This window comes from Lepisosteus platostomus, chromosome 1, assembly GCF_059453375.1.
Source record: "Lepisosteus platostomus isolate fLepPlt1 chromosome 1, fLepPlt1.hap1, whole genome shotgun sequence".
Taxonomy (NCBI): domain Eukaryota; kingdom Metazoa; phylum Chordata; class Actinopteri; order Semionotiformes; family Lepisosteidae; genus Lepisosteus; species Lepisosteus platostomus.
The window spans coordinates 10395845-10639637 of NC_142611.1; the positions used below are offsets into that span (position 1 = coordinate 10395845).

Consider the following 243793-nt stretch of genomic DNA (forward strand, 5'->3'; position numbering starts at 1 on the left):
GTCAGGCTGACGAGTGCCATGTGCAGGGAGGTACGCTGTCTGTCTAAGAAGTTCACAGACACGCTGGTGGCCGCAGGGGTAAGAACTGGACTAAATCATCTCTGTTTTACCCAGAGATGATCTGACAGGCAGGTCTGTTGAGTAAACAGTGAGCACATCTGCAGATATCCTCACTCCCGTATTTCAAGACTGACTGACTGTGAACATGGATATCGGTCAGACGTCTCCTATGTGCTGTGATCAAGGTCAAGCAGCCCCAAGCCGAATCTCAAGTCTAGATCTTCAGACACATTCAGGGAATTCAACCATAGCTTGTATACGGTCTGGTTAAACACACTGGAATTTTAAAGACCTCTATTATTGAATCCACTTGTCAATATATAATTTATCCAGGATTTAGGAGGAATACCAGTGGTGCGTTTCTGTAAAGCATACAGTATGTAAGTTTAATCTTTTCCAGCAGAGTGAATAGAACCAGTATTGTATGTATTGTAAGGTTTTTCAGTTTCAATTCACAATTACAAGTATCTTTTTTTTTTCCTTTACCGTCTATTATGCTACATTGGTTTAACATTTAGTAATAATTCTGGCTGTTTTGCCTAGGAGGATCTGTGGGTTTTTCTGTAATTTACAGTAGAGAATACAGTGAAACACTAACAGATTGGATTAAAACAGGAGCTGTTAGCTTTGGGACAGGTATTAAACTACCACAGGAAAGACATCACACATTTCAGGGGTGTTTTATTAAGATAAATTACCTTGTATCCCCTTAGGTGTTAAACTTAAAAAATTGAAGCACTGAAGGTTTATTAGATTTCGATGGTTGAGCTATAATATTTCACCATTGAACATTGTTGTGTGAGTATTGGCCTCAAAGGGTTTTCTGATACAAAAATGCTACAAGACAACAACATTTGATGGTGGTTTCTTTAAGATAAGGATATTATAACCTCCTGTTATGAGGGAAACAACTTTAACCTTCACCATTTCTTAAGATACTGACAGTAACAGTCTGATTCATAAAAGATTTTGTGTTCCGTTCCAGACTCTTTCTGTCAGTACTGGATATGGATACATGGATAACTGTATTTTTAATACTGTCACCCTTTGTTTTTTAATGACTGCAGAGCAAGAGGAAGGCTGAAGAGCTGAACCCCATGGTGAACAGTGTTTTGTTAGAGGTAAGTCAGCCAGGCATGTAGTGGACTCAGTCTCTTTGATGGATTGTGCTCTTAAAATAATGAGCAGCCCTCTGACTTCTGACTGGTAGATTATTCCAACCAGGTAACATTTTAATTGAATTTTCTCAAGAGTTTCCCAGTTACACTAGTAGCACGGTGACGTTTTATACCACTGTTATCATTGTCAGTAGGAGTAGCATCTTTCTAACCACTGCTAGATGAATGATAATATAGCACTTAATACATTTTGGACAACCCCTGTATAAAAGCTTTATATGGCCAGGTACATCAGTAATAATTAACACATAACCTTCATGCTCCACTAGTATGGCATATACAGTACTATTATTAGTATGGCAGTGTCACTCAGCAAGATGTTTTTCAATAATAATGGAGTAAGACATGCATAACAGTATCTCCTATTCCAAAGTGGAGCAGAAGTTGCCTCAAGTGATTTTCCTGCTATAAATGACCAGTGTTCTTAACTGAACAAATTGAAATTACTTTCCAGACTGAACAATAAGTATAGTGTTTCTAATCTTTTTTTAAAAGGCTTATCCTGGACAACGTTGGAGACCCCTGTACTAAGTGTTCATTTTAAAAAAAATTAGATGCAATTCGTGTAAAAAATGAATTCAAAGCTAAAAATAAACCTATGTGTGAAGTTCCATTAATAATTCAATTTTTGTCATCAAATACAAATGATATTCCAGGCATTGTGTGGGTGTACATTCTCAATATCCCTGACAGAATTTTATTTTGTTTTTCAATGAAAACTTTTTTGAAGACAAAAACAAGCATTTCAAAATGTATGTCAGGGAAGCTTTTCCTCATTGCTACATTAAATTCATTATATTAAATGAATTGCATGTTTATCACATGAAAGTTCTCAGTCAAAGTTATGTAAGTCTTTTCAGTGTTCCATATTTAGCACTTTGTAAACCTTTCTCAAAAATGTCCTGTTTGTTTTTTGCAGGGATCAAACAGCACCACCTACATTCAAAATGCGTTTCAGCTGCTTCTTCCAGTGTTGCAGGTCTCCCATATACAGATGACAAAAACCAAGCCAGACACAGACCTCTAGGTTTCCTGGACTTGTGCGAAAATATGCCTGTTCCACTACTTTTAACTCATGGGAGTTAAAACTGATATAAAGATTAAAGCATCTGAGCTGCTGCTTAGTTTTAAATAGAATTAACATGTAATTAACTTGTCATTGTAAACATGAAAAAGTACTGAAAAAATACCTGTGTCCTAAAATACACTAAAGTTTACGGCTTGAAAGTAATTAATTTAAGAATATTTGGAACACTCTGGCAGTGTGTTGTCAAAGTTGCTGTTTATTAACACCGTTTATGAGAAGATTGAAGACAAGCTGGCAGTTGGTAAATTAGTGCATTACTTGTTAATTGTTCCTAAGCAATTAATGAGTTTGATAAACAGTCTCGTGGAAAGCTTAAAGGGATGAAAACAAAGCATGATCTTGTAGGTTGAAAAATGTCTTTTCACCTGTGAAGAATTTTGTCACATATTCCAAAATAGAGAATCTATGTGTGTTGTATATGGTGAATACCAAAGAGAGATCTTACCTGACTGATACAGGAGTACCTGAGTTGAACAAAGGACAAGGTTGGCACTGTGTGCGTCTGCCAGTTTTGCCACAAAATTTCATTCAGTAGTTTTTAAACGGAGACTTTTACACTGTTCTTTAATCTGTCCAACACTCTTTTCAAGCGGAGTCCATCTTCACATCACCCTGTCCATCAGTCAAAGGTGGCATCGATTTTTTTCTAGCTTGTGGGGGTGAACTGTGTTAATATACATAGTTTATGAATGTGCTTTTCCATTGTCCTGGCTGCCTTGCTTTGAGGTGTGTCAAAACCTCGGCAAGCAGGTAGAAGAGGACGAGCTTAGTATAGAAAGCCGGAGTGGAACCCAGGAAACTCTCGACGTTGATGTCTGGGTCGTCTTTAACCTGTCTGTCCCATCCTGTTTTAGGCCATTATCCTCCATCTTCCGGTTCTGCATTCCTGCCCATAGTGCAGGTACCCCTGTCACTCCTCTGGCCTCCACCTCGTGTACTGGTTCCAGTCCCTTCTCTTAACTAGCTAGTCCTCCAGTCTAGTGCCAAGCAGCCTCCCAGCCTGTGTTTCTGCATCATTTCTGTGCGCTGTAGTCATTAGGTTATCTGTGACAGGAGTGAATGACTGAGTTTGACATGTTGTACAATGTATTAACTAAGGGAAAGTAATGTAAAGGCTTATAATCATTTTGCTGCCTGTCCTTAAGTGCAGCAGCTAAATAGTTAAATGAAAATTATGAAGCACTGTAAAATGCTAAATTCTACACCACAAGAACTACACGTTAAAACTTCTGAAGAAGTTTAGAAGTATTTTGAATATTTAGAGAGGATATTTAGAATAGTCAGTTTCACACTTTGCACACTGACAGCTCTGTGTGTGACGGGGTGCCTCCTGTTCAGACCTGAATATATCTGTATTTATATTTATTTATGCCATGTGTTCACAATCTCTTTTGCTGAATTTTAAAAACGATATTTCTGAAACCCATTTGTTGAATTATATCTGCAGCAGCTCCTGGTCTTTAGGATTTGAACGCAGTTTTCATGTTCATAACAATGATGGGATCCTACTGTCGTCTTCGCTACAGTGAACTCCACAGTAGCTAAACAATATAAAGTAGTGTTTTTGCCTTTGGAAGTGGAGCTAGATTTCACTTCAAGTGAATTATATATTGAGAATTTGTAGATGATGATCTCAAGCTTGCACAGGGAAAAGAAACTATGAGTGGTCAGCGTCAATTTTCTGGTTCATGACAATTCAGACATCTTTATTGACTTAACCAGGAGGTTACTTAAACTTTTTTTTTATTTCCATTTCACTCACGTGATTAAGTTGTCTTGCTTTGCAGAATGTGTGGTTGAGCAAGAACAAAAGTCCTAACACTAAATCTTCCTAAACGTCTCGTGGATCCAACAAATAAAAGTTCAGAACTGTCTTTTTTTAATCAAACATTCCACTGGGAACAGCCAGTGCTGAGACACTCTTGTGTTTTATTTTGTACTTATACCTTCCCGTTTTCAGAAAACTACCATTCAAACTAAAATTTGTTAAATTAATATAATACTTAAGGGTTTAAAAAACAAGTCTGTAACCTATTCAAATCCTAAGAAATAAGGTAATGCTTTTGTCACTATGGGGTGTTGCAATGTACGAAATAAATATTTTCTGTCTTAAATAAAATCTAATGCAAGTCTTTGTATTAAGTAGTTAACATATGCTTAAGCTGTTATTGGTGTAGCAGAGTAATTCTGCTTTACAAACATTACACATTGTGTATATAATACATTAATACAGTATATGTAAAGGCATCCATTGTGTTTCTGAATGTAGTAAAAAGTTCAGTGCCAGGAAATGAAAAGAGCAGCTGTGGTCAATGTATAGTATGGGATCAATTGTCATGAGTTAAGCTCTTCTTTTAAACCTCTTGATTGTATGGTGTAGAATTCAAAGATCCAATTGGACAAGTATTTTACTATATTTGTTTTCATTCATGTATCTATGCAGTCTTGAGTTTTGCTGTTGTGTGCTTTCTGTAATCCTTCCACTGTACAGTACATGGCTCTTCTGATGTTAGGATAACCCAGAGTCGAGCACAAAGGCCTGGAAAAGAAATAGCACTTGACATCTTTTACCAGCAGCTGTCTACCAACTTCAAATATCGTTGGAAATTTGGCCACACTGGATGATAATTTTTACTTATTTTTCCATACTTAATGGGGATATAATGGAAAAGTCGATTGATGTTCAATGAATGGATAGAATTTTATAAGTTCCAACACCAGGCCGTGTTTGTTTGCCACCATGTTTTTGTAAGATAAAAGCAATACTCGTTTGACCAAAAAAATCCCCCGTTTTGTAACACAAATTTGCGAATAAGATAAGCATTGTCTGTATTTTATAACGGCAGTGAGCTCGTTAATGGTGTTGTACTCGGATTTCCCCCAGACATGAAACACTCTGAAATCATCAGAATACGTGATTAGTCTGTGAATGTTTCCTCTCGGGACCCATATTTTAAAATGTATTCTCCAAAAACCGGCTCATGTAGTTTTGTAGGAGAAGCACACTAAAGACAAAAACATGCAAGCGCTGGAACTGTTTAAAAAGTTTATTCTTAACCATAAATTATCTGACACAGGCTTTACATTTCAGCATATTAACAAATGAAAAAATAAACCTCTCATAAATAAGTATAAAAATACAGTCTAATAAAAGTAAAAAAATTCCATATATCTATGTTCCTGAAGTTCTGTTTTGACAGTTTCCTACACATTGGTCCTCTGGGGTGACTGCGGGTGCTGACCCTGTATGTCAGAACCAGTGCCAAGTGTAGTATCTTAGTATCTGCGTAGCAGGAGTTACATTCAGTTGAGCTGTCATCTGTTCCTGTCCACCTAAACCACTTCGGGAGAAAAGAGAGGCTCACATTAGTATGTTAATGTCAATGAGGCCTTTAAGGCTCTTCCATGTACCTTAGGTCCTAGCTTAAGCAGCTCAGTAATTTCTCTGAACATCCATCATCTAGCTTTAAGGTTAAACAGCTAAACATCAACGTCCTCTGTAAATGCATTTTTCTAAGTGCAGGTTCTTATTTGATGCTGTGTCTAAGTCTAAGTTCTCAGTCACCATGTACTGTACATTTATTGTTATTTTCCCAAATTAGAAAACCCACAAAGCTCTAAAGTAATGCACAGTCCAGATAAAACCACGTACAGTACAAATCACACTCAAAGAGTTAATAGTTTGACATTGGCTTAGCATCTGGGAATCAAGGACTGAAATTGTGTTTTACCTCTTTATATATAGTGTTCATTAGCATATGCATCCTCAGTTTCTGTAAGAAAATATCAAACATCATTCACTTGGGGCTGCATTGCCATCAGGCATTATTTCCATCCCACATATCAGTTGCTGTGGCTCAGGGTTGTGTAAGCTTGCCAGCTTGTCTTTTGTGAGCCAGTGCGAATTTTCACTATGAGCTATCTAAACTCATTGAGAACACCCTTAACCAAACTGTGCATGACCTGCCTTGTTCCATTGTGAACGTCTGGGTTGATACCAGTACGTTCTTTCACGGCAGAGAAACTACAGGACTGAAAATGCATTATTTTCTTCGAAATACCTCCATATTAAAATGTTCCCTCCAATAAAAACACTACAGCAAGCTATTACACTACTCTCTCTAATGGATTGTTTTTCATTTACTGTATTGTCTGACTTGCATATACTGTAAAATAAGAAGGCTTAAGCTCTCCCCGTTCTCTCAGTTTAACCGATGTGAAGAACCTTATTTTCATTTAAATAAACAAGTTTAAAATAAACCCCAGGATATGATTTTATGCTAATTATAGGCCTGAAGGATATCTTTGAATTCTGTCATGGTGATAACCTCATTACCTTGTCCTACATTCAGTTTCATTACAGAGCATCGGTAGTAGTGCCATTAATAATATACTACATTTATATTGCACTTTCAAAAATACTAACCTCAAAGAGGTTTACGTAATAGAAAATTTATAATAGCTTGCAGTTATTTTTACAGATTTTTTAGTATTTGAATATCCAGTACAGATAAATTAAAAGAGCTGTCACTTTACTTCAAACAAAGATACCAAGTTCAACAGCTTTTGACAGAAAAATGTTTTACAAATGCAACAGAACTTTAAAGCTGCCAATGTTCATTTTGGAAACATTGACAAACCCTTAGTAAATACTGATTTCAAAAATGATTTGTTGCTCACAAGAGCTGCAGCATCCTCTAATTTGCATTTCTTCTAAGCGCTCAATAAAATTATAAATTTATTGTTGTACTTTAGTTGTCCTCAAACAGTTATCCCAAAGTATTTTACAAAATTGCATTTTAAATTGTGTTTTAAAGCCCATAAACACAAGTACACTCCGGGTGTTATCCTTAGACTTTATATTTAACATCCAGCAACGCAAGATCAATAGAGTCTAATTAAATTGAGTCAATTCATTTAGGCTCTAGTTTTAGGCTTCTTGGGCCTCTAATTACTGCATTATCAAAATATGGAAAAACGTCAATGAGTTCTTTGAACACAAGTTTCTTACCTTCTAAAAAACCTTCATTCTGATAAATAGGTTGATCCTCTTCTACAAAAACAATGAATGCCAAGTTACTTTAAGATTTCAAGTTACGTTTTTGCAATCTTTTACATTAGATAAATGAAAATAGACGTTTGAAAAAATTCAATTGGATGCAATTACAAAGACCTAACTAAGGACATTTCTTGCTCATTTTAAATTCTACTCAGAAACTGAAAGTGAAGCTGGTACAGAAATTAGACAACCCTGGGATCGTAAGATTTAATTCAACCTGACTATACAGACTGTATGGCTATGACCTATCCTGTGTTTGCCTGTTCAGTCACTATGACGTTCGCTTCAATGAATTATATTGATGATGTACAGCTGAGTTTGACCAAAACAACAAGCAGGTCATTACCTGATTCTTGTTCGGGAATTGGAGTTAACGGCCTATCAATTGCTGTAAGAAAAGTAAATTTTAACATTTAACAAAATGGATACATCAAAGACTTTGTTCAATGTCTTCCACTAATTTAATTCCTGTTTGTTTGTTTTACCACAGCTACAGAGTATGCTATTCAGCAGCACTGGAAGAACAGATACACTACAGTTCATGGCTTAACTACAATTTCAAAAAAAGGAAAAACAACCTAAGTTGTTGAGGTGCTGCCCAGGGAAATTCAAGATGAGCTGGACACACACCCATTCTATTTCTATGTCCCTCTTTTCTTATTAAAATCTCTAAATTGTGGCATAGAAAATGTCCTGAAAATGTTGACAGCATTTAATTAAAAAAATATATAACCTTTTTTTTAAGTATTTGGTTGCACAGTGCTCTGAGACAAGTGCATAAAGCTTACAGCCTGTTGAGCTCAGCTAACTGCTGGGGAAGTTATTTACTTGTCAAGATACACAAGATTCCTGACCTCTTTTTTAACATAAACAGACAGAGGAGGTTAGCAATTTCAATTTACTTTGTACCAAGCGCTGGGCCCAACAGATTCCCCCAGCTTGGCACATTGTTTCAAGGAAATGGCAGCTGGAATTCAATGCAATTAATTTTCTGCAAAACTAAGTACACTTATGATGGGTGGACTGTATGTGATTCCTGCCTTTACCTGTACATTGTTGTTATTTTTAACCCATAGCTACAAATTAAATACAGGAATTTATTTAAAACATTCTACTACAACAAGGTAATCTGAAAATTCATGATTGAATATGGAACTGTTTAAAAATAGTATCTGATGATGGAAATAATCTATTTAATATCTGATTTGAAAAAGGGATAAGGAAAAAGACAAGGAAAAGGTGACTAGAGAGTAAAATGTGTAAAAAGACCTGGGTTTGGACAGGATAATAAACAGGTTGTTACCTGATCTTCGTGTTGGATTTGACAGATTCTGCTGATTTGCCTCCCCTGTGAAAAGCATGACATCAAACTAAAGTTTAAAAAAAATATTTAGATGAATTAAAAAGGTTTAATTTTATCTTATTAATAATATCTTATTATTAGACATACAGGACCATCTAATATTAATTTTAGTCATCTTTTCATAGTGGAAGTAATTGGTTAAGGGTTATAATACCAATACTGTATGTTTTCTGTTCACTGAACTTAAATCATTACAGCTGCTTTCTTCCCTTAAATTCAAAAAGTCCATTTATTAAAACATTGGGCAGTGAGCCAATGCAACACTTCTTTATAAATACTGTTAAAATGTAAGGGTATTCATTTTATTTTTTCAGAGAATTTCTCATTTAGTAATTTATTACATTGAATTTAAAATTTTAAACAAACCAAGGGCACTCACAGAAAAACAAAGTTTAATATAATTAACAACATTAATATAATTTAAGATCATACCAGATTCTTTCTTACCTCTTAACATGTTGCTGAGAACATTTTGATATTCCCAATTCTGGTTTGATAATGGTGGTTTTCCTGGAGGGGAAAAAAAAAAGAGCTTTTGTACCATTTCAATAGCATAGAGAAAGGACTATTCTTCACAGTTTCTTTTACACAGTTTCATGGTATCAAAGAAGCATCCCAATTATTTCGAGACCAATGAAATCTTTCTGCTGTGTTCCTGGTTTCACTGCTGTGCTTATAATCCCTGTCAGCCGTGCACCAGAGTACAGCAGGTGACACAATTATGACTTTGAATGGGAAAATTGGGGATTAGCTACTGTTTTTCTTTAGTACTTTTGAAATGTCAACAAATACAATTAGAAGTTGTTCCATGCAACTGATATCTGCTTCCATAAGCAACAACTACAGCAGTGATATCTCATTTCTTCTTGTGTAATCCTCTACTACTAAACAAGACGTTGTCAAGACGTTTCTTATTCGGACCAAATGTACTAAAGCATTGTGATCTAGTGAAAGTTGGAACCATCTTGGCTCCACCAGGCCCAATGGGGGGTGGGGAAGAGCCCTGGAATCACAGGGAAAGCGGCTGTTAGGATAGGATCTCTGTGGAATTAGCTGCACCCATCGGTAATTAGGAAGCTTATAACAGAGCAGCCTGAAGAGAGATATTCGGTTTTGGACTAGACTCCAGAGAAGGACATCAAACTGGCTGTTCTGCGTCAAGCATCCCAGTGTTCTGGAGGAGGAAACCTGACCAAACAGGATCTGTTGGGAAGGAGAAAGAGGTAGGGCTCTGTCTAGAGCTGGCTTGGGCTCACTTACAGTACGTGCCTGTTTGAGTCAGTGAGCTGTGAGCGAGTTTGAGAACATATAGTGAATACTGTTCTCTGTGAACAACTCCAGCAATGCCATGGTTATTTACCACAATTTTTGCAGCAGAGATTCGCTCTCATGTACAGTAATTTTCTCTTTTGTTTTTGCTTTGCAGTGGCTGTTAATGAGGTTTCAGGTCTGAAGTGCCTAAATACAGACTGGTAGGCTGAAAGTGCCTCCAGATCCCAGGAGGATAACTGTCTGTGCCTGATCACAGAGCAAATCTTCTTTACTCTGCAGGAGCACGAGATTCACGACACCCCTCCTCCCAATTCGCAACACAACAATTCAGCAAACAGATTCCAACAGGAATAATACTCACTCCTGCAGGTGCGTGTCTTCCAGTATATTTGACACAGTACAATGGTAAGCACCAGCAAGACAACTGTTAATATCAAGGTCAGCCAAAAGATTCGAACCTTACATGACCAATCTGTAAAGAAAGAGAAATTGTTCAAACATAGGGTTTAGTGTCCCAGACAAACACAATGACAAATGACAGAAAGAATAACTGTTAATACTGTTCAACACAATCTGTGCTATAAGGATATGTAGAATATTGAACAGCTAAAGTCACTGGCAAGAAGCAAACGTGCAAATAGCCCACACTTCTATACAGTATATCATGAAATAATAATGAACACTCATTCATTACTATTCATTTACAAATAACCTCATAGCCTATCCCTCTCAGTCAGTGAGCTCTTCACCTTGTGGTTTTCACAATGCAATTCATTAGAGTCTGGTGGCTGCTTCACAGCTCAATCAAGGGATATACTGTTTGCGCTTCAGGGTAAATTCATCTTCCCATTTCCCCCTAGAGGCCTCCTTGCTTTTTGAAACTATACTCTTGGGATCTGTGTGAGAAGTTTGCCCAGTGTGGATCCATTCTTCTTGTTGTTCATCTGGTCTGTTACCATTTTGGTTCCTTCACTTTTCCAGCAAAGTCACAAACTCCTATACGGTCTTAACCATTCATTCCCTTTTTTTGTCCTATATTTGTATTCCCAGCATTTGCCTTCCATGTTTTGCTGTGCTCCTTTTATTTTCCAAAACATTCTTGTTCTGGAAACCAGGCTTCATCACTGCAAGTGAGCACAGGGAATGCACCCTGGACAAAGCTTTTCTTCTTGAGAAAAAAACTATTTTCTAGATCATTAAAAGTGTTCCAATCCATTTGATTCTAATTTTCAGTTCATATTGTTTTTTTTAAACACACTAATCACCCTTCAATTAGCAGTGTATATATCGGGGGAATTTAATAAGGAATCACACTACTAAAAACTGACATTTCTCACATTATAAGTGAAATAAATTGTGAATTTCTATGATTTGATCTCTTCTGTTATCTCTGTCAACCCAAGAGAATATTTCTTTCTGATCCGGCTTCCGATGAGTCTCTTTATCAGAGGCACAAAAGACAAATCATTTTTAATACAACTATCATATCTCGGCGCTTTTAGAAAAACTTTAATTACTATAAATTAAAAAAAAAACGTATGAATCAAGAGGTGTAACAGGGAATTCATTTTTTAAGCTACTGTACAGCTGTGCATGGTCATATGACCAGCCTGGGCAGTGGAAGAGAGCTCTAACTTTTTGGTCGGGTGCCATTCTCTAAGCAGGTAGTGTTCTTTTGTTTTGTGTTTCAAGAAAGAGAAAGATTTGGACACGTAATCCAAATCGTGGAAATACGATTTGGAAAAAAATCCCCTTCATTCTCTAAATAAAGTTTTAAGCATGCAGTCCTCTCATAACGAACAGCTTCTCTGTAGGCACCGGAGCTCTGATGGGACAAGTTCCTTGATCGTTAGAAAAGTACACAGACAGGTGTGGAGACCCACAGCACAAACATTCCAAAGACAGCCATGCTTTGGTGTGCTTCAGTTTTCCAGAGCTCCATAGCAGGATCTTACTATCAAAGAGCGATCACTTCAAATGTGAATCCTTTGATCCTTGGCAGTGACAAGCACTGCTGTTCCTTTCTATATACTTATTTTCATCGACACAGGGAGTGGCTAAGCTCTGTGCTAACAATTTCTCACCTTGTGCCAAATCCCTGCCCTTCTTTTTGCCTTGCAAGCCTCTTTTGCCAGACAATAATGATCACCTTAACGAAACTGTCGTATTTCCTGTTCAAGTGCGTCTTCTATTCCCTTTGAAAAGAGCCTGCTGGCTGCATTCCCCCACACCAGAATTCAGGTCACTTCTGCTCTGCGGCGGTTTCGGTAAAGAGTTAAATGGAAAACAGTGAAACTGTCACAGTGAGGAAAGCTGCTACCATCCCTGAGGACGGAGCAGCTCTCAAAGTCTCTATAATTGACAGTCGCTCCGTTTCACCCAAGGTTTCTCGGCCACATTACCAGCAGTAAAACACAAGCAATTTATTTTTATATTTTTTAAGCAATTTAATAGAGTTGGTTTATAGCAATCAATTTTGTACCTGACTGTAAACACACTCCAATAAAATAAAGCCTAAAGGGTAATGCGTACAAAGTCCACCGGTACATGAAATTGCTCTCTTAACAGCACTTATAAAATTACACAAGTCCGGTGAGCAGCACGCACATTACAGCCTCAGAGCAATACATGTTTGTGAGGTCAGCTCTGTGGCACGTGGTGCCCTGATTATCGGTAGGCATTAGTGTTTAAACAATAGCTCCCCTTCTTGAATCAATCACATAAAAAACCTTGATATACTCGATGACTTTCCTCATAAAGTTTCGGCTGTTTTAGTCAGTAAAACTATTCAATCTGTGTACTATAAGCCCTATCAGGGAGGAGCAGTCATGGTCCTTGACTTAATTGGATTGATTTAAGAGGTTTTTTTTCACATTTTTCAGGAGAAGAGACCTGCAGACACACACAGACCCTCAAGCACCACGCCTGGACACTCCTAGGCAGTGAAATTGTAACTGTTATTTTCAACTTAATATTGAACTCTTCAAGACAAAGAACAGCATTACCGTCATACATGGTGTTGACATGCACTGTAGCATTCATGTCTGTGATATTCTTCCCTTCCATGTAAGCAATACAGTAGGTGTGGTTTGAGGAAGGAGGTTGGGTCCTTTGACTGGACAGGTCTTCTGTCAGGAAATAAAAAGCACTCTGTCCCGTGTCCACTCCGTGGCACAAGCTGGTGTTTAAACACCTTGTCACTGTGACAGCCTGTGTCACAGACCCCGGTTCTGGATTCAACAAAGACCCCCTGGCAGGTGACCCTGGAAACACAAATATCACTGTAGGTCAGAGAACATAGTCAGAAAATACAAACTGGTTCCAAAGAGGAGGCTTTCCCTCACTGGCTTTGTAAATGTTCTAAACATTAAAGTTGGCTCTAATTTACAAGACAAGCAAGTCATCTTTTCCCATTACTCTGCAATCATTAATTCTGTAGGAAACCCAAAGAATAGGGTTTATTTACAGATTCTACAACAAAAATAGAAATATTAATACTATGACCATGAATAGTAAGAACAATACAAGAGAACACAATTGTTCAGTTTGTTCAAAAGATTAACATTCACAGTTGTAGTTCTGAGTAATTTTTACTGTAGTAAAAAGTTTTAAAAATTGTTCTGCTTTGTCTGTCCTAAAGCCTTCTGTTGGCATTGTATCTCTTTACCTGTTATGTTCTGAAGCTGTCTACAGTAAACTTATCAAAAGGATCTTTACCTGGATAAAAATGAAGATCTAGCTACTATACAAGTAGCTCCTTTTGTTGTGTTTCAGTGCATAAGAAACAGTGGATTCACAGTTAAACACAGTTACTTTAAACATCACCCTACCACTTCCTTCCTTTACTGAAGTAAGCTTCAAATTTCCCTCTTATAGGGTGGTTTGTTTTCTGAGCTACTGTATGGTATCACCCTGATAGTATGATGTTGCAGCTCACTGGGAAATAAAGTTACTTTGTTAACTGTTAACTGTGGTTACTGGCCATCCAATTGTCATATAAACATTTTTATTTCCCGATTCTTTTAACTAAAGCGCTTCACATTTATACCCAGTTATACACCTGTATATTTTACTGAAGCAATCGGAGTGAAGTAATTTGCTCAAGTGACCAGCCTGTGATTTGAACCCACAACCTTCTAGGCCAGAGTCCAAACCACTCTTCAGAAGAGTTATACCACACATGTAGTCAACATACCTGCACTTCAATGATAACCTTTATTTTATACAGAGAATGGAAAATAAAAATGAGTGCAGTAATGCCTTTAGCTCTTAATGTTTTAATGTCCAGGTACTATATTATAATGTATATTATTACAATGATTATTACAATGTACTGTATATTACATTCTATACATATAGTATTAGACATCAGAAATAATGAATTAATAGTGTTGCTGAAAAAAATAAATGTTACCTAATGCATGTGTTCAAACGTTTCTCCAGTATATGAGTTTATTTTTCAGAAAAATAACTTAGCAAGACAGAACAATGAATAAGGTAACTTTTAATTCAAATATGAGAAACAAGGGAAAGCATTGAAATCTTTAATAGGGTGTGCTGCGTACCTGATGCTGAGATGCTCTGATACATAGTGTGCAGGTCACTTTCTGTCTCGCATATAAACCATGCCGACTGAAGGTCATCTGGTGTCCCACTCTCTCTGCGCTCAAATGTCTCTCTCTCAGAGCTCATGTTTAGGAAGCTCGTGCAGACTTCTAGGATGGTTTCCTTCAAGTGAGTTTGGGAAATGTTGAGGAAAATTAACTGTTGCATCTCATCATCAGAGGATGGACACATTGCTGTGCATGTAAAAGATATCTTGACTCCTGTGAGAGAGTGAAACAAAAGTTGAAAGAGTTCCGTGTCATCCAGGGCTATATTTATCAGTGGGTCTTAGGGGTCTAGCCATGATTTATAAGCAGCACTATCTGCCTCTGTCACAGAGGATAGAACACTCACCTGGGCTAAGAAAAGGAATCTTGCCTTCATAGTTAACAGACTGGGGGAAAATAACTGAGTTTCTCTGTGTCCAGTAACAAAGCTCAATTTATTTTCATGGTTGAAAACTTCCTCAAAAGTCATTTAGAAAAATGATGTATTAATCACTGTTTTGTTAAAGTTTCCACTTTATCTAGTTTCTAGTTTCAGCAAGTTTAATAGCTTCCTCACATAAACAAAAATGTGAAAGAGGTCATGAAACATGGTGTTCTATTGTTTAAGAGTAGGGATTTTGGGGGGTTTCTGTCCAAAATAGTTCAACTGACACACCTCCACCTTCTTTGTGTGGTTAATGTCACGATCGCAAGTCCCTCCTCTTAAGGGCACTCCAGCCCTTTCTTGTTTGTACTGATTTTCCTGCACCTGATCCTGTTCCAGCCCTTCCCTTTAAAAGCCAGACGCTCCCACCATTCCAGGCTCGGCTTTGGAAGATGGACACCCATCTACCCGCGAGTCCAGGAGAGGCTCAACGGCATAGGCTTCGCAACGGCGTCCTGACCATCTGGGTCCGGGGCTGGGAGCGCCTGGCCCCTAAACCCCTTTTTATTCCCCCGACGAAAACAGATCCCCCTCCGGCTTTTAACTTTGTTATGTCTTTGTCATGGAAGGATCACCTGGCTCCGGACATTTGCATTCCCCCGATTTTCCTATGGACTCCCTTTGGACTTGTTTGCCTTGGACCACGCCCCCCCGAGCACCAGCGCACTGTTGACACGCCTCCCAGTTTTTTTTTTCCCTGTGTTTGTTGAACTCCCTTCCGGATTTTATCGTCTGCATAGGGTCCTGAAAAACGTTTCGTGACACTGCACAGAAAATAAAAAAACTGGTCTTCTGTCAGCCATGGGAGGGTGTCGGGTAATGTATTATTAGTCAATACCTACTGTGACTTTGTCATAACTTTGACTGCAGCGAATTGCATAGTGTTTAGTTTTTCCTATTTTGTAACAGTAAAGGTGTAATGCAGCAAAGAATAAATAGTTCTAAATTCATTTGAAAAACAAATATTTCTTCAGTTATGTTAAAACATTAAACATTTCTTCTGTTAAATTTCTACGGTTTCCCTTGGTAAGCCCCAATCATGTGTGTGTGTTGCACATAGTTGGTACCTATGTGTGTGGCATGGGTTGAAATCCTACACTGCTCTATTTGGCTTTTCGTCCTGTTGAGTGGCATCAGTCAGGTTTTCAGCCCCAGCAAGGCGTTTGTGAGTGTGGCAGGGTATCCCACAATCCCACAATGGCCTGCAATAACCATAGAACTACCACTAGAGGACACAGTTAAAACAGCCTTCAGATTTGAAAAAGATATGTCAGAGAGATCAAAAGGGAGACTGGGCAGAAGATTTTTTTGTTGATGCTTTGGAAAGTTTATTTTGAGAAACCTTTTTTTTCTGTTGTGTTTATTAAGCAAGGCATGAGTATAGCTTGGACCTTTTCTCTACATCTATGTTGAAGTGGGTTTTCCTCATGTTAAGGTCAACAAGATCTTATCCATCAGATCCCTGATTGATCCTGAGATCTTTTTTTTACATCTCTCGGATAGAGGGCATTGACAAACCTATCCATTACATTTCTGAAGATCAATGAGAAAAATAATGTTTCTAGTTTGTAGTTGCTGTTAAATTGATAAATAACAGAAGATTTAAAACAACAAGGGGTGTGAAAAAATGGTATGCCAATAAAGGAATTGGGGTCATACTACTAATTGAAATTAATCTGAAACAAGAAATACACAAAGAGGTTACTACATTCCTCTTTGACATACTGAGAAATGCTTTTAAATGATAAAAGTATAACTACACATTTCATGCAAACGTCATGACAGATGCCAGATATGACATCAAAATGTAAAAGGTGTAAAAACTTCTGGTTAATCAGTTATAAAAAAACATGCTTGGAGGCTGAGCTCATAACTTCTCCACTGATCACAAACTACCGAATTAGTCAAAACTGACATGAGAAAGGTGGAAGGGAGCAGAAAATGGAACATTCAGATGCTTGGTCTGAGATCATAACACGATATAATGCCGCAGTTCCTAAAACAGTTGTGAAAAAAGTTGTGGAAAAGATTGATAAAAATGAAGTCAAGGGAGGGTCAAACAACCCATTTTAAAGTGTCTCACGCAAAGTTCAACAAAAGTGTCTGAATCAGGGACTTGATCCCACAACCAAGCAGATATTAGCCCAGTTCATGAGAATTATACTTCAGTGTTATAGTGTATGGAATATTTCTGCTGTCTTTTTGAATTAAGAATATTGATCTCTTGATGTTGCATCCTGTCATGAAATAGAATACATTTAATTATTAACAAAATACTTTCCCCACATGCTTGCATGGCACTAGAAATGATGTCGAGCTATTCCATTCTTGCTGCTGGCTGTTCTGTTCTGAGAGGAAGCCACAAAAATGCCCAAGCTCTTTCAAAGGAGATTTTTTTTTATTATTTAATGAACATGTGATCATTCAAACCATTAACTTTACAATTTCATTGAAAGGACCTTGAGGACACTATTGAACATGATTTTCCAGATCGCATGTAATGCCATTGACTTTTACACCTCCTGATGGATGTTAGCAATCTCAATTTCATGTATTTTGCTCTTCATCAAGTTTATATAGTTTAACCCTGTGGCATAATCAGTTCACTGTAATCAATGGGTAACTGTGACTTCATCAAAAGCATCTGGTAGTTTTATTTAGACCACAATATTGTGAACAAAGGGGGCATCTTTAATCACTTGATTTTCATTGCAATGCAATTGCAATTTTTAGTGCACACTTGGAGGCTTTCTTGAAAGCTGAGATTCATTGCAATTGAGATCTTATTAAGGTAAGGTTTCACTGCATGATGCCACACAACCACATTTGCAAAGGCAGCAGCGTCTTGAAAGGAAATGACTACAGCTTCATAACAGATGTAAACAGCAAGATTATTTACATCCATGCCAGTGACTCTGAAGCTTTGGAGATCACCTTAAATAAGCAAAATGACCAAGCCCGGAATTTTATGTTTGTGCAAATAGATGCACCACCAGTTTTAAAAACGCAAGGTGAATCCCTCACTCTGCAGTTATTACCTACGACAAACTAATTTCACCTACATTATTCACATTAGAAAAACGAAGCAAGGAACTCCACAGTTCTGGATTAACAACCAGGGACAAGAGGCACTTGAAGCTAAAAACTTGGCTCCTTTCATGAAATGGCAGGGAGAGCATGTGCAACCTGGAAACGTGTCCCGGGTCAGCAACAGTCCAACAGAAAAATAACAACAGATAACATAAGAACAGGAACACATGAGGGAAGAACATTTGGCCCACCTAGACCATCCAATGGCCACTAGTAAATCCTAGGATCTCATCAAATCTCTTGGTAAAGCCTGGCCTACCAAAATTTCTCCCTTAATTCAATTAGTGAAGCAGTTTCAGATTTTACCATCTGATATGTTGTGTAGTGGAGATGTTGGTGCTATACTTCAGTGGTGGTATAAAAGCATTATACAATGGCAACAGATTATCAGTTGTTTTTGTAATAGAAGGCACATGGTGCTGAACTAAAGAGCTTGTCTTTTTCAGCCTCGGGCCAAACATATAAAGACATCTTGTACACTCTGAGTAGTTCTTCTCGAAGAACTCAGGTTAATATTACAGAGTGAGAAAGAGTGTGATCGTGCAATGCATTCTTGATTATGATTTGTCAGCAAAATAGAGATATCAAGCTAAAGTCATTATTTTCCCATCAGGAGCCTCTTCACTCTCAGCTATCATGCTGTTGCAGAAACCCTTGTTAAGCTTTTATCAATCTCTGAACTGCTCAGGTAATCTCGCTTATGTCTGTTTGCAACATTTGCAAGACAAAAAGGAAAAAGAAACTGCTCTTGACAGAAAGATACAGCTTTTGACACAAATGGCAGAATGAATACTGAGATACTGTATGAACTGCAGCCCAAGTGGCTGAGACATATACGACATTATCTAGCGTTACAGTATTTATGAGCATTAACAGTGAGCTCAAAATCTAAAATAGTGTTTTATTCAGTGATTACAAAGCAATAGTTCCTGCACTGTAATTACATCAGATATTGCCGTTCTGACACACTTCCTGAGCAGCAGCAGCCGGCTGACAAAGGTTAGCTGGCCGTCGTTGTCTCCTGCTGATGACATTGCTGAGCCGATTCAGGTCAGGAGAACAAGCTGGCCAAGGCAAGACCCTGATATTGTTTTCTAGAAGCTCTGTCCTTGTACTTCTAGCCCTGTTTCATCTTATCTTTAATCTGGAAAAATGAGACTTCCGAATTGGCTTGTAGGAAAGGCAAAACTGTTGGCTCGAAGACTTTGTCAGTACATCGCTCAAGAGTAAAGTTGTCCTCAATTTGCACCAGAAACATTGATGTGATAGAGGAGATGCCTTCCAGCATCACTGCACCTCCACCACTCTCTGTGCTACTTTGACTAACACAACTGGCAGCATGATGCTCACCACGATATCCCCATGTAATGTATTCCATCAGGGATGCCCAGAGCGAAACTGCATATATTAGTGAATTAAACACTCCAACATCCCCTCTACCGCCTTGGCTCACAGAATCAGGTAATTTTATCTCTTATCTATCAGCTTTTCTCCTGAACTGCCTCTGAGTATGTACATAATCTTCGTGCTGATTGGGAGCTGCGGTCATTGTGCCGAGGTGCTGATTGTGTTTTTCTTCCTGGAATATCTAATGCTGTAGCCGCTGCAGTTTGAAAATTATTATACAGATGGAAGTCACAGTCCTGGGCTGGTGTGGTGGGCTTTCAGAATATGGCCTGTCCCTTACAGAGCTGGTTTCTGGATTCTTTGAACTAGTCTGCTGACGGCTACAGCAGAACATCTCATTCTCCAGAGAGTTCCAGAGAAAACATTTGAACTGAAAAAGGGCGCCGAAAAAGTGCAAAAAAATCGTCCCAGCAGCAACCAGGTGAACTTCGATATTTAGGCAGGTCATGCCTTTTCTTGCAAAAATGATAACCATGTCATTTGAAATAGCTTTTTATACAGATTCCTAACAAAATTTGCCAATACATCAATAATAATAATAATTAATAATAATTGCTTACACTTATATAGCGCTTTTTCTGGACACTCCACTCAAAGCCCTTTACAGGTAATGGGGTCTCCCCTCCACCACCACCAATGTGCAGCCCCACCTGGATGATGCGACGGCAGCCATAGTGCGCCAGAACGCTCACCACACATCAGATATCAGTGGGGAGGAGAGCAAAGAGTAATGAAGCCAATTCATAGATGGGGATTATTAGGAGGCCATGATTGGTTAAGGCCAATGGGAAATTTGGCCAGGACGCCGGGGTTACACCCCTACTCTTTTCGAGAAACTCCCTGGGATTTTTAATGACCACAGAGAGTCAGGACCTCGGTTTTACGTCTCATCCGAAGGATGAGATACCTAAAACAACCCACTTGGTGTTTTTATTATATCAAATGACTTGAAGTCTGCAGGTTCCTATCCCATAGAATAATTGAGCTCAGTCAACAGACCTACTGTGACAGATCCCCACTGTACAGTAGGTACCATGACCTTCTGCCTTTGGCCTTTAGAAGAAGTGACTCAGCCAGATCACAGCATAATTACAGCCTAAGGAAGTAACACACAGTGACAAGATGATAAAAACACAAGTGCAGTGGCAGCAAAGTAAATATTGTAAAACACAAAGGAAAAACAGTCACCCCTTAGCTTTTAAAGACAAGATGTGTAGGACCCAGGATCAGGTACTTATTTTGGTGTTGTAATTGCTTTAAGTAACATTGCTTCTGTAATGTCACTATTCTAGAAAATTCTTTGAAGTAGCTTCTCAGTATTTTCAAATCCATGAATCTTACTATTATTTTATCCTTATCATTGGTAGTTTAGCAAAAATAGAATAATAACCTTTATTTTGCAGAGAGTCGTTCATGTCACATATTTCAGTGCTACGGCTGTACTGGAGCTGGTTTAAATTCTTAGCCTGGGCCCTTGAGTAATAACTTTCTCCGCAATTGTTGTCTTGGAAAGATCTTTGATGTGTAGATTTTCTTCATTTTAACAGACATAGCCTACTTATATAACAGACATAGCCTAAATGTAATCAACTTCGGGTATAGGCATTTAGCTCTTCTGCTGGCATGCTAGTAATTTTGGCAACTTGGTCAAGAAATAATACTGAAAATCAAGTGTACCTAATGGGTAAAAATGTCTAGGGGGAGGTGGGTTTACCATTTATCTTTAAGATAATTAACAATGCTTTCTTGTTTATGAATCCCTAAATAACCTAATCTAGTCAGAATTAAAACTGAGCTCTCGAAAATGAAAATGTCTGATAGCCACAGGCTGCTACAGACCAGTTTGCTCCTCTTATTTATTAAAGAGGTTGCTCCTTACTTGAGCTCTTATGTTATATTACAGGGAGATTTAATGGGGATATGTTAAAACCTACTGACATCTTTAAAAGCCAATTTGAATTTCTTTAAACCTCTTTCAGATTATAATTTGGCCTCTTGAAATTGATTCTAAATCACCAAATAAATCAACTTTGACATCACACTCACAAACTCCCCTATCAAGAACCAGTCAGCTGTATTATGTAAGAACTTCAGCTGTTTCATAGCATGTTAGCAACAGCATGAAAGAGAATCTTCATCCTCTGATTTGATCTCAAATACATTTTAATAATTTTAAATCTTAAACATTCAAGAATCTGGTATGATAGTGCTTTTATTTTCAAACCCACTATTAATAAATTCCAAGCTACAGTAAATTCAAGTTTAAAACTGGTTTCCTTCACCACAAGAGGTTGTACTCCCAGGCATGGACCGTGGTGATGTTTAAAAAAAGACATCTAAGAGCCGTTCTTCGGAAACATGATGCCCTTATTCTATTCACCCATCGGATTTATCGCACGTGTAAGTTCATTTACAAATATTTCATTAGAGATGCACTTCCCCGTCTTCATAATTTATGGCCATTCTCCATGCCATCTTACACTTTAAGGTAGTACTTCATCAGATTGAATCCCCCGCAAGAGCAGCTACAAAGTTTGCCAAGAGGTATTCCAATTTGCCACCATCAATGACTGTAACAATCTGTAAAGTGAGCAGAAAATGTCTGCCTTTGAATTTGAAACACCTTCATGTTTTTCAATTTCCTTATTAGATTCCTTCTGCCTGACACCTGCACCTATTGACATTTCCACTTCGTATTATTTTACAATACAGATTGTTCTTTTCTGTCTTTTTCTGCTTTGTCTTCTGTACTGGTAAGAAGCTCTTGTCCAGACTGCTATTGAAAATGAGAATTTGTTTTCAACTTACCGGTCTTGTAATATAATGAATTATTACTAATGCCTCTAAAAATAGCTCGTTATTATTTGTATTGAAGTTGTAATACAGGATGGCAATATGAAATTGAATTTTCCCTTAAAAAATGAAAGTTTTTCTCATCTAAGATCTAAGATTCATAGATCATAATCATAGATCTAAGAAACATGATCTGCTTCTGAGATAAAAAGGCTTTACCTGGCTTTACTTTCATTAACAATTGAACAATTGAACACACAGCAGGGAAAGCAGTATACTGTAAAAGATCCTGTTTTTTTATTCAAACACCCTGAAAGTCTTCTAAGATTACATACACAGTGACCTGTGATACTCACCTTCAGGTGCGGTGAAAAACTCTGGGAGACACATGACAAGAACGACCAAAATTAATATGAGGAGCTTGGCGAGAGCTGCCTTTGTCATTCTAATGACACATGGACAGGCACACGGGCATGGCTTCTTCTGCTGGCTGCTTCCTGCTTCTCAGGGGCTTTTGTGTGATCCTGAGTTGCGCAAAGCTCCTTTTCTCTGTTCCACTTGGAGGAAAAAGCTATGAGTTTTGTAAGTGGCTCGTTGTGTTGCTTCAGCCGCTGGTAGACGGCTATAAGACAGTTATTTTTTGTTCACAGACGCAAACCACCGTTCCCGTCCACTTCCTGTGTAACTTCCTTGTGTCATGACTTAATGTGCATCAGAGCCTTCACCAAGCTGAGTTGGGCTAATTACAAATCATTAGCAGCTCACCATTGTGAAACGTTCAGTTGTATCAGAAGGGATGTTTTCAGATGTCTGCTCAGTGAGACCACATAACAACATGAAGAGTTTTTATGAATGAACTATAAAGTGCCCCTGTGTGGTGGCCTGTCAGTACGACACCTTTTTTGTTTTGAGTATTGGATGGCACCGGTTACTACAGGAAACCAACCCAACCCTAGTGGTAACCCTCGCTCTTCGTGCTTTGGAAGAAAGCATTGTTCGTCCACTAGATCAATCCAGAAGAAGAGACCTACAATAACGGCAAATAACTACTATAAATCACTGGGTATAGGTATCTTTTGAAAAGATGAAGTCATTGTCCACATTACAGGATCTTACTACACAGGGTTAGTATTAGTTTCCAACCATATAAAAATCAAGGGGGAAAAGAAATGTTTGCCCCAAGAAAGTGACAAAAAAAGCAGTCTCAAGAAGATCACATACTAAAGATTTTAACATCTTCCTATAGCCTAATAGTGCTTGTCCTTGGTGATTATTCTTCTGTTGTTTTCTATAACCGTAAAACAGATTCAATACTCTGTGTGTGTACTGTATTTGTTAGAAGAAGATAGTCACCAGAGTGATGCAAATTATACCGCATGTACAGCAAAACTTACAGTATGTGAAATGAGTTTCATTAGATAGTGTTGTGGAAAGAAAAAACAGGTATCTGCTACACCACAGATGCTGAATCTGTTACTAGGGGACCACTGTGTCTACAGCTTCTCATTCCAGCTCCGTATTGAACTGACCAAGACATAAATCATTGGCCTAAGTGGACCGATTTAATCCTTATTATATTGTTGCTCATCTGAACAGGCTTATAAATCCCACTGAACTGTGGTCCTCTGGAATCGTGAATGGACCTCTTTGCATTACAATAAACTCAGTCATTTATTTTATCTGAAGTTAAACCCCTCTGTCATTTTAATTCTTCCACTGTCATGTTTCATCTTTCAAGTCAACCGACATCAACTGCTGAAATTTAATTGACAGAAATCTAGGTTACAGGTGCCATTAAATGTGCAGCTCTTCCAATCCCCTATAATACACTACCAGGAAATACACTTTTATTGGTTGTACCGTTATCATTATCAGTTAAACAATGAAGGAGTCAGTGGAAGTAAACAGCAGCAATATGCCTGATTGGAAGGTCTGCTAAAGTAATTTTTATCATATATAACATCCTTCAAGACAAGTGGCTCTGAAGCAGGGTGGTGCAGTCCTGATCCTGGAACTTTAGAGTGCCTTCAGGTTTTCTAGGTGTCTTTAAAACACCAGCACCTAAAGAGCAGGGAGAAGCTGTTTAAATTGGTACAGTTAAGCCAGTAATGAGCTGGATTAGCTAGAATGAAAACCTGCAGACATACTAGCTCAACAGAATGGCCCAGCCTGACCTAATGTATCATTAAAATGGATGAAGTCACTAATGATTGCCCACCTATGAAGTAACTGGTTCTAGATGAGGGCAAACCTTGTCCTGGTTCAGGGGTACCCAAATCCAGTCGGAGAAACTGTAGGATATTTTGGCTTCTGTTCCACCTGCGCTCATAATTGCTGTTTTCATGTCATTACAGTATGCGCTTGACTGAATCCATCTAACCCCATTCCCATATCACGAGCTCATCAAGATTAAATGAAAGACATTTAAAACCTTCTCTGATTAAGGAGGTTTGATGCCGCAGACAAAAATGGCGACAGAACAACTGCCGGAATAAGTCTCAAGACGTTTGTGTGATACAAAACTGGTGTGGCTCTTTGCCTCACTGCACTGGTTCAGCGCTGGGGAGTGTTTGGAGTTGCTTTCACTTTCTTTTTTAGCTTTGCATGGTTGATAACGACTGTTCTTATGCCGATTACCAAAACATTGTCTCATAACGCTGCACAATTAGAGCCTCAGCGAAAACGAGGTCCACAAAACACTAGACATTAACAGAGAGAAAACATATCCATTACATTAACACATGAATCCCCCTCCACATATCTACCTGTTATAACAGGCATCCAGGGAGGAACGCTGGCAGAGTAGTTAGCATTGCTGCCTCACAGCGCTGGTTCAATCCCACACCTGTGGGGTTATCTGCATGGAGTTTGTATGTGCTCCCCGTGTTCATGCAGGTTTCTCCAGATGCTCTGGTTTCCTCCCACAGTCCCAAAACATACTGGTGTGGTAACTGGCTTCTGGGAAAAAATTGGCCCCAGTGTGAGTGTGTGGATGTCTGTGTGTGCCAAGCGATGGACTAGTGTCGCGTCCAGGGTGTACCCCAACTTGTGTCTGTTGCTTGCTGGGATAGGCTTAGGCTCCCCCCGCGACCCTGAATTGGATCAAACGGTTAGAAAGTGGATGGATGGAGCAGGCGACCGTATGAAATTGGACTGAAAGATAACACTTAAAAATGCCAGCAGTTTATCCTCCGCTGAGTGAGGCTTTAATTCAGGCATGGGCAGGAGCCAAGATGTAGAGGTTTGTAAGAGAGCGTGACAAAGGAGCAGCACAGCATCTGTCGCACGGAATCTGTAGACAGGCACCAGACAAACAGGAAGAGAAACTGGAAGAAAGGGCTGATGGTGTTTAACAAGTAAAAGGTTTAGAAACAAAGGGTTGCTCTTCTGCCACGGCATGCAGGCATCACCCACACAATTTGGGAACTTTATTTCTCACCTGCAGCAGAAAAACTAGGATCAATATATATAGTAACATAAGAAAGAGCGTACAAGTTAGGAGGCCCATTTAATCATACAGTTGCTAGAATCTCATCAAGCAGTTTTTTTTTAAAAAGCCAAGGTATCGGTTTTGACCAAATCTAGCTTGTAGCAGGCATCCGCATCCCTTGATACAGCAGTATGTGTAAGGATTCCTGTAATAAGGTTGTGTAATTATCACTACACTAATTACACGCAAGCAGATATCCTATTATGATTTCATGCAAATGCCTTAGTTGAAATAATAAGCACTTTGGGCTGAATACATAAACCTTTTACTACACTACAAACTTTTCCTAATGAGAAAGCCCTAGTAAAAAGTTTAAAAAAAAATGACAGAAATCCTAAAATTACAGAGCTGCTAAAGAAATGTGTCATTTTCATTTTGCAACAGTAGTAGTTTGTATTTCCTCTTTTAAAAGATAAACAGTGAGTAAAACTGATGAAAAATGATAAGTGAACGTTTTAAGGCTATGACCTTTCTCTGTCAAAGCTGAGTAACCCTTATGATTGAGAGGCAGCTGTGTGAAACTCTTTTGCTGCATCAGCTATACTGGGCAGGACTCTGAGTATTGCCCCTTTTCACTTTTCAGCGCTGTTGCTGCACACAGGTAAACGAGTGATGAAGAAATTAATGAACTACTTCATTCACCCCTACCACCAAAGCTAAGAGTGAGGAATCCTCTGATGAAACCAGATTGTTTTGAGTTCTCAGAGCACTCTCAGACCTAAGACTCAAGAAAACCTGGGAAAACTAGTTCTGTGTATACGGCCCATGATATGCAATTAAAATGTCCAGATTATTAATTATTATCCTCTTTACCCACAGCCTACTAAAATGAAGACACTAGAAAGGTGTAGCCTTTTTAAATATTATCTTACGTGGAAAATCACTAAATGTTTACCTTATTTTTCCTCTTAGTCATATTTGAATTTCTGCATTTTGAGACTGCACTGCTTGGTTATCTCATGGCTCAGATTTTTTGCTGTTGTTCTTCTTCTATCCTAAATAGAGATTACATAAACAGCACCTTTTTCGTCGATTCCTTAATACCAGGACGTCCGGTGGCTTCAGGCAGATAACAAAAGAGAGAAGTGTAATCTGGGTACGTAATGAAATTACTTCTTTCACTCATAGCTCAGTAAATGAATTTTACTAATGGCAGCAATGGGATCTGCAATTGCATCTCCTGTGCCTCCCTTACTCAACATAACACAAGAACTCAGTAATTGTTTTTTGCATAATGCCAGTGGCTGTATGATACCTCGCTAAACGACTGTGCCTCTTCTGTAACAATATTACTAAATTCATACATGCAGCAAGAATTTGTACAGTACATCCGTGATCTTTTGAACAGGAGGGGAATTTGTTAAGTAGGTAAACAGAAGCTTTGAATGCCTGGTCAGTCTAGAGATGGGAGACAGCAGAGGAAAATCAGGTTGCTTCTAGAAGTAATGGACCAGTAGGTGGTACTCTTGCCTTCCAAGAATGGTGACAGGTACTGTCTTCTTGGTGGGGACATCAAGTCACCTTCCTGTAAACACTGTGGATAAGAAAGACCCCAAGGAGCTTTTCACAAATGTTAACTCATTTATCAGGGCCAAAAAGACAAATCTGGCCTGTCTTCAGGTCCCCCTATCTCTTGCAACAGTAAACCCCTAATTGGGCTTCAAACCTTATCTACAGTCCACAGATCCGACTTGAAAAAGAGGTTTCAGACTCAATGGAGAACTGTTACCAGATGAAAAAGCTCACACTTTCTTCAAGCACTAAATCTAAACATACACACTGCCCTACAAACATATGGGTACGGCAAAGCCATAGCAATTTGTAATGAACTAAATCTAAAACACACCAGTCTGCAGAGAACCTAACTTTAATGCCCTACTCTATTTACACTGGGGAGGCTAAACTCAGGTTAACTGAGGACTCAAATACAGGTTTGAACTATTTAGAGTTCAGGGTTTTGACACAAACCCTTCTCTTCTTGCTGTCTAACTCTTTGTTGCCCTTACGCTACAGGGGAAATATCCAGTTTTGCCAATAGTTTGACTTACCATTATCTCTCCTCTGAAGTCCTGGAGTCAGGCAATCCAGGCTTTGAGACACATTATTTCTAAGTACATTTCAAAGGTAAAAACCAGTATTGGGTTGGATATCTATTTGAGGCAAGAAGTGCATCAAGTCTGTGACTCACTGGGCACACCAAACACTCTTCGAGTAATCATTTGAGGTGTTCTGCCAAGCCAAATTGAGATCTTGCTTTTCCTGGCATGTTCCCGAATGTACTTTTTTTTTTCCATCAGCATGCTCATCTGGATTCCAGAATGGAGATTGATTTTATCTGATCAGTCTAAGATGGTTCACCTTTTTTCCCCTTCGGAAAAGGAGACTTCAGAAAACTTCAGAATTCACTCTGCCACTGCCATCATAAGTTAAACAACTAATAAATACAAGCGAGCCCGTTTCACAGGAGGTCAACCATGACATTACCTGCACCATACTTCACATACGAAGGTTGTACTCCCTGGAGCCTCTGCAGTTCATATCTTTCCTCACACTTTTACTTTTCCATCATAGACAAAGGTTTATTCTATAAATAAAGGTTTATCGTGATCTCATTAGAGGATTTTCACCCAAATGAGCAAGATGGGACAAATTTCCTCCATGTGTTCTCAACCTGCCTTACATTCTTATGTTCAGAGTTTTATCAAACACCTAATCTTGGTTGGCCAGAAGGCAAACAGAAAGATTTACAGGTTTCTTTAAATCATTATATGCGGCAGAGGGTTAAATCGGTTCAATCAAGCACATTATTAATTCAGCTACAGTATCTTTAAAAGGTCAGGAAACCCAAAAGGTGTCTAATAGGACTGGTGGAAAAGGACAATATGGTTGGTTCACTGCTCATTGCCTCGAGTCCTGAGCTACCATTTTTTTTTTCATTCTTAGACAACCAGCCACTGTGTTCTTCCGTTGGCTAGAAAAGGTGTGTATAGCCTAGGTATCTTGCCTACCTCAAAGCTACTTGGTAGGAAGATATTTGCACAGTGAACCAAGAAAATGATATAATGAACAATTCATTGTTTTTAAACCGCCAATTTCCTGCACGTTCCTCGCCTATGCATATTACTGTAGTTGTTAAAGATCTGGAGTGGAAAGGCAGAGTTGCCATACTCTTTACAGGGCTGTGCTGGAGATACTATCTGCCACATTTCTAAAACTTTGCTTTTTTTTGTTCTGAGTGGGCTAGAAAGGGCTCTTTTTCAGGTGATACTCAAAATGTTGCAGGCATATTGTGCAATTGAGCTTCCTGTGGTGGTGCCACCCACTGCATAGCGATTTGCTCGAACAGAAATTGAAAGGTGCGATATTAAGAAATGCATATTTTCCTGTAAAGTGACTCACCTTTCTGTGGCATACAAGATAAACAGCATCATTTGCCTTTGAGCACGCAAGGGGAATCTGTAATGGGCTTTTCTTGGCAGAGGCAGAGAAGTGAGTTCATTCAGCCCTGAAATGTCTGTATCTCTAGATTATGCACTCAAGACGAAACAGAAATAATTATTTAGTGAAGCCATAGAGAGAACTTCACTTACTGAAATATCTCTTGCTGAAATTCCAAATTAAAGTGACATTTCTGAAATCTGATGAGAGGCCTTATAGCTACAGTGTTCCCATTCAAAGAATTATACCTATACCATATTGATCATTTCTGTATCAGTATCATTAGTTTCACATTGCATTTTACATGTTATAAGTCTTATAATAATAAATGTACTGTGAGAAAATGTATCCTTTATTGCTTTCATCTGAGAATGTAGATGTACAGCATCGAAGGATAAATCTTTTAATACTTTTTAGATTTTTTTAGACACTAAGCTCGGTAATTCTCCTCAATTAAAAAAAAATGAACAAATCAATATTTCCACTTATTGGGGGGTGGGGGTGGGTACAGTATGCTTCGTTTTATAGCCTGAAAGCAAACATAATTATTTAAGTCCTGAAATATACGGTAACAGCACCGCAAAACAGCAAATTTCAATGTAATACTGAAAAGTGTCATTTAAATAGCTGTTTCATGCAGCTTTTCCCTTTTCTCGCATTGCGGTGTACGCCGTTTGCACGATCAGCTCTGCATCAGGTGCCCTTAGTTTGTAAACTTTGCCACATGGCCAGAGTGTTCCTGCCTGTGACTATGCAGAGCACCACAGACGCCTGTTTGGGGAAAAATAAATGTGTTGAACCAGCGGGAAGATCTACCCACTAGTTTTCGTTAACGCCGAACGTATGAACTCTGTCAAATCCAGAAAACACCGTCATTCATTAAACCCCAACGCGCCTGCCTCTTGAGAAGGTAAGAGGATCGTTTAAATCCGCATTATCCAGGCGCTGGTGCTCCAGAGGAAAGTTTGGCGAGTTTGAAGCCGTTGATGGAGAGTCTGAGCGCCCTACTGGGACGCGGAGCAGGGCGGGGAGAGCTGAGGAAGAAAGCGGCGGGTCTGGCAGACGGCCTAAGTGCTCCGAAGCAACTTCATGAAACGCGGGGCTAGCTACATTTTTAGCGTCGGCGCCACACACTTTCTCGTTTTGTACCGCCGAGCTGAAAAAAAAGAGGAAAAAGTTGGTCGTCGACTATTAGGTGCCCCCTGCACAGAAGACTAGCTTTGTGTGCCGCTGCCTCACTTTTGATCCGTTTGCTCGGCGTGTTCGCGGCAGCTGAGGACTGTCGTTGAAGCAGACCGTGTCACTTGTCTGCGGAAATTAAAAAAAAAGTACGTTTCGAAAATATATTAGGATTCTGTTATACTGAATGTTACGCGGACGCATCGCATCATTGTGTTATAACGGGGATCATATCCAATATACAAAAAGATTAATTCACTCATGGGTTGTCTTTGTTTCGCCCTGTCAAAAACTTCGAAATGGAAAGTGACAATAGATTTCGTTCACTTCCCATGTTCGTTATTGATTTCTATGTTTCGTGCCCCTCAGCTGCGGCAAAGGTTGAGCTGAACAGGGAATGTGCTGCATTTTTAACGAAAAATGTACAGATCATATCTGGATGATGTTGTTACTTGTTCGTGTGCTTTTATGTTTTTTATTTTTCTTCAGATAACGGAGTTTATCGCTAGTAAACTGGGTTAGCTATCGAATACTTGCATTCGTATCTTGTGTTCAACACGGGATAACGAAAACTACAAAAAGGTTTTAGGATGCCTTTGTGTCTCCGGATAATTCTTAGTTTCTCTTCTCACCTGGAAAAGAAGGGACTGCCATCATTGCTGAGCTGTCATTAATTATTAAATTACAGTCCGGAAACGTGTTCTTCATTATTTCATGTGCCTACGTTAGAGTGTGTACTGTACGTGTTTTTAAAATCTGATTCTTTAGTCTGGAAACAGCAAGGAAACCTGATAAATTGTCTACATATTGTAGGTATTCCTAAAGCATCCTCTTATTAACCGATAAGAAGCCAGACCATCGCTATTATGAGACCGTATGAAGTGCACAGGCTTCTATGAAAGCAAAAGCAAATTACACTGAACTCTGTTCCTATGTTAAAAGTTATAATTGCAACTTTCCGACAGAAAGTTAACAGGGTAGTGCTACAGTTCCCACGTTTACGTTTGTTGTGATGTTATTGTAGTTAAAAGGGAACGCACTCTAATGCAGTGTGGTTTGTAAACTGCCTTAGCTGTTCCTGAAATGTTAATCAGGGTTTTCACAAAACCATCCAGAAAGACACATAAGGCTCTTATTTTGCAAACTAATTGTTCTTAGAGCAGTTTATTGGGTTTCATTACTGCTGTTGCTAAATATGTTAGACATGGATTTTTATTTAAAATAATACTTTGTTATCTTGAGAAAAGTATCAAATAGCTTTCTACCAAAAGAGCCCTTTATCGCACTGCCGTTCTAAAATGTGACCAGTTTATTAGTCCACTATGAAAAACAAACACTGTATCTTTATATAAACGGTATCTGTATATCAGATCCCTGTCAAGGTGTCATGGGAAATCGGAAATGCATTTCTGAGGTGTTCTTTTGTTGTTGTGCCCTATAAAAATGCATGCATCCTCAGGATTTTCCAAAGTATACTTTGGCCTTGAACTAGCCAAGTCTCCTAGTCCAAAAAGAGAACAGCCCCTTTACTGCTGACCATCAATAAGGTCTAATTTGGCAAGCTGAAGAGTGAAGACAGTGCTGTGTGTACAGTATATTTAACATCTCTGACTCGCCTGATGTCAAGGAAGAAAAATGGCTGTGTAATGTCTTTGTTCTGAGCTAATTAATTTAAGCCATTTTTACTGTGAACAGCCTTACACTTCTGTCATTATTAATTTTTAATGTAATGTATTGATTCCTATTTTTCTGGGTCCTGTTGTTTTCCACTGTAAGGCAAGCACATCTTGGTCTTGAATAATGATCATGTTGGTGCAAAGTGATTTGTCTGAGCAAGGGGAAATCCATTTCTTATTAAAAAAGTGGTTTCATGACAAATCTGTACACCCTAGTCCCCCCACTCTCATATATTTAATAAATTCATTACCAGTGCTGTTTTTATTTTGATTCTCTGGATTTATATTGCAGCTTGACTTAACCATTAGTTAATCAGTAATAGACTGTTATGTTTTGTGTAGACTCACTAGCATTTTAATTACAGTGTCTTCGGATCTTTTTAATTTTGGAGTCATCTAATTAAAAAGTGCTCAGTCAGTTATGGTTTTATTGTGCTGGTCTGAGGGTATTAAAATTGCATACCCTTGTATTTTTAGACCACTAAGATCTTCCTGTCTTGAACTTTGACAAAGAGCATCTCCTAATAGTGGATTTTAATAAAGCCTGAGATAGCACTGCTCTGTTTTCATTTTTTCTGTAAAACAACCCACTAAATCTGTAGATATTTTAAATGAATCTAGAGACTTTCTGAAGCATTTGGTACAGGTAATTATGTTTTGTTGCATAATAAAGCAGAACACTGCCTTCACATTCACCTTCACTTTTGTAAAAGTCTACAGGGGTTTGAGAGCTTACCCAGTTTACATACTGTTGACTTACTTTTGCTTAGAACTCATGCATCGATTTCTGATGGATTGGAAGTCAGGTGAATAGTGCTAAAAAGCACCAAAGCTACAGTATATTAGGCAAGGAGATGGGACTCTGCCTTGGAACAGGGCTCAGTCAGGAGAACAGAGAATTGTGGGGGGAATCACACAGATTGAATCCACAGGAAGTCAGTACTTTTCAGTTCAGCTTTTATTCTGTTTTAAAATGTCATAAAGTGAGTTTTGTGGGGAATACCATGCCGTGTGTAGCTTTTAGGACTGATCGTTATTAAAACCATGGGCCGCGAGCTTAACGTCATTCTTTCGATTCAAAAGGGAGCAGAAAAACTCCTCGGCTTTAGTGTTACGTGTTTAATGACTGCGGTGTAGTCAGTTATTCCTCCTTTTGTTAATGCTCGACTTATTAGCCCCCAAACCGTGAGACTCCTGTAATCAGGGTGGAGGCCTTCGCTGTAGAAGAGGAACTCATGGGGGCCGTGAGTTACACTAGCATAAATGTCAGATTGTGCCCAGTAAATATAGCGAAAACAGAGCGGTTTTATTATTAGGCTAAAAATGCAGTTTATTGTTTGGCACCCATAAATTCTTCCAGAAGGTTCTTGTTTCTCAGTCACGACTTCATTGCAGCTTTTAGTTCATTTAGCAGCCCTGATAGCATTGGAAATAAAACAATAGGCCTACACTTCATGCCATTCCAGGAAGTTACCGAACCACACCTCCTCCTGTTACTACAGTATGGTCTCATCGAATTGTAACACTTAGAACCATTTTCGTTATATTTTCCCTGTAAATCGGTCTCATAAAGCTCATCAAAAGATTGACACAAGTAAAGATTTTTGTATTCTACAGTAAAAAGTTTGTGGCACAAATTATAGTTGGTATAAGCACTGAACATTAACCATCCAACGCACTGGGTTAGCTTTAGGCAACGTCCCAACTGCTTTCTAGCTTGTCAGGTCCTTAGGGGAGGAGGTGAATGCTGGAAGAAATACGTGACTTGTGTGCCTACTGCTGGTGAGGCAATAGGTTTGAGAAAGAACAGGGATTCCTCCTCTTACAGCACAGCGTGATACCACACGTTCCACGTGTTACATGTGTGGTGACCAGTTTCAGTAAATAACACTCTTTAGGAAAGGAATCAATAGTTGGTACAGCAGTCCTGCTGAATTGATGAAACTGGATGCAGGGTTTCTTGATAACGCAACACACACTGTAACAGATCTCAGGGATTGTATCCACATCTAATGTCATTAACTTGCTTTGCACTGTGAGTATGTGAATGGAATTTTGAGAGCATGGAATAGTTTAGTCATTTTAAAGCCATCCTACTCAAAAGGCTTTACTGAAAATGTCCATAATGTCTAATAAAGGGGAAACTTCAGCTTCTCACAGCTCTCCCAAAGCCTCCCTTGGGATGGAGAGAGCAAGAAAATATGGACAAGCCTGCAATGAACTGTCATGACACTGCTTTTGTGTTTTTGCAGTGTTCCTGTCAGGTTCTTCAAGACACTTTAATTAACAAGATATCCTGCTAGTTCTTTGGTTTCCCAGAACCATTTCCTACCTGTGAACATAAACGGGTTGTATTTTTTCTGTCACATTTTATTTTGTAGCTCTGAATTGCAACACGCAAGACCTGAACTGGATTGAGATACTATATGTGTGATTCTTAGCAAGAAGAGCTACATTGTAATAATACTATTGAAAACAAGGCTTGAATTTTGAATACCTTTTAAGCAATTGTTCCACATTCCGAGAGGAGGGAAACTTATTAAAGATTATACCTGCTTCTATGGTGAGAGTACTTTATAATTATAAATACAGTATTTTGGTTTAATGTCATTTGGAAATTCCTATTGAAAGCCAGTAACCTGATCACATCTGACATTTATTGTTATATTGCATTTTCCGTTTATTGGTCTTGATTTCAAAATGTCTGACAAACAGAAAGTTGTTAAAAATAGAACAGTGTCTGTACAGATTTTTACAAGCTTAACAAGGGTCATTTTGTGAATAATTCCTTGCTGCCGTGTCAGTCATCATGATATACTGTACCTGTAGATACTGCTGTAATGTTCTTAAATCTCCATTGCATTCATTACCTGTCGTCCTTTTCTGTACTACATTTACCTTATTTCCAGTCAGCATTTTTCATCTAATGGGTTCATGTGCACTAATGCATTGCCTGGGTATGGACAGCGTGTGTCATGATGGCCCTGTAATTTATTATTCTGTTAAATTGTAGACGGTTGATGGAAATGTGCCTTGGAAAGGTTACTGTACATTCAGAATAGTGGCTAATTGCATTTTTTACTGGAGAGAATAAATGAAGTGAGGCATTAAAATTTCATGATCCAACATGAATCTGGCCTACCTTTAAGCTGTTTATCAGTGCGTCAGGAGGGAATCAATGCGCACATTAGGTTTGATGACTTAACACCTCTTGTGTCTTGATATGTGACTCAGTTGTGCAAATAACAACTGAGTCCTGTCGGTTAAAAATGGATTCACCCACCCAGTGTGTTCTGGGATCTTCCCCCCAGCCTGTCTCTCTAGTTATAAACAGGCCCGTGTCACAGTAGCCAGGTCAGACCCCCGCGGAGTGCGTTGGTAAAGACCCTATGAATGACGGTATAATCTGGAAGTGTCTGGAGAAGGACACCGGGGAAGACGCAGCAGGACCAGGTCGGGTAGACAGACAAGAGGTGGTGACTGCACTTATCCGGGGCTCGGGGGGCATGGTGTAGGCAAACCCAATAGGGGTAATCAGGGCACAGTCCAAAATCCAAAAAGCCCGGAAGGTCCATCCATGACGGAGACAGTTAAAATCTGGGAACGGAGAAGTGGAACCAGCAACAGGGAAGATTAAAAACATAATGGGACAAGGCGCCCCGAGCCCCGGGCGCAGAGGTCAGGACGTCTGGGGAAAAGGCCTGTGCCCTCGGGCTGCTCCTGAGCCCGGTGGTAGACGGGCCTTCAGACGTCCGTCTTCCAAAGCTGAGCCCGGAACTGCAGAGACGCTGGACCTAAATAAGAGAAAGGAGGACAAGACACAGGTGAAGGTACTTAAACTAAAGATAGTACAAAAAGGTCGGAGCGCCCTCTAGAGGAGGGATGACGACCGTGACAGCCTGTTGGTCAGTGTCTTCTGCCGCATGTTTTCGTTCAGTCACGCACCAGTTGGACAGCAGCGCTGGTGCTGGTTTCGCTGAGCGCAGCTGCCGTTGGGGGATCCGGCCCTGAGAAGGGAGTGTCTGGGAGTGAGGTGCTGTTCTGTTGTAAGTCAGAAGACAAATCTGGCGGAGGAGTTCCTGTCTGGACCAGAGCCTCACGATGCATTGCGTCTTAATCAGCAAGCCGACTGGTCTGTCTCCAGTTCCTCAGTTACTTCATCGTTTGTAACAGTTGTTGTAGCTTCAGAATGTGAGGAGCTGCACGGCTTGGGTGAAAGCTGTGTTATACCACCTTTTAACCTCCAAAAAATGGTTAAAAACCGCCAGCAGCCATATCACCCTGTACTCACAACAGGCAGCCCACTGAAGCTACGCAGGTGTGAGCCTGGTCAGTACCTGGATGGGAGACCTCCTGGGAAAAACTAAGGTTGCTGCTGGAAGAGGTGTTAGTGGGGCCAGCAGGGGGCGCTCACTCTGCGGTCCATGTGGGTCTTAATGCCCCAGTATAGAGACGGGGACACTATACTGTAAACAGGCGCTGTCCTTCGGATGAGTCGTAAAACCGAGGTCCTGACTCTCTGTGGTCATTAAAAATCCCAGGGCGTTTCTCGAAAAGAGTAGGGGTGTAACCCCGGCGTCCTGGCCAGATTTCCCATTGGCCCTTACCAGTCATGACATCCTAATAATCCCCATCTATGAATTGTCTACATTACTCTGCTCTCCTCCCCACTGATAGCTGATGTGTGGTGAGCGTTCTGGCGCACTATGGCTGCCGTCGCATCATCCAGGTGGATGCTGAACATTGGTGGTGGTGGAGGGGAGTCCCCATTACCTGTAAAGTGCTTTGAGTGGAGTGTCCAGAAAAGCGCTATATAAGTGTAAGGAATTATTATTAAATGAAACACTCTGGGAAGCTGGACCAGTGTTTAAGGGGAGAACAGATACAAAACACCAGTCAGGAGCTGTGAGATGCACATGTCTGATATAGGGCTGTGTTGGTGTCAGGCTCATTCTGTGGGGAATCAATCAAGAAAGGTCATTTCTGACTTCACCTCTTCTGATTTTGTGAGAAATGTCCGTACATGTTTGCCTTTTTGACTACCCATCAGACTTTTGACTATAACCTGTCCTATTACCGATGCAAAATAAGTGTTTTTGAAGCCAAAAACTTGTAAATAAGCCTGCCTTGCTGTTGTATTACTGTGTTGTATTGTATTACTATACTCTTCACCCTTATTTACACTTCATGAAAGGTTCATTTTGTGCCTGCCATTGGTTGAAACACAGCACAGATTGGAAAATGGTGTGTCACCTCAGTGTTTTGAGTAAAGCAATTGGACATCCATCTAATACATCCATCCACTTTCAGGAATTAGTAATGACGAATATTCTCCTGTTTAATTGAAGTTGTGGTGGTCTGCTTAATGTGAAACAGCGGTACAGTTGTTACTAAATTAATCAAGGTGCCCTTTGAACACAGTCAACTAAAACAAATGCTGGTCAGTCTCAGAGGTGCTGTATTGCATAATCATGCAATTTGATTCTATAAATATACTGTAAATCAACATTGAATTGTGTGCATATACTGTAACATTTGTCATTACCTGTGGTGCATGTACAGTAATAATAGTTGTTAATAGAATGAAAAGAAAGTATTTGTAAGGTTTGGAATGACACAAAGCCACCTTTCTGCATCAGATCAGCAGAAGTTATGGCTATAGTAAGTCTTATTATGAGAGGTAAAAAAACAGGTCGCCTTGGATAGGCCGTATCTTATGAACAGGCTTAATATTTGCATTGTAAATATTGCATTGTAGCCATATCTCCCAAAATCAGACATGCATGAGAACTCTACTCAAAATGCTGTTATTGGAGATTGATCTGGAACAACCAGTCAGAGCCCTTTATTCTCACTTTTATTACATCTCATGTAATATAACTTTCATGCAAATAACTGAGGTGAATCAGTAATATAGAGTATACTTTTATTATTCTGCATTTCTGTCTTGCATCATTAAATCTTGTATTGCGCAATACACACAATCGCAGTCATCTTTGACCAGCATTGTAGCCTCGTGAATCATGTTTTTCTGAATGCAGTTTTCCAACAGCTGTAACCCTTTCAAGTCATATTGTAGACAAGTGTCAGACAAAAGAATGACTTTCCAGTCATGACTGGGCATGCTCCTAAAAGCATTCCGTATTTTCTCTCTTTATTGAAGTCTTAAGCAGACTAAAACAGACTTGTTGCTTGGAAGATGCTCCAGTTTTTCTTTTGCAGAGAGCTTGTACACATGACGCATAACCAGTTATAATTCTGTTACACAAGGAATTTCAGAGGTGTTTTATTGAGTGGTAATGCCATTTGATTGTGCTATATTACTGATTATTGTAACACAAAAGCCAGTATGAAACATTTATGTGAAATGTTATTAAACTCAACATTCTAACAAAAACTTTCAACACAAGGTGTTTTGGTAATGGAAATAAAAATGGAAACTAATTTCAAAATTACAAAAAAACTTTAATTAATTAATTGTTTACACTTATATAGCGCTTTTTCTGGACACTCCACTCAAAGCGCTTTACAGGTAATGGGGACTCCCCTCCACCACCACCAATGTGCAGCCCCACCTGGATGATGGGACGGCAGCCATAGTGCGCCAGAACGCTCACCACACATCAGCTCTCAGTGGGGAGGAGAGCAGAGTGATGTAGCCAATTCATAGATGGGGATTATTAGGAGGCCATGATTGGTAAGGGCCAATGGGAAATTTGGCCAGGAAGCCGGGGTTACACCCCTACTCTTTTCAAGAAACGCCCTGGGATTTTTAATGACCACAGAGAGTCAGGACCTCAGTTTTACGTCTCATCCGAAGGTACATATTTACTTTTTATATGTACTATAGAGCAGCAATATAAATGACTGTATGTATGGTTTATGTAGTATTATTTTACATATACTATACACGCGCGGCCCGGCAGGGATGTAGCAGAGATATATCCCTGATTGTCTGTAGCCCAGGGATCGGATCTGAACTGTAGGCGACAGCACACTGCAGCTTCAGGAAAGAGTCAGACCTGTCTAAAGGGAGAGGGGTGATGTTGTGCATTTTTTGCTTCTCTGCAACAGGTGCCAGCAGAACCACACTTTACCTCAGAGAGATTTACCACAACAGGTGCTCCTCATTTAGGAAAGCCCTTCACCCAATATGCTGCAGTCTGTTTTTCTTTTTGCATTTAATGTTAAGGCCTGTTTGGTTAATTATGATTTGTAATTATCCTTAAATGATGATAGGCTGCAATTAATAAACATATGCTCCAGTGAAAGCCTGGTCCCTTCTGTCTAGAAGAAAGATTTGATCGTTTCCTCATAAATTCTGTTCCTCCAGTTCATGTGTGCTTCAAGCTGAGCTATATTTCCCTTTCCGGCTTGATCTGTTGTTCCTCTACATCCGAAAACAGGGAAGCCTGTTCTCGGTACTATAATTAATTCTTTTCTCGAAAGCGTGTCTTGCTAACCAGGTAATTATGCAAGGTGTTCTTTGTTTCTCCTTCGTATTCTGGATGAGTTCTTGATGACAAAACTCCCTCGCTGAAGTAATGGACGTGTTTTGAGGTGGTAATTGTTCCTGAACCCTGGACGTTTTAAAACTCAATTGCTGTTTGCAAACAATATTCAGATATTTGTCATTCATTTGCTAATTGAGCTTTGGGCTTTCTGCTCTCATTGACGGGAGTGTGTTGGCAGCCAGGGGACATTTAATTGAAATGGTTTTGCAGCAGGAGGTGATTAAAGTTAAAGACTGAAGAACAGCTCTGAAACTATAGATTGAATTGGCTCTGTGTGTTAAGTATTGAAAGTAATTCACTCGGTGAGAGAGGAGAAATATTTTTCTTATTGTTTCAGGATTTACTGTTTGGCGAGAGTAATGGCACAACTGTTTTTTTAATCAAACAACATTTTTACTTTATTGCACAGAATATATGAGAGCCGTCTTGACACCCAGCTTCTGGAACAAATGTTTTCACCCAGTTAAGTGTAATAAATATAATTGATTATGTCTATGGCATACAGTATCTTCTACATTTATTGAATACTCATTCGTATTAACATGCACAGTTGTAGAGAACTATTTTAAGATACGGAAGCCTATGCTTACATTAACTACTACTATACAGTTAGTTAAAATTGCAGTATTTGCATGACAGGGTGTTTTCATTCTTGTGGTGGGTGTAGTCCATAGTCCAGCAATAACACTGATAAATAATTTTCACAGGGTTTCAGTAAAGGGCAACACAAAAGCCTCTGTGTGAGTGTATCTCAGCCAGGCTGGCTGAGCTGTGATCTGTATGCACACCGTGCTCTACAGTCTCCCAGTAAAACCTTCAATGACATTCAGGAGAGCGCCTACATTTCACTAGTCAGCTTTTGCCAGGGATCAGGATTTTTAAGTACTCTCTAATTTCATACCATAAACCTGCCATTTATTGAATGACTGATTGTGTTAATGTAACCTAATGAAAGTTATGCGTATAGGGATACATTGTACATAAGGACGTTAATTATGTTATGACAACAACAGAAGGCATTGTAGCCTGCAAAGCACCTGTGACAAGTCAAGAGTCCTGCATCCCTTTCTCATCGTTAGTCCCCCTGTGTTTGCAGTGGCACTGCACCTTGTGTTAAAATACAGCGGCATGTGAACAGTGCTTTCCGTGCAGCACACTGTTTAGTGAAGGTGGAACCCATTTTTGGAGAAGGGTGTGCAGTTGCTCCTACAGAGGTGTTGTTTACTTCTGAATATACTGCTGAGCTTAACAGGGCTAAGGTTATGACATCTTCTTGCAGATAATCTTCCTGATTGCTGTGAGTGAGGATCATTATTTCATGTGGGTAGGGATTGTCATCTTCAATGAGAGACAGGTGGATCCCACAAGGAGCTCTATCACAGTGATACCTACAGTATAAGGATTAAGGGCTCTCTAGTTGCACATGACAATACTTTTGCCATTCTGTTTTGCATTGGGTTTTTCTTATGACTTTCGCATTCATTTTGCAAAAATGCTTTAAAATGCACACCTAAAACAGGGACAAGTAGGCAAATTAAACCAATTCCAACAACCCAGTCAGTTTTTCACTTGCAATTGCAGTCAAGCATGACATTTGTCTACAGAAAATGGTCTAGCAAGCCTTTCTTCAAACACTCCACTTTCCACTACAATCACATAGACAAAAAGTATGTATTTATAAATTACGCTGAAAGTCACTGAGGTGCCCCTCGTTAAAAAAAATGCACTGCTGCAACAAGATTATCAACAAAAGAAAGTGCAGTCAGAAACAAAAACAGATCCACCTGCAGTCTAAACGTTAAGCACCAGGTGTAGTCAGTAAACTAGACTTTGCTTTTCTACAGACCTAAATCTTTGTGCTTCATTTGCTGTATCAGATAGCCACCGTGGATAACGTAGAGGAAAAGGTAAAGGAAAAGATCGGCTTTCCAAACTTTTATCCACCGTACTGTGAGAGTGAAACGATTCCAGATGAACAGATGTAAAACTCCTGTTATACCAAAGGTGGTACAGTACACCTAATTTCCTGTCTGCCTGAAGGATAAGCTGTTGATCAGTAGAGTGAGGGAGTTTAACAATAAGGGTACATGTATGGGGTCCGTCTCATTTTCTGTTTAGAAGGAAATGGGTGTGAAACATTACTAACATTTTCTCTTGCTTCAGCAAGGTAACTGTATGCAAGCTAGATGTGTAGCTCCATACTCTTGTGCTCTAGTTTTGAGATGGGATTTAAACCTGATTATCTCCTCCAACTTTCTGACATGACACTGACATCTTTCTGTCGGTGTGAAGGCTGCAGCATATCCAGCTGCTTACTTTCTTTGTCGACTGATGACAGAACAGCTGCAGTCTCTCCTTTAACTGCTCAAGGTGAGAGTTGATGGTCCCTGGAGTGGTGTAGACAGCTTTAACATCAGCTAGGCGATTAGATTTCAGAGACTCGTGGTAGTTGCCCCACTAGGTCATCACAGGAATTTGTGGTGTCAGCTGTTCTGGTCTGTGAAGTAAGAAGCTTCTTCCTGGCTTTCTGATCCTTTGCCAGCTCCATTGGTGATGAGCCTGGTGTTTCAGGGCCTTTTATTATGGGGTATTGCAATAAAATGTTAAGACAATGTGTGCAGAGTGTGAAAGAATCTTCAGTGCGCTGCTACTTCTCTTTAGTGAGCCACTGGAAGTTCTTGCCTTGAGATTTCTTTATGTGGAAAGTTTCTTTGCACAGAAAGTGTGATACAGCTCCAAGTATCAATCTCAGTGCACTAATCTGTAAATTGGGCTGATTTGCATGGTGCAAAACAAAAACATTTACTTAATGGGAAGCAGAAGTCAACTCTTACCCAGTTTCATCTCACCCAAAGCTTTAAGGTGGTTATACCTCCTTAAATATATTAAGCAATTATCTCTAATTGAAACGTTCAGAACTTTAACAGTGATTCATTCTTAAGTGTGTGACCTGAAGTCGAGTTCATATAGTGGTATGAGAACATACTATGGTAAGCAGTTTATAAAAATATAAAAAGACATATAAAGTTGATCCGCCGAGCTCAAAGTTAATGTGAAACGTACTGTAAATGACTTCTATTAATTAACAAAACCTCTTCCTGACTCCCTCTTCCTTATACAGTACAATGAAATGCAGAGATTGCACCACATAGAAGAAATAATAGGGTGGTATTTTCAGAAGACAATCTGTGTTCTTTTCCTCTGTGCTCTGGAACGTCTGCTCTCCCTGCTGATCCTCTGTTGTAATTCTCTTCAGCAGATGTGTTACGTGTGCTGTATTGACAGAGTTCTCTCATATAACACCAGGAGGAAACGAGATTATCTTTCCTGTGAAGTGTTATCTCTGTAAGAACTGGATTCTGCTGCATGGATATTCTGAAACTGGCATTTTAATGGGTGGAGAATAAAGAAAAAATCTTATGATTAGTCTGCTGGCAAGCACAGGCATGCTATTTAGACAGAACAGCATCTCATCACAGCTTGTTGATTAAATGATTATGATGCTTTATGCTGAGGAGCAGCATCTCAATAATTTTTTATATTTTTCACTGATGATTTGCAGCATATCCTACATTTAAATAAATAGCCAGGATGTCTCATGTAGTGAGCTTTCTCTGGATTTTTGTGATTAAGTCTTAGATGAATATAATCGATTATGTTTATTCCTTTACAGAGCCTCTGAAAGACAGCACTTTGCACCCAGTATAGACATTTAAAAAATGAACTGTCAGGAATATACAGATTCCTCTGCATACAACAATATTTTTAGTTTTACATTTTAAAATTGTTTAACTCCTTATATTGGTTGCATTCACAAAAATAATTGTGCAATGTGAAGATTTTTTTCTGTATTGTAATGATGACTTATAGAGAATATATACAGGCTTAAAATTACTAACTATTCAATTTCATTGACTCTGACCTTTTTTGAAAAAGTCCTTACAAATTTCAGATGATGTTTTTTTTTACTACATTTGTATTTCTATTTATATGAATTAATTGGGTGGCACATTAAAATTGTACCAAAAAGTAGTTAAACATTTTTCTTACCCCCTACCGTCTTTGAGGTGTTATCTGCACAATGTATGACAACTACAGAATCAATACTCACGGAAAACAATACTTATTTTCTAGGCTGCCGCTGTTGTGTTTTTGACTCCATTTGCATCCAGAAAGCAACGCTTTCTCGGTCTCGACAGTGTGACGGTGTCTGCATTTTGCTGATGCTGAGATGGAGACCATGACGTTTACCATTAGTCCTGCTTAGCTTTAAGAGTTGTAATCTAGACTGCACTGCTGCTGCTTCGGAAAAACAGGAACGTCAAGACCCTACTGCTCTAAGTGCCTTTTGGCTCTCGTGGTGACACTCGCGTCTTAGGTGGTTTACTGCTTAATCCATCTTTTTTTTGTCATTCCGAGCAACTGTCCACAACCACCTTTGCATCTGTGCTGGTACAGATGCTGAAATAACTTCACAGCTTGTCCCTGTTGCAGTGCTGAATGGAATAATGATACAAAAATCCCCTTTTCGGAGGACACAAGCCTGTGTGATTAAAACAAAGCCATGAATAAGTGATGCAGTGTAAATAATAAATGAGATTGCAGGCGTGCGGGGGTGCCCATTGAAGAGAGGAGCCCTGTGGTTTGCGCTGGGAGGAGATGATGGGAGGTTTGGTGCTCAGCCGCCTCCTGGAATGCTGTCCTTCTCCTGCTGTGTGTGAAGTGTGGGTTTTGTACAGCACAGTAAGCTTCTCGCTTGGGTAGTCGCATCACAGAACTTTCTGTTTCGCAGCTCATACTTTTGAAAAACATGTCAAACTTTTTAGTTTAAATGGAAACCGTCCAGGAAGAGTGCCCATGATGTGCTTTTTGTTGTGCAGGCAGACATGACTGCATGCTGAGAATACCTGTTTCCTTGAGATAGAGCACAGCGGCCAATGTGTCTGGAAGGAAGAAGAGTGAGTTTCAGCACCTCGGGCACTTCTCCAGTGTTCCTGCCAATTGTTGCTTGGCACTGCCTTCTTTTGCTAGGAGACCTTACAAGAAATGAACTGAAAAACACCTAGAGAAATTCCTGTAGTTCTGCACACAGTAATTGAGGTACAAATGTTCAGGGTTGCTGAAAACATGGCATACAGTGCTGTATATTTTAAAGGACTTATAATAATAATAACTCAACTAACTCTACCACTCAAAGTGCTTTACAGGTAATGGGGACTCCAGTGTGGAGAAGAGCACAGTGATGAAGCCAATTCAGAGATGGGGATTATTATTAGGAGGCCATGATTGGTAAGGGCCAATGGGGAATTTGGCCAGGGCACCGGGGTTACACCCCTACTCTTTTCGAGAAACGCCCTGGGATTTTTATTGACCACAGAGAGTCAGGACCTCGGTTTTACGTCTCATCCAAAGGACGGCGCCTGTTAACAGTATATTGTCCCCATCACTATACTGGGGCATTAGGACCCACATGGACCGCAGGGTGAGCGCCCCCTGCTGGCCCCACTAACACCTCTTCCAGCAGCAACCTTAGTTTTTCCCAGGAGGTCTCCCATCCAGGTACTGACCAGGCTCACACCTGCTGGGTTGCCAGCTGCAGGGTGATATCGCTGCTGGTACACCTTATGAGCACATCTTTCGATTTCTTTTTAAAATATGCAGTGAGCGATTATTTTTATACCCCCTCTCAGTCTCAAGCTGCCATCTGTTAACCAGCCTGGCTCTTTGCCGCAAGCCTTTTACCAGCAGAGGAGATAAGGAGACCATGTGCTTGTGTCCTCCGCTGGGATGTCAGGCCTTCTGCTCCTTGCTCATGGAATGGAGCCAATCAAGATACTCAGGCACCAGAGGGAGGGCAGCTGCAGCTCTCAGTGAAAATTCTGCCAGCTAATTCACGGGCACATAGCCGGCCACTATTGAGAGTCAAGAGGAAGCAACTGACCAATTACAAAACCCACCCAATCCCAGCAGCTCTTGTCCACTAAGGTGCTGCTCCTGTGTGCTTCCCGGTCAGCTGGCCTACAGGGCCCACCTCTCCCACCAAGTGAGTGTCCTTACTAGCTGAACCACTTGGGACACAGGAAATAGATCTTCAGTATTTACCTTTACACTTACCAGCACCCTCAGGAAGCTTTTCTTCTTTTCCTGATTGAAGTCACCAGCTGCAAACTGGGTTGAAGACCGGATTAGAGTGTAGAGCCCAGCAGTTTCAGAACCATATCCCTACCCCACACACAAGATTAAATGGAAGAACAGGAAGATAAGGCCGTTAAACCCATTTTAGAATCTCACTATTAAAAACTGGCATTAATTGCCCACATTATAATGAAATATATTTGTGCCTTTCGCATTGATTGTGTGCTGTGGACATCCATTCAATGCCATTATGTTAATATGCAAAGTTCAATTTTCGGGAATCCTAAGAAATAGAAGAATCCTTGTGTGTAAGGATGTATTAGGGCAAATTATTAGGGCAATCAATGTCATTTGCCTGGAGACAGCAAACCTTATTAACCCGCCTTATGAATAACCACCGTACAAGATATTCATTTTAATTTTATTTCCAATTCTGCGAGTAACTGGAAACCATATCAGTTGTCAAAGAATGTGTTAAATGAAAAAAAAGAATGAACAATCCATTGATGTTTTCTTAAACGCATTCATAGAATTGTTTTATGTTGTGGATAAAAGCCCATCAGTTATCAGGTCAGTATATCAGAATGTAGTCTGCTATGGAGGTCACAGCCTTAAATAACAAGAAGCTGATTTTCTGTAGGTGTGTGCAGTGCTCCAATTACTTCTCCAAAATGCTGACAAGGTCTTTCTGTATTGTCATGGAACTTCATGCCTGCAGTGGTACCAGGGGAGACTTATGTGACTTGAAACCTTCATCATTAAATTATACTGGGCTGAATGTGAATATAGAATCACCAAGGTCTTGAGCCAGGGCTAAACACTGAACATAGCTGAGACTTCACAATTCTTAAATAAGCATACATTAGAAAATTAAACTTCAAAGAGATTTACAAGAGCAGGCAAGGCACTTTGTTTTTGTGCATTTCTCTCTGTGTATATTTTGGCTCTTGTTTAAATGCTTTCAAGCAGCTATTTCTCTTGCCATTGCAGTCGCTGAGGTTTTCCACTCCTTTTATTAGAAGCACTTTTTACAATTTAAATGCTAATGAAAGCCTTGTAAATGTACTGTCAAGGTTCAGTGTCAGAAATCCTCTCTCCACCAGGTGGAAATAAATTTGGAAAGGTAGCGTTTGCAATGCATGACCAGCGTACTACAGTGTTCTGGAGCCGCTGAACCTCATCATTAATGTACAATTTTCCTTAAGAGCCTTTTGAGAAAGGCACTCAGTGTTTATTGGTTTTGTAAATACTCAACTCTGTGTGTTCAGTCAGCCAGTCATTCATTTCTATCATTTTATGTATATCTAACAATTTTCTCCACGCACATTGAAATAGTCAGTGATATCTCCCAGAAATGCTGCAGCTCTCAATGTATCTGTCCACCTGTAAAAACATTACTGCTGGGCACTGATGAGTCCCATCAAAAGAATGCAGTCACTGACCTGCTTTACTGCCTTCTGACAGGAGATAGTTTAGTTCATTCACCCATGGTAAAGCTTAGTATATTGCAGCTTGTAAGATTTTATTGGAAATCAATCCTGTGTTGTTGGCAGAAAGCGTCTCAACTAGTATGTGAACATGAACGTTTTAACTCCAGCCCCAGTGCTCACGGGTTCAACTCCAGACTGTGCCACCCACAGTCACACAGAAAATTGAGTAGGTGTCATTGGGGTCAGCTGGGTGATCCTAATCACACCACACAGCAGTGACCAAAGTGTGTGTCCTCCAGTGGGTACCCAGTGCTCTTTGTCCTATTCAGAATTGCAGAACTGAAATAAAGAGATGAATGTTCAGCGTTGGGTCAAGGAATAGTTCCAAACAGTGGGATACAAGAAACAAAAAGTGCTGATTGAACACTTTTTACCAAGAAAATAAAAGACAATTTATTCTATGCTCGAACAATTCTGGATGGGACAAAAAGGTCTTGATTTATTTCCGGCATCAATAATTTAAACTTGTTACTGCTGTCTCCAACCTACTGCACAAAGTTAATATATTTGAAGAATAATGTTTCCCAGTGTGAGATGCAAATAACAAAGCTGTTAAGAAATAACAATACACTAGTAGTTTGCTATATTATGTGATGATCTTCTACTGGAATCAAAAGCAGTATTTGAAAAGGGCTATTTTAAACATTGCGTCTGTAGCGGGGTCTACCGAAATTAGTTCCCTTTCAGAATAAGTAATGAAAGCAGCTGCAGTATTATTCAGTTTGTACTGCATTTGAGCTATTCACATACACATCGACTTTGCGTCTCCACAAGAGGATAAGATAAAATCAACTGGCTGTTACCTGAAATACACAAATTAATATTGTGAAGGAAACAGTGCAAGCACTGGGAATTTCTGTATGTTCAGGTTTATATATATGCTTTACTGTATATTTAAACACTATATTCCAAAGTAATGGAAAAAGAAAGCCAGTGTTTTAGGTTTTCTTTAACTTTTGAACTCCACAGCCACAGTTGAAAACACAGTTGTGTTTCTTGTTTTCTCTTTTGAGCCATAAACCTTTACTTGTTCCTTTGATGGCAGACAATAACTGTATGCATTTTTCTCTTATTAATGCTAAAAAATAAAACTGCCTTTAATCATATAATTTAGTTACAGTCACTTGCAGGTTTTCCATTCTTAATGGGTTGCAGCTGAGTTGTTAGTTTTAGAAGACAACAAACACCCTTTTAATTGCTAGCAATTAGTCAATCAGTCTTTGTGAAACACTGTTTATCTCACCTAACCTAATGTCCAAACAAAAAGGGGGAAAAAAAAGATGACTCATAACTAAAAGACATGACAAAAGTATACCTTTAGCTGGGTTTGACAAATAGTCATGGATTCAACACAACAGTTGTGTTGGGGTAGAAAGTTTCATGGGCCCTGGCACAATTCAGTCTGTCTGGTTAGCACTGAAGGCTCAGGCGAGACTGTACCCCTCACCCAGTTGTGTCTTGTGTAGTTAGCACCTTCTCCTGCTGCAGTCGAGGGTAAAGGGAGTGACCGCCTCCTAAAATATCATGGATTTATTTATTGCGGCAATAATATACGTAGGCAGAAATATCACTGACTCAGCCCACCCCAACGCTCTTAGCTGTTTGTGCAGCAGATGTGCGGGAGATCGCTTTCTTGTCCCTCAGGGGGTGGAAAAATTGCATTCAACCTAGCGTTCATAACCTGTAATTCATGTCATGCACAAAACACCTGCTTTCATTTCATTTTATTATATAATCAATGTCTAACCTTGCCTGTTTCACAGAAGATGAGGGTTTTTTTTTCATCCTGATTTTATTGAGGTATTGGGCAGTCTCTCTTGAGTTGCAGGATATGTCCAGTTCACACTACTCAACCAATATACAGTAATTCACCGGGCATAATGGAGTCCTAGGGCATTCTGAAACACACCAAATCTGTTAACAGTCACTCAGCTTTAATGACAGACTGTATCTGTGAGCCCATCCTGTATATATACATTTTACAAGTGTTTAAGCAAATTCGTCTTTAAGGATTATTATGGTCTGTGGTCCCTGTGAATGAGTGATTTACACTTTTAGAAGTACATGTTTCATCGGGGCTGCACTGCATTGTCTCAATGGGGTCAAAGGTTGTAGTGACATTAGTTTGCTAAACACTGTAGCAGAGACCTGTCCATCACCTCTGGAGGTCTGCATTCAGGTTTAAGGGTGTTGCATGGAGCAACTGAGCACAGTGAACTCAATACCCAAGTAAAGCGAGGATAAATTTAATATACTACAAGTACTTAAGTGGTTTAAGTCCTCAAACCTCTGTTCCCAGTTATCCCTACTTTCATATTAAAGCTCCAGTCACTTAAAAGCATTTCTCAGAACCCTTAGCTAACTGTATTTATACTGGAAGGTTATCTAGCTTTATTGTATATGTGTGCAGTAATTCTTAAATGACTCGTTTGCTTGCTAGACCTCTCATTTTCTTCTCTCTTTGTTTTCCCAGGGAGAGATGGCTCTCTGATCTATGTGGTCCCATTAGTTCTCAGTCTTTGAAGCAGTGGGAGATCTGTGCTGTGAAGCAGTACAGCACCAAAGATTGTCTTCACATTCTGGTGCGTATGAAAAAACATGAAATCCTGCAATGAAGGTTACACGGAAACGCATTTAAAACTGAGGTCTGGAGATAATACCCAAGAGCTGTGCGACTAAGGAATGAACAACCTAGTCATTTGGCTGATTCTTCTTTCAAGAAAGGGCTGGATGAGATGCTTGGATCAATTAGCTGTTAACTGCTGAATGAGCTAAATGATATAATAAAATGAAAATAAATTACATTAAAGTACGGTGAAATCTCGGTAAAGCACTGAAGTTACAATGAAGTATGTTACAAATCCTGAGTAACCTTGGAAAAGTAAATGCATTGTATTATACTTTTAATGTGTTAAATGTTTACCAGATGCAGTACATAAAGCCTATGTAGAGATGATGAGCTGTTGCTTCTAAGAGAACGACCTGAGCTGAAAACCTGGATCTTTTATTTTCTTACTGTTAGGCACAAAGCTAACCTTTTCTCACTTTAACTTGAATACTGTTAGTTAGTATTGGTGCCTCACAGTACTGGGGCCCTGGGATCAATTCCTGGGATGCCTAATGCATGGAGTTTATATTGTATCCCCTCATCCTCCTCAGTCCAAAGACATACTACCAAGTTAATTGTCTTCTGGGAAAATTGTCACTGGTGTGATTGTGTTTGTGTTTGTGTTTGTGTTTGTGTTTGTGCTGTGTCCTACAGTGGACCAGCATCCTGCCCAGGGTGTACCCAGCCTTGTACCCATTGCTTGCTGGGATAGGACCTGGCTCAACTGTGGCCCTGAATTGGATAAAACAGTTCGAATTTTGTAAATTGCAGTATATAAATTTATATAAATATTTGAACAATTATTGCTATACCATGAATTGAGGTACATGAATTGGGGATGATAGCCAGGGGTTATTTTTTCATGTCTTGGTCGGCAGATGTCAACCCTGTGACCACACAGGGGAATGAGGAAATGTAGGCACCACATTTAGTCAATTTTTCAAGTTATTGTTTAGGAAAGGTCCTCAACTTCCTCAAGTCATCAGCACTGATTTTGCTTTGATTTTATTAGAGATGTGGTTTAACTCTGTGAAATGACACATGCACTGCACATGCACTCAGCAGTAAAAAGCTTAGGTTATGTACTGTAGCTGTGAGATCCCCTACAGGCAGTGAGGACTTGACTTTGGGGCTTGTAAGTGCATTGCATATGAATACACTGATGGTGAGCAGCTTTCGAAAATCTATAAATCTATGTGACTTCTCCTGGAGAGGCTTCTTTGGGAATTCTGTGTTATTTTTCCCAGTGCAGTTGTTCAACCTTTTACTATCCTTCCCTTGAGGTGTAAAAGCCCTTTCTAAGCACTCAAAATGTGGGGAGTTCAGATGTGCAAAACTAAACTGCAATTTAACATAACATAACATAACATCATAGCATCACTTTTTATTAGCCCTATACAATTTCTTGCATTAGGAATTTGTCTTTTCGCATACCCCAGCTTGCTCTCCATGAGACACAGACACACAGACAGGGAGAGAAGCTTGGGGTCAGAGCACAGGGTCAGACATTGTACGGCGCCCCTGGAGCAGTTGGGGTTAAGGGCCTTGCTCAGGAGCCCAACGGAGTAGGATTCCTCTGCCAGCTGCGGGATTTGAACAGGCAACCTTCCAGCCACAGGCGCAGATCCTTAGCCACAGAGTCGCCAGGCTATTGGGGTTAATACCAACATGCACAGCACCATGGGATCTTTAATGTCCATATAGTAAGGACCTCAGTCTTCCATCTCATCAGAAAGACGTAATCTCCTACAACACATTGTCCACACTCACCATGTTGGAGCAGTGCTTAAAAAATTCTAACCCAGAGGAAAAGGTGCTACCTGCTGGTTTTCAGCACCTTTCTTTTCCTTCGTAATCTTCCATCTCAGAAAAGACCAGGGCCAACCTCACTTACGTTTTGAGATCTGACAAAATGAGACAAAAATTGACAGCTGTCCAGTGGTACTGGAGACTTTGGCAGTTATTAAGCTCGCTTGATGTACAGTCCTATTTAATGTTACCTTCTCAAATCTGAAAACAGTGGGTATATCGTCAAGGAGAGAGCAAATGTCAGTCTGACAGTTGTCTGATGATAGAGTTAGATGTTAGAGGAAAGAGTTGAGAGGCTGGCTTATGTGATAAGTCCTTGTGCTAGAGGCTTGTGCTTCCACACTGAATCGGATTCAGTTAATTTAATTTAATTGGCCTGAGAAAGGAGCTTTTGATGGATTTTGATGACCAAAGTTTGCTTTGTAACACCGAGGGGAGATTGAAAGTGGATGCAAGCTCTGAGTGTAACAGCCCCAGTGAAATCTGACATTCCTGAAGTTTTAACGAACTCTGGGTAAACCCTCCCATTTCTGCTGGCTGTGGTATCCGCATGGCCTGCACTCTGAACTGTCAAGATCAGTGGGTAAAGGTGCTACTGACATGGCAATATACCGGCCCGACAGATACAAGATGATGCTCATCAGAAAACAAACTGATGTGCAATTTGATGTGATGTGAAGGTATGACTTTTGGCACGTCCACTTCCTGGAACTGAAATCAAAAGTCGAGGCCTTTGGGATTAATTTAACAAACATCTCCAGAGCAGGCTAATTCAGCAATCTGTTTGATTTCACCAGCTGGGTCTTAATGAGATTAATACCACCAGTTGGACCCGTTGTGAGAGAGCAGTTGAATTACAAGTGTCTCTTGTGCCGTGTCATGAATTCAGAAGAAGAACCTCTTTCTCCCAGTTTTCTCTATTAGATTATCACAAAAGAAAAGCTGCGTGCTTGTATTCATTTTATATTCAGACCCGACGCGGCCTTATAGTTCAGAAGACTGAAAAGCGAGTGTTTCAGAAAGAGTATCAAAAGAAGCTGTAACATGTTCACAGTCTTACCAAGAAAATGATAGTTTGTAGCAGGGGCACTGACATTTTATTAAACAGACATGACATGGCTAAATGCACTGTGCTGATTAACATTTGTCATCAACAAGGGGTCTACAGTGAACGTCGCGGGCCATTAGTGAGTGTGGCCACCACTGGAGGATTTACACAGCTGTCTCATGGGATCCTGTCCCATTCCTCGTCTCTGAGCCTGCAAGGAGGGCAGTTAATTAGATACAGGTCTTGTCCAGTACAGTGCTGTGCAATCAGGTTCTGCAAGCAACTAGATACTCTGGCCCAGACCATCACAATCTGACCTCCCTATCACCTGGTCTTCTGGACGCAACAATTCATATATCATTCTTCAGATACATTAATACCCATCAGACTGCCCCACTGGTGATTTAATCCAGCATTCAACATTACAATGACATGAAGGCTTGGAATGTGAGATATTGGTTCCTTTAAGGTTCTTTTCTTTCTCAAGTGTTCAACTGGCTGTATCAGTATTTGTTCTGATCACAGTCACATCATGAGTATTAACTTAATCAAGGTCCAGGTAAAAACGTTTATCCCTTGTCCTAAGTCTGTATTATTTGTTTTTCTTAAAGAATGTGCATGTCGATATTGAGTGCTAAGTTTTTTTGATTCTTGGTCGAGTTTACAGGAGTTAGCCACATTCAAAAAAGAAGGAAGTCAGTGGTCACATCATGAAAGAAGTTATGTGCCAGGAATCAGAACTGAGACAGAGCCAAGAACAATATAAAGTTAATCTAGTAACAGGGCCCAAACAAACGTTTTTACATTAATTTTAAAATGCATTGTCATCTTTCACTTTCTTTCCAGGTATAAAATTGGAAACAAATTAGAAATATGCAAGCAGTTTTCCTTGTAGAGCCTTCTCTACGTCACATCTCGGGTTTTAAATGATCTTGGGAGAATATGCAGTTTACAAATATATGCAAAAAACATAAAAAAGAACGCTCTTGGGGAAATGCTTTTTTAAGAAGACTATCATTTTTAAATAGGATCTGTTTTCTTTAAATTTCCTTTTGGGGGATTCATTTTCTTATTAAGGTAACATTTATTTTAGCTGAGTCCTTTCTGTAACATCTCTATCATTGCTTGTTATAAGTATCCTAGCCCACAGGGTTTTTAGTGTGGAACATAATCTAGTGGGTGGCTTGAAGTCTGATTAATGAGCTGCTTCTCTTTACATCAAAGCATCTATAAAACCCTCCAGTATTTACAACTCTTTAGCAGTCACAATGCTCAAAAGATCTGCCATGAAGGCTGCTGTGTAAAGTGAATAGCAGCACATCACTCTCTGGAGTGAGACCTTTGTGTGGGCTTCAGTACAAGAGTCTAATAAATGAGGAGGCTTCAGACAGACTTTACTGTGTGCTGGGTATGATGCTGTCATGCTGATAATACAAGTATATTGATATTAAAAAGTTATGGGTTTATTATCCAAAAGGCTTGATATAGTGCCATCTGGTCATTATGATTATTATTCTCAAATGAAACAAAAATCCTTTGAAATTGATGCACAGGCAGTAATATTAATGCAGATACTTTTTATGAGCGCTCAAAGGAAACATGGAAAACAAAATCAATATTAAGGGCCTGTTCGGAGAAAGACTATTCCTTGTTCATTGCCTCCAAGGCAGTGCTGATCCATTGCATGTATTGATTAACAGGTCCCCAGGGGTGAGTGGTGTCCTTCACAAGGACACCCAAAGAAAAGTTCTTCAAAAACATTATGCAGGCCACTTCTAAATAAAAAGCAATAAATGAGTCTATTTTGATCATTCATGATAATAACAAGCCTCATAATAACACTCAAATTATACTAAAGTTAAGGTTGCAAATCATGAGGGACCATAAAACAGCTGATAAACCTAGAATAGTTTTATTATTGTCATCAATTTGTAATGGTGGGAACAAGCAATTTCTGCAGAAAGCAGTATTTAGTTCTAACATTGAAGGGATACAGTAATAGGGCAGATAAAATGAAGATCAAGACATCTTGGCAGAGTTTCAGTGTTTTTAAATCCTGAATTTCAGGCAAGTCTCAGATCTTTGAATGCCCAATCTACTGACCTAGTACATTGGAAAGATGCTTGTCTTTTGTTAAACCAAGAGTGGAAGAACCCAATTTCATTCAGGAGACAGGAGGTCAAATTGCAAGATAATGCTGTTTTTCACATTTTTCACTACTGTGCTGAATTCTCTTCCCAGGGGAATTCAGCAGCCAGGTGCAGATTAATAAATCTGTTTTCACTTTTGGAGGAGACTCTAGGTTCTGCAAGGGCAGAGCCAGGATAGGAAACGGTAAGCCCCACTATCACTTTCTTCCCAGGTGCTTTCAGCTTCAACATCACAGTGTCCCATTTTCTTCCCAGAAAGATATACCTGCCTCTCCAGGGAGCTTTTGTTAGCTATGACCTTCTACAATAGATTATGCTGATTGCTGATGCTGAAACTAAGGATCTATAAAGTCATCAATGCAATTATTCTTCACATAAAGTTTTGTCCATTGTGACCTATTGTGATGGAGTAAATTTATGAAGGACAATTTTCCACCTTAGCAAATAATTGCCTAACCTGACTTTACTGTCCTTGAGACTGAAGTACAAAGTTGAAAGTTGATATGTTCAGTGTCCCATTGCAGGTTGTGTAAAACTACTACTAATAATAGTTGCTTACACTTATATAGTGTTTTTCTGGACACTCCACTCAAAGCACTTTACAGGTACAGGTAATCTCCTCCACCACCACCAATGTGCAGCATCCACCTGGATGATGCGACGGCAGCCATAGTGTACCAGAACGCTCACCACACATCAGCTATCAGTGGGGAGGAGAGCAGAGTAATGAAGCCAATTCATAGATGGGGATTATTAGGAGGCCATGATTGGTAAGGGCCAATGGGAAATTTGGCCAGGACACCGGAGTTACACCCCTACTCTTTTCGAGAAACGCCCTGGGATTTCTAATGACCACGGAGAGTCAGGACCTCAGTTTTACGTCTCATCCAAAGGATGGCGCCTGTTTACAGTATAGTGTTCCCGTCACTATACCGGGGCATTATGACCCCCATGGACCACAAGGTGAGCGCCCCCTGCTGGCCCCACTAATACCTCTTCCAGGAGCAACCTTAGTTTTTCCCCGGAGGTCTCCCATCCAGGTACTGGCCAGGCTCACACCTGCTGACCTTCAGTGGGCTGCCAGCTGTGAGTTGCAGGGTGATATGGCTGCTGGCTAAGAAATGGTCTTTGTTAAAAAGCATAAATTAAAACTCCTTGAATTAAAATATTAATGGAATACAGTATTATCGTTTAACCTTTTCCAGAAATAACTGTAAAAACTGTAATGTTTTTAATTAATAGTGCTCAGGGGGTTCTGAATCATCATAAAATGATGCACTTGTGAACATGGACATGTATGTCCAGATCTAATAGCAAAGTATTGGTCATATACACAGAAGCTGGTTGTTTGTAATGTTTGTTTTGTGTTTTTTACTGACTTCTGCCCATTTCTTCTGAGAGCAGATAGACTGAATCACCTGCCACGTTACTTGCAGACTAATCCTTATTTCTATTTGTTGCACCAGCTCTTTAGCGGTTTGTACTGTTTGCCTTCAGGGATGTGCAGCATCAGATTAGTGTCAGTTATGATTTGATTATTCTCCCTGGTTTTAAATATCTTGAAATACCACCGCAAGTGGTGCAGTACTAAGACACTGAAACTTTTTAAGACCTTTTTTTTTCTATTTGCCTGGTTTTATTTGAAAGAAAAATAGTCCACAATTACACAGTCAAGCCAGGTAGTACTGATATTTCTTCATACTTGTAAAGTCTAAAATGAAGGTGAAATGCGCATCTGTTGGAGGATTGTGTGTTTGGTAATTTACTCATGAAATGGTATTTAATGCCATTCGAATGGTCTTTGAAATGGATTGGCTGAAAGTGGGCTGACGTGCTGAGTGCAGTTTTTTCCACTTCACTTGCCAGCCCAACTCTCAGATCCTCGATCACTGAACCCATAAATATTCCCATTGGTGCTCACTTTATTTTCATCTCTCTAATCTACTGCCCAACAACAAATAAATGTGCACAAATCTACAGGAACTGCTCGTTTCCTCAGCTCTGAGCATGTGAATGTTACAAAATGACACCACAGAATGAAAAATATTAATACTCATTAATTTTGCAATATAAAGTGCTATTTAGAATAACTGAATGGGACAATATTAAATACAGAATATTAAAAACAGTTTTTAGGAAAACAGGGAAGGAGCCTTTAAAAATCATTAGGAAATTTTTATTCTGATTTTTTGTTTTTGAAAAATAGGCCCCTAGTATACAGTACAATCAAGTCATTTAAAGTAAATTAAGGTAAAGAGGTACTGTAGAGTTAGAGGAGTTTATTGCCATACAAACATCTACATTCTTATTTGCGCTGATCTCTGAGGAGATGCACAGTATACAACAGACAACACCACACAATGAAGCTAATACATTACAATGTATTACAATAAATAATACCAACCAGATTATTGTAGAGAACAATAAATATCTGGTAGTGCAAAAAAACATCATAGTCCAAGTCAGAAGGAAAATGTAGACCTGTTGATGATTTGTGTGTTTGGTGTTTTAACTTTTAGTGTTTTTGCAAATAGATTAGTCATGTTCATCAGTTCTGGTATATCTTGATCTCACACTTTTTTGTTTTTTTTACAAAGTTTGAAAACACTGATGTAGATGCAGAGAATGAAGCAAAATGTCCACAGATGTAAAACTGTTTTGAAAGATTCATCTGGTTTTGTTCAATGTGAAAACAAACTGAAGAGTTCAAAAGTCCCCTTGTTAAACTTTGAGGAAAATAACCTGCTCTTTAAGATTGTAAACAATTAATTGCAGTGATTGTTAAAACATTGTCTCTGTTCACATTGATCACAGTACAAGCAACAAGTAATTTTAATAACATTAAGCATATGATATGGTCTGTTTGTCCTCTTTCAAATTTAAGATACTCAAAAGGGCCCTTGAACAAAGCAGTGTTAGTTCAAAACTACTTTTGAAATCCATGATATATATAAATATTACCTCTCAATCAATTCTGAAATACTTTATAAATGTTTTACAGTGTAATCTGTGCACATGGATGGAGAACTGGTTAACAAAAATATTGTCTTTAAGGCATAACCAGTAATAGAGCAGATTAGTGTACCACAGGGATCCATTTTGTGTCCATTGCCCTTCCTGATCTATATCAGTTATCAAGATGCTGATATAGTTAGCAAGCTAGTTAAATATTCAGAAAAAATCTGTTACAAAAATAAGGCAAGTTCTGTAGCAAACACAGACACAGCAGCAAGAGAATTATAGAAATACATACAAAATTAATTGGACAAAATCGTGGTTTGGGAAGACACTTGGCAAGTGAAATTTAATGCTGATTAACCACAAAGTGATCCACAGAGGAAACTGAAACCTACCATGTACTACAAATAGAATTTCTATCTTGAAAGAAATTAGATCTGAAATATGTGTCAGCACCTTGCTCTGTTTGAATAAAAATAAAGTATCAGCATTCCAGGATCAATATTGACCTTTCCTTTGCTTATTCCTGTGTATTTTTTAGGAACAGAGTGAATGACACCTGGCATACTCTCCTGTTCCGTATCAGAAACAAGTTGGTTTTCAATGAGAATGCATTAAACAGAACAGCACAGCTGGGTAGTGTTAATGCCCAGTTGGAAGGGGCAGCCTCTCCACACACAAGAACCCCTTCACCAGTGTCACTGGAAACAGCAGCTTTGAAACCCCATGCTTTGCTGTAGATTGCTGGGGAGATGATGATGCGGATGAATGGAAAATCCATAAAGCAATGTTTTAGAACTTATGAGCCATTTATACCATAAGTCAATGGGATTGAACTAGAAATGGCAGTATAGTGTGTAGTTTATACAGAAGGCGCAAGATCTGAGTCAGCTGTCTCTACCTGTGTTTACAGAGATCAAGATGTTGTAAAGGTGGAATAGCCACACTTGATACTGATCTAGTTTATATATTTGTATTATTGTACAGTAACGCTTGTTTCTTCACACAAAATGCAGAGGATTTTTGTGTTTAATCACAGGCTGGTAAGAAATGAACACCCCAGAAGTCTTCGACAAATGCCTCTATTTTTTTAAACGTGCAGGCTGTTGATGGCATCTGTTGGGTGCAACGTTTTGTGTTGTCATGCTGAATACCTGTCGTGTTAGAAATGGCCCCTGTCGTGTCTTTACATGTTCAAAGGAAGTTAATCACAGAGCTGCATTATGTGACTGATCTCGACCAAGGCGTATACCCGCAACGCCGCCTACAGAAAGGAGTTCCTGCAAACAACGCAGTACCTGTTAGCTCCATCACTATGTCGGTTCTCCGTTTACGGCTGGGAACGAGGGGAATGGAGCTCGAATTGGAGCTGTGATCCATGTTCCTCCCCTGTGGCACGCTGTGATGCAGAACAGCAGCTCTAGGCAGCATAATTAATGGTCCTGGTCCTCTGTTAATTGCATGTTTTTGTTTCTCCTCCTTTCTTTCCAGCATGGTGTACGTTGTAGAACACTTGACGGGGCAGATGGTTTTCAGCGGGGCGGAGCAGGTATGGTACATGTCTCTGATGCCTGCTGCTGCATGTGCTGTAGCATGACGCATGTACGTAGGAAATGCGTTGCCCTGGATTGTGCAGCTGCCAGTTAGAATTAGGCTACAGCCCAGCTGGCCTGATGACGACACTGATGGGAAAATATGTGGGTTCAGCAAACCCACCATGAGGGAAACAAGATCTGACTATTCCTTTCAGAGTGGAATATCGGGAGAACCCCCACTTACAGGACTCTGAATACCACCATGGCATCTGTCTTTCTCTTCAGAAATCTGGCTTTTTTCTTCAGATATCCCTCATTGTGCAGTCACCTTTCACAATCCGGTGTTGTCTGTGGCGTATGAGTCTCATGCATTGTTTTCAGCTACATTAAATTCAACTGCTAGCTTGCAGCTGCTCAGTGTAGCTTTTTAATATTTTTTGAAAGCCTATGAGTATGCTTAGGTATGTTGGACCATCTGCATTTAAGAGAGATAGGAATCCAGTGCTTGGTTTGTTACATGATGTATTTTTTAAAGTTTCTGGAAAGAATCACTGAATTAAATTGGTTATTTCTTCGCACGAGTTAATGTCGCCAAGAATCCTCAGCTGTCCCTGCGTAATGTGTGTGTAATGTGTGTGGGATGTGCTTTAGTTTTTTTTTAAATGGTTAATTGTTAAAGTGTTGCTTGGTTTTGTCCGTGTATTCACCATGAAGTGATTTTAAAAAGCAGCTGCCATTCAGCTGGTGTTAACTGCTCCAGTTTTATATGTTTTTAAAACCTGAAAGTCAGAGGGCCACTGCAGGCTACTTGAAAACCATACATCATATATCCTACATTATTTTATCAGTTCATTCAAAATCTATTACCTGTTCAAACCCTACAGGAGCAGTGTTAATGCATTCTTAAAGGGCCGATTTTTTTTTGGTTCCGTTCCGAGTGAACTGGGAGAAAAGAAGGGCTTATTAATCCAAAAATCTCATCCATTTGTTTTTTGAAGGAAGCCAAGGTATTGACTTGAACCAATAGGCAGAGTAGCTTTTTCCCCACCGCCCTTTGCATAGAGATTTGTCTCCTGTGTTTTAAATGCACTTTCACACAGATTCCACTCGTGTCTTCTGGTTCGTGTTTCACGGTTTGTCCTTAAGAAATCTGCTGGGTTGAATTTGTCAAAGCCTTTGAGAATTGTGAATACTTATATCAGATCCTGCTGTAGTTTTCTCTGTTCAAGAGTTAAAAGGTTGAGAAAACAGATTTTTTTTCTTCTATTTGGCAATTCCAAGAAGTTAATAATTGGAGTTTATAACAAATAACCCCTGCCAATCCCCAGTATACATCTGGGTATTATTGTTTTTTATTAAACAATTTTTATTTTTTTTGTAAACAATACACAATAAAAAAAGACTCATGAAAAAACAGAGGAAAAGAGCAGCAACCCAGACTTACAGAGAAAAACATGTAGGAGGGCAACAATATCTAAAAATATAAGTAAAGCTAAAACAATGATTTTACTGTGGCAAAGCTATTTCTGATTCTCATTATCTAATTGTCTTGGCACCGTGAAAACAGGCTGTGGAAAGTTCCAGAAATAAAATGTCCGAAAAGACAAAAAGGCCCATCGAAGCCATGGGAGAGCACCAGACGTCAGCCCACGCAGTGCAATCGTTATTTTGGCAGCTCTATCCAGACAATCTCAACGATAAATCATCGTTCAATAAAAAGCAACTGTAGCGAACACAGGTTATTTCTCTCTTTCGCGTCTCAGATAAAGAGGAACACATTTCGTTCCAGCACAGGTGGGCCTCAGGACATTCCCACAGCTGGCGAAAGAAAGTTCACACTACACCCCTGCTACACTAGGGAAATCAGACGCATTATTTTTCGTTTTGTGGGGTTAAATGCATCCTACTAATTTTAATGTATCCTCTGATGATCAGGTGTTTTTAGTGGCACACTTCGGATTGTTATATCATCATTATTGTAATTATTGAAATCATTATTAACCACTGATTGTTCTGCTATGGAGGTTATTCAACAATTGGACATTGAAGTGGAGTAATGTATTACATGACATTCGCTGTTCAAATAATGCTATAGGTCGTTTGTAACGGGTTACAATATTGAAGTAATCAAACTCGTTTGTTTTAACCTAGTGTGTTTTGAATGTCAAAAAGAATTAAACCAGTTGGTTCATTTTGTTATACTTTTAAATTTGACTTTTATTGCTACGTTATTCTGTTATGTCTGGAATCCTTCACGTTAACCACTGTAGTTGCTGTTTTCTTGGTTTGCTTTGATTTCTGTGTAACTTACACAGAAGTATGTTGTTGTTTCCAAACTGTTATACCACTGTACTGTATTTATATTTTTACTGTTAGGTAATTACAGTATGTTCTGAATAAAAAAAATCTCGTTTTCAAGCTTTGTCAGTTAATTAAATATAAATCAAAGTTGATAGAATTAATCTATACAATTAAATCAATTGAAAAACTAAAATGAGAGTAATCTGAAATTCATCGAGTGCTCTACAAAGAATCTTTCATTACTTTGTATGCCTAATAGATCAGATTGCTATAATATTTGATTTTTACTGTAGTATTTAATTGATTGACTTTTCTGAACCCATGCTATAGTCTGACATAGTACCGACCATCAGGGTGAGGAGAATGGAAGCCTGAGAAATCTGTGAGCCTGTCTTTCTGTGGACGGGCTGGGTTTCTTCTTCAGAGTCCATGTCCCTTAAGATTCAACCTTGTGGCCCGCTTTGTGAGGTTTCTTTTTCACTTCAGCGCCTGAAATTAACTCTACAGCAAAATATTGTACTGCAAGATCGTTCAATTATTGTGGCCTTTTGCACATTCCCAGGGAAAAAAAGGAGAAGCAATTATTTGCTTGGCTGGACAAATCCTATTCCAGTTTGTCAAGGACAAGTTCATTTTCAGTCTAGAAAGGTAATTGTGGATTGAATATCACAAAGTGCTCATGTGAGAAAGTATGGTGTTCATGTGATTTTTTGTTGTTGTTGTTGTTGTCATAGAGGGGGTCTGTTTATTTTTTAGAAAGTAACTGGAAGTGAAGAATATCTGAGTTAGATCAAAGGAATTGTTTCAGGAATGAAAACAAGCTGCAATCCAGATTTCCTTCTTAGAGTTTTGAATTAGGGTAGAATCTTAAACATATTTTTTCTTGGTCAGTTAGAATATTCTTAGGATCCACGTTTGCACAATATTCAGAAACATCAAAACAATTTTCACTGCAATACAATACTACAGTAATACAATTTTTCACGAAGGTTGATTGTAAGATTCAAAGATTGAATGTATAAAAATGACTTGTGTCCATCAATCAGAAAAGCATGATGCACCAACAGTTGTCACTATTTTCAAATAGTTCAGAAAAGCAAAATGGCAGTTAGGTTGTAGCACTTTTTTATTATTTTTAAATAGTTAGGACGAAAAACCTATACAAATACTGTATAATGACATCACAAAATACACAAAAAAGACATAATAAGAATATCACAACGATAACCACAATACAATTAATGTCTTCCTCTATTTCCTAATCTAATCAATACATTCAAATTTCATCCAAAGTGTGCATTACATCTTTCCATATTCTTTGAAATTGTCATCTTTCCACTGCCCAGTGTTTTCCAGTTCTCAATAAGATTTCTGATCTTATCACAATCCAACCCAATGGGACTGTCGTATACTCAAAGGGTGGTCATGCGATGTAGGTTTGGAATAGGTTTAGTGATGGGGTTAAAACAGTATTACATCTGAGAGGATAGCCAGCTCTCTAATTGAATGACCTTTCCAGCATTCCCAAAAGAAATGAATCAGTGAATCACATGTTATGTTATATTTAGTGCATATATCTGATGTTTTAACATCAAACTGATTAATTTTATCTCTAGTATAAATACACTCATGATGTCATGATTTTATATTGAATTAACCATTAAGTTTCATTAGTAGGAATATCATATGTCAAAACCAAGCATTTATTCCATGATTCTGCCACATTACTTCTGCCTGAATCTTCATTCCTTTTAATTATTATTTTTTCTTATATTTTCCAGAAATGAACTTTTAGAATATGATTTTTGCTTTATACAGCTTTATGCTTTATACAAGTTATCTCCACTGTAACTTAAGTCTTACTTTGGGAATCCAAACCTGTTATTTATTTGGCTAAAAAAGATGTGATAAGGTAAAGTCCTGTATGAATTGTATACCACCAATTGTGGCCATGAAGTTTTTTCATCCACAGGGTTACTCTATAACGCAGTGTTACCCAGAATTATAATGGGCTCTTTAACCACTTGTTTCATTTTAAGCCATAATCTAACTGTATTATTAATAATAAAATTGTTTGTGCTCTTGATAATAAACAAAGAAATAAATTCGGAGAATAAACTTGTACATTTTCAATATTAACCTATTGCTCTTCTTTAGAGCATAAAAATGTATGCTATGAAGACCTTGTATCTGATAGTTCTAGATCAGGGAGATTTAACTCCCTTGCTGATTTTGGGAAGTGTAGAAGAAGTGCCTTCTGAACCTATGAGAACTTTTAATCCTTTTAAAATCAATGATAATTGAATAGGCTGTTTTTTTTTAAATATTTTTGGAGGAGTTACTGGGCTCATTGAAAAAACAAACAAAAACATTGGTTACTATATCATTCTAAAGAGATTAATTCTTCCTGTGATATTTATAGGTAGATTATTCCATCTTTCAAAATCTTGCCTCATATGATTTAACAATAAAATATAAATATATATTTTATATAATTGCTTTTTATAAGAGCTTATTTAACATATGAGGTTATGAGACATTTTTGTAAAGATTGTAGCTTTCTTTTTACTAATTGCTATTAATTAAATAATTGCTATTTTTAAAATTATGTTATAATGCACAATTTGTCCAAGTGAGACAGATTTGTCCACATTAGTAAGATGTAGAATGTGGCCATCAGTGAATAATAATTTGTGTTGTTGGTTTCAACCCGTATTGCAGGCACTTCCTTTTATTGACACATTTTCTCTGCCAAGGGCCACTGGTGCTCTAGTGGACTCTAGTCTCTCTTTCTAACTTAAATTAACCATGAAGAAGACTATTTGTAAATATCCTTCCATCCTTTCTCTACATCTCCTGCCAGTTTTGCAATGGATCAACTCTGGAAGTACTTTTGCAGTTATATTACTGATTTTGATATTATTTTACAATCACAATTTATCAGACTTATAGGTCTGTAATCAAATGGCGATTTACCTGACCCTACAGTACCTGGCTTAAGAATGACAGATATTACTGTTTGGTACATTGAGTTTGGTCATTCACATTTTTATCTTGTGTCTTATCATTTTCATTAAATTTCCAAAAAGTAGAATAAAATCAGAAATCCATCCTACCCCAGGGTCTTCCTATATCCATACCGTTTTTATTGTATCCCTTATTTCCTCCTCTGTGATTTCAGCTTTGAGAGCTTGTTTTTCTTCACTTTTTCAAAGTAACTGAGTTTAATAAACTTTGTGGATCGGTATTATATTCAGATAACATAAAACACTCAACAAAGTCATTTATACTTCTGATTGAATTGCTTCGGCCTTAGAATTCAAATAATTAGTTGCAAGAAGTGTCTATTTGCTTAACGCCAAGGCCACTAACCAGTATTGTGATGGTATATAACTATAGTAATGCTACCTTGATCACACTGACTTTAGCCAAGTACAGAAAAAAAATAATCAAAATGTTGCTGTTCAAGTAAGAAACAGTTTTGCTGTGACTGTGTAAACAGTTTGCAAATGTTGACCAGAGGAGTAATGTATGATTATTAAAAGGCTACTACACTTCTATTACAACTGCAACAGGACAGCGGTATCTTATGGTTATAATAATATCACATTATGTTATCAATGTGTTTGCTTCATAATTAGGGAAGATAAAATGTAGAAACAATGTTTTATATATTTTATTAGACTGTGTCATTATGTTTCCAGGTTTGTCATTAGTTGGCTAAACAGATTTTTAACAGTCAGGTGACTCAGATGCTGAGTCGTGTAGCAATCGATGTAGATTGCTGGTATTTGTCACATTATAATTCCTCTGGCTGATTGCTGGTTCTGAAACCTAGTTTCAGAAAAGGGTTTTGAAATCTTAACTTGTGCTGACACCTCGATTGACACAGCATCAATATTGCTGTCACATGTCAATAAGCAAGTCCATGGGATATTACCTGACAATTTAGATAGTTCTCAACCATAAGCCATAAGCACTTTGAATATGTTGACTATGTAGAATACACTCACGCAGTGACCAGCCAGGCAGCCATTTTCAGTTATACTGAACCACTGTTGCATAGTACTTTATTAATTTTTCCTCAGATCAATTTTAAACTTATTGTAACTAGCTAAACAGTTTTTGAGCAAAGTGTTGGATAGACGACCATCTTGATTTTTATAGGATTTCATTTCACTGTAGCCTGATTGTATAGTCACTAAAACAGTACCTGCTAAGTTTGTAGTTAATTGTTCAAATGGGTTTTGAAAAGGATCACTTTCCAGTACGGGCTGCGTTTCGACGAGAAATAGATTAGCCAGCCCCAGTGCTGAAATCACTACAGCAGCCTGTGAGGAGGAAATCTGAAGCAGGATTGAGTGTTGCCAAAATGTGCCACGATTCAGTTCATTTTTTTCCTATGGTTCCCAGGAAGATGATCGTGAAAGGTTTTTTTTCATTGCCCGGGTTAGGACCAAATTGGTTGACAGCTTTGTCACATAACAATTTTCCTATTTTCACCACGATACTTGCCAAGGGTAGAATTACACTGTCTTGTGGTACATTTGAAATCTGGGAAGAAGTAATACATTAACTATAGGCTTCCATGCATGAAAGCCTATATGTCAAAGTCCTGCTCATTTATAACCAGTGAGATCCCTTTGGAATGAGAGCCAAATAATTCTGTTTTTCAGAGAACCATACTTGTCATATGCACTGTTGGCATAAGGGGTTGTACTGTTTAACACATACGCATGTTAAACATGCAAGTGCCTTTAGGTATGTTGATTTGAATATACTTCAGTTGGCATTTGTTTAAGACAGAGATTATTCCAAATGTGTGAATATAATCTCACTGCAGGTCCACTTACAATGTGTGGAAGGATGATTAGAAAACAGATCCTTCTGAATAATGTCTTCTTTGGCTTCCTCACACCCTCTTGAATTTCTCCTTCCATTTCCAAAGCTGTGTCAAAGCATGACCCCATGTAGGCTGCTGATAGCATGAATGTCTATGATAGCTGTTTGCTTGCCGTCAGAGGTTTCTGTGGCAATGATGAGGGGTTGCCTAGGGATACCTGAGCTGTAGAGCATGATTGGAACTTCAGCAGTGGCACAAGTGACGAGCAGCTCTCCTTTCAAAAATCCACTCGCCGTTCCCAGAGTTTTATTCAATTTCTAATTCCACACTCCACAAAATGATGAAAGGAAACGTGCTGTTGTTCGCTCTGCGGGAGCATGCTTGACATGCAGCAGCAGTACTTGCATTTATTTCAATGCAACACGCGCTCTTTGGTTTTTCACTTCAAATTACACAGTGATGTTTTTATCAGAAATTGACTGGGCATGGTAGCTTCTCTTGAAGACAAGCTGAGATTCTGTCATCCTCCTGGTCATAAGAGAGACAGTGCAGATTCCCGGTATGAGCAATTTGGAGTGAAGAAGACAGAACATTTGATTACTACCAGAAGGGGGAAGAACTGAGAGACAGAACTCTCCTGCACTGGTGCAATGATGTGACATTGGGAACAGACATAATTTCAGCAGGACAGCTCTGGGATTTCCCAGCTTTATACTATAACTTTTGCTATACTTTTCACTATAAAGCTTTTTGACAAGGCAGTACATTCTTTTTAAAGTAATACTGTACGTTGTACTTTACCTTTAAGAAATACAACCCATCTTCCCTTCTTGGTTATAACCCAAAGTTCCTGAATGTCAGAAATGATGACTTTCTAGAATCTGGTGGTGTTTTACCCTGTTCCTCTGCTTTGGGAACAGGGTAAAAACACCATCTGTTTATGAGTGCTTTGATAGAAGAGGTTTTGATCTGGCAGTTGTGTTGGCGTGCAAGCTACTAAGGAACAAGTAGAGGTAGAATCCATGTTGCAAGCTGAAACTTGGTGGTCTGCCATCTTGGAGAGATGCTCGACTTTCACTCCTCTAATGTGTTCTTTGAAATGGTCATCCAGTTTTTCCTGCTGTGAATGACAAGACTTTTCTACAAACATGATGCTCTCTGGTTGACTGGCCTGAGGATGTGTGTGTACTGCTGGATGTGTATTTACCGGTGATACAGCAGCTCTGGTTAAAAGATGGCTGTATGGGTTAGAGATGACTGGCTGTACGAGACAATTTTGCGTATGGAAAAGAGGATCCGTCTGGAGGGCATTTTGTTTGAAAACCCTGGAAATAGGCAAGTTGTGAGGGTGAAAAGGGAGGATAAGAACTCCTATCATTTCATTATCACCTCTGTGGAAAGATTACAGGAAACATGGTCGTAAAGCATGAACCCCTTTTAAATAGTTTAAAACCTATTGTTCCCTCCCAGTAGGCTCACAACGGTAGTAAACATACCTAGTAGGCTCAAGGTGGTTGTTCTTCATGGAGTTGATGTCGCAAAGGCTAGTTTCAGCTCAAATGAGGACAGTTGACACTGATTTACAAAGAATGTCCTTTTGCACATTCTGGTATGACATAGTGATATAGTGCAATTCTGGTCTGCTGTGCTGGTAGGTGGTATCACACAAGGGACTGATGTCTACAACATTTCTAAAATGGCATAAAAATATGTCAGTTTAATGTAGTTGTAGTTTAAAGCAGACCATCCGAGAGTAAGAGCAAAATAATATATAGGTCAAACATTAAGATGGTGTTTCAACTTTATTGCTAGTAGTGGCTTGGGGTTATATCCGCTTGTACGGTATAGGGTTGGAACAAATTGCTGCAAATAAAAATGATGCAGTTTTTCAGTCTCCCAGGCTATATCTACAGAGTGATATTGATACAACATTTGATAGAGCATTGTTTTGGGTAAAGTTGGTTTTCACAATTCTACTTTCTGTCAGTGAAATGAAAATAATTCATAGGAGTCAAAAAAGGGGTATTTTTCAGATTCAGTTTGTTCTAAAGAAGTTCTAAGAGTACAGGTTCAGAACAGGATGTCTCGCTAAATTTCAGAACGGAAGATAACCTGTCTTGGCACTATTGAATTTGTCATTTTTTGCAATTAATTCAAAAGATTTATATTTTAAAGAACAGTAGTTTATGTCACATTTAAGACATCACATATTCTAAATGTATCTTGCCTTGGCAATGTTGATTACTGTGTTCATTGTTATTACAGCCAAACTCTGCATTATAAATTATTCAGTGTACCTAATACAAATTGTGTGAACGAGGGTACAAATAGCCCTGTGTACGAAGTACTTGTGCTACATGCACCCACACCATTGTGTTTTGTGTAATGAAGTTGCCAGGTAGCTCTCCTCCAGTTCTGAGTGTAGGACCTCTGATAAGTATTTCAACAGCCACACCATGTCTTCTGAATTTTAAACAGATGGTTTGAATTGGTTTAGAATGCATTGCCTTTCTTGCAGTGATCAGCCATTATGAGAGGCAAAATGTTTCAGTTCTCACAAAATTAGGATCCCCACTGTGAATTCTTCCATGGCGATTAAATTATGTGTACTGTTAGGCTTAATCTTCTAGTGTCACATCTGAAGCAGCAATAACAAAAAATAAAATGATCAACTTCAGTATTTTAGCTGTAGTTCAGTTAGAGGTGGAGCAAGCATACAGCTACATTCTTACTTGTTTAATTATGTTTTTTGTTTTTGTTGTGGGAGAAGTATGTGTGTGAAAGATTAACCGGGGTTAAAGGAAGGAAGACAGATATGTTCATGTTGTTTCCTGTATTGCTTTGCCGGTCAACTTGGGAGTGTATCCACACAAAGAGATGGAAATAACTAGGATTAAGAGATGTACACTTCACCTTTGTGGGAGTGGCATTATGTAGAACTGCCTTTTTTTCCTGAGCACTGAGGCCCAGTCCCTGCGGAGTCCTCTGTGTTCACAGAAGGCACAGTAATGGTGCCAGGCTGAGACGTGTCTGTCTGCGTTGTAGATGAGAACACGCCCTCCCCAGAGCCCAACAACCTATTGGAGCAGTAGGAGAAGTGGAAATAATAACTGCTCATAAGAATTCTTATCACCTCATCATCCCCTCTGTGGAAAGCTTAAGGAAAACGTCAGTCATAAAGCCTGAACCCCTCAATGAGATTACAGCTGCTTTTTCTTGATAAGAAAACAGCACAAGGAAGTAATCTTAGTTTCAGAGCCCCGTTAGGAAGTTTGGATGTGTCTGTTTGAATTGTTTCCATTTAATGTTTGTTGTTGTTCTTCACAATAGAGCCTTAAAGCTGCACGAAATGCTTTACTCATATCTTTTGTAATAAAAATGAGTGGGGGCATCATAGGACAGTGGGAAAATCACTGGTCTGATAACTGATATTGTGGGTTCCCGTTCCTGCAGCACATCTGCTGTTGTACCTTGAGTGAGATGCTTTATGCCAACTGCTCCCAGCAGTTACACCACCTAGCTGTGCTAGGAAATAATCTCTGCAATGGAATAGAATCCCTTTCTGCAGTGGAGTCCACTGTGCTTTCATCCATTTAACACCATGCAAACCTGAATGAGTAATGATCCAGTAAGCTGCTGCTGCTCAGATATGGAAATTGCCAAATTCACATGAGCACTGAGAGATTAGGAATGGTCTAGGGTTAGATATTGTACACTTAACAATCATGCAATATGCATGTTTGCATTACATGGCATCTAGTCCTGAATACTTGGATTTTCCCCTCTCTCTAATTTCCAGCACAAAAACCTGTAAACATAGAAACGTTGCTCCATATCAGTGTATTCTCCCAAATTAATTTTTTGGAGCAAGACTTCATGTCCCAGGTTTGTCCTTGTTTTCCATATTGCAACCCAGTGTCCTGAAAGAATTCAGAAACCTGTGAAATGAAATGTCCTAGTGTCGTGGTATAATGTCAGTTTTGCTGCCTTGTTCAATTCTCCTATCAGTACCAAGAGGTACAGTATGAAACTCTTGTTTCTCAATTTGTTGTGAAAACGTAGTGCTGGTTCTAAAACTATGTTTGCTAAATGGGATTAAAATAAGAAAGGAGGCTTCTCAAGGCCTGAACTTCAGTAATGACGGTGAATTAGCAGTGGCAGTGCAGGAGACACTGAGGGAACATTCTGCAGTATTTAATCAGAAGAACATTCAGATCCCTGTGAACCAGCTGATAGACATGTATACATGAGTCTGTTTGTATAGATGAGTCTATAAGTCTTCTCCACAAGAGAAGCATGTACAGTATTTGGAGGATAATTCACAAATCCTCTTTCCTTATTGCCTTGACGTCTTAATCAAAATACGCCTTTTTTAAAATAAACCAACACTTACTGTTTTTTTTAATTTGCTGGGAAAAACTTAATTTATAAAAGAGTAGACAAACACCTGGATTATGTTTAGTGTGTGAAATATCAAACATTTTAAGATACGAAAACTATGGATAAGAATGGGGCAAAAGCAGAAATGGCAAAAAAAGCTGCTAGTGAAAAATACATAGTAGGTTTTTATTTTGACACTCGTTTCCAACGTCTAGACAATGTGTGGAAGCAACATGAAGTACAAAATAGGATAAAATATATTTAACAGGAATTTACTTAATTGAAGGGTATGGTAATGTTAGAATGATACAGTGCACTAGTAGAACCTCATTGTGAATACTGTTTACAATTTTGGTCATCGTGTTGCCTCACAGATATTGCGGCTCCGGAATCAATCCAGCGAATCGCAACTAGATAACTTCCCTGGATTAAAAGAACATGCAGCTCTGAAAGCTAAAGCAACAATTGTGTCTTGAACAATAGTCTTGAACAAAAAAGATGGACAGGGACCTGGTTCGGGCTTTGAAAGGGTCGAAGGGGAACCAAAAGGCACCCTGTGGACTTCTTCAGAATCAGGAGTAAACCACAAGGCACAGGTCACGAACGGAGACTATGTGGAAGTACTGTAATGTACGTTTTGAACTGAGAACATTAATCGCTTTTTTATGCAAGGGCCTGTGGGTATATGGAACAAGCTATCGAGCTACCTACACCAAAGCTGGTACCGTGGCTTCTGTTAACAAACAGTGGAGTGTCTCAGATCTCTTAGTTATGTTTGCAAACCCTTCTTATGCACTTGTGTGGGAGTAAGTCCACTCATGCTTTCGCATGCTTCAGAAAGTCATTTTATTGAAAAAAAACTCGACTGTCTCTCTTTATGTTGAGTTGTTTGATCTCCGACATTGATCTTTCGTTTAATTAACAACATGTCCCCTCCCGCCAACCCTCATCCACCCCCTTACAGTTCGATTGCAATCTGTGTCTTTATGGGGCCTTGTGGGATATAAGTTTGCTTTTCTCCATTATTCCTCTTAAGTTGTGAGTGCTCCTGTGGGCTGCTTGCCCTTTCTGCTTTCCTCCTCCTAAATGCAAGATAGTTTAGCGTGTTAAGAATCGCTGTATGCTAGTCTTCGGAAGCACTAGACATTTTTAGCCAGGTAATTATTCTGGGGGAAAAAAAAGTTAATCTGCTAGCAACTGCTTTCTCTTCTTTTGTTTCCTGTTATGATTTTCTTAAAGCTGCAGTGATCCTTTAACTTTGGTCACCTAGCTGAACTGATGGTTCCGAAAGAAAAGCTGGAGGAGTTGTTGTGTGTTACTTGCCCATGTCTGTCCCTAGGGTAAAAATGGGACCGTGAGTCACATAATAGGGTGTTTCTGTATCAGTACTTCGTAAGGATAGAGATTGATAACCTTCAATTTACTGTGTCCTTACCACTCAAAAAGCAAATCATTTAAAGTCTGAATTCAAGAAACATACATATGAAACTTGGAAAATACGAAGCCTCCTTCGGTCTGTTAGAGGAGGCCTGTACAGGAGCACAGAATCCTGCCTATTGTCATTGCTATTTTTAGGAGCATCAGAGCACCACGTGCAGGATATCACAGCGCTCTATTGATCCAGTTCTGATGTATTTTTCATGAAAGCCACAATTCAACACTATGTTGTACACGGTGTTTTAATTTTTTCTCTCCCTCCACTGGACTGGGGAGATTGTGGCCACAGCCCTTGCTAAGAGGAAAGCCGATACTTCAGTGTTTGGAGCAGTATTGACTGCATTTGTCTGCGTGAGGATGTCCGTAGAGGTTTGCAAACATTTAAAGATGATTTCCAGGGAGTGGTGCATTGCAGAGTCTGGCTTTCTGTGGTTTCCCTCCCCCCCCCATGGACTGGCTGGAGATCCCTTTTTTTCTGACATAGCCAGTCCAAGTAAAACAAAAGATTTCCTTTTTTCCTATTAAGATGTCCCCCCCCCCTCCCCAAAACCAGTGCTCTTTTGTTTCTGAAATAGCGTATCGAATTCTTGGAAGAGCCCCCGATATGCTTGTGCTCTGGCCATGCCCTGGCTGTCAGTGAGGCGCGGGGAGCGGTCTTGTTGCGCTGGAATAGCTGTATTCAAGCAGGCGTCCTGAAGCTCCTTCTGAGCTGGAGGTGCACGTGATCACCCAGTGGCGTTCACAGGGTTAACGGCAGCAGGAGCAGCTGAGCTGCGATGCTGCATCAGAGCCGCTGTCTGTCTCTGTCATTTGTGGTTTCCAAGGAGGGGGTGGGTGATGTGTGCGCTTTGCTGTTCCCGTTCGAAAGGGCTTGACGAAGGCTGGCAGTGTCTGTGAGAGCTCACGGTCCAGGAATGGGTAGGGAGGGCCTCCTCAAAAGGCACCTGGAATGCTTTTCGTGGGAAGCTGGGGCACTGACCCTTAGCCCCTGTGGTAGGGTCAGCCCTTGTTACATGGACCTCTTTAGCTCAGCTGTCAACTGAACTCTCCTCTCAGCGCTCATCTGAGTCTGGAAGTTCTGATGTCTTTAGATGAAAAGAAGATTTTTTGTTTAGTTGTATAGTCAGTCATTTGCTAGGAAAAAGAGCCTGTTTTATATTAAATATATATATATAAGCCAGTTGTTTAGAAGGAGATAAAACAAGCATGCATCTTCTGTGCGAGTAAGTGTCTGGGAGTGTGTGTGTGTGTGTGAGATTCTGGGTGTGCGTTAGCAAGCGCAACTGAGAGAGAGAGGAAGGCAGCGACAGAGAGAGAGTGCTCACTCGGACAACAGAAAGGAGCCTCTCACAGTGCTGTTTGTGCCGTTGCCTAGACGATCGCTGGCTCCCGGTAGAGGGAATGTCTGGCTCCAGGAAGGAGTTTGACGTGAAGCAGATCTTGCGAATCAGATGGCGGTGGTTCGGCCATCCCACGTCCCCGCCACCAACCGGCCTGGCCGAGGAAGAGCAGCCAGGGGAATTCTGGTTCAGGGGAACTGGGGGTCACCCCTCTAACGGTGGGGCCCCCGCCGGCGGCAGCAGTGGTAGAAAGTTTTTGGAGCCCGGGAACGTACCGCTGCCCTTGGCCGCGATGGGCTGCCCTCATCCCACCAGCCAGCGGGACTGTGCCAGCCCTTCACTCCATCCCGGGGCTGCTCCTTTGGAGGTGCCCTGCCTGGAGTTCACAGCGGAGGGTTGCCAGGGGGCACAGGCCCCTGACGGTCCCGAGACAGAGGACGCCGGAGGGAGCGAGGAGGAGGAGAACGACTCCGACAGCAGCTCCTGCAGGTACTGGGGCAGCAGGTGTCCCTCTGTGGCTCTTTCCCAGTAGTGACAACTCAGCTGTTCAAGAGCAGGGGGGGAGGGGGTTGTATTAGATGGGCCGGGAGCTGTCACTTTCGAAATTGGAGAGAAACTTTTCTGTACTAAGAAGCCAAGCAAGAAACTGATCCTCTCGACAGCTCACGGAGCAGAAGGAGTAGGTGTTTTTTTTTTGCCGTGAGGCTTGAATTCCGTAACATTTAAAAGTGAAAACTCGATTATTTCTGTGAGTGGTGGTAGGATTCAGAAGTACTTTTTGTCTTTGTCATTAGATGCACTTCTTTTACTTCTTTGTACGAATGTCGTTACAGTTTTGTGTTCAGAAATTGTCTACTGAAGATGTGCTTTGCTTGGGTAAATGTGGTGTTGCTAATCACTCACAGCTTGCCCTACACTAGTAGTATGTATTCCAGAAGCTGTTTTAAAGCTGGCTAATAAAAAAAATGTTTTTAGCAACCTGCAAACAATTTTTTAAGATATTTTTTTCATCAAAGGAATTTGCAATGAAGGACTGATTGAGGATGGTTTACGCTGTTATGCAATGTCAAAGGATTATGCATCTATGTCATCCCATTAAATCATTTTCGTTTCTAAGCAATGCCTCAAGATGAATTGGAAATATATTGTTTTGTTTTGCTCTCCTGTCCTGTAACTTATAAAGGTAATGTGTACTTGCTTGCAGGCGTAAGTTTGTGCAGACTGTTATATATCCGTTGGATCACAGGGCCATTAGAACATCTTTGTTTATTTGGATTTGTTGGTGCCTCACGTGATGTGATGGCATAGCTATAATCCAGAGTAAGTATGGGTGTGTACGTCTGTGCAGATGTTATAATTCCTCTTGCCGGTTTGATTGGAGGTTCGGAGCCTGTATCCCGTAATTCATGACTTTCTGCGCCATCGAGACGCAGATTAGCATCACGTTTCGGACAGGAACGCCTTACAGAGAAAACATCTTGCCGTGAAAACACAGCAGCTGCTTTCCAGCGTCCCGCCACAACGCTTTAGTTGCCCCGGCTCGTTCTCTTTTTTCTTTCTTTTTGTTACTCGGTGCTATAAATTGTGGTCCTGATGAAGCCATCCCTCGTTAAAGTGGGAATTAATTACTGTCTGCCGATAACCGGGCTCTTATCGGGACTCTTGTAAAGTGCAGCTGAGCAGATGATGAGCAATGCAGTGAGCGACTCCTCCATCAGAGCTGCGCTGAAAGCTGACCGCTGCACGCTTCAGTCCCTCTGTGTGATCTATGAGCTGTGCAGACCTTCCCCTTTTCCACTCCATCAATACTTCTGTCTATGCTGAAGGAGTTGCGTGCTAACAAGATGAATTACGTCTGCCATGCTCCCGTTAACTTAGTTACAGACTTTCAAGACAGATGTGTCTCATTTCACAAGGGCATGAAGCAGTGCTGCTGCTGCATTCACATGCGAGAAACTCTTAACCATTTATCCAACGCGCTTTTCTCTAGAGATGAGTCTGACGTCTGCATGGGCCCTTCTGGATGGTCTTTAGGTTTTTAAACAAGTCATTTAAATTTGCGATGCACTTTATAGTTCCTCTAAACAAAGAGTATGGAATGTCTACATCCCTGTGGTCCCCGGAGCGCCACACTCAGAATTCATCAGTTTGTAGGGGCTTACAAAGCGTGTAGGTTTTGATAAATGACATCTCCTTAATTGGTTCAATTAAGTCATGAATGTCCACTTACGATCCTCAAGAGCCACAGGATGTTGGTGTTTTCATTTCAGATAACCGATAAATAACTTAATTGAACAAATCACCTGCTTATGTGTTCAAAGCGTTTAGAAATTGAGGATTTCTGATCAATCCATAAAGCCACTGTAATATTGCATCCTTCGGAATCGGCACTTGTAAAGAAGGCGTAAAACACTGTGCAATAGTACAGTAGAACACAGAGCTGAAAAAAATAATCACTCAGGAAATTAGCTAAGTAAAACCAGGGGCAAATTAAATTGATAAATTAAAACTCTTAAAATCTTCTAACGGATTTAAACAGTGAGTTCCACAATTGTGGCGTTGCATGAATTTCGCTCTGTTGCTCATTGCATGAAGTCTGATATTAGGTAGACCAAGAGGACCTAAATCACTGGATGTCAATTAATAATTGCGTGCACCCTACCTAATAGTAGTAATAATAATACAAAACAGGCAACAACATGCACTTTTCATCCAAGTGGATCCAACAGAGCTTTACGTGTAGGAGAAGATCCGCTTCGTCCACTAGTGCGGTGCAGCGCCACCTGCTCCTAGCCAGGGACGACACCCCAGCTCTTCTGAATGGTGCCTTGACACTCAGGGCTCTCTGTTTAACAGCTCACCCGAACAGCACAAGTACAGTACAATGCCAGTTCAATTAAGAACACTCCCTTAAGTGGCCCTGCTGGGGGTGACGTCAGTCAGCTAAGCGGCGACGACGTGTTTCTTGGAAGACGCAGCGCAAGTGAAAACTGCACAGGTGTCATTTTGTTTTAAATGAAAGCTTAAGATTTCAGGCCAGGTTACTTCCTCACCGCCTTGACGTGGCGGTTTCCGCTGGGCCGTTCCCTCTCGGATTTGGGGCTGTTCACTGCGCTGGTTGCTCCTCTGCAAACAGCCTCAGGTGGAGAAGAGCTGTAGGGGAAGGAAGCAGTGTGGCACAAGGCTCCGAGGTGTAGCGCTCTGTGCAGCACGTTTATACCCCCCACCTCAAGCACTGACAGCCTGTGTTCTGTTCTGCAGTACTGAGATCACACACAAGTACCTTTTATTTGCCTTGTCTTGAAAGTAGGTCATATTTAAATGTCTTAACATTACCATTTTGTGTTTAATACGTGAGTAATGTGATTATAAAATGCATTCTGACAAAACCTAGAACTCTGCTGTCAGTTGTAGCAGAAAACTGTTTTTTTCTGTTTTTTACTTGTTTTAACAAGAAGGAGGGTATTGTGATATTAAGAATGTTGTATTTTGTGACTTGCTTCCCGTGTAGAACTTGCCTTCCCTATTAGTCCCTATAGTCATGGAGAAAGGGACGGAGAAGGAGGGGAGATTTCTTAGGAAGTATTTCTGTTGACTTTTTTATTTTTGGTCACTTGCAGTAAGAGGAGGTGAACTAGACGATAGTACTGAGTGCAGGCCAGACCTGCTCCTGAAGGTGTTCTAGGCCTTATTTAAATACAATAATGAGTACTAATGTTAATTCCGCTCTGAATTGCATAAATGTTGAGTTTTCTTCAACAGAGCCTTCTTCAGGCTTAACAGCGTTGAAGTCAATACCCTAGCCTATTTTAAGAAGTGGCCGGATGAGATTTTTATTGCAGATCAATTAGCTACTAGCAATAAAGTACACTAGCAATAAATGTGTCAGATGGCTTCCTGTTGTTTGTAATCTTTCATACGGTCTTTTGAGTTTGGGCCAACCTTTTCAGTGCAATCTGAAATGTCAGAATGCTTCATTTTAAGCACTCGGTTTTCAAAACAGAATGAAAAGCAGCTGCCCTCATGGTGCTCATCTCTTAATGATGCGTTTGACTCAGAGCACCCATCAGTGAATAACATGGTTTCCTTGTCCTTGTTTGGACATTTCCTTTGTCTTAAGACAAAATGTTTGCCCATGACGCATTCACAGTCGTGTTTATGTTTCATAACGATCAAGTCGCCTAGAAAGATTAGTGCTCATGGCTGGACGACTTGATGCCACCAGTCAGGGCTCTGTGCTACTGCAGCGCTGTCACACAGTGACAGAAAAAGGTTCACCGTGCCATGAATTTGCCTTCTCTCACAAATGATGACATTTGCCAAATTCTGCCAGCTCCGGTACTCATGATCATTTAATTGAACATGAACCCAAGAAACCCAGCCTGCTTTATTGTCCTGCAGACTGTATGTTAATTTAAATATTTAGTAGTTTATATCTTAACTCTCATGCACAATTCATTAAAATTCTTGCTCGCCAATAAAACAGTCATTTCTTCTGGAGCTTGTGTTTCCTGACATTGTCTGTTGCTATTCAAATGCAGCTAATCTTCTTAGATTGTGCTGAATTGTAATTGCATTTATCCAAAAGGGATATGACAATACTGCAAGCTTCTTATGCAGAGATCAATCTAGTTAACACAGTTTCAGCCTGCTGTGTTTTCCTTTAGGAGTTCTTAGTTTCTCTCACTAGAGTTTTTTTTAAGTCATGACTTAAGCAATGGCATGACTGATTGTTTATTAAAATATGCAGACTACGCTTGCTGGATTTCAAGGCAGGTAGCGTATGGAGGAAAGAGTGTTTTGTACCGTTTGTACCGAGGTTAACAGTATTGGCGACACACTATGTTGGTATTCAATTTTTTTCTCTTTACATTTCAATTTCTTCTCAGTTTAAAGCATGGATGTTTTTGGTGTATAGTGCAGTATGGTGCACATTTTTGGACCATGTGTAACATTATATTTTGCACAAGTAAAATGTTTTACATTTTACACAAACAGACCAAACCTTGTTAAGAAACGAGTACTACATGACACCCATGGTTTGGAGAAAGATACAATACAACCCACTAGTATCTTTCTCCAAACCATGGGTGTAGAAGGAATTTAGGATGAACATGCTCCCCATTTTTAATTGCTCAAATTGTGTTGCTTCACTCTGTTTGTGTCAGGGTAAAGTGCCCTAGAACACAGATAAAACAGAACGTAAATGACACTTTATTATTATTTTTGATGTCTTCACTCAAACACAGGAAATAAGATCTTCAAAGCCTGCATAGTAGATGTGCAGGAAGTGCATTTAAATTAGTACAGAGAGCCCGTCAGGCTTTTTGATGTGACCTATGATTTAAGGACAGCAATGTCTTTCTTGAGTTATCTTTGCACGACTTACACTATTCCCTAACCCTCCTTTGCAAAGCTAAGTCAAGAGATTTAGCTGTTGGTACGACAATTGGCTTGCATTGTTGCATAGTTTTATTCCATTGTAATATTTTGAGTTTTCAAGTGCTCATGCTTTGGCCTGACCTTGGGCTAGGTTCTTTGTAGTGTTTTTTATTCCTGCATTTTGCTAGAACAGCCTTAAGAATTTGTTTAATTTGCATCTGTTTTGTTTCCTCTGACCACAAATGCATTTCTAATGTTGTTGTCCTCATTGTGCTCCAGTGTATTACTAGATCTCCTCATTATGTGCCAGTCTTCCACATTAGTTCCAGAGTTAAAAGGCACTGTGATGAAGTGAGAGGGGGGCTTTGTGAGAGAGCCACCATCTGGGCTCAAAACTCAGGCCCTGTGGTGTGGCCTTGAGCCAAGATGGCCGTCTGTTTACAAGCTCCAGCAGGGAGGTGAGAGAGAGCACTCCTCCCGGTAATGGAATGGTACGGTTTACAGGCCTGTGGGGCTCAGTGAGTTAGGGAGGTTTGAGAAAATACAACTAATTGCATGATAGTTACTAAAGAAAGGGTGAATCAGGCATATGTTGCTCAAGAAGAAGGGACAGGATGATTCGGAATGCACACGCTGTGATGCTGATGATAAATGAAGGAGCATTCTGCTGTATGGAACTGTGTCTGTTCTTTATTAATATTGAATGTATATTACTGCTGGCCATAGCAATAAATATGCTGTAGTTCCCGTTCTTGCGTTTCCTTTTAATATGCTCTTCAGAGGTCTTTCAGAGGCTAGTAAGTCCGTCAATCTAAACATCACACTTAAGAAAATTAAAAGTACTTAAAAATAAACCAGCTGCCATTTTTTTTTTTGGGGGGGGTTCTTTTCATTGTTTTTTTTTTCATTTCATTTGTTCACAACCCATTCCTTTGAAGTCCTAGGGATCTGTGAATCTGCACTGCAGATATGTGCTGTGACATAATACCCCGGGCTCCAGGAGAGCTTGGTTTTCTAAAGTGAGGTGGTACCACACGTTGGGGAAAAAAAAAAGACAAGCTGTCTTTATTTAGATCTAACTCGGCCAAAGTTGCACACAGCAGAATCCGCTCAGCCCTGAGGAAGCAGGGAGCCACGGTTTGGCTGTTCCAGTAGAGAGCCTCACAGCCACAAGGAGCTGCAGTGAGAGATGCACACAGAGAACTTCAAAGGCAGGCTTATCCCGCTCATTCACTAATGCTGCATATTCTGAACTCCTTGTCAGGGTATGTTTATACAATTTGGTGTGAATTAGTTGGGAAAGGAACTTAAACATAAAGTTTAGTGCTAATGGCAGGATTTCTATTTCATTCGAAACACATCTCAAACAAAAGGGAGGAACCACATATGTTAATGCAAACATAGCAGCGTTTCTACAGAATTTCCCCTTCTTTGTGAAAGGAAGGACCTGTCAGGGCAGATTAAGCAAATTAGCAAGTTTCACCTCAAAGCAGAGCGAACAAAAGTCAAAATGCAAAATAAATCTGCACGTGAAGGCAAGATTAATAGAGTGATTTTGAATAAATTGAGCTAGAGAGCAAAAATGTGATGTACCTGTACTTTTGAAAATAAGATACATAAGGAAATTTACATATCAAAGACACAAAGGAGTCTTTTTCTCGGGACAGGGCAACAGATTAAATTAGGAAACTGTGGGTTCAGTCCTAAAACGAAGCAGCAGTAGCTCTGAATATTTTTTTGTGTGTTTGCTGGGCTGCTGTGTGTACATCCTGTAACAGTGCCCAGATACATCCTGTAGTTTCTCATTATATTTTTCACTTCGGGTTCATCATCATTTCTGCCTGAGCCTGGTCACCGCCTCAGGCAGTACAGACATTAGGACATGTCATTCTCTCTTGTTATCAGTGTGAGCATGATGAACACTATTTTCCACAACAGTAGGAGACTCGGTAGTTCCATGCATTCATTATGCTGTGACTCTCGAGAGCGTACCACAAACTGCAAAGTTTGTATCAGTCATGCTCTGATTACTCTGATCACTTTGTTCTCTATGCCGATATTCTCGTTATTTATATCTTTTTAACTCATTTGAAGTGACATCTTTCTTCTACAATGTTAAGGACAAGATGTGGATTCACATCGGCTGATGACTAACGCAAGACCCAATTAATTCCATATCCGAGGAAACATAATCGGGTAACTTGTCCTCTTTTGGGATACTTTTTTGGAGGAAAAATGTGGTGGTGACAGACCAAAGCTGATGTGCCTAATTAAAACCGACTTTGAAGGAGGAGCCCTAAAAGTTTAAGATTCAACCATCTTTCCCGCATTAGAAGGATTAAACAGCTTCTCAAAGAAGTCAGAGCTATATTTCTTCCTCTATATTAGACCAGAGAGTCCCCCACTGTTGGAGCTGCATGTATGCATCTATTTATGTTTGCTCATCTGCGAGAAGCATTTGTAACATTGTAACTTTTCCTCCATGCATCTTTATTCCATGTTTTCAGCAACTACATTGGATAGATGTTTGAAATACGAAAAATCTCTTTTTCCTATAAGATAAGAGAAGATCACTTTACTGGCCACAGATAATTTCTTGTATCAGTTATAAGACTCTTTCATGTCATATACACTGAAGCAGCCTTGATTGTGGGGAAAAGTGTCTGAGAGCTCTACTGAGAATCTGCTTGAGGTAAAATGCAACTCTGGGAACTCAAGGTATCAAAAGCAGCTCATACCTGCAACATTCGAAGGGGTCACTGTGCAGTAAGGTATCAAACTATAGAAGAGGGGTTATACACTTCCTACCTACAATACAACCATGGTAAAACCAAGGATACCATAGTAAAAATAGCAAAAGAGTAAAGTAAGGGAGTAAACAAACCACAGTGAGGTCATGGGAAATTATTGAAAAAGGTAAACGCATTGATACACCATGAAACGCCAGGCTGTAGAAGGGTCTGTGCGTGACTTCAATAGAGTAAAAACTGCTGAGGGAGAAAAACGTGCAAAACAATTTCAATTTTTGGGAGCAAGATTTGTGCCAAACCCTGGAGCACTTTCATAAGAGCCAATGCCAGAATCTGTCATGTGTTTCTCGTGCAGGACCTCCAATAGCTGCCACACGGTGTCTTCATGCCACACTATGGAGACCTGTGCTTCTGAGGAATTCTTCCAGGCCTTGAACCACGCTGAGCTCACCTTCAGGAAGATGGAGAGCTACCTGAGACACAAGCAGCTGTGCGACGTGGTGCTGGTGGCGGGCGAGCGCAGGATCCCCGCTCACAGGTGAGGGCAGCTCTGTGCACGTTACAGGTGTCCACACTGCAGATGTGGACCAGCTGTAAACCGCGTCTGAGGAGCAGGATGGAAAGAAAATAAACAGTCAAGTAAGTCTTGAAGACTGTGGCTTCCCTTTTCTGTTTTGTCTCTACCTACTTTTTTTTCTTTTCTCTTTCTCCTTTGCTTTTCTCTTCCCAATCTCCAAATTCCTTTTTCCTACCCCTTTATTCCTGTTTTTATATTATTGGTTGGGTTTACACTGTTTAGGTACCAACTGTTTCGTGCCATGATGATTGTTCAGACGTGTTCATTATTGTATATGGTGCCATGTAATATTCTTTCTTTTCCCTGAAAAACCAATAAACAAATTGAGCATGAACTAAGCTATAACAATATCCTTGAGGCTGATGTTCTCACTTCTGGACTCCAGGATGTGGTCAGTTCTGGTTTTGGGATACTGTGTTGAAATCCTGCGTTTCGATGACCTCACCCATGACAGTTGGTCAGAATATGTCTTAATTTGTCGTCTCAAACTGGGAGAAACAATGCTAGAAAGAACTAGTAGCACTCAAGAACGGTTGCAATTTCACATAATTTTTGTCTGCGTGTGCTCCATTTTCCAATGACCATGTACAGTATCTTCTGCTACATACTACTCTTCTTTCTTAAATGTGTTTATTTTGTCATTCGCAGTCCTTCTGTTTTAATGTTGTTGTTTTTTTGCACCTACTATTTTGTTTGATTTTACACCTACTGTTAAGCGCTTTCAGGTTCTATTTTTAAAGGTACTGTATAAACCTTCTTCTTATTTTTATTATTATCATCATCATCATCAAATAAAATTCTTAGAAGCTCAGCGCTGTAATTAAGAGTCTTGAAAGACACTCCCACATCTTCCTTAAATGATCAGGGAACACGGTTTTCCTCATAATAGTCATGTAAATAGTCTTGGGGGTTTGATATGAATCTTAATGCTTCAGTAAAGAAACAACTCAAACCATAATTAACAATTCCTTTAATAGAGAAGAGAGCAGGTCTTCTTACTGTACATGGATGAGCTGAAATCTGTATTGAAATATTCTGCACTGGAGAGCGCAGCATTGAATAGAACTTGAAGGCTACTGCACACTGCTTGAACGGAGAGAAGTATTCTTAGTATAATTGCATCCTGCTTGTTAATCTCTCTCAGGCCACATCAAAGCCCGTGTATCTGTCAGACTGCTGATTCACTGTGGAATCCCTTATAATAAGGGCCCAACAGTCTTTCCCATCCTATCATATAAGATAAGTGGCATCGTCTTATCTGCCGTGTGGTCTCAGCAGTTGCTTTATTCACTACACAGTGAGAGCTTCATTATGGAAAACAGAGAGTTTTGGATATTATCTGCTGTACCATAGGGAGAACACAGAAAATTGTGAAACATTGGTAAACATAAAGACGTGATCATGATGGTAAATGAAAAATAATGCAAATAAAGAGACTAAATGCCACACTGGACTAAACTGCAGAAATGGCTGTGTATATTTACCATGGTCCGATGACAAGCTAAGTAGGTCCTCTCATTACTGTGTGCATATCCAACTGCTGCGCTATGATTTGTGGCCTTCATACATTTATAGGGACTTGCATCATGCCCCAAAAAGGTTTGTGATGTTTTAATGGAAGGCCTTTCACTTAACTGAAATCTCTTAGTATATAAGCCGAGTACTGTGTGATTGCTGTGTACATGTGTGGATCATTGCTTTCTTAGCTGTGTCCTTTTTAAGACCGGGGATGTGGTGTCAAAACCATGCTTCTGTAGTACCTTGTTCTGGTTAGGAGAACTGTCTGTTGGAAGGAATCCCTGCACTCTTTCTTTTAATTCTCAGCGGATTTAGCGGTTTTGTGAAATGTTGCCAAAGGGGACTATGTTTTCTGCATCCATCAAACCAAAAATAAAACCCTTGAAACGGTTCACCTTTCCAAAATTAAGGTCCACCTAGCCTGTAGGAAGGAGAGAATAGGACACTTATTTATCCACAAGGTCTCTGTGGAGTATTTGCTACGTCATCCCTTAGCTCCTATGGGCATTTTCCCCCATTATTTGCTGTGTGCATCAGTATGTGAAATGTTCTTCAATTTCAATTTTGTACTGTATATCTGAAAATATGAAGTACAAAGGAAAACCTTCGAGTTTTCAGTGGGCATGCAGCTTTTTCTTGCATTTTTTCAACCAGTATTTTTTTATGTGCTTTAACAGCAGCAGAGATTTAGTTGACTTTGTTCCATCAAGGCCTGTCCTGTTTTTTTCTGCAGTTGGCCTGCAGTGTGTGAGCTGCTTTTCTGTTACTACCTAGTTTATGTGAGGTTGCTAGTTAACTAGTTTATGTGAGGTTGCCCTACAGCACCTCAAGCTGCCTTGGAATTCCTGCGCTTTCGTTACATCATGCCACTGTATTCAGCTTCAAGTTTCATGTGCTTTGGGAGAAGAAAATGTTTGTGTTGAATCCAAACCCCACTCCCAACTCTCCCGGGTCATCATCTCTAGTGGCAAGTGGAGAAAGAAGTCTGGAAAAGAGAAGTTGAAGTTGAGCTGTTGTGTAAATGAGCTGAAAAGAACCAAAAAAGAAGAGCCTGTCAGACATCTGTCTATATCATGGAATCCTAATAAATTCTGTCACACCCTCAAGTAGGTTTGTTTTGTTGTTCGGTGACGCTGTTGACTTGGTGATGAAACAAGAATATAATGGGAGTATTGTACCACACAAGAGTCTGACGGCACAGTGTGATTCTTATCTGTGTTTTCCTAGCTGCGAGGTCTTGTATCAAAGTCAGCACAGGGATGCTTCTACCTTACTTTTATTGAATTTGTAGCCACAGAAGATTTAATAACCTGGTGTTTTGCTTCATTAGTGTCCCGTTTTACCTCAGCCGGCTACCCTGGGTCAGGAACTCCCAAGGATGACACATTGTTGTCCCTGACTGTTTATCTTATGACTTGCGCTGTGCAATACTGTTGCAGTTACAGTGTAACCTTTTTAGAATCTCTTTAAGCGCGACGATTTATCAAGTCCATTGCTCTTTCTCTTTGATGTTTTTGTTCATATTTCATCCACGTTGTGAATAAATCTAGAGGGCGCTGGATGTACAGCCTCTAAATACTGACAGTGCTGACCTTTACCAGCCTGCGAAGTCTGTAACGGGCATGAAGAATCTGATCAGGTTTCCCACAGCCACACAGTTCCCACTGTCTTTAAAGTGCCAAGTGTATTGCTTCAAATAAGACCAAATCAATTAGTCAATCGATTAGTAATAATTTCACCATCACATCCCACACAATAAATTCTTATCACAGCTGTGTAGTTGTTTAATATTATGATTTTCTATATAATATGAATTCCATGCTCGTTTGTGATAGCTATTATAACTCAAATACTAATGTGCTGAGCAGCCACTGTGCCAGTGGGTAACGGTTTGTGCTTAAATTGAGCCAGCCCACCTGTCACTTTAATTTTCCTTTTTCTTAACTTAGAACCACTGTTATTTTCTTTTAATGCTGCTCCTTATTTAGAATCTCCAATGATCTGGCAGGCTGACCACAACGCCGCACGTTCACAGCAGAGCACAGCTCAGCCAACTGCAAGCCAACCAACCGCTGTGGTGCTCAGCAATTGGTGTGCCAAGCTAGAGATTCAAACTAGTAGTGTATTTGGAGCCCAGTGAGAGCCTTAACTTAACCTTAACCGGTTGACTGGTCACTCAGGATTACTCAATTCCAGTGATTTCTGATTAGAGTGAAACACCCTGCCCCAAGAGTCATTGATGTAATTGTTTTCTGCTTAGCTGAAATGAAGACAGAGCAGGCTAAGACCTGCTCATTCTGGATTGTGCCTGTACACTGGTCAGAAGGCACAGTGAAGTCAACAGTTGCAAACTCAGTATCTCGCTTCACGGTGGCTGTAACACCAGCGCAGTGGCAGGTTCCAGAGACGTATCAAATTAAAAAAACGCTAGCTTTTAAATCAGATCCTTTAGAAATAAGTCCAGATTGAAAACTGACATAATTAGTAGCTATTGCTACGCTTTTTTTTTTTTACAAATTCAAAGGACATTTGGTTAGAACAGCTTGTAGCAAAATAGATTGTGCCTAAATGATCTCGCTTTTGAGGCTGCATTCCCCTGTAATCGAGTCTGTGCTGCAGCCACCTGTTTTACCAGATTGGAGAGTGAGGAAAGTCAAGGAAACTGTTGTAAGTACTGGTCATCGTAATTGGTCATTGGGTTTCGTCTTCTTGGAGGCCATGGAGAGATTTGATTGAAAATCCCACCATTGCGAATCAACACACTGGATACTGCCCAGTAATGTCAAATTGCAAAACTAGACAGTATGAAACCAAAAAACACAAAACTCAGTTAACTGCAGAGATGTTTGGTAAAAAATGAGTAACCTTCTAGCTATGATACAAGAAATACAATGGTGGTCCCTTGTTGACACTTGAGCTGGCTTAAGCCATCTAAAATCATTTAAATTATTGATAAAGTACATCAGAGGCATAATGCTGAAAAATGCAGAGCACACAGTATTTGTGTAAATATTTAAATACTGTCTGTAGAGCTATCTGCCAGATTCTATATGGATACACCGCTGGACTGTAAAAGAAGTCAGCGTGTATTTTTATAGACACCAGGGAGTTTCCACTCCGCTTTGAGCAGAGAATTTCCTCATTCCGTTGTGTTACGGAAACCGTACAAAGTGCTTTCTCAGGATGGCTTCACTTGTTCCCAGTGCAGAAGAGAAAACCGGAGGGGATGTTCGTGGAAATTAAAATAAAGATTTGAAAAAGTGGCAGTGCTGATTTAATTTGGTTTGTATCACCATTGTGCAGTGGAAAGTAATTTGAGACAAGGTTCTGGACTTGTACACTAGTCCATCCTGTTAGCAGGTTGACACCCCAGTAATGCTGATGACAATCAGTACTGCTAACAGACTGAAGCAGTTGGGGTAATGAACAGAGCCTTGTCTGAGGTGACGGTAGCAATGTACACACTGGAGGAGGAACTTACCCTGTGCAGGTGAAAGTTTTCTCATGCTTGAACTATTTTTCTGTAAAACCATACCTGCTTCTGTGTGGCCTCACAGGAGTCAGACTTGGGAGCGGTGAAGGAATTTCTTGAGTAAGCCTGAATCTATAATTCATGCGGAGAGGGAGCCAGTGGAACTGGCAGAGCTTCTCTCGTCTCACTGACACCTCAAAGGGCAATATGACAAGCCCACAATAAGAAAGGACAGACAGAAACGGGGCCCGGCTCACCCTCTTTCCTTGCGACCTTTCTGCCCCTGCCAGGCTGGTCCTGTCCTCGGTCTCGGACTACTTTGCGGCCATGTTCACCAGTGACGTCCGGGAGGCGAAACAAGAGGAAGTCAAGATGGAGGGTGTGGAACCCAGTGCGCTGTGGGCTCTGGTACAGTACGCCTACACAGGTACTAAGAGAGGGAGAAGGGCTATACTCTCCTGCACAGTGCCAGACACAAGATTGATTGTAACCCAGCGCAGAAGGTGCTGAAACACTTACAGGATATACCACTTTTACAGCCATTTAAACATCTAGTTTTCGCTCGTTTACAGTGTGAACTAGTTTTCCTGTTGCTCAGGGTCTTGTCCCCCTGTCTGATATGTGAAAAACAGAGTCACACAGCAGTTATTCAGATATCACGGATCATAAGTATCTCTCTACGTTTGCTAAAATACATTTGGCGGTAACGGTATCATTTAAAAATAAATGCTCCTTCTGTAGTTCTGTTCCTAGAATGTTTCTGCTTCATCTTGTTGGCAAGATATGATATCATGTTGACATGGTTAAATGTATGATGTTTTTCATCTGGCTTCTGTCTATCAGACTGTACACATAGACTTCCAAAGTGTTTTTTCTGCTCTCTATGGCTCAGACTTTGATTCACAGATCAATAGGGTCTTTCTGGGAATGTGATTGGATAATAAGGTCACATGACTTCTCTTGCCTTCACCTCGCATTGCGCATTTGCAGCACAGCTTTGAGGTATTATACTGTCGAGGTGAATTAAATAAAGCAGCAACAGAAAAGAAAACCTCATACATTTTGGGTGAAAAACATGCCAATCATGCTGCTGCCATTGCTCATTCATTTGACTTACCTGACTGCTGTGTGTTCTAGTGGCGGACTGGTAACTGAGCTCATTCTGGCACGTGGATGTTTGAAATACTGTCACTGTGGTACATTGTGACACTTGTGTGTTGTGTGACACACTGTCACTGATGAACATTGTGACGCCTGTGTGTGTTGTTCCACACTGCCAGTGCGGTGACACCCGTGCATTTTTTTATGCACTGTGAGAGTGATACATTGTAACGCCTGTGCTTTGTGTGACACACTGTCAGTGTGGGACATTGGGACATTATGACGCCTGTGTGTGTTGTGTTACACATTGTCAGTGTGGTACATTGTGACACATGTGCTTTGTGTGACACACTGTCACTGTGACGCCTGTGTGTGTTATGTGGTCCGCTGTTAGTTTGGTTAACTGTGAGGCCTGTGTGTTGTGTTATACACTGTCAGTGTGGTACATTGTGAAGCCCGTGTGACGCACAGCCACTTGTGACCCATTTGTGAAGTCTATACAAGTCTGTGCCCTTTCCGCAGGTCGTCTGGAGCTGCGAGAGGAGACCATCGAGAGCCTGCTGTCCACAGCCTGCCTGCTGCAGCTGTCCCCCGTGGTGGAGGCCTGCTGTCGCTTCCTCATGAAGCAGCTCCACCCCTCCAACTGCCTGGGAATCCGCTCCTTCGCCGATGCCCAGGGCTGCACCGACCTGCACCGGGTGGCGCACAACTACACCATGGTGGGCACCTGCTAGGGCACCTTCCAGCCTCCCGCGGGCACTCCTGCACAAACTGTCTAGTGATGTGAAAAAAAGACTCTGAAGGGCTCATTTCCGAGAAGCACTTTGCAAAACCTAGAAGGCACCACTTTTGGTTATCTAAAAGGTCAGATTAATTAAACAGCTGTTGGAATGAGAGTGGAACCTTCTGTGATTTCCTAACTCTCTAATTCAGTTTACATGCTTTGGTTAAGTGATCTTTTGCTGGCGCGCTGGGGGCTAATTTATTTATTTAAGGACGCCGTGTTTCAATATGCATGGATGTGTAGTTTTTGGGGGGAATCCATGACTCCTTACGTGTTACAAGTGCCTCCTGATGTTTAGCCCTGAATGTCAGTGCTCTTAATTTCCATTTGTGTCTTCAGGGTCGTGTTCTCCACTTGAAGGTCCATTAGCTGGGGAAACAAGTCCTTGTGCAAAAAAGGCCTTTGCCAGAGAAGAGGCCTACAGTTGTGACTGTAAGACACTATGAGTTGCAGATGTTGTTGTTGCTAATGTACTTATTTATCCCAATTAGGCTTAGGGTTTCACTGCAACCTTGCCCAAACCAGTATAAGATGTGGATCTGAGCTTAACATCTGGATCTGAAGTTTGCAGGCTAAAGATTTAATATAGACAGGACTGGAATCTAAGAGACAGACAGAAAGCTTTTTCTAAAACAACAAAACTAGTGGTTTTGAAGTTTGTTTATTTGGGAGTTGGACAGCCTAATCTCCTCGGCGCCGATAGTTCAGGGGTGTTTAAGATTTTCATCTCACAACAGGACCAATAGTTTGAAGTAGTTTTTTTTAACAGAACAATGATGCTCAGCTCAATTCTCTTTCTCAATCTATGTTCTGCTTCTCACTTTGTGTGGGTTTGAAGTGATTGAATTTGAAGGCAAGAACAAAATACAACCCTTGTAATTAATTAGTCATGCCAGATGGATGGCTTTACTTCCTTTATTATGTTTGATTTTATTGGGTTACAACTGGGACTCCAATTTCACTGTGGTAATAATGGATAATTCACTGAGGCAGTGCCTCTGTTCTCACTTGAGGTTGTCATAGAAACTGTCTATAAAAAGACACTGTTTTTTTCTGTATAATTATTAATAAGCCATAATCCAGAAGCCATTAACTTGTTTATAAAGCTGTAACAACTGCGTTGTATAAATCGGTGAAGGATAAACAGGATTCGTATTATAGTTTAATCATAGTGGTTTAAAAAATGTAGTTTATTGTGGCTTAGTGGACAGGTGTATAATTCTGTACCCCATTGCTGACCAGTGTGTAGGTGAATATGCTTTATACTCTGATCTTCTGTATTGTTTTTAGCTTTGCTGTTATATTAATTTCTTTTCCCCTTCCTCTGTCTTCCTTTGTAATCATAGTTGGAATTAAATGTAATTGTTTAGAATTGTTGTTGTACTGTATAATGTGTGGCTACACAGTCTAACTCCTGCTGGGAAAAAAAAGGTTTAAATATCTGCCCAGTGGCACATACCCTGATAAACATTCACCGTGGTCCGAAAAAAAGTGAAGAAATGAGCTGTCAGTGATGTCATGGTTTAATCCACGGTAAAGCTTAGAGAAGCTTACTCTTATGCCCCAGCACTAGAGTATTGAAAAAGTAAAGTAAATACCATGGGAAAATCTAAAAAATATTGTGCAGCTGTACAGTGGTAGACGATTATTAGAACAAAGTCTTGAAATTGAACTAGTTGTTGTTGTAATGAGGTAGATGTATCTCTTTTTGTTAGTTTCTTGAGTCACACATTTTTTAAAGGTGCCAGGAAAGCCATCAACAATAAAAAGCCTGTAGGATGAGAGTCAGTCAACAGGGATACCTGAGTGCATAGGGTTTAAACACGTTCATAGGACATTTCACAGTGAGCTCCAGGGCTACAGCTGTCCAAAAGAAATGTACACACTTGCACTAAACTGTGTGTCCTCACTCTTTACCCCCTGCACTCTACCATTACTGTATTATCCTGTTACTGTATCTCAATTGATGAGTTTAAAATGGGGATCTAGTTTTGTCTGATCACCTTTAAGACGACCAAAAGCGAATAATATGGCCTTTTGTCATGCAGATCGCCTGTCTGTAAGCATGAGTATGCCTGTGACGGTGTGTGTCCGATTGACAGTGACAGCCCAGCTCCAAGCTGTTGGCTTATACATGGAATGCAGACTGTTTGATAAGGAAATGAAAAGGACTACATTCTCCCTGAGATTACCGATACCACTAGAGCTTTCTATCAAACAGGCTTTCTCCTGTAATTATTTCCTCCATCGCTGGCTAATCTGTGCAATCACAGCTCTTGTAATAGCCTTTATGTGTCACAGAGAGAGTCCATTAGAGAGCTTGAGGAGAGGCCTGACGTGGAATTAATACACTGTACCGCCAGCCGTGATTATAAACAAAGCAAGTCAGATCCCATGCAGCCACAACAGAGCTTCACAATTAAAGATAAGTAGCGGACAGATGTTGTCGAACAGTGAAGCATTTTTTTGTCCATCGGTCACTGTTTATGTGTTGTCTGCAGAGAAAAGGAAACGTTATTGGCTTAGAGCTGAGTGATACATGCATTAAATGCTAGGACTATGGTCATTTCTTCTGTCATCCACAAGAACAGGGAATTAAATTGAATGCCCTTTCATTATGACAGTCACACTAGGAGACATTTACAGGATGTGCATGCAATAAATTATCAACGCCCTGCAGAAAAGATCCCTGTGCATGTAAATGCCCACTCGGAGGTGAACATGCTTTACATATTAAGCACAACCATTCACAGCTTGTTGAGTTTTAATATATGTCTATATTTCATCTGATGGGTTCATTCAAAGGAGTCAATGCTCTTGTAGTGAGAGCTGATGAACTGGGGTTGAGACACCCCATCTGAGATCTAGCTTTGCATCCTCCTGATAACAGTGCTGCAAACTAGGTCGCCCTTCTGAAGTATCTCCAAAAAAACGTCAGAACTTTGTTAACTGTACAAAACTCTATTTATAACAATAGCAGTCTTTACAAAGACAGAGATGCCTAAGTAAAAGTGAATGCTTCACTCCAGAATGCTGAGTAGAGAAGAAGCAATCAGTGGAGGAAAGCTGCAGTGTTTTACTTTATGGCAGAGTGTTCCTGTACATGCCCGAGGGGAATAATCTTGTTGTATTTCAGTAGAGACATCCGTATGAAGAGTCCAGATCACACGCAGCTCTGTGCTTTGAATCACTGGGTTTTCTTGAGAAGCTGCACTCTCCGCTTCTCCTGTTACTCATATTCAATACCGAATAGTTTTGGTCATTTAGTCCTGTTTTACTATTTCTGTACAATTCGATGCTGAAGCCGGCTTCACCTGTTTATTGGAATCACTAGTGATTCACTCCACATCTGGATGTGTGCTTGAGAGCCTGTTTTTATGAGATGCATCTTTTTTTTTTTTCCAGTGCCAGGCCGCTGCATAATGGTTTCTCCTTTTTGGCCTCTATATTTCTGTGTTCCTTTCAGAACTAGATCTCTAATTACAGTAGAAGTGGAGTTGCTCTGACCGCAGGCTAAAAATAATGTTACTCGACTACCAGTGTAGCCCATCTCCACCGCAAGCTGGCACATTTCCATACTGGGCTCTGTGAAAACCAGCTGTGTCGCTTTAGATGGGGGTGATATTTGCCTAGCTCTCAGCTTTACCAGGAAGTGAGGAAGTACTTTGGTTTTGGTAGGAAAATACAGATGGAAACTTTCACAATTGTATTATGACAAGTTCCCGGGATCTGGGATGATTTCAATGGTTTGCCACATTGCCTATACCTTACAGAGTCATGCTGGTGAGGTTACTTGGTATCTCTAAATGGTCCCTTTGTGTGTATGTGTGCAAGTCTGATGATAGACTACCACCCCCTCCAGGGTGAAGTTTCAACTTGTATCCTAAAATTCCAAGATAGGCTCTCAGCTGCTGTGATCCTTCCTATAAATATAGAACTTTATGCGTTTGTATGTTGTAGTATTCCGTACCTCTTGTCATCAGACTGTATCCTGACCTCTGCCTTTTCCCCTGTCCAGGCTCACTTTTTCCTCTTGAAGCCTTGACAGGGAAAAAGAGAGAAGGGGAGGCCTCTTTCCTTTTTCCAAAAAGCAGAGGGGGAAGTCTCTATACTCCCTTTTCGTTCTGGTGTCAATCCAGTGGTTGCTCTTTGGGCTTCTAACTATCTGTCCCATGACTAGCTCTGTCCTCTGTAAACAACCGGGCTATATACTAGCTGTTTGAATCGGGTAATGTGGCAGAGCCTTTAAAGAGTCTGGGTTGTACAAGACCAGAGTGGGGTTCAGTCTTCCTGCAGCTCCACATGACCTGTACTGGGAAACACAAGGGTCACCACTGTATGATGTGGTAAAATGACAGAAAGGTTGAGAATAGCCCACTCCTTGCCAGGCCAACGGTGCAGTTCCTACTACTTCTCCTCACAACAAATCTGCATCACACTGACTCCAGGGCAGCACCGGGTTGGCTACAGTAGACCATCAAGGTCCTCAAAGATTTCGCCGTTTTGTTGCTGTTGACAGGAGCACTTCCTGGAGGTGATCAGGAACCAGGAGTTCCTGCTGCTGCCAGCCGGCGAGGTACTGAAGCTCATGGCCTCTGATGACATGAACGTCCCCGACGAGGAGACGGTCCTGAACGCCTTGCTGAGCTGGGTGCACCACGACGTCGGGCGCAGGCAGGGCGAGCTCAGCAAGCTGCTGGCCTTCATCAGACTGCCTCTGCTGGCCCCACAGGTCTGTTCGTACCCTGACGACACATCGGTGTCCCCGTCCGGACATCAGACACAGGCACATCCTGCCAGTCATTCAAGATTTAACTGATTTAATCAAGTGAGGCTTGAAATCACCAATTTTAACATTTGTAAGTGGTTCACTGATTATTAACTTGAGCTCTGCTTTTAATCAGCTGTATAATAGTGTTTTTGTGTGCTGTCTTCCTGTAGTATATGAATGAAAAGAACCAGGTCTGCTGCAGACATGATGTGCAGCACACGTTCTGGGTGGAACAGTGAAGTCATGATTTCAGACATTTTGTCTGCCCATCGGAACTGTTCTGTTCACTTTGCAGAAGACCGTATTTCCAAAGCATTTTCACCACCACGTTCAAAAGGTGTACCAGGCATTGGACGTTCAGGTGCCCAGTACCCACATCACAACTGTTGTATTCTTGGCTGCAATATGGAGGAGTTCACAGCAGTCCTGGGGCTTAACCTGCAAACGACCCCGATTGTCCTATCTGGGGTGGGGAGCCTGTGGTTCCAGCACTCTTAACGCAAGCATCAGAGCTGATTTCAGAATAATTTTACGAGCAGGTATTCAAAATGATTGACTGGACCTGGCTTGTGTGGTTCTTGTTGTGTATCAGTTTTCAGGTTTGTAGTTGTGATGCAATCAAGCCAAAGATTACCATGTGATTTTAAGACAGTTTGGCTTGTCTTAAAAGATTTAGCACTGTTCAATACATAGCTTCGCAAGTGGTCTTCAGTTTACATTGTAACACCCTCTAAGTTATTTTCATGTAGCTGAATTCAGCACTAAAACCTATACATGTACTGTACTTGACCAAGGCAAACAATACCCTACATCCTTAAGGATAATATAAATCTACTTAACAGTGGGTCACTATTGCCCAGCTTGTTTTATTTGAGTATTATTTTGAAAAACATAAGCAAAATAGCAAAATGTGGTTTTTTTTTCCCCATTTCTTTCCACGGTGAATAATTAAATAGTCTGTGCTTCAATCTCCTCACAGCTCCATAGCCGAATCAACAGTGACACTGATGGGCCCTTTCCCCACTTGCTCATTTATCCACCTGAAAACAACCTCTCAGAGGTTCACAGGCAGCATCCCTTCTTCTTTTTATTGAAGTCATTCTGTTCAATCTGAAACACACAGGAAAGTCCTGCAGCATTAGCTCAGGTTATCTAAATGTAAATGATTGTTTTCAGCCCCTCCACGACAATCCTCAGAGAGCACGCTGTTCACATCGCAGGTATTGAAGTGTAGAGCGGGGAAGAGAAAAAAACATTCTCATTTCCTAGATTCCGAGATCGCGGCTGTCAGCTCACGAGTGCAGAACGTGCTGCCGAAAGGGAATAAAAATTTAAATCATTCCTTGTTGAATGTCAATTTGCTATTGCCTTTCGGGCAGATAAGCTATTTACTAAAATAAAGCTAGCTTGGCAGATAATTATGGATTGAGAATCTCGGCAAGATCAGATATTGCAGCTATTGTCTGCACAATAGTAAGTAATCCTTTAATCCTGTAAATGGAGGTGAAGGAAACCCTTTTATGAGAAAACCACAGGGTATTTAGTTATCCGGCTCTAGCTTTTGAATGCAGTAGCTTCTGAAAGGTATTTGGAGTTGTTTTTTTTATTTGTTGCAAAAGTAGTAGGATCAGTAATGTGTCATAATCTTTATTATTGCTGGAGTTTGAAAGACTCAGCTGGATGTTAGGTATACTGTGTTTAAGAAGTCCGTACAATCCACATTCATGTTTTTTCTAATTCCATTGAAAGTACGTTAAGCCCAGAGCAAGTGCCAGGGGACAGAATAGAAATTCATGGCTCTCTTTCCGTTGGTGATTCTTTCTTTACTGAAATATTAGTGGTTGTTACCAAAGTAAATTGGGTAACTCAGTGCGCTGCGCTGGAGGAGACAGTCCGTCTCTGAGCAGACAGATTCACCAGCTTTGCAGAGAAGCCTTTGATTTCTGATCAAGGGTTTTATCTTTTTCTCTGTGGCCCAGAAAAAAAGTTTAGTTTTTCAGTTCTCGTTTTGACTCAGTCCACATGTAACACAATATAGGTTGCAGAAAGGACTGTGCTGGATTTCTTTAATAAACACAGACATCCGTCTCACTCAGCTAGAGAGGCTGATGTCTCAATTAATTGAGATATGAAGAGTAATGCTAATGAATGCTGCATCCTTCTTGCAGACTTTAGCGTTGCGGTTATTTTAGTCATGGATTGTTTGGTATTTCATTCTTGTGTCTTTGCGATCTTATTCAGAACATGGGTGTGTTCAGAGTATCTACTGACTGTGAATCACTTGCATGTGTTTGTCTCCTTGTACATTTTCTCCTTTTAGTTATCTAAAATTGTATTATGACTACTCCTGCCACTGAGTCAGGGCTGACCAGTCCAGTCTGACGGGCATTAAATAAAGACTTTGGAAACATTTGCATTTTCACAGTCAGTTGGTCCACCTTTTATCAGCCAAGTATAGTAAATAGTTAGGTCAGTTCAGTCAATTTTAAGGATGCCCGGAATGAAATGCAGTTTTTCTAGGACTGAATTGCTCTGCCCTGGAACTGTTACACCCTCTGAAAGCAAATGGACAAAAACCAACACCAGAGCCTGTGCAACAGTGATAACATTCCCTAGCTCCCTCAAGCGGCCTAATACAAATGTATAGGCTGTTGACCTGCTGCTCATGTGTCCAGTGAGTAGATAAAATCTGTCTTGCACCAAACGATATATGGTAATGTAAATTTAAAAAGGTTATGGAACAGCTACAGTGTCAGTTCACTTATGTTCTCTAGCGCCATTAGACTACGGTAGTCAAAATGATTCAATTAGTGCGTTTCTCTCTCCATCACCAGACGTACTCTCACCGGGCTGCAGAATGCAAGGCTAATTTGCTTAAGTGTGAAACTATTAAAAACTCACACAGAACGCATATGATATAAGCAAAACCGCAATCCAGCGTTGTGCTTTTCATCTTTTTTCGCACTTTTAAACATGGTCACTGTTATGACCCCAAGTGTCTAGGGGAAAAGGGGTGTAACATTTAGGATAATTCTTTTGGAAGCAGGGGGGGTTTTGGTGAGGGACTAGGAAGCGTGATAAGGGTAAGGAACTAGAGTGGTGCCAAAGAAAAGAAAATAACAAACAAAATGGAGCTGGCTAGGACAGTGAGGGAAAGCTAATCTGACTACAAAAGAAAACCCGAAACACACGGTCTTCGGCGTCTTCAACACCCTAGCTAATCTGCACTGACTACCCAAAACCATACAAGACAAATGGCACTCACCCGTACTAACCTAGTGTACTAATACAAAATCAACTAAGTGTGTAAGTGTACCCAACAACCTAAGCTAACCTTATATACAAAAGTTCACACAAAAACACAAGTGAACCAGGAATACAAATAAGGGAAAACAAGAGTAATCAACAGGAGCAGGGTACAAAAGAACACAAAAGTTGAACATGTAACACTGGGGCAAGGTAATGACAAAACAAGGATGAACACAAACAAACGAAAGTACAAAGAAACTAACAGAAAACCAACAAAACAACAAAGCCGAAGCTATACGAAAATAAACACACACAAAGCAAAACGAAGCCGAAGCCGAAGCCGAAGCCGAAGCCGAAGCCGAAGCCGAAGCCGAAGCCGAAGCCGAAGCCGAAGCCGAAGCCGAAGCCGAAGCCGAAGCCGAAGCCGAAGCCGAAGCCGAAGCCGAAGTCGAAGCCGAAGCCGAAGCCGAAGCCGAAGCCGAACGAAAGGCCTTTTCTTCCTGAAAGCCTCCATGTTATATAGTGAATAAAATGAGTTCTGATTGGCTGAGGGCTGATTGATGATGACATCATATTGAAACAGTGGTGTGATGGTTGGCCAATGGGGAAGGGAGAACAATCAAGGGTCAGCAGTGTGGAACATAGAAAAAAACACACACAGAACACACACTGGGACGTAACAGTCACTTAAAATGTTAGGGCAACTATCCACTGTCGTCAGCAGTCAGGCTAGTTATTACTGTATCACGTGTCTCGGTTCAGGAGCGAACTGTGAATCTGCAGCCAGCAGAACACATGGATGTGATGCTGTAGAGAAACAGGTGGCAAAGTCATCCGGGGGAATTTGTCAAGTAATTAGCAAATGAAAAATCTGCACTTGCGTCAGTAGTAATTGAACTGATTAAGGCAATTAGTCAGCCTCTCTGTTACTACTGTGCCTAATTAAAAACATATACAGTATACACAGAGAGTAACAGCACGATGTTCAGAGGGAAAATAAATGAGAATAAATCAGCACCAAGCATAACTATATTAAGAGAATGAACGTAATTTTCCATATTAATTCTTCGCAGGAGGGGAAAAAGGCATTTTAAGGAAATGCTAAATTATACTCTGCTCCTCAGTCCCTAATGGATTTTATTCTGATCACCTAATGAAGATTTTAACAACAAATAATATCACCAATGAATATCATTGTGCAGTGAATATTTCATTATGTCCCATTGCATTTCCTGATTTTTTTTAACAGTTTTAATTGACCAACCTGCCGTCATTTTTAGAATTTCAATTATCTTCTCTGCCACCAAAGTGACAGAGCTGGATATGTGGCAAGATACTGCCATGAGGATAACAGCCTCTTCCTGTAATCCAGGGTATTGCAACACCAGACCTTTCAGGACCACACTGGTGCGTGATTCAATTACCTCATCTCTAATTGAATTCAATTAATTCCTCATTTTTGACAATTTCATTTTTGTTGCCTGTGTTATACGTACGTTGAAAGCCAGCACCTGTGTTACCTGTTAATAATACTCTGTCAGTCAAAATAATAGTACACCAAGAGGCTTTATGTGTAATAACTGCCGTAAAGCCAGTCCTGTCTTGACTTAATATACTAGTATTTGGTTCTGCAGGAGTAGCAATAGTAGCTACAGAGTAGCCAGCAGCCATATCACTCTGCAGCTCACAACTGGCAACCCACTGAAGCTCAGCAGGTGTGAGCCTGGTCAGTACCTGGATGGGAGACCTCCTGGGAAAAACTAAGATTGCTGCTGGAAGAGGTCTTAGTGGGACCAGCAGGGGGCGCTCACCCTGCGGTCCATGTGGGTCCTAATGCCCCAGTATAGTGACAGGGACACTATACTGTAAATAGGCGCCGTCCTTCGGATGAGACATAAAACCGAGGTCCTGACTCTCTGTGGTAATTAGAAATCCCAGGGCTTTCTAGAAAAGAGAGTCCTAGCCAAATTTCCCATTGGCCTTTACCAATCATGGCCTCCTAATAATCCCCATCTATGAATTGGCTTCATTACTCTGCTCTCCTCCCCATTGATAGGCACTATGGTTGAGTGGAATGTTCAGAAAAGCTCTATATAAGTGTAAGCAATTATAATATGTTGGAAGCACCTTTATTTGTATAGGCTGTTCTTTGAGCTCTGATCCCTGGGTGATCAGGAATTCCTTTTCCTTTCCTAGTTCCTGGCCGACATGGAGAACAATCCCCTTTTCCGGGACAACATCGAATGTCACCGACTGATCATGGAGGCCATGAAGTACCACCTCCTGCCTGAGCGCAGGCCCTTGCTGCAGAGCCCGCGGACCAGGCCCAGGAAGTCCACTGTGGGGGTGCTGTTTGCAGTAGGGGGCATGGACGCCACCAAAGGTCCCGTGTCTTACACTGAGGTCCCCCGCACTGCCATGTGCTCTGGTCTGATGTACAAAAGCCCCATTTGTCACAGTAAATAGGATTTGTAGAGAAAGTTCAGATGATTGAGCGGAGCTCCGTAGAGCCCTGTAGCTGGGAGATTCCTAGCTCCAGTCTGGGAATGTCCAAAGCAAACTGTGGTCAGGATTTCCAAGCCAGTAGAGTGGGAGGTGGTTTCCAGGACTGGCTGGTTGTGTGTCGGCTATAGGATTCTAGAGCTGCCACACACCAGCAGCCCCTGTGGCCTAGCAGTGTTGCCCTTGTTCTCGCTGTGCCAGCGCCAGCTCACAGTGTGAATAAGAAGCAGATGACTGGAGACTCACACCTTTTTGAAGGACATATGTGTGTCGTCTTTATCTCCCCGATGTTACTACAGGGCTTATAATTCTAAATAATAATGTTTTACTCACTTGTCACCACATCAGGGAACACAGACAACTTTAAGTAATTCCTGTGGGCGTTTCCTTTGTCTTTGGGCACTGTCCAGTTTAACTTTCATTTTGCTGAGTGAGGGATTGAATATACTTTAGCGCGACGCACCTGGGCTTTTTCTTTTGAGGCCCTTCACAGCCACGACGGACGTCCGAGAACGCAAAATCAAAATCGGACCTGATTGCCAGCTCCTCCGCTCGCTGCTTTCATTCACCATTTCCCCAAATTGCGCCCTCCGGAACCGGCCCGTGACCGCGCGACTCAAAGAAGGTGAGGTTATTGTCGTGGGTTTGTATGTCTGAACGGGGTCCTCTCTCGCCTCCTCGCTCCAGGTGCCACTAGTATCGAGAGGTACGAGCTGCGCACCAACACGTGGACGCACGTGGCCAACATGAACGGCAGGCGGCTGCAGTTCGGCGTGGCCGTGCTGGACGACAAGCTGTACGTGGTCGGGGGGAGGGACGGCCTGAAGACCCTCAACACCGTCGAGTGCTACAACCCAAAGAACAAGACCTGGAGCGTGATGCCACCCATGTCCACTCACAGACACGGCCTGGGTAACGAGACCTGACTTGGGTTTCTCTGAGGCTGGCAGCCACCCAAGTCAAATAGAGGGGGCCCCGAAGTGGCGGATTGCCAATCTCTGACAGTAGGACCTCAGCTGAAGGGAGGAGCACTAGAAGGTTCAGCCACCTCCTCAGGGAGGCACTCAGGGAGTCAGTGGATGCTCTGGAGCTTTTCTTGACCTTCCCCCTAGCAATCCCATTCACCTGGCTGCAGTATCGCCTTTTTCTTCACCGGCAGGAACTGACTTGTAATCCAAGCCGTGTTCACAGCCTCCTGCATGCAGATAGATAGATACTTTATTGATCCCGTGAGGGAAATTGCAGTGCAACAGCAGCTTAACACACGCAACACAGCCACAGTGTAACGAATTATATAATAATAGTACAATACATACAATACAATACAAGAGTTACTCACAGTCCGGACACACAAGAACAAACTAGAACAGAACAGTACACAGAAAATCGTATCACACATATGAATATAAATATAGATGTAACTATAGATATAAATATAAATGTATTGCACAGGTCCCTGGCATATATTGCACAAAAAATGGTTGTAAACGGGGAAAAAGAAAAAGAAAAAGAAAGAGAACAGATGTAGCAGTAGATGTGTAGATGCGTTTAGTCCAGAAACAGGTCCCTGTCAATGTTGCCTCTGCCCAGACGCAAGGTGGATGCGTTGTACAGTCTTATGGCAGAAGGCAAGAATGACCTCCTGTAGCGCTCCCTGTCGCACCGTGGATGAATCAGATGCCTGATAGATAGAAGTCCTGTCCTGTCCTGTCCTCTCTCAATACGCAGAGCTCCACCCTGGAGTATTTCCGACGCCGTCTACATAGCTAATCTCGAGAACCGGGCTCAGAAATGTTCTGCTCAATCTGGCCCCAGGCACCACCGTTGAAATGCTGCGTGATATGTAGTTAGGCTTTGCGTGCAACAGTACTTTTAAAAGGGTTTGGTTACAGCTGATACCACAGTATTGGACAATGAGCTTACGGAAGTAAAACGAAACTCACCATGCTTTGTATATTCACGATAACAGACCCCATAAACAGAGATTACAGCATCTGCCATTACAGCGATGCTCCTTGATTTGCCATTTTATTCATCTCAAAACTACCAACAGCAAACTGTAGCTCTTGGCTGTTTGCTTTGACCTCCTTTATATACCTGTTCTAACTATAATGGTCATAGTTGAAACAGTACTGACAAATACCGTATCGGCACATGGGAAAGTATTCAAAGAATGCCAATAGGTATTTGAGTGTCCATATTCTGGAGACTGATATTCTTTCGATATATTCTTTACTGCAGCTGGTCTTGGGGAATGTTCTTCATTATGTAGTTAAATATGTGCCTCCTGTCAACAAGGAGTAAGTGTCAAACTACATCAAAATGTCCAACTACTGCTCTAATCCTGCAGCAAGCTTGTGGTGAAGAGCAGGACAGTTCTCCCATACAGCGCTGAGTGAGCCTCTAAATGCAATACTCACTGTTGTGGGATATTCTTCATCAGAGGAGCAGGTCACAGTCTTGTGCAGATTCAGATTTATTGAGCTCAATAAGAACAGCAACACATACTGGATCTGCCCCACAGAACTGACACCCTGAAAGGGGTTTCCAGCCTTCATATACATATGTGCTCAGAAAGAAGTTTGGTTTCATAGTTTTATGAAAGAGGGGCCCCCAGGGGCTGACTCTCAATGCTTGATGTTCGCGTGTAGGTGTGGCGGTGCTGGAGGGCCCCATGTATGCTGTGGGGGGCCACGATGGCTGGAGTTATCTGAACACGGTGGAACGGTGGGACCCCCAGGCGCGGCAGTGGAGCTTTGTGGCCAGCATGTCCACCCCCAGGAGCACAGTGGGGGTCGCCGTGCTCAGTGGAAAGTAAGTTACACTTGTCTTGCAGATCGCCTCTTTCATCTGTCAGCTTACGCCTGATCTTATATCAGATTTCATAGATATTGGGTCACCTCTGCATCCTGATCAAGACCAAACTGTTTGTTGTCTCCTGGGCTAAGATAGTGGTTTTCTGATTCATAAAGATTTTAAACTACAAGCAACCAAGCAGGCATCATGTATTGAGTGGTCTCCTCTGGGCTCCAACCTACATTCTCGAGCATCTTGATGCTAATCATTTCATCCTTTGCATTCAGGTGTCTTACACTGAAAAGAATGAAGGTTGCTGAAATGCAACGGAGGCTGCGATACACAACAGTGGCCATGAAAAGTTAAACATGGTCGGAGATCAGGAGCCAATCAGGATCTTTCTCAGGCCTGAGCTTCAGTTCCAGTTTAAGATGGAAGAGGCATCTGCACAGCCACAAGTAGATGAAAGCCCAAAATTATTTGGTTTCAGAACTGCTTTTCATCCTAAAACTATTCACATCGGTGATCTCGATACTGACATATTATTAAATGCTGATTGTATTTAATAATTTTAAGGACTTTTAAAACCGTATGATTTTGATAAGTGTACGTCAAAGTGCTGTAGTCATTAAACAAGCTTTGGCAATTTTTTCCAGTTAATCCAAAAATTATACCAGGTTAAAGAGAGCACTACTGTATGTATTTCACACCCAGGGCTGGTTTCAGAGCTCCTGGTTATCAATGACACTGGACTAATTTAAATGAGCACTTCTAACCCCAGTGCTCACAAAGGTTTCTCTGTGGTTTTCTCTGCTGCCTGTGCTCTTCATTACCTAATTGATCAAGTTCTTACATCGTTTGAACCGGTGTAATCTTATTTTCAGGTCTTAAATTGTTGAAATGGTAATAACACCTCTAAAATCCAATTGTTGCCCTTAATGATGCGGAAAGCAGAATCTGTTCTGTCAGAAAAGGAAAAAGGGGAAATCTTACTTTGTTTCATCTCAAACATCGTACATTTGTCTCCATATCACAGATTGAGAACGCTCCTTGGTGAATTCAATTTGGGTTTTTTTTTCTTTGTCTGAAGATGGAAATTAATCCCCAGACTAAAATTTAATTCTCCACACCAATTTAATTTAATGAACAACTGGCTAGAATATGTAATGGCGTGACTGACTTCCCACCAGCAGAAGCTACATCACCGCGCCTGTGTGCAGTGGAATTTGTTAGGAATTGCATCACGTCGCTCTCAATTAAAGTGTTACAGTCGATGCTCACCCTGGGACAGAGCCAGCCTGAGCACTGTGGGCAAACAAGGAAATCTTAAAGATTCTTAAAGCAATCGTTCCTTAAAGCTTGCTCTTTCTTTTTCGTTATTTTTAGGCTTTATGCAGTCGGGGGTCGGGATGGCAGCTCCTGCCTGAAGTCGGTGGAGTGTTTTGACCCCCACACCAACAAATGGGTCCACTGCGCGCAGATGGCCAAGAGGAGAGGAGGGGTAGGCGTTGCCACCTGGAATGGATTCCTCTACGCCATCGGGGGCCACGACGCCCCAGCCTCCAGCCTGACGTCGCGGCTGTCAGACTGTGTGGAGAGGTAACGTGCCGGCCTGCTCGGTCAGAGTACCCAGATGGAGGCAGAGCCCCTCTGAGCTGTTTGCCTAACGACCGGCTGTTTGGGCATCGACAGGTATGACCCTAAGACAGACACGTGGACAGCGGTGGCCCCGATGAGCATCAGCAGAGACGCTGTAGGGGTGTGCCTGATGGGGGATCGCCTGTACGCCGTTGGGGGGTACGATGGACAGGTCTATCTGAATGCCGTTGAAGCCTACGACCCCCAGACCAATGAGTGGACACAGGTCAGACCCGGCTTTACTGCCCCCCTTCATCCTCATCACCCTCATCACATTTTGCCCGGATTCGATTTTGTCAGCAATGAATTAGCTGAGGAACTGGATCCTTGAGCAGTGTGGCAGTGTGGTGATATCTCGTAATGGAACCCACAATGTTGAGTTCCTTTGTTGAGGCCAGGCTCATCATTAAAATGTAAGAAAGGTTACAAGCTAGAGAAAGGCCACTCAGCCCCGATAACTCATTCAGTTGACCCCTGGACCTCGGCCAGCTGCTTCTTGAAAGAAGTAGAGGGCAACCCCTTCGCTGGCTGAGTAGCTTGTTCCAGACCTCACAGCTTTTTATGTGAAAAGCTCCACCTGTTCTCCTTTTTAATAATACAGTATGTGTCGTGAATTTCTAGTTTATTCTTCGGTTCGTGTTTCCCAGTCCATTCTGAAATAGTCCACTGAACTGGCTTAGTCAGTGACTTTTGGGGATTTCAGATACTTCATTCAGGGCTGCTTGCAGCCGTCTCTGTTCAAGATGAGAAGGGCTCAGTCCGTTCAGCCTGTCAGTGGACAACATTCCCTTAAGCCCAGTTGAGTCCCTGGTCACCTGGTTTCTGATTTCTCTATCCTGATTCCAGAGCAGCTATAGCTGTTTGTATCAGGGTGACCAAAATTGTGCACTGTATTCTCGGTGAGGTCCTGCTGGTCCATTGTAAAATTTTAAAATCACTTGATTTAAATTCTGTACATTTAACTAAATATACTATAATTGCCCTGTTTACATTAAATATTATCTATAAGCCATTAAATAAGATCTATTATTTATCTAGTCTGTTAACCAGCTGTCAACCCAAAGTGATACATCACTTTGAATGCCTGCCGTCTGCGAATTAATCTTTAATGAGAAAAACTATAAAAAGCTTTATGAAAATCGAAATTTATCAAATGTCTCTTTTTAAGCCCTTAACACTGTGGATTCAAAATTTCTAATTAGTTAAGCAGGAATATATATATATGTTTATAAACCGTACTGAATGTTCCATGGAAGAATTCTAAAGATTGATCCAATAGTTACAATAATAATAATAATAAAAAACTTTATTTTATATAGCGCCTTTAAAAGTGGCTTCTCAAAGCGCTTTACAGAATGACAACAACAATGAATTAAAAGAATACACAAGATAAAACACAATTACAATATACAGAGCAGACCGTGGATGGTGCTACTAAGAAAAGCAGAGGGGCGAAGAATGGAACCAGTTAAGTAAAGGCTCTTCTAAAGAAGAAGGTTTTGAGTCTGGATTTGAAGGAGTTTAGAGAAGGTGACTCTCTGATATCCTTGGGGAGAGAGTTCCAGAGCTTTGGGGCTTAACAGGACAAGGCCCTGTCACCCATAGAATGTAGATGGGCTTGGGGGACAGATAGGAGACCAGAATTAGAGGAGCGAAGATTGCGAGGTGGGGAGTAGTAGTAGTTTGGTTATTATTCTCATTCCCATAACCTTACCTATGATATAATAAAGATATGGTGATCTATCAATCTTTGGTTAACCTTTTCGTTTCTTTACAGTACATACACAAGGTAAAATGCCATCAGGTCCTGGAGAGATGTTTAAGTACTTCTAATACAAAAAACCCCACTTCTACCACTTCTATACTAAAGCTATTTAATTTAGAATTTTGTTTTTGCTCAGCCAGTGGCACATTTTGTGTTACTATTTTGTGATAAACGACTAAGTGAACTAAAATATTTATTTAATATATCATGTTTCCCTTTCATCACCTAAATGTTTCCCCGTTTTTCTTTCCGAACATGAATATATTTTGCTGTGGTAATACTGAAAGTCTTTTATTTATTTTAGTCTGCTTAGCGACATTCTTTTTTTCCCTCTCGGTGAGGAATTTCTATATTTTTAAGATTCAGTTGTCTAGTTACGGCCCCTGTTCCTGTTCACTAAAGAATGAGACACGTGGACAGGCTTCTCTGACATTACCACCTGCAGAGCCCTTCAGAAATGTGACAGGTTGAAAGTTCTACACAGCATGTCAGGAGAATTAGCCTTGACCGAAGAAGCAGAGCATCTCTCACTGAAATCTCCCCGAGCCGACAGACACCCCCTAAGTAGCAGGAGTCTCTGTTGTCGACGAATTGCAACTCTCTTCATGGCTCCATTCTGCCAGTTTGGGGAATCCTAGTTCCTCTCACTGGTAACCAGTTACTAGGCCACAGAGCTCAATCTATTCTCTTAGCAGCTGCATTTAGTGGTTGAGTTTATCTGTGTGTTTAGCTGTGTGCTTGTGTTTATCTGAGTGGTTGGCTCATATCGGTCAATGTTCATTAAAAAAAAAAAGGTGTCCTATTTAGAAGTTTCAGTTTTCATAAAGAGTTAGAGTAAAAGGTTTTCTGCCTGCAGGGGTGTAATGTATTCTGGCTGACAATCCCTGCTCAAGAAGAGACTTTCATATTTGAACAATGGAATATGTGTGTGTAAATTTAATTACATATTAAAATGTTAATTGCCACAAACCCACCATAGACATAGGCAGTCTTCCCACATTTGTATGTTGGAATAGTTTATATTTCTTTTACAAAACTCGTTTAATGTCTTTTCATTGTAACAATGTAGAGGACAGCATGAGAACATTTTATAGATATTGCTATAAACTGTGCAAGATTGAAGCATTTTTAATAAAGTCACAATGTCGAAAGCTGGTAGGGTGGTAAATGGGAAATGTCCTGTAAACTCTGTAGTATTGAATATTGAATTACTACATTCAGGATTATTGTACAGAAAAAAAGACAAGTCAAGGCCACCAAACTGAAAGGTGGCAATTCAGAAGGAATGTCATACTCAACACGGTGACACATACAGACAGGCTGTGCTTTTGAGTGAAAAGTTTAAATATCAGTTGACTGCCTAATAGAAAAAAAAAAGTTCAGATGTCAATGCCTTGAATTCAATTTAAAAATAACAAAACAATGTATGTGTTATTTTGTGTCATATACTGTATATTTTTTGAATTGCTGTTCTAGTTTAAAGAAAATAACAGTGTCAGTCCTGAGTAAAATGCCTAGCAACACGTCTCCTCCAGATCACTTTGTGTCATTCATGGCCTCTCCTGGAGTTGTATGCTGTCTCTCTCTCTCTTTCTATGCAGACCAGAGCAAAGAGAGAAAGGAGTTCATTTGCCATCTTTTAAATTGAGATTCATATTTGTGCCGTTCTTTTTGAACAAATAAGAATAAATAATGAAAGTACAACAAAGCACTATAGCATGCAACGGATAGTACAGAACATTAAAAACACAGGACTCTTCATACTTGGTAGCCAAGTAAATAGCAGAGCATATGTGCTGCCCAGAAATCTCCCTTTTCTAAAACACATTCAACAAAACTGTCAGAGAACATGTTAATCACACACATGGAAAATGACATTTTTAACATGCAGGAACTGAAACTTTTTCATGAGGTGTGTGCCGGATGGTGTGGGCAGCTGGTTCACTGGGTTATTCCTTGTGATCTTTTGCAGGTTGCACCGTTGTGCCTTGGGAGGGCAGGAGCCTGTGTTGTGGCAGTGAAGTTATAACCCAGCGTCTCCTTCTCCCCAGACATCATTACAGTTCTTATTCTCTTTGTCAAAATCCGCGGCATTTTTTTTTTCTTCTGTCCCAAAGAACTACTTAAAAGGGATTCTACCAAGGAAGAATTTAATATCTATTTCCATTCTGCTATGTATTGGAAACTTTGCTCATTTAACTGCGCTGTGTCAATCATTAGAAAACAGCCCAGCATGATGTACAGCATGTAGCCTCTGTGGAGTTTTTTAATCAGCTGGGCTGAAACTCACAGTCTTTCTAAAGCACAGTTTGGCCCTTGTCCAGTTTAATGTGCTGATTCCCAATTTGATTTTGGATAGGGTTGATTGTACCACAGGGAACAGTATATGGAGAAAGGTTGGAGTCTGAGGCGTGTTATGCCATCGTCACAGACCTCACTGTGCTAGAAGATACTTCTGCTCCTGAAACGCATCGGAGGCTGGTGGGGGGAGGGGGTGTTCCCTCTGTTACTGATCCAGACAAAAGACATTCTCACTTTAGAAAAATGAAAAAAGAACCATGTATCATTTCTCTTCCTCCTGACAGGTTACAAATTGCATTTTTGGGGACATAGTGAGAAATTGGGATTTTACCGGAGCTGAATTTAATAGCACAGTGATTGAACTGCACATACTCCCATTTTCCCCTGGTGCTGTAATGGATGCATCTCACTGAGCATCAGTGTTCTTTCACCAATGACAGTACAGGCCTGAGACAGGCTGTCCTGCACACTGCTCAGGCAGCAGTGGAGAAAGAGCACAGGGTGTGTGTTGTTTGGTGATAGACATCCATTGCTATTTCTGAAGACATACAGGGTAATTAGACATCACTGTTTGTTTCTGTTCTTTAAGTCTCCTTACTAGACATTCCATTTTTTAAATATCTTTTTAAAAGTAGCCATCAAAGTAGGCAAACATCTGGGCTATTTTCAAAGGCCTTTCCTGCCATTCCAAGCTTATTGCCTGTTTTTGCACATAATAAAATGCTAAATTAAACTCCTGGTATTACGGGATCAAAAAAAGTGGACTGCTCAAATTATCTGAGTGACTAAAGTGGCAGTTTAATTCTTTATCGTATTGTCTTATGACTTTCACTCCGTATTTGAGCAAGACACAAAATTGTAGTTTTAGATAAGAGAACAATCGTCACATACAGTAAAAAATAATAGTGACCCACATTGAGACAGGGAGACTCTAACTTTGAGGACATTCAGCAGTACATCATTTCAAATTCATGAATGTATTTTTTCTCTTCTTAGTATTCACAGCACCACTGATCAGTTAAGTGGGATTTTGTTGCATGCACTTTTGAAGCGAATGGCGTAACGCAGACTGTAGCTCCATCTCAGTGCAGCCCTTTGACTTTAAAAACACATTTCCACTTCAGAGAAGGGATCTGGAGTCTCTACAAAGAAATTCAGAGCAGAGATCCGTAAGTCCACGTGTGAAAATGAAGCCTTGTGGATTCCTCCACCTGATACCTCCTGGGTTTTAGGGGGGAAAGCCTTCATTTCAAACTCTGGGGCGGGAGGGGGGAGGTGGTGGAAGAACAGGTGGTTGGAAAAGGTCTTGGTTGAATAAACACCCTGTTGCATTCTCTGATATTTTTATCAAAATGATTCAATGTTCCCATTCTCATGTTCTCCTTCTCAAAATTCCAGAAAAAAATCTATGTGATATTATATATGTATTGTACTGTATTATATAATTATTATAATCTATATAATATTTTCTGATTTTTTTTTTAGCCAAACAATAGAAACATTCCAACAGAACAGAGAGAAGGTTGTTTATAGGGTAACATCCTGACAATGTGATGAGTGCTGGCCAGAGCTGGAACTTTGATAGTGGTCTTATAAAGTCTGTCCCCACTTGGTATAAAATGAAGTGTCTGTAATACAGTTTATAGATTGCTTGGACAAATAGGGCAATATTTTATGTTTTTAATTATTTGGAGATGTTTAAAGCTTGATTTGCTTTTATACTATATGTGCCTACATTTTTCTTCTCATTTCAATTGTATTTTCATTGTTACACGATGGGGGTGTGTTATTGGTCAAATTAAGAAAGTAGTCCTCTGAATAGTAATGTAATATAAACCAATATTATCTATATTGAATGGAAGATATCATATTATATGATAGTCCACATTGTGGGTGCACAGTTGGTAGACTTGCATTGGATCCATTCTGCATGGCTGGACTGAGGCTTTGACTGGATAAGTTCCACAGGTCAAAGTTGTACAGTAGTTCCAGTTCAATGCCTGGAAGATGCAGCAGCAGTAGTTTTTGAACATGATCTGTTAAGAACAGTTTCTTGGGACAGGATATTAGCAGCAACCTGAACTGCCTTTAAAGAGCAGATACTGCAGATTTTACTTATCTTTAGGAAGTCTTAATATTTTCCTTTTTTTTCCGTTCCTTCAAATGCAGATGCCATTTTTGGGGGGCTTTTCTTTACTGTTGATGTAGAGCTGTGGTGTTCTGTGGTTCAGTGGAAGGAAGGGGTGAAACTCCTGGGTTCTCATTCAAAATAATAGTACATTTCTGAAGGAAATTTCTTCTGCTCAACAACCTGAGACGACAATGGCGGACAAGGGGGACAGATGTTAGCAGATTTCAGTTCCCTGTTGCCCTTGGCATGAACGAGCCCCCACTGTAAACATTGCTCCACCCAGACTGCGATATAAGTAAACAAGTACAGGATTCCTACATTCCTTCATTCAAACCTGTGAACTGCATTCCTGCTGGAAGTGTGCATGTCTGTTCTAGAATCCTTTGTGTCCATCTGTTGGGGGTGACAAACTGCTTTGAACCCGTGTTTTGACCTTCTGTTGCCTTAATGGAGAGTAGGATATTACAAATCACAGGGCACTGTCTTTGTCACCCCAGAGTTCCGACAGACAGACAAGCATGAGCTTCCAGCTCCCCCATTCTGGTCCCAGGCCCTCCTGTGTGATGTTCTCACCCTGTGTGTGGTATTTAAGTGAAATGTTTTATATATTTGTTTTTCGAAAGGGAAAAATATTTATTTAAATATATGACTTTATTATTTAGCAACTTTGATTTTTTTAAAATAGTTTACTGCATGCCTTGTTTATTCTCCATTCAATCTGCTTTTCTGTGCACTTTTTTATATTAAAATATTGGAAGAAGAAACTGGTGTGTCCAGTGCATTTTTATTAACTGTGTTTCTGTTATTTTAACAGATTGGCTTGGTCTCTTTCCTTCATGTGAGCCATGTGTAACTGTATGAGGATATATCGGTGCCCGTCATGGTCCAGGAGAGTCCTTCAGGTTTTGAAAACTTAATCTACAGTATCACTGGCTAGAGATCATGTTAATCTTGGCTAATTAAGTACCCAAGTGGTTCCATTCAGTAGTATGAATCTTGAATTTGGAAAGAAAACCAGAAGATCCTGAAATTCTCCTGGACCAGGGCTTCAGCCCACAGATCTAGATCATAATCCTGAGATTTAAAATCCTTGTTTTAAGGATTAAGACATCATAATAATTCCTTACACTTATATAGCGCTTTTCTGGACACAAAGTGTCAAAGTGGACTTAAAGTGCTTTACAGGTAATGGGGACTCCCCTCCTCCACCACCAATGTGCAGCCCCACCTGGATGATGTGACGGCAGCCATAGTGCGCCAGAACGCTCACCACACACTACCAGTGAGGAGGAGACTAGAAGGAAGAGGAAGCCTGTTAATAGATGGGGATTATTAGTTGGCCATAATTAATAAAGGCCAAGGAAAGATTTGGCCAGGACAACAGCTCTACTTTTTTTGAGGAACACCCTGGGGTTTTTAATGACCACAGAGAGTCAGGACCAGTCTTACATCTCATCTGAAGGACAGCGCCTTTTTATAGTATAGCATCCCCGTCACTATACTGGGGCATTAAGACCCACACAGACTGCAGGGTGAGCACCCCCCACTGGTCCCACTGACACCTCTTCTAGCAGCATCCTTAGTTTTCCCCAGGAGGTCTCCCATCCAGGTACTGACCAGGCTCACACCTGCTGAGCTTCAGTGGGCTGCCAGCTGTGAGTTGCAGGGTGCTATAGCTGCTGGCTTTATGTTGGTTAGATGCTGGACATGTTGGTTATATTTGATTGACTGTGGCTTTTGCTATTTCTGTTCATGAAACAGAAAATTTTAAGCTTCTCCTTTATTGACCTTAATAAATCCTTCCTTCTTTATGCTGGACACGCACAGCGGTTTTGGACAAGCAGAACCTACAGGATCTACAGTATAGGTCTTTTCTCTGCCATCACCTGTAATAAGAGAAGACATTGTTTAAAATTCAGTGTACACCAGAAAAGAGAATCACCTTGGCCACGGAAACCCAGGAACCTCTTCTCGAAATGTCAGTTACCATAAGGATTCAGGCAATCACCCGGTTTTGAAAATGAATAGGGAAACATTTGGACAGGATGAGCCATGAAGCAGCAGCTTGTTGGCAACATGAAGTCTAAATTTAATGATGAAGAAACTTAATTTGGGGAGGCTGTTAAAAATGTAACATGGATTGAAGCACTGTTGTACTGTACGGTGTACAGATGCACTGTTTGTGCAGCGTGCAGTTAATTCATGGGTTAACTGCCACTATGCACCTGGAACAGTCCAGACACACCTGGGGAAGCTCAGATCCTCACTCTCTCTGGCAGATGACAAACTGTTTTATCTGGATCAGCTATGGTTTTATTTGCTGAACGGCACAGACTTCAATCAGTTGGTTTAACGGCTGTCAAAGGAAATCCCGTGAGTTGTTTGTTTCCTTCTCTCAGTAGGACATCTGAGGACATCACCATTCTTCATCTGATGGTGTGTGACAGGGTTTAACATTATTTACAGATCAACGGATGGCATTGTAAGGATAATTGATGAAGTCCAGAAAATGTTTGTTTCCTAGCCTTTGTTTTTTCATGGAATACCAGCAGTTAAGCAACACATTTGAAGGGCAGGCTTGCACTGACATTATTAGTTATTAGTGATCAAAGAGTAAGCTCTCCTCCCTTCGGATGATTTATTCCCTAGGATTAAGGCTCTTGCTCTCGAATACCTCATGGTATTTTTTTCCCTGGCAGTTATTGTTGTGTGTCTACTTCCCTCAGACCTACCAGTAAAACATCTGTGTTATAGCACCCTGCTCTCAGGTGTATCAAGGTGAACTTGAACTTGCCACAGGTACAGTATATGACCTCAAATTATTATCTATGAACCTTATAAGAGTCTCATTTTAGGAGACCATGTCATTGTTCTTTTTTTCTTGGTTTTGTGCGGCAGTTATTTCAGATGCTCAGCCTGACTGTTCAGAAACCTTCTGGAATCTTCTGTGAATTTGCCTGGGTTGTTACTGCCGGCACCTTCGGCCCCACACGGTGACTGACGTGATGGCTGGGGGGGTTAGCGATCCCTCATGTAGGCAGGAACTTCAAGGGTCACTTGGAAATTTTCTCTCATTAGGATTTTGTGTAACGTTTCTCGTACTGCGAAAAACTGCCTGGGGGTCTTTATGTTTGACATGTCAGATAATATAATTTCTCCCATCCCCCGCTGCTGTCTGGACCCTCCTGGGACAGGTAGTGCACAGAGTGCAGTCCAATGAGGTTTCCTCTACAGAATAGTAAATACGTTCAGACTGAGGCCACCGCTGTGAAGCCCCACTGCGTCCAGAAAGCCCAGGGCTCTTTAATTTCTTCATGTGTGCCGAATGTGCTTGTCTGCAAAGGGGATTTTTTTTTTCAATACAAAATTACGTTTCACGATGTGCAAAATCTTACGTTTAAAGAGATAATGTATTTCCCGTACTGCACCGAGGTGAGTCAAACGAGACAAAAAATGCAAATAAATTACACGGCAACCAAAACCCTGTAGCTATTTAAATGCTAATGTCTAAATTATATATTTATGTAAATGTGGTATTTCTCTGCCTTATGCGTTTATACTTACATATAAATGCATATGTATCTCTATATATTGTACACAAAATTATATTTTATTTTGAAGTGAAGATATTTATTATTATCCCTTTAAAGCAAGATTGTAAAGGCAAGATATAGAGTATAGATGGGAAAGGTGGGGATAATTTAAGTGTTAGATTCTTTGCCTTTTTTGATAGTACTATCAATAATCAAAATATACAATATAAATAATCGACAACTTCAATCCAAGTTTGTTCTGAGTATGTAATATCAATGCGGTTTTGACAAATCCAGCTGTTACTAGTAACGAAGATATCAGGAAGAGGGCATCAGATGACTCTGCTACTTGGTACATGGTTCATCTTGACCGTGTAAAATACATCTTTAGTCCCAGATTTATCACTTTTGGTTAACTTCAGCGGCACAGCTTGTATATTCCGGTGTATTCGAGCATTAGTTAATTAGCTGAGCACAGATAGGGCACAGATACTTGCTAAATTAGTCGGATGTGATCAAACCGGCAAAATGTAACGACTGTCATTTGATTCAGTAATCAATTCAGTTATGAAATCATTCAAGACTGTTTACTCCATCACCTGACAGAAGTTCTCTTGTACATGAATATGATAAGGAAGGACAATCAACTAACTGCACGGAGAGATGCTAAAATGCAAAATGGGGATTTAAAATTGTACTTGTTAGATTCTACCCGCGAAAGTGGGATTAACGGTTTTGTGTGTATGTCCTCTATCCTGTAATTGCATGGAATGTCGTTCCTCTGATCTGAACATTGTGAGTTTCATGCAACTGTTCAGCAGAAATCGCTACCTCTGGGCAGAGAGGAAACCATGCCAACGTGACCTGCCTGTCGATTGCTTCAATCTGCCCGGCCAGTCAATCTCACCAGAGCCGCTGGAGTTGACCGTATGTCCAGAATGTTGCCTTCATAATCAAAAACTAAGGATACAAATGCAAAGTATAAACTTTATGAACCTATACCAGACTGAACTACTGCATGTTTTTGTGATACCACGAAATATTTTTTTTTTTTCACTTGTTAAACGTCAAAACCAAATAATACATTCGGGACGTTTTCTTCGCTGTGAACATAGCACAATGCGCCAGAGAAACGGAGAAATGCGATGCTTGCATAGCAGCAGTTCAATGAGCCTCGAGGAAAGGAAAGAGGAGTGCCTCCAGGCCTACAAGCGGCTCTTGGACTTCACGTCCCAGAATGCCTTGAGAGCCGCGATTTTGCGGTTGGTTTCGAGGTGATTTGATTGGTTGCGGCAGCGGGTCGCTAGGGGTGACGCGGACGCTGTGGAGGGATGCATTCTGGGGCGAGCAAAAGCTGAAATGGTGAAGTTCTCTCCTGATGACGAAAAATAAATTATGAAGGTATCAAAACATTATTTTATGACTGTAGTTTCTAATTCCGATCGCGATCATATGAAAAAGGCACGTGTTAAACAAAGTTACATATTTATATTCTGTCGAAAAGACCGGCAGTTTAAATCGCCGTGCAAAATAACAATTTCATTGAAGCTCTTTGAAAGATTAATCTTTATTATGATTCTGTGCTTTTCACTTTAGACATCGATCTTATTAGCGCTATCCTGTTTTTCATTTTTGTTTATACATTTTAAGTTTACACACTTATTAAAATACATAATCATGGAATACTGTCATCAAAGAGGCAACTTATAGATTGCAGAAATAGTCGCTAATTATCGCCAAAACATGCACTGTATGAATTTTCCCAGAGTGTTTACAGTTCATATCGTAAATGGATGTTTTCATCGACGCTGGTTTTAAGATGTAAACATATAATAACGATTAGTAATCAATCTCAGTTGCAAGGGATAAGAATGGTGAAAATAAAAAAAATGCTTCTCTGTTGTGAAGTCCGAGTATAAAAGTATAGAGGCAACGACGATAAACTGAAAACTTAAGTATCTAACGCATAAATAGAAATAACAGAAATGCAAACCACTGAGTCTGAAACCTCTCTTTCGCTGCCGGAATGAGGAATATGATCATTGTAGTTACACAGCATCTTCGTCTTCTCCCCCCAGCGAGTGTTCACCCTCTCCGACAGGGCCTGGCAGGGCTGCTGTCTGCAGTACAAGTGGCAGAGGACTCTGGGGAGTTATCTCGCTGTCGCTGGGTAGGTGGGAGAGCTCCTGACTTTTCACACTGATCAACAGGAGTTGGGCCAAGAGGACAGTGAGACACTGTGTGCGCAAACATTGACAGAAGAACAACATCCTGGCTCTCTCTCCATGTTAGAAGACGCGTTGTCTTTTTTTTCAGTCCACTAACAATAGTATGTTTTATTCCTACGCCGTGGTAATGTGTGTTTTTAAAAATGTGCTGAAAAGCGTGTGTTAAAAATGACTTTCTTTTTCTGAAGACCTGACCAAACCGTAAAAATCTTCGATCGTCATGGAGAGCAGAGGAATGAACTCAACCTTCCAGGGTTAGTATATGACTACGTGTAGCTAATGTTAGGCTGTTTTCTAATCTTTGCTTTTTATTTGTTAATTGTTCATTTCACATTGCAATCCAATGTTTATCTCAGATTACAGTTGGACTAAGGGAGACCAGAGCTTTGAGTTTCTTGAAAAATATATAAAATTGAATCAATAAAATTGAATTACTATAGCCACACCTGCAGATAGACACACACTTTGTATGCAGACACCCCTTTAGTATGACACCATGGGTTAGACATTCACATATTCAGTGGGGAAATAATCTATTGATAAACCACCAAGCAGCCTATATCTAACTGATCTAAAAGAAAAACACTGCTGTCTATTTGAGTATTCTGATCTTCAGGTCAACCATTATTATGCTGTTAACATAGAGTTGGAAGTGAACACATTTGCAAATGGAAATCCTTCTTGCTAGCAGCCTTGGATACAGGCTCCTGGCCAAAGTGCTTTGTAGAGTACTCCCAGAACACCCTCCATACAAAGCACTGCTAGCTTCTTCCCTGTACCTCTCAATCCCTATTCTGTTGAGTGCCCAGAATTTGTGCATCCAGGTACTATTTATTGCTGGCTAGGTCACTCTAGATACGCATTTATATCTGATTTCTTTTTCCTTCCCTGTGGTTTTGTCAAACCTTTAAACCAGTATCTGTTGTTAAAACAAAAGCAGGGCACCACGCACGCAGTGAGGCGTTTTTCTGTTAACACAGACTTTGTCACTGTTTAGTAAGTGTGTGGGAATGGACTGGGATAAAGATGGAGACATCCTGGCAGTGATTGCAGATAAGTCCAGCTCTGTCTATCTATGGGACGCCAACACCAACAAGATCAGCCAGCTGGACAGTGGCATGAGGTGGGTAGTGAGGATCTGAGAGCTCTGCTTGCAGCGCCAGACTTTTGGATCATCGATTAACTGGATTTTTGTTTCCCATAGGAGCTGTTTTTCAGCTTGACTTTGCTAAGTATAGAGAATAAATGTGATGTGGTCAGACTGTCTTGAATATCGATTATAGTTTTTTTTGTTTGACTAACCCAGTAAGACCAAATCTGATTTGAATACAAGTCTTAAGGAATGGGAGACTATTTTTGGATTCGTTTTCTTCTTATCCATCATATTTCAGTTCAAAGAGGTTATGATTTTAAACTATTTGATGAGGGCGCAACGGTGTCTTGATTTTAACAGATTATAACTCAATTTCTAAACCTTGTTTAACCAAAAGCTTTGATATCCTACCACAAAGAGGTACTGTATATCAGAATCGCCATCAGTAGGCACACCAGGAGAATATTTCACTAATAATTAATCATTTCTTCATTCTCCACTCATTTTTCCAGGAAGTCATATTCTTACCAGCAAATGGGCTCAAATGTAAAGGGTATTTTGTGAAATCTTTGCCTGTGTACGACGAACTGTAGACTGACAGAGATGTAGAAACATAACTCTTTCTCTTTTTCATGGGAACCAGTGACACTTATTTAGCTAAGTTTAGATTAAGTATATGAAATAGATATTGTGGCCATCTACAGTGCCACAGGTGATGTTTAGGCTTGTAGTTCGGGAAGGCTTGGACTTTGTGGGACTAGGTTATGTGGAAACAGAATCAGATTAAGACTCCTTTCTTTTTTATGTATAAAATTTGCATTACATGGGGTGTTGTTACAGTGTGGAAGTATAAGGTCAATAGAACTCAGTCTTTGAAAAGAAGAGACTCCAACAAGCATAGAAGACTGCTGGTTCTTTTAGCAGAAAAGGTAACCTGTCACTATTTCCCAATGAAGGATGTGAATATATTTAATGAAAACAGTTCTTGTCTTGTTTGGGGGCGTAAAGACTAAAAATATCTAGGTTTTATTTGATCAACAGTCTTCATTAAAATGCATCTCATTGCTTCTGTGGTAGATGGTGCTTCAGACGTCTGTCTCTTCTGTGTTAACTACCTGTGATCCCTCTTGCCCACAGGGACCAGATGTCCTTCCTGCAGTGGTCAAAAGCAGGATGCTTACTGGCTGTGGGGACTGCCAAGGGGAACCTTCTCATTTACAACCAGCAGACCTCCCGCAAGATTCCAATCCTCGGTAACTGCATTTATCATTGGGCATTGCATTTTTGTCTAACGGTACTGTTGTGTTAGACTAGTTAAAATATTTTTCTTAATTTATTTGAATTTATGCTTTTCTGTTTTTTACCATTTAATCCTAAATCTTTACTTTCTTACCATTCAGGGTATCAGTATGCAGTTTGCTAAATAAGGTCTTTCTATTGCATTACACAATTTTGATATGACATCTCTTTATTTTAATCAACATTTGACTTTATATCACAACAGTTTGCATCTTAATTGACTCCCAACATTGTCTACAAGATGTCGATGATGTGTTTATATAAACATAATCTAAGTCTTTTTCATAAGCAGTAAGAATAAAATTAATGTAAAGACTATTTTTAAAGGCAGTGCTAAACCACCCCTCTTTCTTCACCAGTGCATGTTGAGCACGACTAATATTTCTGTATATTACTGTGTTGTTCACTGAAAATTCAGGATTAAATTCCTGCTGAAGATGATGTGATTCTTCAGCCGTTCATAGTGATGTTCCTGGCTCAGTGAATGTGGAGCTAAAAAATGTCAACCCTTGTCGTTTTTGTTTAGGAAAGCACACAAAGAGGATTACCTGTGGCTGCTGGAGTTCTCAAAATCTGCTGGCTTTGGGGAGTGAAGACAAGACAGTAACTGTGAGCAACCACGAAGGAGACACTATAAGACAGGTGATCACTTCGTCTTCAGGGAGACAAGTGGCAAGTTCTCAGAGTGAAGTGCCAGTGAGGGCACAGCTAGTATGTATACCAACGTAAGAAGACAAAAAAATCTGAAATAAATTACAGACACCAACACAAAACATCTACAACTATTTTTTCCAGACATTTAAAAAAGCTGTGAGCACCAGGGTCCTGTCTTTTACTGACATAGGGAAGCAGAAATCTACCCTGCAGCTAAGGTACAACTATCTTATAGGGTAAAGAGGGAACATTTTTTCTAGAATAAAACAGCTATATTCAGGGTTACAGTACTCTATAAAACATACTAAATTAATGGGAACTTTTTTCTCTATTCCAAATAATGTATCACTCAAGTTTCTCCAGTCTTTTCAATACCACAAATGGAAAATCAGTATTTCCAGTAATATAAGTCACCTGTCCCTGGTGTAAATCCTGGAGACGGTCTCTTCAATGCTCAATATACCTAAAAGATTTGTAGTCTGGTTTATAGAAGAGGTACAGTACCTTCTCAAAATGTTTAATCTTCTTCTCTCTTTTAATCTCTTCTCTGTAGTTTGTCTTCCTATCTCTGCTCTGTTCCTTGTTTATATTCTTTCTGTCTGATTTCCATATTGATTTTTATACTGTCTTCTTATAGTAATTTAACGACCTCACTAAGAGTGATCTTGTGATCACTGTTAATAATGAGGAAAACAGCTTAGCCCCTTGGTCAAGCAACAAGATGAGATAAGGGACAGCCAGGCAAATGCTCAAACATTGTCATTATCTTACCTTAAAGAATGGGGTGCTGTAAAATGTGAACTTTAAAGGTTTTCATACCCTTAACACATAACAGTACGATTATGCAAAATCAGGTTGTCAAATCTGGTCTTATATTACCCCTGTAGATTCACTCTCAAGGCCATTGCTATGGAAACACTTTAGTAATTTGTCATAAGGTTTTCAGTCAGTTACAAGGACCAACAGACTGATAGTATGAATTAAAGAAATATCCTTGAACATATATTTTATAGTGAGTGCTTTTTTGGGAACTGTTGTTGCTATGTTCCTTGCAGTTTCTGTATGTCTTTACAATGAATAGCATGAAGTGCATGTTTCTCTAAGGCCAAGAAATCTAAGAAATATATATCGACGTTTTGTCTCTAAGCAGTCATTTTAATAGTACGAATATGCAGTGAAGAATGTGGCAATGATCCCCTGTTCTTCAGCCCTATGTCCTGGCTTTCCCATTTCCAGACAACAGTCCGTGCAGAGCCTGCTGATATTCAGTTCTCTGTGATGAAGACAGATGAGCGAGCCAGCATGGGCGAGAGCACTGTGAGTTTCACCCTCTCTCAACACAAGCCACAGGCAGCTTCCAGGCAGTTATTCAGCAAACCTCTGATGTCTCCTAGACTCGCCTCTCCCTGGAAGTGTGAAGTTCATAGTGGCACATCTCATTGGCTTAACTGCTGGAGAAGTTCATTATCTGTCTGTATTTGTTCTCTTGGGCTGGCGTTGAAAGTCCTTAAGGTGGATTTAAAAAAAAAAATTCTGGTTAAAAGAGAGCCGATGATTGTGATGAGTTTTGTTTAGTGCTCGGTACATATTGAGACAGAAAGACAATGGTGCATTACAACATCCTTTATTCATTACATGTTGAACAGTGCCCTTTATGCATTTGTGTAGTTGTGTGTGTTAGTTATTCATCAGAGCTGTTGGCAGACAGTGTCTATTTTGTGAATCGGCGTATTAAATTATGTTCAGTTCACTCGAACTGCAGACTCCTGACCTCGACTGTCCCCGCCCAGTATTTTTGTTCACAGCACATAGCTGAATGTAACTTGATCATTGGGATTTTTGAAATTTAGGAAACAAAAAATGGGGCAGCTCAAACTCTCAGCCATGCTAATACCAATTGAGCAGGCAGGCACTTGGAAAAGATTTGTGAGATTCTGTCTGCGCTCAGGTGGGAAGGAACTGATTAGTTGTGGAATGATGTTCCAGCACAGGGCTATCAATCTCAGACTCCTGGGAGATCATCATGATCTTCTGGCTTCTGTTCCACTCTGCACTGTCTCTGGCAGAATGTTTGATTGACTGGAACATTTCTAACTTTTCTATCCAGATATGAAAGAAATCATTGCTTTGTTGGCTTCAGTAAAGCGTTCTTTTACATCATCAACTATAATGAGCTTGAAAACAAAAAATATGGCTATCTGTGCCAATTTTGAGATCAGTTAATTGAGAGGTTAAATTGGAACACAACGATCTAATTGCCCTCCGGGCACTGAGTTTGACACACTTGGTTCAACAGAAAAATAGGAACTTAAAAGAAAAACACAAAAACTTCAATCACTTCCTTCCATCCTCTTCGGCTTGTGTGATATAATATGAAACATAACATTTTTATTATCCACAGATTATGACCTTCCAAAATCTAGTAATCCGAGTTTTATGGGAAGCATGGTTAGCCTGTAACTGTTATTGTATACATGACTTCTTATCCAGTCCTCTTGCCTGTTGTTCTAAATTGGCATATTCTCTCTCTAGGCCAGTGTGGTGGTGGGGAGGAAAACCTTATTTCTTTTTAACCTCAATGACCCTGATAACCCCATTGAACTGGCCTTCCAGCAGCGCTATGGTACCATAATTGCATACCGGTGGTAATGCCTTTACTGTTTTCATCTTTTCTTATTTTAATTAGGTCTCAGGGACAGGTGTATCTGTAACATAAAAGTCAGACCTGCAGAGCTATAGATCAGATTGCCATCAAGCAGCAGTCTGATCCATTTCGTATTTGATGAGTCACTTGTATAAGCCAGCTCCAGGTCCTAGAGATGTTAAGAGTTATCTTATTTTAATTTTTGAAATTTGCTTAATCAGATAACAAGGCCAAACAATATTAAACGCTATTATTACTCAAGCCTGCAGCTGGAAAAAATGCAAAGGATGCTGATGTTGGGTAGTGAGAGGCCTGCATTTTTTAGCAAAATATTGAAACATTTCTTTATAAATAAAATGTCAAGGAGGAGTGAGAAAAACTGTTGGGATATAGATATTATAATAGCTCTAGGAAAACTGCATGCAAATGAAGACAAGAATATAGGAACCTTTAATACCATTTCTAGTTATTTTTAAAGCAAATATGTTTTGAAATGTGTCTAACTCTTTGCTCCGCTTCCAAAGGTATGGGGATGGATACATTATGATTGGCTTCTCCCAAGGGTACTTTGTGGTGATTTCCACACACATCCGCGAAATCGGTCAGGAGCTCTTCCAAGCACACAACCACAAGGACAGTCTGACCAGCATCGCCATCTCCCAGTCGCTCAACAAGGCTGCCTCCTGTGGAGACAACTGGTAAGAGGGACCACGGGTCATTTTATCTCCTCTTTCACAGGACAGAGGCAGAGAGGGGCAATTCCTGCTGAAAAACCATCCGGTACCAGAGCTCGGTCTTAAGCAGCACAAGTCAAAAGAAAAAGTGTGTCAGAAAAGCTAGTACCTCGCTGTTTTGCAAGTGTGTTTATCGCCTTTCAGGGACGTCTTAATGTGTTGAATTGCAGATGATATGTACGCGTTTTTAAAACCAGTACTGAAATGCTGCAGTGGAACATGTTTATATGTGAAAGAAGTTAAATGTTCAGTGTAAATGTTCAGCAAAATAAAAGTCAAAAACTAAAATTGGTTGATTACACCTTAAGTACTCATCCTTTTGCTGTTACAAATCTAATTTAGTTCAGGTATACACAATTACTTTGACAATAAATAATACATTACTGCACCTATCTCTGTAAGGTGCCTCAGCCACATAGTGAATTTATAGCAGAGACTCAGCTATCAGATAACGATACTGCCAACATGTAGCAAAAGGTTTTGTGTGATCAGACAAATGGTTAAGTAGGCTGGTGGAAGCGTTGTTGTGTGGGGCTGCTTCTCTTTGGCATGGAGTGGGAAGTCTTTCAAGATTGAGGGAAAAGGGATGGAGCAAAGGAAGGGCTAATCTTAACAGGAAAACCTACTTCAGTCTGCCAAAGACGTAAATCTGGGATGGCAATCCATCTTTCGGTAGGACTGTAACCAAAAGCACAAGGCCAGAGCTGGGAGTGGCTTAAGAATAAGTGAATGTCGTTGAGATGCCCTGTCAAAAGTTGCATCCGACAGGAAATCTGTGGTGTGATGAAACTTATTGACTCAACAATAAGCAACTTGACAAAGTTTAAGTAAATTTGGGAGGAGCAATGGGATGAAAATTTGGGATGAATATTGCACTTCTTGCATATTTAGTTGGTAGAGACATATTCTAAAAGACCTGCAGCTGTAATTGTGCCAAAAGTGCTTCAACCAATATTGGTACTTTGTGCTGAATACTGTACTTACTGTATACACTGAACATATTTTAGTTTTTAATTTTCGCAATTTGTGCTGACATTTAGCTTCTTTCACTCTATTTGGGCATTCAAACATCTTTGAAGCGTTCAGTGAACTTGAGTGTTAAATTTTTTAATACAAATATTCACTGTACATATTGTCTACATCGTCTGTCATTCAACAAAATGCAGAATGAGAGGAAGGGAGCGAAAAGGCATTGTGGTGTCTTCTCTACAGAGAATGGAAATTAATTGAACACAAATTATTAATAAGCCATCTTGTGCTCAGTATGTAAATCAGTTAATCTCTGATGAAATCCATTTCACATTTTGTGCTATGAAGAGACAGCAGAGGGAGATGCAAGCCAGAGATGAAGTGAGGATTCAGATTCCAAACAGTATCTTTGAGCAGTTTGCTAATTTAAATATACTTCGTTTAAAGAGGCATTATGCATATTTATGAATCATTGAAAAATGTGCAGTGTAGTTGCCATACTGCTAATGAAGGCTGTAAAAAAAACGTTTGTTAAAGATAAAGAATAAGCTTTTTAAAATATCCGTAAACAGTTTTAACTGCCGAATTTACTTTTGCTTTTCCGTAGAAGTTAAATCATTCAGACGCGTTTCGGCAACAAAAATGCATTGGCTAATTTACAAACTGCTTGCTAATGATGTGTTGCTATGTTTTTATTGAAACATCGACAGATGAGCTTTCCTCCTGATGGTTATCTTTGGAGATGCTATTTTCTCATTGAGGTTTCAGTCTCCCTTGTTTTGGTTAACATTGGTGTCGTTTTCACTTTTCAGCATCAAAATCCATGACCTGGCGGAGCTGAAGGAGATGTATGCCATCATTAATCTGGATGACGAGACCAAAGGTGAGCGCGATGTAGGAGCTCCTGTGGAGGAGGAGGAGGTGTGCCTGCCTCCTTCCCTGTCATCAGCTACCAGGCACAGGCAGGGGAGCTGAGACGGTGTCTGTGACACAACACTTCTGTACTTCAGCGTTGAGGTTAGACGTTCCTTTATGTCTTTGCCCTGTGTCCGTGATACAGCCCAGATGCGTGATAAAAACTGAGAAACTTCAGCTTGATACAGGTATTAATTCACTCCCTCATAACCAAGAGGGAAAAGTGGGCAAAGTCTCACCTCCTTTCTCACCATTAGAAACGACTGTGGTAGAAAAGCCTAGATCCTGTAAAAACTCAGCACTTCAGGTTTTGATCCCTGCTTGATTATGTGATTCTGGCAGCACAGGTGGCTGCTTGTGACAGGTGGTTTGTGCTTTTTTATCTTAAGCCCTAACATTTTACGGGGTATGGTGTAGGGGAAAATTAAATTGTGTTTGGCATATAGGAGAATGATTGATTTTTCTATCTGATTACACTCAGATCTTTGAGGTATAGATTGAAGCCCTCTTGCTGAATATACCCCATATTTGTTTGTGTTGCCATCGTGCCATTTTTGTAGATAATGTGCAGTAAGCCAAAAAAGGCAACAACAGAAACTGAAAAAAACTAATAAGAACTAGGACTTTGGTTGGTAGTGTGCCATTGTGCACTGTAAAATAAAATGTTTTTTTATATCTCAATAAAGCAGAGCTCCCCTGGACATTGTGAATTTTCAGATAGGTGTCGTATACCTTATAATCCAGTTTTTTAATTTCTGGAATACTTCTCCTAAATAAAATCATGACAATTGCAATTTGCAATTGTGAAATATTTAGTTTTATTCCCATTGCAAATCATGACAAGATTGACTTCAGAAATAGACGGAATTATTATCTGAGGCAATAATCATTCAACAGGTGTCTCTGAAGGTAGGGTCTGAATGCATGACACACTACAGAAACACTACAGAAACACAGTGTGAAGTTGTGTAGTGTCAGCAGCAGTACATCTTGAAGCACTCTTCCAACAAGTAATTGACGTGTAATGGAATTGATTTAATTAGATATTATTAAACAATTAAAACATTTTATAGGGTTATTTATGAATACCTGTCACTATAGAGTAATGAATATATCACAAAACAAAAACTAAAATGCAGTTAGTTTTTATTACTATGACAGTAAGGGTTAGATCTGAATTATGATTTGTCTTTTCTCTACATTATCTTTACTGGTGTTCGTGCGGTTTTGTTCATTTCTCTTTCCATCCTCACCCGGTGGAGTGGTCCTTACTTATTCAAATTCACAGGTTTGGATTACCTGTCCTGGACGGACGATGGGCAGCTGCTGGCTGTTTCCACCCAGCGCGGCACACTTCACGTGTTCCTGACCAAACTGCCCATCCTGGGTGACACCTGTGGGACCCGGCTTGCCTACCTCACCTCCTTACTGGAGGTCACAGTGGCCAATCCTGTGGAAGGGGTGAGAGGGTCGATCTCTCCTGCCTTCTCTGTTTCTTTAGGACTCTTTCCGGAGCTTTATTGCCCTCTCAGACCTTTCTCTTCATCTGAATTCAGATCTTTCCTCCTCTCCATCATGGACCTCCTTCCAGAGCAAGCGCTACCACAACAGGGTTTGCACGAGTACATATTGAAGCGTTTTGATTTTTCGAGGGAAAATGAATCGTCTGAATTTGACGCAAAAATTGAGCAGCGGCCATACCTAGGGCAGTAAATACTTCTCAGCTGGCCTAACTGTCAAAACTGATGAGGGAGGGGCTTTACAGAAGCTACCTACAGTTCATGAGCAAAGCGCATTTGAAATGATTATTATTACTGATTATTCCAGTTACGTTCAGTTACACTTAATCTCAGTCATGCGGGTAGGCAAATTTCCAGTTTAGGCTAACAGTGCCCCAGAGAGGAGTGACCCTGGCAATGGGTTCGAAGGGAGAAGGGTGTGTTCCCTGTCGCAGGCTGTGTGAGCTGCAGTGCCTGACTTGCTGTCTCTCTGCCTGATCAAAGGAGCCGGCTATCGCCGTGTCAGTGGAGGTGGAGCCCAGTTTTATCGCCGTGGGCCCCTTTCACATCGCTGTGGGAATGAACAACCGAGCCTGGTTTTACGCCCTTGCAGAAGAAAGTAGGTGACACATGAGTCTTAAATGAAAGGGCTGTTTAACGTTATTTGCTGTCTTTAATTTTTGCCATGACTGAAGTTACATTTAAGCCGAATGATTTCAACTCATTCATATCGTTTACCTTTGCCGTCTTTGTTCTTAAGATAGATTGCTCACAGTTCCTGTTGAATCTGCTTTCAGTATGCTCAGAGCCTTAACTCAGGGAGTGTACAATGTTTTTGCCTACACTGAGTGGCAAAGTCTGCCTTATTTCTACTTCTGCATCACAGCAGGTAGCCATATTTCTGTAGAACTTTATACAGTACATGCCTGTTTGTTTACAGGGATAGAAAAACTGAAAGATGTGGAATACCTTGGATCAGTAGTAAGCATGTATCTCAACTCCGATTATACTGCTGTACTTTTCGAGGGGAAGGTGCAGTTGCACATGGTAAGAATTCATCCGGTCTTCTGTCTTAATAGAATCTAGACTCCTATGCAGATCTAAAATATAAATGCACATCCAAGTACTGTACACTACACTGCCGCATTAATAGAGTATGATGTGTTCCAACGTAGTGACCTTTTCTGTCTAAAATAGTGCAGATGACCCCTCATGTGGTATGACCTTTGAGTCCTGTGGGTTATGAAATAGTAACCGACCAGGTATTTTTCTTAATATGCATTGCTAAGTGGGGAAATAAAATATTTATGTTTATGGAGTTGATGTGACTCCACAAGAGACATGAGGTTGGCAGACTTGGCTAATGTTTCAGTCCATGTAACTTAACAGTTTGTAGGCTGTGGTTATCAGATCAAAAAGCAAGCCCCATGCAGGTTACAAGAGGCCACTGGAACAGAGGCACAGACAGCAGCTTTCAAATCTCATGAGAAAACAGCCGCATGATTTTTTGAATTAAGTAATAATTCAAAAGCATTACATTTATTAATTTTAAGGGATTAAGTTGTTTTTTAATCTGTTTCCCAAGGTTTTGTGTACAATAAATTAACCTTTACATCTAGATCAGGTTGTAATAAATGCTTCCTTTTCACTTTTTAAGATACATACAATTTTCCCAAAGCTAACTTTGTTCTTTTATTCTGTAGATCATCGCCAACGTTGAGTTTAGGAATGTTGAACAGGTACAGTGTAGGAAGTATAATATTAGGGAGAGCAGTGATGTTAAAAAGCCTTAGGAGTTTCATCCTCTATTTTGAGTTGCTCTTTTCCAGCAGCCCAGGAAATTAATTTTTTTGAGGTTTTCAGAAGGTCAGGGAATAACTCATAGAGGGAGAAAAAATAAGACCGTCAAAACAAAATGCCTCTGGGTTGTTTCTCAAGATCCCTATCAAATATAACTCTGAAATGAAATTAGTTTATGACATATTTGGTCTCACTGTTTTTAGCAATGGAGCACTTCATTGGTTATTAGTACTATTGACTGTTAATTATGACATGACTCTAAACATTCTGTGTATTTAAAAGATTCATTTTTGGTAAAAGAAGAAATTTATGGTACACCTAAACTCAAATATATCCTGCTTTCATAAACGTGCACAAAAGATTATCGAGAATCAAAGAGACTAAGAAAGTGAAAGAAAAACTTTCTGATTCCTAAATTGGAATGTCTTTCAAAAGCATTTAGTTATATAAATGCTGTAACTGATGCCAGCACTTAATTTTGTATGTATTACTGTGTTTGCCAGTAAAGATCCAGACTGACCCAAGTCCTCTTAAAAAGATCAGAGGTATTGGACAGAAGTGATAGCTTTTTCGCAGTCAATTAGCTATGGCAATTCCGTCAGCCTGAATTACAAACCAAAACAAAACGTGTCTTTCATTGAGATTCTATGAGTTACGCTAGACCAACCAACTACTACAGTCTGTAAAGGACCTGCCAGGATTAGTGCTAGTTTGGGTTGCAGTAACCCTCACTGGAATCGGTTGTCTCATCCACACAATGTGCAAGGTCATGGCTCACAGAAGAAAAACTCCTGGCTGTGCAAGATTCCAGAATTAACACATTTACTTATCCAATTTAGCACCTTGTTTGCTTATGCCAAGCCTCTGTGTGTATGTATAGGAGGAAATCACACCACACGTGCAGTCTTGCACATCTCTGGAGTACCAGCAGTCAGAATGGGCTAATACAGGCAGAGATCAGCGCACATGTCACTATTCTGCTGATACTGGCCTGAACATGGTGTGCAATCTTCAATCTCATGACACACCCATCCATTATATCCACTACGTACCGTATATACTATGAAATATAGAGGTTTTACGTTTTGAAATCCTGAGACTATAAATGTTGCTTCTTATCAGTGAATCTGAATTTGTGTAGTCTGAAGGGTACAGATGGAATTCTCTGTTTGCTGTGAATACATGGCATAATTCAGACTCTGGGTGTTGCTATTTTTCACCATTTTCCTTTAAGTCCAGCTGTCGTGTAGCATTTGCAGCACCATGACTAGAATGTATTACAGATTGAGAGTGAAGACCAGGACACCCAGGAGGACAGGCAGACACGTCTCTTCCCGGGACGAGACGACAAGTGTCGCATTCTGTCTCACGCCCTGACTGCAGACTTCCTCTTTTATGGAACAGATGTAAGACACTCTGAACCGTCACCTTCATTTCTGTTCTTTTAAAATAACAATACATGGACAATTTTATACATTTTGGCAAGGTGTTAGCAATATGAAGAATGATTTGATAAAAAAACACATCATGCATAAAAATTAATAGAAGACTTTAGGTTCAGGCATGTATTTGTGTATCTTCAAATATACAGTAAATTCTTCTATATCTTTAAATATATTCAGAGTTTTACCACAGGAAACAGCTGATCTGTAGTAAATCAGATGTAGAGACTGAGTTAATTTGTAGCCACAATGTAGTGCATTTCTTCTTGGATTTGATCATTTTCTTAGTCTTTTCTTACCAGGATAAATTTGATTAGTTCAAATTCTTTTAGTTTTTCTCCATACTGATTTACATTATATTCAGTGTGTTTACCTGTGTTTCATCTGGGTTTTACTCCTCTGGATTATGATAATACTGCTATTTATACTGTATGTAGTATCTGTAGTATCACACAGCCCCTATAACCATTTATTGTAGTAAATTGCCTTATCATCAAAGTCTAGTCAAAGTCAGAAAACAATGAAAGTTATACATTACAAATGAACATTTTATAGTATAACAATTACTGGTTTACTAAGATATAATGTGTGCTTTTACTTCAAGTACATTAGAAATAATCAAATAAAAGAAATCTTCTTGATTTGTTTTGATTTTCCAGACTGGTGTAATTAAATGTTTTTACATTGAAGACTGGCAGTATGTCAATGAATATCGACACCCAGTGGGCATAAGGAAAATCTTCCCAGACCCCAATGGGACCAGGCTAGTGCTCATCGATGACAAGAGTGATGGTTTTATCTATTGTCCTGTAAGAGTTTTATAGGGTTCTGAGACTTACTTTTATCACGTCTCTCCTGTGTGTCAGATATATAGATTCTCACTTGTCATGATATCATATTGCTTGTTATTTATAATATTAGGCTTTTTGTGACTGTAAGAATGAACTCATTTTCTTTTGTTGAAGCTAACAAAACAGGTCAATTTTTCCTATATCCTGAACACCTTAAATGATACCAGTTGTCCTTTCATTCTGTAACCTGAAATATATACAAAGGTTGTATCTGCTGGTATTAAACACACCATCGCTTGTTAGAAGATAATTAACATTGACTGAACTAGAAGCTGATAGTGTAGATTATTCTGAAAACACCACCAGAATCATACAGCCTACTGTGTGTATACCATCCATATTGGTTACTGACCTACCTCTCATTTTCCTAGGTGAATGATACAGTCTTTGAAATCCCCAATTTTTCTCCTACCATCAAAGGAGTTCTGTGGGAAAACTGGCCCATGGACAAGGGTGTGTTTATTGCCTATGACGATGATAAAGTGTATACCTATGTCTTCCACAAGGACACCATCCAAGGTACCATTTCATAGTAACTAACCCTCAGTCCCTCTCATACGTGTATCTCTGGAGCTAAAGACACTGGCACATTCTGGTTTATGTAGGCCAGTTTCTCTCAAGCTCAGATTCCTGTTTAGCTTAGTCAGAAATGCTGGATATTTTAATGGTTCTTCAAGGAATAATGGATACCCCACCACCAGCACAAAAAAAGTAAATTTTATTCTGATGTGAGTTCTTACATTTGATGGTGTATCATATTTGGCTGATGCACATTTCTTTGTTCCAAATTAAAGTTCTGAGTGGTTTATAACTCAAAGAACAAGACTCATGCCAAACATCCTTTGGGAAATGTCTTGAAAAGGCCGTTGGAACAGGGATACTAGTGAGTCATGTAGACATGTTTCTTTTATTATAATTGAAAAATCCAGATTGAAATAATACACAGCCATATGCCAAATATCTCCTTAAAAATCCCCCCCTTTTTCGGAAGCGTGATGAGTCTTAAATTGAGGAAATAAGAATAAGGTTGTGAAAAGCTCTAGTAAGAAAAATAAGAAAAAGCTCAAGAGGGATATTGGTATTGCAGATTTGATCTGTAGATTGTAAAGCAAGGTTGTAGATCATAATAACCACTGTACTTTTCTAAATTTGTATTTGTTTACAAGCAAAATAGTACACTCAGAGTAGGCTGAGCCTCATTTCTTCCACTGCAGGTTCCAAAGTGATCCTAGCCGGAGGAACTAAGTTGCCGTACTCTCACAAGCCCCTGCTGCTGTACAACGGAGAGCTGACCTGTCAGACACAGAGCGGCAAGACCAACACCGTGGTCCTGAGCACCCACTCCTTCCTCAGCAGCCCCAAGGACAGCGGCCCCAGCGAGCTGAGCCACTTTCTCACCCAGGCCCTCATGCTCAAGAGGTAGGAGTCCAGTGCGCTCCCTCCCACTCTGGGGTCCAGCTTACCTGTACAAGGCAGTCCTCTGTGGGTACATTAGTTGGTATCATTGAACACTGCCACACAAATTAAGCTACTATGTAGATATTGATATTGAAACTTTTCTTTTGTGGTAGCTATTTGACTGTTATCAGTCAACTAATGCAGTAAGTGTGGATTGCGAGATTCCATTTTTTCAGTTACTCAAGAGATCTTCTTGAACTTGAACTTGAACTTTATTGCCATATGTAACTGGTACTGGTACAATGGAATTCTTACTCACAGAAAGTCTCTCGATTGTAAAACAAGTGTAAAAAACAAGACAAAGTGCAAACAGTGCATCAAGACAATGTACAAACAAACAATAGACAATGTGCAAGTAAACATGTAGACAGTTTGAATGTAAACAATACAGATGTGTAAACAATGACTGGAGATGTGCAATAGTGTGTTTCTTATTAAAGGATTAAGTTTATGATGGAAATTTCTGCAGTGAAAAGAAATGGAGGCACCATCGTTAGCTCGCCCACTTGCATGCCCACTGGTATACTGAAATCAAACTCTGGCGTTTTACTTTGGCCTCGCTCACCAGAGTGTGTTTCTGTTCTGCAGGTTCAGTGAGGCCTGGGAGCTGTGTAAAGTCCTGAAGGAGCCCTCTGCCTGGAACGAGCTGGGCAGGGCCTGTCTGCACCACATGGAGGTGGACCTGGGCATCCGCGTCTACCGCAACATGAAGAACGTGGGCATGGTCATGTCCCTGGAGGAGATTAAAGTACGGGTCTCTTTCTGACGGAATCTGTGCGCGTTGAGTAAAAAGTTCAGAGTTCAGTGTAGAGCAGACCGCCAGAGACCATTGCTATTCCAGCTTCACGTAGTCTTGCAGATGTCTCCAAAAGAGCAGTTATATCCATCCGTTTATTTTCTGACAACTTCTTCCAACGTCTTTGTACTGTTCTGGGCCATGGGGGCCTTACCTGACAAGCAACGGCAGGGTACACCCTGGATGGGATGCCAGTCTATCGCAGGGCAGACACATAGACATAAAAACACACTCACATCAGATGTTGTTGGACTGTGGGAGAAAGCTGTGGGAGCACATGGAGGAAACCCACAGGATCATGGGAAGAACATACGAACTCCACACAGACAGCACAGTACCCTAGCTCCAAAGCTGACCTGTGTAGGGCAGGAATCCTCACCACTGTGCCACTATGCCGCCCCCAAGAGCAGTTATATTTTAATTATAAAGGTAAGCAGCACTTAAAGTGCGCCGATCATGACATGTCAAGGGACTTTAAGTTGTGCCTTCTTCCTAACCATGGGGAACTTCCCTGTGTCACAGAATTTCTCAGTTTTGAAGAGAAATGCATCTTTAAACAAATCTCATGTTTTCCATAAATTAAAGTATGAAAATTAAGTTTTAGGAGTCAAAGTAGTGGGTGTCCACAGCACAGAATTCTACTATGTGTTCCAAAGCCTTTTTATAGAGAAGAGTCCCAAGTGTGCAGGAGTTGACATCGCAGTCATGTGAGGTGTGTTTAGAGTAAACACTGGAGGGCAGTGTTTCTCTGTGATTGTCAAGACACCTCAGAGTTCTCCAGCTTTTCAAGCACAGCTGCAGGTTACTTGATTTTCTGCTGCTTGTTTGAAAATGATTTGTTTTTTTGCGTCAGAATATTTTTCATAATGTGCTACGGCATTTATATCTATTTCCATGATCCATTCCAGAAATCAAAACTAGAAAACTAACACCGAAAAGTAATAACTGGCAAATTTCTGAAAGAAACGGGCTGACCTTCCAACCTATTTCGGCCTACCCCAAACCATGATTTCAAAACTCCTTGCTTTTCATAAACTGTCCTGAATCAGGACCCGTGATCTTGCTGTAGACTTGCATGCAGTAATCCTCATTCTCCTGGTCAGGCTGGCTGGCCTGTTGGTGAATCTTCTCACGTGCTCCTGTCTGTTCTCACCAGGGGATCGAAGATCACAACCTCTTGGCTGGCCACCTGGCCATGTTCACCAATGACTTCAACCAAGCCCAAGACCTCTACCTGGCCTCAAGCTGCCCTGTAGCAGCACTGGAGGTACAATGTCTGTTTGTGATTCATCATTCGCATTTTTATTGCCTAATGGAAAGCTAAAAGTGGGGCAGCACAGCTAAGTATATAACCCTTTGAAAGATTACAACTGTCAGATTGTGGGTCTAGGGCTACACTGCCAACACTGCTGTTGCATACTGAGGGAGCTGCTTTTCCCCAGTTCCTCCATTCGATCCAGATGTGCTATCCAACATTGCTGGGGCATGACCCATGCAGTCAACCAGTGTCCTGTTCAAGACTGGAGTCATGTGCAATCTAGTCCACTTCAATGTTACAGAAACCCGGATGAGCTCTGCAGCTCTGGCGTGGTTGTCTGAACATTACAAGTCTTATTCAGAAATGTATATTTATATAAACAGCAGGATGCATGCAGAATCCAAAGAGAAAAGGACAGGTCAAAATACTGGAACTCCATATGAAATCATTTTGTCTTAGAAGAGGGAAATGACCTTTCTGTAGTTGGGCTGAGGGTGATGTCTGACATGAGGCCTCTGGGCTGTTGCAGATGAGAAGAGACCTGCAGCACTGGGACAGTGCTCTCCAGCTGGCTAAACGACTGGCCCCAGCCCAGATTGCCTTCATATCCAAGGAGTACGCCATTCAGCTGGAGTTCATGTATGGAGCTTCTTAAAACGACTTCCATAGCTGTTTCTGTACTGCTTGCTAGCTCAGACAGGGTTGAGTCTTGGGTGTCTCGGTGCTCTGGGTGGCTTTCCCTCTCAGAGTATGAACTGAATGTGTGCTGGACCTCTGAGTGTTGTTGCCTAGTGAGGCAGGGCACATCGTACATCGTAAATGTATGTAGTCAGACACAGCGGTGTGCATCGCAGGAATAAAACCAAGTCAGTGGTATTGAAGGGATCTACTGTATCTTTAATTCAGCTCAATATTGAAAAAGCTAACACTGTGGAAACACTATGGAAAAGTTTGTTCTACATTATACTTATTGTAACTGCTGTGCTCCTGTAAAGTCGTGTCACTGCAGTACAGCTGAGTGTTTCACTGTCTTCAAATCCAAGCACCCTTGGTAAAGCAGGACATAACACAAGAGAGAAAAAACTTTCTCACAGCCTGTATCATACATAGCAGCAGCGCACTTCATGATTATAGATCCATTTCTTTCGTCTTTCTCATCCTTTACAATATAAATGGCAGGTCTCCACAATTCTGTAGTCTCCGTTGCACATTTTGACACAGTTCGTTGACTCTGTTGTGTCTGACTTAAGGCATAACACTTTGTAGCGCTCGCAAAAACATCTTGGGTATCAAGTACATCAAGTAAAACAATAATATTACAATAAGTAGGAACTTGTGTAGAACACTTACACCTTTTGGTTTCAATTCTTCCACAAATCCTGAGAGTTTTTTTTCCTTTCCTGTGATATCCTTTCTCAGTGGTGACTATGTGAATGCCCTGGCCCATTATGAGAAGGGAGTAACAGGGGACAATAAGGTAAGGTATTTCACAGTCTGTGTGTCCATCGTTATGTCATCAGTTTAGTCTCATCTGACGTGTATAGAGACCTCAAGCTAGCAAGACAAAAAGATCGTCCTAAGTTTGCCTTTGTGGCTGTGGAAATACATTTCCTTCTAAAATGTTGAGAAGCAAATTTGTCTTGCTGGCAAAACTGTAATCTTACAATCTCCATGTAGATTTAATTTCCAGTTCTTTCATTTATTACACAATATATTTCAATGAAAGGTGAATGCAAAGGAAAACAACTTGCTGCCTTATGTATTTTCAGTTTTTGTACGGCACATCAGATATTTCTTAGCTGCTGTATCCCGATTGAAACTTTGTAGTGTTGCGTTGTAAAAGTGTAGCAGCTCAGCGGCCGAGAGGAGTGGAGTTATTGCTCGCTGCTGTGCAGACAGCTGAGCTGTGATCTGCTTCAAGCACCAGGAGCACGACGAGGCCTGCCAGGCTGGGGTGGCCCGCATGTCCATCCGAATGGGAGACATCCGCCGGGGTGTGAACCAGGCCATCAAGCACCCCAGCAGGCTGCTGAAGAAGGACTGCGGAGCGATTCTGGAGAGCATGAAGGTAGAGCCCGAAGCCACAGGAAAAGTCCTGCCTTGTCCTTCTTCTCTGCGCCTTAATTCAGATTACATGTGCTGTACATCTCTGAGTACCTCTCAAATTTGTGCTGTAGGTCTTAATATGATTATTCTATAAATAATGTTTTGAAATGAATATAGAGCTGCTTGCGTGCAACAAGTTGAAAATAGCCAGTAAGATATAAAAAATTGAAAGGATATAGCTGAGGTCTGATTAGGTATCAATAGCACAGTAGCAGAAATCACTGTGAAAGTAGTAGAATGCAGGAGTATAACAGTTAAACCCTCAATGTAGGACCACAGTAGGTGCAGTTAAGCGCAGCACTGTGGTTTTAGTACTATAATAATATTTTGATGTGTTGTTTGAGTAGCCAGTTAATCGTTTGTCGCTGATCTGGTCTTTCTCTGTTTTTGCAGCAATTTTCTGAAGCTGCTCAGCTGTATGAGAAGGGGCAGTACTACGACAAAGCTGCTTCTGTGTACATTCGCTGTAAAAACTGGTAAGATTATAGCCTGTCTGGACCAGCAGTGGAAAACCGATATGTAATTCATTGGAAGCAATATTTTACTTGCATGCGCATAAAGTGACTACAGGAAATGAACTGTGGTTTCCAATTTGCATGTTTTATGCTTTAAATTAACTGAAGATGATGAATTAAACTCAGGCTTTAATTGAGACAAGTGCTTCTTGAACATCATCCAAGTAATAAAATTTGCTCATTTATAAAAATCTTGGCAATAAGAATATCTGTAATAAACAGCTCAGTAGATGCATGTTTTGATTGTGTGGAGACTTTCAGAGTCTCTGACCTCTTTAATCAACAGTGCTTTCCGATATTTTCTTTATAAGCCTACTAGGCTTCATGTATAAATTCTGATTATTTTCATATATTTTCATATCATATCATTATTTTGTATGACATATTATCTGAATACTGTATAGATTCTCAGCAGGCTAAAGGACTTCCAAAAAAATATATATATTTTTTTTTTTGGAAAAAGATTACAAAACTGTAAATTCACCAAACTATTTATCCCAAGATTTACATATAGCCACACTTTTTCCTGCAGAGGGACAGTATAACCCAGATTTAAATAGTAAAAATCAATCTGTCCAAATACTGTTGAGTACAGTTTTTGTTGTTTTTTAATGTTAATATTTGCTTCAACACTTAGAAGCATTTTTGAGTTTCCTCTGCTCTGTTTTCCACAGTACGTCTGTGCTGTGTACCATGCAAGCAGATTAGAGTAATGTGTCATACTGTATGTCTGGTGATGGCATCTCGGTGGAGTCTGTAAGTGAGTGTGTGTAAGGGAGAGCACTGGCCAGGGAGCTGCAGAACTGTGTGTTGTGTTTTCTGTCAGGGCCAAGGTTGGAGAGCTGCTGCCTCATGTGTCCTCTCCCAAGATACACCTTCAGTACGCCAAGGCAAGAGAGGCTGATGGCAGGTAAGTGACCGATTCCAATTCAATAATGCAGATTCCATTATTTTCCTTCCATTCTACACAGGCCTTTCTTAACATTCTTCTGTTAAAATTCCTTTAATATACATTCGGTCATTAATATTCCGCCCACCCATCCATTTTCTAACAGCTCATCCAATTCAGGGTTGGAGGGGAGCCAGAGCCTATCCCAGCATGCAGTGGGTGAAAGGCAGGACGCAGACTCTAGTCCATCACAGGACACACACAGACACGTACACACTCACACCAGGGCCAGTCTTCCCCAAAACCAGCAGTTAACCTGCCAGTGTGTCTTTGGACTGTGGAAGGAAACCAGTGAATCGTGACTAAACCACTGGGAGAACATACAAACTCCACACAGATAGCACCCCAGGTCCACAGCTGAACAATTTGATTTTATGTAACGTGGAGGTGTAGTTATGTTAGAATTCAAATAATGTGATAAATGTGTCATCTAATGCTTATGACAGGTGTGCCCAACTCCAGTCGTCAAGGGCAATATACTTAATACAATGTATAATGATAAATGCTATGAATATATGTATGTATATGTTGTATGTAAATAAAATAGCCCTGTAAATGTAATTGTATTTTTAAATAACTATCCTGCAGGAAATACCGTATAATTCTGAGACTAGGTTCCATTTTGCCAGCGTATGTAATGTGAAATAAAAGTGGTAGTTCAGTAGTCGAGATTCAAATGAGATTCAGAAAGCAGTCAGTTCATATCACCCTGCCCTCACTCTTTACCACACACTGGCACTGCAGTCACACACAGCTCAGGACCTCTCTTCAGAATCAAACCTGGCAGGCCAAGGTTTCTGGGGGCTCGGACTTGTGTCTTTCAAAGCAGAAAGAAATTCTGGCCAGCCAGTGATCCGCACGGCTCGCTTTCTTTGTCTTCCGATGAGCAGAGAGAGAAATGTGTGACCCCCGAGCTCAGAGCAGTCACTTGTTTCAGCCTTATCCTTTCACGTCATCTCATTCGAGACCTGGGGGCTTGCCCTGTTGTGTGTGAGGTCATTCAGGACTGGTTAGCCATTAAACAGGTTCTCAAAGGGTGAAAGCCTTGTCCTTTTCCAAAAGGCTCTGTCAGTCTGCAACATCAGTGAAAATAGCTTTTTTATTTTACTTTTTTATTGTTGTGCTCCAACTCCTAATGAATCTATTTCCATTAACTCTGGTGGTATTGTTGCACAAGTCTGCAGAAGAAAGTCATTATGTACTGAATTCACTGACACAAGGGGCATTAATTCCCCTCAGTGTGCAACTGACAATGAAAAAATGCTTCTTTTTGGCCATTTAGTGCAAGGTAAGTCTTTTTGTTCAAATGGCCTTTATTGTTGTCTTGCTGGGTCGTTATTAATTGTCTCTGAAATGTGCTCAGTAAATGTTGGGTTCAGCACAGTGTCATTTCCTCACATACAAAGAGCCTGTTAAACCCTACAGCAGCAGCCAGTGAGATGGGCAAAGACATTATCAGCATGTTCTTGCAAAAAGAAAGCAGGGAATCCTAAGGTAGTGCAATAAACCAGACCTTATGCCGATATATAATATTGCTACGGTATATTCCTGATTTAACTTATGAAACATCTCATACATTCATTGAAAAAAGTAATATGTCATTTTGCCATTATCTATTAAAAAAACTGGAGTTGTGGTAGCAGTAGCAGTATCTGACTAGTGGTTTTATTCAAGGGGTCTTCCAAATATTACATTACGAAAAACCAATTTGTTGCAGAAAAGCAGTTATGCACGGGCTTTTGAGGGCAATGACAGCAAAGCATTGTCACTATTGTGACTATTGTCTGATGTCTACTATTGTGCACTATTGTCTATTGTCACAACCAAAGGTAAAAGTATTTTAGTTGTCATTTACAGAAGAAGGACTTCATGCAGCCAATATAAGTTATGGCTTATGCAAGGAACATGTTAGCCACTATGATATAAATCTTATAAAGAAGTTGCACTGTTTCACCAGCCACGCACAGTACCTCAGTTCACATTCCCGACGGGGTGACGTATGTTTTGGTCAAGGTTTAAGGAGGCCGCGATGGCTTATGAGAATGCGAAGGACTGGGACAATGTCATCCGGATTCAGCTGGACCACCTGAACAACCCGGAGGAGGCTGTGCGCATCGTCAGGGACATGCAGTCCATTGATGGGGCCAAGATGGTTGCTAGGTAACGCCTCTTTAAACTGCTGTAGCTACCATACTGTCCAGAGCTGAAACAAATGTGGTTGACAAGCAGACCTTTTATGTGAAGTACTTGATAATATTAACAATGTTCCCTTTAAAACCTGGAATTAGTGAACGTATTAATCAAACCATTTTATCTTGTTATTCTTTTAAATCCAAAGAAAATGTAATAAAGTGGCTAGATGGGGAATTTGGGGAAAAAAAACTGCAGATTCTTCTGGAAATTGGACTCAACGTATTGGGAATCAGAAGCTCTGGGTGAGGCCCAGCTCAGTCAAAGCCCTTGTTTCCTTCAGGTTTTTCCTGCGCCTAAATGACTACGGCTCTGCCATCCAGTTCCTGGTGATGTCCAAGTGTAACGATGAGGCCTTCCAGCTGGCTCAGCAGCATGGGCAGATGGAGGTGTACGCAGACATCATAGGTGAGGCCTTTCCTTTATAAAACTACAAACCCCCCAAAAAACTTTTTTCTTCGAGTTGTCTGCATCACAACCCCCACAGCGCGTAGGTGTTTAGAAGTGAGGCATGGTTTTCTGTTTCTTTTTAGTACGTTTGAGTCACCTCCTTTTCCCCTCCCTTTCCTTTCAACTTATTTGGCATCACTTGGTCACTGCTCTGTCCCATGATAACTGGAAATACAGACCCATGTAGCCGTCAGGACACAGGGTGGCCCAGATCATTTTTGCCACAAGGTTTCAGCAGGGAAACCGCGGAGTGGACTAGAAAGGAGTCATCTGGAGTTTATATTCAGATCCTGGACAGGGACGGGTGTCCCTGAGTGATCATTAAATATCTTGTGGCACCAAAGAAGACTCCCAACTAAATTCCAATTTGAGCTTCTCAAAATGGCCAACCTCAGCTTCCCCCTTAAGTCTCAAGAATCTTAAGTATTTCCAGTAGAAAGCAATATTTTTGTAGCTTTCCAGTCAAACTGTCAAACCAATGCAAAGAACGGGGTGCCAATTTTTTGTCTTCAAATGGTTTCAAACATTGTCTTATGTGCAGTTTTTGTATAAAGGTTTGTAAGTTTGCTTTAAAATTAAACTGGTTTTAAATACGGTATACATGTATACTCGGTCTGTGGAAGTCTTGCAGTTTGTCAAGAATGTCAGTCTGTGACGATGTGTTGCAGGGTCTGACGCTACTATGGAGGATTATCAGAGCATTGCTCTGTACTTCGAAGGAGAAAAGAAGCACCTGCAAGCTGGGAAGTTCTTTCAGCTCTGTGGGCAACATGCCAGGGTGAGTGCTGGAGCCCACTGATCACTTCCCCGACGTACAGTAGGTGCTCGCATTCAGTGAGGCTCCGTAAAGCTCTCTTGGATCCCATAAGAACAGCACAGCACAGAGCATAACTCTGTGAAGCATCTATCTGAATTCATTAAACTGGAAGCAAGAGGCGTCTGTCTGTACAATTGAGATATTTTATAGAAATTAGTCTTGAAAACAGAACAGTCGCAAAAGAATGAGTTTGTCCCAGTGCCATTATTTTTTGGCAGTGTTCTGGACATACCATTCTTGTGTTTTGTACAGTTCATGTAAAAGGGCCAAAAAATGTTGACTATTATTCTTACATTTTTGAAAACCGTCCTAACTCAGGATTACATTAATTAAATTAAGTATTTATGTTCAATACACTGTTTACAGCACAGTCTTTACCAGGAATTATTTCATGGTCTTCCACAGATACACCAAGTTTCCAGTAGCATGGTTTGTAAATCCTTACTTATGTAAGGATTGTCAAAAGTGTCAACATTGTCACTGTGAGCTCAATAGTGTCAGCATAACAAGTTTGTTTCACGTGTTCAGCAGCTGTAGTATATCCTAAGATTCACTCTCATCACTGGATCCATGGGAGCAGGGAAGGGGAAAGAGAGACTCCAAGATGAACTCGAATTGTGGGAGAAAATGCAGAAGTAGGAAAAGGAAGGGAGTTTGAGTTCTGTACACTCTACATGCTGAGGGTCTGAAATTCTCTGAAAAAAAATAATGTAACCAGTGCAGGTCTTGAGACACATTGAAATTGTTCACATTTCTCTGCTCTCTATTTTAGGCCCTGAAGCACTTCCTGAAGTGTCCCAATACAGAAGATAACCTAGCGATTGAAATGGCCATAGAAACAGTAAGGTTCCCTCTGCAACTGGACAGGGTGACATGGAGAGATTTTGAACTGCAAGCTGCCTTGTGGCTCTTATACACTAAGTACTGATTGATGCACAAATCTGTTGCCATTAGTTTTAGCTATAAATTAATTTGAAATCTTATATCCCGGTATCCCATGAATCAGTATTTTAAGATAAAATGGATACGCTATGCATTTTGTTCTGCTGTTGATGAAGATGATGGCTACTACACAGGTCGGACAAGCCAAGGATGAAGCTCTCACTAATCAGCTGATCGATTACTTGATGGGAGAGAGTGACGGAATGCCCAAGGTACGAATCACGCCTTCTGTGACCTGAGCTGCTGTTTTCTTGGGATGTCTTCATCCTGGTGTGAACGAGAGCAGCTTTCCTGTTACCTGCAGTAGCAGTAGCCTTCCTCAGCCCAAGAGACTCTGTAATGCAGCAGAGGTCCCTGGAGTTCTGTTTCTGGGGTTGCGGTTCAGAAATATACAGAGAGGATGAGAGGACATCCTCGCTGTTTCCATTTTTGGTTTTCTCAAACAAAAAAGCAAAAAGATTGCTTAACACTTTTAACAGCCCCATCGTGGATCTAAGGAGCTTGGTTTCTTAAATTATAGAATTTAAAATGTACCCGTGTTTGTTCTGTTTGAGGACACATGTGATCAATATAATGTAACTCTTTATTGCATATACTGTATGTTTAAACCTGTCTGCAACTTCCGAAACACCTCTCAGTACAAGACACGTCTCTTTCATAAGACTAGTAATCACAATGAAGCTGACCACTGACCACTAACAATGAGTTTGTAGTCCTAAAAGTGCTGTGTAGATCTATTAGATCAGAGATTCATTTTGAAACCATGATTTGTTTTGCTTTGTGGCTTTTTCCATGAATCTGACTCTGGTTTATTTGTTTCTCCTGCTGCTTATCATCCATCTTTCACTGTGCTGTGTTCCTAGTCTCTCTCTGTGAGTAATTACAACACAAGAATTCCATACCTGCTCTTCTGGGGTTTTGTGCTAAAGCTGACAGTGTTAGCAAGAATCTGAACTTCACTGAGATCTTAGCTCTCTGGTCTGGTCTGGTCTGCAGTCTGGTAAACATGGGGAGATTTTATGCTTTACAAAATGTGTTCATGTGTGTGTTTCAGCCTCTAGTGCTTGAAATCCTACCTTTTATATGTTTTTACTCAGTGCAATTTACAGTAGTAATTCTTAATTACAAGCTTCCAGAATTTGGAAAAGATATACTAAATTTCACATCAGAAACAAAGTTTCATTTTTTCTCTATATACAACAATTAACCATTAGTAACTGCTGAATCTCAGTTTAAGAGAGAATAAGAAATCTAGAATCCTAACCCAGGCTTCAGAGAGTTTTCACTTTTTTCAGCTGTTTATTTCTTGCAATATTATTTGAGAAATTAAACAGACTATATATCGAAGGAGGATTAACTATCTTTAGATATTCATAGTTTTCCATTCAGTGAAGGGGAACATCTTTGTTGGTTGTGTGTTCTGTGATTCTTAAGCTGTTGAATTGCTTATGTCCTTTTAATATAGATATTTTAAGGCATAAATGTGCAGCCTGTTTAATATACTGTATATACTGTACTTTTTCCTATTCTTTTCAGGATGCCAAGTATCTGTTCCGGTTGTACATGGCTCTTAAGCAGTACAGAGAAGCAGCCAGAACAGCCATTATAATTGCCAGAGAGGAACAGTCTGCTGGTATGTGTGGTGTGTTATACCAAAGGACACAGGGGATTTCTTCTAAAAACTGACTACTCTCTGTGTTGATGTAATAGTTCCTCTTAAAACTTCTTTAAACCTTGAGATTGTTTTTTTCCTGGAAGTGAAAACATTTTACGACTTCTACAATCATGAGTATCATAGAATTCGCTCATATTGCAGAGAAGAAATTGTCACATTGTTTGCAAAAACACATAGTTTTTTCCTCAGGAAGACAGTGGAAGATACTTTTATGTTAAAGGCTGACCTGCAGCAGACCCCTGTACACACGTGTCTGTCTGTGCTCCAGGTAACTACAGGAACGCCCATGACGTGCTCTTCAGCATGTACACAGAGCTGCAGACCCAGAAGATCAAGATCCCAGCTGAGATGGCTACCAACCTGATGATCCTTCACAGCTACATACTAGTCAAGGTATTCTCAACATCACCTGCTCATACTAGGATGATGATAATAATTTCTTACACTTCTTAGTGCATTCCTGGACACAAAGCGCTGTGTGTAGCCCCACCTGGATGATGTGACGGCAGCCATAGTGCACCAGTACGCTCACCACACACCGGCTATTAGTGGGGAGGAGAACAGAGTGATGAAGCCAATTCATATTAGGGGATTATTAGGAGGCCATAATTGGTAAAGGCCAGGGGGAAATTTGGCCAGGACACTGGGGTAACACCCCTACTCTTTTCAAGAAACACCCCCGGGATTTTTAATGACCAAGGAGAGTCAGGAACTTGGTTTTACATCTCATTCAAAGGATGGCGCCTTTTTACAGTATAGTGTCCCCGTCACTATACTGGGGTATTAGGACCCACGCAGACTGCAGGGTGAGCGCCCCCTACTGGCCCCTCTAACACCTCTTCCAACCGCAATCTTGGCTTCCCCAGGAGGTCTCCCATCCAGGTACTGACCAGGCTCACTCCTGTATGAACCTAGTGTATCACTGATTGACAAGGTGAGCAAAATTGTGTCAAGTAAGCATGCTCGAGGATAAAAGGCTATGCTCCCTTCACTGTGTGTCCTTTTTAAAAACTACAACTATGACAGCTGGGTTTTCTGAGTCAGTGAAGCAGTTTTATGTGGAAGAGATTTAAAAAACCATGGTGTATGGTGAGATTTATTTATTTGATCTTCCTCTAGCTAATGCAGCATTAAAACAATTTGCTGCCAAGTGAAATTTGCAAATCCGGAGATGTCGACCGCGTGTAGCATCAGTCAGCTTGGAATTATTTGGCACCTTTTCATGCTGAGCGTGATCTCAGTGCATTGTGTAGCATTCATTGGCAGCCCAGGGTGGCCATTTCACGGGACAGGAGTAATAAACTACTGTACATGTTTTAAAACCTAGTGAAAACTACTGGCGTTATGAAGAAGGATCTCTTCACCCCAGTACATCTGTGTGAACTGCAGGGTTTAATGAGGATGATCTGAAATAAATCAATACTTTTCCTGTGCTTCTGCTTAACGCTGCTTTTCCCAGTATTTCTCTTTAACGTATTTAGTGGTTTTGTTCATTTTGTTACAGAGCCAGAAACCTACTGGTCTCCTTCTTTTCTGTCCGCAGGTCTTGTTGATTGTCCTTTTTTTCCATTTTACCCTCCTCTTGGGATTGACAGTCCCTGCGTTAAATGAGCCTTATCACAATGATTTCTCTCCATTGATTATAGTGCCTCAGGCTTGAAATTGGCCTATTCTCACTCTTTGTACATTCAAGAGTCGGTTATTGTTTCAGTGATAAAAGCCTGTGGTGATTCACACTGATAACTTCAAAAGAGTTAAGAATACATTACCATAAAGCTAGTTTTGAAATTCATTATTATTCCACAGTGTGAATTGGTAACAGCCTTGTATTACTCTTCATTGTTAAAGCATGCTTGATGCTTAGTAATCCTCAGGGTGCTGTTTTCTCTCCAGATTCATGTCAAACGAGGGGACCACCTAAAAGGGGCCCGCATGCTGATTCGGGTCTCGAACAACATCAGCAAGTTCCCCTCTCGTAAGTGCTGATTTACAGTTTTCCTGACGTCAGAATCTGCCTGAGAAACTACATTTCCTGACTGGAATACAGATGGTTAGAGGCATTAATCCTAGCAGGGACACCCAATCAGGTTCAAACTTGAGTCTGTAGTTAACATGCTGTTTGCGATCATGAGATGTTGCAAACATGTAGGTGGTAGTAAATCCTTAATAACCTCTACCAAGATAGTCGATAGGTCCATGAGTAGAACTGGTCATTAAGTGGGGAGTGTGAGTCAACACCCTGCCTCTCCTGGGAAGATGAATCCAGGCTCCTATGGGGAATGACCATTATTATGGGGAATATTAGAACGATTCTATTAGAATTATTCAGCAACATCCTCCAATTCCCAATAAAGGAACTAGTGTCATACCTAATATCAGTTTATATATTTAGCAGTAGCTGGTTGCGAGCTTTAATATCGATTCCGAAGTTTTCTCCGATTGTGGTTTTTGACAAATTTGATTCCGACAGCAATTTTTTGGCTTTGCCTTGTGCCGAACCTCGATTCGCAGACTTTCCAGCTGCAAGTGCGATTTTCCTTTTTCATTGGAGGTTCCTGCCTCTGCCTGGGCAGCGATCAGCTCTACTACTGTGCGTTTTTGCGTCCTCAGACATTGTACCCATCTTGACATCGGCTGTGATCGAGTGCCACAGGGCGGGGCTGAGGAACTCCTCCTTCAGCTTCGCGGCCATGCTGATGAGGCCGGAGTACCGAAACAGGATCGACCTGAAGTACAAGAAGAAGATCGAAGCCATGGTGCGGTACGAGATTGTTGATCGCCTGGTTCCCTGCAGTGTCATCGATGAAAGATGAGAAAAGGGATGAACAGATTCGAAGCACATTGTCCTCAGAGTTTAATGTCTACACCACTATTGGCTTAACTGTTTTAACCAAAATAAGGATACACATTTTGTTGTGATGAATACAAGGTGCTCTGAATGTTTCATGTTCTGAAAGGTTCTGTAATGGTTAAGGGTTAAGGGTTTTTTTTCCCTTTGGTGCCCTGGAGACAGTCATTTCTCTCTCTGACTAGACTTCCTGTCAGCCACTCAGGGAACTTTCCTCCTTGGACGTCTCTCTTTGGAAACTGGATCATATCAGTATTTTCAGACCAGGGCATTATTACAGAACATTTATTCCTGCCTATCTTATCTTTACTTGCTAGGAAAGTGGTTTCCTAACAAGAGATGTAAGGAACAAAGGGGTCATTCGATAATTCATTTTTACTAGATCCAAGGACTGTTGCTTGAAAGAAGCCAAGGTTTGTGCTTCAGCAACATGGCTGGATAGCTTGTTCCATACGTCCACAACCCTTTGTGTTAAAAAGTGTCCCCTGTTCTCATATTTCAATGCACTTCCCCCATAATGCCCTTTGGTTCAGTGTGTTGATACCAAAGGTGTACGGAGTATTAATTGTGCCTTTAAGCATTTTGAAATGTGGCTGAAACCTTTCCATTTGCTCTGTTGTCTTTTTATCTAATTGTGTCGTTTCCATTAGTTTATTTTCAGTCAGTTATTATAGGGTTCATTTGGGTTGTGATGTGTATCATAAAGTAGATTAATTATATTAGCATTATTATTAAGGAAGGCAAGTGTGTTTTCCTAGGTCTCCGGATGTGCTACTGTATTCTCTCTCTAGCAGTAAACCATTAAGTGCTTCTTGTTAAAAACAACAACATAAGAGTTATAGAGCACTTGATACCCTTTTCAGTGAGCACAGCTTTTTTAATCTATCTGCTGAGAGTCACGCCGAACACAGGATCGGGAGAGGTTTCTGGGTGGCTGGGTCATATCGGTCTTTTATTCTGCAGGCGCCCTGATACCTCCGAGCTGGAGGAGGAGACGAGCCCCTGTCCGTACTGCAGCTTCCAGCTCCCCGACTGTGAGCTGCTCTGCCCTGGCTGCAAAAATACCTTGCCCTACTGCATCGCCACAGTGAGTAGAGCCCAGCCCACACCTCCAGCCTGCTGAACCAGTGGGCCAGTGGCCGCCTCTCATTCGTCACCTTCCTTATGCTCCTGCGCTTAATGCACATCAGAAGGATTTGGAAATGCAAAATGAGTTGTTTTGCATAATATTTTTCTGGTTCATTCGGGACATCTAATTACAATTAACAGCTGCAAATGCTATTATTGGCCATTCTCTTTGCACATTCAATATTTTAATAAATGATGTGCCACAGCCTTTATAAATAACTGGTATACTGTACAATGTTAAAACCACAGTATAACAGTGAATAAATGGTAAAAACATACTAAACTACTATTAGAAATCATGTAAAACTAAGGCAAAGGTGATAATACTGTACACATTTACCCATGTAAATGTTCAGGAGGGAGGCTGTGTCAGTCCTACTGTACATCTCAGTCTCTGCTGACAGAATGATACTCAACAGCATTATGACTCTTTGGAGTCTCAGTCACTGTTACATTCAGTGTTCCCCAAGAAGAACGTTTCCATCCAAAATAGCAGCATGAGGGACCAGTTCCTAAGTAGACATTGTTTCATTATTAAATCCAACATTTATCAGGCTTCATAAAGAAAATCAATGAAAATGAGGAGAGACCGACTGGCATTGAACAATCAAAACATTAGGAAAAGGGGTAAGAAATATGAGTGGACTTGAATAAAGTGATGCTGTGGTCCACAGGGTCGCCATATGATGAAGGATGACTGGACAGTCTGCCCACACTGCAACTTCCCTGCTCTGTACTCCCAGTTCCTCGTGTAAGTTTTGGGTTACATCACACCCACCTCCCAGGCTTCAAAAGAAAAAAAAAAATGATGCCGGTCTTTCCTTCAAATGTTTTTATACCTCAACATATCTGCATCTTTAAAAAAGCAGAGCTCCCAGACATGTCAGATGATTCGCATATACCTCTCTAATTACATAGTTGCTCACTACACTGACCAGTTTAGGCCATCCTTCTGTCAGATCTTTAGAGGTTTGCGTTTATTTGTCCTTAAAGAAGATATACAGTATGACCAATATGTACAGTTTCGAAATCAAAGTAAACTCTTATTATTTTCATCATTGCTTCTTAGGTGTCTGTATAGTATATGAAGAGTAATATAAAATATATATTATTATAATCAAAAGATGTAAATGGGGTTTAGGGGAAGGATGTCTGTCTCATTAACCATATAATATGTCCTTATTTTTGTCTCTGCTAGTTTGCTGGAGACGGAGACTGTGTGTCCTATGTGCTCAGAAAGCCTGAGTGCCAGTCAGCTGCAGAAGATTACTGACTGCACCAACTACCTAAAGCCAGAGGAAGTTGAGCAATGACCGGTGTTGTCCTGGACAGGTACTCAGATTTTCTCCCTGGGAATTTGAACCATAAACTCTGTATTTAACCATAAATGTCTCATTTTTGTTGTATCTAGGCAGCATTGGGCCAATTAAAAAACAACTAATCTTACTAAGGTAGAATGCAAGAACTGAATTTTTTTAGACCAGGTTGTCTTGTGTTAACCTTGAGCTAACCTACACTGAGGACACTCAGTTTTAATAGAAATAGAAATTCCAGGGGCCTGAATTATGTCAAGCAACTTGGCAATGGTTAATGCTTGTGAAAAATTGGTTCAGTCTTGGGTAAACATGGAATGGGTGTGAATTTCTGCTTTCTCAGTTGTGCATATAGTGTTCAACCTAACAAATGAGGCATTACCTGCAACACACGCTACTACACCTCATTGTATGATTTCGCTTGCGACATTAAAGCACAAAAATCTGACTTATTCAGCTGTTGCTATAATGTGTAGAACAGGCAGCTTACTACCTTTTTACAAGAAAGAATATTAGAAGAAAACAGGAAATGAGGCACTGTCAAAAATAATAGTACTAACACACTTACAATGACTTCAGTACAAATCGAGTTCAAATAATATTGTATGACTGTGATTAGTTCTTGCACAGAATAGTCAGGACCTGATGGTGATATAACCTGAAACAGATTGTGGCAAAAATTTAAATGAATAAGGCATAACAATGCATGAATCATCTGGAATCAACATCAGATCTTCAGTGCTAGTCACATCAAGGATTAAATCAATGGAATTTCTAAAATAAAGGAAGACAGACAAAATGTACTGCTGTCTGTATAGGATGTACTGACTTTTGATATGTAAAGCCTTTCTTCTCTTTTCAGATGCAGAAACTCTTTAATCCTTTGAAACCTGCAGGCTGTGTGACAGTACACATCTCAAGTTCTTAAAATATTTTTTTTCTAAAAATAAATGTCTTTCATGCTGGGGACAAATGAATACATAAAAGCTGTTCTATTTCAGGACTAGACAAAATAGCAATCTATTATAGAATGTTTAACTAGTACTATAATATGCTTTTCCTACTTCTTATCTGAATGTTTATGTACATGTAAAATAGGACTGGATCACTATTTTTATCTAAAATATTGTTGCAATATCTCTACTCAATAAAATGTTTGCAATGTCTATTTGAAGTTTCTTCTTTCCAGGTCGTCTTAAAATGCTTTAAATCTTTGATGGAAATTTAAACATTTCTTGTACAAAAAAGTATTTGGTGATCCATTTTCTCATTTAAAAGGTAATGATTTTCTTCATTTTATACGTGCGTATAAAGAGTACAACTGTACCACAAAGGACTTTTGGGGAGCGGCCGGACATTTACCATACTGATGCTTACAGATGCCCAGCGAGATCATGAGATCCTATGGCGACAAACTCTGGACCCTCCACCCAATGAACTAAGACCAATAAGAAAGATGGGGGTAACTCAACACAAAAACTAGCCTGAAACACAAGAAGCTGTTGAGCCTTGTTCAGGCATGAATGAGAGTGAGGTGGCACGAATCTAAAGCTCAGGAGAACCAAGGAGCGTATTCTTAATCACACCTCTCCCACAGATCTGTTTTTTCACTTTCTCACCGATAGTACACGAATGTGCATATCACTGTCTGGGATAGCCATCATCTCTTTCACCCCTCTGGGCCGATATCCTGAAACCATCTCCATTTTCCGAAAAAAAAACAACTATGTAACCATTTCAAGTATGTTATCTTTTTATTTCTTCAAAACTTTGCAAATTATACAAAAAACCTTTACAGCAATAAATGCAGGACATGAGAATTCTCAGTTCAAACTGACAGACAAGTAAGAAAACATCAGTCTTTTTATTGACGGTAAACAATACTTTACCACTTCATTTTCAGTCCAGCAAAGAGTAACTTAGGGGGGAAAAAAATAGTACACTTCATATTTACAACTCGATCCAGTGAAAGCATCTCTATCACCAGTCATCATGACATCAACACTACTCTAAAGATATGAGCAGCTGGGATATATAAATACTGGCAAAAAAGTCTGAGTTAAGCCTTTAAGATTTGAGTCCTTGTAGTTCGTAAAACAACTTCTCCTCATGGCTAGGAAGAGTGAAAAACAGGCTCCAGTGAAAACCACCAAGTAAGACAGTGTGTGCAGCTTTACATCTCTACCAACATCTACAGAACCTGTCGGTACATGTTTGTATAACACGTCACATTAGTGATATGCAGAGCGGAAGCTATTTTTAATGTGGTTACCAGATTTCTATTACTTGCATATAAGGTGCTCCTTCCAGCATACCAGCAGGAAAGGAAGTTTTTGAATCGTCACCAGCTTCTGAGCCCGGTCGTGGCCTCAGAGTGCCCGTTTGCAGCCTTGCCCACGTTCCAGGTGTCCCTCGTGTCCTGGGGGGCTTTGTCGGATACACCCCCGCCCCCCCCACCTCTCACTTGCCCTTGCCTTTTCCTTTTCCTTTCGCCTTGCGCTTCCCAGAGTCTGCGGGACCTTCCTGCTTTGCTTCCTTTGAGACTTTCACCTTCTTCTTCTGTCAGAGCAAAGGGACATTTCATACACAACAAGTGTCACGTGGCAATATTCACACTGCGGGCATGATGCAGTAGGCAGCATAACCACATTTATCTGGAAAGGTCCTGTAATTCTACTCGAACTGCTTCATTCTGAAGTTTTAAATTCATGATTACCGAGATTCTTTTGTTGCCACAGGCTACATGAGTTTTAAGCTCGTGTGCTAGACGTCAGACCGAACCGTTTAGTGACACACAGTATTCCCCTAATGTTACTACAGTGTGACATATTACTCACTTCAGACAGATTAAACCCACTAGGCTTCGCTGACTGATGTTGTCTTCCATCCTAATATCCACAAATGACATATACAGTAATTCAATAACAACCTGAAGAAAGAAATTGTGTTAACTTTAAAACAGACATTTCCTAGGTATACAGCACAGGGGGGTCAGAGAGATACAGGGACCTTATCCACCAGCAGCGCACAGATGAAATAAGATACAGGCGAAGCACACTGCCATCCTAATCACTCAGATACACTACCTCCGCCCTGATGAGCCGGAAACTTTTCTGATTCCTTCCTGACTCTGACTGCACATCTTACACAGGACCCTTTCCCTGCGTACCTTAATCATGGCGTCCGTGTCCATGGTATCCTCCTCTTCATTGTCCTCGTCGTTGCCGGGCCCGTCTCCCAGCTCGGGGTCGAAGCTCGTGACTGTGGCACGTCGGCCCTTCTTCACAGTCTGCAGGGAGTAGGGGGTGAGGTGGACCTCCTTGTTGTAAGTGCGGGTAAAGGCAGCTTTAACCTTCGGAGACAATGGGAAAATAATGCTCACAAGATTTGAGAGGAGTTTCTTATCTTCAGTGAGCTCCCTTCAGACTCCTCCAGCGAACACCTTTACAATGTGGTTACTCATCACTTTCACTCCTCTAAACTCCCCTACTCCGACTGCACTTGTAGGATCCGACACTGTAATGCTCAGGTTGCTTGCCTTACAGAATCCTTAACTCCAAATCAACTCCTTCAACTATCCTTCCGTCTGCTCCCTGCAATACAAAAAGCATCCGTAGGAATAAAAGTCACAGCACTCTTCGGCGTAGTCCTGAAATATGTTTGTTACGACAGGCCCTCCAGAGTGCTGGGCAGAGAGACACCATCATATCCTCAGTCCTTCGCTCAAAAACACAGCCATGTCTGTATGCTTTTAGTCAGCCTTTTGCGTTTCCTTATAAAGAAAAACCTGCGCTAGAACACGGATACATTTGAAACAAATGTCAGTACGGAAAGGACCTTAAAAAGGCAGACACTGCAATGTCAAGTTATCTCATATCTCCCCAGAGCATAAATATATAAGCATTAAGCATTTCATTTCACATGCACGTACGACAAAAACTCAAGTGAACTGATAAAGACCCCTCACTGCCACAGTCACAAGACAAGACAGGTGGACTGCCTGCTTTCTTGACATAAATCTCTATCCGGTCCAGAGGGAAACTTGGAATGCGTTTCCCCGCCTGAAAAGCAAAACGAGAACGGGCTGGGGTATAGAGCACCCAGGGTTGTCGGGTCACCTTGGGGTCCAGTTTGGAAAAGGGGTCAGGCCTCCCTCCCCAGCAGCTGATCTCCATGATGTTGTCCACGTCCTCCTTGATGAGGTCATAGTCGTCCACGCGCTGCACAGCCTGGGCGACCCCCTCCGTCCCGCGCTGCTGCATGGGTGCCACCAGGGCGTCCCGGAGGAAGGGCAGGTACTCCATATTCACCGCCTGCTTGCTGGCGTGGGTCCTGTCAGGGCACATTCGGGTCAGCTTGAGACGGGTCGAAAAGGAAAGTCACAACCACGTGCCCAGCCGGGGCCTCTACTGCGGCTCATTTCTCCCCCGCAACGATCCGGAAAGCCTTTTTGGAAGTTTGGAAGGGATGTTAATGACGAAATGCCTCGCGAGTGCGTGTCGGGAGGGTAACGGCTGCGGTCAAGGTGCCAAGCTGAGAGGCGGGGAAGAAACACCGTCACAGTGGATTCTCTGAAACAAAAAATTAAACCCCTCGGCCGAAGCGCTCGGCCCGTCTCTCGCAAAAAAAAAATCTCACCTGAGGCTCATGTGCGTCGCGAGCTCCTGGACTATGCGGTCGTGTTTGCCCGTCGACGAGTACTTGCCCAGCCAGACGGGGAAGCTGGGGAACTGGCTCATGTAGCCTCTCATCAGCTCCCCTGGCAGCACGCTGGCATAGACAGCCTGAAACACAGCAGGACACCAGGAGAGGGGGGTTTATCTCACTGACAATAACAAGCTAGTGAACAAGCTAAAGCCATCAAAGGCTTGATCCTGTTTCTTGAAGCAGGGTTGAGAGATAAAGATGATTTAAATTATGTGCTATTTCTCTTGACTATAGTAATATCATGGGCAAAAATAATCCTGGGAAATGGTTGAGGCATAGGCTGAAAACCTATTAAAAATAGTTTCTGCTTTATCGCTTTCAACTGACCTGATACATCATTCCTCTGCTGCACTAGTAAGTACTGTGTCCAAACCATGAAAACAACCTATAGTGTATAAAATAAATTGAATGAACGTTTTGAAAGCCAGAAGATCGAAATAGATTTTTTGCCCTTTATAATGAAACATTTTTTGCCCTTTATAATGCTGGCTTCACATAAAAAGCCTTTCTTTCGGAGAGGTTCTGCGGTGATGTATGAGTCCCTACAGTACATGTGGTGCCCTCTTTATAACACCAGCCTAAGGTTATGTCAGTGTTGATGTCTTTTCCAAGCATTTATCATTCTGAATGAGAACTGCTTATTATATTGATTATATTAATCGACACTGCATGAATAGATTGAAATATATTGCCTACCCCTAAGAAAAGGGCTTAAAAATGTCATGTGTCACAAGATCTGTCCACCCTCTGCTCCATACACAGTGGCAGGACAGTTACACATAAAAATAGACCTCGATAAAACCAATACAATCGTGCAATACAGTGCATCGTCTGTAATCTTAAATCTACATTATGTGCTTAGGTTTGAATGAAGCATAGGCAACAGAGTAAGAGGAAAAAATTACTCCTGTTAAGACTCTTTAGGGGCCTCCCAGATCTTCGCACCTCTGAGGATGAGTGTCATCTTGAGGATGCTCAGGAGCACCGGAAGGCGGCTCTTACCTGTGTGGGCAGCAGGGACCACATCTGTCGAGAGCGAACCTGCCGGTCCACCAGGTCGCCATCGCAAATACTGTCAGCCGTCTTACTCAGCAGCGTCAGGTGGTTCTTGACGTTGTTCCTGCGGAGAGGGGCGACAGCACGCACACTGAGGCTCGGCTGGAGCGCTGCCTCCCCGAGCAGCGGATGAGCCGCACACGCGCTGAAATGCAAGAGGGGACGTTGTTGCGCCGACGAGACCTTTCACAGCGCCCGGCGTCCTTAAGAACAGGGGTTTTCCCTGCCGTTCTCCACGGCAACGCCCAGCCCTGTCAATACTCTTCACAAACTGACAGGCCACCCGCCATCCAGTTTCTTCAATCGCAGACCAAACACTGTGAACACTGACGTCTTTAAGCAGCAGTGATAGGACCTCATACCCTACTGCGACGCCGCATTTATTCTGGTAGCGTATACTGGAATTTCTCACCGCCTTCTCACCACAGCTGCCCGGGACTCGGCCTCCCAAGTGAATATAACCCTGAAGCAATGTCTGACAGCTGCTGCCCGAGCTCTCTTACCCCGCGGCGGCCGGCTTGACGTGGATGTAGTTCTCCTGGACAAAAAGGGGCGCCAGGGAGTAGTCGTGGAAAAAAAGCTCCGTCTTATCGATCAGGGACATGTGAGCCGTTTCCTCCCCGGCCGTGAACACCTTCCGACACACGTCAAAGGGCCCCTGAAACCGGATGGCTGGTTAAGTAACGGTGCTACTGCAGCACGGGGCACTGCAAATCACCCAGCAAGCCTGCCAGTAGCCCTGTGGGACAAACTGAAGCAGAGCCTTTAAAACCAGGCGAACTGGGTCCAGGCACGCGACTTGTCAACCTGGGGGTGCCTGGATCTAGACCCAGCTCCGCCAGCAAAATCAAACGCCAAAGACAGTCGATACATCTGGATTAAAATGATTGCAATCATTGCACCTCTGCAATCAGAGATGCAATGAGCTGAAAAATACCAGCAGAGCTACTGTACGAAACAAGAGATGGCCATTTGGCCCGTATTGTTCAGTCATTAGGACTAAGTCGCAGGTGGTGCCAAAATCCGAGTTGAGCATCTCATCCAGCAGTTTCTTATAATGTTAAAAACCCTCACCATTTTAATGTCTTTCTTGGCACTGTTGGCATCAGCCTTGGCCTGATCGTAGGTCATCACTTTGTCCCGGGCCGACCACATGCTAAGGTTGTGCAGGACCTGCGGATTAAGGATAAAGAGGGGGGGCGCAGTTACTTCACGGGGAGAACTTCGCAGACACCGCGGGCACAGAGTGAAGTCTCCAGCAGGCTCGCTCACCTGTCTGATGTCCTGATTGGCCCCCAGAATGATTTCATTCATCGCGGGAGGAGGCACCTTCAGACCTTCCTTGAATGCGACCGACATCATGGCACCCTGAAGGAGATGGCAGAACACGCTAGCTCTGCCCATGGTACTGCTGCGTCAGAGGACACAGCTGACGGGGCAGGACGTTGTATTGCAAGAAGAAAGAGACCCGGAGCGTGATGCCAAGAACAAATATTTTTCAATATCGGATAACTTCCAACGAAAAGTTTGGAAAAATCAATACCAAATTTCTCTAGAAAACTGTACAAATCTAAATGATACATTTACAAGCTACAGCTCAAACACGGGGCAGAGATTCATGCGAGATCCCATCCCCTATATATATATACTGCCTGCCCATCAAGCAGCAGGAGGCACTAAAATCTGTTTCCTAATTCGGTTCAGTTATTTAGCATTTTTTATTAAAAAAGGGTTACTGCATAAGACTGACTCTATTTCAAAGAAATCCACAGGCTCTAGTGTGTAGTAATAGTATAGTGAGAAGGCAATAAAGAGTGAATAGTTACTGCGTACGATTCATTTTAAAATACAAGCACAGTTAATGGCACCAGGCAGAAAATGAATCTGCACATCACGTGTCTAAAAAGGAAAGCCAGAGCCACGTCAGATGTTAGAAAATGATATAAATGCTCTTGAAGGAAATACTGTCCTACTCCATCAAGGGAAAGGCCTTCACTTTCTTTCTGCAGATGGCAAAAGTTCTTGCAGAGAATCTCAAAAAACATTTTCTGGCAACGACCGCAGGAGTCTCTATCCACTGGTGTACTTTTCACAGCATGGGGGCTTTAAGATGATGAATAAATATGACATGTCTTTTCTGAAGGGCCTGTATTACAGCCCAGCTCGTGGACTCCTGCAGGCCAGTGCTAATTCTGACAGGAAGCCCGGTTGTCCTTCAGTGGTTTACAGGCATCAGGAGGGCTGCCAGCACAGTGCTCCCAGTCGTTTTGCAAAGGCTCCCCTGAAGCTGGCTACTCTCACATTAGTTTCGTCATCCGAAAAACTTCAGAACGCGAAGAGCTGACAGCAGAAACGACACTTCGGAATGTTAACGGCAGGGGGTAAATTAGAAACAAACGAAAACACCCCTCAGAAATGCATCTCGGAGGTCTGGAAACAAGCCAGATGGGGTTGTTTCCAGACAACCCCATCTGTAGGGGTGTAACCCCGGCGTCCTGGCCAAATTTCCCATCTGCCTTTATCAATCATGGCCTCCTAACAATCCCCCTCTATGAATTGGCTTCATTACTCTGCTCTCCTCCACACTGATAGCTGATGTGTGGTGAGCGTTCTGGCGCACTATGGCTGCCGTCGCATCATCCAGGTGGATGCTGCACATTGGTGGTGGTGGAGGGGAGTCCCCATTACCTGTAAAGCGCTTTGAGTGGAGTGTCCAGAAAAGCGCTATATAAGTGTAAGCAATTATTATTATTATTATTATTATTATTATTATTAAGCCCATTCTTATTAAGCGAGACCTGCGCGGAGGAAATCTGGAAGAAAGCATTGCCCTTCGGTGGCGACTGCGGCACACAGCCCGGGCTCGCACCTTGATCTGCTCCACCCGCGGCCGCTGGAAGCGCAGGTCGAAGCAGTAGTTCGCAAGAGAGCGGATCTTCTGGTGGTTCCGGTCGTTGCACATGCAGATGATGGGGATCTTCGTTTGCTTTATGAGCCCAATTAGCTCCTGGGTGACACAAACACACGCTGGGGTTAGGCTGCAGCCCTGCTCCCCCCACTGAGCAGACATCTTCCAAATCGCGACCACGAAAGCAGGGGTACGCCGAGGTCATGCTACAAGGCTCGGCAACATATAAACGAACCCCTAAAACTATGAATAATCAAGTCTGCATCCTACACAAGAGAAAACTGACTTTTACTTTGGAGACTTAGGTCGCATGGCTTTAGTCATCAGGACTTAAAGACACCACCGCGTACATTTTCGCATTTAAAGCACAGGTAGGTCTGAAAGGTCACAGGTCTAAGGTCGAAGGTTGCAACGTGATCCAATCCCTTTCCCTCTACTGACATGAGAAGGGGGTTAGAGGTTGTTACAGTTGCACAGTTACAGACAAGTGTTGGTATCGGCTCCCAGTATTTTTAGTTAGATAATTCACTTTTAAGTGAATTATCATTAATGTGAAAATGTGAATACACATTTTAAGAAGGAATAAAAAGAGAGTTACATAAGCATAAAAGATATCACTGACATGGTAGGATACAGCAATTATGCCACTTAATAAATTAGTAAATAACCATTTTTCAGACACATGGGGCCATTTCTTAAGCTGGCAGCTACACAGTAGATGACTTAAATATTAAGCTAGAAGGTGGTGAAAACGATACAGCCAGCTGTGTTCAGTGTGAGCTCCTGAAGTAACCGAACACCAAGCCTCTCTTCTCTAGGATCAGTGTTTTGATACCTGCATGCCGCCCCTGTCTTCGTTTCCAGCCATCCCATCCACCTCATCCATGATGAGGACGTGTTTGCTGCTGACTGTCTGAGAGGTGCCTGGGAAGGTCAGAGGTCATTAGCATGCTGACAGCCCACTCGCACTCAGGCCCTCACTGTTGCTTCCTTTTGCCAGACTCGCGCACAAGCTGCTACCAATACTATTCTCACTGGCAAAACGAACAGCACACAATCAGAAGTGACTCCACATTTCACGAAAGACGGATACGCTTTGACTCCGACAACCACCTTTCCACCTCAGCCACATTGTTCTTTGACGGTTCTGTTACAGAAGGTTCTTTTCTACAGCTTGTGTAAGATGTCCAGTCGCGTGTGAAAACTGTGGTCCTCAAGGAAAAATAAATAAATAAAGGCCAAATACTTTACCTGTGTAAAAGTTCTTGATGCTGGTGTTGTTGAGGGACTCTGCAATCACTTCTTTCAGACTGTTCTTACTTCGGGTAGAGCTGGCATTCATCTCCACATAGCTGTAGCCCAGCTCCTGAACACGGAAACAAGCACTGATCAAATACTGACCCCAAGGCTGCCAGGTATCTGGACACAAGGGAAACGAGACTCTTTCAACGAAGACCCCTAGCCTTCCGCTGGAATATTTGGTATCAAAGTTTCACGTTTCTCACAAATGTACCCAGTCGCACAAATGCACTTCACTTTCTTCCCACAAACAAAATGACTGACAATGTGAATAAAACTCTCCTCCCACAACATCTCACGCTGAACTAGGGTCAACAGACAAAAGAAGAGACCAGAGGACAGAGCTCTGAATCTCTCGTGTCAGTTTTGACATCGAAGCAGTTGGAAGTATACGAGGCAATAGCCAGAACCTCTTCATCTGAAATCTTTGCAGACGACGACAACACGAGTGTGATCTGACTACACATCCCACGATTAAGTCAGACAAAAAGGAAAACAAGCATGGCTCCACCCTGGGTGCCGAACACAATGACCAGCATGGCGGCCATGGCGTCGGCAGCTCCCAGCATCCCCCGTTTTCACTGACCTCGCAGACCAGCGCAGCGGTGGTCGTCTTGCCCACCCCCGGGGGCCCCGACAGCAGGGCGGCCTTGAAGGCAGAGCCATCGTCCTTCCCCCCAAACTTACTGAACTTCGCCGCTGCACACAAACACAGGGAAACACTTGGAAGGCCGGGTTTTGGAGGCTGAGGAGACTTCGTAAATAAAACTGACACGGAAACCGAGACCAGGTCAGGAGAACCGGCAGCCTGAGCTACAAACGCAGTCCTGACACAACCGTGGAAAAAACATTAGAAAAACTGGATCGTTTTTTAGACTAAGTTGCTGTAACCGAAATTAGGACATTTAACAATAAGTACTATTCTCCAAATGCAAAGAAAATACTCATCTCTCTTTAGGGCCTACGTCAACTTGACGATCTGTGAGATCAGGGCCTCCGAGCACAGCGGTCGGGTAAAAAGATCAAGACAAGGTCTTGGAACCTGAAGGGCAGCGTCTCCCTCTGCTGGCAGTGTGGAAAACTGCGTACCTGGGGCTTTCCTGCCTCCGGCGTTGTTGTGGTGCCAGTTGCGCATCCAGCGCAGCAGCTTGTTGGCACAGCTCTGCTCGCCCTGCTGCCCGATCAGGCCCTTCAGAGAGCGGGGCCGGTACTTGTCCACCCACAGCAGGCCCCCTCCACTGCTCTCTTGCCGGGCTGGCTGTGGCGCTTTCACCTCAGCCGGCTCGCGCTGGAAGGACAGGCTCTTCTTAACCTCGCCCCTCGCCGTGCTGGGCGATGACGCCGGCGCCCCCCTTTGCTCCTTCTGGGGAGTGGGGGTCTTCTTCCCTGGGGTGGCCACCTTCTGCGGGGTCTGGGCCTTCACAGGTCTATCTGGGCCTTTTGAGTTCGGTTTCTTGTGCTGAAAAATCACACAAAATTGAGGTCCGCATGGGGTAGGAGCTGTCTGGGGTCACCCAGGGCACCAAGGATCCCCTTCGTTTCTCACCTCGGCCTCAGCTGCAAGCTCGTATTTGGACCTCTTGCCTGGCTTGGTGCGGATAAGATCCAACAAGCCGTCTTCATCAAGGATTTTAGTGCCCAAGCTGTGAGCCTGATTAAAAACGACAGAGGAAATGACAGCCAAGACCACACTGAAAGCATCAAGCGAAAAAGGGATTTTTTTTTTTTTAAACACAGCCTCGCCTGGTTTAGCCCCCCAAGCTAGGCTGGAGTTATACAGGCGTCGGTAGCGACACATTGGCACAAAACCCTTTCTAGAGAGAACACAACTTTGAAACAGATTACCCAGGGTACATCATAAAGACAGAACGATTCTAATTTGGTAGGTACAGAAGAGGAAGAATACTTCTTTCCTACGCATTGTTTCAAAAAAACCTTCATAAAACAACAAAAACTCCAAGCCGCATACCAACCTTCTCGGTTTTGGAGGCCCCGCTGTCCCTGCCCAGCACTAGGTAGCTGGTCTTCTTGCTGATGCTGCCAGTGACCTTGCCGCCATAGCGCTCGATGAGAGACTTGGCGTCCTCGCGTTCCATGGACTCCAGGACTCCGGTCAGCACAAACGTCAGGCCCTCCAGGCAGTTCTCCGCACCCTGCCCGCCAGAGGAAGGGACACTCAGGAATCCTAGCAGAGGGCGAAAACAACGCGCCCAGGAAGGGAGTCCGCATAACGTTTTACCTGGGGGATTTCCTTCGATCCGAGCGCTCGAGGCCCTTCCCTGTTCAAGAAGTTGCGATAGGCCTGAGAGTTCAGCCGCTTCTTCTCCGACTCTTCAGGGCTTGTCGACTGGTTGCAGGAGGAACCAAAATAGATGAATCTGGTTTTAGCACCCGCACTGGCAGAAGAACGCCCACGTTTCTCTACATAAACTGTTTAAAACTAGTTTCTTGTTGAACATGACATGAAGAAGAGACACCCAGGTAAAACAAAACAAAACAAAAAAATCAGGCCCAGCTTGTTTTTACCTCAGATTTTGAGGGAGAAATTTTATCACTTCTCTGCGTGGTTACGGGTTTTGTCTTTGGCGAGACCTTGTCGGTTTTGGGCGGTGTTGTCACGGTTTTTTTCATGGGCGAGATCTGGTCACTTCTTTGCGACGTTTCGGCCTCTTTCTTCACGGGAGGCTTGTCAGATCTGGGTGTCGTTGCAGCCTGTTTCTCCGAAGGAGGCTCCGCGGGGACATCCCTCTTGATCGTCTCCTCTTTTCTCTTCATGAGGGCCAGCTTGGAGCTGGTCTTCTGTGGCAAAGGTTTCTGAGGAGACGGCTCTTTGGAGCTGAGGCTGTGTGAACGGCTCTCCTGGCCCTGTGGTCTCTGCTTCTCTTCCTTTCCGTTGTGCGGTGAACTGAGAGCTTCAGGGAGAAAGAAGAGGGAAGAGAAACTATTCAATTCACCAAACACTGCAGACTCTAGTGAGATTCTTCCACTGTCGAATCCCACATGTCTAGTATGTTTGTCCTTTGAAAACAGGCCTTTTTTCATTCTTTCTCTGAAAACAATTTCTTTTTCTTAGTGGCAGTCTATGGTGTACACTCTTACGTAACACTTCAGAGTACTTACTAATAAAGACTCTATAATAAAATAAGGCTTGTGACACGTTATCCCGTTACTATTATCATTTCTCAGACTTCCACTTCTATTTACTGGCAACTGCTCTCACCTGCTCGTCTCTCAGTGCTTTTCTGCGGTGTGCTTGGACTGCTGTTATTCGCTGTAGTCACAGGGAGGTGCTGCTCTACTGAGTCCTTCCGGACCTGTGGAAGATGCCGTATCAGCTGGATGGTCACAAACTCAAATTGTGAAGCCGACAAGGCCCCGATGGACAGGTCGATTCCATAGGGAAACTCCACATTTCTCTGGAGCTCCACTGACTTGACTGGAAGTGTACATGAAGTTTATTTGTAGCTGTGCTTGCCTACTATCTGTTCAGCGTTACGGTAAAAAAGAACACAAGGAGAGGAAAAGTATATACGGTGTCTATTCCAGTATGCTGCCCTGTGGGTGCTCAGTTCTTTTCTTTCTGAGAATACAAACTTGTCCGCAGGGGATCTGTCAGAGCTGAGAACCAGAGTATGTGACAAAGGAATATCTGCACACTAGTGTTCTACTGTTTAGCGTTTCTGTCTCGGCTCCACCTCTTTTCATTATCCACCTCGGCTTTTTGTATATTACATTCGTGCTGCCAAGCCTTCGGAGATGGCACGGAAATGGAAAAAGGCCTAGTGCACTCTTCTTTGTCTGCTCCATCACCCAAAAGGCAGCCAGGGCGGTCATCTTTGACAGCTGAGGGCATCTGTGCTGCAATCTTACCTGGACTGCAGCCCAGGGCACAGGGCCTTTTGCAGGAAAGAGGAAGTCACTAAGCCCTTCCTGTTGTATCCGGCAGTGCCCACAGTCCGCCGTACTGGCAGACAGTCTGCTTGCTTTAACTAAGGAAGTACATTCAATCTAAAGGGCTCTCTATGTCACATCGAGGGGGAAGAACAATGATCATGGCTTCCATTGTATTCACAAAATGTACTGGACTCTCCGTAGACACTATTATTGAACCATTTCTATAATAAGCATGTATTTGTACTTTAAATACCTCATGGATCTTGGCCTCTCGGAGCAGCAGAAAGTACTGTAGTGGTGTAATTCATGCCTAAGGGGTCTTCAAGAGGAAAACTGATATCAGGGGGAGGGAGGTTGAGAGGGTTTCTGCTGTGTTCCACTCTTTTGTTCTTTTTTACAAAACACATACAGTTTTTACGAAAACTCACAAATAACTACAGCAGGATTTTTTGCTATAGCGACAATGGAAATGAAAAGAATCAGGAGAACTTGACGAGGACACGGTCGTACCCGCTTATAGCCACCAGGAGAGAGGCGAGCAGAAAGAGAATATGACACTGTGATGCGAGATCTCTGCGGAACTCTTTCCCTCTTGGGTTACCTTTTTGGGTCTGGTGGGCTCGTCCATCATGGCCAGCGTTCTCGCAAACATCTCATCTTCGTGTGCCTGTTTCTAACGGCAGAATTAAAGTGTCAAACGCGACAAAACACTTCAACCAGTCATGCTAACATTTTTACACTTTGTTTTTTCTTAACCTACGTGAACCTACGTACCCATATGACCTAAAAAAAACAGTTTATTTTTCCAATCAGGCTTAGTCAATTCACAGGAACAAAAAAAGTTATGAAATAGTAATTCACAAATTCATTAGCTCCATATTCTTATCAAACTCTCCTCCTTTAAATATTGCTACACAAGGTTTATTGAATGCTGCTTGATCCTTCTGGATAGAGTAGGAGTAAAGAGACAATTTCAATTTCAAACAAGAACCTTTTGTGTATTTTTCTATAGATCTTTATTTCAAATATTTTTTCCCTCGTACGTGAATGTGCATTTTTATTGAATTTGTGCACATAGGAATCTGTGCTTTCCTGAAGTCACACAGCCTTTGAGGCACAGTACAGCCATATTGGCACAGTTATCAGGAAGTAGCAGGGCTGTGAATACAGGACACCATAAGCAGACAGGGAGACAGGACTACCATAGCCCAATCACAGAATTACAGGCAATAATAAACATTGTCAGCACAGAAAAACATCACAGTGACTCTGGTAACCCAACATTTAATCCAAATCTCTGTGATAACAGGGGAAATAAAAAGATTAACAACAAACTAAAAAAATCAAAGGTCAACTTTTAGATGGGTTTCCACAGTAGTTACATTACAACAAAGCTCATCATAAAACTTTGTGTGCACCTTATCTCTGCTTTAAGTGATAATATCAACAGCAAGGCAGGCTGGGGGAGATTAAAGCACAGACAACACTAGAGTAACAACTTCTCTACACGTACCTGTGCTGACCCCTTCAGTGCGACTCAGGTATGGCATTACGATCTTTTTCAGGTTTACGTTAGATTGGCAGATCTAAATCGACCAGTTGCAAAAGTCTCCGTGTGCCTTTTGTGACGTCTTTTGTGGCTTCATTATGTTGCATCTTGAGATTTTCCAATCCTTACTCGCCTTTCCTTTCCACACTACTCCGAGAGCAGCTAACTGGAGTTCTCCGGTCAACGAGAAAGTCGTTGTGAACATCTCAAAAACGTTTCCAGCAAAATTAACACCCTCTCATGTCTTATTGCTTATTATTTGGTTTTTGGAACACCATAGAGAGATGAAAATCATGCTTTTTAAGTCTGCTGCTCTAAATAGCTCTGCAATTCAGAGCTAGATTAGCCAGATCACACCTCTGCTGTCTTTGACACCACAAACATTCAGGAGAGAGCATGTTTTCTGACTTGCATTATCAGATTATCTCTCCCTGAGCATACTGCTGTTGGGCTGTGAACATTATTATATTTCTTCACAGGCTACAAATGCAGCATTTTGGCCTGGCCCAGGAATCACTCTTAAATTCATCCTTCCAACCCTCTGAAAAAATGATCACTAGTCCTGCCTGGTCTCTTTGGTTTTTAAACATTCTCTTAAAAAGCATTGTGCCTGTTACCTGTTCTTCTCTTCCCTCATACAGTTCTCTTGCAAGCTCGTACGTCCACTATAATTTCTCTCAAAATGTCCCAATGCCTGCAGTGCACAAGGGAGGACGTCTTTGATACTCATCCTAGTCTGAAACCATTGATACAACACCTGCCTCCAAGGAAATAACAGAGAGGAAATCGATGTCACTTTCACTTTCTGGAGCAAAACCCCACAAAAACTCGGCTTGAATACACAGCCCAGCAGAGAGCAGACTAAGAGGTACACACGTGTAGGTTCTGTGGTGCTGAGTATTTCCAATGAACTGTAGGACGAGAGGATCAGGAATTACCCAGCTTCGTGGTCTAAGAGTGACACTGCCACAGCAGGGAAAGGGGGAGGGCACCTACATCAATCCCACTAATGTCTGACGCGGTGATCTGCACAATGACAATGCTTCAGCTTAAACAACCAGACCCTGCGTGACAAGCTGGGAGCACTGGTCTGCTGTAAAGACGTGCCATCAAGCATGTCGTGCCAGGCCCCATTTCTGCCATTCAGGCCTCCTTTTGTAACTCGCAGAAGGCCTGATAATTCGGCATTGCGCGCATTTCTCAGAGGGTCTGAGGACCTGCCATTGACAAAAACAAGGCCATCAACGAAAAAAATCTTCAAAACCTTCAAGACCCAGCAGCATCTGTAAACTGTCTGTAATACATATCACTTTAATTTCTGTAGGCAACAACTCCTCCGATTCTAAAATAACATCAACACTTTTTAACCAAAGTGATGTGAAGACTCCTTGAAGACTGGGTGGCAGAAGCAAGATCTCCGAGCACTTTCAGAAGCGCTTGTTAACGCTACTCATCTGCAGGCTCTTCACGTACAGAACGCATTCAGTCAATCGAGAAAAGTGCTCTTATCGCAGTGCACTCCTAAAGTATAATTCAAATTTTCCCAGAAAAATGCCATCTTTTGACACGGAGCAATAACACGGGACATCTCATCCCGTCCTACTTCATAATCAGGACGATCAATCTATAATAGAGATTCTCTGTAGCACGTTTGAGCTTCATAGGCCTTAGGAATAGTGAACGGGTGTGTACAAGCGGGCCTAAGCCTTTCACAGCAGGACAGACATCAGCGCTCACCTCCTGGTCGTCGACGTGCAGCTGCCACGCAATGGCCTCATCACTTGCAGTGAAGTCGTCGGGGTCCTGCGAGACCTGGGAGAAGAGAACACCCCCCCCCCAATTAACATCGCTACTACCATCCGGCTGATCATCCTAGCGCACGTCAAAATGACTTCGACAAGAAAAGCTATGCAATGAATAACCCCCACACATGCTGCGTTGAGCAATTCATCACCTGGGAGACTCAGATCTGCCGCTTGCCTACGTGTGAGATGACATAAGACTTTAAGAGGAGCTGGGATGTTTTTTGCAGATGCTGACCTGCAATTATCTATGATGGTGCCCTAAGAAGACAACCAAACAGCCTAGACAGGTAGGGCTAAATGTCCTCCTCTCCCTTGCACCCCTTATGTCCTCACTGGTGGATTTACTAGAGGAGGCCCACTCACTGCTTTCCTCTTGCGGCTGGCCACCAGCTTCTCGCTGGACCTCTGCACGCTGCCACTTCCGAAGAAGTCCTGCGCGCAGGTGGGGGTGAGCTTGGCCACGGCCAGGGGTTTCGGGGTCGGGGGGCTCGCCAGCAGCTTCCCTGCCACCTTCTTCTCCCCGCTGCCTGGGCGCCCCGCGGACGACATGCTGTTCCCCTTGGGCTTCTGGCGCGTCTTCAGGGACACAAAGACGTCTTCTTCGTCTGAACGGAGAGCACAGACAACGCGCTCTCAGAGCTGCGGATGCGACCTAGCTCCGGGAATAATACACCCTGCCCGGAAAATCCTAGGGAAGCAGTGGAGAACCGCACTGGGAGCTGAGCTCGGCTTTACAGCCTGCAGTTCCTCCCGCAGCAGAGAGGAGGAAAGCCGCGCCGACGGTATCAAGACCTGTTGATGCCAGCGGCCATATCACTCTGCAGCTCACAACTTGGCAGCCCACTGGAGCTCAGCAGGTGTGAGCCTGGTCAGTACCTGGATGGGAGACTCCTGGGAAAAACTAAGGTTGCTGCTGGAAGAGCTGTTAGAGGGGGCACTCATCCTGCAGTCTATGTGGGTCCTAATGCCCCAGTATAGTGACGGGGACACTATACTGTAAAAAGGCGCCATCCTTTGGATGAGTCGTTAAATCGAGGCCCTGACTCTCTGTGGTCATTAAAAATCCTGGGGTGTTTCTCGAAAAGAGTAGGGGTATAACCCCAGCGTTCTGACCAAATTTACCATTGGCCCTTACCAATCATGGCCTCCTAATAATCCCCATCTATGAACTGGCTTCATCACTCCATTCTCCTCCCCACTGATAGCTGGTGTGTGGCGAGAGCACTGGTGCACTATGGCTGCTGTCGCATCATCCAGGTGGATGCCGCACATTGGTGGTGGTGGAGGGGAGTCCCCATTACCTGTAAAGTGCTTTGAGCGGAGTGTCCAGAAAAGCGCTATACAAGTGTAAGCAATTATTACTATTATTAAGACCTGGCTGAAGAGAAGACAAAGCTATGACTACGTCTCAAGCCGGCGTGAAGCAGAAGCCCTTGAAACACTCCTGCAAGTGTTTTTATCCCTGCTGAAATAATGCATGAGCAATAACTAGCTATGAATGCTTTAAGCTGAGAGGTTCTAATGCCGCTTTGTCAAAATATTTATTATTCTTACATCTCCATGATTCACGGCAACTTCACTGTGCTGTTAAAAACAGTAACCCCGGAGCTATTTCTTCTTAGTATACTGAATAACCAAGTATTGGTTAGATAAGGAACAACTGCTTCTTGGTCAACAGACCCAAAACCCTAACACGCCAATCAAGGCCAGACATGTCCATCACAAACATACACCAGATGGCTCAATGTTTGTGTTAAATGTATTATTTGTGTCTGTTCTTTTGCTTTCCTACTGTATTCCAAACCCTTTCTGAAATGGTGTAGTAATATTGTGCGCCTTTTTTCGAACTGCAAAGCACATTGAGAAGCAGCTTTTAAAGGTACTAGATAAAAAATATCATTTTTTAGCAGGTGTGAATCACTTAATAGCTTCATATTCTGCATCTTACACAAGACTCGTGTGTGCAAATCCTACAGTTCTGTTAGAATGAAATCAATTAAGAGTCACCATTACTCACAAATAGTGCTCTCATGATTTCAGTGAAATCATACAAAAACCACCTTGCTAAACAGCTGGACAATTCAAACAAAACAGATAAGAGACCAAACTTAACTTCAGTCCTGTCTGGAGGAACTCGTGTCATGTCAAGTACTCTGGACACTTATGAAATCAGGAAAGCATAGCAGACTCCCATCACTGCGTGGTGCTGTATGTACTGTATAGTTTCATCTGCCTGAAGGAGCTTCAGAATCTGAAACTGAGTACAGTATACTGCTCTGCCTTTTATATTGTTATACACACATCTGACTTGTAGCTCAGTTAATTTTGCATTTCCCTTCACTGCTGTATGAGTTACATTAAGCCTGCTTGGATTTTTAATAATCATAACTTACATCACCAAGTCGTGGTTTCCAAAGGTACTGGCGTTTTTTCTATTGATCACTGCTGTAATGTGTAACACACTGACAACCACCACAGCCATGCACTACCTGCACATAGATACAATCAGTGTGCCCTAAAGCAACAGAGACACAGATAAGGTGTTCAGAATCAGGAAGATTGGCAAGGGGGAAAAGTCCGCTCACAAAGCCCTGGTGAACTTTGTTATGGCCATTAAGTTTAAAGTAAGAGGTGACATTAGTTCAGATTAACACGTTTCTTGAGAATTTATCTACATCGAAGTAGCGGATTCCCTACCCAATAACTGTATCCCACAAGCCTTCCACAGGTGGATCATGTATTGTCTCCAGAAAAAAATTAATGGGGGTTACAAATTGTGAAAGTGCAGACTAAAGATGCATTTCTGGGGTTCTTAAAAGTTACGATTCCATCACATGTGGCACACACTTTGGTACACTTATACTCAATTTGTTTAGGGACACAGTATAGATGTTTACTTATAGGAATTAACAGAATTGTCAGTTCAAGTTAAGTTTTTACCATAGTACGTCTGTATAGTGCCTTCCTTTAAGAAACAAACAGAAAACTGCACTTCTTCTGAACACTTATACTGTTAGGTGACCATTACAGCAATTAAAAAACCCATACATGAAACACGTTCATAGAACAATAGGAGGCAATTTATCCACAAAATTAAAAAATTCCAAACAGCCCAAATTCAGTTGGATTTTTTAAACTATTTTAAAAGCCATATTTCAATTAGGGGGCTTTCATCAAATTAAAAGTTTGAAACAAAAACAGTGACTTGGGTGTTATAGACGTACAGTAAGTCTGCTTTATTAAACAAACTTGCGTCTTTGCTGAAGAAGTCAGCACTACTGAAGTCATGAAACCCCATAAGCAAACAAGACCAGACTTTCAAATGTACTTGCACTTCACAGTCTTAGTCTCCACCTTCGACTGCAGCAAACGCACTGGCCACGAGTATCATAATCCATAACCTATCATCCAAAATTTTAAATTGACAAGAAGAAGAAATATTTTGAATAGAATCTCCAATGCGTACACCACCCAGGAAAAGAAATGTGTTTTGGTCTCCAGGCAGTGTCTTTTACCTGTGCCTGACACGTATTCCACCGCCTCCTTCTTGGCAGGTGCTGCAGATTTCTTGGCCTCGCTTGCAGGTGTATCAGGTTTCTTGTCTGTTGCTTCTTCTGAATCTGCAGTAGGCAAAGTGCATGAACAATGAAAACAGAAAGACTACAAATGAGAAAAGGTCATGTATCCCATCTTGCTCCCATCTTGTATTAGTCCAGGGACCTCCTCCAGCGTAAACAACAGCGGAGAATCCTCTTCGGCAATGACCCCAGACCCTCATAGCCCTCTGCGAATCCCTGGATTCAATTCTAAATCCGCTTTCCTGTAGTTTCCACTTGCATCTTCGGGGTTCTTGTTTTGCACTTGCTCCGAGTTCACTTTGACAATACCACCTCGGGAGCTTAAACACTTGCGCTATACACACACCCCTCATCACCATTCAAGACTAAAGAGATTCAGTTTTATAACTTAGCTAAGACACGCCTTTAAGGGCAATATTTAAACACGGCAGCAAAGTGATGTGTTGTAAAATTGGGACCTTAATTGTATACACAATATTTTAAACGAGGTTTTAGTCATGTATTGCATAGTTTTAACCTAAAACTTCCCCTAACCTTAATTCTACTCATTTAGCGATACAGATTGCCATTTAATTAGCCTTTTTTATTGTATCACCATATTTCCTTGGGGAGTACATTAAGGGTTTTACATAAGCTCAAATTCAGCTGTAAGTCCTCAAGCTCAGGGTCACCCATTTTCTATTTAAAATACATATTTTCTATTACCTGCATTGAAAATAGGATAGGCGTAGAGCTGAAATAAACTGCTTACTGTATAAACACCCTCTCAGATCTAATTATAATCTCTCTCCACACTCAGTAGTTGATTCTTTTAGATCTTCTGTCTGAAGACAGCACTTAAGCAAATAGAACAAATGTCACAAAGACAGCTCACTACGCAACTAGTATTATTTAATATTTAGATTTAAAGAGCTAGCTGTACTCAAAATATGCAGTAATGCAAATATTTAAATGAGGAACCAATTAAGTCAGAAATCACCCAATCATATACAGCAGAATTGGTTTAAATTGTGAGATTTCATTTTTTAATTCCTCCGAATCCTATTTTAATCATTTAGGCACAGCACAAAAGACAGCAAAATAGTGCTAGAGTTTTTATCAGCTTTAATCTGCAAAAAATCAAAACTATTCTTGTAAAAATCAAAAGTAAACTTATAAAAAGCACCAAATCTTTAACTATACTTTTTTTTTTTTTACAGTAAACTATGTAAAAATCTAATCTTGACCAATTCAGTGTGCCATCTACATTTACCTTGGCTACACATAGCAGTTTTTGTCTGTGCCTGTATAACCATGCAATTCAGTAACTTCTCAGGATGTTTTCAATGCACTTGAGCTTTGTGTACATCATTTAGCTAAATAAGAGCATCTGTTTTAGTTTAGAAAACACTGCTTTTTACCTGTATCTGACACATATTCCACAGGACCCTTTTTGGGGGTGGCTGCAGGTTTCTTGATCTCTTTCGAGGATATCTTTGGCTTCTTGTCTGGCACTTCTTCTTCTGAATCTGCAGTTGACAATACATACCAAGAGCAGAACAGGGCAACACATAAAACACACTGCCAACTGAGCAAACAGCCAAAAGGCAGGATAAAGATCTTCATGTACACCATTCCCAATTTTCATACTACTGGTCCGGGCACACTCTGACTTACAAGTTGTAGAAAATGCACTTCAGGTAAATGGCACAACTCAGTGGGAAACAAAAATACAGTGCCTTGCGAAAGTATTCGGCCCCCTTGAACTTTTCAACCTTTTGCCACATTTCAGGCTTCAAACATAAAGATATAAATTTTTTATTTTATGTGAAGAATCACCAACAAGTGGGACACAATTGTGAAGTGGAACGAAATCTATTGGATTTTTGAAACTTTTTTAACTAATAAAAAAATGAAAAGTGGGGCGTGCAAAATTATTCGGCCCCCTTGCGTTAATACTTTGTAGAGCCACCTTTTGCTGCGATTACAGCTGCAAGTCGCTTGGGGTATGTCTCTATCAGTTTTGCACATCGAGAGACTGAAATTCTTGCCCATTCTTCCTTGCAAAACAGCTCGAGCTCAGTGAGGTTGGATGGAGAGCGTTTGTGAACAGCAGTTTTCAGCTCTTTCCACAGATTCTCGATTGGATTCAGGTCTGGACTTTGACTTGGCCATTCAAACACCTGGATACGTTTATTTGTGAACCATTCCTTTGTAGATTTTGCTGTATGTTTGGGATCATTGTCTTGTTGGAAGATAAATCTCCGTCCCAGTTTCAGGTCTTTTGCAGACTCAAACAGGTTTTCATCCAGAATGGTCCTGTATTTGGCTGCATCCATCTTCCCCTCAATTTTAACCATCTTCCCTGTCCCTGCTGAAGAAAAGCAGGCCCAAACCATGATGCTGCCACCACCATGTTTGACAGTGGGGATGGTGTGTTGAGGGTGATGAGCTGTGTTGCTTTTACGCCAAACATATCGTTTTGCATTGTGGCCAAAAAGTTCGATTTTGGTTTCATCTGACCAGAGCACCTTCTTCCACATGTTTGGGGTGTCTCCCAGGTGGCTTGTGGCAAACTTTAGACGAGACTTTTTATGGATATTTTTGAGAAATGGCTTTCTTCTTGCCACTCTTCCATAAAGGCCAGATTTGTGCAGTGTAAGACTGATTGTTGTCCTATGGACAGACTCTCCCACCTCAGCTGTAGTTCTCTGCAGTTCATCCAGAGTGATCATGGGCCTCTTGGCTGCATCTCTGATCAGTCTTCTCCTTGTCTGAGCTGAAAGTTTAGAGGGACGGCCAGGTCTTGGTAGATTTGCAGTGGTCTGATACTCCTTCCATTTCAAGATGATCGCTTGCACAGTGCTCCTTGGGATGTTTGAAGCTTGGGAAATCTTTTTGTATCCAAATCCGGCTTTAAACTTCTCCACAACAGTATTACGGACCTGCCTGGTGTGTTCCTTGGTCTTCATGATGCTCTCTGCGCTTTCAACAGAACCTTGAGACTATCACAGTGCAGGTGCATTTATACAGAGACTTGATTACACACAGGTGGATTCTATTTATCACCATCAGTCATTTAGGACAACATTGGATCATTCAGAGATCCTCGCTGAACTTCTGGAGTGAGTTTGCTGCACTGAAAGTAAAGGGGCCGAATAATTTTGCACGCCCCACTTTTCATTTTTTTATTAGTTAAAAAAGTTTCAAAAATCCAATAGATTTCGTTCCACTTCACAATTGTGTCCCACTTGTTGGTGATTCTTCACATAAAATAAAAAATGTATATCTTTGTGTTTGAAGCCTGAAATGTGGCAAAAGGTTGAAAAGTTCAAGGGGGCCGAATACTTTCGCAAGGCACTGTAACCATTTCCTCCTCCTATTCCGATTTTTGTGAGAGAGGTCACAGTTGTCCTACAAGCTAGTAAGTCCTCCTTTGCTCCCACTGCTCAAACTGTGGCACACTTGCAATTCCTGCACAAGATGACACACAGCAGTCATGACAACAACACCCACTGCTGCTGTCACAGGTTTAGGCTTCTCTCAGTGTCACTGCTGCGTGTGATACATATGTGACTGAGATGGGAGTAAAATGGGACTTACTGACTGCATTTCGAACACTAGTCCTATGCCCCTGTCCGGACCTAGCTGCTGTGTTCTTTATCTATTTCTAACCTCACCAATGAGTCCCTTAACTCTTGTGGTGTACCAGCAGATGCAAGCTCTCCTGCTCTGACATCTGTGTCAAACAGAATCAGGCCTAGACCTTCAAGAACATCACTACCACAATATTCTCAATTTGCCTTTACATGCAAAAAGTATGTATGAGGCAGGGGCAGCTCGACTGCATCTATTAAGCTCTATGAAGGTTTTTAGTCACGTTTCTAGTTTAGATAAAGATACAGAGCTGAAGCAGCCCTTCCAAAGGTTGTGAATTATTTTCTGGCAGTTTTGGTCTCCAGATAGATCACTTACTAAGCTCCCCCTAGAGCTGAAACCCATGGAATATTATGTAGGGATCACCAGTACTTCCTTACTGGCATACTCACATATTTTGAACATTATTATTTAATTCATCGCAATGCTACAATTTGCAGTGCAAGTTAAGTTAGGAAGTGGCTAAATAACATAGTCCTACATTTCAATACCTTCTACATGCAAAATATATATTACAAGAAAAATCATTTTATGTCTATTTTTTCCATAAATACAGATTATGTTTTAGTATATTATGAGCAGGTATCAGATGAATGAATGAGTGCCTTGTTGTGGTGTAATCTATGCATAAACCCTCAGTATTTAGTACTTGTTTGCAGCGATCAGCAGCAGTTGTTCTTAGCAGAAAAACAGGATAAGCACACTGCATTTAAGATCTTTTGGCCCTTGATAAATAATTAATATTTTCTTAACATAACTTACTCATGAATAATGGCACATTGTGATGTGCAATCCTGAATAATGCGTAAAAATGAAAATGCAGCTGTCTTTTTTATCTGCAACAATATTGAGAAATGTCAGCGATAGAGAAAGCATCTCTCTTTTGCTTCAGTTTCAACTGCAAAAGTGAGCACTGTTTCGAACCATTCTCTCAACACTCACTGAATTGAATTACCAATGCCTCTACGTGACACTTGTTTATATCATTCATACAAAACTCGTCAACAGAGAAGGTGCTTATCAAGCCATTTACTTTTAGTGCTTCTAAAATCCAGGGATTTCACCCCAAGGACCATCTCTCTAGAGCTTCAGGCTATATGTAAGGGGGCCACGTTATTGCCTACTATTATGCTGGCCAGGCAACAGAACAACACAGCTTGTCAACCCATTTGTACTCATATTTGAAAGTCATGAAGACTACGATGGTGGAAGAAAGTGATAAAAAAAGCAATTTTGCCCAGGAAACATTATGATCTTTTGCTTCCAATCTGACACCCACTCAGAGGGCGTTCATCAGCTTTTCCAAGAAACAATAAGTATCAGCACGCTGGCCTGAAGGCCTAAACTCCAGCTGACCCACATCACAGAAATTCAATTCTGCCAGTAATAGAGGAAATGTGCGAGACCAGAGTGTGGGCCATCATCAGAGCCATCCGTCTGCCATGTCAGGAGGGGACTTCAAGCGGACACACCTGAGTTGATGATGTTACGTTTCCTTCGCTTTACCGATGACTTATCATCACTTTTTGGACTCTTCCCCTGAAACACACAACACAGATGCAGATGAGGAAACAGATAAGGTTCTCAATGCACTGCAGTCTGACCCATTTCTGGTCGATGTTCAGGTTTATTAATTTAATTTACCTTATACAGTACATTTGTACACCCAGTACTGCAATACTACTAATGAAACACACTGCTTTCTGGCTTTAGTAGTGACCTACAGCTGTTGAAACCTGTCAAACTGTTTTGTAACAGAAGTGATGCGTTCCCTTAAAGATGAGGTCCATCCTAATGGATGGGGACAATTTCCCTTTAAAATGAACACTGTCAATTTTCACCTGAGATCAATGAAAGGAGCTGTAGGAACTGCTAAAAAACAAAACAAAAACATCTTTGAGACAACCATGCAGATTTCGGAACCTGTCACTTTCTATACAGGCTAGAATGGTGACCCCTGGTTTGTAAGCTTGCTCAAGTAGTTTCTCAACGCTGATTTGCACCATTCAGTGCCTGTTATTGTGTTTTAACACGTATTTCGTGCTGAAAGGGGAACTGCACTCCCAATTTCTCATACTGGTTATTAGATCTCAGTAACAAAATAAATGCATTGACTTTATAAAAAGATTTACAAATTTCAAATTAAGCATAAAAGTGTGAACTTTCTGACAGCACTAAGTCTCAATGTTGTCACAAACTCGCATTCGAGTTCCCACAAATTGAGACGTGATGTTGCCCTTCCTGCTCACTAGTCACTATAATGACTAATGTAGTGCGATGTATGAGCAAATAAGTACAGGTTGTACCGCAGCTATTTCACCTCAGAAATGTTCCAATGTCATCTGCGTGCAGAGCTAACAAATAAGTAGCATTTGTCAGCAAAACCGTCACAAAATCGAGAGCAATATTTCTACTGGATTAAAATTGGATTCAAAAGCCTGTTTGTTTACAATGTAAAAAGCTGCATCACGTCACCGGAAGTTTTGTTGTCTCATTCTGAATCGCAGGACTCAGCGCCGTGGATACTTGGAAATTTCGTCTATATTGTGGTGTAAACGAAATTTTTGCAAACTACTTTTACTGTGGTTGGAAATGCACTCACCCAAGTGATTCTTTCGAACCACGGAACTATAAAAACAGTGTTGAAGTTCCCCTTTAAGGACTTGCCAACACCAAGATGTTATTGTTGTCCACATTACAATCTGGACCCAGACTAGAACACAGCTTTGACCCACCCTCCAAGCCCAATTTCCCTACCCCAGATTTGCTGGTTGATTTATGGGGGGTAAATGCCAAACACCCCCCAACTGAATCATGATTCAGAACCGGGCCTGGCTGCAGCGACATGGTTGTCCACATTACAATCTGGACTAGACGGGGCCCAGACTAGAACACAGCTGGGACCCACCCTCCAAGCCCAACTTCCCTACCCCAGATTTGCTGGTTGATTTATGGGGGGTAAATGCCAAACACCCCCCAACAGAATCATGATTCAGAACCGGGCCTGGCTGCAGCGACTTGTGGGCGAGTCCAGAGCTCTTTCATTGAATCCAGGCCTGCGTGCCATGCCTTGCGGACATACACGAAGACCTCTGGGACACGCTGGCCCAGACAGGTGACCGCTCTCTCTATCAGTTTCCTGTCAAGCACTGACCTTGGATCCAGACTTTTTCACCTTCACATCGCCCTCAGCTTTGGAGGACCTGTTCTTTGTCAGCCTCTCCTTCTCCCCAGCTTGGTTTTGCAACTGAGACTGGAAATACTTTCTTATGTCCTGCAAACGATACACACGGCCACGCAAGGTTAGCACTCCGAACCAAAATAACGTGTCAGTTGGTCCCCCGTCATGAGAGCTGGACTTTCCAACCTGGCTGAATGCGAGAGCGGGACAATGTTGGTTTTTTTTTTAAAAAAGATCTGTACACGATAGGGAAATTTGTATTTGATCTGTTTTACATTAGGAAATACTCAACAAGTTCTCCCAATACAAATGCTTTATGAGCATCCTGTAATGAGGTGAGAAACAGCCACGGGATTCATGTGGATGCAGCTACTGTAAGGTTGAACCCAAAAGGATCTGCATATGTGAAAACTAGGGGTGTCCAACACGGGTCCCGGAGGGCTACAGTCTTCTACACAACCCCCAATTACTTAACTGTTACAATCAGCACAATCAGTCCCTGCAGTTCACTCGTCTTTGACATGTGGACAGGAAGAACATATGTGCACATCTGCAATTTCCCCTCCCGCGTACCCAGAGCTTTGGTAATTGACTCTCCCGTATCTCTCAGTTTTCCAGCTAAGGGGTTTTGAAACGTGCAGCATTTAACAGAATTGATTTTTAAAGCAATTACTGAATTATAAATTCGTCACAGCTGTGATAACTCTACCGAATCAAAACATCGTTCCAGTCAAACGACAGATCGCAGATCTGCAGCGCACGATATTTTTAGTAAGCGCAATGTACATTCTAAATCGAAATGTACTTTGCGAATCCGTATGCGTTCAGAAAAACAGTATTACATTGAGCACGTTTCTCGAACGTCTTAATCCGATTAGTCTCCGTTTCTGCAAGCTCACACCTCTTTTAGTGCATGAGAACTACGCATTCATGTTAAGTGCCAACTCTAAGAAAAAATGTGTGTGTTAGATGCTTGCAAAAATAAGGCATTTTTGCAAAAGGTGTGAATAAAGTACTACCCCACCACTTTAATTTAAATCTCGGTTTAAGCCAGAGCTACTTCCAAGTCAAACGTACTTCTCTGTAAGCGAAATGGCACATTTCGAAACTTGCAGCAGTAACAGTGCTTGCAAAGCCACGAACGCCGCAAGTTATACTCACCATCGTATATTCTATACGATTTCTTGAATGTTTAAAGCCAGTGTGCACCTCCAGTGCTCTTCCAGCTTGGCGCCAAGTGCATTCCTCCCAGGTCGCTGAGAAATGACGCAAGCCGCGGCCGCTGTCAGCGCGAGGCGGGCCGAGGGTGCCTGCGCAGTGCGGCCCTGAAGCTGCGGAGGAGCGCGCCGCAGACGGACAGGTGCAGCGCGCGTGCTGGACATGCACCCTATTGCCATGTGCACAACAGCGTTTGTGTTATTGTAGTTTTAGACATGGTCAATGGTCTTTTCAGTTCTCCTGATATTAGTATATAGCTGTCAATATACTGTAACATTTTTGGCGTGCCAGTATTGAATGCCCTTTGACCTATGTTCATCCAGCTGCGGTGCATTTTTTTGTTAAGTTCCTTTCCATGTACTGTGTCTGCTACTATGCCGATCTGGTATCATTTTCAAACTTGATTAGTTCATTTAAATGATTTAGGAAGAACAGACACCTATATCTCCCGAAATGTAGCTTTTGCTGCACAGCTCATCTGTGCTCTCAATTTTCTATTAACCAATGCTGTATCCAATTTCACGCTTAATACCATCATGTTGTAGGAGACTCTAATTTTGCCAACTTGACTAGTTTTCCATAATAGTTAGAGGTGTTTGGAGGAGCAGTAATCATTATACAAATCCCAGTGGGCATATAATTAATAATTAATAAATTAACAAATAACACCAATTTGAGTATTCACCCCTTATCAGTACCCAGTTTTCTGTCTATTAGCCAGCTCACAATCCAGGTACATACAGTTCATTGAATGTCTGACACCTGCAATTTGAGTATTAATCTGGTAGGAGGAACTTCATCAAAAGCCCTCCAAAAATCTAAATATACCAAACAGTGTGCTTGACATATCCATTAGTGTTGTTGGTTGTTCAAAGAACTCTAACAAGTTATTTCAACAAGACATATCTTTCCGCTAGAATCTATTTTGATCATATCCTGTTTAGGTCTCTAATTATATTCTCCCAGTCCTGGCCAAATTTCCCCCTGGCCTTTACCAGTCATGGCCTCCTAATAATCCCCATTAATAAACTGTGTTCATCGCTCTGTTCTCCTCCCCACTGAGAGCTGGTGTGTGGGGAGCGTACTGGTGCACTGTGGCTGCTGTCGCATCATCCAGCTGGGGCTCCTTATTGGTGGTAGTGGAGGGGAGTCTCCATTACCTGTAATACACTTTGAGTGGAGGTTCTAGAAAAGTGTACATATTAGTGTAAGGAATAATTATTGGCAGTAGAAGTACTTTCAGAATGGTACACAGTGGAAATATTTGTATATAGTTTTACATATATACTGTACGTCACACATTTTAGTATTATAAAATAGTAGTTTTATTGTCTGTAGTCTGTAATTGTTTACACAGAGTTTTAATTTGAATTTTTAAATTGTCATATTTCATTATCTGCTCTTACCAGCATAAACAGCAAATGAAACTTCAATTAAAGAAATAACTGATGGCAAAACACTGAAATCAAATGTGAGCTCTAATTAGGAGGGTCTGGACACTGTCAATGAGTTTAAATGAGTCCTGTTTCATCTGAAATTTACGATGCCCTCTCCTGCAAGTCACATTTAATCTATCTTCTGGAAGAAGAAAGAGCCAGACGAGATTTTTTTCCAAATATCCCTTTAATTCTTTTCACATAGCCCTGAAAGGGCGATGAAAGAAAAATGATCAAATATCCCCAAGGCTTAGACAAAGTCTGAATTCACACAGTATGGCCCATGAAATTAGTACAGAACATTTAAATATATTCCCAGGAGAAATACTGTATTTGTATTCGAAAAATAAATTGTATCTGTTTCTAATCTGAGGGAGAGATTGATTCAGTGTCCCTGAAAAATCTGTAAAGAGTTAAAAAAACAATTGACAACAAATAATCAGTTTTTGAATGTTTTGGTACAAGGTGAGAAGAAGGCAAAATATTTACAATTGACTTATTATGTATATATGGTAAAATTACCACCTACCAATATATTGTATTATATCCACATCCACATTGGATAAAGCAATGTGGTCTTAGCAAAACAATATTGCTTTTGTAGGACAATGTAATATCTGTTCATAGCTAATGAGGTAAATGATTGGCTTGTCACGTGGTTTAAACATTTGTGTTAAACCAGTCATTTGACATTACCCATAAGATGACATCCTCTGTGCAAGAAGTATTTGCACAGAAAAGAAGGTGAGACCCTTCCAGTGGTGGTCCAAGCTTGCTGCTCTTCCACTCCAAATTGTTTTTTTAAATCCTGTCATTTTCGCTGGCTGCTTCTTGCCAGTCTCTAGTGAACGCCGATATTTGCTCAACACCTGCAGTGAAGGGGGTCTCTCAGATGGCATGCAGTCTCTGTGCACCGTGTGTGCACATACAGTGCTCTGCCTGCTCAGCCTGTGTGTCTTTATTCCGTTGTGCTGCAAGCGTGTGTGTGTCTGAGCAGTCTCCCAGGGCAGAGCGTGCTAGGAGCCGCCGAGCTGCCTTCCCGGAGCACACTTCTCCCTCCTAACTCATCCTTGGGATCACAGTTCAGGCTAATCATTGACAGAGGTCCAACTTGCAACAGAAGATTGTTGTGTTTTTTTTTTCCCACTGGCACGATAAGGCAGTCCAGCAGCTCAGGTCTTCAGATGGCCGCAGCTCAGCTCGGCTGAGCTCTCGTGTGCTTTCCCTGTCCTCTGCTCCAGCCGTCATGCTCGTCTCCCTCGGTTTGGGCTGGATCTGAGTCCCAGGGGAGCACAGGATGGGTCCCCTTGCTTTAAAAAGCCTGTTTGTACTGCTCCTGTGTAGCCGGGGGGCCGTGGTCTGCCTGCCAGGAGATGGACGAGCCGTGTGGAGAGCGCAGTCCAGCTTGAGCCCCGTGGACGCCAGCCAGCTGTTCCTGCACGGCACGTTCCCCCGGGACTTCCTCTGGGGAGCCGGGAGCGCCGCTTTTCCGAGCGAGGGAGCCTGGGACCAGGACGGCAAGGGCCCCTCCATTTGGGATCACTTCACTCGCTCCCAGCAGGCTCCGGGGTCTGGCACCTCCAGCGACAGCTACAGGCTGTGGGAGCAGGACGTGGAGCTGCTGAAGCACCTAGGGGTGCGGACCTACAGTTTCTCCATTTCGTGGCCCCGGCTGTTCCCCAACGGGACCGGCGGGGCCCCCAACCTGCCGGGGGTGGAGCACTACAATCTGCTGATTGACCGGCTGAAGCAGGAGGGCATCGAGCCCGTGGTCACCCTCTACCACTGGGACCTGCCCCTGGCACTCCAGCAGCACCACAGCGGGTGGCACAGCGACGCCCTGGTGGATGACTTCGAGGGCTATGCCGCCTTCTGCTTCCAGAGCTTCGGGGACCGGGTCAAGTACTGGGTGACAATGCACAACCCCTACGCGGTGGCCTGGCACGGCTATGGGACAGGCGTGCATGCCCCCGGAGAGAGAGGGAACCTCACAGCTGTCTTTGCTGTGGCTCACAATCTAATCAAGGTGAGGTAGCGCGGCTGATAAGACGTAATGGGTTTTTTTTTTCCGTGCCTGATCTATCTGCAGCCTGGCATCATTCATTCAAGGACCCAGTCGCTCTCACACAAAGCCTGACTTTGTTTCTCAAGTGAAGCTGCTCCGGTTGCCTTTTTGTTATGTGCACGGCATAGTCTGCTCTACGGGTCAGTCATAATGATTATTTATTTAAGGCTCAGCGGAGAATGGGGAAGGGAATGCACGGGCAGCATAGCATACACTTCTCCAGCGCCTATGATTTATTTATCATGATAGTCAGGACTTTGGTCTTTTGGTTCAGACACCGAGAGGTAATGAAATCCATAGGGGAGGATTCTGAAGAGTTCAGTTCTTTTCCATTTGTTTTTAGAATTGTTCTTTAAACCTCAATTCCCCTGTTTCCTGCATTTTGCAGCAACAGCCCAACTTCATCTTGTATAATAGTGATAGCTTGACAAACACAGATCACTGTAGTTTTTAAAGCTCGTGCTAAAGCAAAACTCATTTAAAACTTGCCGCGTGTCTGAATGAAACAACATCAGCCCACACTGCTGGCTTCATTTTCTCACCCTGACAAAGACAGAATTAGGAGTCTCAGAATAATCCTAAAAACTAATTTCCTGTATTTTATATATAAAAATAACCTGCAAGGAATAACCTGCTGTTGTCATGTGCCTCAAAAACATGGTTATATTAAACATTGTTCAGATTTTCCAAAGCAGCCTGTTTAGAGTTTGAGTACCTATCAAAATCTTTACTTAATACATAACCAGCAACAATTACTTCCAATTCTTTCAACTGCCATTTTGCAGTGACTCTTTTACTGCTTTCTCGTGTTGTATTATGCCCACACCAGAAAAGGCACACCACTTAAATGACACGTAAGTGAAGAAATGAGATTTAAAAACAGGAATTAAAGTCCGGGAATTATGACAGTCTTAAATTACTTGAGATATATAATAGATTTCGAGTAAGAAAAATATATCATTTTTGGGCACGATGAAAAGATACTGATGAATGACAATTCTGATTTCACAGGGGGGAAAATGAAAAGCGCTGATATGATACTATATTTCTGTAAGAGTTGACTCGTGATTACAAACCCAGGCTCTGACAGGTTTCCGTTACGCAGGAAGCAGCTTCTAGCAAAATAAAAAGCTGCCATCTAGCGTTAGTTTTGAAAACTGCGATGACAGGGTAGGTCATGATTGACAGCACGGGGACCCCTTGCTGAGCCCCGAGTTTCTGGAAAAGTCAGGTGTACAGCAGAGGGCTTGAAAGGTTTTTCTAGTAGCCTTTTAATAGAACATTTTCTGTTAAAGAATCTCACCTGTGACCCTGTGTTGTATAATGAAATTGCACTTGAGTGGATCACTAATGCTTCTGAATAATAAATAATTTCTATTTGTGATGACCCTCAAATTGAACAAAAATGTGTTCTTTTTCCTTAAAAGGCTATTTAAAAAAAACTCAGTCCTTGACGATTGAAACACTGATGCTTCTTCTTGCTCTTTTGATTGCCTGTTTCGTCTTAGGCCCATGCAAAAGCGTGGCACACGTACGACAGGAGATTTCGAAAACTCCAGCACGGACAGGTGTCTATAGCTCTGGGATCTCACTGGATAGAGCCGGCGGGAGGGAAAGCCAGCCCATTCAACGTGGAAAAATGCCAGGAGTCTATGGAGGCTGTTCTGGGCTGGTTTGCAGAGCCCATATACGGACAAGGGGACTACCCGACCCTCCTGAAAAACAGCACACATGGCCTCCTCCCTGCCTTCACTGCAGAAGAGAAGGACAACATTAAGGGGACTGCAGACTTCTTCGCTTTTTCGTTTGGGCCCAACAGCCTAAGGCTAGTACACAATTCAGTGAGGTTTGGCCAACACGTGTCACTGAGCCTGAGACAGGTGCTGAACTGGATTAAACTTCAATACAACAATCCCAGAATTCTCATTCTGGAGAATGGGTGGTTCTCAGACACCAGCGTGACTACGGAAGACACCGTGGCCATCTACGTGATGAAAAAGTTCATAAACCAAGTTCTGCAGGGTGAGTATTAGGTGTAGGGTGCTGCTGGGTGCTGCTGTTCATGACTTGGTCGGTAATATCGTTTCCACAATTCATTTTTTGTGTAAGTTTCAGAACCAGAATCTGTGTGAAGGATTGTGTTGCTGTTTCAACTCTTCCAGAAACTGATAGAGTATATTAGGAAAGCACAGGTATTTAATAAAAGTTAGACTTATTATAACTGCATTATTGTCAGATGTACAGGTACTTGATGTGCACTTCACTTTATCAGGGAGAGGTGAGCCTTTAACAACCTTACAGAGAAGAACGCCAAGCTTCATGTTTCGGCTTTGTCTTTATCTTTCAGCAATGCTACACGATGGTGTGCAAGTCCTGGGTTATACCTTGTGGTCTCTGGTGGATGGTTTTGAGTGGAATTACGGCTATTCAGTCAGGAGAGGGCTGTTCTACGTGGACCCCAACAGCAAAGACAAAGCAAGAATCCCCAAGACATCAGCTGCTTTCTACAAACAGGTCATCAAAGACGGGGGCTTCCCTGGAAGGGAGGGGGACGAGGCTGTCCAGGGCCAGTTCCCTTGCGACTTTCACTGGGGCGTCTCCGACTCCGTACTGCAGGCAAGTGAAAAGGGCAGGAGGAGACAATGTGCACTTCTCTGGGAATAATCAGGGGGTAACTTGTAATAAAGCAAAGGTCCTAGCGCTCCCGCCTTACGGCTCAAGCATTGCAAGATATGCCTGCAACCCACTTTGCACCGAGTACGCACTGGGTCTGAAACAGCATCATTGCCGTCTTCATGCACTTGTGGGGCGATGCAAGATACAGTAGATCTCATGATACAGTGCAGCACGCTTTCCCAAAAAGAAAACCATGACGTCGATGCTACCAGATACTTCCATAAGTGTGTCATGGAGAGCAAATTCTGATGTATGATCTTCACATCGCCAAGTAACAGCGCCTGCAAATCAAGTGTTTTGGATATTTGCATTTCTGTGTGCTTTATAGTGTTCTCCCCAAAATGATGAACTGCTACTGGATTAGGCCAAGCACCTACATAAAACAGGTACTTGTCTTAGGAACTTGTACTTGGACAGTGTAAGAGTGTCTGGAAACAGTTATATTAACAATTTGCAGCAATGTACGTGTGTGTGTGACATTTTTTGTTATCGCATTTACCAAATATTGTGCTGTATTGCCCTGCGTTACCTTCTGTAAATATTGAAAAGGTGGGGACACTGATTTTTAGGTTCAGGGTTAACCGTGAAAGTTTAAACCCAATATTTAAAATGTTGACAGTTAGGCTTTTCTGTGGTGTAAGAGTGATGACCGGATCTCCGTTCGCTTTCGCCTGCTTGAGTCACATACAATGGACAATCAGTTATCAGCAGATACCTCTATGCTAGACCAGCATCTCACCTACAGCTGGAGAACTCTACACTGTCTAGATTTCATGGGACTCTTTCAGTGCACTGAGCCTTGTTACGTACGATAGAAACTAAAATCTTCAGGGCATGGGTGAAGTCGTTTTACTTGAGTTCTAAGCTAGCATGTCTTCAGCTTCAGGTTTTTCTCAAGACAGTTCAACTTTCACAAAAACAACATAAATAAGCCCTCATACAGGTCTTTAGTGTTTATACCAGAGCCCCTAAATTTCATACTTGGATGAAATCAGTGCTCTGTTAATTTCATAATGCAGTGGATTCACGTCAGATACAGGAAGCCAACTTTCAGCAGCAGCTGTAACAGCAAAGAGCAAAACCAGTGTGATTATTCTTGACAAAGAGCTCCTGCCACTTCATTCTCAATCAACAGATGACCTGCTGATGACACGGTTTCATGCAAAAAAAGATGTCCTGCCAGGAGATACTGATCTCACGCACATGGAAATAAAAATAAGTAATTGAGAGAATTTCTTATGTATTGATGTAAAAAAAGATTCCAGTGAACCCTTGTGATGAAGAGCAGGTTATTCACCATTAAAAATACGTTTCTTTTATTTCTCACTAACTACAACAGAGAAACATGAACCTAATGATAATAGTGAAAACTAGGGGGAAGTGGATTTAACACTTAAGAGAATAGGTGACATTTGCAGACAAAAGGTTGTTTGAGTCTGGAAACAGACAGAGGATCCTGAGATCAAACTGTTAGCAATCAAATGAGCTAAATGTTTTTTTTTTACCTCCTCTTCATTTGTAGCCTTTTTTGTGATCTTACAGATTGAGACATTTCTCACAATTTCTTCTGAATTAAAGTAGACATGAGAAACAATTCAAACAGTTGTGCTCAAGAGGAAATTTTAGGGTGTTCTTATATTCTGTCAATATCACAATATTAAGTTCTGACCTTTTCCTTCGTTTTTGATTGTTTGATCTTCTCTGCCATGCTGATTATAGCTTAGCTGACCCATAGTGCAAGGAACAACAAGGCAGAGATCAGCAAAAGACTCAGTAATCAGAAAAGGCAGTCTAATGGCTGTTTAGAATTCCATAAATTGCAGTTATCCATGTATACCGCTGCACTAAAGACAGAAAAAATCCTTCTTACAATGAAAAGTGCAGACTTCTAAATCAAAAAATGAATACAGGAACATCACTTACTCATTGGAGTCCCTGGGTCCCATTTCTCTGCAGGTGCGGTTCAGCCCCTCGTCCCCACAGTTCCTGGATCCGAACCTGTACCTGTGGAATGTCACGGGAGATGGAGCCCTGCGTCCGATCTCCGGGATCCGGATGGAAACTCGCGGCCCCCAGTGCACAGACTTCCTGGCCATCCCGAAGCATCTCCAGCTGGTCCAGATGTCTGGGGCCGACCACTACAGGTTCGCACTGAACTGGTCCCTTCTTCTGCCCAGCGGCGACCTGTCCGCCGTCAACCGAGAGGCTGTGCGGTACTACAGGTGCGTGGTGACCGAGCTGCGGAAACGCGGGATCCAGGCGATGTTGACCTTGTACTACCCTACGTTCCATCACCAGCTTGGCCTCCCCGCCCCCCTACACAAGGCTGGAGGCTGGCTCAACCGGACCACCATTGAGGCGTTCCGGGACTACGCCGCCCTCTGCTTCCGAGAACTGGGCCCGTGGGTGAAGCACTGGATCACCCTCAACGAGCCCAACCGCCTGAGCCACGCCTACAACGCCAGCGGCAGCGACGCCTACACCGCCGCGCACCACCTGCTCCTGGCGCATGCGGCGGCCTGGCGCCTCTACGACCGGGAGTACCGGGCCCGGCAGGGGGGCCGGGTGTCTCTCTCTCTGCACGCTGACTGGGCGGAGCCCGCCAACCCCTACCTGGACTCCCACGCGTCCGCCGCCCGCCGCTTCCTGCTCTTCGAGCTGGCCTACTTCCTCGATCCGCTCCTCGGCCCCGGCGACTACCCGGCACCCCTGCGCCGCTACCTGCGGGAGAAGACCGGGGCCGGCCTCTCCCGTTCTGCCCTCCTGGATGTCACCCCGGAGGAGAGGGAGGCCTTCCGGGGCGCCCTGGACTTTGTGGCCCTCAACCACTTCACCACGCGCCTGGTGACCCACCGGCGCGCCAACGGCAGCCGGAACTTGGATGACCGGGACTGCGAGCTGATGTCCGACATCACCTTTCCTGCCTCCCAGCTGGGTCTCTCTGTGGTGCCCTGGGGGGTCCGCAGAGTTCTGGCCTGGGTCAGGGAACGGTACGGGGAGGAGGTGGAGATTTACATCACGGCCAACGGCGTGGACGAGCGGTCCCGGGACAACGACGTGGTGAGACAGTACTACATGAGGAGCTACCTGCAGGAAGTGCTGAAAGGTGAGACCCTGGGTGTAGCCCTGTGGCTATAGTTGGCAGCAACCGACAGCGTGCAGAGCCTTGTCAATCAGTTTCTTGCAGAGGGAAGATTGCTGTCTGGACAAACACTCTACTGTTGCAGCCGACTGTACTATTCATAGTTAGAACCTGAAGCAGATACCAATGAGATACCATTTCACAGAGTGAGAGCATCATTACTGAGACAACAGTATTTCTCTGCTAGTCAGTCTTAATTTTCTGTCAGTCACAAGACTTCTGTGAATGTGCGCTCCAAACTGAGGTATTTTACCACTCACAGTTTATCACTGTAGAAAGATCATCTTGAAGCCTCAAGTTGGAATCTTATACAACCTATCCATTAACATTTTAGCTAGCTTTGCCGGGTCTATAAGGAGCATTCTCATGCAGGGATGTGTACATAGTCCCACATACACTTTTTTTAGTTCTTCTTAACATTTAACTTGCATTTAATTGATTTTGGGTACTGAAATCTCTTATTGGTAGCCTAATAGTGCCACGGAGAAAAACATATTGCAGTTAAACACAATAATTATCTCCTCTAATCTCAATATTTGCATACCCCAACATGCTCTCCATGAGACACACAGACAGGGAGAAGCTTGGGGTCAAAGCGCAGGGTCAGCCATTTATACGGGTTTAATCTAGTTTATTGAATTACTAGTGGGTTTTATTGTGTACCTATACCTTTGATCTCAAAATCACGCAGAACAGTGAACCCCCCAGTAAAATGTGTCCAGCTAGTGACTGGGTGTGATCATCTGGAAGGTCAGTGTCAGCCTCATGTTCAGAATGAATCAGCCTGCAAGTTTCACTTGGGGCGCCGAGAATCATCTGACCTGGAACACTGTACATTGGAGCAGCCAGAAGCTCAACCCCGATGTTAAAAGGTTTTTACAGGTGCTTTTTTTTTTTTGGAAACCTAAAACGATCATTACTGACACGTTACGTTTTTCATCGCTGGGACATCGTATAAAGGCCCCTGTATTTAAAAAGGTGTAGAAGTGCCAAATCCATGCTGTAATCTACACGTCTCTAGTCTCTACATGTTCAGCTCATTCAGTGAACTAAATGAAACTCGTTCCTCTTGTGCCTTTCAGCCCATCAGCTTGATCACGTGAATGTGAAAGGGTACTACGTGTGGAAGCTCCAGGACAAACATATCCCTCAGTTTGGGCTCTTCAACTCCCAGCTCTTCCAATCAACTGCCCGGTCCTCCGTCAATACGTACAGAGAACTGATCGCCAACAGGGGCTTCCCCGCCTCGGGGCAGCTGGGAGTGTCTTGTGAGGAAGAGGAAGGCCGCAGCTGTTCAGTCTGTGCCTTCGTCCTGGAGAGGAAGCCCTTCTTCTTCTTCGGGATCTGCCTCTTCGTCACTCTGAGTCTGCTCACCACGGTGCTCGCCGTCGCCAGGAGGAGGAGGAGGAAGCCGAAACGCAGATCCCGGGCGCGTTCCAGGTGGGAGAGAGCGACCCTGCTCCAGCTCGGGAGCAACGTGAAGCAGAGCTGCTTCAGGAAGAACTAATCCGTGACGAATTGACGGGCGTTTTAATCCTGTTTTAGGGACGTGTCATCCAAGACGGTGGATACCTAACGTGTATATTTATTCGGTAGGTACTGTACGCATTAAGGAAAGACCTTCAGAACGTATTCAGCTCTGGTTAATATGCCGAATGTTTTTCACTTTGTACTTAAAGTGGAAATACTGGACTAATTATTCAGACATTGTTTTTACCAAGATATCAACTATTATTTCTAAATGTTTCTGGGGGATCAATTCCGCTGCTGTAGAAACACATCTTCGAACCTGTCGACATCTAAAAAGCTTTTAAGTTACTTTGGGGCGTTACCCAAGGTGATAAAATTACTATGAACCAAATAAAATCCAGTTTTACATTTTTGCTTTCAATCTAATGGTTTTCAAAATTAATTACAAGGGGTCAATCTGAGCACTTAAGAGAAACTTTTTAATCAAATTTGAAAGCAACTTTTTTCAGACCCAAGGAAACGTGTATCGAGCTGAATGCAAGTAAACTGAAGTATTTCCACTCCAGTCCTAACTCTGAACTACACTTCTGTACAAACTTGTGTAGTTTCTTCTCATGGTGACTTATTTAATTTTAGAGACTAAAAGGAGACATTTTTTATCTGTGATATCTTCAGCAGACAGCATTGTAGGCGCTCAAGATGCAGGGAAATGACCAAATCCAGAAATGTTCTGCTGCGAGAATAAATATTAATAAAGATATGTTGCGAACACTACTATACAACAGAGAACTGGATTATTTAAACCGCATATTATTCCCAAGATGTGTAATAATTAAGTGCAGTTCCCCATGTGTTAAAGGAATTTTTTAAAAATTTCATTTCACATCAGTATCCTCATGCCAGACCAGATGAAATGTTAGGAAGAATTTAAGGACTACTGTACACTTGGAACCAATATTCAAAATAAATTGTACCAGCAAATGCATTCCCCAAGACCACTTGAACAAAATATCCAGCCACACAGGTAAAAGTAATTTCCTACCAAATGAATGAGATGGGACCCTTGGGTTCCATGTTCAAAAATGAATTGTCCCAATAGTCCCCTGGGAGTAAATTGCTCAAGAATGTCCTTTACTTACTCCCCTGTTTCAGAGGACACCCAGACATGGAATGTGCACGATTCTGGTTTTGTTTCAGTTCTTATAGCTAGATTTCCATCTCCAGTGCTTGAAGTATTTGGGAAACAGGCGTTGCAACAGGGCAATTTATAGCAATTAGATCAATTGGGTATTTGAAAACCCAGGTACAAAGCAGCCCCCAAAACCCTCCAGGACTGGAGTTGTGCAGCTGAGCTCAAAACAATTTGAAGCTTGAATCTACTTCGGTTTTTTTAGTAAGGCAAGTACAGAAGGACAGCCACAGCATGCTGGTGTCAACAACTTGGATGGGTAATTTGGTCTGTGTTCCTACAATACTTTGTGTCATTTATAAAGGAAACGGTATCAGTTTTCATTTAAATGCGCCTACATTTTCACTTGTCTAATCTGGTTCTGGTTCAGATGACATCCACTGCGTTGACTTTGTCAATGTTGTTTGTTCTTCATACCACTTGAATATTGAGCTACCCAACACTGGATGTTCACAAGATGGGCCAAAATGTAATCCGTAAGCTCTTATATGAGCATCCTCGATAAACAGTTCAGAAAGGTCTGCCTGAACACTCCCACATTTCACTACACAAGAAAGTGTATTCCTTAGAAAACAAACTCTCTGCATCATCTGGTGGCAAAAAAGATGGTTTTATTGTCTCAAAGAGGACAGATTTTACTCGCTGTGCAAATCAATAACAGTTGTCTTCTTGTTCACATAAATGCCATCCAGGAATTTTCGGATATCCTTCTTCTTCACTGTTGTAGCTTGTTGGATCAGGGCAGCTGTACAGGAGAAGCACAGATTACCAACACAGAAAACCCAGCAGCAATCTATCTCAGTTTTACACCACAATTCTGAAAGTCTGACAATTTATTACCTTTTAACCCTAATGTTTATACTGTCTAAACTAAGAAGTGTTAAACCCAGGTGTGAGAAATATCTTCCTGTGGGTTTTAGAAATATAAATGTTAATACCACACTGAAAAATAAAAAGCAGACGTTTTGCCCATGGAATCTTCTTCAGGTTTTACAAGGAGCCTAAAAAGAACAGTGAGCAAGGTGTCAACCTCAGTTAATTAAGCTCAGCTTCGGCTCTCCGGGACTAGAGCTGGCAAAAAGCATTTAAATTCTGAGGTACCAATCAAAAATTCATCTTGAAGCCAGGAAAAAAATTCAAGCTTTCCAATTCCAAACATTTTACACTCAACAGTTATCCAAGAACAACTAACAAATACTCTGGTGCTTATATTTCTCCTGACATTTCTTTGAAATCTTGCATATATTCTAGTTTTTTGCACGCACTGGACCTGTTTTCCCAGATAATATTTTGAATATACACCTGGAGTGTTGCACATCACATAATGTGGCACAAATTACCAAGGACACACTTGGCACTTAATTGCTCAAAAGGGCAAGGAAAAAAAAAAAGCTTTGGTAATAAAGCACATTCTAACCTTAGAGGTTTATTGCTCTGGTTCCACAACTGTTCCCTTCTCCGAGACATAAATGCCATCCAGGAATTTCCTGATATCCTTGTTTTTGACTGTGGTTGCCTGCTGGATCAAAGCCGCTGGAAAATACAATATTCAGGTCAGTCAAACAGAACATGCAGCCATGGCATCATAGAAAAACACAAGACCGAGGATTCTGAAATACAGTACAATAAATTCCTGTTTCATCCCAAACCAGCAAAGAAATAGCAAAGAAAGGCAACTTATGTTCCATGGTGCATTCACAGGAAAACTGACTTAAGAGTTTGAGAAGCAACCTGCTCTCCTCAGATCTACCCAGAAGGCACCTGGTTTTTAAGAGCCAGGCATGTTTTGCACTGCAGCATCTGGCCAGCAATTGCTGCTCCTAGTGGCCATTTATTTTGTGTACTGTGTTTTTTCTGTGACAAAATTCTTTTTTTTTTTACCTGAAGATCATGGCTTAAAGTAAAAACTTTCAGAAACCTGCCTAAAACACCATAACAGGTTCAAATTCTGAAACATGAAAGTGTAAGAATAATGATGGATGTACAGTACAAATATCTGATTTGCACTCTGCACATTGATGTTCTGCCATTTATAAGGAAGATACTAAATAGTAAATAACCAATTATACTTAGTATGCACATGAATGTTCGCAATTTAAGTCCAGTTGATCCAAGGAGGAGCCTGGAATTTCCCTTCCACGGATATGGCAGAATACCCTGGAGGAGCATGCTGTCCGAGGGTTTTTCCACCAAAACTAAGCCCAGCATTGGTTTAACACTCGTCTGGTTCTATCCAAAGCCATACTCCACACGGTAATATCCAGGATTACAGCAAGAGGAGTATGCTTAAAAAAGGTTAGTAACACCAAAATACAATCCACTCATGAAGACAGCAGATCACACTTATTGCTGCACTTGGAAATGGGAACCTTCAGCCAACACTATTGTTAATTCATCCAACAAATCCTCCACTGTCACTGCAAACACAAACACTCTGGCACTGAGCTGTTGCAGGGCTGCAAAAGAGTCAAACAAAATGATCAAGTCTAAAACCACAAATGACCAGAGACCCCCAGACAGCGCACTGACCTGAGTTGGACACGAGCTCGATGTCATTTCCCTCCAGGACCAGCTCGTCTTTCTGTGCCTGGGAGACTGTGCATGACACACCTGAGCAACAGGAAAGAGTTCAGGACAGGTCACCTGTATGCCTCCTCAGAGGCAGCAGCAGCTCATTTTAAATTGACAAGGATACATCAAAACTATAGGGCAGTGTACTCCGAAAAATTGTACCACAGGGAAAAGACAAACCTCACAGCAAGTTTCCACAAAACATCAATGTGAATTGACATGCATTTAGATCTATTTCTTCCAAGGATTTTAAGAAGAAATTTATACGGTTAAGAACTTCTTTAGAAACAACAAAGTAGCAGCTATATTTAAGTAGCTGATAATCAGGAAGATCCAGATGCAGTTCTTTACACTCAAGAGCTGCATGCAGACAGTAGGATTCACTTGCTCTAAGTTAAACTCCACTTCACAATAAATTACAGATACACCTCAAATATCAAAAGGGTAATTCACTAGTCCAGCTATCCTTTCCAAAATCAAATACTATGGGGCAATTCTTTATGAAATTAGAAAAAAATCCCACGGCTCAATACAAAGCACACACCTTGCCTCATGCGCACTCTGCGGATGTACTTCTCGCCCAGGAAGTTTCTGATCTCCACCAGGCTTCCACTCTCCTGCATCACCACGTTGATGGGGAAGTGAGCGTACACAGACCTCATCTTGTACCGGAAACCCTGCGCAAGGAACAAGACGCTCAGCCTCCATCTTATCAACATTTAGCTTAGCGCACCCAGTGTGTGGGGTGTTGTTGTTGGCTGGGACAGATGAGTCCTCAAGTTAAAGATACCAGCAGGTCCACTGGTGAAGGACAGGTCTTCTTACCAGATTCAGGGTTCAGACTCTAACTGTGCTGCCAGATACACCCAGTAGCTAGCTCTGTGGCCTGCTCATACGTCCTACTGCATGCGAAAGCATTTACAGACGCACAACTTTCCAAACTATTTCTTCAGGTCACAGGAAAGCTTGTTCCTAAGAGAACACCGCTGACCTATTTTTGACTGACTGTCAGACAAACAACTCGAATACATTTCCCCCAATCCACCACTGTCAGCTGATCTAATTCTCCTCACTGTGCTACAGGAAGGGTCAGCAAAAACTCACCAGCGTCACGCCCTTGATCATGTTCTGCACGTGGCTGCAGATGGTTCGGACTGTAGCCAGCTCTTTTCTGTTGCCCCACCATTTGTCGACTCGAAGCTGGAGAAGAGAGGAGCAGTAATTTAGTTGCAAGTCCACGGTAAGTCAACCTATAGTGTGAAATATCAGGTGCCTCCCTGACATTAAACAGAATGTCAAAACCACACATAATCTTGGACAGAGCCTTATCCCATCGCACTTGTTCAACAGTAACTGATTAATTAAAATGTTAAATAGTCACGTGACTGTTAAGTGCATTGTGGTCTCAGTCCAAATCTGACAATCATGAGACATGTACAAGCACCCAGTACCCAGATGTCACTTGTTAAATTTAACTGTTTGTTGAACACATCAATGGACTTCAATACATTCAATTCTTTCAGAGATTTAAAACAACTAGACCTGTTCCTTAACCACCAACCATTCCACTTTGTTAGTATCAACAAAAGCACAACACAAGACAAAGCAGGGGTAACTTCAAATGAACAACCCCCGGAAAACTAAAACTGTTCAAGGTTAAGCGCATTAATACAATCTTGCAGAACCCTGCAACCATCACTCTGAAACTCTGCTTAATACCTGAAAGTCTACTGAGAAGTACTACAACCTTGAAGAGATAAATAGCTTAGTACATTTACAGCCGAACAGATTAGAGACTTAAGTAAATGATTAACAATCCAAACCAAAAACTTTGTTGCACTTTATGCTTCCCAACACACAGCAATTTTAAAAGGCACTTGTGTGTTACATGTTGCTTAGCACAATAAATGTAGGCAGAAGCAGTCAAACACAGTGTGCCATTAGAATACAATACTAAAGAAATACTCATGCAAGCTCTGGAGAGCACATTATTTTCCTGCATCTCTTGCAGGTGCTCCCTTATTAAGTCCGTAAAAGAAGTGATGGTCAATCGTGGAACTGAAGATCTGGTGTCTTTGCAAGTTCTCATTCTAACACAGCCCTTGATGCATCACGTTTGGTCCTTTCAATCAATAATAGAACTGTTTAATTTCTCCTAGCTCTTCAGCCACGAGTTTAAGAAGACATAAAAAGTCTGCTGACACACCAGCTCTCCAGAACATCCCTTTAACTCGACAAGGTGGTGAGTGCCTGGAACAAGTCACCCAGCCAAGTGGCTGAAAAAGATCCCATGAGATTTTTCAGGAAACAAGAACAGTTCATAATCAAGGGGAAGCCATTTGGCCCATGCAGTCTATTACACAGTAGGTCACTGATCCATGGATTTCATCCAGCTGTTATTTGACAAAAGCCTGGGTATCATCTTAAACATGGCTGGTTAACATGTTCCACACTCCCACAACTCTTTGCGTAAATGCCTCCCATTCTCAGTTGTGAATGCACTTCGTTGCTAGTTTTCACTTGTGTCCTCGGCATCTTGTTCTGCAGTTTATCCCGAAGATGTTCACTGCCTTGATTTCAAAACAGCTGGAAGACATCCTAGGGGTTAACAAGGTACCAGCACGCTCCCCCAGCCCAGCCCCTCACCTTCTTGTGCTTCTTGCCCAGCAGGCTCAGCTCCAGGTTGATGTGGTTGAACTCCCGCCGCAGAGTCCCGCGGGGTCCCTTCACGATCACGGTCCTTCCCTTCAACGTCACGTCGACTGCGGACACAACCGGAGAGGCCGGGTTAGTCTGTGGCTCACTGGGCACACCAAACACCCTTCGAGTAATCATTTGAGGTGTTCTGCCAAGCCAAACTAAACTGAGATCTTGCCTTTACTGGCATGATCACTAATTTACTCCCCCCCATCAGCATGCTCATCTAGATTCCAGAATGGAGATTGATTTGATCTGATCAGTCTAAGATGGTGCACCTTTTTTCCCTCTTCGGAAAAGGAGACTTCAGAAAACTTCAGAATTCACTCTGCCACTGCCATCACGAGTTAAACAACTAATAAATACAAGCGAGCCAGTTTCACAGGAGGTCAACCATGACATTGCCTGCACCATACTTCACATACGAAGGCTGTACTCCCTGGAGCCTCTGCAGTTCATATCTTTCCTCACACTTTTACTTTTCCATCATAGACAAAGGTTTACCACTGCTTACCGTTGTCGGGAATGTCGACGGTCTGGTTGCTGAGGATGGTCTTCATTCTGAGAGGAAACGACAACATGAACATTTCACTACACGTCTGCATGAACTGCAAAACTACTGTAGCGCCTTCCGCTCCTCAAGGAATAAAACTCCTAGCTTGTACACTGTGCAGAAACACACACACACCCCAGCTCAAGAGCCACAGTGCAGGAGGTGTCGTAGTCCTGTTTGTTATTCGCCACTTAAAGGTCACTCTGCGGCTGAACTTCAAAACTTTTACAACAAGGCTCCACAACCCACAGAGCTACAAGATGCTTTCACCCGGATTTTAGTCCACCTGGAAACTAAAACACTAAGCTGCTACTACTACAAACCAGCTACTCTCTAGAACCGGATTTTAGATTTCTAACCAAATTCCTTTGGAAAAACAAAGTCACAAGGGTAGTTTAGACATTCATATTGGTTCTGTGTCAAGACCCGAGTTTTAGCCCAACACCATTATGGGTTTCCTTTCTGGAGCAGTCGACTCCAGAACTGACATTTTGGATGGGAGCGTTTCCGGATACAATTTCCATCAGCATCTTCAAAGCTCTTTGCAAGGGTACAGTACAGTACAGAAAGGGGTTTTCTCAACAAGCTGAGGGGAACACAGCTCAGAGGTGCAACAGCTGAACAGGTGCCTTCAGAAAACAGACCCACTGGAGTTACAGCCCAGGACCTGGCCTGGACAATCCTCACTCTCACAACAACGCAAGCGAAATAATTGCGATGTACAGCAAACTTGAGCACAAACGACTCCCACCCGCTTTAAAAAAAACCCACTTCATACGCGTCCAATAAAACAAGAACACGTTTCTTCAGTTAGAATGTCATTTTAAGCAACAGTAGGGCGAGTGTGCTCCCCTCTGTCTAAGCATATCTTAAAATGTAAAAATTAAGGGGTTAAGAAGTTTTATACTTGTGTACCTAATGCGACTCCAAAACACTTCAACGAGTCAGGGAAGCGACGATCAGGAGTTAAAACTTAATTCTTAACGTCTAACGTCTCTAGCGATCCCGACAAATCTTGTCCGTTAGGGAAAACACACTTTGAGGAAAAATATAAACCATGCATCGTGAGAAGGCGAATGCAGTCCCGCGACTAAAACGTCAAAAGGTCGGAATACTCCCGGGTAGGAGGGAAAGGCCCTACTGTTACTTATCATGCACAGAAAGAAACCCGACGGGCACTTTAAACATCACTTTTGTCCGTTTCATCTGTGCTTAATCACCCTAATACACATCAAAATACATCGAAGGAGAGTTCTGGAACGCTTTACGGGCTCACAAATATTTGTATATTGCTCACTGTGCTTAGATTAAAAAAGATTTCAATGCATCTGAAATCATTCTCACTCTCCTTACCTTGGTGCTGGTAGAGGAAAGGAAGAAGGAAGGACGTCATCACGCAGTTGTACCCTCGTAGCGTGCTACGTCATAAGGTCAGGGCGCTTCTATTCCCAGACATCACTTGCAGATTGTAAAGTCTCCGAGAGGTTAAAGCAGTGAGAATGATAAAGTGTCAGTATTAAATTTGCGTGCAGTTTTTAAGCACACCTCGTAATAACTGCAAATCGAATAACTACGAGTAATAGTTCGGTAACTACAAGCTATAAATCATGTAGCTTGAAAACATAACATGTAACACAACTCAGTTAACGCTAAATCTTCCCATTTCTCCAGGAGCGCTGCCGTCACCAGTCATGAGCAGTTGATGTCAGCGCCGCTGATGTGTGTTGTGTGCTGCTGCTGCAGGGTTGTGAGGACATGGCGTTAATTGCGCACACAAGGGTGTTTAGCCGCGTCTCCAGCTCCCGTTTTGGCTTTAAAACGACTGGTCTCGATGTGATCCGTGTAAGTGTTTTCATATTCACTGCCACTGTACTCGGGAATATGGACAGATGAGTGTTTTCACCAGAGGACCAAGGTTATCCTTGTGCTTGATGCTGCATGATTTCTCTGGATTGACCCTCTTTTCTCTCAACTTTGACTAATGATTTGGTTCTTACGTTTTAAATATGGCGTTGAAGTATATATTCAATGTGGATAATGGCAGTGAGGCGTTTGATTGTAGTGCTCGAAAGTCAGAATAACCTTCGGACTTCTGCAGAGTTTTGGTGAGCCAGAACGAGCCTTTTAACTTTAGCATAATGTTTAGAAGGTCTCTTTTCCCCTGAGAGTTGTATAATGAACACGAACGTTTGCAAGAGTTGTAATGCAGTTGTAACACAAATGTGTCGTTACAAAATATGTGTGTTTCAAAATATGAAATTATGAAAAGTCAGAATGTCGCAACATCAAAACGTTCAGCTTCCCGTCCCAGCTGGCATTGCGCGTCAAGACTCCTCGGCACCAAAGTGCATTTTCTGTCGTGATTTGTGTATAGTGTAGTTGTTTGTAAAGAAATATCAGAAAAGGGAACCGATATTTTTCTATAGAACTGGTCTTCTAAACGAAAAAAAATGGTTTTGTCTGGGTAAATATGTACGGCAAAGGAAGGTTGAGATGGATACTTGTACTTTTGTAATCAAAAGTGTGATGTTATTTCGTGACACATTGCGTAAACTGCACATAACCTGACAGTGAACTCTGAAATTAAGTTGCCTATAGATCCATCAAGGCAGTAGTTCTCAAACCTGTATATTCTTTGTTTTAACTTAATCTTCTCCGGTTAAGTTTTTAAATGGCAGATCAATTTATTTCAATTTCCTGTTGTTTTTTCCGGTTTGGGACCTAAGGAGAAGAAAACACTCCCAGGGCAAAGAGTGGTTGATACAGATACACTTCCTGCTGATAGTTTTTCCATCATAAATTGATCACTTCGATATCTTTGTTGGAAAAAAGAAAGCACATTAAATGTTAGCAAGTTGAATGAGACACTGCATAAAGTTCTGCATGCTAAAGTTGTTGCTTAAATGTTGATGCGTTAATGACATAATCAAGGCCTGAGTGCGAAAAGAAACCTTAGGAAGCAAACAAATGAGTTTTATACATCAGTTAACAGTGAAGATTAAGTGCCCATTTGTAACGGTGACCAGCAGAGTCCCACTGAGAGAACCACTGTCTTACCCCCAGCCTGGTCTTAGCGTGTAAGTCAGGACTCGGCATGTGGGTTGAGGCCTGTGGGTGCATCATCTCCCTGGCAGGTCTGTGCGAACAGCCTGACGACTCCAGCAGGTGCCACGTCCTCTACTGCGACCGACGGAAAGAGGGATTTGCTAGATCACGGACCAGGACTGCAGGACTTCATATCTGGAGAGCTATCCGAGAAGAGCAAATGGGCCGAGTACAAAGGCAGCCTGAAACGGCAGAAAGGAGAGAGGTACGGTGAAGGAAGGCCAGAAACAAACCCGTTGTTGCCCGTTTCCGAAGGAGAGGCAGTACTGCCAAGATCTGTGTGAATAATAATAATTGCTTACACTTCTATTAGCACTTTTCTGGACACTCCACTCAAAGCACTTTAGAGGTAATGGGGATCCCCTCCACCACCACCAGTGTTCCGCCCCATCTGGATGATGCGATGGCAGCCATAGTGCGCCAGTACACTCCCCACACACCAGCTATCAGTGGGGAGGAGAACAGAGCGATGAAGCCAGTTTATAGATGGGGATTATTAGGAGGCCATGATTGGTAAAGGCCAGTGGGATATTTGGCCAGGATGCCGGGGTTACACCCCTACTCTTTTTGAGAAATGTCCTGGGATTTTTAATGACCACAGAGAGTCAGGACCTCAGTTTTAAAACTGCCTTTTTACAGTATAGTGTCCCTGTCACTATACTGGAGCACTAGGACCCACACAGACCGGAGGGTGAGCGCCCCTGCTGGCCCCACTAACACCTCTTCCAGCAGCAACCTTAGTTTTTCCCAGGTGGTCTCCCATCCAGGTACTGACCAGGCTCACACCCGCTGAGCTTCAGTGGGCTGCCAGCTTTGAGTTACAGGTTGATGTGGCTTCTGTCTAAAAATTAAGCAATTGCTGTTAGGCAGACTGTTTTTTTTTTAGTTCTGATGGCTTTAGGAAATAGGAGAGTCACCTGTTCTGTTTATGTCTCAGGTTAAGGCTGCCCCCTTGGCTGAAGACCGAGATTCCCATTGGGAAAAACTACAACAAGCTGAAAAACACTTTGCGGAATTTAAACCTGCACACAGTAAGATACCCACTGAATTACTCCTGTACTTTAAACAGCTGTGTTGTTATTGTTCTTTTATTCAGTCCAAGGCGAATCCAGTAAGGTTAAACTGCAGTAAACTGAACACAGCGATAACCAAATCTGTTCTGAAAAACTCTTCGACTATCTGGAGCTTGATAAGTTTCATATATCAGCGTCCTGTGCCTATGTAAGGTCCATAGAATCCCAAAATTGGTGAAATCAGTGTTTCAGCTGATCTCTGTGTGAACATGTAGACAAATAAGCAGTGGTAACAGACCTGCAGTGTGAATGTGATTTAGTCCTCAATAACGGATTTTTAAAGATGAACTGAAGCATTAAGCTGAAATGAACCAATAGCTATCTGTAAATCCTATTTAAATGTCTATAGTTAGATACTAGAGATGGTCTAGTGGATTCTTCTAATTGGCAAACTTTTTATGGTCATGCCTATTATACACTGTAGTCCATGAAAAGGTTGCAGTTAAAAGGTAACGTTTCTGTCACTGTAGTCTGTTGCTTCCCTGCTGTCTTGTGTTCACAGGTTTGTGAAGAGGCGAAATGTCCCAATATTGGGGAGTGCTGGGGTGGGGGAGAGTATTCCACTGCTACAGCCACCATCATGGTGAGTAAACACCAACCAACGTCGCTCAGTGTGGCGAGACAGGCCATTACAGCACCTGCACTTTCCCGGTTGTCTGTTACCTACGTTCTCCAAAATAGTCTTCCAGTTTACTCCACCATGCTGAGTCATCAGTCTTACTTAGGAAACGCCTTCTTTGTTACCTTAGCAGTGGTGGTCTTTCTGAAGTCAGGATACAGAAATGATGTGCTAGAGTTGAAGACCTCGAGAGGTTACCCCAGAGAGCCAGGAGATACGCACAGTTTGATGCATCAGCACAGGCTGATGCATCTTAAATGGGACCTGAAATAAGATTTTGGCAGCAAGGACAATCCGTCAGCAGCTGCAAAATAGAGGAGCAAGGTGTAGGGTCTACATGAGTCTATCAGTGATGTTTTCAGAGAAACGGTGGTGGATGCCACCAGAGAGCCAGGTTATCCTCCCCTCTCCTGGTCCGAGGATGTGCAGTGGCTGTTTGCTCATGATTTTAAAGGCCGTCGCTAATGGGCTGGCTCACACTCACCCCATCAATCCTTTCACGGAGTCAGATGACATCAGATGGAGGAGGGAGTGGTCATTGACCTGCCATCACTGTAAGAGCCCTCTCCCTCTCCCTCCCTCCCTCCTCCCTCCCCCTCTCCCCCTCTCCCTCCAGCTGATGGGCGACACGTGTACGAGAGGCTGCAGATTCTGCTCGGTGAAGACGGCCAGGAAGCCCCCACCCCCTGACCCCAAGGAGCCGTTCAGCACCGCCCAGGCCATCGCGGACTGGGGCCTGGACTACGTGGTGCTGACATCCGTGGACAGAGACGGTAAGGAGCTGACGTGGCTGAGGGCCCTGGAAGAGTGTCAGGACATGTCACTCAGGAGGATCAGGCCTGTTCTTCTGTAGTGGAAGACTCCATAGTGACCTTGTGTTCACTTCTGAAGATTCACTTCATTCTAACACCATCTTATGAGACTACTAGATGGCCAGTGTGAAGTGACGGCACAAGTGTTACAGTGCAGCCAGTCGAAATACTTAGTCATTATGTGCCTCTGTCCTTTTTTCAATCAGATCTTGCAGACGGAGGTGCAGAACACTTTGCGATGACGGTGTCCCACTTGAAGGAGAGGTGAGATTTCAGTGTTTTCTTCCTTTTTCTTTGCCGACTTCCCCCTTTCAGTTGTGGGCTGAAGGGACTCGATGCCGTTAATGTGAAATTTTTTAATTTGCTCTGAGACCTTGAAATTTAGTCACGCGTGTGGAGCTGACAGCTTTGTAATAGTTGTCTTTTTCTGGGACAGTAGTCCTATTGTTTTGTACTGCTGTTTTGAAATTCATTTTGCACAGACAATTACAAAGTTGATCCATTTTTAATTAATTAGATGGAGTGACCCATGAATGACACAATTACCTTTTGCTTGTGGGCATACCTGAAACTAAGGTTAATTTTCTTTCCTCATAGACGACCTCTCAGCAGTATGTTTCTGATTCATGCTGCAGGAAGTACTTTAGTTTAACCTAGCAGTGTATAACATACCATTGTGTACCAGAATTACCATAGTTAGATTTTTTGCACTCTCTCCTGTGCAGACGTTTTAAGCTCTTGTGATAAAAGACCAGTTTTCCCACTGATATTTGGTCCTGGGGTGGCAGTACCACATTGTCATCTGGGAAACAGTCGCAATTAACCATGACATCGGTTCTTGGATTCCCCTGATAGATTCAGGAGCTGCTCCTCGTCTTGCTGGGGAACTGCGGATCTAGAAAAAATCCCAGTAATCCCAAGAAACAGGTCATCCTCCTGTCACAGAAGAAATCAGCGCTAGGAGGTTACATCACCATACCATAGTTGCCAGGTGACTCACATAGAAAAGGCTGATGTCTTCTCTGTGATGCATTTTTCCCAGGAATCCTCAAATCCTGGTGGAGTGCCTGACTCCAGACTTCCGCGGAGACCTGCAGGCTGTGGAGAAGGTGGCGCTGTCTGGGTTAGACGTGTACGCCCACAATGTGGAAACTGTCAGAGAATTACAAAGGTCAGATGGCCTTTTCTACATTTGCTTGTCTGTTTTATCTGATAGCAAGTCAAGTCAAGTTAGAGATCCTGACTATATAATATTGTTTCAACATGAACAACTGCAGGCATCTTTTTCCGTACCAGGACATACTGTATAATACTTCATTATCTCTCAGATGAGGGCCGTGTTCCACGTAACTCGGCGTCTTTTAATCACTGTAGAGTATAATTGCCTTACACGGAGAAACCAAAACAGGCATAAATGATGGGCTTTGAAGTGTCTGGGTTGGGAGAGGAGCTCCTATTTGTGGATTACCCTTTCAGTAGAAGCTATCTGAAAGCAGAAGTGTACCGGGGTTTGGGACTAGTAATAATAATAATAATAATTGCTTACACTTATATAGCGCTTTTCTGGACACTCCCCTCAAAGCGCTTTACAGGTAATGGGGACTCCCCTCCACCACCACCAATGTGCAGCATCCACCTGGATGATGCGACGGCAGCCATAGTGCGCCAGAACGCTCACCACACATCAGCTATCAGTGGGGAGGAGAGCAGAGTAATGTAGCCAATTCATAGAAGGGGATTATTAGGAGGCCATGATTGGTAAGGGCCAATTGGAAATTTGGCCAGGACACCGGGGTTACACCCCTACTCTTTTCGAGAAGCGCCCTGGGATTTTTAATGACCACAGAGAGTCAGGAGCTCGGTTTTACGTCTCATCCGAAGGACGGCGCCTGTTTACAGTATAGTGTCCCCATCACTATACTGGGGCATTAGGACCCACATGGACCACAGGGTGAGCGCCCCCTGCTGGCCCCACTAACACCTCTTCCAGCAGCAACCTTAGTTTTTCCCAGGAGGTCTCCCATCCAGGTACTGACCAGGCTCACACCTGCTGAGCTTCAGTGGGTTGCCAGTTGTGAGTTGCAGGGTGATATGGCTGCTGGCCCCCTGCTAGTGACCCCCTAATTAAGTACAGCAAGAATAAATCTGTCTCTGTGCTACATTAGATTAATATGAGACTAGCACCACTTCAGAAGTTCATGATTAGTGACTTTATTCTAAACTAGTTCAGGTGGGTAGCTGCATCAGCATGCGTAGGTCCTTTGGTGTGTGTGGAACACTGCTACACATTTTTGTGAAGAAGGCACAGCTGAAGAAGGCTCCACGGCCAAAACGTTGTGTTCTCTTTCTTCTTTTTTTCAGCATGGAATAAACCTATTACTTATTCTAAACTAAATAGGTTTAGAATAACTCGCTTCTAGCTGTCGGAAACACTCTTCGCTGTGTTTAAAATAGGAATCGCATATTCCCTTATAGATATAATCCTAGCTCCTAGCTGTTCTTATGAGAGTGAGGCGCAGAGTGTGTAGCTATCCCTGATACCGTCATAGGCACTTGTGAGGAGATTTTAGTCTATTTTTTTCTAGTCGGGTGGGTGCGCACCCGCCACAAAAAAAAAAAGTAGGTCGCGTTAAGCGTCTCTTTTTTGCCAATGTGTCCCTGAGACCACCAGAGGGCGCCAGCGACTCGGGGAGAAGAAAAAAATTCGGATGAGACAGTGAAACTTCCAGAAAAAAAGGGCAGCGGTACGCCGAACGCTGCTCTCACTCCCTTTGTCTTGAGGCTGCAGAACCAGTCGAGCCCAGCAGGTGGGGAGAATCCTCTCAGAACACCTACCCGGCTTTCTGAGAAGACTTACAAACCCCACTGAAGGGACATTTATGATACGATGGTCTGAGACCTCGTTTTATTCTTTATTTTTGTATATTTAACGCTGTATGAGGACTTTATGTAAGAACTCAGGCACAATCAGCTCTCCTAAAACCAATCTCTTTGAGGCCAATTTTCAGGATTTTGTGATTCTGGCAATGTCGCCATCAGATGGTCATCAAGTCCACAGGGTGTGGGTAGTGTAACGTCAAGGTGACGCGAGCTGCTTTGCTTGCAGGCTGGTTCGTGACCCGCGGGCCAATTTCGACCAGTCCCTGAGCGTCCTGAAGCACGCCAAGAAAGTGAAGCCCTCACTGCTGTCGAAGACCTCCATCATGCTGGGCCTGGGGGAGACGGATGGGCAGGTGTACGCGGCCATGAAAGGTGAGACCCCCCCCCCCAGCAGCTACAGCTGAGAGAGAGGACTGGGCGGGCCCCCCAGTCTCGGAACCCCAGTATGAACAACGGTGACATTTTACACCAGCTTGGCCTGCCCTCCCGAAGAGCCGATCTTTGAAATCGATTGTCAGGGTCAGTCTCATTGTTGAGGAATTTGGAGAAGGAGACAAAACCACCATTTTTATTTCAGTTATTCTGTCCATATGAAGTTCAAGTTCAGTATATATCTAGATTCCTGCTTATGAAATATCTCTATTTGCATGACACGATGTGGTAAACTTCAAAGGTTTAGTGATGAAAATGATCCTCAACTAGACTTTTCTTGAAGGAAGCCTGAGAGTCTGGAGCAAACGAAACCCTGGATTCTTTCAACATACTGTACAGCTGGAAGAGACCTTCAGATCAATCAGCTATTAGCAACCCGATGAACTACCTGGGCAGAATGGCCTTCTGTCATCTGTAACCTTTCTCCTGTTCTAAACAGAGCCTGATTTGGGGAGAACAGGACAGAAGCAATCTTTTCCAGTCTTGTGCATATGTTTATCCATAATGTTGTTCTAATGCTGACTATTGAAGAACACATATTGTGCAATGCGCAAGTAAGACTTCATTTACAATATTGGTAGTACAAAAGACACTGGAATCAAAATGATGGTAAAAGTATTTAAGATCCAAAATCCCAATACTTTTCTAAAAGAATACATGCATGAACAGATTGAAGTTTCTTTTTGATGGTCAGTATATAGAGGGGTAATGTATAACTTGTAACAAATAGAATTCAGAATTCACTCAAGGGGGTTTCCCAGTGTATAAATGTGAGCTTGTTTTTGTGTTGCAATTCCAAGAGCCTCACCAATCAAACAGCTCTTTCCCCAGTGTATAGGAAGAATTGTCCAGTGCTGCCATCTAAAAGAGATGTTTTTCTTTGAGATGAAAAGGCTACTAATTGTAAAGTTAGCAAGCCTTGTGGTTTTCAAGATCGGATGTTCTAAAGTGTTGTTTGTTTGTTTGTGCGTGTGTCCCCACACAGAGCTGCGGGAGTCTGGAGTGGACTGTCTCACTTTAGGACAGTACATGCAGCCGACGAAACGCCACCTCAAGGTCAGACTTCCTGTATCGCATTCAAGTAGGCTGCCACTAACATCCCCTATGGAAGCCTTAGCTGTAAATCTAGATCAGCGTTCCCCCCACTCTGGTCCTGAATGGCCCCAGTCCAGTTAGTCTTCCAGGGCACCTGTTAGAAAACCTGCTGGACTGGGGCCCTCCAGGACCAGGGCTGGAGACCTCGGTGGTGGATATTCCAGTTAACACACACAGCGGTCTTAGTCATTTCACTCAGTGCTGCAGTAAAGATTCAGCTGGGAGATGCGCGGTCTGCATTTTATTGTGTGTCAGGCCTCCCCTGTAAAAGCAGATTCACTGCAACCAAAAGGAGAAATTCTAGCACTCCGACAACCTGTCATACAAAAAGCACAGAGTGGGACTCAACCAGTAAATGTAGCCACGTGACTGGGGAGATCACGGCTCACAGTCAAGAGCTAGCTCGGGGGGAAAAAATAGGTAATAATAATAATAATAATAAACTTTATTTTATATAGCGCCTTTAAAGGTGGCTTCTCAAAGCGCTTTACAGGATGACAATAACAATAAATAAGAAGACTACAACAATAAATAAGAAAAATTTCACAAGACAGGACACAATTATAATTACAGCAATACAACAATAACAATAGAGGAGACCGTGGAAGATGGTATTAAGAAGAGCAGAGGGGTGAAGAATGGAACCAGTTAAGTAAAGGCTTTTCTGAAAAGGAGGGTTTTGAGTCTGGATTTGAAGGAGTTTAGAGAAGGTGACTCTCTAATATCCTTGGGCAAGGAGTTCCAGAGCTTGGGGGCATAGCAGGAGAAGGCCCTGTCGCCCATACAATGTAGACGGGCTTGGGGGACAGTAAGGAGGGCAGAATTTGAAGAGCGGAGGTTGCGAGGTGGGGAGTAGGGCGATAAAAGTTCAGACAGGTATTGAGGTGCCAAGCCATGTAAAGCCTTGTAGGTGAGCATGAGGATTTTAAAGTCTACGCGGAATTTGACCGGAAGCCAGTGCAAGGACTCCAGGATAGGAGTAATGTGAACACTTGCACTAGATCTGGTCAGGATTCTGGCTGCTGAATTTTGGACATACTGCAGCTTGTTCAGAGTAGATTTAGATACCCCAGGGAGCAGAGCATTGCAGTAGTCAATTCGAGAGAATACAAATATGTTGATCAGCTTTTCAGCCACAGTTAATGATAGCATAGGGCGTAGTCTTGCGATATTTCTAAGGTGAAAAAAAGATGTTTTGACAGTATGCTGTACATGTGGGTCGAATGTTAAGCCAGAATCGAATATAACCCCAAGGTTTTTCAATTTTGATTGGAGCTCAAGTACAGAGCCATCTACAGACAGGGTTACAGGACTGGCTTTGCGAAGTTGATGGGGGGTACCAATAAGCATGACTTCAGTCTTGTCACAGTTAAGATGAAGGAAGTTTTGAGTCATCCAAATTTTTATGTCAGAGATGCAATTAGATAGAATAGAGACAGCCACATCAGTGTCGGGTTTGGTATGGATGTATATTTGAGTATCGTCAGCGTAAAAATGAAAGCTGAGGCCATGTGAGCTGAGGTCTTCAAAAAGCTGAAAAGCAAGGTGTGTAAGACAGTTCCTAATCCTCTGTCCTGTTGTAAAAGACATTAAAGAGCGAATTAACTTTCTTGTCTTGACTCCCAGACGCGTTCCCACTCTGCACGCTTCTGTTTGTCTCCCCCTGCCAACGATGGCTTTGTCTCCACAGGTGGAGGAGTATGTGACTCCGGAGAAGTTCCAGCACTGGGAAAACATTGGGAAAGAGCTGGGCTTCATGTACACAGCCAGTGGGCCCCTAGTGCGCTCTTCCTATAAAGCAGGTGTGCCGATATGCCGACAGCGTTCATTATTGCATGGATCTAGTTAATATGATCTCAAATATGTCATTCACAGTGAATATAAAGAAATGCAGTGGTATAAAAGACTTTCCCAAAATTACAGTGGGTATGTGCCACAGACTGACCCCTCAGTCTTTACGAACACCCGAGCAGAGATACAAAGAACAAAATTAGGTCCAAGTTTTTGTACTTCCTTTTACTTTTAACTCCTCCTACTTTAAAACAGAAAGAACGTACGTCAGGCTTAAGCCCATAGACCGTATTTTAAGGTGAGAAAAGTTATTTAACATTGATGAAATGAAGACCTGTTTTTGTCCTGGCTCTTCCCTGAAAAGGGGGTTTCTTTCTGAAACACAGAAAGTGCTTTTTGATCAAACATGAACTAGTGATAAAATGCTTTGGTGACTTTGGAAGTTTCTACCGTCTAATTTGATACTTTTGTTAATGGCAGCTTGTTGTCTCTCTAATAGGTGAATTCTTCCTGAAGAACCTGATCAAGTCTGTGAGAAAGGATGACCAGGGCAGCTAGGACATGCCTTTCCACTCTGCTGTTATCTCTTGTGCATCACTTGTTCACCACCTTGGAAACTCCATCAGAGAGTGGAATGTAACACCTAATCAAGTCCATTCTGTGGGTGAATGTCAGCTTCCCAGTCTTTGAGAACAATTGTCCATTGATCTGAGCTTCCAGGGAATTAAATCAACTTTGAGTTTGAGGGCACACCTTATTTTCCGCATGGTTAGCTACTGATCAGAATGTCTTAGGCTGTTTCCATCCTGGTTAGAGGTTTTGAAGAGACACTAGGAAAGCAATTCAAGCTTTCTGCTTGGTCGGAATATCTTGCTTAATGACTGACAATTAAAAACAGTGTCCTGCTTCATTGTGGTGCTTCAGCAGAAACTGGGCTTCATACATCAAAGGCAAAGTAGAACAAAATTTCCTTCCAAATTTCCTTTTACATTGGGTGACTGCATTATAGTTGTGAACTCAGTGGCTTCTTGCTTCCTGTTAAGGTAAAATATACTAAAAGTCAACTGGTGGGGCACTTTTCTCAAAAATACATCTGGCTTAACCTACAGTTCATGCAGCTGTTCTTTAATCAGCTTGGTGGTGAAAACTAGCTGTTTTCAGTCAGAACTGTTTGAAACTGGGGATTCACATCTTGACTGAATTAACCACAACTGTTGTTTTTTCCAAAATGTTCTCCTGACAATTCATAGAAGTGACACAAATAATACTGAACATGCTACTTGCAGGTGAGAGAACTATCACTTTGAAGTCTGTAAATGTTGTTCTTTTGTTTGCTTTGGGCAGTGGTAGTTTCCTATTAAGCTGATCTAGTGAACACTGAACCACAGTGGCCTTGTGGTCAAGAAATGTGTCTGGAAACTCCATCTACAGCACATATTCATCACTGAACAGCATACAATCACCTGTATTCCAACTGTGCAAATTATTGGTAATTTATCTAAATAAATTAAGTCTCTTCATACAAAATAATGGAGTTGTATTTGTCATTTTTCCCCCAATCCCTCTCCTGCCCCAGTATTGTTACTTGAAACCACTCGGTTTTAATGTTAGCGTACAGCTGTAGTGCAGTCATGAGGAAAAAAACAACAACAACGATCACACAGGCTGGGTTTGGGAGCCGAAGTGCCTGGAGATACAGTACCAGTCTATGACCCCACAGTATGAACAGGTACTGCCATCATGATGGGTTCTCCTGTGGAGTAACTTAGCAGCACCATAACAGAAAAAGCATTACAATTTACAAAACATACAATTATCTAGGAAGCCTGAGCTCTCAGGGTTTTATGGTATAGAGCCAATCAAAGGGCTGATTTAAAAAAAAATGTACACTTTAATACTCATAAAAAATTAATGGTGCCATATGATTCACAGGGTTTTGCAGTAATTTGACATTTGGACAGCTCAGGAGATTTAAAACTCAACTGATTCAATGAGCAGTTGACCATTCAAATTATGGGTTCAGTTGAGGTACAGAAACATCAGAGACAAAAAATAACCAAGTAAGCTCTTGTGGCGGTGAGCACAAAACATGCCTGTGGAAGTTAATGGTCCTTTTTCCTCTGTTTGAAAGGGAAAATGGAGAGTATTGGTGAAACATTCTTTATTGCTAAATTTTAAAATTCTGTACAATAGAAAAAATACATTTTTGGAGAAAAAGGTTAATTCATCTGAAAAGTGGTTTAAAGTGATGTTATTTCTACCACACATTTACTGTGCTTACAAAGCTTTTGAGCATTGGGCACAATGGATTACAAACCATTGTAAATGCATACAGGTAAAAATAGACAAGTTTTATAACACGGATCCAAGATCTTGATACAACACACCCAGCCACTTGTATTCAGAAAGAGTTAGCCCTGGAAAAGGTCACAGCAGCCCACAGCCTGTCCAGAACACGTAGGGTTTAACTTTACGGAAGCACATCACTTCAGTTCAGAGGCATTTCTGGGAAGTAGGAGGAAACCAGAAACTACACTGAAGGGTCCCCAGTCCAGAATCAAACCCGGACCAAAGAGCTGTGAGGTAGCAGTAGTCACAACCACTCCACCACAACGCCCAAGGAAAAACATGGGACACGCTAGGTTAGATTTCAAACATAATTCAATCCAAATCTTTATGTACCTTGTGAACAGCACACACAAACCTATTTGTTTATGTCTTTTACTTGTTAATGGGTTCATGCTGGGTATTGTGCTTTGTCTTTTACCTGCTTGCATAGCACATTTCCCATCTGGGAACAACAAAGCAAGTGACCAGTTTTCAAAAGGTTTTAAATCGTGCCTGGAACAATTTTAATCGCTCCAAAAGTGTCAACACCTTGGAGCAAAAATACATACAGGAAACACTTTAAAAGGCACTAAAAAAATAGGACTGTGAAATGTGTATATTTTCAAGTAATTGGGCTTTATGAAGAAACAAGGAAACAAATACCTGTGCAAACTAAAAGTCTTGGGTAAACTACTCTGCATGTCTGCAGAGAAAACTGAACCTTCGATTGCTTCCCGACTGAACTGTGCCTCAGGTGAGGACCTCGAGAGAGGGACATCCAGCTAAAGTGCTTGCCAAAGAGCAGGATGAGCTCTGTGATCACAGGGTTCAAGCCTGGGTGGTCATGCCTGTCCACGAATCAGCGCTGAACATCTGCTGCAGGGATAAACTGCCTCTAATGTGCTAAGGGATGAGTGGTGTGGGGGCTGAGGAGTCCGTTTCCATGTCCTCATTCTCTCCTGCGGTTGTGGGAGCTGAGATTTGGAAACCACACAGCTGGTTATTCCCAACTGGCTGGGAATAAGAAAAAAGTGGCGATTCAGCTTGGGGGAAAAAACATTTTTGTTTCACTGGGAAACTGTCACGACAGCTGTAGAATGAGCAAGGTATAAGACTCGGAAAATCCAACTAGGGCTGAGAAAGTGGTTTAAAAAATACAATTTAAGTACTCTACACATATGACTCGGCATTCACACAGCTAAAGGAGAGACAACTTGTGTATTCAGCTGTAAACAAACACGTTACGAACCAATACTGCACGTGTACAGTCTACAGTTACCAAATGTACAAACTGTATAAAAGGAATCACTGTAATAAACGTTTATATGCAGCATTTCTATAATGCTTTGAGAAGCTCACAAAGAGTTAACCGTGAACAATTTTTTAGACAGAAATAATTTGTGCTGGTGAAAGGGGAAAAGATTGAAATTGATCAATTCTGCCAGCCCCAGGGCTGTGTTAGACCAGAGACGAGCAGCCTCATCTCTTTCATTCCATTGCAAGACCTGTTTAAGCCGTTTTCTGTGCCCAAGATTCTACATCAACCCGGCTCCCTGTGTAAGCCAGTGGTTCCAATTCCCGGTCCGGCTGAGCCCCACACCTGTTGGGTTTTTGTCCCAGGCAAGCCCTCAGTTACACCACCAAACCATTCACTGGCTCAATGATAACAAGATTCACCGGAATTGTTTGTTCCCATCCCTGAAACCCGTTGGCGTATTTTTGTCAGTGGAATAAAATCCCAAACTGGCGACTAGAAACAAAATGCAAATATTCAACGGAGGCAACTTCTTCTTAGGTCAATAGTCAGGCTTCAGGGATCTCATGAAGGCGGGAGGGAACCACTGCCCGAGTCCTCTCTCCAACGCCGGACAGACCCCCCAGACAACAGGTGCGTTTCTCCTGGAACGTTCGCTCTCCAGGCCTTCAGCCAGCAGGAGGACAAACGATTATCTGATAGCACCACTCTGTTAATCAGGGCTCCCACAATGGAACATCCATAGGGGTTACTGCTGGTGATGATTCCCTATCTAACTTGAACACACCCCGCCCCCCACAACTCCTCCCAACCCAACCCTAGTGACATTGGGATAATTGGACACCACTGCTTGGGGGGAACCGGGTCACTCAGGCCCATCCCCAGAGCCCAGATACGGACCAGCGATTTCTAGGTCTAGGGTGCCACCTGCAATGCTTGTGCTGGCGGAGATGCACTGCACCCGGCGGCCCTGGTCCTGCAGTGGAACGAAACGAGAACACCGAACTGGCAGCCCCCTGGCTCTGCCGCCGAGAGACGAGACACACTCGCGCTTCAGCGGCGGCACGGCCCCGAGCGCCAGGGAGCTCTCAGACTTTCGCCTTCTTGGCCGGGGGGTCGTTGAGACTGACGCGGGGGACGCCGGCTGGGGGGGTGAAGGGGATTCTGGGGGTGGTCACCTTCTTCCCGATCGTCTCAATCTGCGAGAGAAAAGGGGGCGAAACGGAAGGCAAATCGTCACGAGGGGCGCAAGACCAGTCCTGGAAATCTGGCGGCATACAGACGTGATCAACACGGGTATGTGGAGCTGCTGTGTACACAGGAAATGACGCGCAGACGGACTTGGAGAGGAAAACTGGAGGCAACAGTGAGAACATGAGGTGTCTGAAGAGCAGGACCCCCTTTTTGTTCCACCCAAACTGAAAACGCATCTCTGAGCCACCGCTTGTCACATTTCTCTGCAACGGGATACTTGAGGAAAACCCTAAATGTGTTGTGCGTGAATACACTGGCTAGTGTTCTGGTGATTTCCACATCCGTACTGGGAACAAAATCATATCACAAATGCTTCCATCATACCAGCAGTTCCAACAGCTCTCACCCTCCAGTCCTCCCGACACAGAGAGAGGCTAGAAACCGCCTTGCAATCTCTTTACCTGGAATCCGATATTGTGTAGAGCGGTGTGGAGATCGTCCAGGACCCTTCTACCATCAAAGATGAAGGCTGGTTTGAGCATGGTGCGATAGATTCTCTCGAAGTCCAGCTCCTGTGCATCAAATAACGGAAAAATGTAAGGATGAAGGAAAACTCCGCTGAGCTCGGGATCGTTCGGCCCCCTGAGCAGCCTGTTGGTCTTTCCTCTGATTCTGGCTGAGAGGCGCAGGTGGGACAGTCAGCTGCTCACAGTCTATCCCCTGCAAAATGATTAGACAGACCCTCTACCTCTATCAGAGGATACAAACCAAGTCCAGGAGGGCAACAGCTCAGCAGGGCTTCTACTGTAGGTCATGTTGTATCTCCAGCACTTGAGATGGGTTTTAAACTGGTCAATAATGAAATAGTTAAAAGCCTAGGATGGAGTAAAATGCCCTGTAGGACTGGAGTTGTGCATGGATAGTCTAGATGAGTGCATTCATATTAACCCCATGAATCTATATTAAATATTTATATTACTTTTTTTTAACATCCCCATTTTAAAGCAATAAGTTGCAAATCTGACAAAATTTTAAAGATGAAAAATCCAGCACATAAAACAACATCTGGCAACTTGCCCAAGATATACTGCTCCATGGGGCCTATATGCATTTCTGCTGAAGCACAAACCACATTTAAAATGTTCCCTGGGACAGACAAATCCAACACACATCTGCATCTTTCGTTACAACGCGATTTATCATTATTTTGTGACGAGGTGGGAACATAAAAAGCAGAAGGTATCTGAATCAGTAGGTTACCACATTTTATAGAAATGCAGGAAAAAATACTTGTGGGATTAATAAACGCCTCTGAACAAGGAGGGTAGCAGCCAGTGGCTTGTTATTTAAAAAATATACAAAAATATATATATTTTAAACTAAGAAAATGACCATTTTCCAAATATTTTGAACCTTAGAATTGAAATATATTCTCCAAAGTCGCAGGAGAAAAGCTGGAATAAGAAAACATTGGCCATGTACACTGGGCAAAGAGGAGGGGAAACCGACCTTGAACATGTCCCACTCCGTGCAGATCACCAGGGCGTGGGCTCCGTGACAAGCTTCATAGGGATCTTTTGTGACCGTCACCAGCTGAGACACTGAAACCAAGAACGCAGGAAAGAACGTCAGGTTCGACGCCCGTCGCCACTACTGCTGGAATCGAATTCCTTTCCGACTCTCTCAGCCATTTCAGCCATCATTGGAAAATGCAAGAACCCAAACATAACCAGGCCCAACCAGAAGAACAGATGTCACGGCCAAGAATATGATCTCTCCTCACTTCTTCCTGTACGCCTACACCACTACAGACACGACAACTGAATGCAAGCCGAAATCATACTTAAAACTGTACTAGTTGTACGATTTATTAAATCGCCATATTATTTTTGCACTGTTCGCCGTATTACTTTTGCACTGTTTTTGTCCTGTTTGTATACTTTTCGCTGTTGGCGTATTTGCACAATTTGGCACTGGCACCATACTGGTGTTCACACTGTTGTTGTTACTGTATTTCTGTCTATTGTCTTGTCTGCTGTTCTATTTATATACTGCACCTGAGAGACTCATGAGAAACACTTTTCACTATACTATGCGCCCGTGTAAGTATAATGACAAATAAAGTTGAATTAAAGAAGACTTTTCGTCTGTCCTGATCGGGCTGCCAACAGCTTATTGATCAAAGGATCTTAACCAGCTGTTTACTGCCGAAGAGAGAACCCATTTCAATAACATCGCTGGGAGGTTTGTTTCCCACCTCACCACCCTTAGTGTAAAGCAGGTGCACGTCCTGCTTCCACCTCCTCCTCCGTAAGGAGAAAGACACGCCTCCTTGAAGTCAGAATTCAGAGTCAGGGAGGAACTCAGGGCTTTTGCTGATCTACACAATCAGTCTTAGGTCTGGTCTTGCCCTCAGATCCTGAGACCAGGCTTGTGAACACACGCTGAGATTAGTCAAATATAGTAAAATCGGTCTTGTGCACAACTGTAAAAAATAAGAAAGCATTTCACTAGCGATTTGGTAAGTTGACATAAGCCTCGCCAACACTGTGTAAAGCGGGCCACTCAACCTGCAGCTCTTCCGAGCTACTTCACTTCAGTACTCCAATGCACCGCTGTCCATCTGAATCAGTGATCAGTACAAAACTAATACAGTCAGTATCGATCAAAATAAAACTGATGTGATCAGCAACCCCAACACCGAGATTCCTTCTTCACTGGAAGGGTGCATAGCAGATAAGAGGGAAAAAAAGAAAAGTACTTTCTTGGGACGTGAACACTTCTCTTTTTGGTTTACCTTTGAAATGAAGAAATTAATAGATAGTTTCCATCTCATTTCTGACAGTGGCAATGGGATCCTGGGATTGCTGGGATGTGTAGATGAAATCATCCCTGCAGTAAAATCCCAATGGTCTCTACCTCTTTCAGGGTTGTCCTCCGAAATGCTGGGATGAGACAGGTCCTGGATGATCTGTTCCTTCAGCACCTTGGGGTCAAAGATCTGCAGCTTAGCCCCTTCATCCATCAAGTACTTGGAGATGTAGATACTTGAGGATTCTCTGAAAGAGACATCAGTGTTTCACATTAGCCAATGGGAACACTTGGCAGAACATTGCATGGGTGAGCTGGAAATGTCTTCACAGGTCAAAGGTCAAACACTATTGTTCCTGCTGTGCTGCAGAATAGGAACTAAGTTCTTGCACTCTACAAGGACTCATCTAATTTATTCTGCATTACACCACAGCTTTTAAATTACTAAATTCAATCAACGTTCAATTTAGTTGGTCTAAAATAATCCTCGTCTTTAACTATAGAAGATTGTAAGTTGCCTTTTCCCTGTGACGCTGAAAAGCCTCACTTTCTCTTGGTTGTACAGGAAGCCTTTAGCCAAGCTCTTGCTGTGGGCAGTGCTGTGAAGAAATGCAAGTCAGTGCTGACTCATGCACAGGTGACAATTTGCTGCTGGCACGATACTGTTCTCTGTGGTATAGGGCAGAGGTAATGGTAGGTCCAGCAGCACACACGCAGTGTTGCAGATATTGTTTAAACTGTGCGCCACAACCAAATACCCCTCCCCAGAAGAGCAATTCTCACTTCCAAAAACACACCACTCAGGATATTACTTGGAGATGGAACAGCAGAGTAACTCTTTAAATAAAACGGTATAAACGGAAGACTTAAAAAAGCAGATATAGGACAAATGTATCTTTTTCCCCCCCTCAGAGTGTAGTTAAGCAGTGAACTGTTTCCCCAGCCCCATGGTCAAATCCGAACACAAGGGACCAGTGAGAAGTGGCCAGAAAAGACGGTGACAATTGCGTTATCACACAGAGACATGAAAGGGCTCGGCCAAACTGAAAGGCACATTCAATCACAGCTCGCCCTGTGAATAAAAACAGGCACCAGAATGGCTTGTGCAGGATACACATTTGAACGAACCCTCGTCTCCAGTTCCACTGCGCAGGGAGTTAAGGATTAACCAGGGCAATGAAGACCAAAGAGCAATGGGACAAAGAGAAGCTCAGAGTGAGGAAGGAGCAGCGAGAGATGAAGAGATCGCGGCAGGTACCGTGTGTCCCCTGTGTCTTTCTTGAACGAAAACCCCAGAAGAGCGATCTTCTTCCCGGTGATGGTATTAAACAGGCAGTCGATAATACGGCAGGCAAACCGCCGACGCTGGTACTCGTTCATGTCTATTACCTGAAAACACAGAGAGAGAGATCATCTACAAGCCCCGATGCATCACCGCAAATGTGTAATGCAGGCAAAGTGACAAAAGGCACTGCCTGAAGGAAATGGAGACCTCAGGTAACTGGAATGGGATCCACATCCAAACTCAAGAAACTCACAAAACGCAAACAATCATTCTCTTCTACAAGCATTACAACGTCGAAACTTAGCTTATGGTAAAGCCATCAAACTTCATTGGACTTTTTAAAAATATCGAAAGAAAACGAATCATCATAATTGAGGTGGGTAGCTGCGTCAGCACGCGTAGGCTGCAAAGGAACAAGTGATAGAAAACACGAAAACATGTTTTCTTTGCTTCTCTTTTCAGCATGGAATAAACCTATTACTTAATCATAATAATAATAATAAAAAACTTTATTGTATATAGCGCCTTTAAAGGTGGCTTCTCAAAGCGCTTTACAGGATGACAATAACAATAAATAAGAAGAATACACAAGATAAGACACAATTACAATTACAACAATACAACAATAACAATTGAGGAGACCGTGGAAGGTGGTAGTAAGAAGAACAGAGGGGTGAAGAATGGAACCAGTTAAGTAAAGGCTAATCATAATAATGTTAGACCTGCCAGCAGTGTAGCTATGCTATTTTTGCATCCTCAGCTTAATAGCATGTCTAACACTAAAACAGTCTGTCCGTGCAAAATAAACTGGGATACATCACACATAGCACAAAGACCTCATGAAGTTGAGAACGTTCAAGACGGTACCTGCTGCCAATACATGGCCACTTCAGGTAGATTCAGCGCCTCACAGAGATACACCAGGTTGAGGACATCCTTCTGAAAACAGCTACCACCAAACCCTGAAGAAGAGGTTTTACAAACGCCTCAGCTTGTAAGCCAGGTTAGGTAATATTAACCTGGTAAACAACCTCTAGAATGTCCATCTACCTGTTATAAATATCAACTGAATATCATACATCCCTGTGTATTTTAAGCTATGAAATTTTGTGGCTTGACTTGTATAATTCATGAGGTGCAGAAATTCTGCCATTTTTCTAAACCTTTTTTATTTTAAATTTTATGAATCTGTATAAGATGGTAATATCATAATACTGAAAACACTCTCAGCTTGTCGGCCATATAGTACATCATTTGTCAAGGTGCTATAAGGCAGACGACAGGACACAGCTTCATTACTGAGCAGATGAACCTATTTGCACCTGTACTGCAGCACAAGTCATTTGAAAGCAGCCTTGAAATTAGAGCAGGGATCCTGGAAAATGGAGCAGTGATTTGCTTCCTCAGACCCTTTTAAGAGTCTGAGCTCCTACCGAGCTTTAAAAGAAAGAGTTTGCAAATAGTCTTTTGAAAGAAATTTAAAAACGTCACTTAACGGGACCTCTCCAGCTGGATTAGTGCTAGAAAACAAACACACAGGTCACACAAAGCGAACAACTTGCTCAAGAAGCGAGGGAGCTCAGTTGGGACAGCGGCTCACCCACGCTGGCCTTCAGGAATTTACTCCCAATCCTCTGGTCCATCCCAATGGCCTTGGCCACTTCCTCCACGTCCGCGCCAGTGGCCTCGCACAGCGCGCTGATGGAGTTGATGCTGCTGATCCTCTGAGCCAGGAACGCGTTGGCCGCCTGGAGGAGAAGACGGGCAGAGACAGTGACCCACTCCACCAGACTACAGCCTGTCCCGCGGACGGCCTGTGAAATTTACACTGCCGATGCAGTTCTGCCTTTTTTCCTTCTGTTCAGCAAACAATAGGGGAAGGCACGTCTTCGCTTCAGCGCCAAGCCACTAACGTTGACAGTAAAGCGCATGAACTGAACTAAGCCTATTTGTACACAACTCAAGGAAAATCGACACTAAACACTAAGGGAAGCAATGTGATGTAGTATTAATTCATAACAGGCCATTAATGCAACTTAGTATCCACTGATACTTGCATTCTGGTTTCTAAGTCTTGGACAATGACTCGAGGAATGTTCTAACCAGTTTGGACAGCTCAGAGGACCAGGTGTTGGTGGTGATGATCTTGTTCCGGGGCACCCAGTGTTCGTACACGGCGCACAGAGCCTGGATTGCCCTCTGACCCTCCGGCGTCTCGTCCCCTCCGATCAGCACACGGTCTGGGTTCTTCAAGTCTCTCACCGCGGTGCCTTCTGCCAGGAACTCAGGGTTGGACAGCACCTGCCACAGCTCTTACTGATTACCAAGCATGTTCCGTTCAGTCACAGGCTAAATTCTTAATGAGATCCAATTCAAAAACAACCTGAGACTACAGAGGTAAAACCGTGGGCAGAGCAGATCTGAAATATCGCTGCCACAGAAGGAGCTCAGCTGTTGTCCTGCAGACACCGGATTTCTATGCATGTTTGCACCGAAAGACATGACTCCTATGGGACTCTCCTCCAAGGCTGCATCTTCAACTCTGATTTTGATGGGGGCCACCTCTGAGACGGTGGTGGAGCTATTAGGATAAGCTGGGAGTAGAGACACAGGGAAGCAGTTTTGGGGGGGGGTAACTAAGTGGTGTGGGTTCATAGAGACTGGTTGCTAAGCATAATAATGGACCAGATGGGCTGTCTTTTCATGCCAAGTGTTGTATCTGATCATGTTGCTTTGTTCACAAAAGTAGCCTTTGCCGCTCACCTGCAGGTTCAGATTCGGCTTGGTGTTGGCGTCGAAGATTCTCCGTATGCTCTCGGCTGCCCGCACCGGCACAGTGCTCTTCTCCGTCACGATCTTGTAGCCATCCGACACCTCCACTATCCGGCGGGCGCAAGCTTCGATGAACTTCAGGTCGGCCGCCCGGCCTTTGCCCATCCCGTAAGTCTTTGTCGGGGTATTGACCTGGAAGAGCAAGGAGAAAATAACCCACTGCTGAGCACAGCTGCTGAAGCTCAGTGGTCGTTTTGTGGCAGCACCTCCTGGTGCAACTCAGAAGCTCGCTAAGTTTCACGGCCATTGGAAGGCATCCATTTAATATAGCCAGAGATATCTGTCAAACAGGTCAAGTTGGCAAAACAGGTCCGTTCTAGAAATAAGGCGTGACAGGCCCTGCTCAGACGATGCGTGTTAACTTGTCCTCCTTCGTGATCATAAGACGTACAAATAACAATAGTCTAACCCATTTCAACACACTGTCACATCACATCTTTCAGAGCTGATATGACTCACATCACATCCCTACTGGGCTCATGGCAGATTCAAACTGTGCTGATTTTGTTTGCAGGAAATGTGTCCGACAGACTCAAAACTATAGTTCAGGAGCACAAATTAAATGCCAGTATCCACCTTTTCCGAGCTTTAAACAAAGGCTACAGGCTTTCAAAAACACTGTCCCAATTCCTGACCTGCATTGTCACTTTGCTCTGTTCCTGTACACAAACGGGAACAGTGGTGGTCAGACAGAAACTTAGGACAGACTTGTAGTGATACTGTAAAGCAACACTTTTGATCACTAGCGGGGGAAAAAAAGATGTTACCAACATCAACAACAACAGAATGTTCTCTGTACTGCTTATTATTGTCCCTCTAGCTGATGTGATGGCTCTTATTCAATCGTTAATTGAAAACGACTCCAGTGAGGCTCATTATAGGCTCAGCAGGTAGGTTAGACTACGAGGATTGCCTTTGGCCATTGAGGACCTGACCTCTGTCCTTTCCTGGGAACACTAGCAGCAAACAGAAACGTGAAGACTCACAGAAATGAAAACGAGGTCCGCGTCTCTGATGCCAGCGTCGATATCCGTCGAAAAGAAGAGATTCTTTCCTCTGCAGGACTCTACCACCTCCTTTAGACCAGGCTAGGGAGGACACATACACTTTAGCTGAAAATCCGGCCCGGTCTACTGTTCCACACACTGAGGGGCAGGGGTTACTTCTGTGCATTTAAGGTTTACGACATGGCTTCAAGACTGCATTTCACAAGGTGAACTGGTGGCACACACAACAGTCAGACTTGCACTGTGGATCTGTACAATATTTGATCTTGAACTTCTACAGTTTATCACTAAGAAAAACTGTTTGCTTGTTCATTTCCAAGTGGATTATGGAAACATGTACCAGATGCTAAGGAAAACAGAAATATTATGTCTAGCTTTCTGGCTTTGTAAAAAAATACTTAAGTCAAGTACTTTACATTTGCTGTGCTTTCTTAATTTCATTTTAGTATACATTCAGCCGTTTGGACTTCAATTCAAGATAAAAAATTCATCTAAGGTTTCAAGCAAATTACAGGCACTCTCTATAAAGGCCTCTTCGTTCATCAAGGGGTTAAATCCCAGTATATAAACCAAACTTTTGAGGGTTTTTTCCCCACTCTTACCTCATAAATGGGCAGTGTCTCAGAGTTCCAGGCTTTTATTCGGGACTCGTTGACGTCCACCACTGTCACTTGGATCTCTGGGCACATGTGGGCAATGACACTGCAGGTCGGCCCGCCAACATACCCAGCTCCGATACAGCAGATCTTCTTAATTTTAAACATTGCAGTTCTGCGAAGAGAAATCTTACATCAATACAACCTTAGACTGCAGTCTTTAACCTCACACCTTCCGCCCAGTACAAAGCATCCCTAGAACAATTCTCACACAATAATCACCTTTGCTAACTCAATAATTAATCTGGCCGTCTAAAACTCTTGATGGTAAAGCCGGAACCTTTTAATTTTTGGAGGAAGCAGGAAGGATTTTGATTTTCTCACGTTTGCACCGCTATATTCACTGAAAGTGGGTCCTCAGCTGACAGGAACGTGGAACTCTGGCGTCTAAAGTAAAAAAAAACTTTCACAGAAAGACAGAAAGGCCAACGCCTGGAGAGCAGAGTGGGCGTGGGCAGGTAAATTACAGAAATGAGCTTTTGTGTCTATCAAACATACCGTAAATCCTCATCTCCACCTATCTTTGTTTCTGATAAGAACGGCACGTGTGTTAAATCTGTTGCTATATACATAAATCAGGTGATACTGCACTAATGTGATGAACAGGCGTGAATCGAGGACGTACTCATGTAGAAATAATAATTATGGAATGCACGCGATTTCTAAAACAGGTTCTGGATAAAGTTTTGCAACAACCCATTAGATGTTTCGCAATAACTTTGCCTATTGTCGAGAAGATTTTTCCCCCTCCCATTTTCTTAGCACTGACGTGCAACGAGAGTCCCAGCTTTCGATTCATGAAAATAAATCTTGCACGTTTGGGACAGGGTAAAAAGTAGTCATAATACCTGTCAATGCAACTCTGGGTTGTTTCAAACTTTTAACCAAGCAGGCTCACCACTTCAAACTTCTTGCGTTTCCAACATAACACACTGAATCCTTAGAATAACCTGGACGATTCCTAGACTAGAAATAAACCTCCCAAAATTACAAGAAATAATAGTATGAGTGGCAGAAATACCACGCGTCTTAAAACACGAACCCACTACACAGATAAGAATGCTGAGACCTCAGGATAATTAATAGCTTTTTTTTTTCCAGGCGTGTCAGTCACGTATGTTGCATCTGCTATCCGCTCTTGCACTTTCATGGAAATGAGCGACCCGAACTATTTCTCCCGTTAATAAAAACACGAAATCTGTCACCATACCTCAGTCAACAGCACCAGCTCTGAAGAGTCACGCCGAAATGCGCCCTTCCTGGGCACAGCGCTGCTTGAGGCAGGAGCACAGCAGCAGCCAATTGCAGTCCGCCACGTCACACTCCTTGGGTACACCTGTGACGTTTTCTCGATTAACCCTATAAATACTAAAGGCGCTTTAAACATGGAAAATCCTTTTGCGGATGAACCAAAAATTTCTAAAGAAATGGACAGTCACTTTACTGTTTGATTCGTTCTAACTATATTTGTCTGTTAGTTACTAAAGTGATACGTGTAATTAATAATAATAATAATTGCTTAGACTTACAAAGCGCTTTACAGGTAATGGGGACACCCCTCCACCACCACCAATGTGCAGCATCCACCTGGATGATGCGACGGCAGCCATAGTGTACCAGAACACTCACCACACACCAGCTATCAGACGGGAGGACAGCAGAGTAATGAAGCCAATTCATAGATGGGGATTATTAGGAGGCCATGATTGATAAAGGCCAATGGGAAATTTGGCCAGGACACCGGGGTTACACCCTTACTCTTTTTGAGAAACACCCTGAGATTTTTAATGACCTCAGAGTCAGGACCTGGGTTTTACGTCTCATCCGAAGGACGGCACTTATTTACAGTATAGTGTCCCCGTCACTATACTGGGTCATTAGGACCCACATGGACCCCGGGGTGAGCGCCCCCTGCTGGCCCCACTAACACCTCTTCCAGCAGCAACCTTAGTTTTTCCCCAGAGGTCTCTCATCCAGGTACTGGCCAGGCTCACACCCACTGAGCTTCAGTGAGCTGCCAGTTGTGAGATGCAGGGTGATATGGCTGCTGGCTATGTATAAGGAATACACTTCCTGTCATTTTCCACTCATCTTCCTTGATTCATGTTTCAGTGTGGGGTCTGGGGAAGTCTCTTTTGATTCTCCTTTGCCCCAGTCTGGGAGGATCTTGAATATTTTGAATCAGTTCACCTCATAATCTTCTCTGTTCAGAATGAAAAGGTTTAGCTCCTTTGACCCCAGAATTCATTTAGTTTCCCAGAACAAAAATGTAAAGTGATGACAATTTCTACAATTTCTTGATTTGAAGCATAGATGATTGGCCAACAGGGCATCATAAGGGCAGTGTGCTGGCTCTGTGGCTAAGGATCTGGAAGGTTGCTGGTTCGTATCCCGTGGGTGGCAGAGAAATCCTACTCCGGTGGGCCCCTGAGCAAGGCCCTTAACCCCAACTGCTCCAGGGGTGGCTGAGCCAGCGCTCTGACCCCCAGCTTCTCTCCCTGTCTGTGTGTCTCATGGTGAGCAAGTTGGGGAATGTGAAGACAAATTCCTAATACAAGAAATTGTATATGGCCAACAAAGTGATCTTATCTTCCTGTTCCATAGCTCTGGGGCCCTGGGTTCAATTTCCAGTGTGCTCTGGCTGGAGTTTGTCATTTCTCCATGTGTTTGTATGGGTTTTCTCTGGGGGCTCTGGTTTCCTTCCACAGTCCACAGACCTACTGGTAGGTTAACTGGGTATTGGGAAAATTGAGGCTGGTGTGATTGTGTGACTTTGACTGAGACACCAGAGGGCTAAACAGTCACAGACCTTTGACAGCTGACAGCTTGATACACAGAGCCCGCCTTTCCAGGTACAGACACTGATCTTTATCGCCCCCTGTCGGTGGTACCAGAATCAAGCTTTAACAGTGATTTAGTACTATTCAATTCACAGCTCTGCAGAGATGCACACAGACACACTGATATTTAACCAGACTGTATAGCAGTGAGCTACTCATTTATTTAATAGTTAAGAAAGTGCATAGTGTAAGCCCTTTATCTCAATATTACAACCAAGTTACAGTGTTAGATAATGCCACAAATGACACTACAGACAGAAAATTAAACATCCACAAATTTGGCATATTTACAATCCCTTCATTTTTAATAAGAACAAAATGAAGATCATGAACCAACTTTTCCCCCCTGTAAAACTAGTCGAGAAATGTTTCTCTCACCTTTCATTAATCTCACTCCATGAAGATCTCAACTGGCAAAATGGTTAAGACTGGAAACTTGCAAACAACAAGCGCAAAGGGTTTCCACCCAGCTGAGAGATAAGGACCTTGGCTATAATTATTCTAAGTGCTCGAGTAAATTAAGGAAGGGTAAATGTTGTCGAACCATATCCCGCAAGGATAAACTTTCGTGATCGGGAACTAAGAACAGCATCCCACTCTCTTTTCAGAGTGGGATAACTATCGGCCCAACATGGAACCAACAGAAGTACGTCCTACAAAGTTTATCCTATTGCACTGGTCATCAAAAGTGCTACATAATGCAATGGAGATCATGCAAAAAAATTAAGCTCTACCCAAGGGTGGAAAAGAGTGCCATGACCAAACATGCCCACTCCATGTCTGGCGCGAGTTTTTAAAGAGACTAAGAACACATGTAACGCTGCTGAAGTACAGAGAGGTGGCTGTGTACTAACGTTCTCAGCGAACCCAAATTCGCACCACCATTTTAGCAAGTGAAAGACTAATGAAAATAGAAATGGCACGTGAATTGAGGGGAGGGGGAAGAGAGGGGGTTTCATGGATTGGCAGATGGGTGGTGCACACCGAGACAATACGCAAACGAAATATATTTGTCCCTCGAGTCACTCTTTAAGAACCAGGGCCTAAGAATACATTTGTTTGATTTTGACTTTGGCAAATTTTGTTACTGTTCTTAAGGCTCAATCTGTGAAGACAAAGATGCCAGGCGATAGGCCCTTACAACTTTGACAATAACATAAAAGAGATGACCTGCTTGAGTCTGATTATGGGCCTATTTATACACCATAGATAGAGTGGAGACACAAATCAGAGGGGAATCCAGTAAGTTGCACTCCATAATGACAGTATTATGATCTCCGTTGGGTAACTAACCACTGTTTTTTTCTGGGAAGTGAAGAGAAGGCACTAAACAAGCCCGATGTTTCCCCCTCAGTGTCTTTTGAGATGGCAGTGGAGGCTCTGCGCCGGTCACACTGCGCTTTGTACTGAAATCTTCCTGTCAGAAGGATTTAGTACCCACAACACCTCAGACTCTCTTCCCCACAGCTGTGTCTCTTAGGGAGGAGCAGGTCTGAAAACAGAACGGCTGCTAAAATATGGCTAAAAAAAAAAAGAAGCGTGCCGCAGGAAGATCAGAATTTGACTTGGAGGCAAGCTGAATAAACATCATCTCCCTCCTTCAATTCCATCATCAGATATGGATATTAGAGCCCCCTGACAACACATATGCTTTGGGTTTTTAACAGGAGCTTTATCGTTAGCACCCGAGTACAGCCATTTATTCACAAAAAAAGACCTTAAGAAGAAATTCTGTAATTATATTATATGGGTTTATTAAAGCCTCAAGGAAGTCTTTCTTCTAAGCACATCCAGAGCTGGTAGGGGCTGTGGGGGCAGGGTGTTTACATGCCTGTGATTTGTAGTGACAGGTCTGTACTGGGAGACTTGGCAAGTTATTCAGTAACTGAACTGTGAGCAATGTAAGCCTGCTCACAGCTAAATGTAAATCAGCACGTTTTTCTTTTGGTGTTGGTAGGGTTACACACTCCTGTTACAGTTTCTTAAAGTATTTTTTTCTGTAAGTGAACTCCAGTGAGTTTTCACAAAATTTAACTGAAAATGGCACTGTCCTCCCTAATTCTTCCTCCAAGTCTGGCACTTAAACTGGCAATGTGAGTGTCTGGTAGAAATCAGGATTATAATACAAAGGAGGCAAAATAAAGAGGAATGTTGAGATATTGGTGCAGACTCACATGAGACCTAAAACTGGCAACACAACCAAACAAATTTGGTGGTACTACAGTGAGGAAGTACTGGATACATTTCTTAGTTTCCATGCCTCTTTCTATATCTCAGCTTTCCAATTTCTACATTTTGATTTGACAAAATAATGAGCAAAAACACGTTGGACATTGCCTTGCCGAGTTTCAAACGGGTTGACGGGGGGGGGGCTCAACACACCAAAATGAAGGGGCACCTGCCCTCACGCCGTCCAATCAAATATCCTCACCCCCCCTGCCCAACTGCCAACCCCCCCAGTTATCACGGCCCTCTGCAGGTGTGCCGGCCCGAAAGAGGGAAGGAGAGGCGAGAAAATGGCCGGCTGAGGACAGGACTAGGATGAGAAAAGAAACAAAACACCAAATGGGCCCGATGGAGACGAAAACATTCCGAAGGCTCGTCCAGGTCACAGTAGCTGGTTTGGTCGTAGGAATCCTTGGCTGCCGAAACCCGCTCCAAAGCAGGTCTAATCCACAGGGGGCGCCGGGGGTTCTCGGCCGTGGTTCTGGAGAAACAAAGCCGCCGTCAACAGGTGAGGTCAGTCTACAGCCACGCCACACTCTCCTATAAAACCTCGCTGCAAAACCCATCCGTAGAAAGACATTTCTAGGAGGCTTGAACCTGCTTTTTTTTGTGTGTAAAAAGACATTTCACAACCTACTAAAAATGTAAAAGAGGAGGAGTTCTAGTGTTTCAGTGAGGAAAGGCCAGAGATGGAAATTTCAGCGCACGCATTTTCTGTGGAAGGACAGGAACCTCATGGAGCTGGAGGGATTTTCGTTCTTTTGGGTTTAACTGAGGGCACCCCGATGGCACAGTGGTTAGCACTGCTGCCTCGCAGTGATGGGGTCCCGGCTTTTAATATAACTGGGGTGCATGGAGCTTGTTCTCTCTGTGTTCATGGGTTTCCACAGAGGGGAGGATCTAGTATCCTCCCCACAGTCCAAAATCATAGTGGTAGGTTAACTGGCTGCTGGGAAAACTGGCCCTGTTGCGAATGCACATCCGTGTTCGTGTTAATGTACCCTGTGATGGACTGGCACCCCATCCAGAGTGTAACCCTGAACTGGAAGAAGCCTTTGGAAAATGGATGGATGGTTCCAACGTTTATATTGTGTCTAAATACATTGTCCACAAACAATGGATTTTATTTATATCATGTATACATGCATTTGTAATAAATAATTTCATAGAAAAAGTGATCATAAATGTGGCACTGCATATCAGTGTGTAATCAGTAGGGGACCAGATTTTTGGCAATGATCCGATTCTCTTTAGACATGTTGGTGACCGCCTTGCTCAGGCAGGCCGGGAGTACAGTGTTCCACAGCAAAGCAGCCAAAGAAGTCAGTTATCAATTGTCCAAATTCCACTGTTGACAGATCTTTGAGGAGTTGTGGTTTTCTGGGAGGCTGTGACTCTGCAGAAGCTGGCAAGAGAAGCACTCCTCCATGGGAATACTGGGACACCGGTATAAAAGGTGAAGCCACACTCTGACATAACTATAGATGTGCAACAATGATGGTGGCTTCGTAGTCAAGTGACTCATAAGACAGCTGTTGCCCACCAAGTCAGATATTCTCCTGTGGTGGAATTCTGGCCACCACAGAGGACAGTCACCAGCCCCGGGCATGAACTCTTCACCCCACTGCCCTCAGGCAGGAGATACAAGAGCATACGGACACTCACCACCAGATTCCTCAATAGCTTCTACACACAAGCGGTGCAGTTGGCGAACACAGTTGGCCATGCCCCTCGGACCACACCTACACCATCTACCTCACTGTAATGTAATTATTGCACATCTGGAGTCATGGTTTATGTGTCTGCATTGTTTACATCAGAACTGTTTAGTTGTATTTTGCCTACCGTTTGCTTGTTTATTGTCTAAATGCGCTGCCTCCACTTTGTGTTAATGTTGGGTTTTTTTAACAAATCGAGAGACTTTCTGCAAGTTAGAATTCCATTGTACCAGTACATGTACCGGTTACATATGGCAATAAAGTTCAAGCTCAGCTTCAACTGCCCTCTCTCTTACATTGTGTGGACCAGGAGGTTTGCCTGCCGCCCCAGGCCCCCTCATGCTGGCTGGCCTCAGGAGAAACAGTACCAGGGCAATCACAACCCAGGCCATCATGATCATGGGCACCGTCAGGTCACCACTGCTCGATGGACTGGGTCCCGGCACTGTGGAAAGAAAAAGGTCAATCGGCAAACTTTAATCAGAACTCTTCACGAGACCTGTACGTTTCTCGCATCGGGCGTGAAGCACGGTTTCTAAATGTTTAGAGAAAGACGTGGAAGTCGGAAATCCAAGTGAATGCCTAGAACGTACCACTGAAATGAAAATCTGCACTGTTGTGAAATTTATTTCTAAGCGCTGACTTATAGACTTATGCCTATAGTACCCAGTCCACTAAATCTTCATCACCTGCTCCTGCTGTATCAAAGTCCTAGTTTCACCTCACTCACACCGCGTCGAGAATCAAGCACCAGCTCTCACACTCTCTGGTACTTTGGGCTCGCAGCACACATCTGATGTGGAGGACCAGTCAATCGCTCTTTCGGGAAAGCGAGTACTGTACCTCACCATCAGCTTTCCTCTGCAGGTTGGGTTCTAGCTATCTGGCCATGATGATAAGAATTCAAGACCACATTAAGTCAGCAGTTTCAGTGTTCAGAAGTTAAAACGTTAGAATACAGAAAGGTGGGATCAGTAAGAATCTGTAGTGGAAGATTAAAAGGGAGCAGGAGATGAGCACATTAGTTATTTCACAGTCTTCTCAGAGAACTGTATGGCACTCCATCTTACTGCCCTTTCCACTGACAAATTACTCCATCTGCTTTCCCCGTTATCCGACTTTCCTGTGTAATACGAGGAACAAAGCCTGCAGAGCCGGAGATCTCCTGAAGCACACGGAGTGACAAAGCACAGAAACTGGTACAACACCAGTACCAAACCAATGAGGCACCAAGTTCAAATTCCACAGCTGGTTTCCCCAAATTCTTTAAATGGGAAAGGATCCTCAAATTCCTAGGTTTGGTTAGATGATAATGAAAGAATAATCATACATACTTTCTTGCAGGCATTCCGTGTCTGTGCAGTAGGACTGGGACTGTCTTAGCTAGAAATGGATGAAAAACAAAAGGAAATTGTGTGAGAAGATGGACAAACTGCATGGACATTTTTTTTGCAAAAAACTTATAAAAAGCATCATTGGAAATCACAAGGTCTGCATCTTTAATTGAAGAACTGTACCATTTGGAAACCATCAGGGTTATAAAAGGATCATTTTGACAAAGACAATATAAGTCTTTAAAATAAGCATTAGGAATGCAGGGGGAAAAAAATCACATAGGATTATACTGAATCATGCTCCTTTTGGACATTTGTTTGGAAGCAGACAGCACAAGAAATGATATTGTTTTACTGCAACGTAATACCAACATCCTAATCTTCTTCATTTAGTTTTCAAGGCAGCTTAGACACTTGGTGACCGCCATCTCTGTCTCAGAAGTGTGGCAGTCACCATTTCCAAGTGGTGACATAGAAACATTAGTTGGCATCTTGCGAGAAACAAATGCTGAGCTCTACAGTCCAGCCTCCACCAGTTTGAACCAGGGCTACAGTTTTAGCCCCCAGAGATTCAACAGGCAGCAGTGTACAGGCCCTGAGATGCACAGCTTCCTTCTTCGGTCTTCCATCAGCACGCTCTGCAACCTGCTAGTCTCCTCTGCTCTCGGGAGGCTCTCAGGAAGAGCTGTGTCGCTTGCAGACGGAGCCGGGCTTTAGGAGTGAAAAGCGATGCCCATTACCCACTTCACAGACGAGCCCTCGTCTGTTCTGCGGCAGAGCAGATTGGAATACAGAAACTGCGATTGCGATTCCAAACTTGAGGAGCCAGTTAAGAAAAAGGACTGGCGACTCCGCATGTGAAAAACCAACAAAAAAAGCAAACTTGAGAAAAGAGGCCCTCTTTTTCTGAAATGCTCTGTTACTTGTGTGGTAAAGGAGGATTTTGAAAATGTAGCACTGGAAGTTTCTGAATGTGGTTCACGCACACCACACACCAGCTAGCAGTGGGGAGGAGAGCAGAGCGATGAAGCCAGTTCATAGATGGGGATTATCAGGAGACCATGATTGGTAAAGGCCAGGGGGAAATTTGCCAAGGACCCCAGAGTTCAAATGCCTACTGTTTTCTAGAAACGCCCTGGGATTTTTTATTGACTATGGCGAGTCAAGTCCTCACTTCTACATCTCATCTGAAGGATGGCGCTTTTTTACAATATAGTGTCCCCATCCCTTTACTGGGGCATTAGGAGCTGTACAGACTGTAGGGTAAGCACCCCTGCTGGCCCCACTAACACCTCTTCATTAGCCAGTCTCATTCCATGGGAGCTCTGGTGAGCAGATAGCAGTACTGGACACTTACTTAACTGTTAGAACTAAGATAAACAAAAAAGATAACCAGATGATCAACCCAGCCTTATAATTTCCCAAACATTTCACACAAATGAGCTTCATGGCAACACGGATCATCAGGTCTGGCAGTATTTATAGTTCTCTCTACAACAACACCTGCTTTAGTCCCGGGGGAAGAATTACAGGGACTTAACCAACTCCTTAGCTGAATAAGCTCATTTAATATAAAGGGTGGAATTAAAAACCAGAAAACCCTGTGGCCTTGGACTGGAGATGAAAAACGATAATGCATCTTTCCTGGCTACAACTCAACTACTGCTTTTTATTCCTTGCCGAAGCCAAGCTTCTAAAGTTGAGAAAAGAGTGTTGATGCACCTGGTTATCGCTTCACTGAAGAGAAACCCCACTGCTGTCCAAACCTTGTTCTGCAGGATACATTCAAAAGCGTAATCTCATTCATTTCAGCCCACAAACGGGTGGAGGCACCTGCTATAACAGGATAGAGCCACTTGAATTTGTGTCCCAGAGCTCGCAGGTTCACTATAGAGTCCCCTGCTCTGCTCAGTGCTGCCACCTGCTGGTTCTGGGCTTCCATGAACACAACAAGACTGGCTGTGTTAACAGGCGGCTCCATTAGGAACATCCATTCAGCACCAGACACACAACAAACCACTTGTGACGCACCAGCTTTACCTGAAAGAAGTGAACGAGCCTTTTATTCCATTTACAAAAACGTCCTCCTCGATAAAGGAACTGAGGATTTTCCAGTGAAACTTTATAAAAATGCAAGAAAAAAAGAACTAGGGGTATCCAGATTCTAGCTTTCACAGTGCTGTGCTTCAGAAATCACCCCTTCTCCTTTCCTACAAGAGCAGCTTGTAGATACACTCAACTATAGTGGTTTTTGCAATTTCCAGGACTTACCATCACATCAGCTACAGACAATGCTGCAGGTTTCTGTGCTATATTTTGACAAATGTCTGTCAAAGCCCATGTGTACAACACTGTTTTCACTCATAAATGCAAAAAATGTTTGCATTTATACAGGTGGTGGTACTAGCCAAAGAGTAAATGAAAGCAGAATAAGCATGATTCACATATGTATTAATCTGTACTTCTGTGTAAAAATAACACTATAGTGTTATATAGGAAGGAATAATGTAATAAAATAATTTGTGCCAAAAGGGCATTCAGTCAGTCAAAACAGACAGTCAACACAAGAATTCACCCCTTCCAATGTCGTCTCATCTTCTCCGAATTGCAAATAATGTGTTCTCTTTGAGTGAATACTACTGAATGCTCAAATTAAACACCTCAGTGGGGAAAAAATACACATTTAATCAAAAACTGCACTGGTCTTGGAGACTGCATGGATGGCTGCAATTGAGAGGTCAAGAGCATTTAGGGGTTTGATTTTCTTTAACATCTTACAGTGATACTTGGATACATGCAGAAAACCGCTGTACTACGTTAATAATTTGGTTAATTGTGGAAAGAAACTTGATCATTTAGGCAGCTTCATTTCAATGCTTAACAAGGGATTTAAATATTGCCCTGTTGTTGTGTTCATAATTTAGAATTAATGTTTATGTGGACACGGTGCTACATTTTCATTATTCCCTTCCATCAGATTCTGAAGAACCATACAGATAATCATGATGACTTAGCTGGATGACTTGTCTGTAGTCTCAATCATGTGATCAGGGATTTGTTTTAGATAAGGATAGCCGTGTCAGAATATTACTACTTACACATAGTATGTCCAATATAATAAGACATACATATACTTGTACTCTTGTTTGGTTTCACAAATGACTGCAGCATGTTTAGTTAAGAGGGCATTGCTTTGATGGGGTCGATTGTATCACAGCAAATAGTTATGTTAAATATCACATTTGTTTAGTTTGACATGTACAAATGGTAATGAAAAAAGCCAAACCTTTGACCAAAATGTTAAGCCACCTGTTCTTAGACCACTACCTCGTAGGACGGAATATTTGAAAGGCTCGGGGGTGTGCAGGCCGAACGTGCAACCTTGAAGCCGAGCACACTAACTAGCGTGAGAAAGACGTACTAACGAGAACCACACGAGAGACGCAGGAAAGGAAAAATAAAAGAAGTGTAACTGGGAGGCAGAGGACAGAATGCGCTTGACTGGGCTCCTGAGATGAACAGTAAAAACACCTGTTAGGAGGAACAGCCTTTTGCAAAATGAACACGCTTTTGCGATGCAATAAAAGGTAAGAATGGTTTGTGTGCGCTTGCAGACCTGGCTGCTATGCCACCTCCCTTCCTGCAGATCGAGGTGAACTCCCTCGCTCAAGTTCTCGGATTCCTAGTTTGGAGCAGGCAGATTTGCTCAAACAATGAGCTGGCAGCGAGCTGGTGTGGGATGTCGATTTGAGGGGCTGTGCAGTGGCTTCCTCTTCCCAGCAGCACTTTCTTTTGTGTCCTGTCCCTGTGGCGGAGGACCAGCGGAAATGTTTCTTTGATTCAGGGCAGGCAGGTGTCCCGCGCGTGGCCAGTGGAAATGAGCCGACGTGGTGGGAGACCATGCCAAACATCACAATTTAAGCAAATCACCCCACGATTCTCAGGACCAGCCTAATCTACGGGAAGTTAAGAACAACTAGGCAATATTAAAGAATGGGGAGATACATCTGTTGAGTATCAGAAAGGAGCGTATTTGTGGTAAGAATTTCAGCAATCCAGAGTCTATACTAGGGCGCAAGGCAGATCTACATGCTGGGCCGGATGCCTGTCAATCACAGAGCGCTTGTACACTTGTAGAGATATTTACCCTAACCGGCTTGTTTCTGGGAGGTGGAACCTGGAGACAACCCCCCCCCATCAAGAACATGGGGAATTACAGAAATTAAAAAAAATGATTTGAAGTAGACCAAAGTAACCAGTTAGGCGCTGCATGTTTTCAGCACAAAAAATGTATTCATAGTTTACTGGGTGTGCCGATTGTAAGGTCCCAGCACTGGAAAGTACCAACTCCATTCATGAGAAAAGAGGATGTCAGTGGCCATCAGGGTTTCTTACCGTGCTGTACAGACAGCACATCCTATACAGGCTGGATAAGGACACAGGTGACTCACATATTGTGCAAACTCTTGCTCCGTGGAAAACAAATGCTGGTTAGTGGGGAGTGCCTACACCACTTCAGAGCCACCCCTGCTTGTCTCTATCGAGAAGTGCTGTGCACACAAAGGTTTATAGCCATATCGTTCAGAAACATTACTGCAAAGTCAACCAATTAGATCCCCACACATCTATATGGCATACCGGCTAACTACGTAAACATCTGTTTGCCAACGTAACTGAACAGCTGCTGCTTTCACACACAATGAGTCAACGGCGTCTAACATCAGCTCGTGGATCCCGGATCCCAGAGGCCACAAATGCTCTGGGTGTCCGTTTTAGCCTAATGCTTTTGTTTCAAATTCCAGGTTAGCTTGCACTCTTCCGAACTTCCAGCTTGTCGCAGTCTGGCCTGAAGCTGGTGAAGGGTTTCCGAACAGGAGGGCAAATTCTCCGCTGGCCCAGGTGAAGCACAGTGCTCAAACCTTAAACAGCTCCTCACTCTCATGCAGGTAAGTTAAACGCACTGGTTAAAGGATTCCAAAAAGAAGAGGTCGAGACTGAAGTACTGTACCACAGGAACAGCTACACTAAGGTTCAATTAACTCATCCTATCAAAGATTGTCTTCAACATTTTATTTACTCCACCCACTGACACAACCATCACCAATGCTACTAGAACTTCCTGAAGATGACTTTTTTAAACTTCTGGTGCCGTTTTTAACACATTCAACGAGGCATCGACCGGACGGATGGGTTTTTGGATGCTACCGTTCAGGATCTAGAGGGGAAATGCTAACGGGAGAATGATCGAGACTGTCAGGAATGGTGAAATGTTTAATGCACGGTTGAAACGGCTGTTTCTGTTTCCTCTGAGTCCTCCTAATTCTGTATGTACTGTCAATGGCGAGCAGCCTGGCCAAGAGTACTGCAGCTCTATGGCCTTGCAGTTGTTCCTCATACTGGAACCAGACAACCGCACCCTAGTGGAACAGGCACCACAGGGAGAGCTACTCTACAGAGGTGAAAAGGGGAAGAATGGCCCTCTCTCAAACCCTCAGACACCTCTCGCAATTAACAGGAAGCACCTGTGACGACTCCACGCCGGTGCTCGGCCAGCCCCACTAAAGAACCCACTTCCGACATCACACGAGTCGAGTGAAAGGGGAAGGTGTTAAAAGGTATTTTGAGGTAAAAAAAAAAAAAGAACCAGAATCTGATTAAGCAAGAGGGTCACAAGCCCGCAGGTATTTATTTCAACAAAGACCTTAACCAGAACCAGCCTCATTATAGGCTTAACTGGAGCGGTTTAGAATTTTGCCAGCTCTTCAGATGCACCCTTAAAAAATAACTACCATCACTTGTGACACTAAAAAGAATACTCGTTATTCTTGGATGCGTCGGCATTACAAAAGATACCCAATACTGAAACTTGCCTATGTCACAGGACCCAAAAGCAACTGCCCGTCTAGGGGTCAGAAAACAGATTTAAGAGATGAACTGTTACCCTTACCCTGTAATGACGGTGAGGCGTATGACACCCATATAATGAAGGAGACAGCCACCCGCTGCGTCATAAATATACTGTTCTGCACAGTACCTTCGCATACTCCAGTACTTGACAATGGGAACTAGCACAGACCAGTCCAGAAGCTGCGAGTGCGAGCTTGTTAAACCACTGCTCTCAGAAGACGTCTGAAGTCAGGAGGCTGAAAACTCCCAAGACCTCTCCCTCCTACAGACACCTTTGAAATACAAAATCTGATATTTACAACAGCCGTATCTAACAGTCCCACAAACCACATCGATCAGCTTTCCTCTTTGAAAGATGGTAGTGAAGAAATGTTTTTTTTATATATATATACCAAACCTTTCCAGAAACCCATTTAATTAAATGAACATAATACACCGACTAAGCCCGGTATCAAAACACCGACAGTTAAGAACCTTAAACAGGAAACTGGTGGGAAGGCAAACCAGTAAATCTTTGATCCCTAGAGATTTATTCATTTTTTCCTTTGTAAGATTGTTTCTTTTTCTCTCTTCCGCACATAATGGAGGTTCTGGCTACTGCGATGTACTGTCCTGATTAACAATATGCTGCACAGGGCTCTATTCCAAACAAAAATTGAAGCGAATTGGAATAACATCCTTCTGCCAACTGGAAGCCAGAAGGATTTACTTCTGCTGTAAACACTCTCATTCACAAGGAACTCCTGCCTGCTGTGGTGGAGACTTAACTGCCCAGTTAATTACTCCAGTTACAGCTTTCACACGCACTTCCAGGCTCCTATATGCAACACGTTTCACTATTTTGTCAAGTGTAATAAATATAGTTTGTTGTATTAACCCTATTTGGCAGCAATGTCTCTTCTACACGTACAGAAAATTCGCCCACCCTGGTGAGGAATACCTAAGACATGCGGGTGAATTGATATAATGAAGATTCCTAGTGCGAATACCTTTGACAACAAGAGCTCACAGCTCAGGTCTTTCCCTGCACCAAGGTTTAGCACTGAGAGTCAGGATTGTGAGAGTGTCCTTATTCCTCAGGGTTGAGAATGCAGTATAGAGGGGCAGATAGGGCTGTGGACTCCAGACTGGAGTGCCAGACTGGGTCCGAATTCCAGCTGCAATAGTGTGGTTTTCACTCAAATTGCTCCACAAAACGTCCTAACTCAGAGATCCTGGAGGGCTGGTGTGGTTCTAAGTTTTCAGCTTGTAAAGATGTGAATCCACACGATTTTGACTTAACTGGACCAGTTCAACTGCTTCCCCCAGCTCTTCAGGTGCTGCTGCTTTAAACAGACATGAATAACCTACAAATGGGGACTTTTGGTAACAAATGATGATTAATGGCGACCTATGCCCTAACCTATACATAGATCACCATTGCAAACACGGAGAAATGTACTGCTACAGATACTCATACAGTAAATCCCCAGAAGGAAGGGTCAGTGAAGGAAGGCCAGCCATACCAGGTTGATGAGTCTTCTCATGGCATGTTCATGGGAACAGATGCACTCACAGGGGTCAAATCCTCCTTCTGCCATGGCTCCAGAATCGCTCCTAGAAACGAAGGAAAACAACTGCTTCAGTTACCCAAGATCAGAAACAGGTAACAGGTTTACAAGCTCTGGAATTCGATTTTGACTTTGTTCTTTGAGGTTTTACAAGCTCTGGAATTCGATTTTGACTTTGTTCTTTGAGGTTTTAAAAGCTCTGGAATTCGATTTTGACTTTGTTCTTTGAGGCTTTTGGTCTTCAAATACCTAAAGCAAGAAAGATAGGTTTCATTGTGGAGGTCACACGCAGCTCCATTCTACATTTGGGCGGTGCAGTGGCTCTGTGGCTAAGGATCTGCGCTTGTGGCTGGAAGGTTTCCGGTTTGTATCCTGCTGCTGGCAGAGGAATCCTACTCCGTTGGTGCCCCAAGCAAGGCCCTTAGCCCCAAGTGCTCCAGGGGCGCCATATAAATGGCTGACCCTGCGCTCTGACCCCAAGCTTCTCTCCCTGTCTGTGTGTCTCATGGAGAGCAAGTTGGGGTATGCAAAAAGACAAAGTCCTAATGCAAGAAATTGTATATGGCCAATAAAGTTAAGTGATCATTTAATTTTTTGTATAAGAGAAAATAATTAACAAAAACATTATGCAGAACCTTTCAGTACAGTATTTTGTAATCAATCCCTTTGTTTAGGCAACTGCATACTTTAAGCACGATTCCTATTGTCAGATGGGTTCCTATAAACTATAGTATACAATTTAAAGATACTATATATAATATAAATTAAATTATAGTGTCTTGAGGATCACTTGAGTATATTCTGAATTATTTATATTAGTGCGTGAACTGCATTGCAGACTTTGTTTTTTAGGTACTAAGGCTTACTTTAATAAAGTCATTTGTGCAAGGATCTACAGGCAAAGTAGGAAAGCAAAACATTTGAGAAAATAAAGCTTGCAACTACTACAGACACTTTTTGCTAACAAGAGCTGATCTCTGAACACATGAATTTACATATTTGGTTAAATATTCATTCTATCCCAGGTAACAAAATGCATCTCACTAATACCTGTTCAACTACAGATTTCATCACCGTTTCATTATATTGTGTAAGTTGATCTATATTACTATTTTTGTCACCTTTGTTTCCATGCTTTCTGGTGCTTTTATGAATTGTTTTCCTAACCTTTTTTTGGTTGAAAAAATAAGGATTCTTCTTCCTCTGTACTTTTTTTAAGCACAGAAACAAAACCAAACCTTTTAATGTTCCCTGTTTCAGAATGATGCTGCTTTTAATAGTTTCACTGGTGTGATGGGGAGGAAGAGTGATAACGATCCAATGATCTTTTTTACTTTTCAAAGTAAACAGTTTTAATCCTGAAACTGTCATGACCGCATTTCACTGTAGTCTCATTTCAGAGAGAAAGGTTTTTTTTAAGTTCCTCCCTCTCCACAGTGTTAAGCCATAACAACAAAGCTGATTAAGCTAAACACTTTTTAATGGAATGTTTAGAACTGCAGGAACTGAAGCCCAGTGGTGGACTTATTGTCATTTAGCCACTACACAATTATTTGTAATACATTAAAACAGGACAGTGAATAAATATAACTGAATAATCTGTGGGGAAAAAAAAGGATGAAAAGCATATGCACAACTTTTATAACATGCTGCCAAATGCTATAAAAAAAGCGAAAACAGATACAGTAGGAAGCATTTTGAATGGTACATGCGAGTTCTCCAATCCCCAAAACATGCAAAAACAAATGAAAGTACCAATATGTGCCTCTCAGCATTGCTGGACACTTGATCAAGTCTCTCCACACGCACAATCCAGTGAAAAGTCAGCTGAGAGAGCTGATGTGCCTTCAGACAAATTATCAGGCACATCCCTGTCCAGCCCCCAACAAGGTCGGCCGATGAAAAGCCACCAGAAGAATTCAGTTTTCTGTTCCGCGTTTTAACATTAATCAACATCTGATGCTCAGTCTCAAAGAACAAATTCATCTGAAGAGTGTTTCTGGAGCTAGCAATTTACACACGGTAACCAAAGGTCCTCATCACAGAGCAACTGTAACAGGGCTCAGGGCACTGGGCAAGCCACAGAAGTAATGTCACCCCTCTCAGATTTGTGGACAGTGAAACAGAAGCAGTCTTTTGGTTTGGTGGAGCTATCTGTTGTATAGGGAGTGCTGCTGTGCGGGGTTGAAGCCTGTGAGCAACCAGGATCGAATCCAGGCAGGGAGAGGTGCCGTCATAACACAGACTGAAAGAATACTTGTAGCACAGGTGCCTGATTGATCCGCAAAGAAAAATGGCAGAAGTCAAAGGAAAAGAGCTTTGTGAGGTGAGGACACAGACGCGGAGGGGCATATGACCTGCACTCTGCTGCTGATTGGCTTCCTTCCATTAAGGTGAGCTTTAAGGAAAACAGTAAGTGGGGTAGTCGGGAAGAGACAGAGGAAGGTACTGTACAATCGGAACTAAAACACCGAATCGCAAGTATCTGCAAAGAGACGGCAGGATTTGCTACCCTCTGGAGAAAAGCTAGTGAAAGAAAATGAAGCCCCTCTCCAGTGGTGAGGCACAGACCAACGGGCCTAAAGTTTCTCGCTGCTGGGGCTCCATCACACTCCCAGGCTGAGGGCCTGTTTACTTTGAGAGCTAGCAAAGGACCGAAACTTCTGACACCCTACTGCCGTTCAGATACAGATTCAGATTCAGTCTCTCGCCAGGAAAACAACACCCTCAGGACAGAAACTGCATTTATGGGGGTGGGAACAGATTCCAGTCATATAGCAAGGAATGAAATCATTTCTTATAAGGAAAAAATACTATTGTTATCCAATCTGCCCTGAGCTCCACGTTTAGCACAAGCTACCCACAGCACAGCAGATCAATTAGATGGATTGCCTGGCAAATTAGTGGAATAGGCAGTCATGGCCAAGTAGGAAACTGTACACACAATCTTAAAGAGCCAGTAAAATAAGAGGGGGAGGGGATACACACTGTAAGTGGGGGGGGGGGGGGGGGAGAAAGTGACCCCATAAAGAACAGAAAACAAAAAAAAAACAGTGAGAGAAAAATCTGAAGAGGAGGAAGCCACCAGATTGTGAATACTTTCCTGAAGACCCCAGGGAGTGTTTCCAGTTTGAAGAAGTACATGGTATCTATTACTCAGCAGATGGGTGAGCAGGGCATTTCACGCGCAGCTGAAGAAAATTACATGCCTTGGCAGGGACGCTGTGAAGAACAGAGACTCTAAATCATACGTTGGCTAAACAGCAAAACACAGCAGGTGTCTGGATGCAAGGAGGAGATACGGGATCGCAGCAGCCTTTCTAGGTATACAGCTTTACACATGGGTTCTTGAGGCACTTATTCTTGACATTTATTAGTTCGAACACCTAGCTCTTTGTCCAAAAAGAATAGAGCTTAAATTTGACCAAATGCAACACACACATGCTTTTCAGTATATAATATTTCTAAAGCGTTTATTACTTTACTTTTAATATTGATCGCTTTCATAAAGGAAATGGATGGTCAGACAAGTTATTTAAGAGCAGCACACAAAACACCCTAAAGTAACATAAAAATATTCAAATAAATGTGACAAACTGCAAACAGTCCAGATTCAGTGCCACGATCTCTCAACGTAACCATCTTTACTATAATGCTGCTCATTCTCTTTATTTCTTTCAGGTACACAAACCTTCTCTAAAGCTGTGGAATGGACGATGGCACTTCTAATATGTGCAACAGCGCACATATTTGTTACAGGAACCCGTCCATCTGTTTTCTAACCACTTTACACAATACAGCGTCCTGGGAGAGCCAGAGCCTACCCCAGCAAGCAACAGGCATTAGGCTGGATCCATCCTGGACGGGACACCAATCCATTGCAGGGCAGACACAAAGACACAAACATACACATTCAATCTCCAGGGCCAATTTTCCCAGAAGCCAACTCAGATCACCTGGCAGAAACCCACAGGCACACGGGGAGAACATACAAACTCCAAGCAGATAGCACCCCAGGAATTGAACCCAGAGCTCCAGTGTGGCAAGGCAGCGCTGCTAACTGTAAATGTTATTTACTTGTGTAACATATGACCAGCCATTAACCTGTTCAGACCCTGGAGAAGAGACTAGAGTGACAGGCAAACAGTATGTTGGAGTGCCCATCTTCTTTCCTCAGAGGGACTCAGGATTGAATACGAACCCCAAATATTTCGGAGCTGTGCTTCAACTACCTGGCCTGCCCAGGCCCTTCAAAATGCTACCTATTGAGACCATACTGAAAAACTAGAGCATTCCAGTTAATAATAATGGACACATTATCTTGACTGCATTACAAAGAGCTTTTCAGCAGTTTCAAGTTTAACTGTTGTCTGGGAACGTTAGCCATTTCTCCTAAACAAAAGCTACAATATTACAGAGCAGTGGGAGACAAGGCCTCATTTCCGCCACAGCTCAGCTGCACCCCATGCCTGACTGGCTCAGTTTCCCCAAACCTGTCTTTCACTCAGCCAACTCTTTTCGGAGAAACTTTCTCTTCTCTCTTGGCAGTTTTGACAAGAGACAATAAAAACTGAAACTCACCTCCAAACCAAATAAGTCTTAAGACTCTGCCTTTAGAATAACGCCATTTTGATCAGCGGGTGAGCGCTATGAACATCTTACTCTGTTTCAGTCAGTATTACTGAATGTTCATATATTTCAGTGCTCCCCGCTGGTTTCACTGCATGAACAAAGCTCAGCCTGAGCCATCTCTCTTCCAGGACATTCTCTTCAAAACAAGAAATGCATTACGTGCCTCAGAATTCGTCCAAATTAATTTCTCCTTTGAAACAACTTTCAGTGGGATTTTATACTGCATTTCAAAAGCGGTATAAAATCTTGATTTGCACCATGTCATTAAAACAGAAACAACGTGAAGGGACCTTGAGTGAGTAGAAGGGTCACCTGCAAACTAATGCCCTACTTTTTTTCCCTTCAGTTAAAATGTATTTGATTATAACTGTGGGGCTGTGCATGAACTCTGTGGCTGGATACGGGAAAAATGAATCTTCCAGCACCCAATAGTTAATTGCCTTCCTATGAGAATTATTTTTTAAAGAAAGGTGGGGGCGCGACTTCTGTATAACTGCTTTTTTGTCCATGCAGGACAAAGCAATTCAATGAGGTTAAGATCATTGCACTCTGTTGTAAACCGTAAAGGAACAGTACTGTGAGGTGGGGAAAAAAAACTTGGGTCATCGACTGACGTTTAGTAGATGATCCAGAACAAAAATCATTTTATCTCATATTTTTGCAGCATTTTTCCCCAATAGTCCTACAGGGTTAAAAAAATATCCTTGTTCAGCTACAGCTAAGAAAATGTAGGCACACATTTATGTTTGCCCAGACCACTCGGCTCAGGAAACCAAGGAAAACAGTGCAACTGAGGTAGAATACTTCACATTTTACCCGAAAACCCAAGCTGTGATGCCTACATCGGCCTTTTGGGATTTCGACTGCACTGAACTCCCCAGCGGTTTTGTTGCACAAAAAAAGTGATTTTCCTGTTGGCATGTTTCTTATCCAATTGGTCTTGTTCTTCAAATTGTTTACTAACCCACTGAAAAGACGCCACTTAGCTTTCTGCTTAAAGCTTGTGGAGCCTGAAGGGCTTTTTAAAATGACATCCAGTACATGAGGACATTAATAGACTTCAGTAATCGTGGGCTAAGATGAAGTGAGACCCTCAGCTACAATGTCAAGAGAAAGGTAAGGGTTACCAGCCTTTTTTGACCGCAGTGTCCAGTTATGTTTTTGAGGATGTTCATGATTTTTTTGGTACCGGAAATTTTGTCCATTAACAAATGCAACATGTCCATTTCATTAAACATAAACAATGAAAGCTCTGGACCAGGGACTTCAAAGGAGTCTCCAATATTGTTCTGGAGAGTACAGATCCATTAAACCATAAAGGGCATCTGATATTACAGATGTGTAAGGACTAGGAACAATTCAAAACCAACACATTATCCAAACAATTTAATTATTTTCCTTGAGGACTGAAACCTTAACTTTGGTTCCAAATGATCTCAACTACTGAACGTGCTGCCTAATCCACCACCATTAGATAGTTCCACATCTTTAGTAATTTATGATTTAATGGTAACCTCTAAAATTAGCTGGATTGGCTCATGTTTGGACATGCTTCAGATCGGAGGTCCCCAGTTCTGGTCCTGGAAGGCTGGTATCTGTACTATACTGGTTTTGAGCTCAGCTGGGATCTGGAGTAGGTCAGTCATTATCATCTTGATTGGATCAGGTGTAATGCTTTTTCCTGGTTCTGCCGCTGCTTTAAAGAAAACCTGATGAGACACTGGAGATCCAAAACCAGGATTGGACAACGCCGACTTCAACAGTTCAAAGACCAATGAAAAATAAAAAATGAATCTACTGTATACATACTCTTCAAATCATAACCGCACAGTATTTGTATCATTTTAAACAATCCACTTAAGTGTAAATGACCACGTAAAAAATAATCTGAACCCAACTCTTGATTTTTAGTGAAGGCTGCATAGTTTACTGACGCTAAACGTATTATTTAGAATACAATTGCGCAATTCTACATCGAGTTAATATATTTGTGTTTTGCCAAAGATAGTATTTTTCGTTGGTTAACAAAACAGAAGCCCTGAGCTTCGTAGCACGGCCTCGAAAACAAACAGAACTTTAAACTTTACATTTTGGACGGCTCATTATGGGAACCGGCGACTGAAGTATTTTCGTGGTAAAAAGCCAATCTGCTGATAATTATCTCTGCAATGGTTAAGCACAACTTTGTTCGCAATCAATCTTAAAACTGCGGATTCCTAACTAAAAATCACGATTAACGCGTGTTTCTTAGCTTTGATGAATGCGTTTACAAAGGTTAACAAGCACAGCTCTATACACATGCATAGTCTGGAAGTACGAACACAAAACCATTCCTCACTCTCCAGTAAAATAGAAGCCCGGCTTTTGCAACAATGTGTTGTTTGTGTATCTGCATTCCTGACATCGGATACAAACTCGTTCCAGGAACTCCAATGAACCCGGACGGATTAAGGGGGGAGAGGAAAAAAACCAAAACAAACAAAACAGAAACATACCCGAGGAAAAACTGACAACTTACGAAAAACGACGAGTGACGCCCGAGACTACGAAGGGTTGGGTGAGTCGTTAAAATTAGCAGACAATCCACTTTTTCTTCCCAGCACCGGCGATCCCCGAACCACTGCCCAAACCAGGAAAGGACCCTGCTGCTGTTGCACACCCCGCAGCTGCAGTCTTGTTTGGATACAATCGTCCACGTCACTCCTGTAACGCGAGAGATCCGGGTTTCACGCAAGACGCCTCCTCGCAGGCGGCCGCCGACAGCCGCGTCGGGCCGCTCTGCGCTGCGCTGCGCGGCCAGGCGGATCTGTTCATGAAAATAGTGGGAAAAGCCCCGACAGTAACCCAAACGTCCGGTCTGCGTATTTTTAGCTGTTCTGTTGACCTGCAAGTGGCGTCTCGCACGGCCTCGTAACGCTGAGCATAGCCGCTGATGCGTAGATTAAAGATCCGTTGGTCCTACAGATACAGATGTGCATGCGCTGGAGGCTTGGGTGGCACTGAGGGATGCAAATATTTGCTCTCCTTCTCACAGGGTGCTTTTATTCAAATAAAGTATCTTAAAAAGGTGGAATTTAAAAAAAAACCCACACGTAACAGTTAAGTTCTTTTTCGTGTCTTGCTGATACGAGGACGAAACGTGTAAAGAAAACTCGCGGAGGCTGAATAATTACAGAGCATTGCGGATCGGCACGTATTGGGCCACTGAGACCTGCAGTACCAGTACTGCTACTTTGTGATCAATCCTTTTTACATTTTCTT

At 42.0% G+C, this 243793-nt stretch overlaps 10 protein-coding genes across 19 annotated transcripts in view; 5 read left to right on the plus strand and 5 right to left on the minus strand.

The window, feature by feature from the left end:
* fam114a1 (family with sequence similarity 114 member A1) overlaps positions 1–4475 on the plus strand; it is an 18933-nt gene extending 14458 nt beyond the window's left edge. Inside the window, exons 12-14 of the mRNA XM_088618884.1 lie at positions 6–78; positions 1128–1181; positions 2158–4475. Of these exons, the coding sequence (XP_088475010.1) occupies positions 6–78; positions 1128–1181; positions 2158–2265 (235 nt within the window). The 3' untranslated portion in view covers positions 2266–4475. The remainder of the gene's footprint in view (positions 1–5; positions 79–1127; positions 1182–2157) is intronic.
* An 882-nt stretch (positions 4476–5357) lies between these two features.
* LOC148677662 (uncharacterized) lies at positions 5358–23143 on the minus strand. 2 transcript variants are annotated; one of them, XM_088620503.1, is made up of 10 exons: positions 22703–23141; positions 14585–14845; positions 13025–13282; positions 10381–10491; positions 9195–9257; positions 8688–8732; positions 7731–7772; positions 7337–7378; positions 6057–6098; positions 5358–5666 (listed from the first exon to the last, which is right to left on the minus strand). In XM_088620503.1, exons 1-9 carry the CDS (start codon positions 22788–22790, stop codon positions 6061–6063), a joined length of 948 nt encoding a protein of 315 aa, XP_088476629.1. In that variant the 5' UTR covers positions 22791–23141; the 3' UTR covers positions 5358–5666; positions 6057–6060. The 2 variants fall into 2 exon arrangements, 1 of the variants encoding a protein (XP_088476629.1); XR_015930557.1 differs by lacking the exons at positions 5358–5666; positions 6057–6098; positions 7337–7378 and having other exon boundaries at positions 9195–9950; positions 22703–23143.
* A 50033-nt stretch (positions 23144–73176) lies between these two features.
* On the plus strand, positions 73177–111178 carry klhl5 (kelch-like family member 5). Its single transcript, XM_088621173.1, has 11 exons — positions 73177–74166; positions 82165–82347; positions 87667–87803; positions 89000–89196; positions 93781–93993; positions 99478–99664; positions 100471–100695; positions 102435–102597; positions 103966–104178; positions 104272–104443; positions 107955–111178. The coding sequence occupies exons 1-11, from the start codon at positions 73739–73741 to the stop codon at positions 108009–108011; spliced, it is 2175 nt and encodes a 724-aa protein (XP_088477299.1). The 5' UTR covers positions 73177–73738; the 3' UTR covers positions 108012–111178.
* A 4013-nt stretch (positions 111179–115191) lies between these two features.
* On the plus strand, positions 115192–149686 carry wdr19 (WD repeat domain 19). 4 transcript variants are annotated; one of them, XM_088621307.1, is made up of 38 exons: positions 115192–115348; positions 116026–116117; positions 116364–116429; positions 117173–117298; positions 118406–118521; positions 119094–119209; positions 120458–120538; positions 121754–121866; positions 122390–122563; positions 124381–124451; positions 125772–125944; positions 126487–126601; positions 126923–127029; positions 127686–127721; positions 129066–129188; positions 129884–130033; positions 130447–130594; positions 131290–131494; positions 132122–132281; positions 133486–133596; positions 134117–134226; positions 135007–135064; positions 135509–135655; positions 136087–136169; positions 137035–137118; positions 139171–139317; positions 139631–139755; positions 140466–140575; positions 141387–141455; positions 141691–141768; positions 143093–143189; positions 143500–143624; positions 145125–145206; positions 145842–145992; positions 147043–147166; positions 147882–147958; positions 148406–148539; positions 149383–149686. In XM_088621307.1, exons 1-37 carry the CDS (start codon positions 115343–115345, stop codon positions 148518–148520), a joined length of 4071 nt encoding a protein of 1356 aa, XP_088477433.1. In that variant the 5' UTR covers positions 115192–115342; the 3' UTR covers positions 148521–148539; positions 149383–149686. The 4 variants fall into 4 exon arrangements, with proteins under 4 accessions (XP_088477433.1, XP_088477503.1, XP_088477590.1 ...); XM_088621377.1 differs by having other exon boundaries at positions 135515–135655; XM_088621464.1 differs by lacking the exon at positions 127686–127721.
* Positions 149687–150255: 569 nt separating this feature from the next.
* Positions 150256–177441, minus strand: rfc1 (replication factor C (activator 1) 1). The gene is made up of 26 exons (XM_088621632.1): positions 177295–177441; positions 176107–176226; positions 174425–174491; positions 170717–170824; positions 169254–169358; positions 166102–166343; positions 165671–165745; positions 162986–163057; positions 161711–161804; positions 161017–161402; positions 160730–160837; positions 160464–160643; positions 160037–160141; positions 159580–159949; positions 159077–159189; positions 158443–158557; positions 158027–158115; positions 157153–157290; positions 155556–155651; positions 155358–155456; positions 154787–154941; positions 154230–154347; positions 153159–153304; positions 152639–152852; positions 151690–151872; positions 150256–151079 (listed from the first exon to the last, which is right to left on the minus strand). Exons 1-26 carry the CDS (start codon positions 177295–177297, stop codon positions 150981–150983), a joined length of 3600 nt encoding a protein of 1199 aa, XP_088477758.1. The 5' UTR covers positions 177298–177441; the 3' UTR covers positions 150256–150980.
* A 2157-nt stretch (positions 177442–179598) lies between these two features.
* On the plus strand, positions 179599–188914 carry klb (klotho beta). The gene is made up of 5 exons (XM_088621646.1): positions 179599–180813; positions 182361–182874; positions 183200–183468; positions 185485–186634; positions 187753–188914. Exons 1-5 carry the CDS (start codon positions 180085–180087, stop codon positions 188175–188177), a joined length of 3087 nt encoding a protein of 1028 aa, XP_088477772.1. The 5' UTR covers positions 179599–180084; the 3' UTR covers positions 188178–188914.
* A 1006-nt stretch (positions 188915–189920) lies between these two features.
* Positions 189921–195270, minus strand: rpl9 (ribosomal protein L9). 2 transcript variants are annotated; one of them, XM_088622081.1, is made up of 7 exons: positions 195112–195270; positions 194547–194662; positions 193005–193100; positions 192445–192577; positions 191859–191939; positions 190747–190862; positions 189921–190074 (listed from the first exon to the last, which is right to left on the minus strand). In XM_088622081.1, exons 1-6 carry the CDS (start codon positions 195200–195202, stop codon positions 190756–190758), a joined length of 624 nt encoding a protein of 207 aa, XP_088478207.1. In that variant the 5' UTR covers positions 195203–195270; the 3' UTR covers positions 189921–190074; positions 190747–190755. The 2 variants fall into 2 exon arrangements, with proteins under 2 accessions (XP_088478207.1, XP_088478288.1); XM_088622162.1 differs by lacking the exon at positions 190747–190862.
* A 1349-nt stretch (positions 195271–196619) lies between these two features.
* lias (lipoic acid synthetase) lies at positions 196620–208487 on the plus strand. Of its 2 annotated transcripts, XM_088621967.1 has the most exons (12): positions 196644–196659; positions 196822–196992; positions 198285–198460; positions 199193–199286; positions 199831–199911; positions 200564–200720; positions 200966–201023; positions 201802–201930; positions 203866–204011; positions 205057–205127; positions 206857–206968; positions 207457–208487. In XM_088621967.1, the coding sequence occupies exons 2-12, from the start codon at positions 196906–196908 to the stop codon at positions 207513–207515; spliced, it is 1170 nt and encodes a 389-aa protein (XP_088478093.1). In that variant the 5' UTR covers positions 196644–196659; positions 196822–196905; the 3' UTR covers positions 207516–208487. The 2 variants fall into 2 exon arrangements, with proteins under 2 accessions (XP_088478011.1, XP_088478093.1); XM_088621885.1 differs by having other exon boundaries at positions 196620–196992.
* Positions 208488–209103: 616 nt separating this feature from the next.
* On the minus strand, positions 209104–221657 carry ugdh (UDP-glucose 6-dehydrogenase). 3 transcript variants are annotated; one of them, XM_088621655.1, is made up of 13 exons: positions 221536–221628; positions 220548–220712; positions 220272–220440; positions 219649–219750; positions 218594–218794; positions 217934–218131; positions 217431–217578; positions 216698–216792; positions 215804–215934; positions 214654–214793; positions 213244–213335; positions 212196–212306; positions 209104–211739 (listed from the first exon to the last, which is right to left on the minus strand). In XM_088621655.1, exons 3-13 carry the CDS (start codon positions 220431–220433, stop codon positions 211629–211631), a joined length of 1491 nt encoding a protein of 496 aa, XP_088477781.1. In that variant the 5' UTR covers positions 220434–220440; positions 220548–220712; positions 221536–221628; the 3' UTR covers positions 209104–211628. The 3 variants fall into 3 exon arrangements, with proteins under 3 accessions (XP_088477781.1, XP_088477889.1, XP_088477807.1); XM_088621763.1 differs by having other exon boundaries at positions 220650–220712; positions 221536–221609; XM_088621681.1 differs by lacking the exon at positions 220548–220712 and having other exon boundaries at positions 221536–221657.
* A 1634-nt stretch (positions 221658–223291) lies between these two features.
* smim14 (small integral membrane protein 14) lies at positions 223292–243424 on the minus strand. 2 transcript variants are annotated; one of them, XM_088622282.1, is made up of 5 exons: positions 243051–243424; positions 235856–235946; positions 228444–228492; positions 227406–227554; positions 223292–225872 (listed from the first exon to the last, which is right to left on the minus strand). In XM_088622282.1, exons 2-5 carry the CDS (start codon positions 235928–235930, stop codon positions 225834–225836), a joined length of 312 nt encoding a protein of 103 aa, XP_088478408.1. In that variant the 5' UTR covers positions 235931–235946; positions 243051–243424; the 3' UTR covers positions 223292–225833. The 2 variants fall into 2 exon arrangements, with proteins under 2 accessions (XP_088478408.1, XP_088478493.1); XM_088622367.1 differs by having other exon boundaries at positions 243028–243401.
* Between the last annotated feature and the right edge of the window lie 369 nt (positions 243425–243793).

Bases quoted from the DNA above. Each gene is read 5' to 3' on its own strand.
- rpl9 (XM_088622162.1), bottom strand. From the start codon at position 195,202: ATGCAGACGTGTAGTGAAATGTTCATGTTGTCGTTTCCTCTCAGAATG. The intron at 193,101-194,546 runs GTGAGGGGCTGG...TCTCTTCTCCAG, and splicing joins TGGGCAAGAAGCACAAGAAG to CTTCGAGTCGACAAATGGTG. The intron at 190,075-191,858 runs GTCAGTGCGCTG...TCTCCTGTACAG, and splicing joins CGAGCTCGTGTCCAACTCAG to CTGCCCTGATCCAACAAGCT.
- LOC148677662 (XM_088620503.1), bottom strand. From the start codon at position 22,790: ATGACAAAGGCAGCTCTCGCCAAGCTCCTCATATTAATTTTGGTCGTT. The intron at 8,733-9,194 runs GTAAGAAAGAAT...TGCTTTTCACAG, and splicing joins TCTCAGCAACATGTTAAGAG to GGGAGGCAAATCAGCAGAAT. The intron at 7,773-8,687 runs GTAACAACCTGT...CTTTTCTTACAG, and splicing joins AAATCCAACACGAAGATCAG to CAATTGATAGGCCGTTAACT.
- rfc1 (XM_088621632.1), bottom strand. The intron at 160,838-161,016 runs GTAAAAACAAGC...TCCTGCAACCAG, and splicing joins TTTCTCCCTCAAAATCTGAG to TCGACAAGCCCTGAAGAGTC. The intron at 160,142-160,463 runs GTTGGTATGCGG...GTTTTTAATCAG, and splicing joins GGGCCTCCAAAACCGAGAAG to GCTCACAGCTTGGGCACTAA.
- ugdh (XM_088621681.1), bottom strand. From the start codon at position 220,433: ATGTTTAAAATTAAGAAGATCTGCTGTATCGGAGCTGGGTATGTTGGC. The intron at 218,132-218,593 runs GTGAGCGGCAAA...GAGCTGTGGCAG, and splicing joins AGCCGAATCTGAACCTGCAG to GTGCTGTCCAACCCTGAGTT. The intron at 211,740-212,195 runs GTAAAGAGATTG...TTTCTCTCGCAG, and splicing joins TACACAATATCGGATTCCAG to ATTGAGACGATCGGGAAGAA.
- klb (XM_088621646.1), top strand. From the start codon at position 180,085: ATGGGTCCCCTTGCTTTAAAAAGCCTGTTTGTACTGCTCCTGTGTAGC. The intron at 180,814-182,360 runs GTGAGGTAGCGC...GTTTCGTCTTAG, and splicing joins TGGCTCACAATCTAATCAAG to GCCCATGCAAAAGCGTGGCA. The intron at 186,635-187,752 runs GTGAGACCCTGG...TGTGCCTTTCAG, and splicing joins CCTGCAGGAAGTGCTGAAAG to CCCATCAGCTTGATCACGTG.
- smim14 (XM_088622282.1), bottom strand. From the start codon at position 235,930: ATGGCAGAAGGAGGATTTGACCCCTGTGAGTGCATCTGTTCCCATGAA. The intron at 228,493-235,855 runs GTATGGCTGGCC...ATCCATTTCTAG, and splicing joins TGAGAAGACTCATCAACCTG to CTAAGACAGTCCCAGTCCTA. The intron at 227,555-228,443 runs GTATGTATGATT...TTCTTTCCACAG, and splicing joins CACGGAATGCCTGCAAGAAA to TGCCGGGACCCAGTCCATCG.
- wdr19 (XM_088621307.1), top strand. The intron at 137,119-139,170 runs GTAAGTGACCGA...GTTTTGGTCAAG, and splicing joins GCAAGAGAGGCTGATGGCAG to GTTTAAGGAGGCCGCGATGG. The intron at 140,576-141,386 runs GTGAGTGCTGGA...TCTCTATTTTAG, and splicing joins TCTGTGGGCAACATGCCAGG to GCCCTGAAGCACTTCCTGAA.
- lias (XM_088621885.1), top strand. From the start codon at position 196,906: ATGGCGTTAATTGCGCACACAAGGGTGTTTAGCCGCGTCTCCAGCTCC. The intron at 199,912-200,563 runs GTGAGTAAACAC...CTCTCCCTCCAG, and splicing joins CTGCTACAGCCACCATCATG to CTGATGGGCGACACGTGTAC. The intron at 200,721-200,965 runs GTAAGGAGCTGA...TTTTTCAATCAG, and splicing joins GACATCCGTGGACAGAGACG to ATCTTGCAGACGGAGGTGCA.
- klhl5 (XM_088621173.1), top strand. From the start codon at position 73,739: ATGTCTGGCTCCAGGAAGGAGTTTGACGTGAAGCAGATCTTGCGAATC. The intron at 74,167-82,164 runs GTACTGGGGCAG...TTTCTCGTGCAG, and splicing joins TCCGACAGCAGCTCCTGCAG to GACCTCCAATAGCTGCCACA. The intron at 89,197-93,780 runs GTGGGCACCTGC...TGCTGTTGACAG, and splicing joins TGGCGCACAACTACACCATG to GAGCACTTCCTGGAGGTGAT.